At 43.1% G+C, this 255,471-nt stretch overlaps 7 protein-coding genes and 1 pseudogene across 13 annotated transcripts; 6 read left to right on the forward strand and 2 right to left on the reverse strand.

Moving 5' to 3' along the window:
• The first annotated feature begins 22,916 nt into the window (after positions 1 to 22,916).
• On the forward strand, positions 22,917 to 32,536 carry chn1 (chimerin 1). Of its 2 annotated transcripts, XM_029703164.1 has the most exons (8): positions 22,917 to 23,622; positions 25,577 to 25,661; positions 29,093 to 29,266; positions 29,915 to 29,992; positions 30,810 to 30,947; positions 31,547 to 31,652; positions 31,811 to 31,970; positions 32,019 to 32,536. In XM_029703164.1, the coding sequence occupies exons 1-8, from the start codon at positions 23,368 to 23,370 to the stop codon at positions 32,028 to 32,030; spliced, it is 1,008 nt and encodes a 335-aa protein (XP_029559024.1). In that variant the 5' UTR covers positions 22,917 to 23,367; the 3' UTR covers positions 32,031 to 32,536. The 2 variants fall into 2 exon arrangements, with proteins under 2 accessions (XP_029559024.1, XP_029559023.1); XM_029703163.1 differs by having other exon boundaries at positions 31,811 to 32,536.
• Positions 32,537 to 37,408: 4,872 nt separating this feature from the next.
• Positions 37,409 to 62,333, forward strand: LOC115156002 (acetylcholine receptor subunit alpha). The gene is made up of 9 exons (XM_029703165.1): positions 37,409 to 37,674; positions 38,679 to 38,821; positions 56,527 to 56,571; positions 56,869 to 56,978; positions 57,383 to 57,578; positions 57,783 to 58,020; positions 60,065 to 60,288; positions 61,505 to 61,744; positions 61,837 to 62,333. The coding sequence occupies exons 1-9, from the start codon at positions 37,629 to 37,631 to the stop codon at positions 61,966 to 61,968; spliced, it is 1,374 nt and encodes a 457-aa protein (XP_029559025.1). The 5' UTR covers positions 37,409 to 37,628; the 3' UTR covers positions 61,969 to 62,333.
• Positions 62,334 to 66,568: 4,235 nt separating this feature from the next.
• Positions 66,569 to 79,774, forward strand: gpr155a (G protein-coupled receptor 155a). Of its 2 annotated transcripts, none has more exons than XM_029703168.1 (16): positions 66,569 to 66,677; positions 71,081 to 71,581; positions 72,029 to 72,428; positions 73,022 to 73,193; positions 74,564 to 74,719; positions 75,724 to 75,807; positions 75,985 to 76,105; positions 76,277 to 76,361; positions 76,477 to 76,567; positions 76,660 to 76,873; positions 76,964 to 77,053; positions 77,325 to 77,455; positions 77,698 to 77,793; positions 77,888 to 77,952; positions 78,039 to 78,176; positions 78,563 to 79,774. In XM_029703168.1, the coding sequence occupies exons 2-16, from the start codon at positions 71,164 to 71,166 to the stop codon at positions 78,654 to 78,656; spliced, it is 2,355 nt and encodes a 784-aa protein (XP_029559028.1). In that variant the 5' UTR covers positions 66,569 to 66,677; positions 71,081 to 71,163; the 3' UTR covers positions 78,657 to 79,774. The 2 variants fall into 2 exon arrangements, with proteins under 2 accessions (XP_029559028.1, XP_029559027.1); XM_029703167.1 differs by having other exon boundaries at positions 78,615 to 79,774.
• Positions 79,775 to 79,776: 2 nt separating this feature from the next.
• Positions 79,777 to 85,922, reverse strand: scrn3 (secernin 3). Of its 2 annotated transcripts, none has more exons than XM_029703172.1 (8): positions 85,732 to 85,922; positions 82,274 to 82,378; positions 81,964 to 82,145; positions 81,589 to 81,788; positions 81,280 to 81,492; positions 80,767 to 80,929; positions 80,485 to 80,665; positions 79,777 to 80,399 (listed from the first exon to the last, which is right to left on the reverse strand). In XM_029703172.1, the coding sequence occupies exons 3-8, from the start codon at positions 82,062 to 82,064 to the stop codon at positions 80,238 to 80,240; spliced, it is 1,020 nt and encodes a 339-aa protein (XP_029559032.1). In that variant the 5' UTR covers positions 82,065 to 82,145; positions 82,274 to 82,378; positions 85,732 to 85,922; the 3' UTR covers positions 79,777 to 80,237. The 2 variants fall into 2 exon arrangements, with proteins under 2 accessions (XP_029559032.1, XP_029559031.1); XM_029703171.1 differs by having other exon boundaries at positions 82,274 to 82,430.
• A 23-nt stretch (positions 85,923 to 85,945) lies between these two features.
• Positions 85,946 to 98,200, forward strand: cirsr (corepressor of RBPJ and splicing regulator). The gene is made up of 10 exons (XM_029703169.1): positions 85,946 to 86,319; positions 87,928 to 88,022; positions 88,271 to 88,344; positions 88,469 to 88,482; positions 90,938 to 90,990; positions 91,082 to 91,130; positions 92,317 to 92,434; positions 93,423 to 93,529; positions 95,337 to 95,422; positions 95,558 to 98,200. Exons 1-10 carry the CDS (start codon positions 86,248 to 86,250, stop codon positions 96,411 to 96,413), a joined length of 1,524 nt encoding a protein of 507 aa, XP_029559029.1. The 5' UTR covers positions 85,946 to 86,247; the 3' UTR covers positions 96,414 to 98,200.
• A 1,162-nt stretch (positions 98,201 to 99,362) lies between these two features.
• Positions 99,363 to 102,073, reverse strand: sp9 (sp9 transcription factor). The gene is made up of 2 exons (XM_029703170.1): positions 101,915 to 102,073; positions 99,363 to 101,354 (listed from the first exon to the last, which is right to left on the reverse strand). Exons 1-2 carry the CDS (start codon positions 101,933 to 101,935, stop codon positions 100,068 to 100,070), a joined length of 1,308 nt encoding a protein of 435 aa, XP_029559030.1. The 5' UTR covers positions 101,936 to 102,073; the 3' UTR covers positions 99,363 to 100,067.
• A 4,161-nt stretch (positions 102,074 to 106,234) lies between these two features.
• Positions 106,235 to 174,261, forward strand: LOC115156371 (obg-like ATPase 1; annotated as a pseudogene).
• Positions 174,262 to 196,791: 22,530 nt separating this feature from the next.
• Positions 196,792 to 204,363, forward strand: sp3a (sp3a transcription factor). 4 transcript variants are annotated; one of them, XM_029703173.1, is made up of 7 exons: positions 196,792 to 197,032; positions 197,365 to 197,456; positions 197,629 to 197,718; positions 198,281 to 199,487; positions 200,069 to 200,255; positions 200,658 to 200,854; positions 202,242 to 204,363. In XM_029703173.1, exons 1-7 carry the CDS (start codon positions 197,026 to 197,028, stop codon positions 202,547 to 202,549), a joined length of 2,088 nt encoding a protein of 695 aa, XP_029559033.1. In that variant the 5' UTR covers positions 196,792 to 197,025; the 3' UTR covers positions 202,550 to 204,363. The 4 variants fall into 4 exon arrangements, with proteins under 4 accessions (XP_029559033.1, XP_029559034.1, XP_029559036.1 ...); XM_029703174.1 differs by having other exon boundaries at positions 197,638 to 197,718; XM_029703175.1 differs by lacking the exon at positions 196,792 to 197,032 and adding an exon at positions 197,078 to 197,236.
• Positions 204,364 to 255,471: the final 51,108 nt, after the last annotated feature.

Consider the following 255,471-nt stretch of genomic DNA (forward strand, 5'->3'; position numbering starts at 1 on the left):
GCTTGCTCCTACCTATCTTTCCGATTTGGTCCTGACGTACATACCTACACGTACGCTACGGTCACAAGACGCTGTTCTCCTAATTGTCCCTAGAGTTTCTAAGCAAACAGCTGGAGGCAGGGCTTTCTCCTATAGAGCTCCATTTTTATGGAATGGTCTGCCTACCCATGTGAGAGATGCAGACTCTGTCTCAACTTTTAAGTATTTACTGAAGACTCATCTCTTCAGTAGGTTCTATGATTGAGTGTAGTCTGGCCCAGGAGTGTGAAGGTGAACGGAAAGGCTCTGGAGCAACGAACCACCCTTGCTGTCTCTGCCTGGCCGGTTCCCCTCTCTCCACTGGGATTCTCTGCCTCTAACCCTATTACAGGGGCTGAGTCACTGGCTTATTGGTGTTCTTCCATGCCGTCCCTAGGAGGGGTGCGTCACTTGAGTGGGTTGAGTCACTGACGTGGTCTTCCTGTCTGGGTTGGCGCCCCCCCCCCCCCTTGGGTTGTGCCGTGGCGGAGATCTTTGTGGGCTATACTCGGCCTTGTCTCAGGATGGTAAGTTGGTGGTTGAAGATATCCCTCTAGTGGTGTGGGGGCTGTGCTTTGGCAAAGTGGGTGGGGTTATATCCTTCCTGTTTGGCCCTGTCCGGGGGTATCATCGGATGGGGCCACAGTGTCTCCTGACCCCTCCTGTCTCAGCCTCCAGTATTTATGCTGCAGTAGTTTATGTGTCGGGGGGCTAGGGTCAGTCTGTTATATCTGGAGTATTTCTCCTGTCTTATCCGGTGACCTGTGTGAATTTAAGTATGCTCTCTCTAATTCTCTCTTTCTCTCTTTCTCTCTTTCTTTCTTTCTTTCTCTCTCTCGGAGGACCTGAGCCCTAGGACCATGCCTCAGGACTACCTGACACGATGATTCCTTGCTGTCCCCAGTCCACTTGGTCATGCTGCTGCTCCAGTTTCAACTGTTCTGCCTGCGGCTATGGAACCCTGACCTGTTCACCGGACGTGCTACCTGTCCCAGACCTGCTGTTTTCAACTCTCTAGAGACAGCAGGAGCGGTAGAGATACTCTAAATGATCGGCTATGAAAAGACAACTGACATTTACTCTTGAGGTGCTGACTTGTTGCACCCTCGACAACTACTGTGATTATTATTATTTGACCATGCTGGTCATTTATGAACATTTGAACATCTTGGCCATGTTCTGTTATAATCTCCACCCGGCACAGCCAGAAGAGGACTGGCCACCCCTCATAGCCTGGTTACTCTCTAGGTTTCTTCCTCGGGTTTGGCCTTTCTAGGGAGTTTTTCCTAGCCACCGTGCTTCTACACCTGCATTGCTTGCTGTTTGGGGTTTTAGGCTGGGTTTCTGTACAGCACTTTGAGATATTAGCTGATGTAAGATATATAAATACATTTGATTTGATTTGATTCAGGATTATCCGTAATCATGGTAGCATTCACGTTAATGTAGAAGTCTTTAGAAACATATTGTATTCTTATTTACAATAAAAGTGACTCCGAAATGACACAATACATTGTTTACAATTCATTTCTATTGGGCAGAACATAGCTTTGATAAGCTGATGATCACGGAGGGTTGAATTGTAAATGTTAAGATGTAGGTCACACAACGCTGATGAATAACAATGACCCTCTTTGCCATTCTGTGGCTATTTAAAGTCTGAGACTGGCTAGCTTATTTAGCGCTCAGCATGGTTTATTTGATTTGCAATAATAAACTATATCAACCGAATCAACAAAAAAGCACTAGTATATCAATAAAATATGCTTAATCACCCCCCCCCCCCCCCCCCAAATGCAGATGATTCATTCTGATTGTTACATTAATTAAAAAACCTTTAGGTAATGGTGATGTATTATTCATCTAACGATGTGAATGTTCATTTGCTGGAGGCTGCATTTATGAGCGCTGAAAGCATCCACGCCGACCGTTTTCTTGTCAGGTTCTCGTTGTGTTAGGAGGAAGCCTCTGTCTAAGGCAGATGTGTCTGCTGTGGTGATGATGGAGAGAAGCACTCAGTCATTCTGTCTGTCAGAAAGACCACAACTCAGGCGCAGTGGTTTGATTGTTTGTCGAGACCCTAAAAGCAAAGGGGGCTGCACAAAGTGTACATACATGTACAGTTGAAGTCGGAAGTTTACATACACCTTAGCCAAAGACATTTAAACTCAGTTGTTCACAATTCCTGACATTTAATCCTAGTAAAAATTCCCTGTCTTAGCTCAGTTAGGATCACCACTTTATTTTAAGAATGTGAAATGTCAGAATAATAGTAGAGAGAATTATTTATTTCAGCTTTTATTTATTTCATCACATTCCCAGTGGGTCAGAAGGTTACATACACTCAATTCGTTTTTGGCAGCATTGCCTTTAAATTGCTTAACTTGGGTCAAACGTTTCAGGTAGCCTTTCACAAGCTTCCCACAATAAGTTGGGTGAATTTTGGCCCATTCCTCCTGACAGAACTGGTGTAGCTGAGTCGGGTTTGTAGGCCTCCTTGCTCGCACACGCTTTTTCAGTTCTGCCCACAGATTTTCTATAGGATTGAGGTCAGGGCTTTGTGATAGCCACTCCAATACCTTGACTTTGTTGTCCTTAAGCCATTATGCCACAACTTTGGAAGTATGCTTGGGGTCATTGTCCATTTGGAAGACCCTTTTGTGACCAAGCTTTAACTTCCTGACTGATGTCTTGAGATATTGCTTCAATATATCCACATAATTTTCCTTCCACATGATGCCATCTATTTTGTGAAGTGCACCATTCCCTCCTGCAGCAAAGCACCCCCACAACATGATGCTGGTCCCCCCGTGCTTCATGGTTAGGATGGTGTTCTTCGGCTTGCAAGCATCCCCCTTTTACCTCCAAACATAACGATGGTCATTATGGCCAAACAATTTTTGTTTCATCATACCAGAGGACATTTCTCCAAAAAGTACGATCTTTGTCCCCATGTGCAGTTGCAAACCGTAGTCTGGCTTTTTTATGTTGGTTTTGGAGCAGTGGCTTCTTCCTTGCTGAGCGGCCTTTCAGGTTATGTCGATATAGGACTCGTTTTACTGTGGATATAGATACTTTTGTACCTGTTTCCTCCAGCATCTCCACAAGGTCCTTTGCTGTTGTTCTGGGATTGATTTGCACTTTTCGCACCAAAGTACGTTCATCTCTAGGAGACAGAACGCGTCTCCTTCCTGAGCGGTATGACGGCTGCGTGGTCACATGGTGTTTATACTTGCGTACTATTGTTTGTACAGATGAATGTGGTACCTTCAGGCATTTGGAAATTGCTCCCAAGGATGAACCAGACTGTGGAGGGCTACAATTTTTTGGGGAGGTCTTGGCTGATTTCTTTTGATTTTATCATGATGTCAAGCAAAGAGGCACTAAGTTTGAAGGTAGACCTTGAAATGCATCCACAAGTACACCTCCAATTGACTCAAGTGATCAGAATTTTCCAAGCTGTTTAAAGGCACAGTCAACTTAGTGTATGTAAACGTCTGACCCACTGGAATTGCGATACAGTGAATTATAAGTGAAATAATCTGTCTGTAAACAATTGTTGGAAAAATGACTTGTGTCATGTACAAAGTAGATGTCCTAACCGACTTGCCAAAACTATAGTTTGTAAACAAGAGATTTGTGGAGTGGTTGAAAAACGAGTTCTAATGACTCCAACCTAAGTGTATGTAAACTTCCGACTTCGACTGTATGTATATGTATACACATAGCATTGAATTATCTGTAGCTGTGTAGAAGTCAAAAAGCACTGGTGAAAGAATGGCCAGAAGCACAGAAATAAACTAGACCGATGTTAGTGAGGAAACAAAACCAGATCTCTCTGCCTTCTCTCTTTGCCCGCTGAGTGAAATTTGAATACATGACTGATCTGCTGACAGGGAGAAGGCTGATCCTGCCGTTCCCGTGATAGGACAGGTATTTTACCATGGCTCTCAGTAGTCTGCCTCAGCAGATTGGGTGCTCACTTAATTAGGCAAGGATTATTAAGGGCCAAATTCACTCATTTACATGAATTGTATCATAAATACAAGCTGGCTGCCTGCTTTTGGAGGGAGCTTTAAGAGTAAGTATTAAGAATCTCCAGGCTGCTTCATGGAAAAGACTTGCTCTAGGCTTCTGGCTTGAGGTTTCACACCAGAAAGCCCTATTCCCCTAGGAGGTGTGTGCTGTTTTTGTGGGCACAGACTTTACCCATGTTTAATCCAAAGAAACCAAGATGAAAGGGCTTGATTTACATTTAATTCAGAATATGCTAATGCTGTATGCTAGTAGTGTCCCAGTCCAAACATTCAGTACAAGACACAATGCAACTCACAGTACACCCCAATAATAACCTGCATTGTCATTTAAATTAGTTGAATATAATTTTTCCCTTCGATTTTCCTCCCCCATCCAAAATCCATATCTTAGTACTGAAGTGTATTTTCATTCCATATTACGTAAAGCGATATCCAGTAGCCAGTAATTATTTTCAGTTGGTTACTACTAGGGCATAATGTCAGACTCGATCTCTTCCCCGTAATCTTGATCAGAGAGTGATTGGGCATTACATCTGGCTTTATTACCCAGGACTGTTATTACCCAGGACCTTTATTACCCAGGACCTGCATCTATTTAACAGTATTATTCACAGTTAGTGCTATTGCCAGGCCAACCAGCAGTAGAGGCAATCCCCACTGGGCACGTACCCGGGCTGTGCTCATCCCTGCCAATCCATCCCCAGAGCATACCATCCCTGGCTGCACCTCCAGACATCACATACAGCTACACAGCCTCCACACCATTTGCATAGATGTATTTTAATAGCCATGGGAATAGCACCTTTTGAGTTTTTATCCTCAACCTAGCCTAAGGTTAGGTTATCATTAGGTAATAACCTAATAGAAGCGTTGAGATATTTTTGGTTAGAATCTGTACTGTACTACCGACGTTGGCAGGAATAGGAAGAGGACAGAGGCTATTATCTGAGCTCTGGCCTTGTTTTGTCCAGACCCTACTTAGTAGGATCCATTATTAGACGTAATTAGTCTAGGTGCCCATGTTCTTCAGGTCCTCAGTCAGAATCAAATGATTTCAGATTATGGTCGGAAAATGAATGCCAGACATTGTTTTTATATTTATTTTCAGAGAATAAGCTAGGCGATCATTTCATTTACACTCTGTTCTAACCTCAGACCGAAATGAAGTAATAGATGAATGTGCATCGGTGGAATTTGCTTTCCTAACTGCAAGACGGCTGCGTTTATACTGCGATAACCTTTCGTTCCTTAGAGTTAATTAACCTCGCTTTAGTTCAAATGCTCAGAGCAGGGAATCTGGAGTAAAAGGCTGGTGATTGCTGAGCCATGTCGATCGTTCAGATACTTTAGTAAACTCACGAGGATCTTAGCATCGATTTGTTATCACACCGCAACTGACGGAATTGTAGCAGGATGACGTTTTCAATGGATTTAGTGGGGATAGTGTCATAGCCATGTAGTTTCGGGTTATTACGTGTCAAGCCTCCCCATGGATATGTCCTCCTGGTTCTTGGCTACGGTTAACCTTTTATGCTGTTATTACCCTATCTCTTCCCTACATATCACTGTAATTGTTTCACTCGTTTCACCATTACCCTATCTCTTGTTTATGTATACTGGAATAATTCTCATTGTTTGTATAGTATGACATTGAGCTAGAAGATCTCTGATGTTATTGACACATGTCCTGGTTCTTGAGGACTGGGTTTTGTAGATTTGTTCAAAGTCATTTTCTCAAACTCATTTGTTGAGCACGCACATTATGTCCTCATTTAATTCAGTCTATGTTGTTTGGTAGGACAGAGCCAGATGTATAGAAGATGCACATTTATTTGCTAAAGGAAATGCCCTGAAGTCTTCATTTGAGATAATATACAATAAACAAGGCTTTGAGTGCGCGCTAGATTAGAAGCCATACACCACCAGCAAGGCCTTGACATTGACATGCATTATCGCGATGGCCCTTCTCCTCCCTCCTGTCCTTTCCTGCTCCCTGCTCTGGCCATTGTTACAGATTGCTCCTATATCATTGCAGGCACCGTTGCTTTGATTTATTGGCCCTGCAGCAGTCTTGATTCCCCTCATTAGCTTGTTCATTACCCTGTCGGTCATTTCATCACCTGCCATATTGTACGTCAAGGTCTCTTACCGAGCCGGTGGTGCTGGGCGTGCTCGTGTGTGGCCACTGTGATAGACACCTCGTCTTCACATTTTTGATCCATTGGTTTTAGTTACTTTTGTAATATAGAACTGCGTTGATTTGACAGTTACAAACTAACTAATAGATAACGTGATTGCAACTAGACAATGGTGTCTTCATTATTTGGGGTCTGTTGTTCTAGTAGGATACCACAGGCTTGTCTTGTCTGCTGTTTGCAAACTGTATCCCAGTTCAAATCCCCTCAATCCCATCAACCATAACCAGGTCAGGCAAACCCCCTCGATATTCATTTAGCTAATCGTTTACAGTGGGGCCTTGTATGGACTGGTGGGAGGGGTTGTGTGTCTGTTGTAAACGCAAAGCAAGAAGCTTTCAATACATCTTCAAATGACCTAATGCCTCTTTAATCTAACCCAGTTCTCTATTCATGGTGCTCACTGATTACCAACACCAACATCCAGTCAGCCATCTCAAGGTTAAATGCAAGGTCCTGCCTGCTTTGTTTTCGGGCATTCTAACATACTAGTCTTCATCAAAATATTTATTGTACAGGGCTTTTTCACAGTATTCTTTTTTGTTTTGTTCCTACACTGAGCCCTCTCTCTTGGCCAGCACCATGTTAGTGGTGAAGCTCCGTTACATCATAATTGTGTGTGGTCAGTAGCTCATAAGAATAACGTGATCATTCACTTCTCTTGATGGTCTCATAGATAGGAGGACATGAGTCTTATCTTAAAGAAGACATACAGTAGTCCTCTTTTGTTTGTTTCTCCAGATTGATTTTAGAACTGGCTTTTATTTTAATCAACAGAATACATGAATCTGTTCAATGTTTTTTGTCTAGTGTTTCAGAGGCCTCTACCTTATTTAGACGGTCATTCGTCTCACATCAACACAACTTTCAAAATGGAGAGGATGTTGTATGTCTGGCCTTGTCAAGTGTTGTTATGCAGTCATATGAGTGAGTCAGTATGTGAGTCATATGAGTGAGTCAGTATGTGAAAAGCATCATCCACCTCTCACTTCTATTTTAGGTGGTAATTTGTGTTGAAAGTACCAGAGGATTTGGACAGACTGCTGGGTTATTTGCAAAAACATTTTGTTTTTAAGTATTCATGAGAATTGGTTTAAAAAAAATGTTTATAATTCTCTATTTTTTTTATTTGTACACTACTTAAATCTTTTTCTTGAGGTTTCCGTCAATCTGCCAAGTGTGTTTATTAAAAGCAGAATTAGCCTGATTTTGTACATTTATTCAAGATGCACACAATTTGACGCACACAGAATTGGTTATGTCTGGGTGAGTTGAGCTCTCAGTCCCAGACCCAATTTCTCCAACAATGAAGCTAAGGGTTCTGCTTGGAGGACTTAATGGGATTAGAGAAAGGGCTGCTAACCCAGAATTTAGGTATAAAGTGTTTAAGACCGGCCCTGAGTTAATGAGGGCTCCTCTCATACATGAGAGGAGCGGGACTTGTGTGTTCCCTATGGCAACGGTAGGGACCGTGAGGTCACGGATTTTAGTGAATTGTATTCTGAATGTACATCAATCAGGGTTTAGACCCAGGCACAGTACTATTGCAACAACATTAGTTCTTAATGATATTGACAATGCTTTAGCAGCCAAAATTAATTGTGCTGCTGTGTTTGTGGACTTGTCAAAGGCTTTTGACACAGCTGAACATTCTATTTTATTGAGTAAGTTGTCCTCAATAGGTCTGGGCACTGACACCTGGATGTGGTTTCAGAACTACCTTGGTAATAGAACTCAGGCTATTGTGACAGAGGGGGTCAAATCTGAATACATAAAGGGGTACCCCAGGGTTCAATTCTGGGGCCACTATTGTATATAAATAACATTGGAAATGCTGTGAAAAATTGTAATATACATTTTTATGCTGACGATACATTGTACTCTGTTGCACCATCTGTAAACCAAGCTTTTTCACATTCACAGACTGATTTCCAAGTACTACAGAAGTCCCTCTTGGATTGTACCACCTTTTTCTCCCCAATTTTGATCTTGTCTCATTGCTGCAACTCCCCAATGGTCACGGGCGGCGAAGGTCGTGTCATGCGTCCTCCGAAACATGACCCGCCTAACTACGCTCCTTAATACCCGCCCACTTAACCCGGAAGCTAGCCGCACTATTGTGTCGGAGGAAACATCATTCAACTGATGACCGAGGTCAGCCTGCAGATGCCCGGCCCGCCACAAGGAGTCTCTAGAGCCCGATGAGCCAAGTAAAGCCCCCCGGCCAAACAATCCCCTAACTCGGACGACACTGTGCCAATTGTGCGCCGCCCTATGGGACTCCCGATCCCGGCCGGTTGTGACACAGCCCGGAATCGAACCCGGGTCTGTAGTGATGCATTTAGCACTGCGATACAGTGCATTAGACTGCTGCACCACTTGGTAGGCCCTTAAGTTAGTACTTAATACAAACAAAACAAAATACATGCTATTTTCTAGGTCCCGTAACTTAGACTTAAGTGACCTTGAAATTACTAGCCTGAACGGAACACAAATCGAAAGAGTTCCCTCTTATAAATATCTTGATATCTGACTAGATGATAAATTGGCATTTCAAATGCATGTTACTCAGCTGGTAAAATGTGATTATTTTACAGAAATAGAGCATCTCTATTGTTTGATAATAGAAAGGAAGTTGTCCGGGCCACTTTTATGTCTGTTTTAGATTATTTATTTATTTAACCTTTATTTAACTAGGCAAGCCAGTAAAGAACAAATTCTTATTTACAATGACGGCCTACCAGAAGGCAAAAGGCCTCCTGCGGGGACGGGGGATTAAAATACACACACATCACAACGAGAGAGACACCACAACACTACGTAAAGAGACCTGAGACGACAACATTACGGAGATATAATCTGTATGCACGCAGCAGCTTCCACACTTAAACCTCTAGATGCTTTTTTCCCATTATGCACTTAGATTCATTACTGGTGATCGTTTTAGAACTCACCATTGTGTATTGCATCAAAATGTGTGTTGGGCCTCTGTATGTAACAAGAGAGTAGCGTTCCCTTTTGTTTATTAAACAAAGTGCGCCTGCAGAAACTTCCAATGTATCTGACGACACTAGTCAAGGTCAAAACAATAGAATACTGTACAAGAGCACAAGATTGGATAGTGCTAGTGGTTCCAAGGGTGGCTTCCTATTTAGGGAGAGTTGCTTTGGGTTTTTGCTCCACAGATGTGGAATGTGTTGCAGGGGAGGCTTAGGCCTGAAGGTGTTGCATGGGAGGCTTGAACGTGTTGCAGGGGTGACTCAGGCTTGAATGTGTTGCAGGAGAGGCTCAGGCTTGAATGTGTTGCAGGGGAGGCTTAAGATTGAATGTGTTGCAGGGGAGGCTCAGGCTTGAATGTGTTGCAGGGGAGGCTCAGGCATGAATGTGTTGCAGGGGAGGCTCAGACTTGAACGTGTTGCATGGGAGGTTTAGGACTGAATGTGTTGCATGGGAGGCTTAAGACTGAATGTGTTGCAGGGGAGGCTTATGCTTGAATTTGTTGCAGGGGAGGCTTAGGATCGAATGTGTTGCAGGGGAGGCTCAGGCTTGAATGTGTTGCAGGAGGGCTCAGGCTTGAATGTGTTGCATGGGAGGCTTAATATTGAATGTGTTGCAGGGAAGGCTCAGGCTTAAATGTGTTGCATGGGAGGCTTAATATTGATTGTGTTGCAGGGTAGGCTTAATATTGAATGTGTTACATGGGAGGCTTAATATTGAATGTGTTGCAGGAGAGCCTTAATATTGAATGTGTTGCAGGGAAGGCTCAGGCTTAAATGTGTTGCATGGGAGGCTTAATATTGAATGTGTTGCAGGGTAGGCTTAATATTGAATGTGTTACATGGGAGGCTTAATATTGAATGTGTTGCAGGAGAGCCTTAATATTGAATGTGTTGCAGGGTAGGCTCAGGCTTAAATGTGTTGCAGGGGAGCCTCAGGCATGAATGTGTGGCATGAGAGGCTCAGGCTTGAATGTGTTACATGGGAGGCTTAATATTGAATGTGTTGCAGGGGAGGCTCAGGCTTGAATGTGTTGCAGGGGAGCCTCAGGCATGAATGTGTGGCATGAGAGGCTCAGGCTTGAATGTGTTGCATGGGAGGCTTAATATTGAATGTGTTGCATGGGAGGCTTAGGCTTGAATGTGTTGCATGAGCGGCTTAATATTGAATGTGTTACATGGGAGGCTTAAGATTGAATGTGTTGCCAGGGGAGGCTTAAGATTCAATGTGTTGCCAGGGAGGCTTAATATTGAATGTGTTGCATGGGAGGCTTAAGCTTGAATGTGTTGCAGGGAGGCTTAAGATTGAATGTGTTGCCAGGGAGGCTTAATATTGAATGTGTTGCATGGGAGGCTTAAGCTTGAATGTGTTGCAATGGAGGCTCAGGCTTGAATGTGTTGCGGAGGAGGCTTAATATTGAATGTGTTGCATGGGAGGCTTAAGCTTGAATGTGTTGCAGGGAGGCTTAAGATTGAATGTGTTGCCAGGGAGGCTTAATATTGAATGTGTTGCATGGAAGGCTTAAGCTTGAATGTGTTGCAATGGAGGCTCAGGCTTGAATGTGTTGCGGAGGAGGCTTAGGATCGAATGTGTTGCATGCGAGGCTTAAGATTGAATGTGTTTCAGGAGAGGCTCAAGCTTGAATGTGTTGCATGTCTTGTTTAGGATCGAATGTGTTGCATGGGAGGCTCAGGATCGAATGTGTTGCATGGGAGGCTTAGGCTTGAATGTGTTGCAGGGGAGGCTTAGGCTTGAATGTGTTGCAGGGGAGGCTTAGGCTTGAATGTGTTGCAGGGTAGGCTTAGGCTTGAATGTGTTGCAGGGGAGGCTTAATATTGAATGTGTTGCAGGGGAGGCTTAATATTGAATGTGTTGCAGGGGAGGCTTAGGCTTGAATGTGTTGCATGGGAGGCTTAATGTGTTGCAGGGGAGGCTCAGGCATGAATGTGTTGCAAGGCGGCTTACGGAATTTAAAACGTTATTGGGGAAATCTCTAAGTCAAGATTGTGGTTTTTTTTTATGTCCATGTTTTGTAATTGAGTATTTTATTGTGTTTTTTATTGATATGTGTGTGTTGTGCAGAGCTCATTTGAATAGACTTGGTTTCAATATGACACCCTGTTCAAATAAAGTGCCTCTTGGAAAGTCTGGGGTATGTTTTTCCTGCTCCCAGACTGTGTAATGGCGTTCACACTAGAGCCCAGACATTGATACAATACTATCAAGGAAATGTACAACAGAAGTCTGAGACCCTAGCAGTGCTGTATGAGTTGGTCTCCACAAATGGAGAGTGAGGACTGCTGTCTTCATCCATGCTCCATGCACTCATTGTTGTTGTCCCCCCATTAACATGCTGTTCTACTGTACGTGCTCCCTCTGATGAATTCAGGAAAAGGCACAATGTCCCTTTCCTGATTATAACATTTTAGCATCATAGCGTTTAGTGTTTATACATACACCTATTTGTTGGATAAAATGCAGATTGTTTTGAATATTATCTGTATGTTATTTATTGTATAATGTACACATGTTGACATGCAATAACAGAACTGACCTGCTCCTGCTGAGTTGGTTGCAGCGATGTAACATTTTTACCGTGTATATGTCCCTAAGGTGAGAATTTGGTTAATTTGCCCTGTTGACAATCTGTCCTTTGAGTAGCTCTTTTGTTTTAAGCGACATCAAAAAAATACTTCCAACACCCTAGTCAGTAAGCTTCTCATGGCATCGACTGACTCTGTGAGTTTAGGCTAAAAGATGAATGGATTTCTCATGACACTGAGAAGTAACAAGCAAACTAGTCAGTCTGTGGTGGTTTCTCTTCTTCTATCAGAAAGTAGTCGTGTGTGTCTACCACTTCAAGATCTGAGGTCAGGATATTCTACATTATTTATAATATTTTCTATGTTGTGTAACTGTTGCTTTTGTCTAAAGCTTCTCCTCTCTATAGGTCCTGCAACTCTATTTGTTTGTCATTTTATCAACTCCAAGTGGTATCGCTGTCTTCGCTTCTGTCACGTCCTGGCCAGTATAAGGTTAATTGTTTTTGTAGTTTGGTCAGGGCGTGGCAGAGGGTATTTGTTTTATGTGGTTCAGGGTGGTGTGTTTTTGTTAAAAGGGTGGTTGATGTAGTAATTCCGGGTTTTGGTTTATGTTTAAGTATTTCTATGTGGAGTCTAGTAAGTGTATGTCTATGTTTGGTTAATTGGGGTTGGGACTCTCAGTTGAAGGCAGGTGTTGTCTATCTGCCTTTGATTGAGAGTCCCATATAGTAGGGTGTGTTTGTGTTTGGTATTTGTGGGTGATTGTTCTGTGTTTCGCCTTGTGCCTTACCAGACTGTTTTTTTGTTGATCGTTCGTGTTTTTGTTATTTTTGTACGTTCATTTTGGTAGTTAATAAAAGTCAAGATGAGCCTGCACATACCTGCTGCGTTTTGGTCCTCCTTAACCGACGACAACCGTGACAGAATCACCCACCAACATTGGACCAAGCAGCAGAGGAAGGAGCAGAGGGACTTCGAGTTCGACTGGCGGGAGAAGTGGACCTGGGAGGAAGTTCTGGACGGGGCCGGACCTTGGCACCAGGCTGGGGATTATCGCCGCCCGCAGTGGGAAATTGAGGCAGCCAAGGCAGAGAGGCGGAGGTACGAGGCCATGGACGCGCTGAGGGAGAAGCACGAGAGGCACCCCCAAGAATTTTTTTTGGGGGGGCACACGGGTAGTTTGGCTAGGCGTAGGAAGAGCCGGAAGCCAGCTACCCGTGGTTATATGGAGGAGCGTATGGGGTGGAGAGCGCTATGTTTCGCTGAGGAGCGCACTATCTCACCCATACGCACGCACAGTCCGGTGCGAGTTATTCCAGCCCCTCGCAGGTGCCGTGCTAGAGCGGGCATCCAGCCTGGTAGGAGGATGCCTGCGCAGCGCATCTGGTCGCCGGTACACCTCCGAGGACCAGGCTACCCAACTCCCGCTCTACGCACGGCTACCATCAGGCCCCTGCACAGCCCAGTCTGTCCTGTACGAGCACCCCGCTCGTACAGGGCTACTAGTTCCATCCAGCCAAGGCGGGTTGTGCAGGAGGTAAGATCTTGACCGACTGTGCGCCTCCATAGCCCTGGGTTTCCAGCTCCTGTCTCTCGTGCGGACCCGGAAGTGCGTCAACCCAGTCCGACTCGTCCTGTTCCCGCTCCCCGCACTAGCCTTCAAGTGCGTAAACCCAGCCTCGCCAGTCAACAGTCGTCGGAGCTGCCCGCCAGTCGACAGTCGTCGGAGCTGCCCGCCAGTCGTCGGAGCTGCCCGCCAGTCGCCAGTCGTCGGAGCTGCCCGCCAGTCGCCAGTCGTCGGAGCTGCCCGCCAGTCGCCAGTCGTCGGAGCTGCCCGCCAGTCGCCAGTCGTCGGAGCTGCCCGCCAGTCGCCAGTCGTCGGAGCTGCCCGCCAGTCGACAGTCGTCGGAGCTGCCCGCCAGTCGACAGTCGTCGGAGCTGCCCGCCAGTCGACAGTCGTCGGAGCTGCCCGCCAGTCGACAGTCGCCGGAGTGGCCAGACTGCCCCGAACTGCCGGAGTGGCCAGACTGCCCCGAACTGCCGGAGTGGCCAGACTGCCCCGAGTTGCCGGACTGGCCAGACTGCCCCGAGTTGCCGGACTGCCCAGACTGTCCCGAGTTGCCGGACTGCCCAGACTGTCCCGAGCTGCCGGACTGCCCAGACTGTCCCGAGCTGCCGGACTGCCCAGACTGTCCCGAGCTGCCGGACTGCCCAGACTGTCCCGAGCTGCCGGAGTGGCCAGACTGCCCCGAACTGCCGGAGTGGCCAGACTGCCCCGAACTGCCGGAGTGGCCAGACTGCCCCGAGTTGCCGGACTGCCCAGACTGTCCCGAGTTGCCGGACTGCCCAGACTGTCCGAGCTGCCGGACTGCCCAGACTGTCCCGAGCTGCCGGACTGCCCAGACTGTCCCGAGCTGCCGGACTGCCCAGACTGTCCCGAGCTGCCGGACTGCCCAGACTGTCCCGAGCTGCCAGACTGCCCAGAGAGCCTGGAACGGCCTGAGCCGGAGCCACCTCCAGAAATAGGTGGGTTGGGGAGGGGGGGTGTAGCACAGTGCCGTCGTTGACGGCAGCCACCCTCCCTTCCCTCCCTTTAGAAAAGGGGAATTTTTCTTTTGGTGTTGCTTGGGGTTATTTTTTGTTAAGGTGCTTCCGGGGTAGCACCTTTAAGGGGGGGGTACTGTCACGTCCTGGCCAGTATAAGGTTAATTGTTTTTGTAGTTTGGTCAGGGCGTGGCAGAGGGTATTTGTTTTATGTGGTTCAGGGTGGTGTGTTTTTGTTAAAAGGGTGGTTGATGTAGTAATTCCGGGTTTTGGTTTATGTTTAAGTACTTCTATGTGGAGTCTAGTAAGTGTATGTCTATGTTTGGTTAATTGGGGTTGGGACTCTCAGTTGAAGGCAAGTGTTGTCTATCTGCCTTTGATTGAGAGTCCCATATAGTAGGGTGTGTTTGTGTTTGGTATTTGTGGGTGATTGTTCTGTGTTTCGCCTTGTGCCTTACCAGACTGTTTTTTGTTGATCGTTCGTGTTTTTGTTATTTTTGTACGTTCATTTTGGTAGTTAATAAAAGTCAAGATGAGCCTGCACATACCTGCTGCGTTTTGGTCCTCCTTAACCGACGACAACCGTGACAGCTTCGCTTGTCTTCATTACCGCACACATTTTAGAATCAGTGACATTAATCTTCTTAGCGATTGTTGCAATGATATCTAGTTCATTGCAGCTGGTTTTCAATTGTGTGCTTGGATGACTAATTGCTAGAGTGTATAGAAGGCATCTGCAGAGCGCCTCCTGGTATCGACACACGGCGATCCCGATCATGGCAAGTATCAATATCTATATTGTAAATAAGCATTTATATTTCGCACACTGCAGACTCCTATGTTTATAAGGAATAATTAATTGTGGCTAAAACTGTAGTTTCACTGACAAGGACAGTTAGGGTGGTTAGTCCTTTTGTATAGGCTAGTAAATTAACCAGTTGTCTTCCCCAACTTCAGTCTGTGGTCAAGATTGTAATCTAGTGTGGATTGTTCCAATTGATGAGAAGAAGTGCAGTTGTTCATATTCACGTCTGGTGTCTGCCAATGAATTAATCAGGGGAACAAAGACACAGTAATCACTGTTTTAACATTCACTCATTACATTAAGTGATGGGTAATTTGTGTTTGTTTCTAGAAATGATTAGACCTTTTAGAGACATGGAAATATCCCCCTGGTGTCAGCAATATTTGCATTTAATCTTATTGGAGATGTTCATTTTTAATCTTGAATTTAACCATTTAATAGGTAACTGTTGCCTATATCATTATTCTTGGATGTGGGACTTTTGCAGCTGTGACTAGGCAGTAATTGTAAAACCATATGCCTAATGGGCTCCCGAGTGGCGCAGCGGTCTAAGGCACTGCATCTCAGTGAAAGAGGCATCATTACAGTCCCTGGTTCGAATCCAGGCTGTATCACATCCGGCTGTGATTGGGAGTCCCATAGGGCAGTGCAAAATTGGTCCAGCGTTGTCCGGGTTTGGCCGGGGTAGGCTGTAAGTAAGAATTTGTGGAGAAAGAGTGTAAAAATGGAGAAAGAGTGTATAGAATCTAATTATTTTTTATTTTTTTATTTTTTTTACTTTTTTTAAATTATACAACATTTACATTTAAGTCATTTAGCAGACGCTCTTATCCAGAGCGACTTACAAATTGGTGCATTCACCTTATGATATCCAGTGGAACAACCACTTTACAATAGTGCATCTAAATCTTTTAAGGGGGGGTTAGAAGGATTACTTTATCCTATCCCAGGTATTCCTTAAAGAGGTGGGGTTTCAGGTGTCTCCGGAAGGTGGTGATTGACTCCGCTGTCCTGGCGTCGTGAGGGAGCTTGTTCCACCATTGGGGTGCCAGAGCAGCGAACAGTTTGGACTGGGCTGAGTGGGAACCGTGCTTCCTCAGAGGTAGGGGGGCCAGCAGGCCAGAGGTGGATGAACGCAGTGCCCTTGTTTGGGTGTAGGGCCTGATCAGAGCCTGAAGGTTTGGAGGTGCCGTTCCCCTCACAGCTCCGTAGGCAAGCACCATGGTCTTGTAGCGGATGCGAGCTTCAACTGGAAGCCAGTGGAGAGAGCGGAGGAGCGGGGTGACATACAAGATTTCTGATGTTCAGAGGTGCAATATTGTGAGGGCGTGGATATTGCAAGTCACTTTGGATGTTTTCCATGGAATTCTTGTTGGGGGGCACAGATCATGTGAGGTGGTTGAAGGTAAGTGGGGGAGTGTCATGACTTCCGCCGAAGTCGATGCCCCTCCTTGTTCGGGTGGTGCTCGGCGGTCGACGTCACCACTGATTTTGTCTCGTCTTCCTACACACCTGGTTCCAATCCCATTCATTACATGTTGTGTATTTAACCCTCTGTTTCCCCTCATGTCCTTGTCGGAGATTGTTTGTGGTTATGTGTTGGTGTATTTTGTATTGGTGAGCGACGGGTTATTTTACCCGTTATTTTTTTATGTACGTTGGTTTTTGGAGTTTTTGTTTTATCTAAATGAAAAGACTCCAGTTACACCAAGTTGGTTTCTCCTGCGCCTGACTTCCCTGCCACCTACACACACGACAATGACAGGGAGGTTTGGGATGTTCTGTTGAAGCTTCTGTGTAAATGAAATGGCCTCTGTGGGTTTGCTCCCGCAAAGTGGACTGGGTAGACCAGAAATCTGTTATGTTTCTGGGAAGGTCTAACATCTTAAAGCCCTTGTAATTAGGAATGGACTGTTTCTTCTGACAGTTCTGTCAGGCCGGGACTGTGGCTCTGTAGTGTACACACTGATATTGTCACACGGTTATTAAAAATATAGCCCGTTGCAAACAAACCAACTGTCACCACTATGTTCTGACCAGAAAAGCATTAACATGGGATTAGGTGAGTGTCCATCCTAGTCTTTCTTACCACACAGACTAGAATTCTGTTTTTCTGCATAGCACAGCAGCAGAAGCCATCGTCTCTCATGGTTGTATATAAAGGAGGGGCTCCAGCCTGACCTCTCGTCATCAACTCTGACCCATGTTGGAATGTTAAGGCAGCTGTGTTGTATTCTCAGTAATGTGGGGGTCTGTGTTTGTGAGGTCAAATCCTAAAGGTACAGAGGCATGCTCTCCTGTGTGGCTCCACGCTGGTTTAACCACAGCACAGTCGCTCCCCGGGACTGAGAGAAATGGTATTCATTAGAAAGCCTTTCTCTTTACCCATAAACTGGAACCATGTTTAAGGAAATTGGAAAAGTGAGAGAGCAGTGTTGGTTTTATGGTCAGAATAAAAAAGTGAATTTGTTGAATCCCTGTGCAGAATGAAACCAACAAAACCAACAATTGTTATTTATCCCCATTAGGTATGACGCATGTTGCGGTCCTTAAATACCTCTGAAGTATTTCAGTATAAGCTATGTGTGCTGTTGTGTTGTAAAAACGACAAGGCAGAGGGATAGCCATTTAGTTGTGCAATGCAAGTTATTGTCCAAACTGTTACACATTAATACATGTTTTGTTAACTTTGAATCATGCAGGATCGAAATGACTCCAGGCACTAATCTAAATCATACTGTGAGGCAGATCACAAAACCTCCCAGGCCAAGCCAGTGTGTGTGTGAGTGGTTGTGTCACAGGGTTGTGTACCCCTCCGGTGGAGACGAGGACCGTAAATGAGCCCTGGCTCCCAATAAGACAGTTTGAGGAAAATATCATTCTCTCGCAATTATTGACTGTCAGCCAGAGAAGAGCAGGTCAACTGAACTACTCAGTGGGGAGATTGTCCTTGTTTATCAGTCCAAATTTTGATTGTGTAGTAACTGACAATTGCAAATGGCTCTGAGAACAATTGAGAGACAAGAGTTTGGTCCAGGAAATTCCATTCTGCTTATTTGCTGCTATCTATCGGCCACCATGGAGAAAAATGATGTCTTAGTAAAATCAAAAAACTACTTCTCAGGAAGAGTTGGACTGCTGTGAAATATTGCCTTTCTGTGCCATCTCTTTCTAACTCAACCCTCTTCCCTTTACCAGATTTTCTTATCTCTCGATGCTCAGTGCGTTTTCTTAAACATGTTGGTGTGGTTTTTTTCGTCCTTACGGTGTCTTAATGTAGCTGCTTGCTATTCCGCCTTTGATATGCTAACAACCAGACAACATGGAGACATCATCATCCTGAGACATGAGATGACCAGATGTTCACCAGCCAGTCTGGTATTTGTCAATCTGAATTTGATATTCATGGCCTGGTGTCTGTTGGTTGGGGCACTGCCTCAAGCCAAACGACACATACAGGCCTCCCATGTACAGCAACGGACGATGCTAGCTGTATGCTTATGGTGGATTGCTTATTTGTTGCATATCATAGTGATAACGTGATTAATGTTTGATGTGCTGACGTCTTTGAATAGGTAATGATGCGAGGGACAATTGCACTGTAAAAATTCACTCAAGTGTTTCTCTTGGTCAGGATGTAATATCCGTTCGGTGTATGGAGTACACAGATTGAATTATTCAGACATTAGCTCCAAAGTGTACATTAACTTTGTCCCCTCGCGGGACTGGCGGGCTTATTTCAGCCAACCAGATAAGGGCTGGTGTGTGGAGGAAGTGAAGAGACACCAGTGCTGTTCCCTTGGGAACCTTGTACTCCTGAACAGATGTTGTTACAGCCAACCAATGATAAACCACAACATGGCCATTACAGTACAGGTTTATGTCCTGTACTTTACAGGCAAACCAGTCAGAGAACATCTCAACACAGGTTATGGCCATTTCAATAGACCATTTTTTCTTCTTCATTTCATACATTTTGAAAGGCCTCTTTGTTTGAGCAATATCTAGAGAATGTGAACTCATAACCTAACGTATAATTTTAACAGCGATGTATCATGTCCCTTCCTAGATTTGAGTTGGCGAGCTCTCTGACGTGCTCTATATTCTTTACAATTGAACGCACATCTTGTCTCTGTGTGAAAAATGGCAAAACCGCCAACGGAAGCACTATCAGCCCAATCGGTTACGAACGTTCCTTTGAACTTTAATGCGTTTCCTTGGAGGGAGCTGCTTTAAGGGCTTCTCTCAGGTCATGCGGGGGAGTGTAATACGGGCGGCGGCCCCGTTGCATAACCGCGGAACGCTGAGAGGGATGGACAGAGTGGCTGCGGTGACTGCAGGTTAATAGAAGGTTAGTATGTACCGTATCGTACTGTGATGTCTGCCCTGTGAGCGTCTCAAACAACGCTCTCTGTAATCCCTGCCACCCTTCATCGGCCATGAAGATTAATCCCAAGGCTGAAGAGGTTATCTGATGACTCGGATTGGATAAATTAACATTTGTGGACAATATATTTGATTTCTTTCGATGGCTTGAGAAGATGAACGTTGCTAGCATATGCTGATCACCATCAGCTGTCAATGTTCTAAGGTTATGCTATTTCCGGATGAAGTTAGTATTTTATGCAGGACATAGTAGACTTTCGACCAGAGAATGGTCAGTCTAAGTACACAGTCGTTGGTTATAAACCCCTCTCAATTATATACATTTAATGAGAGACTGGGATAGTTTATCTTATATGTGTTTCGAGTTGATGTGAGGTCATCATTTGTTCAGGAAAGAGATATCCCTAAACCCCACACAGCAGTGCAATGTGGGTTAACACTCAGTGCAATACCTATGCATCCCATAAACCACACGGACGTGTCCTTGTATAACCTTGCTGTGCGGAATCCACTGTGGATGGCAAAGTGTGGTAGCAACATACCATGCATCACTGTCGAGGCAACAGCCACATTCACCGCCAGGTCATCTATTTGTCCTGGAAAAACACGGTGTAAATGGTTTCTCGTTTTTGCAAGGCAAGCAGAAAAATGCAGCGATTTTTCAGCCACAGTACCACACCTTGGGGGAAAGGTTCCCCAAGCCACAGCTGTAATGATATCAATACTGAACTGTAGTGTTCCCCCTCTATGGAAGCATGTGGGGGGATGCAGACGCAAAATGGGGATGCATAGGTACAGTAGGGAGGGTTCCGTTGTATGGATCGTTCTCTCGCACAGCTTGCTTTCTCATGTGCCTCAGTCCATTAGCCATTAGGCCATAGTTGATTCCAGCCATCACAGTTCCTAATGAAGACATTCATTATTAAAACAATGAATGATTTCCCCCCTCCATTGTTTCCATTTGCTTGGTGTTTTCTAACCCCCAGTTTGGAGTGGTACAGCTCTGTTTGTAACCCTGTATGGAGAACAGTAGACTCAGAGATGCGCTCTTTCCTAGGGGTTGTTAATCATCTTGGATATTTTGGATATTTGGCCAGTTCTGGACAGCACAAGTTATTATGGGATCAATCTACTGACCTCTGAGAATCCTCTATCCTTCTGCCAAGGCTGAGGAGAGATGTACGAGTGTCCTCTCAGCTTCAGCCTAATATCAACCTTCTATTGTGCATCCATCCTGCTGCTGCCAGTACCACTCCTCCTCATTTACATACAGTAATACCTTTTTAAGAGCACACTTAAGCACATTTAGAGTGTAATAGTGGCCCATTTGTGATGATGCTAGGTCAGAGAGGCGCGTTAAGAGAACATTACGAGACCACTGTCATCACTTAACCTCTATCCCAACTCACAAATGGTTTAGCCTACCCTCCTTTTTTAAAGATACTATTATGAAAGATAATATTACAAACATGTCTGTCTGTAAAATGTGTATTAGTGCAACAGAAATTCCAACTGAATTTTAATGCAACAGAAATAAATGGTGCATTCGAGTGAAGTGTACAGTATTTCTAGACTCCACACAACGTTGTTGTTGTTGGATGGTTGTGAAGAAATCTTGTTTAGACCACATCAAAAACATCATCAGAGACATGGAAACTGCATACGGCGCCTTAGACTTGTCCAGATGGACACGTGTCTAGATGGTAAAGCAAAAGGTATTAAGTGAACTGCTTTTGCATTCATCCTTTCTTCAAGAGGCCCAGCTTGGGACGTCTTTGAGAAACGAGTCCAATCAATCAGTGTCAATTAGAGGAGCATTCAAAGTAAAGAAAGCCACATCCTGGGTATCAGATGCTCGCTCCACACGTAACAGCAGGAAACACAATTACTCTGCACAGCTTCCTAAAGCACCCACGGTCTGTGAGGGTAGACGGATGCATATGAAAGGCTTTGGCTGCAATTTGTCTGCCTCTCACTGGTAGCTAGCTACCCCTCCTGAAGAGAGAGGGTTCTACGGAGTGGTAGAGGAGCGCTCCATTGGAACGCCTCCGTTTCATGTCTTTCATGTCCAGCCCAAATCCCTTTCAGTTATGGACACAGCAGTTATGGAATGCCTTCATACCTGCAGGGATCTTCAAAGCCAGTGTTTGTTTGTGGAGCGCGTCTCTAGCAGCTCTCCTTTTGCCCCATCTCTCTCTGTTGGGGGCTACAGTAACCGCCAATAAGCTCTTCCCGTATTGATTGCATGAACTGTTCATCTATGTGGACTCATACTGGGCTGCTCCACCTCCAGTCTCTGTTCAGATGGCTTTCTAACAGCTGAGCCCAAATCAGCCTCTGGGATGGGGGAGTATAATCACATTTGACTCGCTGTGTGGATTGTAGCAGGTTTCAGATCATTCCCAACACAGCACTTTAACTGTGCTCTGTATGTGATGCAGAATTAGCATACCATCCGTGCTGACATCTGTAACAGAGAAAATGAGCACAATTTCAGGCAGAATCCTACTGAGATGAGGCTTAATTAATGTTTATCTCTCTTCCATTTTAACTAGGATATTAATTTGAAAATGTCATGAAAGTCATCAGTGAATTTTGAAATTTGACATTAATTACTTGACTATCTGTGAATTTAGGTATTAGAGAAATGTACGTTTGTTCAGTATAATTCTGTGATTCTGTGCATTATTGGGTTTTCCATTGCCCATATTGGAAAAATAAAACCAGATTGCTCTTCAAGAGAATTTAGGTAGATCAAATAGTATTTTATATTTCTGTTAATTTACATATTACTTGAATCTGTTTATGTATTTGAAGCCAGGAAAAAGAAAAAAGATCAAATGTACTCTAAGGCGCTTGTAATTGTGTGGAATGAGCACACCTGGGTTAACTCTCTCTGGGTTGTCTGCATGGTGACTGAAATATAGGCTTACAGGCAGATTATTGCAAAGGGCAAACCTGGCCTTGCATCAGTTCTCCCTTTTCACAGCGCATCCAACAAAATTATTCATATTTTGTGAATTTCATTCTGAGAAAATAAATGTGGTTCAAACGTTTACTTATGTTTTCCCTGTGGTCCCTGGAACAGTAAACGGTTGGTAATCAGATTTTGAAAATAGCACTTTCTTCAACGGCCCACCGGTGTCATTAGCTGTGGGCAGCAGAAGTCCAGCGATGATGCATGACTCATTCATTACTCATTATCAACCCACGCTCACTCCGACTCTTCCTACACAAGCTCTCCTGCTTTGGATCTTAGTGGGGGTTGTGGGGGGCGGGGAAACGGCAATGATAAAGCGTGAGCAGGCTCCTGCCTCGCTCTGATTGGCCAGTGTGATCCATCTAATCCGGTGTGACTGGGTCCTTCCCCCTCACTCTGGTAATGCTGGCAGCATCCATCCACAGGACACAAACTGTGCTGTCTGTGTTCCAGAGAGAATATATCTGCTCTACGCAGAGAGGAGAGGATTAACTCAACATCAGCTCATCTGCATATTCCCAGGGAACACATAAGCACCCAAGGCTTCTTCTCTTCTCTATCCAACTCCAAGCCATCACAGGACTTGACACTCTCGTCACTGGAGCACCGTTCATTCAACTCTCTCTGCTGTGAGAGGATTTAAAGGAGGACGCGTCTTTCGGATTTTTGGATTTAGCCATTTTTGTGTTTCTTCGCTAAGTTTAGGCTTGTCAAATTGGAGCAATGCAATTCAGTTGACATAGTTTAGACTAGTTCTAAGCATCCCAGGTTTTTTTTTCTTCTCCAGAGGACCTCTGACTTTTTTGACTGCTCTATAGGGCTTGCTGCTTGTTCATCTGATTTGGTCAACCTGAGTGTCAGAATGCCATCCAGGGAGTCTTACGAGGTCCGGAAGGGAGAGAAGTCTTTGGTGCACAAGGCAAAGCAGGAGGCCAACCAGCAGGACATACTGGCTGCTGCTCTGGGGATGAGGATCTCAGGACCCCAGAAACCTCCAGCCACTATCTGGCAGCCTCTCAAACTGTTTGCCTATTCACAGCTCACCTCGCTGGTCCGCAAAGCCGCACTGAAGGATAACAGCCTGCCGCCCAAGTACGAGAAAGTCCACAACTTCAAGGTGAGACACAAAATTGCCACGGGAATCTTCGTCATGCCGTTCCACTATAAAATATTGCTTCTATTTCAGCATGTTGTGGACAGGTGCCGTTTTTTTGTATTAGGTTCCTATACTGGCAGTTGGCCACCAGAATGTCTGTTCAGGGGGTTATGGGGCGAGAGAAAGCATGAGAGAGCAGGACTGTGTTGGGTCTTTCCACTGAGCCTTTTTCTAAAGGAAATCTGTTGGGCGGTCTGTGGTCCACTGTTGTTGGTTTGAGTACCAGATGGGGAGATTAGGCCATGAAGGGGGGAAACAGTGGATGAGTGGTATTCCCATTAGGCTCCAGTCATCAGACTTGCTCTGGTCTGCTCTGCTCTGCCTGTTTGGGTAAGTTAGTTAATGAAGTGGGGAGCTGGGGTAGAAACATTCCATCAAAGGCTCTAGAACTGCTGACACTCGCAGGATTCATTCTTCTTGCTTAACTCCTTCCTTATTTATGTATGTATTACTATGCCAGCCAGTCCATGCTGAATGCTCCATTTCACCATTTTAAGGGTCTGTCACACATTTAGCTCAAATGTTCCAAGCTCCCTCCTCCACAGGAAGCAATCTGGGCTGATATGGTTAGTGTGTAATAGTTATTGACAGAGCATTTTAATTAATAATTATCCTGAACCTTGTTCACACTAACCTGTACAACCAATATATATCTCTTTGAAGATATGATGACAAAATATGATGAAAACATTAAAAATGTGAGAAAAAATCACCAAATAGCCAGACACAACAACCAGTGCTAAGTTGTATGAATTAATTCAATTTTCATTGTTCCTACGTAAAGAGTGACTGCCTTTAAAAAGCAACGCATCTCTTTGAAAATGTGACCAATATGAGTCAGAAACCGTTATTTTACTGTCAAAATTGACTACAAAGTGTAAATAGGATAATTTTGGTCACAAAGTCTTGTTTAAAACAGAGTTTGGAACATAATGTAACAACGGATAAATGACGGTTGGCTTTGGTTTGACGATGTCCATTTTCCCACTAACATGGGGTGAACAGCTGCGGTGATCGCTCTCTATCCAATAGCAAAGACAGTGAGACAGACCTACCCAGCAGCCCGACTTTGTTTACATAAGACAACACGTCACACATTTTTTTCACTTGAGAAATACTGGACCAAACACTCTTACTTAGATGTAAAATTGCGCAACTAAAACATCCTCTGCAAGAAAAAAAAACATCAAAATAAAATGCCACTAAAATGCCACAGCTTTTTGAAATACTCAAGTGAATAAGATTTGATTTTCTTGTGAAGCCATGAATCACAAAATATATTCTAACCTTCCTGCCAATAGTATAGAGTTCATCAGACTTGATACCATTTTACTGTGATGAATTGTTTTACTGCTAATCCTCTCATGCTGTCCCTGATCCCATAATGAGTTTACACACAGTATTGGTGATGGCCCTAGTATTTCTCACCTCACATAAAAGGGCCATTATCCCCATTGTCGTGTAGGAAAACAACTCACAGGGAGCCGCTCTGCCTCCTCCCAATAGGTCTGGATCAGGCACCCCTGATTGGCTGAGCTGTTGTTATGTTACCTGGCGGAGAGAGAGCTCCCTTCCTTACTTGAGCAACCCGTTGCCGTAGCACATTTCCATGACAACATGCCCTCTCACACTGGCACGGCGTCAACAGTGCCCACCCATCCTCCCCGCTCTCCACCACCACCACCCCTATTCAGCCTGGCCACTCATTAACAGTTTGAGTAGATTAGGCATCCTGTCAGATTTGACTGGGCTCTAAACGCCCCTCATCTCCAACACACACACAATCTGGCTAGTTTAAGACGCCAGCATTGTGGTGTCTCCAGGGCAACCTGGGGGAAGGTGTGGTACCCATGTGGTACATAACTGCAGCATCTGACTACCATCCTCTCTCTTTGTCTCTTGTTCTATCCTCCAGGTCCACACGTTCCGGGGACCTCACTGGTGTGAATACTGTGCCAACTTCATGTGGGGGCTGACGGCTCAGGGAGTCAAATGTGCAGGTACGTACTGTACTATACTTTACAGTAGACTGCCACTGTACAGCTGCTGCTGGTTTCACTTAACACCACGGTGTTCTTTATTTATGTAATGGACTTTGATGTTTTTCTCACCCCGGTATGTGGGTAACCTGGTTTTTAATGTGAGTGTAAGTGGGTGTCATATTGCGTCCCTTAATCTAAAATCCCACCAATATTTGGGGAACAGATTAGAGGAGTAAAATGAGGACTCAACATTGAGGATTTACTGTAATAAGTACTTCTCACTAGTATGAATGCCTTGCTTTAACAGAAAATGATGTGTTACTGTACAAATGAATGAGAGGTCCAGTTGATGAGTTTTGCTAATGGCGTTACTATGCCACTGTTCAAACGACAAGCTTTAATGCTATTGTTTTATACTGATGAAGCTCCCATACTCCCACATAATGGACAAAGCAATTGTTCTCCACTCGACGGCGGATGTATATGCACTCTATATGCAGTCTATATATTGATCAGCCCATTATCATAATGCACAGTGGCATGCAGACTCAGACTGGCTTCCTCTCTCTGTGCTCCAGTTGCAGTAGAAGTGGGGGGTTGAGAATGCCTCTGTGGATTCATGCTGAAATTCTCCCTTGATGGTCTCGGAATAGATTCCCATTTTTAAACAAGCGTACACCTAGGCCTATCTATCCAATCAGGGCAGATGTTACTAGTTGAATGATTTTGCTGCACTGTGAACAATAACGATCTGATATTGTGTAGCAGCCATTTACATTGAATGTACAGTATAGTCATGAAATGATTTTGTTCCCATCTAAGGGGTTACTGTTCAATTGATTTAAGGCATTGAAAATATATTGTAGCATTTTTATCACAGGATATTAGGCAATAAGTGGTTTCATGATGCTAGGATAACAACAGAAAACGCAGCATAAGTGGGGGCACCCATGAATGCAGCATGCAAACCGGCTTTCATGAGATCATATTGCTGCAGTGCTTGCACGCTTTGCGATATTATTGATCTCTAGAAATGATGAACTAATTCGCTTGAGAGCAAAACTAATGCAGTGCAATTTCAGGTATTGTTATTTAGGCCCATCGAAGCATAGATGTTTTATCGTGGTTTTGTAGAAAGCAGTAGTTTTCCGGTGTTCGTCATTCCCGAATAAGGCCGTAACGTAGACTGACGTCTGTATTTAATGTATTATTGATGGGACAAAGGGACCCACACTTATATATGTGGAAGCCGCGGCATGAATAATTGATGCGTTGCTTTAGAAAGCAGCTGACAATCGGATGAAAGGTGTACATATATTTTTTCATTCCTTTAGACTAAAGCCATGGCGACCAGAATCTAGGACAGTGAAGTCTTATGCGATGTTTGAATTTGCGTTCCAAAAATGTGCTCCCCCTTTCTTTCTGTATGTTTGAAGTGTTTTTGGGCGAGCGCCAGGAAGTCAGCCCCTGCCAGTGCTTGTTGTGCCACATTTCCTCATCAGAGGACGCCCCCCCAGCCTCATACCATCATGCCCGTGAAGAAAAACAAAGCTGGCATGTCTCTTTAATGAGGAGCGAGGCTCCGAGCACTGGGAAGGAGCTCCATTTCCACCCGCATTAAAATTCAGCAGCCAGAAGCAGAGAGCTAGGTCACACAGCCCAGTCTCTATTCATCCCTATTCTACGCGTGGTGGAAAACAACATAGAATAGCTAGCAACAGGACAATGTGTTTGTCTATATGCTGCTGCCATTAGCGATGGTAAAATAGAGAAGCATTGGGGATCTCAGGCACAGTAAAAGTTAGACAACATGATGTGTTGATTGGTCACCAGTGGGACCAGCCCCTCACCCCACTCCAGTGTCAGACCCTTTTAGCCAAATCAGGGCAGAGCTCATCCTCTGTGGAGTGTCTTCTCCTCGCCATGGCGATAGAGCTGACAGTGCAGTAAAGCAGTGTCTGTCTACAGGCTCCCCACCCCACCTGGAACCCAGGGGCCATCTGTGTGTGTGTGTGTGTGTGTGTGTGTGTGTGTGTGTGTGTGTGTGTGTTTGTGCTCACATGCGCAACACCAGTTTAACAGCCATGTGTCTGGTGAGAGGCTGCCCTCTATTACGCTGCCTGTCTCATACCCTTAATAGAATCATCTCTTAAAGGTAATTACATTCCTGAATAAATGCATATGAATAAAGCCTGCTGAAATTTATCTGGGGCCAATGTTAATCAAAATATGTGTAGCTATTTCTCTACATCAGTCTTTTTGTGCCTTTAAAAAAAAAAAAGTGATTTGATATTTGAGGAGCAACAATGATGACATATATATTCATAGAAAAAAACCTCAGTGTACAAAACGCTTATTTCGAGATGTAGTTGGAATACTATAATGCACTATTTTTTGGTCAAAAGTTCCTCTTGCAAACTGGGAGAAGGTAGAGAACTACTTAAAGCTTGAAGGAGCTGGCCCATTTAAGTCTTGGAAACTAGGTCTAGTGTAGCCCGCAGCGTCTGAATCGCTGCCTGCACGGCCATTGTGTGCGAGCCCAGATTCTGGAGGAGAATGGAGCATGCAGGCCTGAGTCTCCCTCCTCCAGGCCACATTGTTTTCAGTGCGCCTCTAATTCCCTCTAAAAGCCTCTGTTACAAAGCGAAGAAGGAGTCGCTGTGTCGGCTCTCTGCTGTGCTCCCTGCAAGGTGAAACCTGTTCTGAATCTGATGCAGGCAGCTGCGCCTCAGGCCCCACTCACTAGCACCGAAGACAAAAGCACTGGGGATGATCATTGAAACTACATATTCACTGCTTAGAAGAACACAAATAAGGTTCATGTTGTGCTACAAATCTCTGTGACAAAATACGTCTAGAAGGTTTGGGTCATTTTTAATTTTTTGTGCAGATTAAAAACAAACCAAGCCACATAGTAGAATCCAGAATAAATTTGGTAGATATACATTTGGTAGATATAAATTTGGTAGATATAAATTTGGTAGATATAAATTTGGTAGCTATAAGATCAACCTTTGTTGAATTTGTTATGACTTACATTGATGCATGAATGGCACGCCGTCTGGATAAAGGATTGTTTGTGGACCTGCGTTCCATTCCAGTGTTCAAGGTGACTCCAATAACACCCCTGGCAGCTGACCAAAGAGTGAAGTCATCAGCCAAGACAGAATTCTCCAGTGGTCCAATGACATTCTGGCTCCAAATATTGATCAAGAGCATTTAGGCCTTAGCAAGCAAAAACGAAACCAAGCCAGTCGACAAAAATGAAATGAACATTCTGGGGGATGCAGATTATTAATTTTGGTACACTTCAATGTTAATTCTGGTCTATTTTTTCTCTGGAGGATATCATTGGAAGGTATCATTGGATGATATTATTGGAATATATCATTAGAAGACATCCCTCTTAGGTTGTCCATTCTGACTCTCCTCTTCCTCATTTCTTTCAGATTGTGGCCTGAACGTCCACAAGCAGTGCTCCACTATGGTACCCTGCAGCTGCGTGCCAGACCTGAAACACGTCAAGAAAGTATACAGCTGTGAGCTCACAACTCTGGTGAAAGCTCACAACACCAAGCGACCCATGGTGGTGGACATGTGCATACAGGAAATTGAATCAAGAGGTGAGCAGAAGATAGATAGCCGTGGCCCTATTGAAATAGTTGGAAATCCCACTCCCTCTTTCCCTTTCAGAAAAGGTTATATTTTGTGTGTTTCAGTAATGGATGGATGGATGCATTTTTCAATCACCACATGTACACACACCCAATTAAGTGCAGGTAACGGGAATGGAAGGATGGATGATTCTAATGTTGGTCCTTTCCATTCATTTGATGTGGAGAGCCGATGGGAGGTCTGACAATTGTATACAATGGAGGATAATGTTGCTGCTGCTGCGGTTTCAGTTGATTGCATTCCAGTTGAATCACTCAACGATGTAGAAGCCTCATTTCTACCTCATCGACTAGCCCGGTGATCTATGTCTGTAACTAATACTATATTTGATTTATGCCTTTATTATTTTATTCAATAACGCAGAAAACTATTTGCATCTGTCCATGTTATTCCCTGTGTGTTATTGTAGATCTTTTTAATTTCTCATGCATATGGAAGAGTTTAATGACATTTTCTGTTGCCCAAGGTCACCGCTGAAGGTGAATTTGGCTGTATTTATTCTGCTCTTGAGTTGAATCCGTGTTGGATGCCCACTCCAGTCCTATGTTATGTAAATGCAGCATTTGTCATTAAACTTCTCTATCCCTCTGTCATAGGGCTGAAGTCTGAAGGGCTCTACAGAATATCTGGATTCAGCGATTCAGTCGAAGATGTCAAGTCGACATTTGACAGAGGTATGTCTTCTTTTGACATCCTATGGTTCTGTCCGGGTGTTAACAACCCCCTCGGGTGCCTCTCACGGCATGCTTATCAGTTCTTAGCGCCTCCATGTGTGCTCAATGTGATGGTTTTAGGTCATGTTTGAGTTAAATGTTGACACGCCGATGTGTTTATAGAGGCAGTATTAATGGGAAGGCGACACATTTGAGGAGGGATTAGTCTCCATCTGGGAGAGCACGGCTTGTCCTGACGCGGTCCAGTCACAGGATTTATAGCCAGGGCCAGGGGCCAGCTCTGGGGACGGCAAATCATGAGACGAGTCCAACAACCGTAGCTGACCGAAATGTAATTTACGTAGAAATGTAATTTACCTCCAACTTCATTCGGCGACTACAGTTAAAGAGGCAGTTAGAAATAGTCTGCCTCATTCTCTGCCCAGTACAGTGGGAGTTTAGAGATGGACCGGGGGGAACCCTGGAGCTATGGGCTAAATCTTAACTAGACCAGTGTGTGGGAGATCACACATGACAGAGTGTCATTCCAACTCACAACACTGTGATATGTAGACCCTCAACAGAATTAGGCCATGGCCTGCTCTGGATGTAGAACCGAGGAAAAAGTCAAACAGGCCAGGCCAGTCAAAACAGAGAAATAGCCTAGATTTCATCCCCCACAGTGACACAAGCCCTTTATTCTTCACTTCACACTACGCTGCAAGCACGCCATGCTGCTTGAACTCAATGTCCTTGAGTTCAATCAGCAAGAAAATTGTAACAGTGCCTTATGCGCATCCAACCCTCATGTCTAACGATGTGTTATATCTCTTCACAGACGGTGAGAAGACAGACATCTCTGCCAATGCCTATGAAGATATCAACATCATCACGGGTGCACTTAAACTATACCTCAGGGATTTACCCATTCCTGTCATCTCGTACGACGCCTACCCCAGGTTCATCGAGACTGCAAGTGAGTCCGACCTAAGCAGCTTTTTCCTCTTCTCTGCCAGTTAAAAAGATGCATAATTGTTTCAGTCACGCGCCAGCACCATGGAAAATATACCATGCAAGAAGAAATGCCATTGGCGTGCGTTTTCATACCTGTGGTTGAGTTATGTAAATCCCTCAACATTAAAGCCATGATGCATGATGGAAGTGTTCAGTGAACATTTATCCTGCTCTTTCTTTAGCTCTTTGAGTTCTCAAAGATGATTATGCAAAATAGAGACTTTTTTTTAACTTTGCTGTGCTTTTCCGCATTTCCACTGTTTATGTGTTGCTATTTACAATCCTGGGCATTCAGTGGAGAATGTGCTTTCGTGAAGTCCACATAAAGTAAGCATCAGATCCTCCTTTACGTTTGGAGTTCTTACGGTTCCATTTTAGAAAATGACTATTGTTTGGTAGTCAGTTATATGGAGTTCAACAACAACTCATCTTGACTGTACTCTGATCGTTCATGCTAGTGTATAGTTTCAGTGAGAACCATGGAGCACGGATGTTTAGAGGTTCTGAGAGCCTGTCTTGTGGCCGCTCTGCTTTGACCTTGTTCTTCTGTTTGCTTCTCAGAGCTGGAAGACCCAGAGAAGCGGCTAAAGGCCTTCCGTGAGGCTCTGGAACTGTTGCCTGCAGCACACAGTGAAACCCTGAGGTACCTCATGGCCCATTTAAAGAGGTGAGTTTCTCAACAAAACGATTCGCTACCCTGGTGATATGTAACGTCACGTTTGTGTAACTGAGACATGGTTGTAATTGAATGCTCAGATGTTCATTTTCATTGGGTTTTCAACATTCAGCGATTAATTGTCTGTCCTTGATGTGTCTCTACTTCAGGGTGACGTTGAATGAGAAGGACAACCTGATGAATGCGGAGAACCTGGGCATCATTTTTGGGCCCACTCTCCTGCGTGCCCCCAACCTGGACGCCATGACGGCACTCAACGACATCCGCTACCAACCGCAGGTGGTGGAGTTCCTCATCAAAAATGAAGACATCCTCTTCTGAAAACAGACACATCCATCCTGCTAAGATAAGGAAGACATCCTCTTCTGAAAACAGACACATCCATCCTGCTAAGATAAGGAAGACATCCTCTTCTGAAAACAGACACATCCATCCCGCTAAGATAAGGAAGACATCCTCTTCTGAAAACAGACACATCCATCCCGCTAAGATAAGGAAGACATCCTCTTCTGAAAACAGACACATCCATCCCGCTAAGATAAGGAAGGCATCCTCTTCTGAAAACAGACACATCCATCCCGCTAAGATAAGGAAGACATCCTCTTCTGAAAACAGACACATCCATCCTGCTAAGATAAGGAAGACATCCTCTTCTGAAAACAGACACATCCATCCCGCTAAGATAAGGAAGACATCCTCTTCTGAAAACAGACACATCCATCCCGCTAAGATAAGGAAGACATCCTCTTCTGAAAACAGACACATCCATCCTGCTAAGAAAAGGAAGACATCCTCTTCTGAAAACAGACACATCCATCCTGCTAAGATAAGGAAGACATCCTCTTCTGAAAACAGACACATCCATCCTGCTAAGATAAGGAAGGAAAGAGACAGATTTTTTGTAAAACAGCTTGATGCTGTCTAAACACTTTTTTTGTGCAAAGACTTGAAGGAACTTTTCTATTGCATTTGTATTACATATGAATCTTTGTAATTACATTTGTGATACATCCGTTTCCACTCCCAGTTGAGCAGTGCTGAACCTTACTTTTTCTTCCCCTGTAATGGGTGTGGATGGTGATGTACCTTAAACTTGCATGTCTGTCTCCCCATTTTTGTCGGGGCTTGTGTAGAACACTGATGGACCAGACTTGGCCGTGTCTTATTTTTTGTGTAGCTTTGTAGCGGTAACCTAGCATGCGATAACTATTGTGAAACATTAACCAGGTTTCCATCCAACCTATTAATGCGCGTAACGTACATGTCGGATAAAAGATTTAATGACAGGCCTGATGGAAACAGATCATTTGTCGGTACATTTTACGTTTACATTTTAGTCATTTAGCAGACGCTCTTATCCAGAGCGACTTACAGTAGTGAATACATACATTTCATACAGTTCATTTACATTTCATGCATTTAAAAAAAATTATAATAATTGTACTGGCCCCATGTGGGAATCGAACCCACAACCCTGGCGTTGCACACACCATGCTCTACCAACTGAGCCACAGGGAAGGCCTAAACTTGCCAAATGTCAACAAAACAAAATACGCTACACAAGGTGGGACCTTTTCGTGTCGGTAAAATTCATTATGTGAGAAATGTTGGTGGAAACAATTTTATGCGCAAGTATTGATATAATAACCATCATATCGAAGTAAACTTGGAGTGTGGTTGTATGGTCCTCCCACTAAAGTTGTGTGGTCCTTCCACTATGACTCGTATGGAAAGCATGCAGGTATTTTTATGTGCAATGCATCATCACACACAGCCTTTTAGCCACAGCAAGTCAATTTGATGGAAAAACATCTCTGGTGGGAAAATGCGCATATTGTTTTTACGCGTATTTTAGCATATTCGCATGAAAATCTGTCACCAATTGGATGGAAACCTAGCTATAGTTACTCTGCTATTATTTGTCATGTAGATTAGTATCTCCTGCCCGGTTGCCCATTGGGCAATTGTTTTTGTGAAGCATTGTATACCTGGATGTGAAATAGACTACTGAATCTTCTCTGAACCTTTGTAATTATCTTTGACTGATCCTGTCCTTTTTTGCCTTTTCAGCTGTTTTAGAAGTATTTTTTTAGGGGAAATTCCAAGCCTCTTTGAATCAGAAAACAATCAGCGTACCTTTTAAATGTTCTGTTACATTTGCCTGACAGTCAAAACTGTGTTGCATTCAAACTGTTACATTTGTGCATTTAATGTTTCTTATTTTTTAAATATTTTTGTACGTCATTTGAGCATGTAAATTATAATTTATTAAACCTTGCTTGCTGAAAATTAACCTGTTTGCTCTGAGTCATCTAAATTGTTCCAGTAACAATGCAGCTATTGAATAAGCATTTAGTGCAGTGTATGTTCATTTTAGAATATGGTAAATGTGTCCAGACACCAGTCATTGAGGTACATGGCATGCTACATTTGCGTGTACTTGCAAAATGACCTTGACAAAAGGGTCTGTTCCCCTCAATCTGCATATTAAGAGTGACAGGCAGTGCTATAGACGGCCCAGGGTCCACGTGACCGTATGCAGCATCCCCTCCAACTATGCGTCAATCACACTGATTCGCTCTGAGATTAACACAAAACCCACAATACCTTTAGGCACGGCCCTGTCTGTATTCAGGAGATTTTTAATTGCTGGATACATATGCAAACATTGTCCCTTGGGGTTTATGCATTTTATGTTTAATTACCCCACAAGCAATTTCTTTCCACACAATTTCCAAAAACCTGTCATGCCTTATCTTCTTCACTAGCGGCTCATTATAAGATCAAACTCTACCCTTGCATTTAAAATGGCAGTGAACAAAAACTGTTGTTATTTTGGTTCATGTGTTTGTCCTGATTGAGTTTCAGACACTTTCCGCTGGAGGTCCTACTGGGCAGTGTTTACTGGTGGAGAGCCACAGCCATCCTGAATGACAGCAGCTGGCCTCTCCTAATTTAACGTGAAATCCCATTAAATGCTCTGCCATTGTTCTCAGTAGAAACTGTGGAAACACTACGCTTTTAGGTTGGATTATTAAAAGCCATAAAATCTGACCTGGCTGCCCCAAGCTTTTCTGTGTTTAACACCTCATGCTTTCCCATTTTGTAGTCAGCCTTTTGTGGCTTCATGCTCTAGTATGGTTTATACCTGTTCAGGAATTCTTGACATCTTTATCACTGGGCTTTATCGTTTACATTAGGTTGAGTTAATGGTGAATGAATTCATATCTAGTTTCGGTTGATTGGTCAATAAAAGTGTAATTTATTCTAATTCATACCGCTTTTTCAGCTATTTATTATAAATCCATCTACATTTGCTGCAGCCAATAGACCAAGAAACCCATCTAAACGTTCAGACTGCTACTGTGATAATGTCATGACGGACCTCTCTTCATGCACATCAAATAATATTTGCTACAATTACCATGGGATGGCTGATTCATACTCACGTTAATTAATCAACATTTTTTTTGCGTGCTTCCGATCCATGAGATAACTGACCTTTCTTTGTTGATTGGATACAGCTGTGTGACATTTCCTCCTGCAGAGGCTGACCTACATTTCCAATTGCAAAAGACATAGTGAAACCTTCAGCTCAGACATGTGAAGTAAACATGTTGTATGTAGATGCAGAGTGGATATCGCTGCTTCTTTTCAGATTGTTGACAGCTAAAGTAGTAGCATGTTGATTTCTGAAAGTGGAAATGTGCTATATTTCTGCTATACGCCACATTGTAGCAATTGGGGGACAGTGTTTAAGCTGCATAGGCCTACACTGAATAGAAGTGCATCACCAAACACCAATATCCCATACTACACAGCCAATCCATCCCTTCCCCCACCCATCATACCCAGAAAACAAAATGTATATGAAACAATTGATCTACTGTAAAATACCTTTACAACATCAAAGAGCTCTTAGAAGAGCTTTAATTGAAATTGATGTTAAGTAATAGAATACAGTGATTATAAATATAATTTTATCTTCAGAACATAAACAATACACGTAACACTAGACTGCTATTTTTTGGGGCAAAATATTATGTACAAATATCCCAGTAACACACAATCATCTCTGCCATGTAAAGTGTAATCTACATAATCTGTCAGGGCGCAGAAACATGCAGCGGGAGATGCTCAATACTCTGCCATCCCCAGCAGATGTTCCATAGACACCACATTATTATTCAGATTCAGGTTAAGAGAGCATTTTAATCACATGTAGAATAGAGAGTAAAATAGGTCTGACTGAGAGAGATTCCCGCAGGGCTATAGAATGGCTGACTCCTGCTGAAAGAAAGAACTGTGTCTCAACTGCAACGGCAGGACGACACGTTCCCACTGCCTGACCTTGATGAGCTTGAATGAGCAGATTCAATGGGTTTCTCCAGGGTCACATGGGTTGGGTCCAGGCAGGAGGCACTTAGGCACTGTAGGATTCAGGTGGTCTATGATTGGTATGGGGAGAGAAGTGGAGGGGGTTAAGAGACAGATCTCTCTTAATTCAGACATTGCCAAAATTGCAATTTCCCCCTAAATAAGATGAATGAGGTGGCTGGTTGAGTGACTGGCTGATTGAACGGGTTGAGGCTGTAGGGAAATTGAGTTGCCTGGTCCCATCAATGCCTTGGTGGGGAGGGGCAGGTGTACAGGGATGGGGTGTTTGGGTTTCATGCCTGGCCATCTGGAAACTCATTGCAGTGGCTAGATGGGGTAGATGTTGTGGATATTTTGCAGTCCAACTGTCACGGTTGGTGTATGAACGAGACCAAGACGCAGCGTGGGTATCGTTCCACATCTTTATTTATATGTGAAACTATACAATACACACAAACTATTTTTTTAAAACAAATAATTACAAATTAACATTTTTTAAATAAATGTTAAATTAAAAAAATTAAAAAATTAAATACATTTTAAAAAAAACCCGTGACGACGAGGTACAACATGCATTAACTCAACATAATCTCCCACAAACACTAGTGGGGAAAAACAACAACTTAAATATGATCGCCAATTAGCGACAACGATGACCAGCTGCCTCTAATTGGGAATCATACGAAAACCCCAACCTAGAAAAAAAGAACCTAGAACACAACATAGAAAATTTAAGCTAGACAAAAACCCCAACCTAGTAAAAAGAACCTAGAACACAACATAGAAAATTTAAACTAGACAAAAACCCCAACATAGAAAAAATAACCTAGAACACAACATAGAAAATTTAAACTAGACAAAAACCCCAACATAGAAATAAGAAACTAGAAACAAACATAGAAATAAATACACTAGACAAAACCCCCCAGTCACGCCCTGACCTACTCTACCATAGAAAAATACGAGCTCTCTATGGTCAGGACGTGACACCAACATTATCCTAAGAGGGAGACATACCATCTCCATTAGGGGTAAGATCATCCAAGAGGGCAACATTGGTGGCAGTTTGATTACTGTATTTGACATGTAATCAACTACTAATATAGGATTCCCAAATCATGATTATGGAAATTACATCTTAATGTAACACAAGTTAACCAATGGGAACAGTATAATATTTCACATTCTCTGTTCATGAGTAGCCTAATAGTAAATATATCACAACAAATTTGTTCGTTTTGTAAAGCAGCCATAGGCTGTTACTGTCTTTCAATATGGGAAGTATATTGCACTGTGAGATATTTTAGTGCTAGATTAGCCAGGCATGTAGCGCTTGTAACATGTGAGGGATGACAAAGAATGTGACCCTCTCAAATGACAGCTATTGGTGGTGGCTCAGAACATATGGTGTCAGGGAACAACAATACTGTTCCCCATTACAGTACTTGAAGCAGCAAGTCAGTGTTGCAATTATTTTGACCTAATTTTAAAGTGGACAGAAATAATGTTGTTACCTAACTAGCTGCTTACCCTCTATTCGAAGACTCAGGACATTGGAAACCCCAGAGTTTATGGGAAACAAACACAAGAATGAATCGTCTACTTTTGGTTTGTCATCTCCTTATCATTCTAGCAGGTAAGCCGTATTCTAAACATGTGACTGATAAAATTAGTTTGCCATTTCTGTTCTTCTGTCGGTTATAACTTACCTTTTCCAGGATATTTTAGGTGATAGTCTATCCTAAACCAATATTTGCATATTTTACAAATCTAGCCCATTAATCATGAGATATCAACATCATTTGATAATTTCACATTGATTCTTGGTAATCCTTTATCCATTTGTTAACTATAAGACTTCAAATCTTAAATGAGGTATATTCTAGCTAAGCTAGTGCCTGTTGGAAATGTTGGCATTTTTTTGTAAGCATCCAGCATTAGGCTCTCTTGATTGACAGGGGTGTGTGCACCTAGTTTTTTGACCTCCATCTATTTGTGCTTGACTTAATGAGTCAATTGTTTCATATAGCATATTATATTTCCAGACAATTTTACTGTTTTCAATGTCTCAAAACGTCATTCATGCTTTCATAGTATGTTCTTGCACACACTAGGCTTGGTTTCAAGGTCAAGCGGAAAATGAAATGGGATACCGCTCTGGCATGGGTCAAATATGTAACGTAAATAGCAGATGTCGAGTCTGAAACACTATCGGTATTGACTGAGCTCTCATCTCTATCACCTCCAGCATCCCACGATGATAGTATACCACTGGTATATAACAGTGTATGAAATAAGTAGTTAGGAAGGAAGGAAGGAAGGAAGGAAGGAAGGAAGGAAGGAAGGAAGGAAGGCAGGCAGGCAGGCAGGCAGGCAGGCAGGCAGGAAGGAAGGAATGAAGGAAGGCAGGCCGGCAGGCAGCCAGGAAGGAATGAAGGAAGGAAGGGAACTAAGGAAGGGAGGGAGGAATGGAGGGAGGGAGGGAGGGGAGGAAGATGGGAAGCCACATAGTACATTTAATACTACTGTATTTGCACATACATTAAACACTACTTATCAGTCTGCTGGTGCTGTAAACCCACAATCTCTCAATCTCTGCCATGTGAGCCACACAACAAGCTGTCTCTGTGTTTCTTGTAGGCTCTGCCTGGAGCTCTGATGATGAAACCCGTCTGGTGAAAACCCTGTTCACTGGCTACAACAAGGTGGTGCGTCCTGTCGCTCACTTCAAGGACCCAGTGGTGGTTACAGTTGGTCTGCAGCTCATTCAACTCATCAGTGTGGTAAGAAAAACGTCGCACCATCCCATATCAGCCAATATTTATCATGCAATTCACATCACTGTCAACACTATGTAGCTGACTGTAACTTCTGTCAGTCGAAGACTTGGTTCTATTTGGCTTACTCATTTGGACTATGGGGGCATTTGAGCCAGCATTGTTTTGTGCTTAGGTATAGTATAATTGTCGTTTTCTCAAGCTAACGAGGGATCAGTTACGTCAGGTGGCAAAAATGCTGGAGGTTGAAATAGCTAAGGAGTTGAACAAGTTAGATGTTGCAGTGCTGTTATGGGAACAGTGGAGTGAGTTATTGCCACAAGTTCTGGTGGATAGCAGTCAGCGGGAAGAATATTTGTTGGAAATAGTGAGGCTAGAACAGGAAATGGCAGTTGACTGAAGGGCTGCATACAGGGGAGGAAGTTTGTCTTGCCAGTCAGTCAAACAGTCTTGTCACTAAACCAGGTTCCCCCAGTGATCAGAGTGATAAGCTAGTCTCCCCAAGTGATCAGGTTTGGGTAAGCCAAATGAAAAGGCAGTTGTCTCAGGGGGCGGAGTATTTCCAGGAGGGTTTTGAGGTATCCCCAGTTTGTGAAGCTAATCGGGATCAGAAGGGTGCTGATGGCAAACTTGAGAGGGAGGATGATGATGTGTGTGGGGACGTAGAGGAAACATTATTTGCCAAAATAGACAGTGGCTCCCAGTAAATGGTTCTTCCTAGTGAGGAAGTTGATTATTGTGTCTCTAGCTGAGACCTTCTGGGTAGAGATATGTGATATAGTGTGCCCTCTGCAATTTGAGGATGAGGTTAATTCAGGTGTCAATTTAGGACGATGTTCTATGTTGAGTTGATGGACAATGAACAACTAGGTTCTCCTTGTGGACTGAGTAATGATTTGGTTCCCCCAAGTGATCTGTTGGATTCAGAGGTTGTCAGTGACTCTTTGTTTCCATTAGCTGACGCATTCTTTCCCAGAGTAGAGTGTCACATCTGCTCCTGCAACGCCCTCTACTGCTCATCCTGTGTCTCCTTGACCTGGCGCCACTCCCCTAGTACTCTCTCCCTCTCCCTCTCTCTCTCTCTCTCTCTCTCTCTCTGTGTGTGTGTGTGTGATTGTGTGGGTGGAGACAGGTGTGCTGGAGTCAGAGCAGATCCCCACCAGCTGCAACCTGTTCCATAATCACGACCTCTAAAAATACTCAGCCCTATCACTTCCACGCTGCCAGATCGTAATCTCTGCTCAGTCAGTCTCTGTTTCTAGCCGTTTGTTACTAGTCAGATCCTGTTATTCTCTTTTCCTTGCCTGATGCTGTTTTCCTCTCCGCTACAGTTTTGTCAGCTCTGACTCTGGTCCCTGTCTCCAGTCCCACATCTCATCATGCTGCTACTCTGTCCTGGATTCCCCACTCTATTACTCCCTTTGATTCCCCTCCGGACCTGCTTACCCTGTCTCAACCCCTCTCGCTCCAGCCTCAGCCTCCGCACCTGGTTTCCAGCAACCTGCCCAAGATTCCCCTGACCTGCACTCCATCTTCCCCCTGTGTGTGAATAAATACCTTGGTTACTTCATCCCAGTCTCCTCATCTGAGTCTGCTCTTGGGTTCCTCTGTTCCTCTCCGCGTAACAGTACAAGCTGACCAAAGAGATAAACCCAGCGGATTCTGCTACTCTCCACCAAACTCTCTTCAGCCAAGTCGCCCTGCTCAAGCAACATGACCAAGCCCTGAAGACCCTTCTGGAGCACATCAATGAGTTTTCACAGAGCCTGTCTGACCGACAGGGCCGACCCTTGTTCCGACTCCAGAGCATTACGCTGGCAACCTCGGAGCTTGCAGAGCCTTTTTGGTACAAAGTTCACTCGTGTTTGAGCAACAGCCCTACTCTTATGCTAGCGAATGGGCCAAGATTTCCTTTCTGATTGGCTGCCTCCGTGGAGCAGCGCTTTCCTGGGCCACAGCGGTGTGGGTTTGACAGTCCCCCATCTGCTTCTCCTACTCCAGATTCACGGAGGAGATGAAGAAAGTCTTCGACCACCCGGTCTGCGATAAGGATGCTGCTAAATGACTCCTGTCCCTCTGTTAAGGCCCCCATAGTGTTGCTGAGATGGCATCTGAGTTTCGCACCATCGCAGGCAGAGAGTGGCTGGAATGAGGAGGCACTTCAGGGAGCATTCCGGAACGCGCTCACTGAGACCTCTGCTTCAGTGTCTTGTCCTCCTTCTCCGACTGCATCCCATCCCCAGGCTCGTCCAGATCCTGAACCCATGCAGCTCTGCCGGGCCCATCTCTCTCCAGAGGAGAGACAACGACGAATCGGAGCTAGGCGCTGCCTATACTGTGGCAAGGTTAGTCACTTTGTCTCCACTTGTTCCCTGTGTCCAGCAAAAGAGGGAGCTCGGCAGTAGTGGGGGATATACTGTCAAGCCAAATCGCCTGCCCATCTTCCCCCAGACCCCTGCTTGAAGACAACCTTGTGTGGCAGAGCCAGGCTTTTCCTTTGTCTGCTCTCATCGATTTGGGCGCCGACGAGAACTTCCTGGACCGAGGTGTTGTTACCCAGTTGGGCCTGGATACTGTCCCACTCGATTCACCCCTTGATACTAACACTCTCAATGGACAGCTCCTCGTCCATGTCTGTGAGAGAACCGTCCCTGTCATCCTGCGTCTCTCTCTGGAAATCACCAGAAAAATATACGTTTCCACACAATCGACTGTCCTTACTCTCCCCTGGTTCTGGGTCATCCATGGTTAAAGCTACACAACCCACAGATTGACTGGACCGCCGGAAAGGTAACCACTTGGAGTTAATTTTGTCACTCTAATTGTTTACATTCTGCTCTTCCCCCTGCCTTGTCTGTGCCCCAGTTCATTCCAGAACCTCTGGACCTGTCACCAGTTCCTCCTGAGTATCATGATCTAGCTCCTGTGTTCAGCAAGCACTACGCCCTGTCACTGCCGCCTCATCGGCCGTACGACTGCACCATTGACCTCCAGCCTGGAGCTCCTCTCCCCAGTAGCCGGTTGTTTAACCTCTCTCGTCCCGAGCAAGAGGCTATGGAGAGGTACCTCCAGGATTCTCTGGCTGCAGGACTTATCAAGCCATCTTCCTCCCCAGTGGGTGCTGGGTTTTTCTTTGTGAAGAAGGATGGGTCACTGAGGCCGTACATAGACTTCCATGGGCTGAAAAATATCACAGCAAAGAACAAGTACCCCTTGCCACTCATCAGCTCTGCTTTTGCCCCCCTCCATGGTGCCACGGTGTTTCCCAAACTCGACCTCCAGAATGCCTACCACCTTGTCCACATAAGAGAGGGGTACGAGTGGAAGACTGCGTTCAACACACCACTTGGTCACTGAGTATTTGGTCATGCCTTTTGGTCTTACTAACGCCCCTGCTGTTTTCCAGAACCTAGCCAATGACGTGCTGAAGGATGTGATTGGATGCTTCATTTTTGTCTATTTACAGTAGATGACAAACTGATTCCCCCCCCCCCCCCAAGGACCCTGAGGCTCACCAGCAACACGTTCGTCAACGGCTGTTGGAGAATAAGCTTTTTGTTAAAGCTGAAAAATTCCATGCTACCACAGTGTCTTTCCTGGGTTATATTATTGCACAGGGACAGTTACGTATGGACCCCTGCCAAGGTCATGGCAGTCACAGAGTGGCCTATGACCTCCAACTGAAGCAGCTACAGCATTTCCTGTAGTTTTACATTTTTTACATACGTTTCATCCGCAACTACAGCCATCTGGCAGCACCTCTCACCACTCTCGTCTCCACCTCCTTTCCGTTCCACTGGACTCCTGAGGCAGAGGCAGCATACCTGGAACTCAAGCGTCGCTTCACCTCCACTCCGGTCCTTACTCAGCCCGACCCAGAACTCCAGTTCATCGTGGAGGTGGATGCCTCTGACCACGGGGTAGGTGCTGTTCTGTGTCAACGTTCCCCCTCTGATCAGAAGGTCCACCCATGTGCATTCTTTTCTCGTAAGATCTCACCTGCAGAGAGAAATTTTGACATCGGAAACCGGGAACTCCTGGCAGTTAAGCTGGCTCTGGAGGAATGGCATCACTGGCTGGAGGGTTCTGCAACCCCCTTCACCGTGTGGACTGACCATAAAAACCTGTCCTACATCCAGACCGCCAAACGTCTGAACTCCCGGAAAGCCAGGTGGGCCTTGTTCTTCGGTAGATTCAATTTCCCACTCACTTATCGCCCTGGTTCAAAGAATACCAAGCCCAATGCCCTCTCTCGCCAGTTCACTGACAACACGGGTACCGAGCCAGAAGCCAATGTGCCATCCACCTGCATCGTTGCCGCCGTCACCTGGGAGATCGAGTTCCGTATACGCCAGGCTCAGCAGAACCAGCCTGACCCGGGTAACGGTCCTAGCAATGCTCTGTTTGTTCCAGATTGTGTTCGCACTGTTCTTCATTGGGGCCATTCTACCCACCTCACCTGTCACCCTGGATGAAACGGACCCTTGCCTTCCTGCGTCAGCGCTTTTGGTTGCCCACCATGGAGAGAGATGTCCGGGATTTTGTCTCAGCCTGTTCGGTCTGCTCCGCCCTCTTCCAATACCCAGTCGCCCCTGGTCACAAATAGCTCTGGACTTCGTCACTGGCCTTCCCCCATCTAATGGTAACTCCATCATCCTCACCATTATTGACAGGTTTTCCAAAATGGCTCACTTCATTCCCCTCTCCAAGCTCCTGTCCTCCAGGGAGACTGCGGACCTGTTAGTATCCCATGTGTTTCATCTGCATGGCATCCCCACTGACATTGTTTCCGACAGAGGACCCCAGTTTACCTCCCAGGTATGGAGATCCTTCTGTTCAGCTCTTGGTATCAATGTCAGTCTTCTGGATATCCCCCCCAGACCAACGGCCAGACCGAACGGGCCAACCAAGAGATGGAGACTGCCCGACGCTGCGTGACTTCTGCTAACCCTTCCTCCTGGAGGGCTCAGCTACCCTGGGTTGAATATGCCCACAACACCCTCACCAACGCCTCGTCAGGTATGTCACCCTTCGAGTGTGCTCTGGGTTACCAACCCCCCTTGTTCCTCGCCCAAGAGGTTGAGGTTGCGGTTCCCTCTGTCCAGGACCATCTGCTCCGTTATCACCATGCCTGGAGGAAGAAACTTTCCACCCGATTCATTGGTCCCTTTGAAATGTACTGTGTCATTAACCTCTCTGGCGCAGGTGGGACGAATTCCTCCCACCTACGTAACAGCCACCTGAATCCAGTGGCGCGATTTTTGAATCGTTTGAAATACTATTACTTCAATTTCTCAAACATAGATTATGTCAGGAGAGTGCCCAGCCAGAAATAATCAGACACCCATTTTTCAAGCTAGCATAGAATGTCACAAAAACCCAAACCACAGCTAAATGCAGCACTAACCTTTTATGATCTTCATCAGATGACACACCTAGGACATTATGTTATACAATACATGCATGTCTGTTCAATCAAGTTCATATTTATATCAAAAAACAGCTTTTTATATTATCTTGTGACGTTCAGAACTAGCATACCCCCCGCAAACTTACAGGGAATTTACTAACAGTTTGCTAAATTACTCACGATAAACGTTCACAAAAAGCATAACAATTATTTTAAGAATTATAGATACATTACTCCTCTATGCACTCGATATGTCCGATTTTAAAATAGCTTTTCGGATGAAGCACATTTTGCAATATTCTAAGTACATAGCCCAGCCATCACGGGCTAGCTATTTAGACACCCGGCAAGATTAGCCTTCACCAAAATCATATTTCCTATAAGAAAAATGGTCTTACCTTTCTTGTTCTTCGTCAGAATGCACTCCCAGGACTTCTACTTCAATAACAAATGTAGGTTTGGTCCCAAATAATCCATCGTTATGTTCCATCAGCGACGTTTTGTTCTTGCGTTCTAGACACTATCAGAATGCTAAATCACGGTCACGCGCATGGCGCAGAACGTGACAAAAAAATTCTAAATATTCCATTACCGTACTTCGAAGCATGTCAACCGCTGTTTAAAACCAATTTTTATGCCATTTATCTCGTAGAAAAGCGATAATATTCCGACCGGGAATCTGCAATAAGCTAAACAGCCGAATTAAAATACTCCACGGGGTCGAATCGCGGACGCGCCTCATTCCATTGTCACCTAATGGGCCACTTGGAAAAGGCAATAATCTGTTTCAGCCTGAGGCTGCCTCGTCATCGTTCAGGTTTTTCCCGGGTTCTGAGAGCCTATTGGAGCCCTAGGAATTGTCACGTTACAGCTAAGATCCTTACTCTTCAATAAACAGAGGCAAGAAGAACGACTCCTTGTCAGACAGGCCACTTCCTGCATGAAACCTTCTCAGATTTTTGCCTGCCATAGGAGTTCTGTTATACTCACAGACACCATTCAAACAGTTTTAGAAACTTTAGGGTGTTTTCTATCCAAACCTGAACAATAATATGCATATTCTAGCTTCTGAGTTGGTGTAGGAGGCAGTTAAAAATGGGCACATATTTTTTCCAAAATTCTCAATGCTGCCCCCTAGCCCCAACAGGTTAACAACTCTGCAGTACGCCTGGAACTCCCAGCCTCTCTCAGGATCCATCCTACCTTCCATGTATCCCTGATTAAACCTGCCTGCTCCAGTCCCCTGTCTCCTCCTGCAGCAGCTCCTCCACCCCCTCGGCTCATCCATGACCATCCTGTCTATACCGTCCGGTGGCTTCTGGAAGTGCACCGTCGTGGCTGGCAGTACCTGGTGGACTGGGAGGGATACGGGCCTGAGGAGCGCTGCTGGGTGCCCCGCCGTCACATTCTGGACCCCTCCCTCTTACGGGATTTCTATACCTCACTCCCAGATAAGCCTGATTGGGCGCCAGATGGCGCTCGTAGAGGGGGGGACGGTACTGTCACATCTGCTCCTGCAACACCCTCTACTGCTCATCCTGTGTCTCCTTGACCTGCCGCCACTCCCCCAGCACTTTCTCCTTCTCCCTCTCTCTGTGTGTGTGGGTGGAGACAGGTGTGCTGGAGTCAGAGCAGATCCCCACCAGCTGCAACATGTTCCATAATCAAGACCTCTAAAAATACTCAGCCCTGTCACTTCCACGCTGCCAGATCGTAATCTCTGCTCAGTCAGAATACGTTTCTAGCCATTTGTTACTAGTCAGATCCTGTTGAGCCTGTTTTTCCTTGCCTGACGCTGTTTTCCTCTCTGCTACGGTTCTGCCCGCTCTGACTCTGGTCCCTGTCTCCAGTCCCACGTCTAGTCATCCTGCTACTCTGTCCTGGATTCCCCACTCTACTACTCCCTTTGATTCCCTTTTGGACCTGCTTACCCTGTCTCAACACCTCTCGCCTCAGCCTCCACACCTGGTTTCCAGCAACCCGCCCAAGCTTCCCCTGACCTGCACTCCATCTTCCACCTGTCTTTCAATAAATACCTTGGTTACTTCATCCCAGTCTCCTCGTCTGAGTCTGCTCTTGGGTTCCCCTGTACCGCTCTTCGTAACAGATTGTGGTGCCTCTGCCGGCTGACCATAGGGTTGTTTGTCAGGGGTCGATGTTACTGACACTTTCATTTACTAAGCTGTGGGAGAGAGGAGATTCTTCCCATTCACGTTGTGAATTTAGTGAGGATCCGGTCTGAGATTTGCAGGGTGATATGGCTGTGTCTTGTAATGAGAATCAGGAACTTGAAGAAGTGAGTTTGGTGGAAAAGCTAGATCCACCGGTTTTGTCACTTCCTGTTAAAGAGCAGTTGAAAGTTCCTGCAGCATGTAGGCCTAGTGTCTCCGGTTAAATTGTAGGAAAGTGAGAAGGCTAACGGTTCCCCTCCAGCATGGGAGCAAAGAGGTGTTGGGGAACATGAATGGTGTTCCTAGTGAGTTTGCTGAAGTTGTGGTCAATGTTCACTTGTCCCTGGTGGTGGGTGCTCTAAGTCTCATATCAGATGGAGCTCGGTGCTTGTGATCACGGGCCTAGGGAATGGAACTGGTCTCTCTGTTTAGATCTATAGGGGTTACAGGTTGTCCCTTGGTTTGGTCAAGTCAGACTTTTGGCAGGAAGAAATTAGCTGAGTGCAGACCAGTGAATTTGATGGTTTTGGTTTGTCTGGTTTTCTAGAATGGCATTATCTCAGGGGTGAGGTTTTCTGGAGCCAAGTTTCATAGTTTTGCAGCTCTGGTGTTTATAGTGTACATAGTTTGGTCTCTTCAGTTAAATACGTTTTATTGAAAAGAGGGTGGGAAAGTATACAAGTTTAGGAAAATTCAGGAAAATAGATACTGGTGACTGTGAGGTTTTTTCTTTACTTTTCTTGATGGGGAGGTGTTATGCAGTAGGTAGTTTAGTGCTAACACACAGTTAGGCACACTCTACCAGGTGTCGTGTCTTTGGGTACCATTAAACTGAAGACATGTTTATCAATTAACTCCCTGTAATTATTATCACGCGATTAAACTGATTTATCGTTTAATTGTAATTAACTAGGAGATCGGGGCACCAAGAAAAATATTCAGATTACAAAATTATAATTTTCCTAATATAACTTAACCTATATTATAATATAGGCCGATTATCTTCTGGTTTAAATGGTGTATTTTACCTCGAGTCCAGTCTCATTCCAAACGTCGTAAATTGTTGTATCTGCACGAACCCAGTCTTTACTAAAATCATCCATACATCAATTGTCTTAAAATCATTTATTTACTACACTAAGTAATTAACAGAAAACATACAAACAGTAATTATCTTCACTAAGGATTGGTAGCGTAATGTGCCCTAATGGGCTAACAGGCAGGTCGGCCTGTTGAACAATGGATCATTAAAGTCAGCTGAGGATGCACACCTACAGAGTTCATTAATATTACAATTGACAATTGAATGCTCACTCATTTGGGAACAATTGCAATCAATATATATTTACGCTCAGTGTCGTCGGGATCCTTGTTGAAGAGTTCTGTTCTGATGGAGAGTTCTCTCTCTCTCTCTCTCTCGGTTAGAATGGATCTTTCAAAGTGACATTCATTAATGTCGTTATAGAATGGATGTTTCGTTGGTCTTCGCGTTCGATGATATAATTTACTTAGCTGCAGACTAATAATTAATATCAAAGACTTGCTCTTATTCTGTCGGTCTCGATAGTAAAAGTTAACCACGTGGTATAGTTCACTTTCAGTAGAGGAATTGGATGGTAAAACCTACTGGCCATGGAGTGCAGGCCTGGTCTTAAGAAAGTAAATCAGGGTGGGGTTTTTATAGGTGACCCTAGAACAGGCTTGTCAAATGACGCCTGGTCCTGTCTGTGTCCCTTGGGGGGCGTGCCGATGGCTGAGTGAAGCTTAGTACAGAAATCCAATTCTATCACATTAACATCAGTACATAGCATCTCAATGTATTACAAATAGCTTTATCCTTATTAATACATTTTATACAACCATTATGATGCAAGTCTCATCGCTGAGGCTATTATATAAACAGTTTTATGGTAATATGGCTATATTGTCTCTTCTGAGTATCACAAAATTGTACCAAGCGGACCAGTTCGTAGCTGGATTCCTCACCAATCTTCCATACCTTCTCCAGAACACACATGTCGCTCGGTTCTCCAATTCTATGAGTTGGAAGAATTTCCTTTGTCTCTCTATGAAACATGTGGTAGGAGATTCTCCTCTTAGAGTTTTTACAACCCTTTCACACAGGGCCTGGGTTGGGGGGAAGGTATGTTGGGGGATGGTACAAAGGGAAGGGGGTCAACTGATAGCCCTGTACCCAAAGAGGCCAACGTCATGACATACCCCCCCTGGTGGTTTGGATCTTGTTTATCCTGCAAGTTATAAATCAACATAAAATCATGACCACGTGATGTCCCGTTGGTAGATCATCGTTGCAGTCCCCTCTGGTGGTTGAACTGTTATAGGCTCTCTGGAAGCGGAGCAGTCCACCACAAGGATGGGCAGTTGATGTCCGGTTGGTGATCGCCGTTGCGGTCTCCTCTAGTGGTGTACCTTGGTAGGTTCCCTGGAAGCTGCAAAGTACCCCAGGAAGGGCCAGGGGATGTCCTGGTTGTTGATCGCCGTTGCGGTCCCCCCCTCTGGTGGTTTACCTTGGTAGTCTCTCTGACAGCGGGCATGCCGCCACAAGGATAGGCCGTGGGTGTCCGGATTTGGGGTCGCCGTTCCGGACCCGTCGTCCAGACTGGAAGATCTGGCAGTAACTTAGGCAGATGTTAACAACGCACACACACTCATGAAATATATATAATTACATTCATTCCCCAATGAGCGGCGTTGTGGCACTAAGTGATGGTTGTATGGGGACTTTGTTTATGGCTCTATCACTTCCTATGTGTCAAAGGAACTGAACCGAAAAGGAATGAAAGCATAAACAAAACAAAAAATATACAAAATATAATTCTCACACAAAAAAAATCATCTAATTGGACTGTATTCTATATACGTCCAATATTCTGGCAAAATTATTATCATGGCATTGTCTCTAATGCCATATCTAGGGTTTTTCCTACTTGGTGTGTTGCTTAGGCGCTATCCTAAGTTGATAACTATATGATAAGTCTACAGCTGTAATGCACTAGTTTTGGGCAGTCTACAGGTATGACTTACGGACTTCTGGGAAGAAAACTGGTGAGTGCTGTAGAGTCAAAGGCCTAGAAGTAAATGTTCAACTTTACTAAGGCTGGTATATTGCTTGGGCCCTTAACCTCTATGGGACCGGCGGGACGAATTCGTCCCACCTACGTAACAGCCAGTTGAATCCTGTGGCGCGATTTTTAAAACGTTTGAAATGCTATTACTTCAATTTCTCAAACATATGACTATTTTACAGCTTTTTAAAGACAAGACTCTCGTTAATCTAACCACACTGTCCGATTTCAAAAAGGCTTTACAACGAAAGCAAAACATTAGATTATGTCAGCAGAGTACCCAGCCAGAAATAATCAGACACCCATTTTTCAAGCTAGCATATAATGTCACAAAAACCCAAACCACAGCTAAATGCAGCACTAACCTTTGATGATCTTCATCAGATGACACACCTAGGACATTATGTTATACAATACATGCATGTCTGTTCAATCAAGTTCATATTTATATCAAAAACCAGCTTTTTACATTAGCATGTGACGTTCAGAAAAAGCATACCCCCGCAAACTTCCGGGGAATTTACTAACAATTTACTAAATTACTCACGATAAACGTTCACAAGAAGCATAACAATTATTTTAAGAATTATAGATACATTACTCCTCTATGCACTCGATATGTCCGATTTTAAAATAGCTTTTCGGATGAAGCACATTTTGCAATATTCTAAGTACATAGCCCAGCCATCACGGGCTAGCTATTTAGACACCCACCCAGTTTAGCCTTCACCAAAATCACATTTCCTATAAGAAAAATGGTCTTACCTTTCCTGTTCTTCGTCAGAATGCACTCCCAGGACTTCTACTTCAATAACAAATGTAGGTTTGGTCCCAAATAATCCATCGTTATGTTCCATCAGCGACGTTTTGTTCGTGCGTTCTAGACACTATCAGAATGGTAAATCACGGTCGTGCGCATGGCGCAGAACGTGACAAAGAAATTCTAAATATTCCATTACCGTACTTCGAAGCATGTCAACCGCTGTTTAAAATCAATTTTTATGCCATTATTCTCGTAAAAAAGCGATAATATTCCGACCGGAAATCTGCAATTTAGCTAAACAGCCGAAGGAAAATACTGCACGGGGTCGAATCGGGCACGCGCCTAATTCCATTGTCCTCTGATGGGCCACTTGGAAAAGGGGATTCTGTGTTTCAGCCTGAGGCTGCCTCGTCATCGTTCAGGTTTTTCCCGGGTTCTGAGAGCCTATTGGAGCCCTAGGAATTGTCACGTTACAGCTAAGATCCTGACTCTTCAATAAACAGAAGCAAGAACAACAACACCTTGTCAGACAGGGTACTTCCTGCATGAAACCTTCTCAGGTTTTTGCCTGCCATAGGAGTTCTGTTATACTCACAGACACCATTCAAACAGTTTTAGAAACTTTAGGGTGTTTTCTATCCAAACCTGAACAATAATATGCATATTCTAGCTTCTGAGTTGGTGTAGGAGGCAGTTAAAAATGGGCACATATTTTTTCCAAAATTCTCAATGCTGCCCCCTAGCCCGTAGAGGTTAATTACCTCTTACATCTAGATGTTCCGCTAGCGGAACGTCTGCTCCAATATGCAATGATGGGCGTGGCGCGAAATACAAACTTCTTTAAAATCCGAAAACTTCCATTTTTCAAACATATGACTATTTTACAGCTATTTAAAGACAAGACTCTCGTTAATCTAACCACACTGTCCGATTTCAAAAAGGCTTTACAGCGAAAGCAAAACATTAGATTATGTCAGCAGAGTACCCAGCCAGAAATAATCAGACACCCATTTTTCAAGCTAGCATATAATGTCACAAAAAACAAAACCACAGCTAAATGCAGCACTAACCTGGTGTCCGGTAATTCCCCGTCTAGTCCTTGTGACTTATCTTTTACCCTTTTCTCAAATTGTTCTCGCTTAAGTTCTTCCCGTATTGGGACTTCTGGAGAACATTGGTCTACGTTTTGATCGTCCTTCAACTCATTTGTTACCCATGTGCTCTGACACTTTTTGAGGGTTGGGTGCAGGAACGTAGCAAACGGGTCGATTGTAGCGGTAGTCATGTTGATGGCTACGTACTTTACTGTTATTTCGACCGCGGAGGTTATTGGAATCATGGTTTCGTGGTAGAAACTGTTGTTGTGCGTCATCTCTCGACGCTCCAATACCTGATAATGCACCCTCTAACTGGAGTGAGTGCTCCTGGTTAAACTTCAAAACCGAGTGGTCAGGGCTCTTAGCGTTGTGAACTTTTGATGCCTCAAAAGCTGTGCTTGCAAGCTCTCTGAGTTGTAAGATAGGCAAGCCAACGTGGGCTGCAGGGCCCAAGTAGGTAATGAAGGTGGGATACATGTTTGACAGAAACATTTGTTTGAATGGTAACAGCTCTTCCATTCCTGTTTCAGTGAGTAGGCCAAAGTAAGCTGAATGAAGCCTATGATAGTAAGCTTGTGGGTGTTCGTTCCGAGCTTGTTTGACGGTGTTAGCCAGTGAGCTATCGTGTTTGCGAGTCGCAGAACCACTGAATTCTAATTTCAAAGCTGTGGCAAGTTTAGCATAGTCATTTAGCACGTGTTGCTGTTGTAGGCGAATGAACCTCGTCACGTGTCTATTCGACGTTCGCTTCAACAGGTAAACCCTGTCAGAACCCGTAGCGTTCGAGTAGCCATCCAACGCGTCCTCTATGTCAGCTAGGAACGTCTCAGTATCGTTTGGCTGACCTGGAACGGGGTCAAAGGTGGGGAAATTCTTGACGAGTTTGTCAAGGTATTCCGCGCCAAGCGGGCGGAGAGGGTTGGCTTCCTCCTGTGGAGAGATTGGGGCCGAAAGGCCAAGAGAAGAAGCCAAGCCTTGTTGTTGTTGGCCAAGAGGCGCCATATTACTCAGTGCCAAAGGGCCAAGAGGAGAAGACTGAGGGACACATGAGGGAGGCAAGGTCTGAAACCTATTGTCTTCACTCCTGTGAGTACAGGGCTCCGGTTGCTTGGATGGGTAGTCGCGCTGTAGAGCGTGACCATTCTGGATTTCCTCCAGATGGTACCCAAGGGTGGAATTCTGCTGCATTGCAGAGTCCACTTGAGCGCTTAGAGTACTGATTTTGGACACGTGAGTGTCACACCTGCTCCTTTCGGTCTCAAACTTATCTGTCATGGTTTGCAGATAGAGGTCTTGAGTACGGAGCGAGAGATTCAGTGATGAGATTTCCTCTGCTTGCTTAGAAATCAATATTTCCATCCTCATCACCTGAATTCTCTCATCATTCATTTGGTCAGCGACTTCAATAAGTTCTGCTGATTTATCATCCAACTTTGTCACTGTGTTCATTAACTGATCGTTTTTGGTCTGCAGCGCTTTGAGGAGCACCGTGTTATTTTGAGTAACATTCAACAAAACAGCATGCATGTTGTCAAGTTGAGCGCTCCTGTTTGTAGATAACTCTTCAGATTTATCTAGTTTGGCGTGGACATCATCGTATTTAGTTTTGGCTAAATCGAGTTGTTCCTGTAGCATATGATTTTGTTCCTGTAGAAAACGATTTTGTTGAAGAGCTTGTGCTTGTTCATCGTCATACGTTTTTGCAATTACATTTCATTGTTCGGTTTTCAAGCACAGTTCCATAGCTAGCAGAATTGTTCCCTTTTCTGCATTTGTCATTGGTTTCCCGGTTCTCTCCACCTGTCCCTTTATGTCTACCGTTACCTGCTTGTGCTTCAGCTGTGCACTGCGGTATTGGACAGATGGCAATCTCGGATGGCAAGACATCAGAGCTAGACTGGAGAGAACCTTTACGAGGCCTGCGCCCGATGGTTGATTTTGGAAAACATTGTTGTCTGCTTTTCCACTAATGGCATAATTAGGGTTGTTATCGCTGCTGAGGTCAGAGATCAATCCATTTACGGGTGGAGGTTCACTAATTAGCGGGCGAGTGGGGACCACCCCCTCTGATAGCCTGCACATTATTAGAACATTTGAAAGGAAAAAATGTTTTTCCTAATTTTCCAAAATTTTGGAATGTGGGGTGTGGGGAGCTGCAAAGACGATTTTAATCTATTTATAGACGTTAATGAACCATCAGTACTGTGGAAGTTGGATGTGAATGAATTTGCAAAAGCAAATTGAATTAATCAATGCCAACGATTAGTCCTACCTGGGTAGGCTATCTGGGTATTAAACTTGAATTACCTGAGAGGTTGCTTCATCCAGGTTAATATGCAAAGTTTAAGTTGTCTCATTTAATTGGAAGAACCTAGAAAGGTATGTTCGACAATTTAACTTATTAAATTGAGTGAGACGATAATCCATACAATCTCCATTGATTGGATATCATAAGTGTAAACCGTAGGTCAAATGTTGGGACCCTTCACCACTAGGGTACGCTCCTCCCTGGGGCTGAGCGTCAGTAATGGGTTTTACTGACTGTGCCTTGCTAAAGCCGATTTTACTGATTAATCTATTTATGATATATCAAACCTGTATAGGCTATCTGGGAATTAACTTTCAATTAACCTGAGAGCCTTGCTTCATCTAAGTTCAGTTTGGAAAAAGTTAATCATGTCTCATTATGGACGCCCAATCAATTTTGGATATTTTTTAAAAGATCCACTTGAAAAGGTAAATCTGGCAATTTCACTTGTTAGTTAAATTGAATGAGACGTCATATCCAGTCAATTGCGATTGTCTGGATATGTTACCGTGCTCCACATTTGAATTTCCCCTAGAGATGTACTGGCAATTCTTCACCACCAGGGTGCAGAATGCTGAAATTAAACGGAAGTACAAAGGTCGGACTTCCGTCGCGCTACGGAGGAATTTTAAACGTGGTACGGAGGAGGGTAAAATGTTCCCTCTCTGTTAGCTTGCCCGTAATGCTAAGCTATTGCTACTTGGTTCAGGATTATCCTTCCAAGCACCAAAATAGGATCCTTTCACTATGGAAAGGGTGGGTTTTCTAGTGACGTCTCACCTTAACCCCATTCAGCATATTCTGCTAGCGTTTATGCTGACCGGAGCGACACGGTACTTAAATACAGATACGCATACGGTCTGCCCACACTGTCTTAGTGCGGTAGGCAAATTCTTTGGCTCGGTTACCGGACAGTTAACTTCTAATTTCTAACCTTACTCTAGAAGTTAATATTTACCGACAGAAATAGTACCGTTTGGCCTAACAGACTAAAACTGGAATTTATCCCTCACTGCTATCGACATAAGACCGGAGCCACTCTAAATAGCTTCTCTCAATGAAAAATGCACAATCACTTTGTTTAGATAGCAGGCTGTTTGTACAATTCTGTTTGCACAATTGATATATAGAATTTCACAGCAAAGTCCAATTCTATCTTAGATTCCTCGCACGGGGGCTCCATATATGTCGTGTCTTTGGGTACCATTAAACTGAAGACATGTTTATCAATTAACTCCCTGTAATTATTATCACGCGATTAAACTGATTAATCGTTTAATTGTAATTAACTAGGAGATCGGGGCACCAAGAAAAATATTCAGATTACAAAGTTATAATTTTCCTAATATAACTTAACCTATATTATAATATAGGCCGATTATCTTCTGGTTTAAATGGTGTATTTTACCTCGAGTCCAGTCTCATTCCAAACGTCGTAAATTGTTGTATCTGCACGAACCCAGTCTTTACTAAAATCATCCATACATCAATTGTCTTAAAATCATTTATTTACTACACTAAGTAATTAACAGAAAACATACAAACAGTAATTATCGTCACAAAGGATTGGTAGCGTAATGTGCCCTAATGGGCTAACAGGCAGGTCGGCCTGTTGAACAATGGATCATTAAAGTCAGCTGAGGATGCACACCTACAGAGTTCATTAATATTACAATTGACAATTGAACGCTCACTCATTCGGGAACAATTGCAATCAATATATATTTACGCTCAGTGTCGTCGGGATCCTTGTTGAAGAGTTCTGTTCTGATGGAGAGTTCTCTCTCTCTCTCTCTCTCTCTCTCTCTCTCTCTCTCTCGGTTAGAATGGATCTTTCAAAGCGACATTCATTAATGTCGTTATAGAATGGATGTTTCGTTGGTCTTCGCGTTCGATGATATAATTTACTTAGCTGCAGACTAATAATTAATATCAAAGACTTGCTCTTATTCTGTCGGTCTCGATAGTAAAAGTTAACCACGTGGTATAGTTTACTTTCAGTAGAGGAATTGGATGGTAAAACCTACTGGCTATGGAGTGCAGGCCTGGTCTTAAGAAAGTAAATCAGGGTGGGGTTTTTTATAGGTGACCCTAGAACAGGCTTGTCAAATGACGCCTGGTCCTGTCTGTGTCCCTTGGGGGGCGTGCCGATGGCTGAGTGAAGCTTGGTACAGAAATCCAATTCTATCACATTAACATCAGTACATAGCATCTCAATGTATTACAAATAGCTTTATCCTTATTAATACATTTTATACAACCATTATGATGCAAGTCTCATCGCTGAGGCTATTATATAAACAGTTTTATGGTAATATGGCTATATTGTCTCTTCTGAGTATCACAAAATTGTACCAAGCGGACCAGTTCGTAGCTAGATTCCTCACCAATCTTCCATGCCTTCTCCAGAACACACATGTCGCTCGGTTCTCCAATTCTATGAGTTGGAAGAATTTCCTTTGTCTCTCTTTGAAACATGTGGTAGGAGATTCTCCTCTTAGAGTTTTTACAAACCTTTCACACAGGGCCTGGGTTGGGGGGAAGGTATGTTTGGGGATGGTACAAAGGGGAGGGGGTCAACTGATAACCCTGTACCCAAAGAGGCCAACGTCATGACACAGGATACACTTTATTTGGTCACCATCTGAACAAATGGTAATCTGCTTGGATTGGCTGACCAAGATGTCAAGAAGGAGAGGTCTCCTGTGTACATGCATTGCATATGCTGATTTATCACTTAGATGCACATCTTAAATCAGGTTACAGACTAGTTAACTAGGCCTAAGACCCCTAGACTTATGGAGTGCAACAATATCTGTAGGCTAATTATTGGTTTTGTAACAGCAGAAACTAAAATCAATTCCCTTTCTCTACAGGATGAGGTCAACCAGATTGTCAACAGCAATGTTCGACTGAAACAGGTTTGTTACTGCCGTTTCCTGTATCTACATTGCAATATACAGTAAATATTTTGTAAGAATAATTACAAGGAAAATATAAGTATGGGTAATTATCATAAATTTCACCATAATTCTGAAGATGGTGTAAAATCCTTATAAGCCATTGAATTATGTTCATTTTCACTAAACTGTAATGAAACATTCTCTGAACAAATCCCTATTGAAATGATCCCTCTCCGAATCAGACTTCAAGTCAGGAACTTCAAAATAATCTATCTGATATTTTCTATTCATGCTCTTTGTACTGTCATTTTCCAGCAATGGAAGGATGTGAACTTGCAATGGAATCCTGAGGATTATGGTGGAATCAAAAAGATAAGAGTGCCTTCCACTGACATTTGGCGTCCTGACCTCGTTCTCTATAACAAGTAAGAATCAGGCCATATTTGCATCAAATGTCTTTCTTTTTACCATTCTCTCACTGACACTTTCCTTGATAAAAGGCCACCAGACAGACCGACTGTGTGTGATTATGTTTTCAAACCACATGACTTTTCCCTCTCTTTTCCCTCTGTGCCGAGTGGGTGAGAGCTCAGATTGCATCAGGCTAAATCTGGCTTCTATATCACAGGTTCCACCCACACCATATGCTGTGTCTGACACACTGCTGTTTCTCCCTGACAACCAGCTCCTATGCCACAGCAACCTGTACCAGTCTCAGCTCTGGTTGGTTGGCCTGCGATGGCAGGGCCATGCCAAGCCCCAGGCAGTGATGCCCCTCTGCGTTAACATTATTTCCTGTGTTGATGCCTGTGTTTGTGTGTGCCCACAGTGCTGACGGTGACTTTGCCATCGTTCACGAGACCAAAGTGCTGCTGGAGCACACTGGCATGATCACGTGGAACCCCCCTGCCATCTTCAAGAGTTACTGTGAGATCATCGTGCTGCACTTCCCCTTCGACCTGCAGAACTGCAGCATGAAGCTTGGTACCTGGACCTATGATGGCAACTTGGTTGTCGTCAATCCCGTAATAATCACCCTTTTGACATTTTTCTCGATTGATCCCCTGTGTAACTCCTGTGTTACCCATACACATACAGTCCATTACTGATTTAACACATGATTCCAAAAGCATTACATAATACCACCAGTCCTGAAAAATACCAATTAGGTTGATCCCTTCCTGGTTCTGTTGCGTCTTCATGACATCTTTATTACCCGTCTCCACCAGGACAGCGACCGTCCTGACCTGAGTAACTTCATGGAGAGTGGAGAGTGGGTGATGAAGGACTACCGCAGCTGGAAACACTGGGTGTACTATGCCTGCTGCCCAGACACGCCCTACCTGGACATCACCTACCACTTCCTGATGCTGCGGCTGCCCCTCTACTTCATCGTCAACGTCATCATCCCCTGTATGCTCTTCTCCTTTCTCACTGGCCTTGTCTTCTATCTGCCCACTGACTCTGGTTAGTATAACATCATTTCAGTTCTAAATCCCTTCTATTGGCTGAAGATCAACTGAAATATATTTTGTCTCCCAATTTACGCATCATAGCTGCAACGTTGATAGCTTATGTAGTGGTTGTGTAGAACTGTACCTGCATTGGCTGGTACCTACAACTACACGCTTGTCCTTCTACAGATGTAGGATCTTAATCGAACCACTCTTTTGTTACTGAGAATTTTCCTGCACCACAGGAAATGCAGATGAGCCTGGTGATTTACATAAATTCACTGAAAACCTGGACTAACACGCTGTTATATTAACAGTACTGCACTTATCATGTAGCCTTCTTTTGTCCAGCTAATAGCCTAACCACCAATCAAGCAACATTATGAACTAAACATTCAAATCCTGTTGCTGCAGGATTATTTTTGCTACGACAATACTGGTCAAATTAAGATCCTACACCTGTATCTGTCTCTGGGCCTCAGAAGTTACTAGTAGCTACATAAGCTGTACCAGTGCTGTGTCTCAGCTAGCATTTGGCCCTGTTGCCAGTGTGGAGGCCTACCTCATTACCCAGAGACCCTGTGTGCTGCCATATCTGTGAACAGACCTTTCCTTTAATGTATAATGCATCACTGGCTGCCTAGCTCTGATATGGCTGCTGCTACAGTATGATGCTATGGATGAGCTGTGATGTCAAATGGAAGTATTTCAGATTCACCAATTTCACTGAACTGCAACACAAAGTTAACAAACAACACATTGTTCACATTCTAGAATCTGGGTGAATGAGGTCTGGGTGTGAATGTGCTCAACTGAAAATAACACATACTTGAAATTCTATTGTCTGTGTGCCTGTGTGTATGTTTGCTTACTTGAGGTTGTTTGTGTATAGGCCTATGTATATGGAAAGCTAAATGGGACAAAATAAATCACAAATTCCTTTGCTCTATCTTGCTTTTTGCTGTGGTAGGGCAATATTGTTCAAGCACCAATTCACAGAGACTCAGCTTTGAGTTCTTTCTATAAGCAGAATTCCTGCCCAAGTTTCAAGTTTTAATGTCAAAAGTACAGTGAAATGCCTTTCTTGACAGCTCTAAGCCCAACAATGCAGTAATCAATATCAATGTAGCACTAAAAAGAACATAACGTAGAACAAAAACACATAATAAGAATACCAAGAGAAAGTAATAAGCTATGTACAGGGTCAGTTCCAATACCATATTTACAATGTGCAGGGATACTGGAGTGATGGAGGTAGATATGTATAGGGGTAAGGTGACTAGGCAGCATGATCTTTCAGCCCTCCGTTTAGTGGAGGGCTGAAAGGGAGGTCCGAGGAGCTCAATTGGATCAGAGGCTACTTCTCCCTGTGGTCAGAATGAGTTGGTGCCTTAAAGGGTGTGGTGGCACTGACTGCCAGAGGAACAATGTCACTGTTACCCTCTAACATTATGACCCTCCTGTGTCTCTCTGAATCCGTGTTGATTCATCACTGTGCATTATGGCACTGTGTGTCTCTCTCTCTCTCGCTATCAGTCTCTTTCTCTCTGATCAATTATCACAATGGTCACTTCAAACCCTCTTGTAATTAATTAAGAGATTGGGGACCAACCAGAGTGGGGATAAGGTGAAGGCAAGTCTTGAGACCAAATTACCATCAAACCAGCTCACTTTGACGAGATATTGATTGATTAGTTTAATTCAATTGTTAAGGGTGTCACAGCTGAGTTGAGCTGGAGCATTGGTATAACTGTAATATTTGTTTAAGCCCAGTTATTAACTGCTCTCACAGTGTTTAACGTTGAATCCATTGTTATGAATCTGTGGCCTCCCTACGAGCACATGTTCAGTCTCTGTCACGAGCCTCGTTTTTCCACTGAACTGCTCAAATCTGTCTGCGTGCCGTATGGCTGACGGATTATGAAATGTATGACGTGTGATAATGGCAGATCATTTGCATGATCGCAAACGTCAATTGCGCCTTTCTCCACAGATGAATTCTTCAGTATGCGTCTGCTCTTTGTTGACCTGGTTGTTGTGACCGTGTGTGTCCTCAGGTGAGAAGATGACTCTGAGTATCTCTGTCCTGCTGTCTCTGACTGTGTTCCTGCTGGTCATCGTGGAGCTCATCCCCTCCACCTCCAGTGCTGTGCCGCTCATCGGGAAGTACATGCTCTTCACAATGGTCTTCGTCATTGCCTCCATTATCATCACTGTCATCGTCATCAACACCCACCACCGCTCCCCCAGCACTCACACCATGTCCCCCTGGGTTCGCAAGGTGGGCAAAGCTGGCACATTTCTACCAATGATTTTCTTTTTTTTTAATCTAAAAATAATTTAGTTAAGAACTTTTTATAGCATAGTGCTTTACTTACAGGGCTCCCAAGTGGTGCAGCGGTCTAAGCCACTGCATCTCAGTGCAAGAGGCGTCACTACAGTCCCTGGTTTGAATCCAGGCTTTATCACATCCAGCTGTGATTGGGAGTCCCATAGGGTGGCGCACAATTGTCCCAGCATTGTCCGGGTTTGGCCGGGGTAGGCCGTCATTGTAAATAAGAATTTGTTCTTAACTGACTTGCCAAGTTAAATAAAGGTTAAATAAAAAAATACTTGGATTGTAAATGACATGGCATAGGATGACTTGTGCACTCTGGTTTGTGAATGTTGTGAGTGTGTGACAGTTTAGAAATGTATGTATTTTTTATATGTATTAACAAATTGTTCATGAAATAACATGACAGATAGTGTGGTATCAGTGGAGAACAGCTCATAATAATAGCCAGAACGGCGCACATGGAATGGCATCAAACACCTGGAAACCATGTGTTTAGTGTATTTGATACCATTCCACTGATTCCACTCCAGTCATTACCACGAGCCCATTCTCCCCAATTAAGGTGCCACCACCCTCCTGTGAGTGATTTAAAGTCTACTAAATAGTAGAGGTCTCAACATTCTTTTTGCCCCTGTTAATGTCTTGCCCAGTACTGCCATCTAGCGACAGAAAATAGATGATTGCACTTGTTTACTATATTACTGCTTTGTAAGCCTACCTTTGTGATTCAGGAGCTAGAAAGTATCTGAATTCATATGTTCATCAATTAGCCTTTTATCTCATTGTATGCATTTTACCAGTCTATTTATTATTGTCTGTTATTACACGAAGTTGTAAAAGCTGCTACTGTCTTATCATCTATGCATAGTCACTTTAATAACTCTATCTACATGTACATATTACATCAACTAACCAGTGCCCCTGCACATTGACTCTGCACCGGTACCCCCCTGTATATAGTCTCGCTATTGTTATTTTACTGCTGCTCTTTAATTACTTGTTACTTTGATTTATTATTCTTATCTGTAGTTTTTAAAACTGCATTGTTGGTTAGGGGCTTGTAAGTAAGCATTTCACTGTAAGGTTACCTGTTGTGTTCGGCGCATGCGACTAATAACATTTGATTAATTCCTTCCTTTCATATTTTTTTGCTTCCTAGATTTTCATTGACACAATTCCCAACCTCATGTTCTTCTCAACAATGAAGCGTCCCGCAAAGGAGAGACTGGATAAAAACATCTATGGTGCTGACTTTGACATCTCAGACATCTCAGGCAAGCCCACCCCTACTGCAGTCACCTACCAGTCCCCCATGACCAAGAACCCAGATGTACGCAGTGCTATTGAGGGGGTGAAGTACATCGCTGAGACCATGAAATCTGATGAGGAGTCCAACAGTGTAAGACTATGGAATTCATTGCCGTCCTTCTCACAGTTTTTCCCTTAAAGGTCTCAGTTTGAGTGTTTCTAACTGCTTTCCTCTTTTCCCAGGCTGCTGAAGAGTGGAAGTTTGTAGCCATGGTGCTGGATCACATTCTGCTGTGTGTGTTCATGGCGGTGTGTATCATTGGCACCCTAGGAGTGTTCGCAGGCCGTCTCATTGAGCTGAGCATGACACCTTAGAGGTCTGCGGGGTGTCCTGAGTAGGTCCAGATGTTTTTATTGACCTTATGACCTGACCAGGTAACACTCTGGGCCCTAGTGACTCTTGGCCCTATGACCTTAAAGTCACATATTGCTGTGTGAGGACTGTGTTTTTGACCCTCATACATTCATTATTATTGGGTGGTTTGCAATTACTTCAGATCGCTGGGTGCATGCATGTTTATCCATATTTTCACTCGTGTATTATAGAACAGTTGATGTACATTGACCATTCTAATCAAGTTTTTGTAATCAGAATATTTGTTGTCTTTACTCAATGTTTTGTTATATATTTTCATTCATCTTTAATACAGTATTTAAATAAAATTGATAGGCCTACTTGACACTGGTTGTCTATTTTCCATGTCTTTTTTTAACCAGGTAGGCCAGTTGAGAACAAGTTCTCATTCATAACCGCAACCTGGCCAAGATAAAGCAAAGCAGTGCGACACAAACAACAACAGAGTTACACATGGAATAAACAAACGTACAGTCAACAACACAATAGAAAAAACTCTATATACAGTCTGTGCAAATGAAGCAAGATTAGGAAGGTAAGGCAATAAATAGGCCTTAGTGGCAAAGTAATTACAATTTAGCAATTAAACACTGGAGTGATAGATGAATGTGCAAGTAGAGATACTGGGGTGCAAAGGAGCAAAAATATAAAATAAATAACAATACGGGGATGAGGTAGTTGGATGGACTATTTACAGATGGGCTATGTGCAGTGATCTGTGAGCTGCTCTGACAGCTGGTGCTTTAAGCTAGTGAGGGAGATCTGAGTCTCCAGCTTCAGTGATTTTTGCAATTCGTTCCAGTCATTGGCAGCAGAGAACTGGAAGGAAAGGCGGCCAAAGAGGAATAGGCTTTGGGGGTGACCAGTGAAATATACCAGCTGGAGCACGTGCTACGAGTGGGTGCTGCTATGGTGACCAGTGAGCTGAGATAAGGCGGGGCTTTACCTAGCAAAGACTTATAGATGACCTGGAGCCAATGGGTTTGGCGACGAATATGAAGCGAGGGCCAGCCAACGAGAGCATACAGGTCGCAGTGGTGGGTAGTATATAGGGCTTTGGTGACAAAACAGGTGGCACTGTGATAGACTGCATCAAATTTGCTGAGTAGAGTGTTGGAGGCTATTTTATAAATGACATCGCTGAAGTCAAGGATCGGTAGGATAGTCAGTTTTACGAGGGTATGTTTGGCAGCATGAGTGAAGGAGGCTTTGTTGCAAAATAGGAAGCCGATTCTAGATTTAATTTTGGATTGGAGATGCTTAATGTGAGTCTGGAAGGAGAGTTTACAGTCTAACCAGACACCAAGGTATTTGTAATTGTCCACATATTCTAAGTCAGAACTGTCCAGAGTAGTGATGCTGGATGGGCGGGCACGTACGAGCAGCGATCGGTTGAAGAGCATGCATTTAGTTTTACTTGCATTTAAGAGCAATTGGAGGCCACGGAAGGAGAGTTGTATGGCATTGAAGCTCGTCTGGAGGTTAGTTAACACAGTGTCCAAAGAAGGGCCGGAAGTATATGGAATTGTGTCGTCTGCGTAGATGTGGATCAGAGAATCACCAGCAGCAAGAGCGACATCGTTGATATATACAGAGAAAAGAGTCGGCCCGAGAATTGACCGCTCTGGCACCCCCGTAGAGACTGCCAGAGGTCTGGACAACAGGTCCTCCGATTTGACACACTGAACTCTATCTGATAAGTAGTTGGTGAACCAGGTGAGGCAGTCATTTGAGAAACCAAGGCTGTTGAGTCTGCCGATAAGAATGTGGTGATTGACAGAGTCAAAAGCCTTGGCCAGGTAGATGAATACGGCTGCACAGTATTGTCTTTTATTGATGGCGGTTATATTGTTTAGGACCTTGAGCGTGGCTGAGGTGCACCCATGACCAGCTCGGAAACCAGATTGCATAGCGGAGAAGCTACGGTGGGATTCGAAATGGTCGGTAATCTGTTTGTTAACTTGGCTTTCGAAGACCTTAGAAAGGCAGGGTAGGATAGATATAGGTCTGTAACAGTTTGGGTCTAGAGTGTCTCCCCTTGGAAGAGGGGGATGACCGCGGCTGCTTTCCAATCTTTGGGAATCTCAGATGATACGAAAGAGAGGTTGAACAGGCTAGTAATAGGGGTTGCAACAATTTCGGCAGATAATTTTAGAAAGAGAGGGTCCAGATTGTCTAGCCCAGCTGATTTGTAGGGGTCCAGATTTTGCAACTCTTTCAGAACATCAGCTATCTGGATTTGGGTGAAGTAGAAATGGGGGAGGTTTGGGCAAGTTGCTGTGGGTCGTGCAGGGTTGTTGACCGGGGTAGGGGTAGCCAGGTGGAAAGCATGGCCAGCCGTAGAAAAATGCTTTTTGAAATTCTTATTTTTCGTGGATTTATCAGTGGTAACAGTGTTTCCCAGCCTCAGTGCAGTGGGCAGCTGGGAGGAGGTGCTCTTATTCTCCATGGACTTTACAGTGTCCCAGAACTTTTTGGAGTTTGTGCTACAGGATGCAAATTTCTGTTTGAAAAAGCTAGCCTTTGCTTTCCTAACTGCCTGTGTATATTGGTTCCTAACTCCCCTCAGAAGTTGCATATCGTGGGGGCTATTCGATGCTAATGCAGTACGCCACAGGATGTTTTTGTGCTGGTCAAGTGCAGTCAGGTCTAGAGTGAACCAAGGGCTATATCTGTTCCTGGTTCTAAATTTCTGAATGGGGCATGCTTATTTAAGATGGTGAGGAAAGCACTTTTAAAGAATAACCAGGCATCCTCTACTGACGGAATGATTTCAATATCCTTCCAGGATATCCGGGGCAGGTCGATAGAAAGGCCTGCTCATTGAAGTGTTTTAGGGAGTGTTTGACAGTGATGAGGGAGTGTTTGACAGTCTGCTAGCTAGTAAGGATATTGTGCAATCAAAGGAAATCATATTTGAACCAGTGAGATAATAATCAACGCCATAAATGGCAACATTTACTAAAAAGTACTGCATGTGAAACTTTGTGGAACGTTGAGGTCCTGAACACTACAATAAACTGAATTTTAACCATGTGAGAGGCCTATGTGCAATACTCCTATAGAGATAGATAGAAGACTCTAGTACCCAAAGGCCATTTTAGCATGAGCAGTCCCATTGAGGACTTTCACCACTTTAAAGTAGTCAACTGACACTTCATATGGGTTAAGGAAGGATCACATAATTCCATCCAGGTCCCCGAGGGATCATCCAATGCAGTCTAGGTGGCAGTGTGCACCCTTCCAGTTTGTTTGCCAACTCAAAGAAGTAGTAGAAGAAGAAAATGGACTACTTCAAAATCAGAGGCGTCTGGTGGGAGGAGCTATATTGGCTCATTGCAATAGCGGGAATGGAATAAATGGAACTGAGCCAAGCATGTGGTTTCCATTCATTTGATGTGTTTGATACCATTCCATTGAGGAAACTTTTTTTAAAAGATGCTATATAAAATGACCACCCATCTTGGGAGAGCAGCGATGATGAGCAATTCACTACCCTGTCATGCAGTGTGTTGTAATGGAGACAGTGTCTCCTAACTAGCAATAAGTAATGTATGTCTAATTGTTGTCTTGGTTTACTTAGTTTACTTATAAGGGCTCCCGAGTGGTGCAGCTGTCTAAGGCACTGCATCGCAGTGCTAGAGGCGTCACTACAGACCGCGGTTTTATCCCAGGCTGTATCACAACTGGCCGTGATCGGGAGTCCCATAGGTCGGCGCACAATTGGCCTAGCGTCGTCCGGCTTAGGGGAGGGTTTTACCGGGGTAGGCAGTCATTGTAAATAAGAATTTGTTCTTGACTGACTTGCCTAGTTAAATAAAGGTTAAATAAAAAATACAAAAATCCATTCCAGCCACTAAAAAAGGCCCGTCCTCCTATAGCTCTTCCCACCATCCTTCTCTGTTCAAAATGGAGATGTCCTCAGTGGCGCTGCTCGTGCTCTAACAGACGTCTTAATAGGACAGATACAATGATGCGATGTCTATCTAAGTCTATGAATATTCCTGCAATATATTTTTTCTATCGTTCACTAACTCGTACAGTAGGTGGCAGAAATACACTTTATAGGTTGAAGTCTGCCAATAAACCTCGAAGAAGAAGAAGACCATTCGCCAACAACAAGGGGTTTCGATGAATCTGGCCCGGGCGACCGAAGGTAGGAAATTGGTTGCGTTTGTTTTGAAACCGGGCTGCCTCCCGGGCGTGAGCCAGGTGCCCCGTTCAAAGCCCACTGCGTAGTCGCCTAAAAAAACGTTAAGTGACGTAATTAAGCATGTGGAAGTTAGTAGGATTCTATGTTTTCACATGCCAAAGTGATTGCTTTTGGTAAAAACGCTTTATCTGCCTTCCCAATGAAGACTAGTTTGAAAATGCTAAGAGATGTTGTATAATTCTGGACGATCCACCGTGCTGCCTTGTGGACAACATGACCGAGTGGCGCAGATTACTGTTCTATTTGAAAAGTGCGGTCCTCCCTCACCGCTTTTACCTATCCACGTCACGGGCCAGAGTCCGGTGCCCCACGGTTCAGCATAATCGAATCCACCCATTGGTCCCTTCCGCCCCATGTCATTTGATTGGTGAAGTAGTTTGCACTACAGTCAACGCAAGGAGTGTAGTAACATGAACTGTCAGACACAGACGGTGCACTTGACATGGAGAGGTATCGGTAAGCTGCCTTGTCTTTTTTGTTAGCAACTTGGAGTAGACTAGACAAAATAGCACCCGGTACATTCATTGCCTTTGACAAGCTAGCATGTCACCTCTATATAAATAGCGCGCATACTATCTGGATAGAGCAAGGTTAATTGGCTGTCTATAGCTAACGTTAGCTAATTTAGATAATGGGCATTTCCATGTAAAACGCCCCATGATTCACGAGCACATTACATTTGGTGTCAAATGAAAGCTAAGAGTCTATATATGTTCTATGAAATGCGTCGTTCTGTTACCAAATAGGTAAGTGACCAATAAATCAGTAACCGAATGACTGCAACTAAATTGTCTACTATGGGAACTCCTAGTTGTCACAACTCTGTTGGGTCACCTCTCTACTGTACTGTCATACAGTTATGTTCAGGTCATAGCTGTTTTCTTTATGTCTGTCGTGTGGTGGTCAACGCAAACGTGTGAAACAAGTCTTAACTGTCTGTCGCTGTCTTCCTCTTGCTCTCTCTTCCTCTTTGTCTCTGTCTTTCTTCTCTCTCCAGTTAATGTCATCGTTCGCAGCTCTTATGGAGACCTACCCATGAGCCCCCTCTATCCATTTACTGTAACCAGTACTCTCACCCTCTGAGAGCTGGCAGACACCCCAGGTGTCCATGGACGTTGGAATATAGTTGAAATTTGGTCAATCCAAATCTGAACCAATCATAGACGTCTGTTTCACAAGTTTGGACAGTACAGTAAATACAACTAAACTAGAATGTAGGTCAGTATGTAGAGTTCAGTACAGTAGAGCCCACTAGAATACAGTATAATTTACTGTAATGAACTACTATGATGTCTGAACTTGTGAAACATAGATGTCTACGCTTGATCCAGACCGCCCAAATTTGGTCTTGTTTTGGAGCAGAGCTCATTAGAAGTGGCAGTGTGCGAATCCTCATACTAACATACTTAATAGTATGCAAAAAAATGTGTTATTGTATGCAACATTTTTTAAATGGTACTCAATGCGTCATATAATGTGAGATTGCGTCGACGGGTGCCATTTGCTAATTTTGGTACAGCGCGTCAATTCATCTGCTTATCAGCTGTTGTCAAAGACGAGTGAATTCTACTAGATCAAATGTAGAAATGAGTGTGCAGTTTAAGTATGTAGTACGCTTGTATGGGTATTTGACAGGGCTAGTGTGTAGAATAATACCCAAACATGCAAAGGAGGATTTACACTACTGCCTCACAAGTCCTCAACTGGCAGCTTCATTAAATGGTACCCGCATAACACCAGTCTCAACGTCAACAGTGAAGAGGCGACTCTGGGATGCTGGCCTTCTATGCTGATAGATTCATTTTTTGGAGGTGCTGCGCACAGGCATACAAGTTGTTGGTCTAATTTAGTCTAAAGTCTACAAAGTGAGACTTTGTACTCGCTTCTTGGCTATTTTATATTGTTTTGTTCACAAGCTCATTTATTTTTCGATGTTAGTTTGAGTCTGCTGCTTCAGCTGATAGTGAAGAGATGCCCAAATCTCACACACTGACACATTTATACTACTTGAGTGACCCCGTTACCTTGGTAACCTCTTTTCATTAAAGGGGCAGCTGAACATTTTGTATCTGATATTTTGGTTAAAAGACATACCACATTATTTCTTACTAATGATACATTTATTGCTTTTAGAAACATTACAAGGCATGGTCATCCATTTTGTTTTTATGTAATTATGGCGAGAGAGCGAGAGAATACTTAAGTTCACACAGGTCACCAGATAAGACAGGAGAATCTCACCAGATAGGACAGACTGACCCTAGCCCCCCGGCAAATAGATTATTGCAGCATAGATACTGGAGGCTGAGAGGGTCAGGGGACACTGGCCCTGTTTGACGATAGCTCCGGACAGGGCCAACCAGGCAGGATATAACCCCACCCACTTCGCCAAGGCACAGCCCCCACACCACTAGAGGGATATCAATAGACCACCAACTTACTACCCTGAGACAAGGCTATAGCCTACGAAGATCTCCTCCACCGCACAAGCCCGAGGGGGCACAAAACCGGACAGAAAGATCACATCAGTAGCTCAACTTACTCAAGTCGAGTATAGCGAGAGAAAAAAAGCCTTGTACAACGTGACACAACCCTCCTAGGGACGGCATGGGAGAGCACTAGTAAGCCAGTGACTCAGCCCCCGTAATAGGCTTAACGGCAGAGAATCCCAGTGGCGAGAGGGGAGCCAGCCAGGCAGAGACAGCAAGGGCGGTTCATCACTCCAGTGCCTTGCCATTCACCTTCGCCAACCCAGGGCCAGACTACACTCAATCATAGGACCTACTCAGTAAAGACATAAAGGTCAAGAGAGTCTGCGTCTCTCACATGGATAGGTAGACCATTCCATAAAAATGGAGCTCTATAGGAGAAAGCCCTGCCTTCAGCGGTTTGCTTAGAAATTCTAGGGACAATAAGGGGGCCTGTGTCTTGTGACCGTAGCGTACGTGTAGGGACACCCCTTCAAATTGGTGGATTCGGCTATTTCAGCTACACCCGTTGCTGACCGGTGAATGAAAATCGAGCACACAGCCATGCAATCTCCATAAACAAACATTGGCAATAGAATGGCTCGTACTAAAGAGCTCAGTGGCTTGCAACGTGGCACCGTCATAGGATGCCACCTTTCCAATAAGTCAGTTCATCAAATTTCTACCCTGCTTAGAGCTGCCCTGGTCAACTGTTAGTGCCGTTACTGTGAAGTGGAAACGTCAAGGAGCAACAACAGCTCAGACGTGAAGTGGTAGGCCACACAAGCTCACAGAACAGGACTGCCGAGTGATGAAGCGCATAGCGCGTAAACATCATCTGTCCTCAGTTCCAACGCTCACCACCGAGTTCCAAACTGCCTCTGGAAGCAATGTCAGCACAATAACTGTTCGATGGAACTTCATGAAATGTGTTTCCATTGCCGAGCAGCCGCACACAAGCCTAAGGTCACCAAGTGCAATGCCAAGCGTCAGCTGGAGTGGTGTAGAGGTCACCGCCGTGCACAAAGCGAGGTCTGTACAGAAATTGTTTGTCGAGATCAATGTGGAAGGCCTTGACTGGCCTGCACAGAGCCCTGACCTCAACCCCATCGAACACCTTTGGGATGAGTTGGAACACCGACTGCGAGCCAGGCCTAATCACCCAACAACAATGACGGGTAGGCCGTCATTGTAAATAAGAATTTGTTTTTAACTGACTTCCCTAGTTTAATAAATAAAAATAAAACCTCGCTAATGCTCATTGCTGCGTGGACTTGCTTCCATTCAGCCATCTTCCAACATCTAGTGGAAAGCCTTCCCAGAAGAGTGGAGGCTATTATAACAGCAAAGGGGGGGGACCAACTCCATATTAATGCCCATGACTTTGGAATGAGATGTTCGAGCAGGTGTCCACATACTTTTTGGTCACGTAGTGTATGTACAGCAGGACCAAATTGGAGACATTGGTAGGAGCAAGTCCAGGAAAACCTTGGAATCAGCCCTAGCCTTAACAGGAAGCCAGTGTAGAGAGGCTAGCGCTGGAGTAATATGGTCTAGTTGTCTGGTTCAAGTCAATTGTAGCAGCCGTGCTTAGCACTAACTGAAGTTTATTTAGTCCTTTATCCGGGTTCGCCGGAAAGAAGAGCATTGCAGTAGTCTAATCTAGAAGTGACAAAAGCATGGATTAGTTTTTCGGCATAATTTTTGGACAAAAAGTTTCAATGTTTTAATGTTACGAAGATGGAAAAATGCTGCCCTTGAAATATTCTTTATATGTTCGTCAAAAGAGATCAGGGTCCAGAGTGACGCAGAGGTCCTTCAGTTTTTTATTTGAGATGACTTTACAACCATCTAGATTAATTGTCTGATCAAACAGCAGATCTCTTTTTGGGGGGGGGGACCTAAAACTAGCATCGCTGTTTTGTCCGAGTTGTTTAAAAGTAGCTTACACTGTCAGAAGGTTGCATTAGGCTACAAAGTAACTACTAGCTAACTGATAGACTGTGGGTTGCATTTGGTGTGTGTTTACCAGTTACCCATCTAACTTCTACCTAGTATTTACACGGTAGTTACATATACCTAGTATTTACACGGTAGTTACATATACCTAATATTTACACGGTAGTTACATATGTTGTCAAAGTCATTGGTACCACATTTTCTGGTTGTCGTCAGTGGATAAATGTAGACTTTGTTATTATCTAGCTATGTTAGTGTTCAGTTTTGAGGAACATGCGTGTGGAAAAAAACTACTAAATTGTTTTACTTCTACAGACTTGTTTTTCCCAGAAATGTTTCAATTGTGTAAGACATTGTCATTACTGCTGTTTTTACGGACTCTAAATTGAAATCGTAGTAGTTGACTGACCTCCATGTATTTTCTGTTTTCAGTGACTGGTAGTGACACCAGCAACCCCATCAGTGTGGCCAACCATGAGAGCTGCTCTCTGAGGACTTAAGCCACCACCGCCACTATGAAGGTCCCTGCCAACCTCAATATTTCCTATGGGGACATGGATCCCCCTGACACCCCTCCCACCATGTCCATTGACAAGCTCTTCCCAGCACTCCTGGAGTGTTTTGGGATCATCTTGTGTGGCTACATTGCTGGGCGTGCAAATATCATCACATCCACACAGGGCAAAGGATTGGGGAACTTTGTGTCCAAGTTTGCCCTCCCAGCATTGCTCTTTAAGAACATGGTACTGTTGGACTTTGGCAATGTCATCTGGCCATTTCTGTGGAGTATTCTCATCGCCAAGGTGTCTGTGTTTTTCATTGTGTGTGTGATTACACTACTGGTTGCCAGTCCTGACACTCGCTTCAGCAAAGCTGGTCTCTTCTCAATATTTGCTACTCAAAGCAATGACTTTGCTTTGGGATATCCTATTGGTGAGTGTTGTGTTCTTCTTCTTTTCATCCTTTCAGTTTCACTCCACTTGATGAAGGAAGAAGGAAACCGCACACTGCTCTTGATAGTAACACTGATCTTTAATAAGCTTACGTATCGGTGTGTAATTTGATTAAAGATCAGTGTTACTATTGAGAGCAGTGTGCAGTTTCCTTTTTCCTTCATCTTGTTCTACTGTTACCATGCACCTGCAGAGAAGATTGCTCAGATGTGCGAGTGCCTTTTGAATTTTGAGTTTCACTCCACTTAAAATTTGAGCGCCTCCTCCTTGCAGAACCTCAGCACAAAGGAAATGGATGTCTCGAATGTCTTTTATACTTGAAATCTTATTTGGTTGATTTGTGGCACAGATTTTGATTCACTCTGCTCTCCTCCCTAAAATATACCTTCCTAAACTGTACCTTTTTTTCTTTCTTTTTTTCCCACAGTTGAGGCCTTGTATAAGAACACCCACCCGGAGTACCTACAGTACATCTACCTGGTGGCCCCAGTGTCTCTCATGCTTCTCAACCCAATTGGCTTTGCCTTCTGTGAGATCCAGAAGTGGAGGGACCAGAGAGACCGGCAGCAGAACAAACTCCAGATAGTGGGTGTGGTCATCCTTCAGGTTCTGAAGAATCCTATCGTCTTCATGGTTGTTATTGGCATTATCTTCCACTTCATCCTGGCCCAGAAGATCCCTGCTTTCATGGAGCAGTTTGTGGATGGCCTGGCTAACTCTTTTGGAGGAGCAGCTCTGTTCTACTTGGGCCTCTCCATGGTGGGCCAGTTGGGAAAGCTCACCAGGTCTACTGTTGTAGCCCTGATCCTGCTCATCACTGCAAAACTGTGAGTGTTTTTGGGTCGATTTAGGAGGGATTGTTTGAGAATGTTAGGGTAGATTATTACACGTGTGTACAGTATAATGGCAAAAACATTTTTTTTACCTAATACTGACTTAAGCATACATGAACTGTGATACAATTTCATATTCATATAGGCCTGCAGTTCAAATATGTTCATCCTGTTCTTAAAGGGTTAGTTGTAATTATACAGTGTCAGGACCTAAGACCACACCTGCTTGTTATTACATTTTTGTGTTGGTGTAATGTCATGCAGGTCTGGGCCTGTCAGAGAGCTGACAAAAACATGCTATTGACTCAGAACTAACTGTAGATCCATATAGGTCTGTCACACACAAGGGAACAGTAGGCTCATGACTGCCATTGTATTGTGTATTACCAACCTTCTTCAATGCTGGCACTCACCCACATTTCAGTGTTTTTACCTGCAGAACATTATTGTCAAGGGTTAGGAGAAGAAATAAAGTCTCTTCCTTCTCACCTGACGATTCATTGTGAAGGAATCCAGCGTTTCTCTTGTAAACCTTTAGTAACGTTAAACTTGAAATAACGTGTTTTTTTTATTTTCTTCTTCTGGAGGTTGGTGATGCCGTTGATCTGTCGAGAAATGGTGGAGCTACTGTATGTCGACCACACCAACTCTGGTCTCAACCAATCCAGTCTCTCCAACTATGCCTTCCTCTATGGAGTCTTCCCTACCGCCCCCAGTGTGGCCATCTATGCTGCTCACTATAACATGGAGCTACAAGTTGTAAGTCATCAACCCTCTCCTGTATGGATCGAAATTAGGGATGCACCGATATGACACTTTTGACCGATATCTGATATTTCCCCCCCCCCCCCAAAAGAACGATACCGATTATTTATTTTTAAAATGTGTGGCATTTTACAGTTAAATAGTTGAAACACACACACTGACCAAAAAGTTATTTTGTTGGCATTTATGTCCCCATTACCAGTAAAATGCAATCAAAACCTATTTCTTTCACTTACTTGCTGTGCTGTTTCATTGTTCATTTGTTCAGCCTCAACCAGGATTTCATCATACATGTCAAGCAGTGAAGTTCCAGCTCTGTCTGTCCGTGGCGCCTCTTCCTCCGTGCGCACTGTCACTGTGTCCGTTTCTATCTTGTCCAGCTGTGTCTGTAACATTTCACATAAACCCTGTGTCGAAGTAGCGGTCCTTATACCTAGAGGCTCAGAGAGAATGCCACCAAATCGCTTGTTCACAGCCTCTAGTAGAGTACTTTTCCAAGTTAACCCGACGGTCTGTGTCGGCAGTTTTGTTGAGAAGGCATTTCAATGCCATGACAGAGGGTATCACGTCTGCTGCAGATACAGTTGATGAGCTTATTTCTCCAGTCAGTTGTTCGAATGGAGCTAGGAGTGTTCAAGTTTCAAACATGTTCTCAAATGCCATTGAAATGGCAGCAGCGGTATGAGAACCAGCACATTCTTGAGCATGCAATACGGCTTTCCTCAGTACGAAATCCTCGTCGACCCACTGTGTTGTCAGACTCCATGCTTATGGGGCTGACATCGCTGGTCCAAATGTCAGTCGTGAAGCTAATAGCAGTGAAGCCCATAGCAAGTAGCTCATAGATGTGAGTTTCAACAATACTGTGTAACTCTGGTAGGTCAACATCTGAAAAATAGCCCCTACTTGGTAGTGTTTACCGGTGCTTGACCAGTCGGCGAAAGCCAACATCATCCACGACAGAGATACGTTAATTGTCAAGGGCAATGAATTCCGTTATCTTGGCGTTAATGGATTTCGCCATTAAGAACATTTCAGCGAGACAACTCAAATCTTTCAAATTACTGCTCGACTTGTCGACTGCTCGAATCCACACAGCAGATATTGTGGGCTAGGTTAGGAATGCTGTGTTGCACACGTAGCGCTATATTTCTTGTGGCGTCATTACGTCGTCTACCTACGTTTATATAGGTACAGCATGCACGTCAGCTTTGACATCGTTTTTGCACATCGGGCCGACGTTGGCATTTTTCGCTAATATCGTCCGATTCCGTTATGCTTACCGATTTTTAGATCGTGCATCCCTAATAGAAATGTATGCCATAGGAAGACATTGACAGTGTCATATAATTGTTTTCTAACAGGTTACCTCGGGGATGGTACTAAGCACGTTCCTCTCAGCTCCCATAATGTATGTTTCTGCTTGGTTGCTGACAATACCATGGATGGACCCTAAGCCGTTGATGGATTCACTGCAGAATGTCAGCTATAATGTCAGCATCATCAGCTTAGTTACACTGGTGAGTTGTTGACTGCCTCCCACCATTATGAACGAAGAACTATCATTAACGGTAGTCTTTATCTCCTGACTGGCTTTGTGCTGGTTAGCCTATTTTATTTCAGACAGGGTGGTCGGATTTCAGGAAATTATAATCCCCAAGCAGGGTGCTGTGTTGATTTGTACTAAAGTGTCTTTGTACCTAATCCCATTTATATTGTGGAATTCGGGGACAGTAGTATTAGGTGATACTGTCTAGGCTGGGCTACACCAATTCTGTATTGAAAAGAGATACAATGACATTGAAAAGCGCAGGAAGTCTATGAACAGCAGGGATGGGGATATGACTTGAAACCAAGCAGTTCAAAGTCATCAGCAGGATGTCTCTGTCTGGTGCCAATGATATGATACGTGAGACTAACTTCCTCCTATAATGTTACCCCCGTTTCACTTCTGTAACGAACCGGGAACACATTGCTAGTAAAAATCTGATGGTGTAAAAAGGACTTTATAAATACATTTGATTTGGGACTGTTTATTTTCTGTTCCTTTTCCCATTCGCCTGGCCATATTATTATATATTTTTTTCTAGACTGGTCATATCCAGTTTTATTTGTCACATGCGCCATATACAACTGGTGTAGACTTTACTGTGAAATGCTTGCTTAGAATGCAGCCGTATACAGAGAGTACCAGTGCCAGGTCAATGTGCAGAGGTATTTGAGGTAAATATGTACATGAAGGCAGGGTAAAATGGCTAGGCATCAGGATTAATAAGAGTAAAATAAAGAACAGAGTAGCAGCAGCAAATTGTGTGTGTGTGTGTGTTGTCGGTATACGTGCACGTGTATATAGTGAATGTGATGGTGTCAGGCATGTGGAGGTCCTGGTCTGGGGTCTTTTTATTTCAGCTGAAACATGGGACCAACCATTTTGTAATTCCGGTTTACATGAAGACGTATGGTATCGTTTTCTGTATGGTTTGTGTAGACGAGCATATCTAGTTTTGAGGTCTTTTTGTTACAGGTTTGGACAGTAACTGTCATGTTCCTGAGTAAGAAATTCAAGAGACTACCTCACATGTTCACCCTCAACCTGTTCCTGGCACAGGCAAGGCTTTTGAATATCTGTCACTTTTCACAAAAACGTTCATCAACTGACGTATTGTATGTTCAAGGAATAATGTTGAACATATCATATTGTCCATAGTTGTAAGTGCAATATCACTGTGTAGAAGTTATCATTGATTGCTGCTTCCTATTGACGTGTGCCTCTCCGTGCGTCCAGATTCTAGCTTGTGTCGGCATGATCTTGTGGAACTTTGTCGTGCGCCAAGATAGCTTCATTGGACACGTGTTGACGTTCACACTGCTGTACGGCTCACTGTACAGTACTTACGTGTGGCCAGGTATGTCCGTCACCCGCACGACCATCAGCGTTATACCGCCGCCATTCTCTCCTACAGTATGCTGTTGTGTTGCGTGTTTGACATACTGTGATTCGAAAGGGAAAGGTGAAAGGTGCGGCGTCTAGCGACGATGATGATCTCGAGCTAGAGTGCGCGTTGTGGTGTTTTTAGGTCTGATAGCGCTTTCCCTTGTGCTGATGAAGAGGGGTGGTGAGCTGAAGGTTGCGCCCGGCTTCCTGGTGATTGCAGGCTGGGGGTGAGTCATGATTTTATTTTATTTTTTCCCCCACTGAAATAGCTGGAAACCAAAGGACCTTTTTTGTTGTTGTTGAATCTGCTGCTCAAACACAGTCCTTATCTGATGCCAACAGAGTCCCAGGCCTTGTGGCAGCAGTGCTCCTCATAACTGGGGAGAGGATGCCTGACACCATCGACTCGGCGTTCTTCTACGGGACACCCCAGGTGAGACGGACTGGGGAAAGTAGATATTCAGAATCACCTCTCGTAGAACATGACTTCATCATCCTGACCTACTGTCTTTTTGACTTCCGCAGAACATCTGCACCTCAGTTGTGCTTGCCTTCAGCATAGTGCTGAGTGGGGGCTCATTGATGGGCCTCAGTCGAGGCACATGGGATTCGAAGTACCAGGTCCTGGAGAGAGACTCTCTGTTAGGCACTACTGAAGATCTGAGGCCCCAGAGTGGCCCCGATACCCAAACTATCCCAGATATGTTGGAGCCAGGCAGAACCGGAAGCATCAACCAAGGTATACAGGATTTATGACATGTATATTACAGTAGACTGGTTAATCAAGTGTGTGATGCTGATCAAATGTATTCTCTGTGTGTGTTGTCAGAGTGCCATATGTGTGACTGTGCTCCGTCCCAGCCCATGCCTGATATGATTGTCAGCACAAACAAAAATGACGCGCTTCTCATCGAGCCAGGTAGTGATTATAAGAAACCTCCTAACCTACATCCCTCTAGTCTTCATTTGAATTCGTTGTGTCAGATACCACCTCTTCCTGTAGACAAATGATATCGTTAAACCAAGGGCAAGGAGTTTCCCTGGTCAGGACAGGTGGTCAGACCAGGAAATACTCCTTGCCCCAGTTATCCCCACACAAATGTCACGCTTAGGTTAGCTAAGTGATTCATTTGAAACTATGTCATTACCCTGTGGGTCACTAGCCATGTCTGCCCTGTGGCCTTCCTCAGGTCCGTGTGGGACTGGCTGTGAGTCCACAGGCTGTCTACTGGCCCAGGAGGAACAGCAAAAGCAGCTAGCAGACAGACAGGTGGCCCGCCACGTGCTCCTATGCCTGCTACTGACCGTCAGCCTATTAGCTGTGAGTGACTCATCACACAAAGCTCCCTCAGGATAAGATAAAAACCTAATTGGTTGGGATGTTGCTCAAGGGTCAGTTAATGTAATGATGAAATGTTGTGCTTGAGTATTATGCCATTACCTCACAGCTAGGCCTACCTTATGCAACACAGCCTGTTGATTTTTTATCCCTGTCCTGCCCATCAGTTTTGGGGTTAGTATGATGATCCCTGTTTGATTGCATGTCTCTCTCCATGTTTTTAGAACCTGTCCAGCTGCCTGTGGTGGCTGTTTAATCGGGTTCCTGGGAGACTCTACTTAGAGCTGCAGTTCTTCTGTGCTGTGGTCAACTATGGACAGGTACAATAGGCCTCCCTGGCCTAGACATAATGGCATTAACAACTGCTCTATTCATTTTAATGGTGGTGTTTACATATGTGTTTTCTGTCCTCAGGGCTTCATCTCATTCGGGATTTTTGGGCTGGACAAACATTTGATAATACTGCCATTTAAAAAGAGGTAAGTGGTTCCCTGACTTGCATTTCATAGGATCTAGTAGTAAGCTGTGTGTTGAATAAGAAGCCTTGACATGTGTTTTTGTCCAGGATGTCCAGTCTGTGGCATAGTATGAAGCCAGAGGAGCAGCCTCAACTGGTTGTGTCTGACGACATCACGATGACCTGCACTCAATTCACCACGTACCACAAAGAGCAGTGTGTCCGTGACATTGTCCAGAAGAAGAGGTCAGGATTCAATTATAGTCTCCTTACAGTGCTGCTCTGCTCAGGGATTCAGTAGAAACGGTCTGCTTTTGCTGTACAACCACTGTATATTTGTGAAAATGGTTTAGTGTCCTTGAAACTACTATTGCATGGTGAGATTGTTCTGACTAAATATGAGACACTAAAACCGCCTCTCGTTATTAGTCTTTTCTGACTTGGCTTATGATTTGACAGTCTGACATCATTTTTGTATACCCATTGATCATCCCTAATATAAGTTATTTTTCTCATGGCTTTTGGTGCATGGGTTGTGTTCTCTCTCTTGCTTTTGTCTGTGCGCCATCTTCCTCCTGTCTATCTGCTCCCTCCTCCCCTTCTCTTTCTGTCGTTCCTATTGGCCCTGGTAGCTGTGGGGAGTGCCTAACTGGCCTGTTGGTGAATCTGTCCTCCGACACACAGGTGTGGGGAGAGGATGGTGGCGGACACTTTTCTTGGCACTGAGCTGGTGGAGTGGCTGTTGCAGGTGGGTCTGTCACAGGACCGGGGAGAGGCGCTGCTCTACGGTGGCCGACTGCAGCAGGGTGGGGTTCTCCAGCACATCACCCAGGAGTACGGCTTCCAAGATGACGAGCTGCACTACCGCTTCACAGCGTAAGGTGGGCCCTGGGCAGGCCCAGTCTCTCTCCCGAGGCACAGGATGACAGATGTCAGCTACCTACCAAACCTGAAACCAGGGCTCTACCTACCTAGCAGTAATAACCAATAGAGGTGAATTGAAGAGTGCTGCTTTTTGAAATACTCACCGTTTTGCACATGGGAAATATGCAGTCATAACAAGCATTGAGCACTTGTTTTCTTTTGAACTGTCCATTGTAATATGTTTTGTGTGGTACTGTATGCATAACGAGATTTAAGTTTGTCAAGGAGGCAGAACTAATAATGAATAATCTTGCAAAAGTATGGATGTCAAATATCTTGCATTATCATCTCAAGTTATACAGACTAGCTTGTATACCATGAGGCTGATTGAACATGTTTTTACTTAGTTGGGATGACAAGAATGGTATACGTCAATGTGACTTCAGGTATTAAAAATAGAAGCCTGTAATGTTGCTGTGTATTCTAAATATCCTTAATTTGGCCATTTGTTTAGAACTTGAAAATAGGATGTGGCAGCCAGATAGAATGGTGTCAAATGTTTATGGATGCAGAATTGTGTTTTTGATTTTGACTTATTTTAATGATTCTTGGCCCAAAAAAATATACATTTCTGATCAGCTATCTTTTGGGATTTTTAAATACACAATTACATTTCAGTTTGCTGGGAGAAAAGGAGTACAATACCAAATGTGCCAGATTAAATGTATTATGAGTTATTTTGGAGCGATGTTACTTTGTCCTTTAATGGGGTTGTGCTTATTACTGTTGCTAATAAGGTAATTGAGCCATGTATTCACCTTGTTTGGCATTATGAATGTTTGAATGGTTTGTCAATGTATTATATTTTTTTCATGTCAGTTGACTGAGAATGTAGTGTCATGTACTTTGAAGCCAACTAATGCTGCATGTTCCTCTGATTCCCAGCCTGTTCTGAAAAAAAACACAACTATTGCAACAAAGGTTTACACGATTCCTTTTATTCTGGGTTAAAACAGAACTGGTGGATACATGTGGTAACGTGTAGGTGTGGCTCTATCTTTAGGGCTTTTCAGGGTGCTTTCCAGATGGCTGACGGCAGTGGTGTAATAACGTGAATTTGTCCTGTTCTTTTACTTCAAATAAGCCTTATGTAACTCACTCAGTAAACAGCTCAAAGGTCAAACTAAAGGCAACTCTCTCCTCAACTGCTCTAGTATTACTGTTTGGTTGAAATATAATGCTTGTTTTAAAATATAAAACAAGGATTTGAAAGAAAATATGACGGGCTGTAATCATGACCCAGATGTATTAATACTTTACTGATGAGCAGCAATTTGTGAAACTACCATTTACTCTTACAATGTAGTTTAATTATTGCATAGTGGGGCATACTGGGGTTTGATCTTGAAACAACCCCTTGTCGTTCCAATATGAAAGATCCCACTAAATGTTACTGTACACGCTCAGTTCTTCCTGGCTTGAGTTAGAAAACAGGTGCACAACTAAAGTAGGGTCTTCAATACCACTTGATAAAAGTTTCTCCATCTCAGCCATCTTCTTCTTTTCTAACTCTCTCATATTCTGCATGATCTTCTTTCCTTTGTCCTGAAAAATAAAATGCTACATTTAAGCCAATTATTTGCTTAATCTTTAAAGGGTTAAGATGTATAGATTAGGAAAAGTTCTGTACCTTGGTGCTGTCAATGATTGCAGCCACCACCTCGTGTTTGATAAACAGTGGATGTTTGCGATCTGGCTTGCTCTGGAAACGGGGTATCTTCTTTACAGGGTCATCAGGGCCATAACAGGGAGAGCTAGTTTGCTTCAATTGTTTAATGTCTTTCACAAAGACGAAAGGTTTGAAAACAGACCTGTTGGGTAAGAAAGGACCCTTAATATACAGCGATTTGCATAAACTTTAGATGGAACAATTAACATGGCTAGGTAGGGCATGTGAGCGGTGGCCAGCTACCTCTCAGGGTCAGGTGTTCCAGTGATGTAGTGCACCCCTGGCAGGGTGGAGTCTGTTGGTACGACAGACACCATGCTTCCTGTTGTCATGAACATCCCCTCCATGTTGATGCCACTCTCCTTGTCCCTCAGGATTTCCATCATTGTCTCAGCAGTGATGTGTCCTAAATACTCAGAAGTAATTCATTGTAAATGGTTTGTCATCCTATATCAGGGCTCTCTGACCCTGTTCCTGGAGAGCTATGGTCCTGTAGGTTTTCACAAGCCTAATTTAGCGCACCTGATTCTAATAATTAGCTGGATGATAAGTTGAATCAGGTTAGTTACGACTGGTGTTGGGGCGAAAACCTACAGGTCGGTAGCTCTCCAGAAACAGGGTTGGAGAGCCCTGTCCTATATGGATTCGCTATTCAGTTTTGATTAAAATCTGATCAAACCCATTTTTTTTCTACACTTGACGCAAACAACTAATCCTTAAAGCAAAGGCCTACATTCATCTACATACTTAACTCACCTTTACTTCGCTCTAGTAGGTTCCGTCCTTCGCAGTATCTGCTGCCAGACGCCTCTATTCTGGCTGTAGTCATGAAAGAGTATGTCTCAGCAAAACTGAACGGGGCGTTCCCATCCCACCAGCCATGGCTCCTGGCATACTCCCTCATCCCAGGGTGTTCCTTGTCTATCTTGGTTGTTATGGAGTACTGATTGGAGATATTACGATATCCATCTAGAGGAGGATCAAAAACAACGTTCAAAACTGTTATTGCTCTGCAAGTTCAGAAGTTGGGGCAAACTTAAACACTGATAGCTTATTAAAATGTACCTCCCACTTTCTCTGCTGCCCAGTACTTCCCAGACGTCTCCATCACCCAGGCCTCAGTCCTGTCGGAGATGAGGAAGCTGTTGTGGTAGGTAAAGCCAGACTGGTCCTCCATGCAGTTTCCTCCCTGGCCATATTTCTCCAGCAGCTCAGCAATAACATCCACAGCCTTCTGAGCAGTCTCTGCTCTCTCCAGACCAAGTCTGCAAAGACAAACCCATCACATGGATGTGTCCCCATTATTTGCTTTACAGTGCAATGCATTTTTATTTTACAAGCAATAATTAACAAATACCTGAGCAATGCTTAGTGGAAGAATGACAAACTACAGACAGGAACAGATATGTATGATGTATGAATCAACTGGCAGATATTCACCTGACAAAATCCATGCCAAGAAGGGCCTCCTCGTCCTCAGCGCTCTCTCTGCCCCAAACGGCCTCGTTTCCGATGCACACCTGATGCTCGTTAGCCCCCATCTCAGCCCCCCACAACCAGGCTGGTCTGCTCAGCACAACCGCATTGGTATGGGCTGCCTGCTCAATTTCGATGTACGTGCACTAGTCCGAGGAGCAAGACAGAAAGGGGACCCAGCTGTCATTGGGTACCTACTGAGTGTAAGACAGGTGACATTTTCACATCACTACAAATGTCGAAAACATGTACAGAGGAGGTCTTAAAGACATACTTCAACTTTTTCTCCTGCATTGTAGTCTCTCGCAGGGAAGTAGACCACCTCCTGGACCTCATCACAGGGCCTGTCTGAGTTCTTTCCGAAGACGATGCGCTGTCCCTGGGTGGCAGGGGGCAGAGCCACAAAGGTGTCACAGGAAGATGGGTACATTCTGGTGGGCAGAAAGAATTCAGCAACCAAACCAACCCACTGGGCAAATAACGTTATTTCAACGTGGACATTTTGGTCATATTTGGTTGAGACGTCGATCAATGAGATTTCTACATTTATTCACCCACTCAAAAAGACAAGACAGAAGTTTGTAGAATTCCCAATGTGTTATAACTATCCTTTCAACCATCTAAAAGCACAAATTCCAGTGGAAAAACAATGATATTTGGTTTATTTGTCATCTAAATGTGTTATCACTGCGCTTTCAACCATTTAAAAGCACAACAAAGTTCAAATGGGAATGCAATGTCAGATATTTTCTATTTATACAACAACTTCATGTAGTCTGGGTAGCCATTTGATTAGCTGTTCAGGAGTATTATGGCTTGGGGGTAGAAGCTATTTAGGAGCCTCTTGGACCTAGACTCGGTGCTCCGGTACCGCTTGCCGTGCGGTAGCAGAGAGAACAGTCTATGACTAGGGTGGCTGGAGTCTTTGACAATTTGACACTGCCTGGTATAGAGGTCCTGGACGACAGGAAGCTTGGCCCCGGTGATGTACTGGGCCGTACACACTACCTTCTGTAGTGCCTTGAGGTCGGAGGCCAAGCAGTTGCCATACCAGGAAGTGATGCAACCCGTCAGGATGCTCTCGATGGTGCAGCTGTAAAACCTTTTGAGGATCTGAGGACCCATGCCAAATCTTTTCAGTCTCCTGAGGGGGAATAGGTTTTGTAGTGCCCTCTTCACGACTGTCTTGGTGTGCTTGGACCATGTTAGTTGGTTGGTGATGTGAACGCCAAGGAACTTGAAGCTCTCAACCTGCTCCATTACAGGCCCGTCGATGAGAACGGGGGCGTGCTCTGTCCTCCTTTTCCTGTAGTCCACAATCATCTCCTTTGTCTTGATCACGTTGAGGGAGACGTTGTTATCCTGGCACCACACGGTCAGGTCTCTGACCTCCTCCCTATAGGCTGTCTCATCGTTGTTGGTGTCACTGTTGCGTCATCAGCAAACTTAATGATGGTGTTGGAGTCGTGCCTGGCCGTGCAGTCATGAGTGATCAGGGAGTACAGGAGGAGACTGAGCACGCACCCCTGAGTGGCCCCCGTGTTGAGGATCAGCGTGGCGGATGTGTTGTTACCTACCCTTACCACCTGGGAGAGGCCCGTCAGGAAGTCCAGGATCCAGTTGCAGAGGGAGTTGTTTAGTCCCAGGGTCCTTAGCTTAGTGATGAGCTTTGAGGGCACTATGGTGTTGACCGCTGATCTGTCAATCAATAGCATTCTCACATAGGTGTTCCTTTTGTCCAGGTGTGAAAGGACAGTGTGGAGTGCAATAGAGATTGCATCATCTGTAGATCTGTTGGAGCAGTATGCAAATTGGTCTAGGGTTTCTGGGATAATGGTGTTGATGTGAGCCATGATCAGCCTTTCAAAGCACTTCATGGCTACAGACGTGAGTGCTACGGGTCGCTAGTCATTTAGGTAGGTTACCTTAGTGTTTTTGGGCACATGGACTATGGTGGTCTGCTTGAAACATATTGGTATTACAGACTCAGACAGGGAGAGGTTGAAAATGTCAGTGAAGACACTTGCCAGTTGGTCAGCGCATGCTCGGAGTACACATCGTGGTAATCCGTCTGGCCCCGCAGCCTTGTGAATGTTGACCTGTTTAAAAGGTCAGTTGCAGTAGGCTAACCTCAAAATGTGGCCATGGATGTGTTACTCATTTTACATTTGAATAAATACTGTCACGTTAGTTTAGAAGACAGCCTTAACTGTATTACTAAAGTATTACTGAATTGTGTTTGGTTGACAACGCAGCCAAATATCATAATTTAATGCTTGGATAGTTTCATCTGAGCCACTGGCTTAAACTTATTATTTAACTTTTAGTTTTGGTTTGGTTGGAGAAGTAATTATTAATTTTCTAAATTTTATTTAACTAGGCAAGCCAGTTAAGAACAACTTCTTATTTACAATGACGGCCTACCAAAAGGCAAAAGGCCTCCTGCGGGGACGGGGGCTGGGATTAAAAATAAAATATAAAGATGAATCCAATATATATTTGTTAACTTGTCGACAAGTAAATTTACTCTATTGCAAAAGTGGAATTGAATTGTGTTTGGTTGAAAACGCAACAAAATTTCTACATTTGAAGGAGATGTATCTTTGGCTTTAATTCCAGTTTGTCTACAAATGAATAATTGATATGTTGGATTCACATCTCCAACTCAACCAAGAATCAAAGTTAAAGAATAGGACTAAATCAAATCAACCTTTATCTAAAGTATCCCTTTAAAGATACCAATAAACCAATAAAGTTAGGGAAGGGAATTGCCAGGGACCTCACGAAAAGATATTATCACGATACTTAGGTGCCAATATGATATCTATTGGGATTATCACGATTCTTTATGTATTGCGATTCAATATTCCAAACATATTGCTCACCATACAGTATGTCTGCTGCAGAGGGACAAGAAAGCCATAGAAAACGAGTTTAGATCAGTCATGGAAATAAAAGTGCTTTAAAAAAAAAGGAAAAAATGGACTCCCTATTTAAAATGAAGATGGAGAACAAAATCAAATCAAATCAAATCAAATTTATTTATATAGCCCTTCGTACATCAGCTGAAATCTCAAAGTGCTGTACAGAAACCCAGCCTAAAACCCCAAACAGCAAGCAATGCATGTGAAAGAAGCACGGTGGCTGGGAAAAACAAGCTATCAAGGAAAAGAATACTGGAGTTTTGGTGCAGGTACAGCCCAAAAAATTATATTGCGGATATGTAACTGTATCGTTTTTTTCCCCAATCACTAAATAAAGAGCATAGTTGTAGATCAACTCTCCTATCTACAGTAGGAGGTGCTGCCCACTAAAAAAAAAAATCTGACGGTGGATATAATGTTGAATATCTGACGTTGTTTAAAAAGGTACAAATTCAACATATTTTATATGTGTCTATGTTGAAAATGTGTTGAAATTATGATATAATCCTGTGGTTGAAATTTCACCCACAAAACAACAGTTTACATGAATAATGACATTTAGATTCCACGTCACAATACGTTGACAAATTCCGCTGAGAAAACTGATTCAACCTGTTTGTGCCCAGTGGGAAGCTACTGTGACAGAAGGCTATTTACAAAGAACACACTGGGATAAAATACGCAGAACTGGTTGATGATTTTACCAAATGAACACACAAACAAAGCACTTGACCATACACTGGACATTGCCTGTCTAATGTACAATCTGAAATAATCTGCTGATTTCAGCTAGGCATGTTAACGTTACCTGTCACCGCAGCCAAGTAGCCGATCACAAATTGTAGCCGACAATTTAATTCGTGTAAGTGTCCCCCTGATTCATTAAACTATAAACTTTCGTCCTTACTTTCACTTTTATTTCAATCTTTACCAGATTTCACAAGTGCGCACGATGAACGTCGTGACTGCCTCGCTGAACGTCAGAGGTCACGCACGCAGAGAGCTGACTCGGAAGAAGATGTTAATGACCTCGTTTTGGGGTGTTTCCACTAGTTACCACAGCAACAAATTGGTTATATCGTAACAATTCATGAAAAGAAAAATTTGCTTTGTGGTCTTAATTTATGGTTAGGCATAATATTAACAGTGTTGTTAATATTAGGGTTAAAGTTCAGTTTAAATCACATTTTAAGAAGAAACAAATATGCAGCGTTTAGCACTTTGTGGCTGTGGTAACTAGTAACGACAGTTTTGTTTTTGTCAGCGCGAGTTTGCCAACATTTCGCATTTAATCCCCTAGCTAGCTAACTAATATTATTCAATCATGGGGAAGTCTTTTGCTAATTTTATGTGCAAGAAAGATTTTCACCCTGCATCTAAGTCAAATATAAAAAAGGTAAGTGGCAAATCTTTGGTATAGTTTTGCTCACCAGGAAGTAACTAGCTTGGTTAGCTAACTGACGTATATAATCTCATTTGGATTTAGCCAGATAAGTTATCTGAAGAAAATGTATTTCCAATTTGAACGTATCACCTCTAGATGTTATTTAGTTATGAGAAGAATGATCCCTAACTAGCTACTATAGGCGTATAGGTTCGTTAAATCAGTCAGCTAACATTGGCAAGCCAGTATGAAGCTAGCTAGCTAACAAATCAAATTGTACGTTATTGGTCACATACCCGTGGTTAGCAGCATATGTTAATGCGAGTGTAGCGAAATGCTTGTGCTTCTAGTACCGACAATGCAGTAATATCTAACAAGTAATCTAACAATTCCACAACTACCTAATACACACAAATCTAAAGGGATGGAATAAGAATATGTACATATAAATATATGGATTAGCAATGACCGAGCAGCATAGGCAAGATGCAATAGATGGTATAAAATACAGTATTAACATATGAGATGAGTATGTATGATATGTAAACATTATTACAGTGGCATTATTAAAGTGACTAGTGATCCGTTTGTTAAAATGGCCAATGATTTTGAGTCTGTATGTAGGCAACAGCCTCCCTGTGTTATAATGGCTGTTTAACAGTCTGATGGCCTTGAGATGGAAGCTGTTTTTCAGTCTCTCGGGCCCATCTTTGCTGCACCTGTACTGACCTTGCCTCCTGGATGGTAGCGGGATGAACAGGCAGTGGCTCGGGTGGTTGTTGTCCTTTTGATATTTTTGGCTTTCCTGTGACATTGGGTGCTGTAGGTGTCCTGGAGGGCAGGTAGTTTGCCTCTGGTGATGCGTTGTGAAGACTGCACCACCCTCTGGAGAGCCTTGCGGCGGTGATCGGTGCAGTTGCCGTACCAGGCGGTGATACAGCCCGACAGGATGCCCTCAATTGTGCATCTGTAAAAGTTTGAGGGTTTTAGGTGACAAGCCAAATTTCTTCAGCCTCCTGAGGTTGAAGAGGCGCTGTTGCGCCTTCTTCACCACACTGTCTGTGTAGGTGGACCATTTCAGTTTGTCTGTGATATGTATGCCGAGGAACTTAACATTCTACCTTCTCCACTGCTGTCCTGTGGAAGGGGGGGGTGCTCCCTCTGCTGTTTCCTGAAGTCCACAATCATCTCCTTTGTTTTGTTGATGTTGAGTGAGAGGTTTTTTTCCTGACACCACACTCCGAGTGCCCTCACCTCCTCCCTGTAGGCTATCTAGTCGTTGTTTGTAATCAAGCCCGCTACTGTTGAGTCGTCTGCAAACTTGATGATTGAGTTGGAGGCGTGCATGGCTACGCAGTCATGGGTGAACAGGGAGTACAGGAGGGGGCTGAGCACACACCCTTGTGGGGCCCCAGTGTTGAGGATCAGCGAAGTGGAGATGTTTCCTACCTTCACCACCTGGGGGCTAACAACACGGTTGTTGACTAGCACATTAGCTAGCTAACTACATTATGTAACATTCAGAAAGATAGCTAGCTATGTCCCATAGATACAATACATTTACTAGGATACAAATATGACTTGGCTATTCTCAATGTTATCCATTTTACCGTGGTACAGGTATGGATAGCAGAGCAGAAATTAACATTCGAGAAGAAGAAGCAGGAGGACCTCATGAATTCTTACCTAAAAGAACAAGACACCTACAACAACAGGTGGGTTACAGATATTCTGAGGATCTGTGGCTGCACAACATGATCCAGATACTTGGATCTCAATTATGCTATGCCTTTACATAGGACTTCTTATTAGTCTCTCATTATTTAACCACTGGAAGTTGCTGTACTTGTCATCTAAATGTATACCTATATTTTGTCTTGTGTAAAATCACAGCTCTAATTGATCATATAACAGATTGAAACCCGTTGTCTGACGTTTCGGCTGTTAAAACCTTTCTCCTTAGACTGTTGATGGGAGATGATCGTGTGAAGAATGGTCTCAACTTCATGTATGAAGCTCCACCTGGGGCAGACAAAGGTAACTACATCAATCCTGGTTCTGCTGCATTAGATGGGCATTTTTTCACCATACTAAACAAACCATATGACTTTCCACTGATCTCTGCTCTCCTTTCTCACGCACTGTCCACTCTACTGAGAAGAAGAGACCAAAGAGGTAAGCACATCAGACTTCTCCAAGAAAGCATTAATGTACTGAACAAAAATATAAACATGTTGGTCTCATTTTTCATGAGCTGAAATAAAAGATCCCCACATTTTTTTCATATGCACAAAAATATATTTTCTCCACCAAATTTTGTGCACAAATTTGTTTACATCTCCGTTAGTGAGCATTTCTCATTTGCCAAGATAATCCATATTAGAGGTCGACCGATTATGATTTTTCAACGCCGATACCGATTAGGCCGACACTGTGTGTGTGTGTGTGTGTGTGTGTGTGTGTGTGTGTGTGTGTGTGTGTGTGTGTGTGTGTGTGTGTGTGTGTGTGTGTGTGTGTGTGTGTGTGTGTGTGTGTAATGAAGACAATTACAACAATACTGAATGAACACTTATTTTAACTTAATATAATACATAAAATCAATTTAGTCTCAAATAAATAATGAAACATGTTCAATTTGGTTTAAATAATGAAAAAACTCAGTGTTTAGTACTTTCTTCTCCATGTAAAAAAGCTAACGTTTAAGTTCCTTGCTCAGAACATATGAAAGCTGGTGGTTCCTTTTAACATGAGTCTTCAATATTCCCAGGTAAGAAGTTTTAGGTTGTAGTTATTATAGGAATTATAGGACTATTTCTCTCTATACCATTTGTATTTCATATACCTTTGACTATTGGATGTTCTTATAGGCACTTTAGTATTGCCAGCCTAATCTCGGGAGTTGATAGGCTTGAAGTCATAAACAGCGCAATGCTTGAAGCACAGCGAAGAGCTGCTGGCAAACGCAGGAAAGAATGCTTGCGAGCCTGCTGCAGCCTACCACCGCTCAGTCAGACTGCTCTATCAAATCATAGACTTAATTAGAATATAATAAACACACAGAAATATGAGCCGTAGGTCATTAATATGGAAAACAAAACGTTTATTATTTCAGTGAAATACGGAACCATACCATATTTTATCGAACGGGTGGCATCCATAAGTCTAAATATTGCTGTTACATTGCACAACCTTCAATGTTATGTCATAATTATGTAAAATTCTAGCAAAAGAATTAGTCTTTGTTAGGAAGAAATGGTCTTCACACAGTTCGAAACGAGCCAGGCGGCCCAAACTGCTGCATATTCCCTGACTCTACTTGCACAGAACGCAAGAGAAGTGACACAATTTCCCTAGTTAAAAGAAATTCATGTTAGCAAGGCAATATTAACTAAATATGCAGGTTTTAAAAAATGTATTTGTGTATTGATTTTAAGAAAGGCATTGATGTTTATGATTAGGTACACATCGGTGCAACGACAGTGCTTTTTTTTGCGAATGCGCTTGTTAAATCATCACCCATTTGGCGAAGTAGGCTGTGATTCAATGAGAAATTAACAGGCACCGCATTGATTATATGCAACGCAGGACAAGCTAGATAACTACACATGGTTGATGATATTACTAGTTTAACTAGTGATTTAGATTAAGATATGTTTAATGCTAGCTAGCTAGCTAGCTAGCTAGCAAGCAATTTACCTTGGCTCCTTGCTGCGCTCGTGTAACAGGTGGTCAACCTGCCACGCAGTCTCCTCGCGGCGTCCAAAAATACTGATTACCGATTTGTTATGAAAACTTGAAATCGGCCCTAATAATCGGCAATTCCGATTAATCGGTCGACCTCTCATCCATACACCTGACTAGTGTGGCATATCAAGAAGCTGATTAAACAGCATGATCATTACACAAGTGCACCTTGTGCTGGGGACAATAAAAGGCCACTCTAAAATGTCTAGTTTTGTCAGACAACACAATGCCACAGATGTCTCAAGTTGAGGTAGTGTGCGATTGGCATGCTGACTGCAGGAATGTCCACCAGAGCTGTTGCCAGAGAATTTAATGTTAATTTCTCTGCCATAAGCCGCCTCCAACGTTGTTTTCGATAATATGGCAGTACATCCAATCGGTATCACAACCGCAGACCAGCCCAGGACCTTCACATCTGGCTTCTAGATTAGGACCTAATGAATTTATTACAATTGACTGATTTCCTTCTATGAACTGTAACTTAGTAAAATCTTTGAAATTGTTCCATCTGTTTAGATTTTTGTTCATTTATACTCTGGTAAATGTTGTAGATTTAAAGGCATGTGTTGGTTTATTATTCAAATCACATTTTATTGGTCACATACACATGGTTAGCAGATGTTAATGCGAGTGTGGCAAAATGCTTGTGCTTCTAGTTCCAACATTGTAGCAATATCTAACATGTAATCTAACAATTCCACAACCACTGCCTAATACACACATCTAAGTAAAGGAATATGTACATATAAATACATGGATGAGCAATGCCAGAGCACTATAAGCAAGATGCAATAGATGGTATAAAAGACAGTATATACATATGAGATGAGTGATGCGAGATATGTTGGCATTATTAAAGTTCTATGCGTTGCATCTTCTCTTATAGGAAGGTGAATCAGAATACAAGTTTGAGTGGCAAAAGACGGCCCCTCGAGAGAAGTAAGTCGGTAATTGTGTTGATCAGTACAAACATTTAGATGACTTGAGTTTAAATGTACATTTGTTGATCCTTTCTCTTTCATCTTTTTAGGTATGCCAAGGATGACATGGCTATTAGGGATCAACCATTTGGAATTCAGGTGAATATACACTACCGTTCGAACACCTACTCATTCAAGGGTTTTTCTTTATTTTTACTATTTTCTACATTGTAGAATAATAGTGAACAAGACATCAAAACTATGGAATCATGTAGTAACCCAAAAAAGTGTTAAACAAATCAATATTTCACGCAGTCTCCTCTGAACGGTTGATGTTGCGATGTCTGTTACTTGAACTCTGTGAAGCATTTATTTGGGCTGCAATCTGAGGTGCAGGTAACTCTAAGGAACTTATCCTCTGCAGCAGAGGTAACTCTGGGTCTTCATTTCCTGTGGCGGTCTTCATGAGAGCCAGTTTCATCATAGTGCTTTATGGTTTTTGCGATTGCACTTGAAGAATCTTTCAAAGTTCTTGAAATGTTCCGTATTAACTGACCTTCATGTCTTAAAGTAATGATGGACTGTCGTTTCTCTTTGCTTATTTGAGCTGTTCTTGCCATAATATGGACTTGGTCTTTTACCAAATAGTGCCATTTTCTGTATACCACCCCTACCTTGTCACAACACAACTGATTGGCTCAAATGCATTAAGAAGAAAATAAATTCCACAAATTCACTTTTAAGAAGGCACACCTGTTAATTGAAATGCATTCCAGGTGACTGCTTCATGAAGCTGTTTGAGAAAATTGCAAGAGCGTAAAGCTGTCAAGGCAAAGGGTGGCTACTTTGAAGATTCTGAAATATAACATTTGTTTAACACTTTTTTTAACACTTGATTCCATATGTGTTATTTCATAGTTTTGATGTCTTCCCTATTATTCTACAATGTAGAAAACAGTACCAAAAAAAAAAAAAAAAGGCTTGGAATGAGTAGGTGTGTCCCAACTTTTGACTGGTTGTGTGTGTGTGTGTGTGTGTGTGTGAGAACCTTTTTTAATAGATTAATAATGTGCCCATTTATGTTTGATTTAACTCAAATGACTTACCTATTGATAACAATCTGCGGTTTTAATATCATCGTCAGCGCTAAATACTCTTCTGTTAACAAACATGTGTTGGAATTTGACACTTGGTGGCGCTAAAGGAAAAGGATCATGTTGAACTCAGGATTACAATGTGTTTATTTACATTACGTCATGCATACCTGCGTAGCAGGTCCTATTGGAGGTATTATGAGTGATGGAATGAATGGATTAAGTTCAGTCGAATCACCTGTGATTCTCAGGTTCGCAACGTGAGATGCATCAAGTGTCACAAATGGGGCCATGTGAATACAGACAGAGAGTGCCCTCTCTTCGGCCTGTCTGGGATCAATGCCAGCGCTGCACCCACAGAGGAAGCAGGTACAAATAACAATCTGTTTTTAATTGACCTATCAGGATAAGTAGAGGTTAAAAAAAAGTTAGCCAGCTGGTAATTATGAATAATATTTCACAGACGTAATGGTTTATAAAAATGTAAATAAATATTTGTATTCGTATTTTCATTCTCAATGACAAAATTATATTTACTTCACCAGTTCCTTTGAAATAATTTGAATAAAGAACTTGTTATCAATGTATGATGCACCTATGGCGCACAAAAAAATCTATAATAATTAGTCCAATAGAATATAATTCACTATTACATTGTATATTGGTGAAAAGTCTACACTAGAGCTGGGGCAATAAACTGAATTATCGATACCAAACACTTATCGCAGGCATTTTGCTGATTTCGTTCATTATGATAAGTAGCCTATATAGAGAAATGTGAAGTTTGAAATGAAATACGTTTGCTAATATGGGTGATTTGTTAATGTGACAACTAATGGCTACAGCCCTCAAACTAGTAGTAATGGTTTAAATGATCATTTTAAAATCTGTGGTGCACATTGTTATAAACTTAGCGTTCTATTTGTTATCGTATCAATTCAGGCAGTTTATTGCAATGTGGATTTTTGTAAATATCACCCAGCTCTAGTCTGTACCTTGTAGCAGTAGTTGCCATCGTTCCTGGTGTCCTGTGGAGCTGATTCTGACTGCTGCAATCAGGAAGTGGATTAGTAAAGTAATGTTTACCGTGGGACAGTCCTGTGAATGGCGTTGATAGTGTAGGCCATAATGGAGCCCCTCCTGTGCTGGGAGAAAAATGAAAGTATTGTGTATTCTGATTCCCCTAACCACTGCTTTGGGAGAATGATATTGTATGATTTGCTCAACCAGAAGACGAGTGAGTTGATTTGGTATCCCTTTCTGTTAACAAAGCCACCCCTGAATTCCCCACTGTGGAGGCAGTGGTGGATGCGGTCAGACATCAATGGGACTTTGAGGCTGTGATTTGTGCTAACAGGTCCGTCGATGCACCCCTCTGAGTTAATGGCAGAGATGCGGAACAGTGGATTTGCCCTGAAGAAATGTGTCCTTGGGAGAAATTCTACTGTTTGTGATCCATCGCAGGTAATCTTCTGTTCCTCTTCTCCCCCTGAAGAAAAACACCAACAATATCCATAGCAAATCCCTGGTCTAAATGTGATTGCTGCAAACTGCCCAATTATCAGAGTAAACCAAACCACACCACAGCACTATTCCAGTCGCTTCAAGTTTAACGTTAGTCAATTGTTCACATGTGATGAGACTAACTGTGGAAATTATAGGATTGTTGCAACACAAGATGCGGTGGTATATACACTGAACAAAAATATAAATGCAACATGTAAGGTGTTGGTCCCATGTTTCATGAGCTGAAATAAAATATCCCAGAAATGTTCCATATGCACTAAAAGCTTATTTCTCTCAAATGTTGAGCACAAATTTGTTTACATCCCTGTTAGTGAGAAATTTGCCTTTGCCAAGATAATCCATTCACCTGACAGGCGTGGCATATCAAGAATCTGATTAAATGATCATTACACAGGTGCACCTTGTGCTGGGGGACAATAAAAGACCACTCTAAAATGTGCAGTTTTGTCACACAACACAATGCCACAGATGTCTCAAGTTTTGAGGGAGTGTACAATTGGAATGCTGACTGCAGGAATGTCCACCAGAGCTTTTGCCAGAGAGATTATTGTTAATTTCTCTACCATTAGTCGCCTCAACATCGTTTTAGAGAATTTGACCGTACGTACAACCACAGACCACGTGTAACCACACCAGCCTAGGACCTCCACATCCATCTTCTTCACCTGTGGGATCGTCTGAGACCAGCCACTCAGACAGCTGATGAAACTGTGGGTTTGCACAACCAAAGACGTTCTGCACACACTGTCAGGAACCGTCTCAGGGAAGCTCATCTGCGTTCTCGTTGTCCTCACCAGGGTCTTGACCTAACTGCAGTTCGGCGTCGTAACAAACTTCAGTGGGCAAATGTTCACCTTCGATGGCCACTGGCACGCTGGGGAAGTGTGCTCTTCACGGATGAATCCCGGTTTCAACTGTACCGGGCAGACAGCGTGTATGGCGTCGTGTGGGCGAGCGGTTTGCTGATGTCAACATTGTGATCAGAGTGCCCCATGGTGGCGGTGGGGTTATTGTGTGGGCAGGCTTAAGCTACGGACAATGAACACAATTGCATTTTATCGATGGCAATTTCAATGCACAGAGACACTGTGACGATATCCTGAGGCCCATCGTCGTGCCATTAATCTGCTGCCATCACCTCATGTTGCAGCATAATAATGCACGGCCCCATGTCGCAGGATCTGTACATAAATCCTAGAAGCTGAAAATGTTCTTCCATGGCCTGCATACTCAACAGACTTGTCAACCATTGAGCATGTTTGGGATGCTCTGGATTGACATGTACGACAGCGTGTTCCAGTTCTTGATAATATCCAGCAACTTCACACAGCCATTGTAGAGGAGTGGGACAACATTCCACAGGCCACAATCGACAGCCTGATCAACTCTATGCGAAGGAGATGTGTCGCGCTGCATGAGGCAAATGGTTGTCACCCCAGATACTGACTGGTTTTCTGATCCAGGCCCCTATCTGTGACCAACAGATGCCATATCTGTATTCCCAGTCATGTGAAATCCGTAGATTAGGGACTGATTTTCCTTATATGAACTGTAACTCAGTAAAAATCTTTGAAATTGTTGCATTTGTATTTTTGTTCAGCAGATTTTATTCTCGTCTTACTTGCTTCCTCTAATCATTTGTGACATCTCTTCTACATTAAATTATAAGCACGTTTAGTTAGTATTTGCTTTTTAATTATCTTGAATTGTGTTTGACTTGTTGTTCATTGTTTTTCTGCTATAGGAGTATGTCGCCAGTGAAGAAGAGGAGGATCCCGAGGTTGAATTCCTGAAGTCGTTGACTACTAAACAGAAAGAGAAGCTCCTCAGGTAGGAGAGCATTCATTCATAGGTTTAGTTGTTTTGGATGCAAGTATGCTCATTGTAAAATAAGACAAAGGATGATTCATTCAAAAATAAAAGTAAACGTGATCTACTCGCATCTATTGTCTTTCTTTTTTAAAGGAAACTGGATCGTCTAGAAAAGAAGGAGAAGAAGAAAGACAAGAAGGGCAAAAAGCAGAAGAAGAGTAAAGGAAAGCAGAAGAAGAGTAAAGGAAAGCAGAAGAAGCGTGACAGCTCCAGTGAAAGTAGCAGCAGCAGCAGTGATGGTGACAGTGACTCAGACTCTGACAGCAACTCTAAGAGCCAGAAGAAGAAGAAGAAGGGCAAGAGAAAGGACTCCTGTTGTGATAACACGAAGAGTGAGGGACTAGTCAACAGTAAGACCAAGGCCGCCTCTCACAGGAGCAGGTCACGGAGCCCAACCTCCAGACAGAAACGGCACAAAGACGATACCAGAGAGAAGACACAAACAAGGCCTGAGCCAGGCAGGAGCGAGGGCAGAAAGTACAGTCCAGAGAGAAAGATGAGGGTGGAAGAACGTCAGGAGAGACACAGACACGACAGCAGGGAGAGGCAGAGAACCAGCAGCAGCTCCCAGCCTGGCCCAGAAAGAAGCAGGAGCAGTGAGAGAGACAAGGAGGGAGGTAAAGACAAGGTTCGCAGTAAGGATGAGGGGAAAAGTAGACGAGAGAGGAGCAGGAGCAGAGATGGAGTGAAGGATAAAGCAGCAAAAGAGCGGAGCAGAAGCCACGAGAGCGGTAGAGAGAGGGGAGGTAAAGGGAGGAGCAGGAGCACAGGCAGAGAGCGGAATAGAAGCAGCAGCGGGGCGAAGGATAAAGCGGCAGCAAAGGAGAGGAGTAGGAGCCGAGATCGGGGGAGAGAGGGGGGGGGCAAAGGGAGGAGTAGAAGCAGGAGTACAGGCAGAGGGAGGGAGAAAAGAGCCAGAAGCCGAGATAGAGCTGAGAGAAAGCGCTAAACTGTGAGAGTAGACAATCTTACAAAGTGGGCCAGTAATGACGTACCTTTTTATTTTGCTGGCCTAAACAAAGTGAATATTTTTCGACACGAACGTGTAATGTTGTCAATGTTTTATGATGCTACTGTAAAATATCATTTTTTTTCTTTAAGTGTGCTCACTTTATTAAACATTAAACAACACATAGAAACCAAAGTTCTAGTAGCCTGCACAGTATTGGTCATGTTTTGATGTTACCTGCTATTTGGCTGCTACAGCATCATGAGAGCGCAGGCCTTCAAAGTTATTATTTTCCTCCACTAGAGGGCAGCAGTAGATGTAAAATAACTTGAACCACAGAAATATTTGTCAGATTGTCTCGCATGCACTTCATGGTTGTCATTTTATTGCCGATAACTCTTCAGAATACTGAAAGAATATTATAGCAAATCGAAATGAAAATATTTTGGTTTGGTGAAAGTGTAATAACCCATTGGGCAATTGTTGGGGGAATCAATGTTTCCCCACGTCATTTAAACAACAATTTATGTGACGTTGAACCAACGTGGAAAACTGATTGTCAAAGTAATGGAATTGGGTTTTTTTTTCACCCAACTTTTAACCTAAATCAAATGGCATGGTGAATTGTTTTGTTTATATCACGTTAGTTGACAACTCACCCAAATGTAAATCAAAACTAGACATTACTGAACAAAACTGAAATGATTTCCAGTGGGAAACGTTCTGTTCTCACATGCTTGTAACCGTGTTTCATCACATTTGTTACAAGTCTAGCCTAATTATGTAGACTTGTTTCACAATGGGATTTTGCAACAAGTGCCCTAAACAGGAGCATGGTTGACTGACACTCAGTCTGAGTGTTCAGTAGCCTATGCGATCCATATGAGTATGCCTGCATACGTGATTAGTGTGTAGATCTCAAGTTTGTTTCAAATGTTGAACACTGAAGACCCAATTCTGAATTGAAGTCAATTTACTTTTAGTGTAAAACACAATGCATGATTTACGCAACACGGCGTGCCTATTGGCCTTTAGATATTACTTGTAAGCTACCTGCATGACATGATCACCATGATGGACAAAACAGAAGAAACCATGAGTTCATTTGGGTTCATTTGACATATTGAACAGTGTAGCCTACGAGTCCGCATTTGTTTAGGAGCCATATATTTTTGGAAAAGCCATAGCAATTAGCATAGATGGATAACTAATGTCGACGTGATATTCTTTGATAATTCCTGATCAGAAAAGTCGAGAATTGCACGTTTTGTTTCTCGCTTCAGATTTGTCTATTCTGTGTAGCCAATTTAACTCCAATAATGCAGGGGGGGTGCGCCTATAAGCCTATACTTTAAATGCTTTAGGCTATCCAAATTGGTTTGATGATTTGTCATTTTGTCATTATCACGAGAAAAAAATCCTTCCATTGTGAGATGATGGACATTGTTTTACCCTGGGGACGGGGAGAATGGCGTGAGCCCTTTAGCAGCGAAATGTGGCCCGTAACGTCGCACTGGTTCTCTTCTTTGATCTCTCTCTTTTATTGTGGCTTGAAAACAAAGATGACTGCTGCCTAATGCTCAGTGAGAGGGCATTCCAGGGAAAGCAACAAAGCAGATAACTGACAGCACTTACTGTCCGCAACACCAGGCGTCTCTCTCCCAAAAGCATTTGGACGCACTTATCGTTTTGATTTCAACCACCTTTTGTAGCCATATAATTGAAAACTATGTAAATGATTTACAGCATAATAAATAAATAAAATGTTTTATGAGAAATATTTTCCAGAAGAAGACAAAAATAACATCAGAAAGTCACTGCAAATACACAGCTAATTTAAATTTGAAAAAATAAACACACTTGCAACTGCAGGTTGCATTGATTTGTTATTTGTTTTATATATTTTAGTAGCCTGATTTTGAATGGGCCTATTTTATTTTAAATCATGCCTGCACATTTAAAAGGTCACATTGATATTAAATGCTAAATATATGATATAATCATTTGTTTGTATTTTAGTCTTCAGCTTTAGTTGTTTATTCTTGAACTCAAATTTGGTGATGATTATAGAAAATGTAAATGTTATTTTAGGTCGTTATTTTCCTGATCTCTCCCTTAAACCCAGGCACACAAAAGGAAATGAAAATAATTTTCCTCTATTGCCTTCTGGTCAATTTAACTTCCTCTTCAGGAAGAGGTTGTATGGATGAGATGCCTCTCCCTAATGTATTCCCAGGCCTGGGCTCACGCTGTAATTATTCCCCGGGTTTTTCTTTGAGATCGGACGCTGCACTGGGTAAGCACAAAGAATTCAGAGAGCATCCTTGAACCCTTTCAGTACGGGGCCACTGATATTCAAATAACATGCAGGAACCATTTGACTGCACCGCGACAAGAGCATTTCAAATTCAACATTTGCATATGGCTTTTTACCCCTTCTTTCCTTTTTTTTAACAGTTCCCATAACATCAAATCAAGTGTATAGTTTCTAGGAAAGCTTAGAGATGCTTTATCCTTATTATTGGACTGCAATCTTTCCGTTTGACATGCAAATTAAAGCAGTTAATTTGGACAATTAAAATAAATATTCAGGAGTCCTTTGTCATCAAAACCCCCTCGGAAGCCCCCAGATAAAGTAAAGCTGAACAAATGATGTCTCGGCGATTAATTAGATATTTGATAAGACACGAATCCCTAATCGCAAATACAAGACACATGGGGGCTGCGATGTGCTCCAAGTCATAATTAATACCGTTTAACAAGATTTTCATTTGGGCATGAAATGTATTTTCCGGCCATTTACTAGGCCTATTGATTTATTCCTCAGAGAGAATGCACGTCTATGTGCGATTGCCTATATCAGCAATGTATGATTGATTTTATGTAATGAACACTCTTGCTTATTTACATTTTACGTTTGGCAATCGTATTTATTTACGATCAAATCAATTCCCTTTTTTTCATCATTTATTTTCATTTGGAATAATGAAAACAAATATGGGACACAAGATAGTAAAACATTCCCATCACATGACTACTGCCTCAGATTTTACATCATTTTAATTATGACAAAATGAAAGGCTTATACGTGTGATTTTATACAAGTAAACATTTATATATTTGTAGCAAAGAAATGAAATGGTTAACTGAATTTTAAAAAGCTGTGTACATACATATCCACAAAGTGCGTTAAAAGTAAACTCCCTGAATTTCAGGATCCCAAACACGAATAAAACAATCATAATTAACATTTACATGAAAAGAACACATTGTTTGTTGCCAATATGTACAGGACGATGGCGACTCACATGGGCCAACCAAGTTCATTGGGGTTAACTTACCCCTTTTACGCACTGATCCGTTTAAAATGTCCTCCAGCTCATTTTGAAGTTGACAGCTTTATAGTCATTTTCTTACAATAGCCTATAGAATAATTCTGCTTTTCGTTGGATGGTTAATAACGAGTTGAACATTCAATCAATATGGTGGTAAGATCTAATTATTTTTAGTTTTTCAAATGCTTTGCCTAAAATAATTGTTTCCTCCGATACTGTCTCTCAAACCTAGACCCGTTTTTATTACATGTGCCAGTTTTGACGCCTACTGGTCATTTGCTTTATAAAGTTGGTTTCGAAGTCATTCATATAACAGCCTTCAGGGCTCGTCATGAGGAGATGGATCCTTGATTCTGGGGTTTACCCCGTCTAAACTCAGTTCTGGGGACTCGGACCTGGGGGTCTCCAGGTTACTGGTGTCGGTGTCACTGTCGCTTCCCTTTTTGCCTTCTCCACCGCCGGCAGTGTGGGTTTTAATGTGCTTGCTCAAATGGTCGCTCCTCATAAAGCGCTTGTTGCATACTGGGCAAGCAAACCTTTTCTCACCAGTGTGGGTACGGAGGTGTCTCTGAAGTTCATCTGATCTTGTAAACCTTTTGCCACAAAAAAGCCAATTGCAGACAAAGGGCCGCTCGCCAGTATGCCATCTCAAATGGGCTTTAAGGTGAGAGGTTTTGCCATACACCTTACCGCAGCCAGGAATGTGACAGCTGTGAAGTCCTTTCCTCCGGAGGCTGGCCCCTGCAGGCCCGAGCCGCTCAGCCTCCTGACAGTTCGGACAGTCGCATGTGGCTCTGCCGGAGTACCTCCTGGATGACCTTGAGGAACCAGAACTAGAACCTGAAATCATAGCGTTGGCGGCAGAGGCGTCCGTGTATGATGGAATGACTGTTTTGAATCCCTCTTGTGTTAACAGGTGTTGGCTAGTTGATAGAAGATGAGATGCCGTGGGACTTATACCGGTTGAGCTGAATGCCGAGTGTGTCAACGTGGAGAAGTCAGGGTTATAGCCACTGAGCTGAGAGTGTATGGCTTGGGGGGTCCCGGAATGCAGGGAGGTCTGCAGTGAGCTTGCAGGGTTCTGGACCTCGAGCCATGAGCCAGGGTTGGTGTGAACGTCCCACCACGCGGACGCTCCGTTCGTAACATCGCCCGAGATGGTTGAATGGAAACCAGACTTGTACCACGACTCATACGGATGTGCCATCCCTACCCTCGGATACAGGGATTCTGCTGATGTGTGGACTTTGGAGATGAAGGCGGATTGCCCAGACTCTTGGGACGAAATGCTCGCTGAGTTGGAAAACAGACTGCTGTACTCTGTGGAAAACGCAGAGGAGGTCGGGGAAGTGGAGGCTAAGCAGAACGCGCTGTTGCCTGTGCCAGTAGTTGATGTAAGTCCGGTCGATCCGCGGCTTGTTGCTACAGTGAATCCTGGGAGACTGGATCCCAAGTTGCAGCTAGAGGAGGTTCTTTTCCAAGGATGAAATCCGCCTTTTGAAAACGCACTGGAATCAGGTAGAGTGGTAAGGGGACTGGTATTGCCAATTTTGTTACAAGTAGCAGCCAGCATAGCTAGAGGGGTAGTTCCAAATCGTGGTTCTTCCTGTAAAGAGATTAATATCTGTACTTTAGAACATTGCAAGCAATGTAAATAATATAGCCTACATGTATTTGCTAGAAGTATAATTTGCGTCTGCCTATCTGATCACCAACATGCTTGTTTGGATAGCAATTACTGCATAGGCTACAAAATGATTTACCGTAATAATGGATAAAAAAATAGATTTACTGAAAATGTTTATTCATAAAGAATGTATCAAAATGTGACCCAAATATCCACTGAACCAAATAAACAATCATCGAGGATATACAGTAATGTCACTCAGTTTACTGCGTGTCTCGAAAGTTTGCTCACAATGTTGGGTATAGCTAATTATGAAAGTTGGCAAAAGCTACAATTCTTTTGACTGAGGAAAGTGGTCTATAAACCGATATGAGTCACGATGTACAACATATAAACAAGCAGTTTCAATACCTATAACCAACAACGCTGAAGGATAAAGCAACATTGACCACAAACTTTTTACAAAGCGACAAAGTATAAAGCCTACTTTCACGCATGTTTTACGCATTGAATTGAAAACTAATATTTTGTCGGCTTACCCCAAGTATAGACGTAGCCATATCCAGGGCCTTTGCTATGTTGAATTGGTCACAATTCTGCAATAGTGTACTTTTCCAATTCGACTCAGGCACTGTGCTTTTTCGTAGTCACACGATTTCTCTCTTGGCTCGGAGCTCCTACACTACCTAGTTGTAGAGAGCGCGTTCTTTGAAGTACAGCTGGCAAGAGCAAGTAGCCAATCTGAGCGCTGGAGTATTGGTAAGGGGGCGATGTCAGCCAATGAGAGATTCGACCAAGGACAGAAACGCTAAAAGATTCACGTCAATCAATAACCATTGTGCGGCTCTGACTGTCAAGCAAGATACGATGTGGTGTTTTTATACATTTTATGTATTCTCTCATCAAGGCTCAATGTGTCCTTTCATTGTAGAATCGAGCTCATTTTGGTGTAAACCAGTCCTCTGAAAGAGGTAAGCATTTGATTTATTTAGATGACGCACTCTGTTGCGTTTCCTAAAGCTTTCTGACAAATTGTCTTGCTTTATTTGAAATGCAGCTTCTTATTGAACTTGTTTTATTGTTGTGAGGTATACTGTTCTGATGTAGGCTATAGCTGCCACGGGCATTTATCCCTCGTGGAGTCCCCAAAAAAGGTTTTATGTTTCATGACATGACATTAGGAGATTGGTGATTATTGAAAAAAATATCTAGGCCTGTAAGAATTGCGGTGCCTTCATATTTGTCAAAACTAAAGCTGTCATGCACTTTCAGGAATGGAAACGTCTTCATTTGCAGGGCATGTGCTTTCTCACAGCGTCCATGGACATGAATTTAAGCAGAAGTTCCCGTACTCTCACCAGGAGGCCAGAAAATACAATAAGCTGACCCATTATCACTGAATATTGGTTGACTGGAGTGAAGAAGCTTGCAATACAAGGTATGTCATTCAACAGGTGAATTATCTTCATGTTTCCATAGGCTCAAGCGGTGTTGCCATGTGTGCGTTAAAGAGAGTATCGTGGACTTGTTTGTAAACTATGTGTGTGTGTGTACGTGCGTGAGCGTGAAGCGCCAGTCTGCCTGCCTGTCTGTGCCAGTTTACGCGTGTATGTAGCGTGTGTGCGGGGGGATTTTTGGTCAATTAAAAAGTGCCAATTAACTTGATGAGTGGTTGGTGTTTTAAAGGGTTACAGCCTGTAAACTGTACTAAAATACAATTATTTCTAAAATATTGCAGACGTTGTCATAATAATCACAGGAGATGTTGTTTCCCTCATGTCAGCCTGGAGAATGGATTTCATTCAACGATACAGGCTGATTTCATATGGCACAATGAAACCATAGAGCATTGCACACTAAATATTTAGGCTAACTAAATATAACGTTTGGGGATACAATTGAATCATAGAAAACCCATGGGGAGCTCATCAACGTTAACCTTTTTTTTCCGCCAAATGACTATAGTTTTTTTCTTCCTCTAGATACATTTTTTTTAAAGATCACAATGCAATATATGTCAACGTGTTTCACAGCTTGTTAAACATTTAGGGGTAATGACATAATGTAACAATGGCCTGCTTTGGTGTGAATCATCATCCCTTTAAAAGTTAAAGCAATTTTCCAGAGAAAGGCTTCACTGAAAGCTGTGCATTACAGTATTCAAAACGGGCAAATAATGCTCCATTATAGCGCTTGAATGCTGCCAGTCAGGCAAGCGCAATTTGTTCAAAGGCTCTCTCTGCTTTAAATCCCCACCTTTAGAGAGGTGAATATAAAACAATTTCATGAAATCCAACGAACGGAGCCAAGAAAATTGCTTCATTTTTTGCAATCATGGCAATTTGAGTGGAGTGCTATTAGCACTATCAAATGTCGATTCTGCATAAACAAATTTGATTGTAATGCCAAAGTAGCTCGAACAGCACGAGTGTCTGATAAGATGTGTCTGAGCATGTAAGAATTCATTTCTCTTACTGTTTTTTTGCATTTTTTTGTAATTACAATTCGAAATGTTTTGTCTGGTGTTATGCACTTTTGGTTCAAATAAGGCCCACGTCATTATTGCTGATTATCTGTTGTTGATTTTCTATATATAATCATATTCTGGTGTTATCTGGATCTTTATACTGGATTTCTATTTTTGTCTGTAAATAAAAGAGGAATCATTTCTCACCGAGCGAGGGGAAGATAATGCCTTCGATGGAGTACTTGCTTTTAATTAGAGTGATTATTCCCCCATTATTCAACATCTAACTGATTATTGAAACACTTATATTATGAAGTCGTAAGGTAATGTATAACGAACAACAAAAACTTTAGCGGTGTAGGCAGATAGGGACACCAGAGCAGTAAAACAACGATTATGCTTCAAAATGACAGCTGTTGCCAAAATGTTTGATCACATGAGTGCCAATACTCATTTTGAAACAGTGTTAGACTATTTGCTAATTTTGAATGGCGTTGCACATGTACTTGAGTTTGGAATTTCATACAATTTCATGTAGGCCTACCATAATAAAGATGTGATAGCCTGTCAATGTGCGTAATGGTTGGTACCGAATGCCAGCATCCTTGACGAAATCTTGTCATGAAAAATATTTTAACAGTGTCATTCGAGTGAGAATTTGAAGTTGAATCTCGCATGCAGGACTCCATCCGAAAGCAGTTTTCTGTGGCAATTAGGAGCCTATTACAAGTCATTAGATTGATCAATGTACCTTAAACAATGAACATGATTTATTTGGTAGAACAAAACGTTGTGCCTCTATTGTGGGGAGGCTAAGTGACGCTGCATCGATCAAGGCGTTCAACAACAAAAGATACATGATTAATCCAAACCTATTCATTTAAATTATTGGTACAAAAGGCATTTGATTGCCTCAAATCTATATCATTAGAGGCTCGTTTTATGCATGTTAAACGACGCAGGGTGCTGGATTACAGCAATATTTCTGGTCAGTTCCTGCACGGATTAATTTCCTTAGGCCTTGAGGGAAGTTTATTTGTGGACAATGAACTAATCGGTGTAATCTCATGGTCGGGATTGTTGGAAGTCCACAGGCCTACGCTGTTTCTGTCCAAGGGATGAAACCGTTTAGGGGCAATGATGCCTTGCTTCAATTCTAAGTAGTTTTACATGTTCATTTATATAATTATCTTAAAACAGGTGTATGAAAGTAAAATTTAAAAAAATGAGATTTTAAATTTTTTAAGTAGCCTACAAGCAGATAAAAATGGTGTTGGTTTGGGTCATACTGATGGTAGCCTACTTCATATTTATGTAGAAAACGTTATTTTCTCATAAACTCGTGTTATTTCTATCTTGTAAAATCTATATCAAGATGCACAGTAGACCTATCCTCCTTTTATATGATTTGTAGACTAACGCACCAGATCGTCGAAGTGAGTAGGCTATTTGCATATGCAAAGACTTGCATGCCATATCGTTCTCCATTCATTTTGAATGTACAGTATTCAACCTGTTTCTCGTCCCCGCTCTTGCATGGTAATTATTGCTGAATGCCTTTCACATTTTCCATTCGATGTTTGTACATTTCTGGTTGTCAAGGGAAGCTTTTTTTTAAAAGAATACGTGGTAAAGACTGAAATTCACTATGCAATGGTGCTTAACAGGCAGATAGATATACAATCATATTCGTGTTCAGAAAAAAACAACACTTTTTTTATCGGGGAGAGAGATAACCCTTAGGGAAAAAACAGCGCTGTGGCAAGGAATAGCATAGAAGAGTCGCATTGTTAAAGGAGTAGTAATCCCCCAGCTGCTTACTGGCTTTGATTTAACCCTCCCTGATATGAGGTACAGCCGAACCAGCACACCCTGCCACTGTAATATTCTGTGTTAGAGACTGTCATTTTGGTTATAGGCTTGACTCTTGGGTAATCTCCTGTAATAACTCCTGTAGTAACCTATAATGGTGTGTTGTACGTTTTAAATCAGTTGTAAGTGCATGTGTTGCAAGTCAAATGCATTGTGCCAGACAACACAGTCAGGCACATATGAAAAGTATTTACGCGTTCCAGTGTATACGCGCCAACGTGTGCATGTGCATACATTTTCTATGACAAAATGAAGCTTAGCTCAGCTCAAGTAGAGTAGGCCTGATATTAACAAGTGTGTGTTAAATGTAGAAACATGGGTCATCTAGCAAGCTACCAGGGTCATCTTTCATTTCGAGCAGAATCATGTCCTATCTTGAGAGCTAGGCGTTAGTGCGGTCGGCATCAGTGTGGTGTTAGCTAGACACCTATTAGCTTATAGTCTCTAAATCGTGCATTTATGTTTTTTCACTATACTTTAAGCGCAGTTTTAGTAGCCAGCGCAAACTGAAGAAAAGGACATGGCTCCCAAGAAGGCGTGTTTTATGTATACTACAGTAGCTCAGGCCAAAGCTGAATGTGTACCCTAGATTACATAATGCTATGAGCTCTCACTCTCGATGGACATTGACATGTTGTTTTTGTTAGCAGAAGGGAGATGATGGACAGCAGCCACCACCACTGATTGGACGGTTTGGGGACCGCTTTAAAAATAGGAATCGTTGGATTGCCCAATGTAGGGTATGTCTATAGTCTTTAAATGTAAACTGGAAATATACATTTTACTGCTTAGCAAACATGGACTATGCATTTTGTTCAGTACTTCATTTATTTTATGGACCGCATGAGCCAGTGTAAAGGTATTCTGTTCATTCATTGACTAGGGCAGTGGTTCCCAACCTTTTTCGGTTACTGTACCACCAGCTAAATTTTGCTCTACCAGAGTACCCCTGAAGTACCCCCTCATGTGTATTTTACCAGTAGGCCAATGGTCTCATGAGTCTTCTCAAGTACCCCCAGGGATCCTACTACCCCTGGTTAGGAACCACTGGACTAGGGGTTCTCAAACTTTTTGGGTCCGGGAACTCATTTTGTCATAGCAAATCCTTCAGGGACCCCCTCATAATCAGAACACAACTCGAGTGAGATAAATAAAAATAGCATACAAGGAGTTTTACTATGACTTGGGCAGTGCAGGGCTAGACAAACCAAGTCTCTGGCCTGGGAAGGAACATTTTAAAGGCCTGGCATTGGAGATATTCTTTTTTTGTGTACTAATTTCCTGCATTTCTACACATTTTGTCAGTGGCAGAGAGTTTTTGTTGTTGTTGCAGCTTTAAAGCTATAATACTCTGCAATTCAACACATATCCTGTAATTCTACACATTTTTTACAAGGCAGAGAGACAGTTTTGAAGCTTAAATTACTGTGCATGTATGGGGAATACAAGAAGTGTTGAGTTAAAAAAATGTATAATTGGTGGATTACTGTGAATGCCAATATCCCTGTGAGCCTCCCAGGCCCATGTTGCCCATAGTTAAAGTTCCAATACAGCCGTTTTTATCTCAATATCAAGTCATTTTTGGGTAACAATCACAGTAAGTACCTTACTGTGATTGTTTTCAGTTAAAATGGTAAAAAAAATACACAAAAATAGCTTCTTACGAAAGAGCAATTTTTCAAGCAAAAGTGTTTCCAGGACTGTCTGTGAGTGGTCTGACTCTTGGTAAAAACCTGGGACCAGCTCCGCTGCTAACTACAAGGGCCATTACTAATTACCGGCGCCTTTGCTAGCTACCAGCACCTTTGCTAACTAGCATAGCTGGTCCTATTGTTGCAAAGAGTTATGGGATATTAGAATCTCGTTGTTTCAACCTTTGTCATCTTCAACCTACAGTTGAAGTCGGAAGTTTACATACACCTTAGCCAAATACATTTAAATTCAGTTTTTCACAATTCCTGACATTTAATCCTAGTAAAAATTCCCTGCCTTAGGTCAGTTAGGATCACCACTTTATTTTAAGAATGTGAAATGTCAGACTATTAGTAGAGAGAATGATTTATTTCAGCTTTTATTTCTTTCATCACATTTCCAGTGGGTCAGAAGTTTACATACACTCAATTAGTATTTGGTAGTATTGGCTTTAAGTTGTTTAACTTGGGTCAAACATTTTGGGTAGCCTTCCACCAGCTTCCCACAATAAATTGGGTGAATTTTGGCCCATTCCTCCTGATAGAGCTGGTGTAACTGAGTCAGGTTTGTAGGCCTCCTTGCTCGCGCACACATTTTCAGTTCTGCCCACAAATTTTCTATATGATTGAGGTCAGGGCTTTGTGATGGCACTCCAATAACTTGACTTTGTTGTCCTGAAGCCATTTTGCCACAACTTTGGAAGTATGCTTGGGGTCATTGTCCATTTGGAAGACCTATTTGCGAGCAAGCTTTAACTTCCTGACTGATCTCTTGAGATATTGCGTCAATATTTCCACATAATTTTCCTTCCTTATGATGCCATCTATTTTGTGAAGTGCACCAGTCCCTCCTGCAGCAAAGCACCCCCACAACCTATTTTGTGAAGTGCACCAGTCCCTCCTGCAGCAAAGCACCCCCACAACATGATGCTGCCACCCCCATGCTTCACGTTTGGGATGGTGTTCTTCTGTTTGCAAGCCTCCCCCTTTTTCCTCCAAACATAATGATGGTCATTATTGCCAAACAGTTCTAATTTTGTTTTATCAGATCAGAGGACATTTCTCCAAAAAGTACGATCTTTGTCCCCATTTGCAGTTGCAAACCGTAGTCTGGATTTTTTTATGGTGGTTTTGGAGCAGTGGCTTCTTCCTGGCTGAGTGGCCTTTCAGGTTATGTCGATATAGGACTCGTTTTACTGTGGATATAGATACTTTTGTACTTGTTTCCTCCAGCATCTTCACAAGGTCCTTTGCTGTTGTTCTGGGATTGATTTGCACTTTTCGCACCAAAGTACTTTCATCTCTAGGAAACAGAATATGTCTCCTTCCTGAGCGGTATGACGGCTACGTGGTCCCATGGTGTTTACACTTGCATACTATTGTTTGTACAGGCGAACGTTGTACCTTCAGGCATTTGGAAATTGTTCCCAAGGATGAACCAGACTTGTGGAGTTGTACAATTTTTATCTGAGGTCTTGGCTGATTTCCTTAGATTTTCCCATGATGTAAAGCAAAGAGACACTGAGTATGAAGGTAGGCCTTGAAATATAAGTGAAATAATCTCTCTGTAAACAATTGTTGGAAAAATGACTTGTGTCATGCACAAAGTAGATGTCCTAACTGACTTGCCAAAACTATAGTTTGTTAACAAGAAATTTGTGGAGTGGTTGAAAAACAAGTTTTAATGACTCCAACCTAAGTGTATGTAAACTTCCGACTTCAAAAAACTGAAAATGAGCTTTTATTTGCAGAGAGGTTTGGAACTCTCTTTGTTATTGGTCTATTAACTAATTTACCACCTGGTGATGTCACCAGGCTGGCCAAAATTCCATCCCACCAAAACAGGCAGAAATTTCAAGCTGTGTTTTAAAACAGCTCTTACGTTTAAAGGGCATTATCATAATTTTCACAATTTCACAGTTGTATTCCAACCTCATAGTGTGGATATATATATAAAACACAAGACAATCTAGTTTTTCACTGCACTGGGCCTTTAAAGAACATAAATTGTAGATGAATAAAATTACATTGTATTGTATTACACCCTCTACACTTATTCCACGGATCCCTTGGCAAAAATGTGTTTAATCTGCTGTTTTTAGTAATATTAATCAAATAAAATATAAATAAATAATAATACACTTTAAAAATATATATATTTTGAGATCTGGCTGCAGACCCCCTGCAGTACCTACAGGGACGGACCCCACTTTGAGAACCCCTGGACTAGTTCATTTCAGGCCACATGCCATAAGGCTCTCACTAGACTAGTGGACGCAGGAGTATCTATACGTTTCACTGTACAGTGCATGTGAACCCAAAGGTCGCAAACCCTGCACCAGTAATGTCTGGGATTACATTTGCCAAATTTAATTCAATGATTCAGAATATCAACCGACTCTTAAGTGGAATAGATTAGAATAAACAGCCACGAAAGGCTTTTGATTGATGAGTGGGTATTACAAGATTCTACCCAGATAACAACATACAACAAAGGACACCATGCTATCAAATCCTAAAGCCTGCCAAGCAGCACCGCTCATTCTGATATTTGGCTTTTTCCTGTCATTTCCACTGTACAGGGATAGAGATGGTAGCATGTGTATCCACTGGAAATAATCTCTCCTGTATGAAACATTAGCAAGCCCTGTCCTCACCCTGCTCCCCACTCTACCTGCCAAGCACTGCTGTTCAACTGGCCTCATGCCCTGTGATGAGCTGATGAATACAAACATGAGAGATGATTGAAGCGACATGTTTTTGTCCACCACTGTAGGCAGAATAACACTAGTCTTCATTAACATTAAGGTCAAGTCATATAAATATTCTCTGACTATATACAATCCCCTTTGTCTGGGGACATTGGGAAGCGCTCCGCTAATATCCTCATATACCATTGTAAATCATTGGCAGATTGTATATTTCTGAGGATGATCTCAAACGTCCTTGAAATATCTACGATAACAGATGGAACAATCCTGCGACGTGTGAGGAATCCATGCTTCATCACAGCAATCTCCAGGCAATTCGAGTCTTGTAGATTTTGGAGTCTAAACCAACCAATCATTGAAATGCGGAGAGCATCAGGTGAGGGGACAGAGATAGAACTGTCCGGGATGATATTTAACTGCCTTGCCGTTATTACACTTGCATTCATTGGGTAGTCAGTGCAACCTGAAGCACTCTTGAGGTGCTTGTGCTGTGGAACAGAAATCGCTCAGTGAGCACGACATGGGCTATGTTTGGCTGATCCCGTTCAACAGCTCATATCTATCAGAAAGGTAATTTTCTCCTGGATTCCAACCACAATTGATCTATTATGGGATTATCTAACCTTGTAAATGGCCTTAATGTTTTACAATCAGGAAATGTATGATTTGGAAGCTCAAATGTTCAATATATTAGATTGACCTCTTTCCCATAGTGGAGATGAAATGTTCTTCCTGCCTTGCAGGCTTTGCTGAGGACTTTGAATAAACCAACATCATACGGTCAAGCCATCAGGATCCACAAACAGTTTCTGGGATGTGTTGACCTCTCTGCTGTTTTTATTTCCAGGAAGTCAACCTTTTTCAACGTACTGACAAAGAGTCAAGCTGCAGCTGAGAATTTCCCCTTCTGCACCATTGACCCAAATGAAAGCAGAGTGCCCATTCCAGATGAACGCTATGATTTCCTGTGCCAATTCCACAAGCCTGTCAGGTATGGCTTCTCACTGTTCACGTATTATTCACACTTCAGACTTGGGCTCTCTGGCAAATATGTATAGGCCACCGCAAATGTACACTACTACGACATGAAAGACACAAACATTTTGTTGACATTGAGTTGCCAGTCCTTTACAATACGTATAAGGATAACTGCAGATTTCCATGTTATTTTGTCTTTTAAGTAAGAGGCCATAACATTTAAGTGTCAGTGGCTGGCTATCATATGTCATTATGAGCGAGGTTAGACCATCCTATTGGTTTGATGTGAGAGGGTCATAAATCACAGCAGGGAATTAATGTCCCTCTGTCTCTCTGGGGTTGATGGTATTGCGAAAGCGACTGTATAACATGCTCAGCACTGAGCAACGCAGAAAATATTCATTATGACTCTGCTAGGACTAATATGACATGAACCCTATCACCCTTTAGTCACAGCTCTTGTGTCTCAAACCATATATTCCAGAGTGTAGGAGCCTGATGATGAATCAAGGTATGGCACATACCTCGGTTGTCAGTAGGAGGATGATTAAGGTGTAGAATCCGTGTTGGTGTACAGGCTGCTGCCTGGTTTTTATTTCTCCTTTATCTGCATTAAGTGGGAGGGCTGATGGAACCATGGCCCCCTAGTCAGCGATAGATAGCTAATGCCCCAGACATGATTTTGAAGACGTATATATATTTTTCATTGAAAACAAGAACGTTTGATCACAGAGAATCTCCTCTGGCAGTATTGATTCATATGTAAAACCTGAGAAACACTTTCACTTTCCAAACTTTGTCCTTTTCTGTATTTTGTTGGTTATATTAGACATTAAACTGAGTTATATAACCTCTGTTTCCTTTCCACTACCCTAACCCCCACTACCTGTTCTGCAGCAAGGTGCCGGCCTTCCTGAATGTGGTAGACATAGTAGGACTGGTGAAGGGAGCTCACGCTGGCCAGGGCCTGGGCAACGCCTTCCTCTCCCACATCAGTGCCTGCGATGGCATCTTCCACATGACACGTGAGTCCCACCTGCCAGGCTATAGCACACTGCATATCACTGTCTAAAATGACAGGCTTTTCATCTGGTTAGAAATGTGTCCCAATGTACATGCACTGCCCAGAATGAGGTAGTAAAGAGAACAATTACTGAAAATGTACTTCATACTTCGCTGTAGAATCTTGTTGAAAGCAGAGCTTTCTACTGAGGCCTATATGGTTCTGTCTGCTGGGTTCCAAGATAAACACACTATTCAGGAATAGAGCAGATGAAGCCAAGTTAATGAAAGGGCCTGTGCCTGGTTTGGTAGACTCACTGCACACTACTCTGAGGTTGGGAAATACAACTAGACTCAGAGGGAAGTCTTTAGTGGCTTCCTGTAACCACAGATTATTATAACTTGATCCCAAAATGACACAGTTTGATTATTGTTGGGCACAACAAAGGTAAGTAGCCTATATGGCAAAAATACAGTACGATTAAAGAGTAACTGAACGTAATAAGCAACTTCTCCTTTTGTGGCATCGATATGAGTCAGAAACATTTATTCTAGTGTCAAAATTGACTACAAAGTGTAAATATGATCATTTTGGTCATAAGGTCAGTTTTGTCCAAAACAAAGATTTGCGAGATAATTAGGAAAAAATGGTATGTCATGGAATGAAAGGTACCATAACAGTTTTCCTCGGGTTAGGTTTATTTCAATCCTGCCCACAACTGGCAGCACACAAGTAATCATCAATTCAGACCGCAGCTGCATGCAACCCGATCGTAATGCCCATGGTCAATTTGGTTTGACATTCGATATCCCTATGGGGCTAGTTAGGCACCATCAGTAAATTACACAATGTATATGGGACAATATTTTAACATTTCAATAGCTCCAAATTTCAATGACTTAAAAGCCTCAAATCAATTATAAGTTGTAGAAATTCCTATACAAATATTGAAAACATCTAAACAACTAAATGGTGTGCAACATGAAAGTATTGTCCCATTTACATCATGTCATTTATTGACGGTCCCTAACTAGCCCCACAGATAGGCTATCCAAAGTCAAACCAACTTTGCCACGGTCGCACACCAGCCGGCTGAAGCTAATTGGCAAAAGAAGTTGGCTAGCTTGTTAGCTAGTCTAGGATACTTCCAGACACAAGACCTGGTTAGACTGTTTCAAGTTACATAGGAGGGTGAGTGACGGTAACTGTTTTGGCAGAGTGAAAGTACAAACGCTTCCCATGTTCGAACACACACACACAAGAGACACCCACATCAAAGCACACCTCCAAAACCCAAATCTTGTTCTCAGTCGCATTTCCTAATGAGGTGAATTGAAACCGAGACTAAATCAGAAGGTTCAGCCTCCCCTTTAAGATATTGTTTATTGTGAAAAACTGAGTTTAAATGTATTTGGCTAAGGTGTATGTAAACTTCCGACTTCAACTGTAAGCACATATCAATTGACGCAGAACATATAACAACATCTTGAAAATACAGGTAACTGCCAAAATAAAGGAAACACGCACATAAAGTGTCTTAATAGGGCGTTGGGCCACCACGAGCCAGAACAGCTTCAGTGCACCTCGGCATAGATTCTACAAGTGTCTGGAACTCTATTGGAGGGATGCGACACCATTCTTCTACGAGAAATTAGATCACTTGGTGTTTTGTTGATGGAAAAATGCTATCTCAGGCACTGCTCCAGAATCTCCTATAAGTGTTCAATTGGGTTGAGATTTGGTGACTGAGACAGCCATGGCATATGGTTTACAGATATAAGCCTCTGGGAAGGTCTAACTGATGACATAAAGTCAAATAGCTTTTTAAAACACCTGAGTCGCACAGCAAAAGGGAAGCATGTTTTCTAAACGGGGTCTTGTGAGATATGGCTTGAAGTGGCAATGCTCTATTGGCCCCTAGACTGGAACCAGTGAACAAGACCAATATTAGCACGGCTGCTTCTCCCTGAAGCAACCACAGACAGGGGACAGCACCGCATCACAGGAAGCCTGTATCTTTAAACTGAATAGCACACATTTTAGTAGTGATATAACGTCAACATAGTACATGTAAGTTAACATAATACCTGTTATAAACAGTACAACCTCACAAAGAACAGCGGTTTCACAGAGACAATTGACAAAATTGACGTTTACAACATATCCTCTGTAGGTAAATCTCACCTAGTGTTACTTTCTCCTACAGAGTAAATCATTGCTAAAGCTTCGTTGTGGTTGGTCCTACAGTGGGGTGGTTCCTCCATTGCATCAACAAAAGCAGACAACCTCCTCTCAGACCAATTGTGTGAGGAAACGACATCCTTCCATACCCACAAGAAAAGCCATTTAGAGGACAAACAACATTGTGATCAACCTGTTCCATACAGCAGTGTGATAACTGTTCCATGGATGTGCTCAAATATGAAAATGTCGCAAGCAACACATTTCAGATAATCATCAGAGTCTTGAGGTAGTTCGAGACATGCCGTCTCAGTCTGTCGCAAGGAGTCAGTTGAAAGGCTATTGGAAAATGGCCTCAGAAATGAAATGACACACTTATACTGTCCACATAGTAATCCCTTGCAGAGAGAACTTGGGAACAATTAGGAAAATGGCCTGTATTGTAACCCTGTCCATTTGGCCACTCTGCCTGCCACAGCCCAGTCACTAATCACAGCTCCTTTCACAAAATGGGAAAGTCAATAGCTGCATACAATCAGTAAACAAATTCGGCTATTTTTATACGGGCCTCCATCTCCATTTTAGTAGCAGCAATTTAAATTATTCTAGCGTGTAACACTTTAATTGTGTAAGACAAAGATGATGTCAGAGGCACAAAAGAACGTCAGGCAGAGGGAGACCTATAAGTAATTTCTATGCTGCCACAGTGAGCCAGACAAGTGAGAAGTATTTTGTGGGGGTTGTTTTGCTGATGCACTCACATCTGTGTATTTACTGAGAATACAAAGGCAGTTAGTGGGCATGATAAACTGAAAGCAACAATGCTGAATTGTACCCGTGCTACAGAAATGGCCTTTCAGCTTTCACGGAATAGTTTCACTATCCCTAAAAAGTCATTTCACTATCCCTAAAAAGTCATAAAAATGAGGGGGAACTCAGTGAATAATGAGTGAAATAATCTGTCTGTAAACAATTGTTGGGAAAATTACTTGTGTCATGAACAAAGTAGATGTCCTAACCGACTTGCCAAAACTATAGTTTGTTAACAATGTATGTATAGTTGAATTGGGAACTCTCTCTTTGTCACTCCAGAGAGCATGCAACAGAATGGTGCCGATACACAGGAGATGGGCCCACTACGACATAGTGTGTGCTCCAATGTGTGCTTTACTACAAAGTGTTAAACTGGTAATGTAGATCAAATATTGATCTATAGAATGTTTTTTTTTATCAATGTTACCATTTGACCCTTAAACCTTTAATACATTTTCATCCCAGGATGTGACTGAACACAGTGTCACAGTGCTGTTAGGAACAAGGTCACTCAAGAATAGGGTTCTCTAGCTACTAAAATACCTAACCTCAATTTTGATTATTTGTTAGTGCAGTTGAAGTCGGAAGTTTACATACACTTAGGTTGGAGTCATTAAAACTCGTTTTTCAACCACTCCACAAATTTCTTGTTAACAAACTATAGTTTTGGCAAGTCGGTTAGGACATCTACTTTGTGCATGACACAAGTCATTTTTCCAACAATTGTTTACAGACAGATTATTTCACATATAATTCACTGTATCACAATTCCAGTGGGTCAGAAGTTTACATTCACTAAGTTGACTGTGCCTTTAAACAGCTTGGAAAATTCCAGAAAATTATATCATGGCTTTAGAAGCTTCTGATAGGCTAATTGACATCAGTTGAGTCAATTGGAGGTGTACCTGAGGATGTATTTCAAGGCCAACCTTCAAACTCAGTGCCTCTTTGCTTGACATCATGGGAAAATCATACTTTGGTGCGAAAAGTGCAAATCAATCCCAGAACAACAGCAAACGACCTTGTGAAGATGCTGGGGGAAACAGGTACAAAAGTATCTATATCCACAGTAAAATGAGTCCTATATCGACATAACCTGAAAGGACACTCAGCAAGGAAGAAGCCACTGCTCCAAAACCGCCATAAAAAAGCCAGACTACGGTTTGCAACTGCACATGGGAACAAAGATTGTACTTTTTGGAGAAATGTCCTCTGGTCTGATGAAACAAAAATAGAACGGTTTGGCCTTAATGACCATCGTTATGTTTGGAGGAAAAAGGGGGATGCTTGCAAGCTGAAGAACACCATCCCAACCATGAAGCACAGGGGTGGCAGCATCATGTTGTGGGGGTGCTTTGCTGCAGGAGGGACTGGTGCACTTCACAAAATAGATGGCATCATAAGGCAGGAATATTATGTGGATATATTTAAGCAACATCTCAAGACATCAATCAGGAAGTTGAAGCTTGGTCACAAATGGGTCTTCCAAATGGACAATGACCCCAAGCATACTTCCAAAGTTGTGGCAAAATGGCTTAAGGACAACAAAGTCAAGGTATTAGAGTGGCCATCACAAAGCCCTGACCTCAATCCTATAGAACATTTGTGGGCAGAACTGAAAAAGTGTGTGCGAGCAAGAAGGCCTACAAACCTGACTCAGTTACAACTCTGTCAGGAGGAATGGGTCAAAATTCACCCAACTTATTGTGGGAAGGTTGTGGAAGGCTACCCGAAATGTTTGACCCAAGTTAAACAATTTAAAGGCAATGCTACCAAATACTAACTGAGTGTATGTAAACGTCTGAACCACTGGGAATGTGATGAAAGAAATAAAAGCTGAAATAAATAATTCTCTCTACTATTATTCTGACATTTCACATTCTTAAAATAAAGTGGTGATACTAACTAACCTAAGACAGGAGATTTTTACTAGGATTAAATGTCAGGAATTGTGAAAAACTGAGTTCAAATGTATTTGGCTAAGGTGTATGTAAACTTCCGATTTCAACTGTATGTGCTCGCTTTTTTATAGTGACAGAAAAAATGAAGCAGATCCTCAAACCAAAACCAGCTCTTTTATGCCTGTGTGTAGAAAACAGACTTTCTAAATAAGGATGAGATTATGCTGGTGCTTTTACTGTCATTTTACGATGATCTGTTTTGACATACCATTGTTGTCCCTCTGTGGACTCCTTAGAGACTAAGCTGTATGTTCCACAAGTTAACCATTAAACATTGCTGGTTTTGTTTTGCAATTATATAAGTGTTTTATCTGGTGTCAGGCAGTATAGGCTGCAATATTCCAGGCGCTTCTTTTGTATTGCTTGATTATACGGTTGGGGTGAGCACACTTTTTCTTGTCTGGAACGGCATGTTTGTGTCTGAAAATTAGAAACGGGTTTCTCCAAACATCTGACAAAAGGCTGCTGCTCCGTGGCAGAGCTGGCGCTCAACCTAAGTGAGTGTCAATAGTGTGCTTGTTAGTGCATGTACCTGTGCCTGACTGGTTGACCTGATCCTGATCAAATGAAGTGGGGGAGGTTTGGAAATCTCAGCCATACTCTACAGTAGACCAGCTGTAAAACTGAACTTTTTTCCATTATGGAAACCCTTTGTGAATGTACGCCTATATGCAATTGTTTCCCTTGTAAACGAGGGACTAAACTACACTAGACAATACATTTTTGACATTTTTCTCATTTAGTTTAAGTGACACATTCTTGTCAGTAGTGATTTGTCCCTATATTATCAGAACTTAGAGGAAGGATGCTAGATCTTGGACAGTATAGACCACTTCCTGGTTTCAGCTTCAGCTCTACAAACACTCTACTCTACTCTATAAGAAGTAAAGCATAATTGCAGTTGATATTGTTTCAATTTTGAAATTCATCACTTTCCGAGCCCAACAGCTGCAGGTTGCTATAGAAATCCAGTTTTATTTAACTATACTGCCTCTGTTGTTGATCCGAATATTCTGGAAAACATCCATTTAAATTGTGTTTTCCTTTAATAGTCAAACATTGCTGTTTTAAAATGTCTCTATCATTAACTTGTTGGTATATTGATGTGCATGGTTATGTTCTAAACCGGGGATCATCAACTAGATTCAGCCGCTGGCCGATTCTTTCTTGAGCGGATGGTCGAGGGGCCAGAAAGTAATTACAAATCATTTGCAGACTGCAAGTTGATCAAAGAGAATCTCCTCTGGCAGTCTTGAATCCCAAGCAGTCTTGAATCTCCTCTGGCATTCACAAGAATCCCAAACAGATTTAATATTGGACTAAAACATTACCATTTCAAACCTGGCCTACTTTTTTCCGATCATGTGTCTCTCTATTATGTATTGGAATACTTGGGAACAGATTTCCAAAATTGAAATAACTTGGAGCGGTCTTTTATGTCCAACAATGAAAATTCTCCCCAAAAAATTGCTCAGAAAAGTTGGGGGGGCAAATTAACCTACCCACGGGCCAAATTCAGCCCGTTGGCTGCCAGTTGAGGAACACTGTTCTAAAAAGTGCATCCTCCTTTAACTTTACATACCTTAGCTATAGACTTATCGAAGCCAGGCAGTGGTCAAACAGGTTTTTCAGCCTGGTGTGGGAACTTTGATGTCAAGTCAGTGGTAGTTGCTCAATTCTCCCAGAAGTCTGCATGTTATGAATCTTTTTCGACCCCTAATGGTTTTGAAAAGCCTGTATAAACAGTGGATTTGCTTTTAACGAAACCTTCCCAAAAACTATTAAGTGGCATTATGGCATCCTGAAAGCTGGTTCTATTAAATGCCCAGATTTCATAAGGGAGTAGTTTGAAGGGTAAGTGCTCCGAGTGCTTCTGCAGTGACTGGAACACTGTTGGATCCTCTTCCTGAGACACAGACACGCAGACAAACTCGTTCCTGCTCACCGACTCTACTGAGTCTCCTGTGTCCCTTACCAGCAAGCATGCTTCCCCACATGGCCTCATTCACATTGGTTTCATCTCCAGCTATTTATTGAAGAAAGAGGATGCTCACAGACTACTCCCAGGTTGTCGCGTGAGCAGGTCGAAGGCAGTATCAGAAATCGTATGCTTATGAATAGTCCGTTACCAGAGTCTGATACTGTACATAGTTGTGAGTCATTCTCATCCATGTGTTTGTCTTTCTCAATGTATGTAGCCAAAGCAGTAGTATACACTGTAGTACATTCATTCACAAAGACTGGATTTTGTCAATCAATTGGAAAGCAGCAGTTTTTCTTGGCTCACACTCTTCTCACTTTAATTGAATGCCTTGAACACCTGCATGCTACTGCGTTTAAACAAGATTCTCTTTAAACCAGCAGAAACAGGCTTAGCATGGCATTACTATACCTTACATGAGGAAATATTGAGAAAGTATTGAATCGGTTACAGTCATAATATAGTGTTTTCTGTCTGTAATTTGATGAATAAAAACATTGAACTTGAAACTCTGAATTTAAGAAAATGTTCATTTGAATTTAAGAAAAATAAAAATGTCAACAACCCCGATACTGGTAATATTTACCCATTACATTGATTTTCTAACGAATGATGGCAAAGGGGTCTGGGTATGAGACTGTACGCTGGCTTTCCTGTGGAGGCCCCTCTGGTGTTGGTATGGAGGGGGATCATGTGACTCACAGAGATGTTGTAGACACGTACCTCTGGGGATGACAACTCACCCTGTTATTTCTCCGATTTTTTTTGAACGATATTCCCTACTTCTGACATTTAGGCACTACTAGTGTCTATGTCCCCTGGGTAATGACTGCCTGGCAGAATCATCCACTGGTATTGTAAAACACTGTTTATGATGGAAAGGAAACGACCGTGATGAAAGCATAATGAATTGACAGCACCCTGTAGTGTCCTCGTAGCTAGTCACACTGCATTCACAAACATGACTGTTTAGTGGGTAAGCCACAAAATGCACGGACTGGAAGTGGTTGTGTTTTGTCTTTGTTTACATTGCTGGAGAGGCACTTCACGTTGAACTAGACTCGTGATTTATATGTATGAGCGTTTGTCACAACTTTATTGAGCAGTTATAATACAAGTTGATTTGTATTCAGTAGTCATTAGAGCATACTCCAAACTATTTCCAGTGTTAAGACAAATAGTACCTGACCCCAGTCCCATTTCCAAGTGTTCTACAGATATCAAAGGATTACATCCTTTCCAGAATTGCGTTTAATCTGCGGAGCAAATAAATGATACGTTAAGTTATGTTGTTTTTATACACGAGCACAATCATTTATTTTAGAAATGCAGCCTGTGTGTTGTTGTGTCAGCCACTGCATTTATATGGTCTGCTGTTTTACAGAGTGATGTGATTTCCTGGAGACACAGAGCGGATGCACAGCGTTTTGCTCTGTTTACTGGCGAAGACCAGAATCCTCCCTGTGTTTGTGGGCTGTGTTGAGATATACTGTCACGCCGTTTAAAAGAGCATTTTGATTCTGCCAGAATGAATGAGTTTTTGTCAACCTCCACTCATCGTGGCTGACTAGACTAAAATGTCTACCCATCTTGACTGGAGATCACAGCAGCTCCAGATAACATGCTTGGTGATTGAAGGTCGAAATATTTTGAATTCTAATGGGGCTGCTGGATGAATTGCCTGAAATAGACTGTAGAATTTGTCTGCTTCCTTCTCCTGCCCCCCTTCCCTGTCCACTGTGAAAAGAAGCATTGGGAATGGCTGGGCCCGATGATCATAGAATTATTGGATGTTGATTCTAAACCCCTCAAAGAGGAGTTGCTATGGAGATCTCGTTCCAAACTGTGAAATGATTCACCGTTGAAAGGCTGGAGGGTCTGAAAGCCGTACACATCATTGTTCAGGTGGCGGTTGGTTAGGAAATTGCTGGTGCCTGTGCAATCAGCACCGCTATGGTAGTTAAGGATCTAAAAAGGTTTGTTCTCTGAATGATGTGGGACAACAGTGATGTGCATATGATGGTTCCTTTCAATCAAGGCACCCTCAGACCCACTGGCTTGAAAAAAATGACAGAGGAAACTTAAGTGAAAAGGGAATGAACACCATTATTGTCTATCAGAGTTAATGAAATCCGGAGCCTCCCTGGTACATTAATTCTTCAGCTGCATAAATAACCAACTAGACTGAGAGGTTACCTTCCCAGTCAGATGTCAGCTCTTTACTTTGGTAGCCATTTTCAGTGGGAAAAATATTTGCTGAAAAGATACACATTTGATACATTAGTTTGGTTGGAAGTACTACAATTGGCTTGAGTTTAAATTGGAATGGGAGATACCTTATGAGGTAGCCCACTAATATTCATAGGATGAAACAATGCCATTTTGTTACAATCAATTCTGAAACGTCGTAAAAATTAGGACGTACTTGAAATATACAAAAATAACATTTCTGATGTCCTTAACAAAAAAAAAGTAAGGTACAGATGCATTTTCCGTTTTTGCTCTCTGTTGAGAAACTAAATAACCTACAAGAAGTGAGGTGAGTCCTACATGAAAGTCTGCTATCATCTTGTTTCATGATATATATTTAAAAGGATATTCCCAGAATCAACATAAATAATCATGTCTGCGTTGGCAGTGTTTTGATGCAGGGAAGGTGGCCATAATGTGCTTTTCCTGACAGGCTCATAAAGTAGCTTTTACTGCTCTGAATACCAGGAGAATTGCGGTACTAGGTTTGTATAGAACATCTTAAAAAGCTGGGCCAGGAATGCAAACGCTTCAGATTTGCTCTTCCCCCTCTCGCATGTGAAAACATGCACAGGAAATTAGCAGCCAGTGAATACTGTAATTTGACTGAATTATGTTGACCGCATAGCCTCTCCAGGTAGCAACATCAGAGTAGTCAGTTTGATCAGTATTGATCTGTTTCCTGTCTCTCCTTATCTTTGTACTTGAAAGAAAAGTAATGACATCAGGCCCTCAAACTAGCTACATGTTTTCAAGTGTTTCACCTCTACAAACTGAATATATATGGCCTCTTGAAACAGTTGTCACCTTGGTTCATTGAAAGCTCACATGTCAGCACCCCTGAGGAAAAACAAGGTGAAAAACCCAAAAAACAATGAGCCCACTATAGTGCCAATTGATTTGAACTAGAGATGTAACAAACCTTGCTCGCCACCTCGATTAACCTGTACCCCGCACATTGACTCGGTACCGGTACCCCCTGTATATAGCCTCGTTATTGTTGTTTTATTGTTACTTTTAATTATTTTTTACTTTAGTTGACTTGGTAAATATTTTCAGAATTAACTCTTTCTTGAACTGCATTGTTGGCTAAGGGCTTGTTAGTAAGCATTTCACGGTAAGGTCTACACCTGTTGTATTCGGCGCATGTGACAAATAACATTTGATTTGATACCTATTTGTAATTTTTTATGTCTGTGAACTTTATTAATTTCACTATGGGAATGGAACTCTACATTGCAGATGCTGTAAAAGGCAGAGTCAATCTATTGAGACATGTTAAGAAAAGAGAAGGCAGAGCATGTTAGATGCTCAGTTGGTAGAGCAATGCTAGGGTTGTGGGTTTGATTCCCACAAGGGACCAGTATGAAAAAGTACTTAAATGTATGCACTCACTACTGTAAGTCACTCTGGATAAGAGCGTCTAATAGAAAAAAGATAACAAAAAAAGAAAAGTGGGAAAGCGGAAAGCCTAAGGTCCTTAGCTCTCACTGGTGCTCTCACTGGTGCTCTCTTTTTTTCACTTGAAAAAGTTAAGAGCACCAAATTCAATTTAGGAGCACCAGAAAATAAGATTTTTTAAATTGATTGATATACAGCCTATATTGGGCCTATTTTCATTCAAGCTGCTTTAGAAGCACATCTTTTGCCCTAGAAACAAATATGTAAGACTGTAAATACATTTGTTTATTATAAATTATACAACGGGTGGGTCTAATCCTGAATGCCGCAATCCACTGTCTCATCAACCCAGCCAAGCAATTTATACATTTTATCTCCACTATAAAAAGCATCTAGACATTGTCTCACATTTCTTTTAGACTAACATTTAGTTTTCAATGTGTATAAACCTTGCTGTCTGTCTCTGACATTTCAAAATTGTTTCAATATTCAAATTCGATCTCCAGCAGACAGACAGGCAGCATTTCTCAGCCAGTCGAAATCATGAATCAGCTGGCATCATTTTTATGGATATATATACAAAGAAATCTCAATTCAAAAAAGGTAAAACTAAATGAAGCTCCTCTGAACAACAGTGTCCTGATGAGTGAGCACATTTTCTATGCCATGGGAAATCGCACCTCATTAGCTCATTGTTATGGATGTATCCAAATAAATGTCCCTAGAAAACAGCCTTTAAGAAATGCTAATACTCTTGAAGCCAGTGTTTGATGGATGTATTGGAGCGGTTTGCTGGCCCTCGAGAACACCTATGCCAATATATCCTCCAAACACCGCCTTCTTAGGCATTATCACTTCAAGCTATAATGTCGATATGAATACCTGTCATGTGGAATATTAGGTTTCTACATTGTGTAAAAGCACATGTTTCCTATTTCGATGCATTACATTGAAAATCATACGTCTCTTAAAAAAATTAAAGTTTTGTGATGACAACATGCAAGAGATCTGTCATTCATTCATTGCTATCTACGATCATTGATCTCCTGAAGAAGCTATCCCATTTCCTTTTTTTCAGTGCCCCCAAATGTTTGGATATACTGGTCAAGTTACCAGGTTTGTTAGCTAGCTAGCCAATGAGGTAACATCACTAAACGAATTTGAAACAAATGGTTAACGATGTCGACGCGCGAGTAGTTTTAGAACGTCCCACGACATGGTGTATGAATGTAAAATGCGGTCCCGGAGACCCGCAATAGGAAGATACAAATGTTGCGCTGGTATGAGTCAGATCTTTTGACCTGGCTGGTTGGGCTAGAAGCAAGCCGTTTTCGCTGTAGTAATGGTGCAACCATGACACTGACGAATCTGCACTCGCTTGTTTCTCTAGTGCCCTCGGAAACAAAGGTACAGCGTAGCCTAATCATTACAACAATTATTATCTGGGAGATTTTTTCGTAGTCGCACAGTGCTCCCAAAATGAAACTCCTAGTCGCACAGGAATGTTTTTTTTTTGCATATGCAACCAAATGAGTTGCACTTTAGAGCCCTGGTCCTATCCCATGACTATGTTGAGGCAAGGCTTCCCCAGACTCCACTCCTCTCAGCCGTCCTCTGGTCAGGGCAGTGTTGAGCCACAAGCCCTGAGAAGATAAAGTCCTTTGTTCTGTCAATAAAGGCACACCTGGTAATGGCCTCTTCAAAACATACAGTATTTGAAATGAAGTAGTAAAATGTTAATTGCAAGATAAGCTTGACTCCTGAAAACCCCCCCCCCCCTTTTTTTTTTACAGTCTTGCTTGTGGCTTTGTGTGGCGCCGCAGTCTCATAAGTGCTGTCTTCACAGAGGCCTACCCAGACCCAGTCGTTAAAGGCCTAATTGTGGAGATTTCCCTCCTGTTTTTTTCTTCTTCTCTTTTTCTCCTCATACATAGATAGTAGCCCACTTACTAAGGCCTGAATGGGCCTGGTGTGATGTAAATGTGAAATTAGAGGAAATAAAAGTAAATTACTTTGCAATGTAGTGTTCAGTAAAGACTGTCTTAGATCACTGAAGGGGTAGTGGATCAGCTGTTCTTAAACTTAGAAGGACAAAGGAGCTTCTTTCCTTTGCCGTGATGATAGTCAAATATTGGCCAAATTCACAATCCATTTATGAATTCTGTGTGTGTAATAGTGAGTTAGTATTATGCTCTTCGGTTTAATGTAGCTTTTTCTTGATATAGTATTTGTCCTTTTGTTGTGAGGGCTTTTATTTAAACGATTAACAGTATCAAAATATTGCTAATATAATTAGTTATATCACTTATGTAAAGCCTTTCCAACAATGTATTAGCTAACTGTCACGCCTTGACCATAGAGAGCCCTTGGTTCTCTATGGTGTAGTAGGTCAGGGCGTGACTAGGGGGTGATCTAGTATGTCTATTTCTATGTTGGTGCTAATATAGTTCCCAATTAGAGGCAGCTGTTTATCGTTGCCTCTGATTGGGGAACATATTTAGGTAGCTATTTCCCCACCTGTGTTTTGTGGGATATTGATTGATTGTTAGTGTGCTTGGGCACGATGTCTTCATGGTCTTTGTAAGTTTTGTTTTGTTAGTTTCACTTAAATAAATATGTGGAACTATACTCATGCTGCGCCTTGGTCCGATCATTTTCAAGAACGTGACAGAATATCCCACCAAACCAGGACCAAGCAGCGTGTTCACCAGGTAAAGGAGTTTTGGACATGGGAAGAAGTGATGGGTGGATGCGAAACCCTTCCTTGGCGGCAGACGGAAGGTACTAATGGAGGACAGCGACGACACCAGGGTTCGCGGCCACAAGGGGTGGCCGGTCGAGCCGAGGAGAGTGCCAGAGCCCGAATGGCAAGCTCTGGAGGAGCGTGTCGTCAGACCGCGGCCACAGAAACCCCACCATTTTTGGGGGGGGGGGCACATGGAGCTGGCGGCTGAGCCATTGGAAGAGCCAGAGACTGTCAGGGAGGCAATGGAGAAGTTGGGAGAGAGAGAGAGATGAGAGAGATGTTGTGCAAGTGTGTTCTGCTCATCATTCGACCAGAAGATTCAGTTAGCAGTCTGGTGAAACCTGTGTCGGCTCCACGCATCTGGCCTCCAGTGCGCCTCCCCAGTCCGGTACGTCCTGTGCCTGCTCCTCGCACTCGCCCTGAAGTGCGTGTCCCCGGTCCGGTACGTCCTGTGCCTGCTCCTCGCACTCGCCCTGAAGTGCGTGTCCCCAGTTCGGTACGTCCTCTGCCTGCTCCTCGCACTCACCCTGAAGAGAGTGTCACCAGTCCAGTACGTCCTGTGCCTTCTCCTCGCACTCGTCCTGAAGTGCGTGTCACCAGTCCGGTGCCACCTGTACCAGCTCCACGCATCAGGCCTCCAGTGCGCCTCCCCAGTCCGGTACGTCCTGTGCCTATTCCCCGCACTCGCCCTGAAGTGCGTGTCACCAGTCCGGTGCCACCTGTACCGGCTCCACGCACTAGGGCTCCAGTGCATCCAGATCTTCCGCCGACAGTTCACAGTCCAGAGCTTCCCGCGACATTTCCCAGTCCAGAGCTTCCGGCGAAGTTTCCCAGTCCAGATCTTCCGGCGACGTTTCCCAGTCCAGAGCTTCCGGCGACGTTTCCCAGAACGGAACCCCCTGCGACGGTCCACAGTCCGGAACCCCCTGCGACGGTCCACAGTCCGGAACCCCCTGCGACGGTCCACAGTCCGGAAACTCCTGCGACGGTCCACAGTCCGGAACCTCTAGCGACGGTCAACGGTCCAGAGCTTCAAGGCACGGCGTCCAGTCCCGCTCCATGGCAGGAGCCATCCTCTGCGCCGGTGCCCAGTCCAGGCACGGCATCCAGTCCAGCTCCAAGGCTGGAGCCTTCTTCTGCGCCGGTGCCCAGTCCAGGCACGGCGTCCAGTCCCGCTCTTTGGAGGGAGCCTTCCTCTGCGCCGGTGCCCAGTTCAGGCACGGCGTCCAGCTCCAGGGCCGGAGTCCTCCTTTGCGCCGGTGCCCAGTCCAGGCACGGCGTCCAACCCAGCTCTATGGCCGGAGTTTTCCTTTGTGCCGATGCCCAGTCCAGGCACGCAGGCACGGCGTTCAGCCCAGCGCGATGGCCGGATCCGAGGTCTGGGCGGGGGCTACAACCTGCACCAGAGCCGCCACCGACACTAATCACCCCCCCCCCCCACCCTCCCCATTTGGTTTCAGGTTTTGCGGCCGGAGTCCGCACCTTTGGGGGGGGGGTACTGTTACGCCTTGACCATAGAGAGCCCTTGGTTCTCTATGGTGTAGTAGGTCAGGGCGTGACTAGGGGCTGATCTAGTATGTCTATTTCTATGTTGGTGCTAATATGGTTCCCAATTAGAGGCAGATGTTTATCTTTGCATCTGATTGGGGAACATATTTAGGTAGCTATTTCCCCACCTGTGTTTTGTGGGATATTGATTGATTGTTAGTGTGTTTGGGCACTACCTCCTCACGGTCTTTGTAAGTTTTGTTATTTTGTTTTGTTAGCTTCACTTAAATAAATATGTGGAACTATACCCACGTTGCGCCTTGGTCCGATCATTTTCAAGAACGTGACAGTAACCACCAAATGGATATTATAGATGTAGCCTATAGAACAATAAACCCTCACAAACACTATTGTTTTATCCGTCCCCCCCAAAAAATCAGAATCCTTTGTCAGTATGCACATTTGTGCCTCTCACAAATGATTCACATTGCATTATTTTCACTTTAAGTTCATGGAGGGACCGTGCACACAATAGCACATTTTCATTCCAATCAGTGTAGAACTGGGAGCTGGCAAATTGGAGCAGCAAAACAATAATTCCACTGATTAGCCCCTTTCTGTGTGGCGTAAGTGAACTGTTTATACTGTGGAGTACCTCTGGAAGAGGAGAGGAACCAAAACAGCCTGATTAGGCAAAGAGTAATTGGATAAGTTCATTTTACCATGAGCACGACGACGCGCATGATCATGACAGCTTGCACCAAAGTGTAGAGCTTCTGTTGACTTGAATGAGACTGGAAAGTTTGATTTCATGTTCGTCTGTAATTTTGTTGTCGATCTCATCACGCTATCACACAGTTCAAAATGATTGAATGGTGATGTTAGCAGTTGCAGATTGCTTGTTTTATTTGAAAAAAAATCCACATACTGTTGTGTAATGTCAGGGGCCAGAAGAAGCCAGTGTAACAAGCACATAAAGAATGGATTTGCTGATTGTTTCTCCTTCTCTTGATTGTTTCATTTTTTCCCCACTTTCAGACTCCCAGTGATGAGCAGGGGTGTTGTTGGTCAGTCAGAGATTTGATATTCCCTGCACAGTAGGGAGTCTGGAACACGCAAAAAAAAATGCTGGGTTAAAAACAACACATAGCTGGGTAAATAGTGGACAGAACACACATTGGGTTATTTTTGATCCAGCCAGTTGGGTTATTGAGCTATGATCCACCGGGTCAGATCAGGAGCGGGGCTTAGTAGGGTTGTGGCTTTCAGATAGTTATTTTTGGCCACCTGTGAGAGTAAATGTAATCCCGGTTCATCTGTTCTGTTGTATTGTCAACACACTTTTGTAGCCAATTGAGGCTTACACAAGTTGAGTTCTTCAAGTGCCTATGTGTATCCCAATATTGGGATAGTTACCATTTTGTTGTGATATTTAAATAATAATGTCATTGTATATTAAAATGTGTAATATGCAAAAATATTGAGGGGAAATTTAAGTTTGCCGTGTACAAACATAACATGATGAACAGGAATGACATTTACTCTCACAAGTGGCCAAAACGACCTATATGTAAGCCACACCCCAATAGACCACTCCTCCTAAAAATAACCTATGATTTTTTTTTTTTTAATAAATACTTATGAATTACATTAAAAAAATACCAAGCATGAAAGTGAATAAAAACCCAACTGATTGTTAAATTAATCAATTTTTAAGTAATCCAAAAGCAGGCTTTTAGATAGTTATTTTTAGTCACCCGTGAGAGTAAATGTCATTCATGTTAAATTTGTATACTGCAAATGAATACGTTCTTTCAATATTTCTGCACATTTCATACCTTAATATAAAATGTATAGCATTATTTTTTTAAATATAACAAAAGTGGTAATCATCCCAACATTGGGATATGCATAGGCACTTATGAAACTCATACTCTTGTGTAAGCCTTATTAAAGCAAGAGAAGTGTCAATGCTCAACCTTAGCATGTGTTGACAAGACAACAGAACAGATTAACCGGAATTACATTTACTCTCGTGGGTGGCCAAAAATCACTATCTGAAAGCCACACCCCTACTAAGCCACGCCTCCTGTCTTCTGATCTGACCCGGTGATCATAGCTCAATAACCCAGCATCAACAACCCAACTTTAAAAAAACAATGGGTTGTTTGTGACCTAACTGACTAGGTCAAAACAACCCAACTTGTGTTCTGTCCAATATTTACCCAAATTGGGTTGTTTTTAACCCAGCCTTTTTTGTGTGTGCAGGACTATCCCTCCACAGGGGAAAGGTGGGGAGTAGGGAGTGGGGTGTGATGGTCCTTGCAGCTGGGCAATAATCTGTATATAGAGAGGATTCTGGGTGGATGGGTGGGTGGAATCTTGATGAAGTCTACCAAAGAGAGTATGAAATTCTTGTTTCATACTGTTTTCTTAAGTGAACTGACAAATGTTTATGTTTATATAAACCAGATAGACAAGAACTATAAGAGTCCTATTACAATTTTTTTTATTTAAAAAATGGCACCTTTATTTAACCAGGTAGGCCAGTTGAGAACAAATTTTCATTTACAACTGCGACCTGGCGATTATAAACTGAGTGGTTTGATCCCTGAATGTTGATTGGCTGACAGCTGTGGTATATCAGACCGTGTATCACGGGTATGACAAAACATTTATTTTTACTGTTCTAATTACGTTGGTAACCAGTTTATAATAGCAATAAGGCACCTCGGGGGTTAGTGGTATATGGCCAATAGGCACGTTGCGTTGTGCATAAGAACAGCCCTTAGCCGTGGTATATTGGCCATAGCACAACTCCTCGTGCCTTATTGCTTAAATATAACACACGTCACTGAATTTGTTTAAAAATCAGGTAGAGGAGAACTTAGGAAACTGCAGAGGTGTTCTATTGCACATTAAAACCCCGTCAATATTTCCAACATGAATCATGGTTGAAACTTGTTCAGAATCAGAAGTATGACAGCCATGATAAGTGGCATGAATCAGTCAAATTACTAACTTTCTCACCGGGCCTCAACTGTCAACAGTCCTCTCCACTGAGGTATCAGCACTTGAACCAGGAGTGCTGTTCGAATTAAGTAAGTCTTCGCCAACACGCAGATGCCGAACACAGCGTGCGTCATTCATCAACACAGCAATGTTTCTAACCTGAGTTTCAGTGTCCTGACAGCCACCACACAGGGTGATGATAAGCTTCATATTATCGTGACAATGGAAAGTGTACATGCAACTAAAGATGTCAGTGTTTAACTAAAACTGTTTTTATTATTTTCTAAGTAATCTCATAGCTAATGCTTGCCAGGTAGGAGACGTGTAGACTATACTGCTAATGAGCTGAAACATACACAGAAAAAACATCTTTGTATTTAGTTACATGGTGTTTTACCTGTGACTTAATAGAAGTAAAACGCTCAGAAAACAGGTTTATATATCAGACGGATGTCCAGGAAGCCTTAAGTGATTCTTGTCAGCTGCCAGTCGGGTGAATGATAACGATCACTGTGCTGACACTAGTTAATGACATGGTGGATAGTAGGCCAGAGAGGTGCCCTTCGCTGGTGTTAAAGGGTTGTCAGTCCCCATCTGACAGATGCCCCCCCACCACCCCCCTCCCCTCCCTTCCTGCCCCGTGGCCGGAACCCTCAGCTCTTCTCCAGAATCAGAAGGAGGACATCATCAGTCGCTGCCTAAATTGTGTGGTTAAGTGCTTCGTTATCTCATCACCATCAATACCATGGCAAGTAGGCCATTGACTAGCAGAGGGAAGGCCCTGTTTTATATGTACTCTTATTTACAGTAACATTTTCACAAGTTATGGATACATGATTTTTTCCCAGGCGGTCATTATTTAACTGTTTGTGTTTAGTTTGCACCTCACCATTTTAAGAGGCTCGACCAGAGCGAAATTACGAGCTACAACACACCATACAGATTTACATTTTGGCACAGAAAGTTGTTTTGTTGCTCAGCACAGTAAAAAACAGAAACGCCTTTGGCAACACTCACATATTGTGGTACTAAAGTTGGCAAGGAGCTCATGTTTTCCATGTAAGGAAACGACAACTGTTAGAGGAATTTACCATGACACTGCAAGTTGAGGAGCCATAGTAGTGCTTACAAAATGTGTGCTGGCTTACTGTATGTGTTGTGTAGAATAGTCAAATGTGAATGGGCTGTTACATTTAGCATGGTTTTCTTATATCTCCCACTGTGCTTTTTGAAGTGGAAGGATTTTTTATTTCTTCATTTTTCCCCCTGAGAATGTAATCATTGTTGCGTATCTCAATACCCATAGTGCAATGCAGCAGGTGTGTGTGTGTGTGTGTGTGTGTGTGTGTGTGTGTGTGTGTGTGTGTGTGTGTGTGTGTGTGTGTGTGTGTGTGTGTGTGTGTGTGTGTGTGTGTGTGTGTGTGTGTGTGTGTGTAAGTATGTCCCAGGAGGTTGGTGGCACATTAATTAGGGAGCACGGGCTCACGGTAATGGCTGGAGAGGAATATGTGGAATGGTATCAAATACCTCAAACACAGGGTTTTCTGGTGTTTGATGCCATTCCATGTGCTCTGTTCCAGACATTATTATGAGCTGTTCTCCCCTCAGCAACCTACACTGATGAATGTGTGTATGTATGTGTGCATGTACAGTACCAGTCAAAAGTTTGGACACACCTACTCATTCCAAGGTTTTTCTTAATTTTTTGTATTTTCTACATTGTAGAAGATAGCCCTATTTGGTAAAAGACCAAGTCCATATTATGGCAAGAACAGCTCAAATAAGCAAAGAGAAACGACAGTCCATCGTTACTTTAAGACATGAAGGTCAGTCAATCCGGAACATTTCAAGAAAGTTTCTTCAAGTGCAGTCCCAAACTGGCTCTCATGAGGACCGCCACAGGAAAGGAAGACCCAGAGTTACCTCTGCTGCAGAGGATACGTTCATTAGAGGTAACCCAAATAAATGCTTCAAAGAGTTCAAGTAACAGACATATCTCAACAACAACTGGTCAGAGGAGACTGTGTGAATCAATCAATCAATCAATCAAATGTATTTATAAATCCCTTTTTACATCAGCCGATGTCACAAAGTGCTATACAGAAACCCAGCCTAAAACCCCAAACACCAAGCAATGCAGATGTAGAAGCACGGTGGCTAGGAAAAACTCCCTAGAAAGGCCAGAACCTAGGAAGAAACCTAGAGAGGAACCAGGCTTTGAGGGGTGGCCAGTCCTTTTCTGGCTGTGCTGGGTGGAGATTATAACAGAACATGGCCAAGATGTTCAAACGTTCATAGATGACCAGCAGGGTCAGATAATAATAATCACAGTGGTTGTAGAGGGTGCAACAGGTCAGCACCTCAGGAGTAAATGTCAGTTTGCTTTTCATTGCCGATCATTCAGAGTTAGAGACAGCAGGTGCGGTAGAGCTAGAGTCCAAAACAGCAGGTCCGGGACAAGGTAGCATGTCCAGTGAACAGGTCAGGGTTCCATAGCCGCAGGCAGAACAGTTGAAACTGGAGCATCAGCATGACCAGGTGGACTGGGGACAGCAAGGAGTCATCAGAGTGAATCAGGCCTTCGTGGTCAAATTGCTGCAAAGAAACCACTACTAAAGGACACCAATAATAAGAAAAGACTTGCTTGGGCCAAGAAACGCAAGCAATGGACATTACACCGGTGGAAATCTGTCCTTTGGTCTGATGAGTCCAAATGTGATATTTTTTTGCGCTTACATTTACATTTACATTTAAGTCATTTAGCAGACGCTCTTATCCAGAGCGACTTACAAATTGGTGCATTCACCTTATGATATCCAGTGGAACAACCACTTTACAATAGTGCATCTAAATCTTTTAAGGGGGGGGGTTAGAAGGATTACTTTATCCTATCCCAGGTATTCCTTAAAGAGGTGGGGTTTCAGGTGTCTCCGGAAGGTGGTGATTGACTCCGCTGTCCTGGCGTCGTGAGGGAGCTTGTTCCACCATTGGGGTGCCAGAGCAGCGAACAGTTTGGACTGGGCTGAGCGGGAACCGTGCTTCCTCAGAGGTAGGGGGGCCAGCAGGCCAGAGGTGGATGAACGCAGTGCCCTTGTTTGGGTGTAGGGCCTGATCAGAGCCTGAAGGTATGGAGGTGTCGTTCCCCTCACAGCTCCGTAGGCAAGCACCATGGTCTTGTAGCGGATGCGAGCTTCAACTGGAAGCCAGTGGAGAGAGCGGAGGAGCGGGGTGACGTGAGAGAACTTGGGAAGGTTGAACACCAGACGGGCTGCGGCGTTCTGGATGAGTTGTAGGGGTTTAATGGCACAGGTAGGGAGCCCAGCCAACAGCGAGTTGCAGTAATCCAGACGGGAGATGACAAGTGCCTGGATTAGGACCTGCGTCGCTTCCTGTGTGAGGCAGGGTCGTACTCTGCGAATGTTGTAGAGCATGAACCTACAGGATCGGGTCACCGCCTTGATGTTAGTGGAGAACGACAGGGTGTTGTCCAGGATCACGCCAAGGTTCTTAGCACTCTGGGAGGAGGACACAAGGGAGTTGTCAACCGTGATGGCGAGATCATGGAACGGGCAGTCCTTCCCCGGGAGGAAGAGCAGCTCTGTCTTGCCGAGGTTCAGCTTGAGAGTGGGACTATCATTTGTTTTTCAACAGGACAATGAACCAACACACCTCCAGGCTGTGTAAGGGCTATTTGACCAAGAAGGAGAGGGATGGAGTGCTGCATCAGATGACCTGACCTCCACAATCTCCCGACCACAACCCAATTGAGATGGTTTGGGATGAGTTGGACCACAGAGTGAAGGAAAAGCAGCCAACAAGTGCTCAGCATATGTGGGAACTCCTTCAAAACTGTTGGAAAAGCATTCCTCATGAAGCTGGTTGAGAGAATGCCAAACGTGTGCAAAGCTGTCCTGAAGGCAAAAGGTAGCTGCTTTGAAGAATCTCAAATATAAAATATATTTTCATTTCTTTAACACTTTTTTGGTTACTACGTGATTCCATATGTGTTATTTCATAGTTTGGATGTCTTCACTATTATTCTACAATGTAGAAAATAGTACAAATAATGAAAAACCGTTGAATGAGTAGGTGTGTCCAAACTTTTGACCGGTATGTATGTATGTATGTATGTATGTATGTATGTATGTATGTATGTATGTATGTATGTATGTATGTATGTATGTATGTATGTATGTATGTATGTATGTATGTATGTATGTATGTATGTATGTATGTATGTATGTATGTATGTATGTATGTATGTATGTATGTATGTATGCATGTATGTAAGTGTGTGTGTATGTATGTATGTATGTATGTATGTATGTATGTATGTATGTATGTATGTATGTATGTATGTATGTATGTATGTATGTATGTATGTATGTATGTATGCATGTATGCATGTATGTATGGATGTATGTATGCATGTATGGATGTATGTAAGTGTGTGTGTATGTATGCATGTGAATCTCTGTAGCTATAGCAAAGTTTTAAGTAATTATGTATGTGGTAGTGTGTTATAGTGATGTCATACTGTTGCTGTACTCTAAAGGTGCGTTTGCAGATGAGAACATTGTCCACGTGGAGGGGAACATGGACCCAGTGAGGGACATTGAGATCATCCATGAGGAGCTGAGACTGAAGGATGAGGAGCTGATCGGGCCCATTATGGAGAAGCTGGAAAAGGTGGCCGTGAGGGGAAGCGACAAGAAACTCAAACCTGAATATGTGAGTCAGTCTCTCAGCCTGTCCACTGCATCCCCCACACAGCACACAAAACACAAATAATAACCCTCCCACACACTGCCAATGGGAAAAATGTATTTTTCTGTTCTCCCCATTGGGTATCCCTCTGCCCCATTTTTCTTTCTTTTTCTGAGATTGAAAGTGATCGCAGGTCAGGGTATTCTGCTGTAGAAATCATTAATAGAGATTTACGTATTCAGCTGCTAACCCTGGGTCACAGTGCTGGGCTAATGAAAGTGTTTTCACAAGTCTCTTTTCATCTGAAGTAGTACTCAAATCACAGCACAGCTCTCGCTCAGCGCTCTCGCACCCACAGCAGTCTCTGGAAATTGGGTGAGGCCATACAATGGATGACCCACAATCCCACATCTAGATATGAATACAATAAATGTTTGGAATGTGCTTTGACAGAACATTCTTCGGTTTTCCGCAGTGAGAAACCGAATAGACTGTAAGATTAGAGGGCATCCAAATACACTGTATATCATATTGAAGTGCATGTGGATCCAAAACGACATAATCATATTGACGTAAATGGAAGCTTTGCAGTATTTACTGCTGTAGTTCCGCTTCTGTTTTGATTGCGGGCTCTGCTCTGTCCCTCCACCGCTAGCGAAGCAGGATGCAGGTAGTGATGCTGCCTGTGTCATGTACTCTCAGTGTGCAGGGCAGAGTGAGTATGACCCCTTTGCAGAATGGGTGAGTAAGCGAGGTAATCTGGTCTTTCAGAGGGAGCCCAATTTCAGAACCCCGGCACATGAGGGTCTGACCGCTCATTACGCTAACAAGCGGGGCCATTTCACCTGCTGCAGGGGCCCTGGCCGGTCGGTCCCCCTCAGAGTAATCCCCCTTAGCAGCCCGGCAGACGGGCAAGCCATTCAGGCCAGGCAGGTGGCCGCTGACGCACGTAATTGCTGACAATTTTAGGCAATGAATAAAAATGATCTGCATTACTTGTCAAAGGTTGTATGTGCCTTCCCAAGCAAAATCTATAGAAGGGGCCTTTAGAAGTGAGAGAGCGGTCCTTATCAGCGGCTCGGGCGAGCTTTACAGGGGATATAATGCATTTCTTACAGGCCGAATTTGGTATTTGACACATTCAACTGAGTTTGATTTTGGGGGGAAAGAAAAGGCGTGCTACTGAGATTATCCTTCATTCTTGTATTTATTTCCAGGCTTAGGGTTCAGTATGTAGGCAGTACCCTCTGCCACTATATACCATGACTCTCCTTAATGACTCTCCTTAATTCACTGCAGTGGGCTAAGTCAGGGTCACACAGAGTGATTCTTGGTAGTCTTAAACAAATCTACGTTGAAACAAAGGTATACACCTCACACACCTGGTTATGGGCTTAAAAACAAGAAGACACCTGGACCATGTCAGATATAGAGTTGCATCCCAATATTACATGTTATATACATCACAGAAGACTGAAATATTTGTTAAAAACTTTTGAAGTAGAATGTTTATTAATTATGAGACATTAAACATTCCACGCCTGAGGCCAATGGAATACGATTTGGTCATTTGACTGCAGGAAATGGGTACTAATGTAAATAAATAAATGGTTTAGCATCACGTCCTTTTATAGCGCCAGGAGTACCATAAAATAACCAGGTAAATAGCATGTAACTATATGAACTTAAACAGTAATTACATCCTGAGATTTGGCACTTACTGAGTAATTAACGAGAAGTTAGAATTAAGCACTAATTTCCGTAGCTGCCGCATGTTTTTCCCAGAGCTCCTCAATCAGTCCTCTCTCTTTCGAAAATACTCCTGAATTCGGAATTAACACATATTTAAATACAGATTTTTTTTACATTTCTGTAGTGTGACATATCATACACATTTCTCTACAACAACAAAAAAGATATATATTATGTTACTCAATATTCTATAGCTGGCAAGATGCACTGGATATTGATCGTGCTGAGACAAGCACGCCGTGTTTTGTAACTGGAGCTGATTATTCCTGTTACAAAATATAGACACGATATCTGTGGTAGTTCAAGAGTGATTGAAACCATGCCATCTGCCTCTGTCTGAGAATACTCGGCCAATTGAACTATGCATGTATTTATTCAGCATAAAGTCAACTGACTGATTGTGGGCTCACAAGAAAATATGTCTTTATATAGTAAAACACTGTGGGCATTATGTCGCGACAGAACAAGCTATTCAAACTCATATTACAATCGTTTTGTTATGGTCGCTTAAATCCATTTGAGATCGCAATGTACATTGAACAAGGACAATGTTTCACTGCTTTTTTTTTCTCAGCTGAATCCCAGAATTCCCTGCCCTTACCAAACAATAATAGTCAGCAGCTAAGACCCCCAGCAGTGTTTCCTGGTGGCAGGCATATGTGTTTGACCCCCGTGGGACCTATTTGCCTTTTATTAACACCTGCCTGTTAGAGGAGCGCTGTACGGAGGCCCAGAGCTGATGAGGGAAACCTGGAGCGGGTTCAGCCTGTGTCACTGGCCGTTTGCTGTTTCCATTTCACACATGATTAATCTCTCTGTGAAGGCTTGGGCTGGCGCGGGTGGAGTGTGCGGTGCTCTTCCTGCTCTCTCTCCTGCTGGCCGCACTCTGGCTGCCTGACTAAAAGGCCTTTAGAATTCCTGCGGAGAGAGATGTGCAGAGAGTGAATGCAGCTGGCTGGGGTTCAGTGTGTGGAGCTTTTTCTGCCATTGTGTAATTGAGGCTCTGACAGGCGCTTTTCCTCTGTTCTTTCAAAGGGGAGTGTGATTGTGAAGTGCTGCTAGGGTTTGGGGAGGAAAGAGGAGGTAGGGGGAGGGCTGCAGGGGGTGGAGGAGGTTTTATATGAAGGGGGAGGTTAAGTTAAGACAGGAACAAAAATAATGTGTTCCGCTAATTTCTGTGGGGGCCAGATCAACAATAATAGGCTCAATTTCTTTATTACAAATTTTTATAACTACCTCCCTCCCATGTTCCCACCCATTCCCGCTCGCAGATCCTGTCATGGCCCAGTCTTGCCTGTGGTCTCAACCCACTACTGCTTCAGTAATGAATGTGGCAAACATTGCTGGAAAAGCCTAATATTTTCTCCAGTAGGAGCAGTGTGGAATTAGTACCTGACTAGTGCAAATTCAATGTGACTGCTCACTGCAGAGAGCCTAGGGGATTGAACAATGTGACTGCTCACTGCAGAGAGCCTAGGGGATTGAACAATGTGACTGCTCACTGCAGAGAGCCTAGGGGATTGAACAATGTGGCTGCTCACTGCAGAGAGCCTAGGGGATTGAACAATGTGACTGCTCACTGCAGAGAGCCTAGGGGATGGAACAATGTGACTGCTCACTGCAGAGAGCCTAGGGGGTTGAACAATGTGACTGCTCGCTGCAGAGAGCCTAGGGGGTTGAACAATGTGACTGCTCGCTGCAGAGAGCCTAGGGGATTGAACAATGTGGCTGCTCACTGCAGAGAGCCTAGGGGGTTGAACAATGTGGCTGCTCACTGCAGAGAGCCTAGGGGATTGAACAATGTGACTGCTCGCTGCAGAGAGCCTAGGGGATTGAACAATGTTACTGCTCACTGCAGAGAGCCTAGGGGATTGAACAATGTGACTGCTCACTGCAGAGAGCCTAGGGGGTTGAACAATGTGACTGCTCACTGCAGAGAGCCTATGGGATTGAACAATGTTACTGCTCACTGTAGAGAGCCTATGGGATTGAACAATGTGACTGCTCACTGCAGAGAGCCTAGGGGATTGAACAATGTGACTGCTCACTGCAGAGTGCCTAGGGGATTGAACAATGTGACTGCTCACTGCAGAGAGCCTAGGGGGTTGAACAATGTGACTGCTCACTGTAGAGAGCCTATGGGATTGAACAATGTGACTGCTCACTGCAGAGAGCCTAGGGGATTGAACATCATACGCGTATCCCTAACGAACTTGCTTGACCTTTTCTCTCTCTCTTTTTTTTTCTCTCTTTTTTCCCCCCCCTCCTCATACTTGTATTATTGGATGGTCTTCATTGAATACAAGTGTATCGAATAGGTGTGACAAGCAGGTGAACATAGTGAGACTAGGGGGTGAAGGGGGGCCTTGTGCATGCCATCCATGTCAAAGCCTCCCCTGTTTCAATATGAGCAGGCATTGTTCATTTGGGCATCAGGATACCGTGCATTTAGGAAATAGTTACCCTGTACCCTGCTGGGTTTCTATTATTGTTCATCTCCTTTAATGGCTCCTCGTTCATTCTCTTTGAATCCCAAACAGGACGTAATTCTCAAAATCAAGAACTGGGTAACGGATGAAAAGAAACATGTCTGCTACTGTCGCGATTGGACTGAGGAAGAGGTAAGGCTTTGATGTCACACTCAAATGTATTAATGCCATTTATCAGGCTCATTTTTTCATGTCAGACTGCTGCTTTTGAGCAAAACGCTTTAATATGCAAATCCCTTAATGTGCATGCTGTCTTTTTGGGGGGTATTTCTGTATTGCTTTGTCCGGCCTGATATTGATCTAAACGCTTTATAGATGCTCCCTGCAGAGTCCAGACCAGATTCTAATTTGATTTGGCTTCACTTTTTTACTCCACGTCCTCCTCAAAGGCTACTTTGGAAAGTTTGGGTCCTCAGTTCTTTCCTCTCTCTCTCTCTCTCTCTCTCTCTCTCTCTCTCTCTCTCTCTCTCTCTCTCTCTCTCTCTCTCTCTCTCTCTCTCTCTCTCTGTCTCTCTCTCTCTCTCTCTCTCTCTCTCTTTCTCTCTCTCTCTCTGTCACAGATCGAAGTGTTGAACAAATACTTGTTTTTGACATCCAAGCCAATGATTTACCTCATTAACCTCTCAGAGAAAGACTACATCAGAAGAAAGAACAAATGGTAAGTAAGTGCTCAGAATAGGGTGGAAAAGGGTGGAACCACTGACTTGACAACCATGGACAACCTTCCTCTTTTACAAATGTGTATTTACCTACACCATGGACAACCATAGACCTTCCCCTTTTACAAATGTGTATTTACCTACACCATGGACAACCATAGACCTTCCCCTTTTACAAATGTGTATTTACTTACACCATGGACAACCATAGACCTTCCCCTTTTACAAATGTGTATTTACTTACACCATGGACAACCATAGACCTTCCCCTTTTACAAATGTGTATTTACCTACACCATGGACAACCATAGACCTTCCCCTTTTACAAATGTGTATTTACTTACACCATGGACAACCATAGACCTTCCCCTTTTACAAATGTGTATTTACCTACACCATGGACAACCATAGACCTGCCTCTTTTACAAATGTGTATTTACCTACACCATGGACAACCATAGACCTTCCCCTTTTACAAATGTGTATTTACTTACACCATGGACAACCATAGACCTTCCCCTTTTACAAATGTGTATTTACTTACACCATGGACAACCATAGACCTTCCCCTTTTACAAATGTGTATTTACTTACACCATGGACAACCATAGACCTTCCCCTTTTACAAATGTGTATTTACCTACACCATGGACAACCATAGACCTTCCCCTTTTACAAATGTGTATTTACTTACACCATGGACAACCATAGACCTTCCCCTTTTACAAATGTGTATTTACCTACACCATGGACAACCATAGACCTTCCCCTTTTACAAATGTGTATTTACTTACACCATGGACAACCATAGACCTTCCCCTTTTACAAATGTGTATTTACTTACACCATGGACAACCATAGACCTTCCCCTTTTACAAATGTGTATTTACTTACACCATGGACAACCATAGACCTTCCCCTTTTACAAATGTGTATTTACCTACACCATGGACAACCATAGACCTTTTACAAATGTGTATTTACCTACACCATGGACAACCATAGACCTTCCCCTTTTACAAATGTGTATTTACCTACACCATGGACAACCATAGACCTTCCTCTTTTACAAATGTGTATTTACCTACACCATGGACAACCATAGACCTTCCTCTTTTACAAATGTGTATTTACTTACACCATGGACAACCATAGACCTTCCTCTTTTACAAATGTGTATTTACTTACACCATGGACAACCATAGACCTTCCCCTTTTACAAATGTGTATTTACTTACACCATGGACAACCATAGACCTTCCCCTTTTACAAATGTGTATTTACTTACACCATGGACAACCATAGACCTTCCCCTTTTACAAATGTGTATTTACCTACACCATGGACAACCATAGACCTTCCCCTTTTACAAATGTGTATTTACCTACACCATGGACAACCATTCCCCTTTTACAAATGTGTATTTACTTACACCATGGACAACCATAGACCTTCCCCTTTTACAAATGTGTATTTACCTACACCATGGACAACCATAGACCTTCCCCTTTTACAAATGTGTATTTACTTACACCATGGACAACCATAGACCTTCCTCTTTTACAAATGTGTATTTACCTACACCATGGACAACCATAGACCTTCCCCTTTTACAAATGTGTATTTACTTACACCATGGACAACCATAGACCTTCCCCTTTTACAAATGTGTATTTACCTACACCATGGACAACCATAGACCTTCCTCTTTTACAAATGTGTATTTACCTACACCATGGACAACCATAGACCTTCCTCTTTTACAAATGTGTATTTACCTACACCATGGACAACCATAGACCTTCCCCTTTTACAAATGTGTATTTACTTACACCATGGACAACCATAGACCTTCCTCTTTTACAAATGTGTATTTACTTACACCATGGACAACCATAGACCTTCCTCTTTTACAAATGTGTATTTACTTACACCATGGACAACCATAGACCTTCCCCTTTTACAAATGTGTATTTAGTTACACCATGGACAACCATAGACCTTCCCCTTTTACAAATGTGTATTTACCTACACCATGGACAACCATAGATCTTCCTCTTTTACAAATGTGTATTTACCTACACCATGGACAACCATAGACCTTCCCCTTTTACAAATGTGTATTTACCTACACCATGGACAACCATAGACCTTCCCCTTTTACAAATGTGTATTTACCTACACCATGGACAACCATAGACCTTCCCCTTTTACAAATGTATATTTAGTTACACCATGGACAACCATAGACCTTCCCCTTTTACAAATGTATATTTAGTTACACCATGGACAACCATAGACCTTCCCCTTTTACAAATGTGTATTTACTTACACCATGGACAACCATAGACCTTCCCCTTTTACAAATGTGTATTTACTTACACCATGGACAACCATAGACCTTCCCCTTTTACAAATGTATATTTAGTTACACCATGGACAACCATAGACCTTCCCCTTTTACAAATGTGTATTTACTTACACCATGGACAACCATAGACCTTCCCCTTTTACAAATGTGTATTTACCTAAACCATGGACAACCATAGACCTTCCCCTTTTACAAATGTGTATTTACTTACACCATGGACAACCATAGACCTTCCCCTTTTACAAATGTGTATTTAGTTACACCATGGACAACCATAGACCTTCCCCTTTTACAAATGTGTATTTACCTACACCATGGACAACCATAGACCTTCCCCTTTTACAAATGTGTATTTACTTACACCATGGACAACCATAGACCTTCCCCTTTTACAAATGTGTATTTACCTACACCATGGACAACCATAGTTCTTCCCCTTTTACAAATGTGTATTTACCTACACCATGGACAACCATAGACCTTCCCCTTTTACAAATGTGTATTTACCTACACCATGGACAACCATAGACCTTCCCCTTTTACAAATGTGTATTTACCTACACCATGGACAACCATAGACCTTCCCCTTTTACAAATGTGTATTTACCTACACCATGGACAACCATAGTTCTTCCCCTTTTACAAATGTGTATTTACTTACACCATGGACAACCATAGACCTTCCCCTTTTACAAATGTGTATTTAGTTACACCATGGACAACCATAGACCTTCCCCTTTTACAAATGTGTATTTACCTACACCATGGACAACCATAGACCTTCCCCTTTTACAAATGTGTATTTACCTACACCATGGACAACCATAGACCTTCCTCTTTTACAAATGTGTATTTACCTACACCATGGCCAACCATAGACCTTCCTCTTTTACAAATGTGTATTTACTTACACCATGGACAACCATAGACCTTCCTCTTTTACAAATGTGTATTTACCTACACCATGGACAACCATAGACCTTCCCCTTTTACAAATGTGTATTTACTTACACCATGGACAACCATAGACCTTCCCCTTTTACAAATGTGTATTTAGTTACACCATGGACAACCATTCCCCCTTTACAAATGTGTATTTACCTACACCGTGGACAACCATAGACCTTCCCCTTCTACAAACATGTATTTACTTATTAAATGTTGACTCCCTTACATCTCTCTCATCCATAACCATGAAATGATAGTTCATATTTTCTGTTTATTTTATACCAAAACTTCCATTGTTAATTTCCAATATTCGCTAAAAATGTGTTTTATAACACGCCCCCCCCCCCCCCCCCCCCCCCCCCCCCCCTGACAGGTAACTGGAGATAGATAGTTATGAGCTGTGATGCAGTGATACAAAAATAGGTGTGTTAACACTGATCACCGATCGTAGTGAGTAAAATAACGCGTCCTACTTTCAACGCATTTTTTCCCCCACAAAAGGTGGGTAAAACAAAATAAAAAAGGTCCGTAAACGGCCATTATATGCATTTACACTCCAATACACCACTGGTTACAAGTGATGTTAGATAGGCCTACTGTACAGTACTCATAGAGGTCCTGTTGTGAAGCTTCCTCATTCTCCACATGCTGAAGTGATCCCTCAGTCACTGTGGAGTAAGTTTGTCTACTACTACAGTACCCACGCTGCTCTACTGGCTCCACACAATAAGATAGTGACTCGGTGACAGGACATGTCTGGGGGGGTGGCACTCAGCCCCCTCTGACACTCCAGTCACAGCCAGCCCTGCAAAACCAAAGCAGCCCCCAAACCCTGCACTTCATTAAGTACTCTAAAACCATATGGTTTCCATTTTCTATCAGAAAATGCTCTTTTCCATGTGATATCAAAGGGGGGAAAGGCTTCAAATGACCCAAAAAAATTAAACATTCATAGACTCGAAACCCAAAAAGTAATTAACGTCGTATGAAGAGAGCCAATAAATCATAAGCGGGGTTCTCTTTAAATAGTGTGACGTCTACAATTGTTTTGCTCAAAATGTTTGGTTTTGTCTGAAGAGTTCACTGTTTACAGATGTTGTTTGCTCTTCATCGAAAAATGTCTTACTGGGTTGACTATGTCCAAATACGTATTTTACATGGAATTCAAGTGAGACATCTGCAACCCAACAATTTGTGAGGCTATATCACCTACTGTAATGTATTTCCTTCCTATAACAGGTCAGAAGGTTGTTTATGTAATCAGGGGTATGGTACTCTTTGACTTATCATCTTAAGCCCGGCCTGACTTATCTCTGTCCCATAAACTCTAAGATGCGACCTCATTCTATATGAGATGGTGTCAGAGTGTCTCCAAATGTATTTGTTTAGGTCTGGTAAACAGTGGCTTGATGTCCCATTCATTCATCTGAGTTACATGGGCCAAACTGTATAGCTGTGGGCTGTGGCAGAGGACTAGTGCAGCCAGAGGGGTGATAAGAGAAGACTTTCCACATGACCACCTTTGGGAGAGTGGAGTTGTGATCTGGCGACATAGAGAGCAGGGATAACAGAGTGGACAGCATCCATTACAGGTGAAAGGGATACTTGTCTTATCTACGTTACAGCCACATACTGTCAATAACCAGTAACTTGTGGATTGGTATCACACTTTTTCAATTGCCCTCTAGGATTTGGTGTCAAACAGTTTGCCTCTGCGTTTGTTTTTCTCTGTTTTGCCTGGCAGCTGCGTTCGATTAGGAGGGAAGTTGTTTACCTGATGACTGTTGGTTCAAATGTTCCTGACACGAAAGAAGGTCTGTCTGTCTGACAGCAGGAGGAGGGAACGTTGCGTCAGAAACGCATAAATCAGATGATTCATGACGTGCGGAACATCAGTCATGGGCAGGAAGTCTTTTTTTCATGTTACCTGTGTTTTCTTTAACTGTGAGAAAGGCAATAAATCTTGGGAGTTTTGAAATGGGCAAGCGGTGGTGCGGCGGTGTCCTGAGGGCTGAGCGTGAAACAATGCAGACATCAAAGTGTTTATGTTTGACAAGTGATGAGTCACTTCCCTTGTCCAGAGTGGAGCCTACACCTGTATGGAGATGATTACAGGTAGATCCGGCTGCCCTTAAATGTACACTAAATGCTGCTCTCAGCCCTAATAGTAGGCAGTCTGCTGTGGAGACGCCAGACTGCCATTTGGCTGTCGCCAGACTCCTGTGTTTTTCCCCAGAACAGTTGAGATGATTATATGGTTAAGGACTATTCAAAGCAAACAGCAAGACAAATTGCAATCGCAGCTTTTAATGTGAGCAGACAAGAAAGAGGAACAAATAGACCAGTGTTGAGTTTTTTTGTTCAGGACACTGAGGCCATTTGGCAAGCGTACAGCACTGTATTCATGTACATAGTACAGTATTTTCAATGTTTGTTAATCACATATTCACTTTCAGGCAGATTCTTCAGTTGGTTGTACGTTTCCATTATTTTGCCACAAACATACTTTTTAACGGCACACTTTCCATTTGAACGTCTTGTTTGATCGCAATGGTCAGGCAGCGTTGGGGAACGCAAAAGGCCTTGTGAGTGGCAGACCTAGGCCTGCTGTTGTAATTGTGTGTGTGTTTACATCAGAGAATAGTTCCATGTTATATAACGTAGGGAAATAACCCTACCAGACGATAAAAAAAAACGTCCATTTGCTCGACCACAATTACCCTATTTGGAGTGCGGGGTTGTGTAACCACTACATACCAAGCTGACCCCGTTTTAACAAGAATAAACAGTATTAGCTTTAGCATGAAGCCATCATTAATGGTGGGATCATAGAGGGACGAGAGACTCCTTTCATCCTCAGGTTCTCTGCTGGAGACGGTATATCATTTACTGTAAAGGGGGGCACGTGGGTATAATTCCATACAGTACAGTGCGTGTGTATGAGAATGTGTACATGTGCATGTTTGAAGTCTGTTGCCGAGGCGACTCCATGCTCATTTGGATGCTGGCGTAATTGCGGTGTGGAGATCAAAGGCCGGCTGGCCGAGTGATGTTCCAGAGGAGCCTTTACCACGCGGCCCTCTCCTCCGTGGAGCGGGGGCTGCCTGCTGCTCGCGCCGCTCCCCTCTCCCCTCCAGCCATGCGCTGCCTCCTGCACATCCCCGCTCGTAAAAAATGATTAAGGCCGCATTTGTCATGTGTTTATGACTGAGAGGCATTGCGTGATAGGGAATGGCATCTACACGAGTCTACCGAGAGGCTTTCTCCTCTTTCTTCGGCGTCAATAGGCTGCCCGGAACACTTTTGTCTGTACCACATAGTTTGTGTGTTAGTGAGGGTCATTACTCCTCCAACGATAATGTGGCGGTTTGTCTGCTGTTTGTGTGTTAGAGGGGGTCATTACTTCTTGGTTGATAATGTGGCGGTTTGTCTGCTGTTTGTGTGTTTTCACTTGTCAAAGCACAAGCTGGTAATTTAAAAGTTCCTGGTCTTTAATATTTCCGTTAGGGTTGATATTATTAGATATTTAATCCAATGTCCTTAGCAAGAAAAACAACTGCTGTCACATTTAGAGAGACAGCCTGTTTTACTGAAGGGTGTGCTTTAAAGTAAATTGGACCTCTTAAGTAGGTGTTTCGACCTTTAAGAAAACTGGAAAGGGTGACCTCTCTGAGAGTACCGTGAGTGGGGAGAGGAATGGCCAGGCACTGAGGCTCCTCACAGGGGGCTTTTACATACAAGAGGTGAGTGAGTGAGTGAGTGTGTGTGCGTGCGTTCATGTGTGCCTGTCTGGCACGTGTCTGTCTGTCTGTGGAATGGTCGTATATGTATTGCTATCTGTCTGCATATGTCCTGTGTCTCCAGACATGTCACTTTGTTCTTACTGAGTGTCTGTGCATTTCTCTCCTGGTATGGAAAGGAAACCAGCAGGTATGTTTGCTCAGTGAACTACCCCAGCTGGCCTGTAGGTGGTGCTTTGACAATTAAAGTAAAGGTACCCCTGCAGGGAGTCTCAGCGGGGGGAGGGAGGGGGGCGGTCTAGCCACGTTTAGTTTTAAGATCTCACTGTCTGAGAGGATGTGCTTCATTTGTCCCTCGGTTTCTACAACCTACTCATCCATGTTTTGTTGAGGTCTTCTATTCATTAATATTTCAGGATTTACTTTATTTGTTGTTTTATTTTGTTGCAGAGTAGTGATAACTGTATATTTTCTTTAACGTCAGATGATTTGTTAGTGAACTGTCAAGCGAGCATGTCTTGGTCCCCATTAAATTTTGAGGCACACTGGACAGACTGGCTGAGGGAAAGTATTGTTGTGATCTTTTCAGAATCGTTACATGAAAGCGGTGGCAGCAGCCCACTTCTGCTACTCCAAACCATAATTCCCATAAACAGAATTGAAAGTTAGTAAGTGCAACACCACTGGCTCCATCCAAATTTTTAGGAACTGCAGTCTAGGCCACGGTTTGCCTTTCAAAGCGATGTGGGAGATATATGTGCGCAGCCGTCCACTTCTCTCCCCTCTCCCCACGTCCCTCTCCCCTTGTGTACTGTGGGATCCTGAAATCACTTTCCCATGGTAGGAAAGACGTTCCCTGCTGCCCACACTAACTCCTAATGGAAGCCTTCAGTTAGGCTTTGTAATGAGTGTGAACGACTGGAGAGGCTATGAGAGGAGTAAAACATAACCAGATGGTGTCTCATAAAATCCTGCAGGATCAGTTCACTTGGCTTTGTTTTTGACCGTCCCTGGTCTGTTTCTCCTTCAGTGTCAGCAAAACCAAGTAGATGATCTTGTACTACAGGAAAGGGTGGGGGGCAGCATGCCCGTATTGACATCGATGGGGCTGCAGTGGAGAGGGTAAAAAGCCTAAAGTTCCTCGGCTTGCACACCACAGGACCTGACACGAACAAGCCAACAACAGCGCCTCTTCAACCTCAGGCAACTGAAGATATTTGTCACGGGCCCTCAGATCCTCAAGAAGTTCTAGAGCTGCACCATCAAGAGCATCTTGAACGGCTGCATCACCGCCTGGTACGGAAACTGCACCGCCCTCAACCCAGGCCATCAGACTGCTGAACAGCTCACGCTAGATGTCGCCCTGTACAGACCTGCACTTTAGAGACTATTTACACCTTAGAGACGGTCTGCACTTTAGAGACTATTTGCAATCTCCAAACATCCAACCCTTACACACACACACACACACACACACACACACACACACACACACACACACACACACACACACACACACACACAACCACCCATAAACAAGCACACACAAGCACTCCCATGCACACACATATGTAACCGATGTGAAATGGCTAGCTAGTTAGCAGGGTGCGCGCTAATAGCGTTTCAATCGGTGACGTCACTCGCTCTGAGACCTTGAAGTAGTTGTTCCCGCGGCTTTTGTGGAGCGATGGGCAACGATGCTTCGAGGATGGCTGTTATCGATGTGTGCAGAGGGTCCCTGGTTCGAGCCCAGGTTGGGGCGGGGAGAGGGACGGAAGCTAAACTGTTACACACACACACACATACAGTCAACGCTGCTGTCCTATTATATACTATTCATTCAAATGCACGACCAAGACACCACCCACTTTGTGCTCCCCTCACGAGGCACAGGAGGCTCCTGAGGGGAGGACGGCTCATAATAATGCCTAGAACGAAGTGAACGGAATGGTATCAAACACCTGGAAACCATGTGTTTGATGTTTTTGATACTGTTCCATTCATTCCGTTTCAGCCATTACTATGGGCTGGTCCTCCCCAATTCCAGCCGCCTGTGGCGCTATGTCATATTGTCTTTATTATTGATCATTGTACTGCAACACAAGCATTTAGCTGCACTTTTTATACCTGCTTGAAACTGTGTATGTGACGAATACAACTTGATTTGAACACATCAAACACTGTGTCACACTATTGTTCACCATGTTGGACAAGTACAAGACATTGGGTAGCCTGGCTGTCTTTGTTGTGGTCTGGTCTGGTGGGGTCTGGTGGGGCTTGGTGGGGCAGACATGCAGACAGAGACAGCTCTGTTCTGTTGTTGCTATCACTAATGAGATCCTGACGGTGAGTGTCACAGCCTTCCGTCCTGGCCGTAGGAACAAAGCAGACACTCGTTTGTTCTCCGTTGACCTCACAAGACAGCGACTAGTTCCTCAAAACGTCCCTCTTGTGTGATAAAGATGGGGACAATGCCAACTGTGTATGTACTTGACCAGAGAGATCGGTTCAGGTTAGATCTTGACCAGAGAGATCAGTTCTGGTTAGATCTTGACCAGAGAGATCGGTTCAGGTTAGATCTTGACCAGAGAGATTGGTTCAGGTTAGATCTTGACCAGAGAGATCGGTTCAGGTTAGATCTTGACCAGAGAGATCGGTTCAGGTTAGATCTTGACCAGAGAGATCGGTTCAGGTTAGATCTTGACCAGAGAGATCGGTTCAGGTTAGATCTTGACCAGAGAGATCGGTTCAGGTTAGATCTTGACCAGAGAGATCGGTTCAGGTTAGATCTTGACCAGAGAGATCGGTTCAGGTTAGATCTTGATCAGAGATCCCATTTAGCTGATTAAAGCTCTCTTACCTCTTGCTCTTGACCCTCTCAAATGGTAGATCACTTTACTAGATCAACTGCAGTGACAACACTGTATTACTACATCAACTGCAGTGACAACACTGTGTTACTAGATCAACTGCAGTGAAAACATTGTGTTACAAGATCAACTGCAGTGGCAACACAATTACTAGATCAACTGCAGTGACAACACTGTGTTACCAGATCAACTGCAGTGACAGCACTGTGTTACAAGAGCAACTGCAGTGACAACACTGTTACTAGATCACCTGCAGTGACAACACTGTGTTACTAGATCAACTGCAGTGACAACACTGTGTTACTAGATCAACTGCAGTGGCAACACAGTTACTAGATCAACTGCAGTGACAACACTGTGTTGCTAGATCAAATGCAGTGACAAAACTGTGTTACTAGATCCACTGCAGTGACAACACTGTGTTACTAGATCAACTGCAGTTACAACAGTGTTACTAGATCAACTGCAGTGACAACACTGTGTTACTAGATCAACTGCAGTGGCAACACAGTTACTAGATCAACTGCAGTGACAACACTGTGTTGCTAGATCAAATGCAGTGACAAAACACTGTTCCTAGATCAACTGCAGTGGCAACACAGTTACTAGATCAACTGTGGTGACAGCACTGTTACTAAATCAACTGCAGTGACAACACTGTGTTGCTAGATCAACTGCAATGGCAACACAGTTACTAGATCAACTGCAGTGACAACACTGTGTTGCTAGATCAACTGCAGTGATAACACTGTAACTAGATCAACTGCGGTGACAATACTGTTACTAGATCAACTGCAGTGGCAACACAATTCCTAAATCAACTGCAGTGACAACACTGTTACTAGATCAACTGCAGCGACAACACTGTGTTACTAGATCAACTGCAGTGACAACACAGTTACTAGATTAACTGCAGTGACAGCACTGTTACTAAATCAACTGAAGTGACAACACTATGTTACTAGATCAACAGCAGTGACAACACTGTGTTACTAGATCAACTGAAGTGACAACACTATGTTACTAGATCAACAGCAGTGACAACACTGTGTTACTAGATCAACTGCAGTGGCAACACAGTTACTAGATCAGCTGCAGTGACAACACTGTGTTACTAGATCAACTGCAGTGGCAACACAGTTACTAGATCAACTGCAGTGACAACACTGTGTTGCTAGATCAAATGCAGTGACAAAACACTGTTACTAGATCAACTGCAGTGGCAACACAGTTACTAGATCCACTGCGGTGACAGCCCTGTTACTAAATCAACTGCAGTGACAACACTGTGTTACTAGATCATCTGCAATGGCAACACAGTTACTAGATCAACTGCGGTGACAGCACTGTTACTAAATCAACTGTAGTGACAACACTGTGTTGCTAGAACAAATGCAGTGACAAAACTGTGTTACTAGATCCACTGCAGTGACAACACTGTGTTACTAGATCAACTGCAGTGGCAACACAGTTACTAGATCCACTGCGGTGACAGCCCTGTTACTAAACCAACTGAAGTGACAATACTGTGTTACTAGATCAACTGCAGTGGCAACACAGTTACTAGATCAACTGCAGTGGCAACAATGTGTTGCTAGATCAACTGCAGTGATAACACTTGTTACTAGATCAACTGGAGTGAAAACACTGTTACTAGATCAACTGCAGTGGCAACACAGTTACTAGATCAACTGTGGTGACAGCACTGTTACTAAATCAACTGCAGTGACAACACTGTGTTACTAGATCAACTGCAATGGCAACACAGTTACTAGATCAACTGCGGTGACAGCACTGTTACTAAATCAACTGTAGTGACAACACTGTGTTACTAGATCAACTGCAATGGCAACACAGTTACTAGATCAACTGCGGTGACAACACTGTGTTGCTAGATCAACTGCAGTGATAACACTGTGTAACTAGATCAACTGCGGTGACAATACTGTTACTAGATCAACTGCAGTGACAACAATGTTACTAGATCAACTGCAGCGACAACACTGTGTTACTAGATCAACTGCAGTGACAACACAGTTACTAGATCAACTGCAGTGACAGCACTGTTACTAAGTCAACTGAAGTGACAACACTATGTTACTAGATCAACAGCAGTGACAACACTGTGTTACTAGATCAACTGCAGTGGCAACACAGTTACTAGATCAGCTGCAGTGACAACACTGTGTTGCTAGATCAAATGCAGTGACAAAACTGTGTTACTAGATCCACTGCAGTGACAACACTGTGTTACTAGATCAACTGCAGTTACAACAGTGTTACTAGATCAACTGCAGTGACAATACTGTGTTACTAGATCAACTGCAGTGGCAACACAGTTACTAGATCCACTGCGGTGACAGCACTGTTACTAAACCAACTGAAGTGACAATACTGTGTTACTAGATCATCTGCAGTGGCAACACAATTACTAGATCAACTGCAGTGGCAACACTGTGTTGCTAGATCAACTGCAGTGATAACACTTGTTACTAGATCAACTGGAGTGAAAACACTGTTACTAGATCAACTGCAGTGGCAACACAGTTACTAGATCAACTGTGGTGACAGCACTGTTACTAAATCAACTGCAGTGACAACACTGTGTTACTAGATCAACTGCAATGGCAACACAGTTACTAGATCAACTGCGGTGACAGCACTGTTACTAAATCAACTGTAGTGACAACACTGTGTTGCTAGATCAAATGCAGTGACAGAACTGTATTACTAGATCAACTGCAATGGCAACACAGTTACTAGATCAACTGCAGTGACAACACTGTTATTAAATAAACTGCAGTGACAACACTGTGTTACTGGAGCAACTGCAGTGACAACACTGTTAATAAATCAACTGCAGTGACAACACTGTTACCAGATCAACTGCAGTGACAACACTGTTACTCGATCAACTGCAGTGACAACACTGTTACTCGATCAACTGCAGTGACAACACTGTTACTAGATCAACTGCAATGGCAACACAGTTACTAGATCAACTGCGGTGACAGCACTGTTACTAAATCAACTGTAGTGACAACACTGTGTTACTAGATCACATGCAGTGGCAAACCTGTGTTACTAGATCAACTGCAATGGCAACACAGTTACTAGATCAACTGCAGTGACAGCACTGTTACTAAATCAACTGTAGTGACAACACTGTGTTACTAGATCAACTGCAGTGACAAACCTGTGTTACTAGATCAACTGCAATGGCAACACAGTCACTAGATCAACTGCAGTGACAACACTGTTATTAAATAAACTGCAGTGACAACACTGTGTTACTGGAGCAACTGCAGTGACAACACTGTTAATAAATCAACTGCAGTGACAACACTGTTACCAGATCAACTGCAGTGACAACACAGTTACTAGATCAACTGCAGTGACAACACTGTGTTACTAGATCAACTGCAGTGAAAACACAGTTACTAAATCAACTGCAGTGACAGCACTGTTACTAGATCAACTGCAGTGATAACACTGTGTTACTAGATCAACTGTAGTGACAACACTGGATTTGGTTTGAATTCTCTCACCTGTCAGCATATTATTCATTATCACAGCCCTATTCAGATGGTAGGTTAAGGTCCTTTTCATTTAATAAAAATTGCCATTTCTGTTGGAACACAATATGCTAAGCTCTTCCGAAGCATTCATACGGGAGCACATTGCCTGTCCCAGAAGCAGCACTGTGATGGTAAAAAAGAAGCCCTTGGAAGCCTTCTTTCTGAGATTGAGAGCATAAGATTTTCCATGTGTTTTAAGTCAAGCTAATGATATATTTTGATGGCAGGTTGTGTTGTTTATTATCTTTGTGATAAGGGCTATAACAAAACACACATGTCACAGCAAGTGTCCTGCAGCCTGCCAGCTTTAATGAGATAAATAAATGAATTTAGTGTTGCCACGTACAGCTCCTGAAAGCTTGTTATCAGAGTGATTGTTGAACTGTTATGAATGGAAAAAGGATACAGGAGGGAAGAAGAGGGGGGGGGGCATGATTGACTGATGTTGCATATGTCCTTGATTACCTTCCCTCTGCTTTTATTCTAATAAGTGGCATTCTTTGTACTCCCTTGGACGGCTAGACAGTCTGACACAAGATGAGAATAAATATTGCATGTGGTACACATTAAGCTGTCATCCAGGAAGAGAGAAGGAGATATGGAGAAATCCACCGCGCCCCATTCTGCTGCCTGTGCTACACTTTGCCTACTCTTGTCACAATTGTCACATTTTGATGACCTTCGCCCCCCCCCCTCGTTTTCTTTCTCGCAGTCAATTGCAATGAATGACAGCCCTGCTGCCCTGTACAGAGAATTATTTGAGGTGATGTAGTATGTATGTACTCCTGGGGGTTACTGTTCTGATCGTATTCTTTATATTTTACTCCCGTACAAATTGCAGTAAGCTAGGCTGTAGCTATTCTACTGTGGTGCCACCTCTGTCATTTACCATTTCTTTTACATCATTTAGCAGACGCTCTTAACCAGAGCGACTTACAGTAGTGAATGCATACATTTCATACAATTTCATACATTTTTTCATACAATTTTTTTTTTTTTCTGTGCTTCCATTTAAAGGATGAGATTTAAATGAAGTGTTTGCTATTTCTACGAAGCCATATTCACTATTGATTTTGTGTATGTATGTTTTCAAGGAACTGCCTTTCAAGAGAGAAAGTTGTTCGCGAAGAAAGTTATAATCAAAAGCCTGTTGTTAGCGTGCCCTTGTTGTGCCTTGTGAGAAACGAGATGCAAGAGGATGCTGTTAATTAAGCCTCTTCCCATTGTGCCGGTGCCGCTCTGTTTCCCTCTGCCGTGACTGCTTTGAAGAGGGAAACAAGTTGACAATATTGGCTGTGATGTGAGAAAAGCAGTAAGAGAGGCTGAGGCTCTGCTGGCTGCCTGGCTCTCAGGGCTGTCTGTGGCCACGGGGAGCAGAGAGCATTTGCACTCATGTCCTCACAGGAGCGCACCACTGGGAGGATGAAAAGCGTCTCACAGAGCCCCTGACTTCCCAGCCTCAAACGGCACCATAAGCTCATACCTCTCACCCCCCCCCCCCCCCCCCCCCCCCCGGTCGAGATGCTGTGTGCTCCGGAGCGTTCAGCTGGGACTGAGAAACAGAGAGTGTGGGGGGGATAAAGCCTCTGGGTTATGATTTGATGAGTTGGTGCATTGCATGCAAGCCAGCAACAGCACACAGATGGGGAAGTTGCCTGTGTGTGTGCATGCGTGCGTGTGTGTGTGTGTGTGTGTGTGTGTGTGTGTGTGTGTGTGTGTGTGTGTGTGTGTGTGTGTGTGTGTGTGTGTGTGTGTGTGTGTGTGTGTGTGTGTGTGTGTGTGTGTGTGTGTGCGTGCGTGCGCGATATCCAGGTTCAAGTGCTGAGGAGCTTTGTTTGGCTGTGTGTCTGTCCACCTGTGGGTGGGTCAGTAATGGAGAGGGAGAGGCTGTTAGAGGATTACTCCTCGGGCCTGTCAGCATTCAATTGCATCTGAAAGACAGATGCTGGGTCCCTTTGTCCCCACCTTTTACAGGCTTACCTGACTAAGCAGTGATAATGAAGCCGGTCCGTATGAATGCAGGGCAGACACAGGCCCAGGTCACAGGTTCAGGTAGCTGCATCTGTACTTTAAGATCTCCCATTGTCTCCCCCTCCCAAGTCCTTTAAGCAGATCAAAGCTGTGACAAAGCCCAGGGCAGCCCCAGGCATGCGGAAACACAGGAATTATTCCCCCTTCAGGATTCTCTCACAGAACAAGACAAATAGACATGGCACTGAGAAACCCCCTGTGGGAAGTGTTCATCCAAGCCTACTCTGTGCTGGAAGCTCTTTTGTTTTTAGTAGGTTGTCATTACTTTACCGTAGGTTATTCCGTTGAATAGACTTATTGTAATTGCTGAAGGCGTCTATTGTGGAGCTAATAATGTATAGTAGTGTGTATGAAGGTATTGTCAGCTTATAGCGAAATATAATATGTAGGCTATACACAAAAAAGCTATTTGGGTATCGAAAAACGGAATGTTTAGGATTTGGTTGTTTTGAATATGAGATCTAAACAACATAACCACATAAAAGGACATACAGTAATATGTAGGCATATACCAAAATGTCTCCTCTTTCTGTTCAAGCAAATGCATAATGTGTCTAAAAATACAGTATATATTAGATTGAACGGAGATTAAAATAAATACATCATTTAGAAATGCAAATGGTAGGAGGAGTCCGGTTTTAAAGAAAATACTGATATATTAGATTTGCCTTTAAAATATGTATTTTTTTTCCTTCAAATGAGACTAACAGGAAAAGCAGCATGAACATGACTTGTTCCCCAGTCTTGTTGGAGTCTTTTAAGCCGGTGAATGATTAGCAGAAATAATGTCCCTGTCACCCTTAATCACATTAAAACGTGGTCAACATTTCATTTCTCCTACTTGATATGCAAAACTTTCCACTAGATTTGCAGCGAAGGCGATTGAAATTCCATTATAAAAATAATAAAAATTTCAGGCATCATTTGTTCAAAGGCGATCAGGACCAGAAAGTGCTGAATCTTTCTATTAGCAGGGCTGTGAGAGATGGCACTCTATACTGAGGCATAATGGGACAGTGACAAGACACACAAACACACACAAACACACACAAAAACACAGTCTTTTCTTTCTGTCTCTTTTTCTCTCCCCCAAAAATGTATTGTAACTACTTTGATATTTTGGCATCTTTGACAGTGGCCACCCGACTTTTACAAACGACACATTTGAACTCTCAATTGCATGTTAAGGATTTTTTTTAAACTTTGAAGCAACCTTGGATATGCATTATTGGGTAGAGTTGTATACTAAAACTCAAACATTTGAACAATGTAATATACACTGAAAAAAATATAAATGCAACATGCAACAATTTCAAATATTTTTTGACGTACAGTTCATACTAGGAAATTAGTCAATTTAAATCAGTTTATTAGGCCCTAATCTATGGATTTCACGACTGCGAATACAGATATGCATCTGTTGTTCACAGATTCCTTTAAAAAAAAGGTAGGGGCGTGGATCAGAAAACCAGTCAGTATGACCACCATTTGCCACATGCAGTGCAATACGTCTCCTTCGCATATAATTGATCAGGCTGTTGGTTGTGGCCTGTGGAATGTTGTCCCACATCTCTTCAATGGCTGTGAGAAGTTGCTGGATATTGACTGGAACTGGAACACGCTGTCGTACACGTTGACCCAGAGCATCCCAAACATGCTCAATGGGTGACATGTCTGGTGAGTATGCAGGCTACGGTGAGTATGCAGGCTACGGAAGAACTGAGACATTTTCAACTTCCAGGAATTGTGTACAGATCCTTGCTGTGCATTATCATGCTGAAACATGAGGTGATGGCGGCGGATGAATGGAACGGAAATAGGCCTCAGGATCTCGTCACGGTATCTCTGTGCATTCAAATTGCCATCGATGAATGCAATTGTGTTCATTGTCCGTAGCTTATGCCTGACCATACCATAAGCCCACCGCCACCATGGGGCACTCTGTTCACAACGTTGACATCAGCAAACCACTCGCCCACACAACGCCATGCGTCTGCAATCTGCACGGTACAGTTGAAACCGGGATTCATCCCTGAAGAGCACACTTCAAATAAAATCTAATGTTATTTGTCACATACACCTGGTTAGCAGATGTTAATGGGAGTGTAGCAAAATGCTTGTGCTTCTAGTTCTGACAGTGCAGTAATATTGAACAAGTAATCTAACAATTCCCCAACAACTACCTAATACACACAAATCTAAAGGGGTGAATGAGAATATGTACATGTTAGTATATGAATGAGCGATGGCCGAGCAGCATAGGCAAGGTGCAACAGTATATACATGTGATATGAGTAATGTAAGATATGTAAACATTATTAAAGTGGCATTATTTAGAGTGGCATTGTACTGGAGAGCCGTACCAGGCTGTGATACAGCCCGACAGGATGCTCTCGATTGTGCATCTGTAAAAGTTTGTCAGGGTTTTGGGTGACATGCCAAATTTCTTCAGCCTCCTGAGGTTGAATAGGCGCTGTTGCGCCTTCTTCACCACACTGTGTAACAACCGACGCCAGGGATGAGAAGCAGGTACGTGGAGTCAAAAATTTAATAGGAACAGACAGGTAACAGGACAGAAACAGCGTCATCACGCGGGTGTACAAGGACATATGAACATTATTGCAGAAGCAGGGAACAGAGCGCGGAACCAGACAGATATAGGGAAGGTAATGACAGAGGTGATTGAGTCCAGGTGAGTTAAATAATCGCTGATGCGCGTGGGGGAAGGCAGGTGTGTGTAATGATGATGGCAGGAGTGCGGAATGCTGGGGTGCACCCTCGAGCGCCAGGGGGATGAGCGGGAGCAGGCGTGACAGTACCCCCCCCTCTAGAGGCGCCACCCGGCGTCCCACCCCGCCAAACCTGACGGGTACGGGGAGTCAAACATTTAATAGGAACAGACAGGTAACACTGTCTGTGTGGGTGGACCATTTCAGTTTGTCTGTGATGTGTACGCAGAGGAGCTTAAAACTTTCCACCTTCTCCACTGCTGTCCCTTCGATGTGGATAGGGGGGTGCTCCCTCTGCTGTTTCCTGAAGTCCACGATCATCGGCTTTGTTTTGTTGACGTTGAGTGAGTGGTTGTTTTCCTGACACCACACTCCGAGTGCCCTTACCTCCTCCCTGTAGGCTGTCTTGTTGTTGTTGGTAATCAAGCCCAATACTGTTGTGTCGTCTGCAAACTTGATGATTGAGTTGGAGGTGTGCATGGCCACACAGTCATGGGTGAACAGGGGCCCCAGTGTTGAGGGTCAGCGAAGTGGAGATGTTGTTTCCTACCTTCACCACCTGGGGGCGGCCTGTCAGAAAGTCCAGGACCCAATTGCACAGGGCGGGGTTGAGACCCAGGGCCTCCAGCTTGATGATGAGCTTGGATGGTACTATGGTGTTGAATGCTGAGCTGTAGTCAATGAACAGCATTCTTACATAGGTATTCCTTTTGTCCATGTGGGATAGGGCAGTGTGCTGGCGATTGCGTCGTCTGTGGACCTGTTGGGGCGGTATGCAAACTAAAGTGGGTCTAGGGTGGCAGGTAAGGTGGAGGTGATATGATCCTTGACCAGTCTCTCAAAGCACTTTATGATGACAGAAGTCAGTGCTACGGGGTGGTAGCCATTTAGTTCAGTTATCTTTGCCTTCTTGGTTACAGGAACAATGGTAGCCATCTTGAAGCATGTGGAGACAGCCGTCTGGGATAGGGAGCGATTGAATATGTCTGTAAACACACCAGCCAGCTGTTCTGCGCATGCTCTGAGGATGCGGCTAGGGATGCCGTCTGGGCCAGCAGCCTTGCGAGGGTTAAAACGTTTAAATGTGTTAAAACACATTGCTCACGTCATCCACGGAGAAGGAGAGGGGGGGGTGCAGTCCTTGTTAGCGGGCCGCGACGGTGGCACTGTATTATCCTCTCCATCGTGCCAGTGGGCATCGAATGGGAGTCGGTTACGACATCAAACTGCAGTCAGGTCAAGACCTGGTTAAGTACAAAGAGCACACAGATGAACTTCCCAGAGACAGTTTCTGACAGTTTGTGCAGAAATTTTTCAGTTGTGCAAACCCACAGTTTCTTCAGCTGCCCAGGTGGCTGGTCTCAGGCAGCTGGTCTCAGGCGATCCCGCAGGTGAAGAAGCCGGATGTGGAGGTCCTGGGCTGGCGTGGTTACACGTGGTCTGCGAATGTGAGTCCGGTTGGATGTACTGCCAAATTCTCTAAAACAACGTTGGTAGAGAAATTAATATTCAATTCTCTTGCAAAAGCTCTGGTGGACATTCTTGCAGTCAGCATGCCAATTGCACGCTCCCTCAAAACTTGAGACATCTGTGGCATTGTGTTGTGTCACAAAATTGCACATTTTAGAGTGACCTTTGTATTGTCCCCAGCACAATATGCACCTGTGTAATCAAATAAAATCAACTGTTATTTGTCACATGCTCCGAATACAACCTTACCATGAAATGCTTACTTACAAGTCCTTAACCAACAATGCAGTTCAAGAAAAATATTTGGTGGCCATTTGATTAATTGTTCAGCAGTCTTATGGCTTAGGGGTAGAAGCTGTTAAGGAGCCTTTTGGTACCGCTTGCCGTGCGGTAGCAGAGAGAACAGTGTATGACTTGGGTGACTGGAGTCTTTAACATTTTCTTTTGCCTTCCTCTGACACTGCCTAGTATTTAGGTCCTGGATGGTAGGAAGCTTGGCCCCAGTAATGTACTGGGCCGTACGCACTCCCTCTGTAGCGCCTTACGGTCAGATGCCGAGCAGTTGCCATACCACACGGTGATGCAACCGGTCAGGATGCTCTCGATGGTGCAGCTGTAGAACTTTTTGAGGATCTGGGGACCCATGCCAAATCTTTTCAGTCTCCTGAGGGGAAAAGATGATGTCGTGCCCTCTTCACGACTGTCTTGGTATGTTTGGACCATGATAGTTCGTTGGTGATGTGGACACAAAGGAACTTGAAACTCTCGACCCGCTCCACTACAGCCCGTTGATGTTAATGGGGGACTGTTCGTCCCACCGTTTCCTGTAGTCCACGATCAGCTCCTTTGTCTTGCTCATATTGAGGGAGAGTAACGCACTGATCTGTTTCACCTGTCCCTGTGATGGTCTCCACCCCCTCCAGGTGTCGCTTATTTTCCCCAGTGTATTTATCCCTGTGTTTCCTGTCTCTCTGTGCCAGTTCATCTTATATGTTTAGTCAAGTCAACCAGCGTGTTTTTCCCCATACTCTTTTTCTATTCTCTTTTGCCAGTCTTCCTGGTTTTGACCACTGCCTGACTCTGGACTACTTTCCTTCCTGCCTGCCTGATCATCCTGCCTGCCCTGACCTTGATTCTGCCTGCCCTTCGGTACCTATTGGACTCTGAACTGGTTTTGACCTTTTGCCTGTACACAACCATTCTCTTGCCTACCCCTTTTTGGATGAATTAACTTTGTAAGACTCCAACCATCTGCCTCCTGTGACTGCATCTGGGTCTTGTCTTGTGCCTTGATAGGGATAGGTTGTTGTCCTGGCACCACACTGCCAGGTCTCAGCCTGTAGGGAGGAGGTCAGTCTCATCGTTGTCAGTGATCAGGCCTACCACTGTGTCATCAGCAAACTTAATGATGGTTTTGGAGTCATGTTTGGCCACGCAGTCGTGGGTGAACAGGGAGTACAGGAGGGGACTAAGCACGCACCCCTGAGGGGCCCCAGTGTTGAGGATCAACATGGCAGATGTGTTGTTGCCTACCCTTACCACCTGGGGGTGGCCCGTCAGGATGTCCAGGATCCAGTTGCAGAGGGAGGTGTTTAGTCCCATGGTCCTTAGCTTATGATGAGCTTTGTGGGCACTATGGTGTTGAATGCTGAGCTGTAGTCAATGAACAGCATTCTCACATAGGTGCTCCTTTTGTCCAGGTGGGAAAGGGCATGCGTCATCTGTGGATCTGTAGGGGCGGTATGCGAATTGAAGTGGGTCTAGGGTTTACAGGATGATGGTGTTGATGTGAGCCATGACCAGCCTTTCAAAGCTCTTCATGGCTACTGACGTGAGTGCTACAGGGCGGTAATCATTTAGCCAGGTTACCTTCGCTTCCTTATGCACAGGGACTATGGTGGTCTGCTTGAAACATATAGGTATTACAGACTCGGTCAGGGAGAGGTTGAAAATGTGAGTAAAGACACTTGCCAGTTGGTCCGTGCATGCTTTGAGTACATGGCCCCGCAGCTTTGTGAATGTTGACCTGTTTAAAGGTCTTGCTCACATCGGCTACCGAGAGTATAATCACACAGTTGTCCAGAACGGCTGGTTATCTCATGCATGCTTCAGTGTTGCTTGCCTCGAAGCGAGCATGAAAGGCATTTAGCTCATCTGGTAGAGTGGCCTCACTGGGCAGCTCGCAGCTGGGTTTCCCTTTGTAGTCTGTAATAGTTTTCAAGCCCTGCCACGAGCATCAGAGCTGGTGTAGTAGGATTCAATCTTAGTCCTGTATTGACGCTTTGCCTGTTTGATGGTTCATCTGAGGGCATAGCAGGATTTCTTATAAGCGTCCGGATTAGTGTCCCACTCATTGAAAGCGGCAGCTCTAGCCTTTAGCTCAGTGTGGATGTTCCCTGTAATCCATGGCTTCTGGTTGGGATATGTACGTACGGTCACTGTGGGGACGACGTCATCAATGCACTTTTGGATGAAGGTGGCATATTCCTCAATGTCATTGGATGAATCCTGGAACATATTCCAGTCTGTGCTAGCAAAACAGTCCTGTAGCATTGCATCTGCGTCATCTGACCACTTCCGTATTGAGCGAGTCACTGGTACTTCCTACTTTAGTTTTTGCTTGTAAGCAGGAATCAGGAGGGTAGAATTATGGTCAGTTTTGCCAAATGGAGGGCGAAGCAGAGCTTTGTATGCGTCTTTGTGTGTGGAGTAAAGGTGGTCTAGAGTTTTTTTCCCCTCTGGTTGCACTTGTGACATGCTGGTAGAAATTTGGTAAAACGGATTGAAGCTTGCTTGCATTAAAGTCCCCGGCCACTAGGAGCGCCACTTCTGGATGAGCATTTTCTTGTTTGCTTATGGCCTTATACAGCTGGTTGAGTGTGGTCTTAGTGCCAGCATCAGTTTGTGGTGGTAAATAAACGGCTACGAATAATATAGATGAGAACTCTCTTGGTAGATAGTGTGGTCTACAGCTTATCATGAGGTACTCTATCTCAGGCGAGCAATACCTTTAATATTAGAAATTGTGCACCAGCCTGTTTTTTTACAAATAGACACAGATCCCCGCCCCTTGTCTTACCACACATAGCTTCTTTGTCCTGCCAATGCACGGAATACCCAGCCAGCTCTATAGTATCCGGGTCGTCGTTTAGCCACGTCTCCGTGAAACATAAGATATTACAGTTTTTTATTGTCCCGTTGGTAGGATATTCTTAATTGTACATCATCCATTTTATTTTCCAGTGATTGCACGTTAGCCAATAGTTCAGATGGTAGTGGAAGTTTACGAATTCTCAGAAGGCAGCTCGACCTCCACCCCCTTTTTCTCTGTCTTTTCTGCACGCAAATGACGGGGTTTGGGCCTGGTCTCGAGAAAGCAGTATATCCTTCACATTGGACTCGTTAAAGAAAAAATCTTCATCCAGTTCGAGGTGAGAAATCACTGTTCTGATGTCCAGAAGCTCTTTTTGGTCATAGAAGACAGTAGCAGCAACATTATGTATAAAATTAGTTAGGAGCCCGTAAAACGGCAGCCATCCCGTCCGGTGCCATTATTATTATTAATGATCATGCTGTTTAATCAGCTCCTTGATATGCCACACCTGTCAGATGGATGGATTATCTCTGCAAAGGAGAAATGCTCACTAACAGGGATGTTTAAAAAATTGTGCACAGAATTTGAGAGAAATAAGCTTTTTGTGTGTATGGAACACTTCTGGGATCTTTCATTTCAGCTCATGAAACATGGGACCAACACTTTACATGTTGCGTTTATATTTTTGTTCAGTGTACATCACCAAGTTTGGACACGCCTACTCATTCAAGGATTTTCTTTATTTTTACTATTTTATACATTGTTGAATAATAGTGAAGACAACAAAACTATGAAATAACACATATGGAACCATGTAGTAACCAAAAAAGTGTTTATATTTCCTTTAAAGTTGCCACCCTTTGCCTTGATGACAGCTTTGCTGTCTTAACCTTTGACTGGTACTGTATATATACAGTCTTTAGTGCCTATAGAAAGTGTACACCCCCTTGAACTTTTGCCACAGAGGTCATTTGAAAATCATGTCAAACCCTATTATTTTTTACTTCTGAAGTTATCCTTGCCTACACAAAGGGAGTGAATACTTTTATTTGCAGAATTGTTTTGGTCGAATTTTCTTTTCACTATGACATTATGGAGTATTATGTGTAGATCAATGACAAATTCAATCCCACTTTGTAATGCAAAATAAAATTGATTTAATTGTTATGTTTTGTATTTTTTTTGTCATTGATCTACACATAATACTCCATAATGTCAAAGTGAAAAGAAAATTCTACCAAAATAATTCTCAAATAAAATGTGTAAATATAATTGTTGCATAAGTATTCACTCCCTTTGTGTAGGCAAAGCTAAATTCAGAAGTCAAATTTGTCTTAACTAATCATATAATAAGTTATATAGATTCACTCTGTGAAATAATTGGGTTGGACATGATTTTCAAATGACTACCCTTTCCTCAGTCCCCCACATCTGTAAGGTCCCTCAGTCAAGTATTGAATTTCAAGCACAGATTAAACTACAAAGACCAGGGGGCTTTTCGAAAACCTCATAAATAAGGGCACTGATTGGTAGATGGGTAACAATAACAAATCAGACATTGAGTATATCTTAGAGCATGGTCAAGTTAATAATTATGCTGTGGATGATTTATTAAACAACCCAGACACATCAAATATCCAGTCATCCTTCTGACCTGAGCTGCAGGACAGGATGGAAACTGCTTAGGGGTGTCACCATGAGGTCATTGGTGACTTTAAAACAGCTACATAGTTATGTTGCTGTGCTGGGAGAAAACTAAGGATGGATCAACAACATTGTAGTGACTCCAGTAGCTGCTCCAGTTTCAACTGTTCTGCCTGCGGCTTTGGAACCCTGACCTGTCCACTGGACGTGCTACCTTTTCCCGGACCTGCTGTTTTCGACTCTCTCTGTCTACCGCACCTGCTGTCTCTAACTCTGAATGATTGGCTATGAAAAGCCAACTGACATTTACACCTGAGGTGCTGACCTGTTGCACCCTCTACAACCACTGTGATTATTATTATTTTGACCCTGCTGGTCATCTATGAGCGTTTGAACATCTTGGCCATGTACTGTTATAATCTCCACCCGGCATAGCCAGAAGAGGACTGGCCACCCCTCAGAGCCTGGTTCCTCTTTAGGTTTCTTCCAAGGTTCCTGCCTTTCTAGTGAGTTTTTCCTAGCCAACGTGCTTCTACATCTGCATTGCTTGCTGTTTGGGGTTTAAGGCTGGGTTTCTGTATAGCACTTTGTGACATCAGGTGATGTAAAAAGGGCTTTATAAATCAATTTGATTGATTGATTGATTGATTGATTGACTCCACAAGAATTACCTAAATGACAGAGTGAACAGAATAATCAAATATAATAAAAACATATTCCAATAATGTATATGTATGCCACAATGCACTAAAGTAATAATGTATATATATGCAACAAGGCACTAAAGTAATAATGTATATATATGCAACAAGGCACTAAAGTAATAATGTATATGTTTGCAACAAGACACTAAAGTAATAATGCAAAAAAATGGCAAAGGGATGAACTATTTGGCTTAAATGCAAAGCCTTATGTTTGGGGAAAATCCAACACATCACTGATTTTCAAGCATGGTAGCGGCTGCATCATGTTATGGGTATGCTTGACATCGGCACAGACTGGGGAGTTTTTCAGGATGAAAAGAAACGGGATGGAGCTAAGCACAGGCAAAATCCTAGAGGAAAACCTGCTTCCTAGAGAAAAAACGGCTTTACACCAGACACTGGGAGAGAAATTCATCTTTCAGCAGGACAATAACCTCAAACACAAGGCCACATCTACACTGGAGTTGCTTACCAAGAAGACGGTGAATGTTCTGGAGTGGCCAAGTTACAGTTTGGATTTAATCTGTGTGGTAGGTTAGGCATTGAAAAACAGAAGAATATGCAGCAAAGTACCTACTGTAAAATATGGTGGTTGAACTTTGATGTTATGGGGCTATTTTCCTTCCACTGGTCCTGGGGCCCTTGTTAAGGTTAATGGCATCGTGAACTATACCAAGTACAAGGACATTTTAGCCAAAAACTTGGTTGCCTCCTGGCCAGGCTGACACTTGGCCGCAAGTGGATCTTCCAGCAAGACAATAACCCCAAGCACTAATCAAAATCCACAAATAAATTATTAATTGACCACAAAATCAACATTTTGCAATGGCCATCTCAGTCTCCAGACTTGAAACGCATTGAAAATTCTGTTTGAAGGAATGGTCTAAGATCCCTCTCAATGTGTTCTCCAATCTCATAAAACATTTTAGAAAAGTCACAAGGTGAGGTATTGAAAGGTATTGAAAACAGTGTTGCCAAACATTTTGAGGCTCTTTTTGCAACAAAAAAATGTATTACTTTTCAACAAATCTCTTTCTCTGAGCAGTTGTATTAGTATAAAATAATATAATTTCATTATTTTTTTGAGTATAGCTCAGTATTTGTATTATTTATTTAATACCGTCATTTTTGCTCATCTTTATGTGTGTGTATGTGTGTGTGTGTGTGTGTGATTAAGTTCAGCATTTTAATTCATTAGCGAGAAGCCATATTTTTGATGTTTTGGTATTAACATTTACCCAATTCATTTGTCGAGATGCATTGGAGAAGATGTAAATACGATTGTAAAGTGGCGTAACTAGATGGTGGAAGTTGATGAAGTTGGTCAGGAAAGTCATGTTGACAGAACATCAAATCTCATTTGACAGTGCTGCGTTCCCTCTGTTGGGAGAAGGGGGTGTACCTTGTTCCTGTGGCAAGGTGTTTGTCTGCTCCTGTGTCACTCTGTGCGCGAACCCAGGGACCCCCGTGCTCATTTGGCGCTCACGTTCTCCATCTCGGCTTCCACATTATTAAAATCATCCCTCGGCGCTCCACCAAGAGCCTCTTTGTTGCTTGGCTGACGACGCTCGATTCTGTCAAGTCTTCACCAATTACAGTCTCAGGTACAATGGCCTATTCACAGGATCACAGCCCTTGACTGGTGTCGGGAGAGTGATTTGTGAATCATTATTCAGTCGCCTGTAGAGAACGTGATACCTGAGGAATGCAAATAATCTGCCAGCGAATAGACGGCTAGGCTCCTAAAAGTGACAAACTACAGCTGTTATTATCCCAGATTGAATTCTTTTCCCTACTTGGAGAGGCAGTCATCTCCTTGGCTTTCGAGTTTGAGTTTCCACTAAATGTACATTTTTCCCTTCATGAGAAGTGGTGACCAGCTCATAGTGGCGCCTGTCAAATCCTCAACTCTAGTTTAAGTGCATCACAGCCTCTGTGTTAGCAGGAAGTGAAATATTGGTTGCAGATAGATGGTTATGCTTATTGCCGAGAGAATACACTGATGGTCTGCCCTGAAGCACGTTTGGCATCACTCAGTAAGACAAATCAAATGATCAAACGAGAATCCAAGCGACCGCAGCTGTTATGACGCTGCAATGACTTTTTCCAAAAGTTGGAATTCTTCTCCGATATTTAGCATTGATTGTATTGTTCAGTTGTAAGTGGTAGAAAGACACCAGAGATTGATTGACTGAACCAGTGATCCAATAGTTAGACGATAAACGGGTGACATTGTTATTAGAATAGCTGTGGTATTGAGGTTGTGCGGTCACTCCCAGCCTTTGATTTCTTATAGGTTTTGTAAACAGGAAACCAGGATTACAGATAATGACGGGCCTTTAGAATCAATCCAGAAGCCTGGGAGCTCTCTCTGTCGGGCCCAATGTGTGAAAATGGGTCTGTGTGATGCTGCTCGTTGGGCTTCGTCCAATCCCAGGCCAGGCTGTAAACGCGTGGGGCTAATCTCATAATTATCCGACCCCCCCCTCACACCCCCACCCCCCCACTGTTCTGGCAGAGAGTTACCATTAACTGTGAGGATATCTTTGTCCTGCAATGTCAGGTCTCCCGCTGAGTCACAGGGCAGAAAAACACTCTTAAAAGGGATTTAAGGGAAGTGAATGACTAAGACGTTCATAAGTGGGAATACTATACTTACATACATCCTCCAGGCCTTAGGGCAATTACTGGACTGAATACTAACTGTTTGAAATAAATCGAATTGTACTTAACAGTAGAGCTGTAACCTTGGAGTGAATTTGGGGTAAACCGCTGTCACATTAACCATGATAATTGTCAACAATCTGCTTTTTCTTTATGGGATATCATTGCTTGTATCCATACCTACGCATGACATGGCAAACTTATTCCTGACCTGGGAACTTATTAATAAGGCAAACTCGGTAACAAAGTGAAAGTGTGCAATCACAGCGCGACCTTGGGAAGGCAGTGTTCCGAAACGACACGGTAAACGGGCACGGCAGTTCTCTCATGAATATGCATAGGCCAGCCGACAGATAACAAACGCTGCTCTGTTCTGTCCTGTCAGTCAACACCATGAAGCTCCAACCTGCCTGCGTTGTTGTGTCTACTGTCCAGGTTGGTGACAATCAAGGAGTGGGTGGACAGTCACGGCCCCGGGGGCGCTGGTCATCCCCTTCAGCGGAGGAGTGGAGAGTCTCCTGCAGGACATGAGTGAAGAGGAGATTGAGAAGTGCTGCACCGAGCACAAGACTCAGAGGTTAATTAGCATTCAGGCTCCTTTAATTGCGTGCGCTGATAGAATAATACATGGTAGAGTAATTACCATTATAAAGCAAGGATCCCTCTCTATACGGGAACAACTCAGTCAAAGGGTTTTCTTCTAAATTAAGTTTTTAACTGTCATCTGTCATCTACAGGTATAATTATAACTTGGGCATTTCGGGTGTATTGTTCGCATGTGAAAACGAGAAATCGTGACAGCAGATTTTTTTCCTCCTGAGCTCAGAGAGACGTTGGGATGAATTCTTAAAGGTGCTAAATGAGACGGCAAGCGTGACAATGAATTGTTTTAAATCCCTGGAGAATGAAATGTTCAATGTTGACCCTATTTTAGTTATTCAATGAGTTTATGTATTGGAATTGATGTGGTCTTGCCACAGACGTGAACTTTGGCTACGAATCAAAGCACCACTAAAATATCCTCAGAGACCTAGCATTTACAGCACCACAAACAACATGGAAACTAACATTGCTTTCACCCTGCTTATTCCGACAGCGTTCTGACAAGGATCATCAAAGCTGGCTATGGAGCCCTACAGTTGGAGTACTTCTTCACAGCTGGACCAGATGAAGTCCGTGCGTGGACCATCCGGGTAAGACCCTGCCCCCGCGGCCGGCCGCGCCGCGTACCGTTCCACCCTGCTGGCATCCAGCCTGATATCAGCCACTTTCAACTTTGTCATGGTCCGGCTTTAGCTAGTCATTACAGACCAAGGATAACTTCAATTACTGTTGAGCTGCTGAACAGTGAAAGTGGGGGCTACTTTGATTGAGGAGGGCAACAATTGATTTTGGCCATTACTTCCTGAGAATGTTTCCATCCCGTGCAGATCTGCCTGCCCTCCTCCTGCCGCGGGAGATAAGGGGCCCTAGCATTGTGCCTGCCTAATCTGTGTGACGGGGGTTGTCTGTGCTGAAATTGATGTGGTTTTTTATTCAACCGTTTGTGGGTCTTGCTGGGGGGCTCCTCCTCTCTGTGTCTCAGTTTACTGAGCCCGCTGAGAGCCTGGGTGACACTGAATCACAGGAGGATTTACATCGATACAGATGTTGGCTCGGCGCACTGGTATTGTGCAAATGTTAAAAGGGATTAAGAGCGGTCATAATACGCTTTTAACCTGTCAGGAGTTGCATTCTGATTCGCTAGTCGATCTGTGTAAGGAACGTGAGCAGTTTATTTTTTATTTTTTTATTTTTTACAACTAACTCAACTGAAAGTATGTATGTTATTAAGAAAACGTTTTAGGTTGATAATAAACAGAACACTTTATTTGGGTGACATCATAGTGGTTAAATATATGAGCCACCTCCACCCGACCATGAGTGATGTCCTCAGTGTGTTTAGGAAAGTAACAGAACTCCTCCAAGCATCTTTCCTATGGGCTTGTCTGCTTTGACGTAACTGATTACAGCTAGCCTTGATTGTGTGTGAGGCGTTTAGTCAGGTAAGCATCAGTGAGTAGCTATATTAACCCAATACATCTTACATTGTAAAAACGACACTCTGTAACGTGGCGCTGCTAAGCCCTTTAGCATGCTTTATTAGGCAGCCTCGAGGTGACTATTATCTATCAGGGTGCTCTGCGTAGCTGTTAACTACTATGACGTGTACCTCTTGTAATGCGCCATAGGACAAAATCAGCCCCTAATCTATTTTTCTCCACCTAGACAAACCGTGATGCTGATTAATGGTAGTTAAACTTACAAGCACTCCGTCAATGAGATTGCATAGGGATGGTAATGTATTGGAGTCATTAAATGCGCATCATTCTTTTGGCATGAAATATGTCGACCCCAACCTGATTATATGCATAATTAAAAGTGCTCCGCCGTTTTGGAGCACAGTGCTACAGAGCAGAGAGAGAGAGAGGGAGAGGAGAGGAGGTCGACAGGCGCAAGTCATAATGATGCCGAGCAGGGATGTCACTTATTTGGGTCATTTGTCATTTTCCCAGGCATTATTTCAATGCATATAAATTGCGTATTTTATCAGCGACCGTTGTGACTTTTGATGCTAAATGGGATTTAATGTAGGAAGAATTTATAAAAGTTAGGGGGGAAAAAACGGTTGTTTTTTTGTTCTTGGAGAAAAACAACCAATTTCATATTTTCCGTGGTCATTCTGTTATAATGTTGGTTCCGTTTAAATTCGAATGTATATTCTATAAAGGGATCCTTTATATTTCCTTTCAATCATCTGCTATGAATACATTTTGAGGAAGTTCAAACATGACAAAGGGGATATTCCGCATACACTGTATATAAAATGTAGTGAAAGTTTCCATTTCAAAATGGTCAGGTATGATACAGCCAGGTCAATACAGTGAGTATCCCGCTGCAACACTGCCTCTCTCCCTCTCTGACGATCTGAGGCCGGAGCAGCAACCCACAATGAGGGAAGATTGCTTGGACAGAAATCAATAGCACCACGGAATCAGAAACTGCTGGTGGGCATTGATAGCAGCGCAGGCTCCTTATCGGCCTCAAGGCTACTCTAGCAAGGCACAACCGTGTGACGTGCTATCCAAAAATCAGGAGCGAGGCAAGAATACCCCCAACACACCCCCTACCCATGCTCACTTCACCATCCCCCCTATCAAACAGCATGTCAGTCCTGGGCTGAAATCCATCTTCACCAAAACAATTAATTTACCTTGTGTGTCCTTTCTCTTTCTTCCTCCTGACAGAAAGGAACCAAGGCTCCACAGGCAGCCGGCGAGATCCACACGGACTTTGAGAAGGGCTTCATTATGGCTGAAGTAATGGAATTTCGAGGATTTTAAAGAGGGAGGCAGTGAGAACGCTGTCAAGGTGAGCCGTCAGGGTGCAGACGAGGGAAGTCTCCTGTGATCAGTGGAGCTGACAGTCACCACACTGCTCGCACTGCAAACACGCTTCACCTTTAGCCAGAGGAAGAAATTACTGCACGCACTCCGCCAGCGCCCCTGACAAGCCAATGGATTCTGTCTCTAAACACTGCCATTCTTCTCCTGCGGCACATATCTTTATCACAATCTGTTTTAACAGGCTCACGGTAGGCCTTTCTTATACCTCAGACCAGCCTCTCAGAGGAAGCTCTCTGTACCCCACAAGGCCACATCTATAGAGCAGACCGTTAGCTTGGCACTTTTTGCGACAGTGATATAAAGAGCCAAGTTAAAGAAAGGGTGAAATTCTTTACATCGGGACTGTTGCACGGATGAACAGCACATAAATCTGGGCTGCGTATCTTATTTTATTACTGCCAAGGTTTGTTTTGACCTTGTTACTGGGCTGTGGCTTCTACATGGGCGCTGCTCTGTCCAATATAATCACTGTGTTTCATGGGGAATTTGAGAAGACTACAACGTTGTGATTAAGTGCAGCAGGCAGTGTCACGGAATGCTGTAATGTTTTTTTTCTTCTCCCTCTGTGAGTGTGTGCTAATGTTCAGGGTAACTGTAAAACATTGGCCTCATCTGTAACACCTCTCACCCACCTGGTTGAGGTAATGCTATTTGTTCTTGCTTTTTTTCTTCTTCTTCTCTCCCCCAGAAGAAAGCTCGGGGCAAGGAACAACATTCCAAAGTGTTCCATGTCACACAATGGATTGGAGCAATTTCCCGACGCCCAGCGTGACTTAGCGTGTCTGATGCTGTTGGTTTGTCTTGTATGGTCCTGCCATTGAAACGGCAGGACATGAATGTGCCGGTGTCAGTGGTTAGCACGCGTCTGTAGGAAGTGCCTCTATTGGTTTACCTCCAGAGCCTTGACTGGCATCTGTTATTATAGTGTGTACAAAGCACTTCCAAGGGCTATTATGTAGATAGTCTTGGTACTTAAGCTTCAAACGCCATTAAACTTGACCACCAGCCAATAGTTGTTGATGAGATCAAACCATGATGTAATTGGATACTTTTTACCTGTTAAATTGTCCCGGGTTCTGTTTAAAATGTAGCAGGTCTAAAAAAAAATCTTTCACCAATGGAATATATGGATTAAACAATTAGGGATGTGGACAAAGTGGAAATCAGAGTATCAGATGCTAATCCCTTCTAAATCCTGTGCAGGAGATGTGTGATTAGCACTGGCAAGCAGTGAGAGCTTGCCCTACTAACTCATATTATCACCAAGTAGATCTCCTCAGCTCACTCAATGGCCAGCCAAATCCTCTGTCTGGCAGATACTTATACACTACATAACTTGCCCTATAGGGATCCACATTGGAAATAAAAAAATACATTACCAGAATATTACATTCAATATTTCACCTCAGGTCTTTGTAAAATGTATATAATTCAGCTGTAATGTATTGTTGGTTACTACTTCCTAAAGTGTCAGTAGAGGGGAAATGTGCCGGGCTCTGGGGGTTTGAACGCTGATGTTATGGAAGCCTGACGGACCTCCCGAGTGGCGCAGCGGTCTAAGGCACTACATTGCAGTGCTTGTGGCGTAACTACAGCCAGGTTCGATCCCAGGCTGTATCACAGCTGGCTGTGACTGGGAGATCTATGATGTGGCGCACAATTGGCCCAGCGTCGTCCGGGTTAGGGGAGGGTTTGGCTGGTCGGGATTTCCTTGTTCCAATGCGCTCTAGCGACTCCTTGTGGCGGGCTGCGCGCCTGCAAGCTGACTCTGGTCGCCAGCTGGACTGTTTCCAAGGTTAAGCGAGCAGTGTGGGAAATAGCAGTGTGGCTTGGCAGCGTCGTGTTTCGGAGGATGCATGGCTCTCGACCTTCGCCTCTCTCGAGTCCGTAGGGGAGTTGCAGCGATGGGACAACACTGTAACTACCAATTGGGGAGAAAAAGGGGTAAAAAGTACAACCCCAAAAAATAAAAAATGGAAGCCTGACATCAGAGCCTCAGGTCCGGCTGCATGCTCTCTTCCTAATCCCTCATTCCCTTGGTACGCTGAGTGTACAAAACATTAGGAACACCTGCTCTTTCCATGACATAGATTTACCGGGCGAAAGCTATTGATACCACCTGTTAAATCATATATATGTATATATATATATGGTCACAGAGCGTTTCTGACTGCAGAATTAAGGCCAATGCTATTTATGCCAGTTGTGGGAATGGACTGTTTGAATAGGCTAGCGTATAGGGATATCACACTATTAGTAATCATATCTGCTTAAGCCAAGCTTGCTCCTCCAGATGGCTGCTTTCAAGTGCAAATGAACCAGTTAGACGTGTCTGGTTTAATACATACTCAGGAATCACAAATAGCCATTGATTTCCCCCCCCCTGTCTCCCTCTCCAAGCAGTGTTTCTGGTGCTATAGAGTCTGGATTAAATGGTCTCCTGAGCCTTTAAAGGGATATTGATTCTCCTAATTAATTGTGCTCTGTGCAGAACCAGAATGCATAAACCCGTCCGTATTAGCACTTCAAGTCAATTATTTTGAGTTTGCCCAGGAAGGGGAACAAACACATCTGATGTATACAAAAGAAATGTTGGAATTTATTTGGTTTCCTTCAGAAGTACGAGGATGCTATAATGAAAGAGCGTTATTAAAATGTTACTTGTACAATATGAATGGAAATTGACAGAGAAGAGGGTTATTCACTCAGTGGGATTCTAGACACCCCGTGATTGTGTGTGCGTGCGTGCGTGCGTGTGTGCATGCGTGCGTGTGTGCATGTGTGTGTGTGTGTAAGACAGTGAGATGATGTGCACGTGTGTTCATTGCTAATTTGCAATTTCTTGTTTTTCATAACTGTCTTTAATTAGGTGTTGTGTTTCTCTATTTTACAGGCAGCAGGGAAATACAGACAACAGGGAAAAACCTACGTTGTGGAGGACGGAGACGTTATCTTTTTCAAATTCAACACGCCGAACCTGCCCAAGACTAAGAAGTGACTCAGTCGCAGTCTGTCGTCGACCAGAATGGACTGTGCCGTTAGAGAATTCCTCTTTGTTTTAGACAGAATGAAGCTGGAGATTGATTGCTACCTGCCAAGTCGGCTCAGTCCTACCTACTGGCCACACTGCCACATTATCCCTGTTTATTTTCTGTCCAGGAGAATTCTATACAATCCCCCTTGCCAAAGCACAGGTCCACTAAACACTGACAGCTTTGCTATTTAAGATCAGGATGGCCCCCCCTCTCCAAATGGTAGGAGCATTTGAAGAAGAGTATTACTCTCTTGATACTTCATTAATCTCCATCACTGGTGCCAGGCCTGACACAGCTGACAGCAGGGACAATGCGACCTGCTCCTCTCCTCCTTCCAGAGATAATGCATGTTTTACAGTAGCCCAGATGTCTACACTCAATAAAACATTTGACAAAACCAGCCGGTGTGTGTTTGGGGATGTCTGTATTGACTGGCGCGGCATGCAGGCGGCGATAGTGGGTCCTGCTGGCAACTGATTACAGAATTAAAAGACACAGTTGACAGTGGCTCTGGCAGAGAGGGGACAGCCATAATTGTATCTGTAAAGTGATTCTTATTTTAGAGGGCTAAGTGTGGGATACTGATTATTTCATACAAGAGAATTGGTCAGGTGAAATTGTGTTTGAATTAACCTTTCCTCTCCATGGTTATTCCTGCTCTCATTTGAGTCCTGGTATTCTGATATGTTCTGTATTTCAAGAGATTGCTTCTAAATGTGCACCCCATTATTATTGAGAGTGCCATTAGCTATTATCACAAAATGTAGGTATGCCTGAAGGCTGTTTTTGTCAAATTCTCCTGTGTCTCCATGCCACTGAGTGATAGGAGGACCAAACGTAACAACTAATCCAAAAAAAAACATCCATTCCAAAAGTCTTTATTTATATGAAATTCTGAAAAGTAAAAGGAAGTCACAATTCAGAAGCACAACCCCCAAACATTCCTAGTCCCACTGAAGTAGTGTTTTTCTCGCCTGTATACTTTGAGTGTAAGTGTTTTTGAGGCATTTATGCTGATGGAATGGTATGGCTGGAGCTGCGGACGGTGCTGCAAAGTGAGATTGCGTGCTCCACAGGAGTGAGAACACAGAGCGGATCAAGCTCCTTCCCTGAATATCTTGCCTCTATAAATACCCCCTCTCTGCAGAGAACAAAATGGCCTTCTGATGGAGGCACAAAGATTGAATAAAAATGGTCATTTCTCATGAAGGGTATTGCATGTACTTGCTTTAAAAGTCGTCGTTTACGAAACAAAGACTGCACAAGCACTATAAAGCCTGGTGTTTGGCATCGAAATAAAGTTGTATTACTATCTTCAAGACATAATTACCCCCCCCCCCCACACACAAAAAAAAGATCATATTTGATGGGGTATGTTGGGGGTGTGGAAAGTACCTATATAACATAAAGCATTGTAGGCATGCATTCCACAATGTATATCATAGACGCTATGTACTGTATGTTCTATATTCTTGTCCAAGTTGAGCTACTGGGGGTATTTTAGGTTAAAGGGATACTTTGGGATTTTGCCAATGAGGCCCTTTGTCTACTTCCCCAGAGTCAGATGAACTCATGCATACCATTTTTAAGCCTCTGTGCAGTTTGAAGAAAGTTGCCAACTAGCGTTAGTGCAATGACTGAAAGTTTATGGGTAACCAGTCACTGCGCTAACGCTAGTTAGCACTGGCTCACAAAACTACCACTAGCTTCCTTCATACTGAACACAGAGACATAAGAATGGTCTCCACGACTTCATCTGACTCTGGGGAAGTAGATAAATGGCCTCATTGGCAAAATCCCGGAGTATCCCTTTAATCATTGCCTGAGTGAAAACATGAGGTTTCTCCAGGGATTACAGTGGGGGCTAAAGGCATTCCTTCCCATTCTTTTTAGGCAAGAGGGGTGTTGTTGTTGTTAACCAACCCCCAAACCCCACATTGAGGCCTATTCAATAGTCATAAGGGCTTGGATTGACAAGTTGATCTCTGTGGTCTGCCTCCAGTGTTTTGTTTTTCATATAATGAAGTATCAGTACATTTCTTAGGAACAGTAATAAAGTTATTTAGAATTATGCAGATGTACCCCTTGAGACAAAAAACGATAAAAGTCTTCTGGTCTTTAATCATGTCATAAGTAGGCCATTTTAGGCTTTAATACCAACAAGCTGGCTATCAAAGAGTCAGAGCAGGGTACATTTGATCTCCTTTCTGTAAGGGAACTCCACATCTGCTTGTATACTGAGTGTACAAGGCATTAGAAACACCTGCATATTCCATGACATAAAGTGACCAGGTGAATCAAGCTATGATCCCTTATTGATGTCACTTGTTAAATCCACTTCAATCAGTGTAGATTAAGGGGGGGGACAGGTTAAAGAAGGATTTTTAAGCCTTGAGAAATTTGAGGCATGGATTGTGTATGTTTGCCATTTAGAGGGTGAATGGGAAATACAAACTATTGAAGTGCCTTTCAATGGGGTATGGTAGTAGGTGCCAGGGTTTTTTACTCTCAACAGTATCCCGTGTGTATCAAGAAATGTCCACCCCCCCCCCCCCAAAAGGACATCCAGCCAACTTGACACACCTGTGGGAAGCATTTGAGTCAACATGGAACAGCATTCCACTGGAACACTTTTGACACCTTGTAGAGTACATGCCCGATGAATTGAGGCTGTTCTGAGGACAAAAGGGGGGTGCAACTCAATATTATGAAGGCGTTCCTAATGTTTTGTACACTCAGTACAAAACATGGAACGAGGGAGAGTTCAGTTTGTTGTTTTGGAAAGTTTGTTGCAAAGCTTGTTGTTTTGAAAGTCTATTGAAAAATAATGGTTTATCGCAAGCTACCTTTTGAGTTTGGATCCTGCAATGTGGTTGGCATCAGTTGCTGGGACTGCTACTATCTGTCCAGTGATCCTGCCGACCAAGGCCGGGTCTGAGAACCTGCTTTGCGTAGCAGCTAGCCTAGCGATGCACTTAGCCATTGTGGCTGGGATAGTGGATTGTTCCAGGCTTGTGGCTGTCTAGATCCCTGCTGTTTGTTGTTTCCAGTCTTCCCTAAGAACTGCGAGGAGTAACAGCGTAAAGTATATTGCTACCATGACAAAGACCAAAGCCGGTGAGAGTACCGTACTTCTACAAGCAGTTGCTACCACAACAACAAAAATTGCTTCAAGTGTTGTGTCCAAATACTAGTGGAGTCAACTAATAAAAGAATAGATGACCTGACCAGAGAGGTCCAGGACCTGAAGAACAGTTTGAAGTTCTCCCAGGGTCAGCTCGATGAGTTTTAACATGAGAATGACAAGATGACAGCAATCTGTAAGTCATTGAGAGAGGACATCAGTTCTGTATGTGAATTCATGATAACAATGAGAGCAATCAGATTATCTCGAGGGACAATCAAGGTGGAACAACATTGTTGTGGACGGAATTGCAAAATCTCCACATGAGACCTGAACGGTGTCTGAAGACAAAGTGAGGGAAATGATGTCTGAGAAACTGAAGATGGACCACAGGAAGACTGAGGTGGAGTGCACCCACAGGACTGGAAAACCCACCACCAGCCCAGGTAACAGGCCCAGGCCTATAGTGTTCAAGTTCCTGAGGTTCAAAGACATGTTAGCAGTTCTAGAAAGAGCCAAGAACTTGAGAGGAACATACATCTTCCTCAATGAGGACTATCCTGAAGCTGTGTGCCAGAAGAGGAAAGAACTTCTCAGCCATGAAAGCTGCCAGAGTGCGTGGGGACATTGCTAACATCTGCTATGACAGGCTCATTGTCTACCCTCCCTCCGAAAAGCCTGGAAGAGATGAGAGTGCCAAGCCTATGGGTTCGTAGCTTCAGCCCCGTGGCGCACACACACACTGATTGTCATGACTCCTACCGAAGGTGGCCCCCCCTCCTGCTCGGGTGGCGCTCGGCGGTCGTCGACACCGGCCTACTAGCTGCCACTGATTCCCTTTTTGTTTTCCCCTTTTCGTTATTAGGTGCACCTGTTCTGAGTTGGGCTGATTAGCGGGCTTTATTAGCCAGTAGGCCCGCCTGCTCTTTGTGCGGGATTATTTCATTGTATGCTGTGCGTGGTGACACGCTGTTTGTTGTACATTTTTTGTGGTGCGTGTGTTTTGCACAAGCTGTGTTTTGTCCCTTGTGTTTGGGGCACTTTGTTTTGTAGTGCGCTCTGTGCGCTGTTTGGGTTGGCTTGTCGTTTAGTCATTGTACCTATTAAAGCCAATACCCTGAATCGCTGTTTTCCTGCACTTGATTCCTCGTCAGCAAACACCCACGCCTTACAGAATCCCGCACCAAGATGGAGTCAGCAGGAGCAGCTGACAACCCCCTTCCTTCGATGGAGGAACGTGTGCTCCATCACACCTCAGTCCTCCATCGGATTGGTTCCACGATGGACCAAATGATGGAGAGGATGGACCGATGGGAGAGGAGTGGTCTCCTCTCTCACCCTCCGGCTCCTCTGACTCTACCACCTTCTCATCCCACTGCGTCCGGCTCCGGCGCGCTTCGTCTTGCGCCCCCGAGGGAGTATGATGGAGCGGCAGCTGGGTGCCAGGGATTTCTGCTCCAGCTCGACCTGTACCTGGCTACCGTGAGACCTGCTCCCTCGGAGGAGGAGAGTGTGAGTGTCCTCGTTTCCTGCCTGACGGGCCGAGCTCTGGAGTGGGCCAACGCAGTCTGGAATGGTCCGGACTCGGCGAGGGACCACTATCCGGAGTTCACCCGCCGCTTTCGAAGCTGTGTTCGACCATCCCCCGGAGGGAAGAGCAGCGGGTGAGTGGCTGTTCCACCTCAGGCAGGAGACGAGGAGCGCGCAGGACTTCGCGCTGGAGCGGGGTGGAACGACAGGGTCCTGATAGATCATTACAGGTGTAGTCTCCGGGCGGACGTTCGCAGGGAGCTAGCGTGTCGGGACACCGCTCTCTCTCTCGATGAGTTGGTCGCCATGTCGATCCGACTGGACAATCTGCTGGCTGCCCGCGGGCGTTCGGAAAGGGTCCTGTCCGTTTCACCTCTGTGCACTCCCGCCCCTACCCCTATGGAGTTAGGGGGGGGCCGTACCGAGGGGTACCGGAGGAGGTGGCTCCTCCTGCACCAGCTGTGGTCGGAGAGGACACACGGCCGACCGGTGCTGGAGGAGCCAATCTGGGAGTCGAGAGGGCAGGCAGAACACTTTTCAGTCACCCCAGGTGAGTCAGCACCAAACTCACCCAGAACCCCCTGTTGGTCACATGTTCGCATTCATTTTTTTCCCAGATTTTTCTCCCTCTTCCCAGCATAAGGTGCTAGTCGATTCAGGCGCAGCTGGGAATTTTATGGTTCGCGGACTCGCCATCAAGCTGGGCATTCCGCTGGTGCCGATAGATTCCCCCTTCCCCGTGCACTCCCTAGATAGCCGGCCATTAGGGTCAGGGTTGGTCAGGGAGGCCACGGTTCCACTGGACATGGTAACACAGGGGAATCATAGGGAACGGATTAGTCTCTTTCTTATCGATTCACCTGCGTTTTCAGTGGTGCTGGGGGTTCCCCAGCAATCCACGGATTTCGTGGAAACAGGGGGTTCTCCAGGGGTGGTCAGAGGAGTGTTCAGGGAGGTGTATAGGAGTTTCCATTGGTGCCACGTTGGTGGAGAGTCCAGACCAGGTTTCCACCGTGCACATTCCCCCGGAATATGCCGATTTGGCGATCGCTTTCTGTAAAAAGAGGGCGACTAAATTACCACCTCATCAACAGGGGGATTGTGCGATAGATCTCCAGGTAAACGCTGCGCTTCCCAAGAGTCACGTGTACCCGTTGTCACAGGAGGAGACGTTGGCTATGGAGACATATGTCACGGAATCTCTGGGACAGGGGTACATTCAGCCCTCCATTTCACCCGCCTCCTCGAGTTTCTTTTTTGTGAAGAAAAAGGAGGGAGGTCTGTGTCCGTGCATTGATTACAGAGATCTAAATTCTATCACGGTGGGGTTTAGTTACCCTCTACTTCTCATCGCTACGGCGGATTAATCATTTCACGGAGCAAGATTCTTCACAAAACTGGAACTCAGGAGCGTGTATAACCTGGTGCGTATTAAGGATGGAGACGAGTGGAAGACAGCATTTAGTACCACATCGGGCCATTATGAGTACCTCGTCATGCCGTATGGGTTAAAGAATGCTCCAGCCGTCTTTCAATCCTTTGTAGACGAGATTCTCAGGGACCTGCACGGGCAGGGCGTGGTTGTCTATATCGATGATATTCTGATATATTCCGCTACCCGCGCCGCGCATGTGTCCCTGGTGCGCAAGGTGCTTGGGAGATTGCTGGAGCATGACCTATACATCAAGGCTGAGAAGTGTGTGTTCTCCAAACGAGCCGTCTCCTTCCTGGGTTATCACATTCCCACCACGGGGGTGTGGATGGAGTGTGACCGCGTTAAGGCCGTGCGTAATTGGCCGACTCCAACCACGGTGAAGGAAGTGCAGCGGTTCTTAGGGGTTGCCAATTACTACCGGAGGTTTATCCGGGGTTTTGGCCAGGTAGCGGCTCCCATTACCTCACTGCTGAAGGGGGCCCGGTGCGTTTGCGGTGGTCGCCTGAGGCGGACAGTGCCTTCAACAGGTTGAAGGTGCTGTTCACCGAGGCACCCGTGTTGGCGCACCCGGACCCCTCTCTAGCATTCATAGTGGAGGTGGACGCATCTGAGGCTGGGGTGGGTGCCGTGCTATCACAGCGCCCGGGTGTGCCGCTGAAACTCCGCCCCTGCGCTTTCTTTTCGAAGAAGCTCAGTTCGGCGGAACGCAACTATGATGTGGGGGACAGGGAGTTGTTAGTGGTGGTAAAAGCCTTGAGGGTGTGGAGACACTGGCTTGAGGGGGCTAAGCACCCCTTTCTCATCTGGACTGACCACCGGAATCTGGAGTATATCCGGGCAGCTAGGAGACTGAATCCGCGTCAGGCAAGGTGGGCCATGTTCTTCACCCGGTTAGGTTCACCATTTCCTATAGACCAGGCTCCCTTAACACGAGGGCCGACGCGCTGTCACGTCTCTATGACACGGAGGATAGGCCCATCGATCCTACTCCCATCATTCCGGCTTCTAGGCTGGTGGCACCGGTGGTATGGGAGTTGGACTCGGACAACGAGCGGGCGTTAAGGGTGGAGCCCGCGCCATCACAGTGTCCCGCGGGCCGCATGTACGTGCTGCTTGGTGTCCGTGATCAATTGATTCGGTGGGCCCACACACTACCCTCTTCGGGTCATCCTGGTGTAGCGAGGACAGTGCGAGGTCTCAGGGGGAAGTACTGGTGGCCCACCTTGGCTAAGGACGTGAGGTTCTACGTCTCTTCCTATTCGGTGTGCGCTCAGAGTAAGGCTCCTAGGCATCTCCCGAGAGGGAAGTTACACCCACTCCCCGTTCCACAACGGCCATGGTCTCACCTGTCAGTGGACTTCCTGACCGATCTCCCTCCGTCTCAGGGGAACACTACGGTTCTGGTCGTTGTGGATCGGTTTTCAAAGTCCTGCCGTCTCCTCCCGTTGCCCGGTCTCCCTACGGCCCTGCAGACTGCGGAGGCCCTATTTACCCACGTCTTCCGGCACTACGGGGTGCCGGAGGACATTGTCTCTGATCGAGGTCCCCAGTTCACGTCCAGGGTATGGAAGGCGTTTATGGAGCGTCTGGGGGTCTCGGTTAGCTTGACCTCCGGTTATCACCCCGAGAGTAATGGGCAGGCGGAGAGAGTGAACCAGGAGGTGGGCAGGTTTCTGCGGTCGTATTGCCAGGACCGGCCAGGGGAGTGGGTGAGGTACATTCCATGGGCTGAGTTGGCCCAGAACTCACTTCGTCACTCCTCCACTAACCTGTCACCTTTTCAGTGTGTGTTGGGTTACCAGCCGGTCCTGGCACCATGGCACCAGAGCCAGACTGAGGCTCCTGCGGTGGAGGACTGGGTGCAGCGCTCCAAGGAGACCTGGAGAGCCATCCAGGAATCTCTGAAGCAAGCCAGTGGACGGCAGAAGAGGAGTGCTGACCGCCACCGCAGTGAGGCCCCCGTGTTCGTACCGGGGGACAGGGTCTGGCTCTCGACCCGGAACCTGCCCCTCCACTTGCCCTGCCGGAAGCTGGGGCCGCAGTGTGTGGGGCCCTTCAAAGTCCTGAGGAGGATAAACGAGGTGTGTTATAGGTTACAACTCCCTTCCTATTACCGTATTAACCCCTCGTTTCATGTGTCTCTCCTCAGGCCGGTGGTAACTGGTCCCCTGCAGGAAGGTGAGGTGCCGGAGGTCCCTCCGCCCCCTCTGGACATCGGGGGCTCCCCGGCGTACAGCATAAGGGCCATTGAGGGGCCTGCAGTACCTCGTGGACTGGGAGGGGTACGGCCCGGAGGAGAGGTGCTGGGTACCGGTGGAGGACGTCTTGGACCCGACCATGTTGAGGGATTTCCATCGCCTCCACCCGGAGCGCCCTGCGCCTCGCCCTCCGGGTCGCCCTCGAGACCGGTGTCGGCGCGCTGCGGGAGCCGCGGTGCAGGGGGGGGTACTGTCACGACTCCTACCGAAGGTGGCCCCCCCTCCTGCTCGGGTGGCGCTCGGCGGTCGTCGTCACCGGCCTACTAGCTGCCACTGATTCCCTTTTTGTTTTCCCCTTTTGGTTTTCAGGTGCACCTGTGCTGAGTTGGGCTGATTATCGGGCTTTATTAGCCAGTAGGCCCGCCTGCTCTTTGTGCGGGATTATTTCATTGTATGCTGTGCGTGGTGACACGCTGTTTGTTGTACATTTTCAGTGGTGCGTGTGTTTTGTGCAAGCTGTGTTTTGTCCCTTGTGTTTGGGGCACTTTGTTTTGTAGTGCGCTCTGTGCGCTGTTTGGCTTGGCTTGTCGTTTAGTCATTGTGCCTATTAAAGCCAATACCCTGAATCGCTGTTTTCCTGCACTTGATTCCTCGTCAGCAAACACCCACGCCTTACACTGATCAATGGACTTCTGAATGTATATATTTTTCTCTTGCTTTGTTTGGTCTTATCCATATGATGTAAATCTCTGATAAGCTACAAGGAAAATGCTGAAAATAGCCCATATTAATATACAGTCCATTCAGAAAGTATTCAGACCCCTTGACTTTTTCCACATTTTGTTATGTTACAGCCTTATTCTCAAATGTATTAAATCATTTTTCCCCCTCATCTACACACAATACCAGGATTTCTGAAATGTTTGCAGATGTATTAAAAATAAATAACGGAAATATCACATTTACATTATTCAGACCCTTTACTCAGTACTTTGTTGAAGCACCTTTAACAGCGATTACAGCCTCGAGTCTTCTTGTGTATGACGCTACAAGCTTGGCAAACCTGTATTTGGGGAGTTTCTCCCATTCTTTTCTACAGATCATCTAAAGCTCTGTCAGGTTGGAGGGTGAGCGTTGCTGCACATCTATTTTCAGGTCTCTCCAGAGATGTTTGATCGGGTTCAAGTCTGGGCTCTGGCTGGGCCACTCAAGGACATTCAGAGACTTGTGCCGAAGCCATTCCTGTGTTGTCTTGGCTGTGTGCTTAGGGTCATTGTCCTGTTGGAAGGTGAACCTTCGCCCCAGTCTGAGGTCCTGAGTGCTCTGGAGCAGGTTTTCATCAAGGATCTCTCTGTACTTGGCTGCATTCATCTTTCCCTCGATCCTAACTAGCCTCCCAGTCCCTGCCACTGAAAAACATCCCCACAGCATGATGCTGCCACCACCATGCTTCACCATAGGGATGGTGCCAGGTTTCCTGCAGGCGTGACGCTTGGCATTCAGGCCAAAAAGTTCAATCTTGGTTTCATCAAATCAGAGAATCTTGTTTCTCATGGTCTGAGAGTCTTTAGTTGCCTTTTGGCAAACTCCAAGTGGGCTGTCATGTGCCTTTTACTAGATTTGCTTCCGTCTGACCACCCTACCATAAAGGCCTGATTGGTGGAGTGTGGCAGAGATGGTTGTCCTTCTGGAAGGTTCTCCAGAGGAACTCTGGAGCTCTGTCAGAGTGACCATCGGGTTCTTGGTCCCCTCCCTGACCAAGGTCCTTCTCCCCCGATTGCTCAGTTTGGCCGGGCAGCTAGCTCCAGGAAAAGTCTTGGTGGTTCCAAACCGCTTCCATTTAAGAATTATGGAGGCCACTGTGTTCTTGGGGACCTTCAATGCTGCAGAATTGTTTTGGTACCCTTCCCCAGATCTGTGCCTTGACACAATCCTGTCTACGGACAATTCCTTCGACCTCATGGCTTGGTTTTTGCTCTGACATACACTGTCAACAGTGGGACAGGTGTGTGCCTTTCCAAATCATGTCCAATCAATTGAATTTACCACAGGTGGACTCCAATCAAGTTGTAGAAACATCTCAAGGATGATCAATGCATACAGGATGCACCTGAGCTCAATTTCGAGTCTCATAGTGAAGGTTCTGAATACTTATGTAAATTAGGTGTTTAAGTTTTTTATTTTTAATACATTTGCAAAGATTTCTAAAAAAACCTTTTCGCTTTGTCATTATGGGGTATTGTGTGTATATTGATGAGGGCATTTTTGTATTTAAAAAAAAAAGGATGTAATGTAACAACAACGTTACCTTAGAAATAAGGTTAATGGAATCAATAACTTGCTAACATCAGATAACATTCATAAACTCAGCAAAAAAAGAAATGTCCCTTTTTCAGGACCCTGTTTTTCAAAGATAATTTGTAAAAATCCAAATAACTTCACAGATTCATTTTAAAGTGTTTAAACACTGTTTCCCATGCTTGTTCAATGAACCATAACCAATTAATGAACATGTACCTGTGGAACGGTCGTTAAGACGCTAACAGCTTACAGACGGTAGGCAATTAAGGTCACAGTTATGAAAACTTAGCACACTAAAGAGGCCTTTCTACTGACTCTGAAAAACACCAAAAGTAAGATGCCCAGGGTCCCTGCTCATCTGCGTGAATGTGCCTTAGGCATGCTCAAGGAGGCATGAGGACAGCAGATGTGGCCAGGGCAATAAATTGCAATGTCCGTACTGTCAGACGCCTAAGACAGCGCTACAGGGAGACAGGACGGACAGCTGATCGTCCTCTCAGTGGCAGACCATCTGTAACAACACCTGCACAGGATCGGTACATCCGAACATCACACCTGCGGGACAGCTACAGCCCGAGTTACACCAGGAACGCATAATCCCTCCATCGGTGCTCAGACTGTCCGCAATAGGTTGAGAGAGGCTGGACTGAGGGCTTCTAGGCCTGTTGTAAGGCAGGTCCTCACCAGACATCACCGGCAACAACGTTGCCTATGGGCACAACCCACTGTCGCTGGACCAGACAGGACTGGCAAAAAGTGCTCTTCACTGACAAGTCGCGATTTTGTCTCACCAGGAGTGATGGTCAGATTTGAGTTTATCGTCGAAGGAATGAGCGTTACACCGAGGCCTGTACTCAGGAGTGGGATCGATTTGGAGGTGGATGGTCCGTCGTGGTCTGGGGCAGTGTGTCACAACATCATCGGACTGAGTTTGTTGTCATTGCAGGCAGTCTCAACGCTGTGCGTTACAGGGAAGACATTCTCCTCCCTTATGTGCTACCCTTCCTGCAGGCTCATCTTGACATGACCCTCCAGCATGAAAATGCCACCAGCCATAAAGCTAGTTCTGTGCTTGATTACCTGCAAGACAGGAATGTCAGTGTTCTGCCATGGCCAGCGAAGAGCCCGGATCTCAATCCCATTGAGCACGTCTGGGACCTGTTGGATCGGAGGGTGAGGGCTAGGGCCATTCCCCCCCGAAATGTCCAGGAACTTGCAGTTGCCTTGGTGGAAGAGTGGGGTAACATCTCACAGCAAGAACTGGCAAATCTGGTGCAGTCCATGAGGAGGAGATGCACTGCAGTACTTAATGCAGCTGGTGGCCACACCAGATACTGACTGTTACTTTTGATTTTGACACCCCCTTTGTTCAGGGACACATTATTCAATTTCTGTTAGTCACATGTCTGTGGAACTTGTTCAGTTTATGTCTCAGTTGTTGAATCTTGTTATGTTCATAGAAATATTTACTCGCTAATTTTGCTGAAAATAAACGCAGTTGACAGTGAGAGAAAGTTAATTTTTTTGCTGAGTTTATATTAGCAATTTCTGAGATAATTTATTTGATGATACAGCAGTAGCAATACAAGGATATAACATCTATAGAAGAGACAGAAATCCTTATAGCGAAAGTGCTATATATATTCAGAGCAATATCCCTGTAATGCTTAGAGAAGATCTTATGTAAAGTGTTATTGAAGTGTTGTGGTTGCAGGTTTACCTGGCACAGCTAAAGCCTTTTCTTTTGGGGTGTTGCTATTGGCCACCAAGTGCTAACAGTCAGTATCTAAATAATATGTGTGAAATTCTTGATAGTGTACAGTATGTGATGTAAATAGATAGGTCTACTTTCTTGGGGACCTGAATATTGACTGGTTTTCATCAAGCTGTCCGCTCAAGAGGAAGCTTCTCACTGTAACCAGTGCCCATAATCTGGTTCAGGTTATTAATCAACCTACCACTGTGTTTACAAACACTACAGGAACAAGATCATCCACATGCATTTATCACATTTTTACTAATACTGTAGAACTTTGTTCTAAAGCTGTATCCGTACCCATTGGATGCAGTGATCACAATATAGTGGCCATATCCAGGAAAGCTAAAGTTCCAAAAGCTGGGCCTCAGAGATCATAAAAAAGATTTGGCTCTTATGTGGAGGATGTTAAAACTATTTGTTGGTCTGATGTGACTGATAAGGAGCATCCAGACACTGCACTTGATGCATTTATGAAATTGCTTCTTCCAATTATTGATAAACATCCACCTGTTAAGAAACTGACTGTTAGAACTGTTAAGGCTCCATGGATTGGTGAGGAATTGAAAAACTGTATGGTTGAAAGAGATGGGGCAAAAGGAGTGGCTAATGGCTGCACATCTGACTGGCTGACTTACTGAAAATTCAGAAATGATGTGACTAAACTTAACATAAAGAAGATAGAAACTGTATAATGAAGCCAAGATGAATAATATAAAGAATTATGGGAAAAAACTTTGGAGTACTTTAAATGAAATTCTGGCCAGAAAGACAAATTCAACTCCATCTGTCATCGAATCAGATGGCTTATTCATCACAAAACCATTTGATGTTGCCAATTATTTTAATGTTAACTGTAATGGCAAAGTGGGCAAACTTAGGCAGGAAATGACAACAACGAACAGTGAGCCATCATACTCATGCATTTAAAAACTATTAATGAAAAGAAAGTATTGTACATTTGAATTTCTAAAGTTAGTGTGGGAGAGGTGGAAAAATGATTGTTATAGATCAATAATGATAAACCTGGCATTGATAATTTAGATGGAAAGCTATTGAGGATGGTAACTAACTCTATAACCACTCCTATCTGTCATATATTTAATCTGAGCCTAGAGGAAAGTCTTTGTCCTCAGGCCTGGGGGGAAGCCAAAGTCATTCCACAACCCAAGAGTGGTAAAGCGGCCTTTAATGGTTCTAACAGCAGACCTATCAGCTTGCTACCAGCTCTTAGCAAACTGTTGGGAAAAAATGGTGTTTGACCAAATACATTGCTTTTTCTCTGTAAACAAATTAACAACAGACTTGCAGCATGCTTATTGAGAAAGGCATTCAACATGTACTGCACTGACACAAATGACTGATGATTGGTTGAAAGAAATTGATAATAAGAACATTGTGGGAGCTGTACTGTTAGATTTCAGCGCAGCCTTTGATATTATTATTGAAAATGTACAGTTGAAGTCGGAAGGTTACATACACCTTTTAAACTCACAATTCCTGACATTTAATCCTAGTAAAAATGCCCTGTCTTAGGTCAGTTAGGATCACCACTTTATTATAAGGATCACCACTTTATTATAAGAATGTGAAATGTCAGAATATATTTTATTTCTTTCATCACAATCCCAGTGGGTGAGAAGTTTACATACACTCAATTAGTATTTGGTAGCATTGCCTTTAAATTGCTTAACTTGGGTCAAACGTTTCAGGTAGTCTTCCACACACTTCCCACAATAAGTTGGGTGAATTTTGGCCCATTCCTCCTGACAGAGCTGGTGTAACTGAGTCAGGTTTGTAGACCTCCTTGCTCGCACACACTTTTTCAGTTCTGCCCACAAATGTTCTATAGGATTGAGGTCAGGGCTTTGTGATGGCCACTCCAATGCCTTGACTTTGTTGTCCTTAAGCCATTTTGCCACAACTTTGGAAGTATGCTTGGGATCATTGTCCATTTGGAAGACCCATTTGTGACCAAGCTTTAACTTCCTGACTGATGTCTTGAGATGTTCCTTCAATATATCCACATCATTTTCCTACCTCATGATGCCATCTATTTTGTGAAGTGCACCAGTCCCTCCTGCAGCAAAGCACCCCCACAACATGATGCTGCCACCCCTGTGCTTCACGGTTGGGATGGTGTTCTTTGGCTTGCAACCCTCCCCCTTTTTCCTCCAAAAATAAAGATGGTCATTATGGCCAAACAGTTCTATTTTTGTTTCATCAGACCAGAGGACATTTCTCCAAGAAGTATGATCTTTGTCCCCATGTGCAGTTGCAAATCGTAGTCTGGCTTTTTTATGGCGGTTTTGGAGCAGTGGCTTCCTTCTTGCTGAGCGGCCTTTCAGGTTATGTCGATATAGGGCTCGTTTTACTGTGGATATAGATACCTTTGTACCTGTTTCCTCCAGCATCTCCACAAGGTCCTTTGCTGTTGTTCTGGGATTGATTTGCGCTTTTCGTAACCAAAGTACGTTCATCTCTCGGAGACAGAACGCGTCTCCTTTCTGAGCAGTATGACGGCTGTGTGGTCCCATGGTGTTTATACTTGCGTACTATTGTTTATACAGATGAACGTGGTACCTTCAGGCGTTTGGAAATTGCTCCAAGGGATGAACCAGACTTGTGGAGGTCTACAATTGTTTTTCTGAGATCTTGGCTGATTTCTTTTGATTTTCCCATGATGTCAAGCAAAGAAGCACTGAGTTTGAAGGTAGGCCTTGAAATACATCCACAGGTACATCTACAATTGACTCAAATGATGTCAAAAGCTTCTAAAGCCATGACATAATTTTCTGGAATTGTCCAAGCTGTTTAAAGGCACAGTCAACTTAGTGTATGTAAACTTCTGACCCACTGGAATTGTGCTACAGTGATTTATAAGTGAAATAATCTCTCTGTGAACAATTGTTGGAAAAATGACTTGTGTCATGCACAAAGTAGATGTCCTAACCGACTTGCCAAAACTATAGTTTATTAACAAGAAATTTGTGGAGTGGTTGAAAAATGAGTTTTAATGATTCCAACCTAAGTGTATGTAAACTTCCGACTTCAACTGTATGTGTTATGGCTTTTCAACCTATGTGAATATTGTGGATTCAGAGTTATCTATCTAATAGAACTCAAAGGGTTTTCTTTAATGGAAGCTTCTCTAATGTCAAACATGTAAAGTGCGGTGTATTGCAGGGCAGCTCTCTAAGCCATCTACTCTTTTCTATTTTTACAAATGACCTGCAACTGGCATTAAACAAAGCATGTGTGTCCACGTATGCTGATGATTAAACCATATATACATCAGCAACCACAGCTGATGAAGTCAATGAAACTATTAACAAAGAGTTGCAGTCTGTTTTGGAATGGGTGGCCAGTAATAAACTGGTCCTGAACATCTCTAAAACTAAGAGTATTGAATTTGGTAAAAATCATTCCCTAAGCTCTAGACCTCAGCTGAATATGGTAATGAATGGTGTGGCTGTTGAACAAGTTGAGGGGACTAAATTACTTGGTGTTACCTTAGATTGTAAACTAGCATGGTCAAAACGTTTAGATTCAATGGTTGTAAAGATGGGGAGAGGTCTGTCCGTAATAAAGAGATGCTCTGCTTTTTTGACACCACACCCCACAATGCAAGTCCAGTCCTATCGTCAAGTGCTGCAAAGAAAGACCTAGTTAGGCTGCATCTGGCCCAGAATAGAGTGACACGTCTTGCTTTTCATTGTAATCAAAGGGCTAAGATTAATACTATGCATGCCAGTCTCTCTTGGCTGAGAGTTGAGGAAAAACTGACTGCCTCACTTCTTGTTTTTAGAAGAAACATTAACGTGTTGGAAATTCCAAATAGTTTGCATAGTCAACTTACACAAAGCCCTGACCCACACATTTACCCCACCTGACATGCCACCAGGGGTATTTTCAGTTTCCAGGTCCAGAACAAATTCAAGGAAACCTATAGTATTATACACAGCCATGAGTGCATGGAACTCCCTTCCATCTTATAATGCGCAAGTGAACAACAAACCTGGTTTCAAAAAACAAAGAAAGGTACATCTCACGGCACAACGCCTCTCCCCCATGTGACCTACTTGTTGTGTGCATGTACTGACATGTACGTGTAACTGATAGATACAAACACCACATGTTAATGTTTTTAAATGTATGTCAATATGTCGGACCCCAGTAAGACTAGCTGCCGCCATTGGCGTCAGCTAAAGGGGATCCTTATCAATCAAATAAAAAATCTGTGTATATCATGTCTTGTTAAAAAGTTTCCATTAGCAGAAGCTAATTAACTCAAGCAGTCTAAATGAATAATTATACTTTATTGGTGAACAGCTTCAATGTTACAGTGAATTCTCTGCTTGCTTTACTGTAAAATGCTTTCCATTTTCATGCTGTATATCACACTGCATTGGTGTTATTATATCTTGCATGACATTGATATTCATATGCAATGTTTTGAAAGTAGTTCTATTTATTAAAGTCTATATGGAATCCAATTAATTTACAGATTGAAACACAGTAGTTGGATCTAGGGATATTATCAGTGATTAGTAGCTGGTGGGACCCTCTGTTTATCGGTACACATTTTCTGTCAGAATCATCAATCAAGTGGTGCCACTCCGCCCAGAGGCTAACCACAATGGCACCAAACCAAGAATGTCAGAGAGTAGAAAGACAGCTTTAAAATGTTCAGTCATGAAACACCAAAGCCTGCTATTGTAAATCACAATAGCTCAGCTTTAACCCCAAAAGAACTTGAGAAATTACAAAGCATTTATGGGATGATAAATTAACACATAAATAACTTTGACATGTTGAGTACAAACAATGCACACACAAGGGATACATGTTTGGAAATTCAATGGATACTGAATAATTATTGCATTCAACGGCTCGAGGGGATCCCAGTGTCTGTTTTGGAAGTACAAAAAATATATACTTTACTAAACACACAAAAAAGATCATCTACAAACATCCAAATGATGTACCCGTCCAGGTTATTCTGTACTTCAGACTAGAAGGAGTAAAAATCTGATGAAATTAATTACTTTAATAAGACACACATTGGCATTTACCCCCCAAGCCAGTGCACAGTAGCATTCGATTGAAAAGTTGTTACAACAGGAAGAGCATAACTTCAATTTGATTTACTGCTGTCACCTTCAGGCAGAACAAATGTACACGTTTTTAAGAAAGCACGTGGGGGAGTGTCAATGGCTTGCTACAAGATATTGACAGATCTAGCATTCCTTTACTTTCACCAAACTGAAATCTGCTTGTTTATTGATAGACCCTAAGGTCACAGGCTGATCTGACAGAGGGATGGAATTCATCCGAATATGATTTTCTTGCAGAAAGTATGAAGTAACATCGTACACAAAACGGAAGGAAATGTGATAATTTTTTTCCAAAGGTGCATCACTCCAGAATATACAGTAGCCCTTTCTCATGTTATTAAAAGAAAGAAGGCACATCACAGGCCTGTGTTGTTTGCCCTATATATAGTAAACTGGGTTCCAGTGAGTGTAGATGATGATCAGGAAGTGACTTTCATAAAGGGTCAAGCCTGCCACAGTACAGTAGATAAGTGGCTACCTATCTACACTTTAGAGCTCTTGCTCGTGTAATAAAGCTGAGCCTAGAAATCCAGTATATTGTTTCTGTGTCCGTATTGGTGCCTTTCTCTAAGTTGTCATCCAGTTCCATTTGGTATTCTATCCATACTTCTCCAACCTGCACCATTTTCAATTTTCCCTCTGAGGTCCCATTTAGTGTCCCACAAGGTCTCCAGCATGGCAGTTTCTCCCCATGGGGTCACCTCTCTCATGGACTGGCCCTCAGGGACACAAATGTCAATATGTTAATATGACACTTTTATAGCTGTCACACGGTCAGGCGGATGGTCTGTGTGTTTTGTTCTTTTCACCCTGGCTGACCAAGCACACGCTCTGCCTCATTGATTTGCTGAATTCTGGACAATGACAGATTTTACAGGGGTTGACTGCTTTAATTAACGTGATTAATCTTATTCAGCGTCGTTTAACCTTGTGCTTATCTCGTTTGCACTTCTAACCCTTTGTTAGCTATTGTTGTTACAGATTATGCAATCTATTGCAGTGCTGAAATACAGTATTAGTGAAAGATGTGATGCTGTTCAAATTCACCTCAAGTTTGGTGTTATAATATAAACCGCATTCTATCAAAACTTCCACAAAGTAATTGCTATGAAAAGTCTGTTAGTCTGCCCATTGCATTCTCAGCAGGTGAATGTTGGATATAGGACCAGTCAATAAAACCAACACAATCTAATGTTCCTTATCATAGGTGCAGTTGCAAACAAACAAACACTTGGACAAACACTTGGACAAATCTTCTAGCAATTACCTGTCTTGTGCACTATGACCTCTAGGATGTTGTATTCAATGTATGCTCTTATTAGGATGTACTGTATATTCGACTTTTCCTTTTAACGTGGAGATCTTTGTTGAAATCGCTGATAACTTTCCTTGGGTTAGACAGACATAGCTGCAAGAATTTCTAAAGGCTGTTTCCGTAGACCTATGTTTACCTGACACATGGATTGACAGCAGAGTGATTGGAAATATCCACCATTCACAGGTGTGAGCTCCTGAGTGCCAGGAAAGTGCTTTTGTAGTCTGCCTGTAATGGGCCAAGTTTGAATTGAAGGTTGAGAGAAACGGCCCCACTCTGGTCACACTCTGTGAGGAACTGACATACCGCAAATAATGGAGAAGAGGCGAGGGCCTTGCTTGCATCATAGACATATAGGAAAGACAGTACAACAGAATTATATTCCATTTCAATTAAATCTTGCTAATATAGCATTCCATGTACAAGATATACTGAACAAAGATATAAACGCAACGTGTAAAGGGTTGGTCCGATGTTTCATGAGCTAAAATGAAAGATCCCAGAAATGCTCCATAAACACAAAAAGCTCATTTCTCTCAAATTCTGTGTACATATTTGTTTACATCCCTGTTAGTGAGTATTTCTCCTTTGCCAAGATAATCCATCCACCTGACTGGTGTCGCATATCAAGAAGCCGATTAAACAGCATGATCATTACACTGGTGCACCTTGTGCTGGACAATAAAAGGCCTCTCTAAAATGTGCAGTTTTGTCACACAATGCCACAGATGTCTCAAGTTTTGAGGGAGCATCCAATTGGCATGCTGACTGCAGCAATGTCCACCAGAGCTGTTTTCAGAGAATTAAATGTTCATTTCTTTACCATAAGCTGCCTCCAATATCGTTTTAGAGAATTTGGCAGTACGTCCAACCAGCCTCACAACCGCAGACCACGTGTAACCACACCAGCCCAGGACCTCCACATCCGACTTCTTTACCTGCGGGATCGTCTGTGACCAGCCACCTGGACAGCTGATGAAACTGAGTAGTATTTCTGTCTGTAATAAAGCCCTTTTGTGGGGAAAAACTCATGCTGATTGGCTGGGCCTGGCTCCCCAGTGGGTGGGCCTATGCCCTCCCAGGCCCAACCTGCCCAGTCATGTGAAATCCATAGATTAGAGCCTCATTTATTTATTTAAATTGGCTGATTTCCTTATATGCACTGTAACTCACTAAAATCGGTGATATTGTGGCATGTTGCGTTTATATTTTTGTTCTGTATTGTTAACGAGAACATTTGATACAGGTTATATTACTCATACAGGAAAGCACTAGCAATTAACTGGACATCTATAGTTTATCTATTGTACCCTTGCCTAATGCCTACCAGTCTTTTTCAAGGACCTCTGTGCTAACTTCAATGATAGAAAAAAAAGTAGAAATTACCTTTCCTTAGGAATGACGGCAAGTATGGTAAAATGTATCTTTGGTGCATGAGAATTCCAAAATCAACATTCAATATGAAAATAAAATACCACAGCCATATACCATAATATAAATTAACAATTTATTAATTAGAGAAAGAAAAATATAAAATGTACATAGAGTATAACAGTGTACAATTGTTTTTTTTTTTTTTTTTACTTTTGGTGCTCCTTTGAACATAATCACAACCATTTACATTTACGTCATTTAGCAGACGCTCTTATCCCGAGCGACTTACAAATTGGTGCATTCACCTTATGATATCCAGTGGAACAACCACTTTACAATAGCGCATCTAAATCTTTTGGGGGGGGGTTAGAAGGATTACTTTATCCTATCCCAGGTATTCCTTAAAGAGGTGGGGTTTCAGGTGTCAGACTGTCCAAACATAACTGATGAACAATTGATATATACAGTACCAGTCAAAAGTTTGGACACCTACTCATTCAAGGTTTTTTTTTTTCTTCTTTATTTTTTACTATTTTCTACATTGTAGAATAATAGTGAAGACATCAAAACTATGAAATAACACATATGGAATCATGTAGTAACCAAAAAAGCATTAAACAAATAAAAATATATTTTATATTTCAGATTCTTCAAAGTAGCCACCCTTTGCTTTGACAGCTTTGCACACGCTTGGCATTCTCTCAACCAGCTTCGTGAGGTAGTCACCTGGAATGCATTTCAATTAACAGGTGTGCCTTGTTAAAAGTACATTTGCGGAATTTCTTTCATTCTTAATGCGTTTGAGCCAATCAGTTGTGTTGTGACAAAGTAGGGGTGGTATACAGAAGATAGGCCTATTTGGTAAAGACCAAGTTTATATTATGGCAAGAACAGCTCAAATAAGCAGAGAGAAATGACAGTCCATCATTACTTTAAGACATGAAGGTCAGTCAATGCGGAACATTTCAAGAACTTTGAAAGATTCTTCAGGTGCAGTCGCAAAAACCATCAAGCGCTATGATGAAACTGGCTCTCATGAGGACCACAACAGGAAAGGTCCTCTGTTGCAGAGAAAGAAAACACCACTAAATGACACCAATAAGACGAAGAGACTTGCTTGGGCCAAGAAACACGAGCAATGGACATTAACCTGTGGAAATCTGTCCTTTGGTCTGATGAGTCTAATTTGAGATTTTTGGTTCCAACCGTCGTGTCTTTGTGAGACGCAGAGTAGGTGAACAGATTATCTCCGCATGTGTGGTTCTCACCTTGAAGCAAGGTGGAGGAGGTGTAATGGTGTTTTGCTGGTGACACTGATTTATTTAGAAAATACACCGACGCATGTCTTGTATTCAAGATCCTAAATGGCCTGGCTCCCTTCCACTCAGTATTTTTGTTAAACAGAAAACCCAGACATATGGCAGCAGATCCACAAGGTCTGCCATGAGAGGTGACTGTATAGTTCCCTTAAGGAAAAGCACCTTTAGTAAATCTGCTTTCTCTGTGAGAGCTTCCCATGTGTGGAATACACTGCCATCAGACACACATAACTGCACCACATGTCACACTTTCACAAAACGCATGAAAACATGGCAAAAGGTCAATCAGATTTGTGAACATAATCCCTAGCTGTGTATTGCCGCTTTCCATGTTGTCTGTTGTCTGTAGCTTGTGAGGTGTGGAAACACTTTGTTGCTTTTATGGATTTTGTCTTGTTGCTTTTTGTTCTATGTTGCTATGTCTTGCTTGTCCTATGTTGCTCTGCGTGTGCTCACTGCTCAATGATTGTCTATATTGTAATTGTTTTAAATAACCTGCCCAGGGACTGCGGTTGAAAATTAGCCGGCTGGCTAAAACCGGCACTTTTACTGAAACGTTGATTAACGTGCACTGTCCCTGTAAAAATAAAATAAACTCAAATTCAAGTCACACTTACCCAGCATGGCTACCACAGCATTCTGCAGCAATATGCTATCCCATCTGTTTGCACTTAGTGGGACTATCATTTGTTTGTCAACAGGACAATGACCCCAAACACACCTCCAGGCTGTGTAAGGGCTATTTGACCAAGGAGAGTGATGATGTGCTGCATCAGATGACCTGGCCTCCACAATCACCCAACCTCCATCCAAATGAGATGATTTGGGATGAGTTGGACCGCAGAGTGGAGGAAAAGCAGCCAACAGCATATGTGGGAACTCCTTCAAGACTGTTGGAAGAGAATTCCAGGTGAAACTGGTTGAGAGAATGCCAAGCGTGTGCAAAGCTGTCAAAGGAAGAGTGGCTACTTTGAAGAATCTCAAATGTAAAATATTTTGGTTACTACATGATTCCATGTGTTATTTCATAGTTTTGATGTATTCACTATTATTCTACAATGTAGAAAATAGTACAAATAAAGAAAAACCCTTGAATAAGTAGCTGTGTCCAAACTTTTGACTGGTACTGTACAATCTATTTTATTCAGCTGCCAACACAAGGGAAGTATCTAGCTACAAATGCAGCCATCACATCTTATCCAGCCTCTGAAATCGCCATGCAATGACAGATTAATGGGCTAATAGTTAGACTTTAGCCTGTTTTAATGATCTGCTTTAGCGCAGTATAAGTTATCTTAATTGAAGTTAAGTGAAAGCAATGTTTAAAATCCACTGTGGCTGCAGAAGGCTTCAATACATGAACGATTATCAAATGGCCATCATCATAACTCCTGGCACCATACTATCCTTGTTGGAAGAATAATACACAGGAAAGGAATTCGTCAGAAAGTGACTGACATGGACACTGGTGAATGATAATACATAGAATAAAAGACGGTAGCCAATTGGGTTTAAGAAGAACGGCGGGATTTCCTGTACGTGACTCTTGCAGGCCCCACCCTTTGTGTTTCCCGCACCGTCAATCAAAATAGAAAAAAATTGACTAGAATCACCGTTTTCAGCTGCCTTCGATTAATGTAATCATGTTTGGCTTGTGATAATACCGAGATTCTGCGAATTTAAATAATTCACGCAATGACTGGTATGTAATATTCAATCTAACATCGGTATGTCTGTGCAACCTTTAGCTAAGCTAATGTTAGCTAACTGGCTAATCTTTTTCAACAGTTTAGCCAACAGTAAACGTTAGCCTGCATGCTAGCAACAACAATTATCACACAGCTATGTGTGATTCGTAGCTAAATGACTTCAGTTTGATCAACTCCACACCGCAAATGTAACGGAGGTCAGTCCAGCTTGAAGTGTATGACGTTAGTGGAATAACTACAAACCAATGTGCTGCCCTTTTCCATGTGGAGATTGAACTTAACTCTGGTTTGTTTTGCTCCGATTCCTTCTTTCTGTGCCATGTAGCCCCAGAGCAGCCAGTGAAACAAGAGGAAATGGCTGCCTTGGACAGCTGTCAACGCGAGTTTCTGCAGCAAGACGGTGGCACAGGAGATCAGGTACTGTTTAGAAATTGCCCCCGTGTTGTTCTCGGTCAGGGTTTCAGTAAGTGCGTGGTGCTTTGTGAAGTTCACACGTTTTTAAAATTTGTAGTAAAAGTCGAACTTCCTGTGTGGCTCCGGACTAACGGCCACCCACTTTCTTCGTTTTAAACCCGCCCATTGTGGGTAGGACACTCAGCCATCACCGCTCGCTCTGCTGGCAGCTACCTGCAGCAAGATCGGGTCGCCATCGTCAGAGAGGGATAACGGTGCTGTAGTGGTAAGTCACCACCTCTGGCTCTGCTAGAATGTATGTAATCGACCCAAAAAGGAATCTATATTTTTTTGTAATAGAACGCGAGTGGTGTCGGCAGAGCTGTAGTTCAGCCTAGTGTGCTGTTGTGAATGAGATATTCCCAAAAGGTACACATTGCAGTGTGCTCAGATTTCGATCACACACTAGAAATTAGGGTTCTCATGCACCTTCTCGAGACAAACATGGGATCTGGTCAAGAAACGCCTCTAAATCAATCTTCACATTTGTTGTTAAATCGTGTGAACAAGCAGCACCAAACTCATAACGTTTGTGATTTTTATGCATTCAGTGTATAAATGTTATATATTTTACATTTTATTGAATAATAACTCTTAATGCCATGTATTTTCCAACTGGCTAGATTTCTGAATACAGTAACTATTTGGCTTGCAGTCAATATTTCACTGCTATGTCTAACATTAGCACTACATAATTAATCACAACATTGCAATCTGCAGCTTGATGATGCATCTTCTAGGCAAATGAATTGTTTTATTCACCAAAACATTTTTTTTTTCATCCACAGACTACAAACCTAACATCCATCCAGTTAACAGGGAACCCAGATAGATGGGAGGTTTTGACCCCCACAACAACAGTGAACGAAGAACCTGGCGCGGTCCACATCCAGACTCAGATTATGACTTCAAACGGACAGTATGTTCTTCCTCTCCAGAACCTTCAGAGCCAACCGATCTTTGTGACATCAGGAAGCGACGCCTCTGCCAACGCAGTGCCTAACATTCAGTACATTCAGACAGCTGATGGACAGCAACTGAGCTTCTCCACCTCCTGTGTGGAGGGGGCCACTCTGAGCCAAGATGCCACAGGGCAGATCCAGATCTTGCCTGACGGAACTCAGACTATAAGTGTGACAGGGGCCGGAGACATCCTTACTAACAACCAAAACCTCATGTCACAGACTGGTCATGTCCAGCAGATCCAGGGTGTTTCTATCGGCAGCTCCACCTTTAACAACCAGGGTCAGGTTGTCACTAATGTGCCTATGGGGTTGCCAGGGAACATCACCTTTGTCCCCATTAACAGTGTGGACTTGGACTCCCTGGGCCTCTCTGGTGCTCAGACTATAGCGACAGGGGTCACTTCTGATGGCCAGCTAATCATGACCAGTAAGCCTGTAGACAGTTCTGAGAGTTTGGAGAAGACAGGTGGCCAGCTCTCGCAAACTCTATCTGTAAATGACTCGAATGCGAACTCAGAAATGTATCTACCAACATCCTCGGCCCAGCTGCCTGCGACCATAGATGAGCCGGGTGTTCTGACCCAAGCCACAGAGCAGACAGATCCCTCTGGTCTCCAGGAGGGCTACGTTCATCAGAACCAAGTTCAGAACATCCAGGTCTCCTCAGGCCAGTCCGTCATCCAGCTGCAACAAGTGCCGGTCCAGACCAGCGATGGTCAGGTGGTGCAGGCAGGAGGGGGACAAAACGTGCAGCTCTTCAACCCAGGGACCTTCATCATCCAGGCCCAGACCGTCACCCCCTCAGGCCAGATCCAGTGGCAGACCTTTCAGGTGCAGGGGGTCCAGAACCTGCAGAACATCCAGCTGCCGACCAACCCAGCCCAGCAGATCACCCTGGCCCCATTGCAGGCCCTGTCTCTGGGCCAGGGAGGAGCGCAGCAGATCCCCAACCTGCAGACTGTGACAGTTAACTCATTGGCCCAGACAGGCATTCATTTCCAACAGGCAGAGGACACCAACAGCCCTGGAGGTACGGTCTCCTCCTCCATCATCAATAAGACATGCTCACCATGATAGTGTAGAACACTGTTGGTTGTATGTAGGACACCGTGGGGTTCTGGGGAAAAAAAGCTAATCCGCAGGAAGCACTATTTCCAGTATCGAGTCACCTGACAGGAGCTTCCTGAGGCAACAGGCATTATTTACGCTGGTGAAGATTGTCGTCACTTTGTTTTGTTTTTTTGTAGGAAAATAATTTTCAAACTTGTAAACGTACACACATTTACCAATAGAACGCTAAACTTAGCAGGTCTTTTAAACAATTGTCTGACCATGTAATTAAGATTATTTTATTGATCTGTGAGATATGCAAGCATATTATTAATTATTTAAAGGGAGTGTAAATGTATCAAATGCTTTTGTCAAGCTGTCCATCCACACATTGTCAAGTTTGAACAGGGGTTTCGAATTTGCTCATAGCCAAACTGTCACAATCCTTTTAAAAGCATTTATAGAAGAATCACTTTTCACTGTAGCTTTTGCAGGCCATTTAGCATGCAATTGTTAATGCTTGTGTTCATATTGATGTTTGGATTGATTGGTCTCCCTCAGATATCCAGATAAAGGAGGAGCCGGACTCAGAGAACTGGCAGCTGGGTAGTGACTCCACTCTGAACACCAGTGACCTGTCCCACCTGCGGGTCAGGCTAGTGGACGAGGAGGACCAGCTCGACGAGGGGGGCAAGAGGCTACGAAGGGTGGCCTGCACCTGCCCCAACTGCAAAGAGGCTGGGGGGAGGTGAGTGAGTTCATACTGTGTACACTGTTTATATCGTCTACGATTAGAGTGCTCAACAGCTTATAGTGCTCAGAAATCATTGGATGGAATCTTTCCTATACTAATGTTTCAATTACAGGTATAAGGGTATGAATGGGAAAGATAAATATGTTTTCATACATTTTCTATTACCTAAATTAGCCCCCTCAATCTAACACAGTCCTACTGTAACAAAATTACTTTCTCAAAATCATCTTATGTCTTCCATTAGCCCCCCTGAAAGTCTTGACTGTTGACTGGTCACCAGCATTGGCGCGCAAGGGCCAAAAAAAACAGAGCAAGTTCAGGTCTATTTGACTATAAGTACAGTATATGAATGTGTTTCTTTGATATATATGAGTGTGTTTGTATGTGTTCTCTCAGAGGATCCAACATGGGCAAGAAGAAGCAGCACATCTGTCACATTCCTGGCTGTGGGAAGGTGTACGGGAAGACATCCCACCTGCGAGCGCACCTGCGCTGGCACTCAGGCGAGCGGCCCTTCGTCTGCAGCTGGATGTACTGTGGGAAGAGGTTCACCCGTAGCGACGAACTGCAGAGACACAGGAGAACACACACAGGTGCACGCTCACTCACGTCAACATTTGCATTACATTTTTCATTTGAAAACCTGAAATATATAATTTAGTACAGTAGCATTAGTCCTGTAATACAGATTACATAATGAGTTCATAGTAGTGATTTAGAAGTGATAGACATTGAACAGAAATATAAATGCAAACATAACAATTTCAAAGATTTTACTGAGTTACAGTTCATATAAGGAAATCCATCAATTGAAATAAATTAATTAGGCCCTAATGTATGGATTTCACATGACTGGGAATACAGATATGCATCTGTTGGTCACAGATACTTAAAAAAGAAATGGTGTACACATCCTTGCAACATGGGGCCGTGCATTATCATGCTGAAACATGAGGTGACGGCAGCGGATGAATGGCATGACGATGGGCCTCAGGATCTCATCACAGTGTCTGTGGATTCAAATTGCCATTGATAAAATGCAATTGTGTACGTTGTCCGTAGCTTATGCCTGCCCTTACCATAACCCCACCGCCACCTTGGGGCACTATGTTCACAACGTTGACATCAGCAAACCACTCACCCACAACGACATACACGCTGTCTGCATGGTACAGTTGAAACCGGGATTCATCCGTGAAGAGCACACTTCTCTAGCGTGCCAGTGGCCATCGAAGGTGAGCGTTTGCTCATTGAAGTCGGTTACGACGTCGAACTGCAGTCAGGTCAAGACCCTGGTGAGAACAACTAGCACGCAGATGAGCTTCCCTAGATGGTTTCTGACAGTTTGTGCAGAAATTCTTTGATTGCAATCTCAGTTTCAACAGCTGTCCGAGTGTCTGGTCTCAGACCATCCCGCAGGGGAAGAAGCCGGATGTGGAGGTCCTGGGCTGACGTGGTTACACGTGGTCTGCGGTTGAGAGGCCGGTTGGACGTATTGCCAAATTCTCTAAAACAGCGTTGAAGGTGGCTTAAGGTAGAGAAATTAACATTCAATTCTCTGGCAACAGCTCTGGTGGACATTCCTGCAGTAAGAATGCCAATTGCACGCTCCCCCAACTTGAGACATCTGTGGCATTGTGTTGTGTGACACAACTGCACATTTGAATGGCCTTTTATTGTCCCCAGCACAAGGTGCACCAGTGCAATGATCATGCTGTTTAATCAGATTCTTGATATGCCACACCAGCCAGGTGGATGGATTATCTTGGCAAAGGGGAAAAGGCTCACTAACAGGGATGTAAACAAATTTGTGCCCCAAATTTGAGCGAAATAAGCTTTTTGTTCATATGGAAAAATGTTGATCTTTTATTTCAGATCATGAAACATGGGACCAACACTTTACATGTTGCGTTTTATATTTTTGTTCAGTGTAGTATGGTCTGTCTGACTATTAACCCTTGTCTGGTCTCTCTGTGACAGGGGAGAAGAAGTTTGTTTGCCCGGAGTGTTCCAAGCGCTTTATGCGGAGCGACCACCTGGCCAAGCACATTAAAACGCACCTGAACAAGAAAGGAGTCATGAACTCTGTGAGCAGCGCGGTGGTGGCCTCCATGGAGTCTGCGGGTTCGTCAGACAGCATCATCACGGCTGGCGGCACTACCCTCATCCTCACCAACATCCAGCAGGGCTCCAGTAACGCCCAGGACATTCTGGCCAACGCTGAGATCCCCCTGCAGCTAGTCACCGTAGCAGCCGGAGAAGTCTTGGAGATGGCCGAGTCACAGTGACACTCATTAACTCTTCATGAACTTCTGCATCACTAATGTTCCCTGCTTGTTTTTTTTTTGTTTTTTTTATATATACATACATGAATATATATATATATATATATTATATTTTTAAGAAGAATGATAGCATTAAATGTGGTTACAATACATACCCACTAAAATGCCTTATTTTGTATCATATTGTGGAGTTGAAAAGGTGGTTTTAATTGCTTAAAGGTTTGAGTTAAATGTGTATAAAAAATATTGGTACAGAAATGACGTGATTGGATTGGATATTAGGTCTGTCAGTTTCCTTTAAGCAAAATATTTAGTTAACATCGAGTGTGACTCCAGTTATTTTCCTGAAGTAAGTTCTTGCTTACGTCCAGATGTGTCTTCATGTAAATGTTGTAATGTAATTGAACTTTTCTTTTGTAGTATGCATTTCTTAATTTTTTTTGTACTTCCTGATTTGTTATTTGTGCTTGCCTAAAACTCAGCAAGCGTCACCCCCCCCTCCCCCCGCTCAGTTGCATCCTGTATAATATTGCAGGTGCCAAAAAGAAAATCGTCTATTTAAAATGCTGTATAATTCTTATTCAACAACTACAATTGATCTAATGATGTAATATGCATTTCTTGCAAATCAAGTATTTTGAGTGTTACAGCTCTTTTGTATTAGGCTTTGCATAGTAAACTGGGTTTTGTGGTATCTCAAGGTCCAACGTCTTTAAAAGGTTTTTAAAATGTGTATAGTGTAATATTCATGTGTTTCTTTTGTAAAAAATAATTTGTAAATGATTCTCAATGTAAAGAAAAAAAGATGAGTCATTTTCATGAGAGAAAAAAGCCATGCTTAGGGGTTAAATTGCCAAATTTGACTGTAATCTCAGGGTGACTTGGTCATGCAGTGCTGTCAGGTTGCACGGTAGAACAATCCTCCGCTGTAGTCGCTAGGGCTGCTGTGGGGTGTTGTGTAGAGATGTGTTATTCCATGGACCAAAAGCCAAGGTGAATTATGCTATCGCCATGTTACCTATGCTCTTTGAACTGTATATGTCAGTCTTTAAATGACAACAACCCCCCCCCACACACCTTTATGTAACAGTTAGGTAAAAAGGTGCATTCTGTGTCCGCGCCTCAATCAGTCCTCTTAAAACAGAAATGAAATGGTGTCACTGTATCGCAGTAGGTCGGTACTCTTTTAATTGCACTGTTCTCTTCACCTGCAGTTTGTTAGTGATCTTTTTTGTATAAAACTCTTCGTATACTGCCCATGAAACTGTGTTGGTTATGCTCTTTCAGCTCTGTCAGTTTAATATACATGTTTCTGTCTCTGTCTTATTTCTTTTAATTGGAGTGGGTTTTGACTCCCTTTTCTGTAGTAATATATCTACGTATCTAGGTTTTTATTCAGATTATGAAATGTAAGCTTGAAGAAAGTGAATTGTGTGCATTGTGTCTGCTGCCGGGATTGTTTGTTGTTGTGCCCTTCTGGAGTATATTTTCCACTCATAAGGCCCCAAGTGGCTTTAAGCCCACCGTCATATCATTGAAATGTATTATACTCTGTGTGGTGATTAACAAAACACTGTTATACCTCATAGATTCACATTTAGAAGTGAACATGACATTTTTACAATCTCAGAAAGTTTCAATCTGGATGTTTGTCATGTTATAAATCCTTGGTTCGTTATGAACATTTTGTAACATTTGCTATTCATTTCACATACTTTAATTCCGTTTTGTTATCAAAAAGCGCAAAACAATTGTACAAGGTCCACTTTTTGTGCGCAGCATATTATTTCATACTAAAATGACTAAACATTACCTGCTAGTAAGTTGTCGTGTTATTATTCTACTATTATATTATTATAATATCTTATACTATGAAACGGCAATCTGATTGGTCAAACATGCGTTCCAGTCGTGGTATTACGACTGCATCCAAGTGGCATAATCATATTGAAACCAGAAATTCAGTATTTGTGAAATAATGATATTGGAGTAGTGCCACAAGAGTCGGCAGTTCTCAGATGTTTCTGCACATTGTCATTGGACTTATTAGTGTTGGCACCTCTCTCTGTTTGGCAGTCCAGTCCAGTAGATGTCACTGCAGCCAAAGGAGCAGGAGAGGAGACAAACTGACCTTCTGACCCTCCTAGACCCCCCTGCAGTTTCACTCATCTAGCCACTGAAGCCAACAGGAGGTAAAAATAGTTCATTTAACGTCCATGAATATGCCTTTCTTAGTATATGAATTCCTGTTTCATGACGAACATGATCTGTAGATGTCTTCAACTCTTTATAATAGTGCGATTCCTCACGAAACCCAGACACGAGTCCTGGGTAAGGCCAAAATGTAATAAATATGCCAACTTTTATTCATTATTTCTCAGTGAGGCTTTTAGATACAAATGTCAAAATATGTCCAAAAGTCTTCCTTCAAAGGACTATTCTATGGATTACATTTTGTGAAAATCCCCCAAAAATCATAACATTTTCTTGTCTGGGTTTCGTGAGGAATCATTCTATAATAGGTTGGATGTAGATGATGTATTTTTCTCCTACAAATGTATGAAAGTTTAAGAATATATTATCAAAATGCAAGTAATCCTTGCAGCACTCCTCTCAATCCTTGTCGCAAAGAAGCGTTTGAAAGGTCCGTACAAATAAGACATGTTAACAATGCTTTATTGAATGCAATAGATATTTCCTGCAAGAACACAGGCTATTGCCCGAACATCTGTGTTGTTCTCAATTTAGATTAGTGGTTTTGAGAGGCTCACTTTAATTTAACTCTGAAAGCAGAGTATGCATTGTTACAATCAGTCACTCTATAACTCATGCCTCGACATGATTATTTTAGATTGCTCCACAATTTAAGGTTGTTTTGTAGTGGTTTTAATTTGTAACTTCTCGTTTCTGTGAAAAAAAGTTCTCCGGCGTAGTGTTACATAGTGCCTTTTCTCTGCAACTGATCGAAATGCATGCGCGTTGTGCTGGCCACAGTTATTGCAGGGCTCCATAGGAACATCGTTAAAAGATTGCTGTGTGAATGCCTATATCCGTCAAATCAGAATGAAAAGCACATATGGGTTTTGAATCTGACTCAGACGGGAGTCAGAAAATGTGGTCTATAAATGTTAAAAGGACACGTCCATTTTGTGGTACCTTTCATTTGCATAATTTAATTAATTCAATTCATTGTAATGCAATACCAAGTGCACCGCAAACATAGAATGACAGTTTTAGCTAATGAAATGTGTTAACGATATCATCATTTACTTGTATGTTAATTAGTCCAATTAATTTCCCCTGCTCGGTAATCCGAATATTGTAATAATCTTTTGCTCCCCTCCAGGAATGAAATCTGCGATACACCGAGGTGTGGGGAGAGGGCAATCTCTCAGATAAGGCACACAGCATCTTGAAGATTTACCTGCAATATCCTTAATTATTGGTTTCCTACATTGTATAATACAACTTGTATTTTATAACAAGCTAGCTATTGGAAAATCTTAAGAAAGAGGGGATGCTCATTCATTCACAAAATACTGTCTGGGATTCAGTGACAGAATATGTGAGACCTGATGGTAAAATGTTGAGCGACACAGTTTGGGAAGTAGTTGCCCAATATTGCTCAGTTGAATTTGGGCAATTTATGTGGGATTTTGTCAAATCGGTGGTTGTGAGAGACTCTACAGGTACTATAATTTATAATTCTTCCTTCCTCTTCTGTTCTGCACTCATTTGGCCTGTGTTGGTGGTGTGCAGCTTTCACCCAAAAGTAGTAGGCCTTCACTTGCCAGCACCTCAACAACACTGATAAGTGGAAGTGCTTCAGTGCCACCGAGGAGAAAACATGTCTGCTGGACTTCCCAGATAAAAGCTGCCATCACCGAACGATCCTCCTCGGCAGCTCAGTCACAAGGGTGAAGGAGGAATAGAGATCCGTGCGTAGCTGAGCATGACATCGGACTATATGCTGTCAGTCATTTTCTACTGAAGCATTTATAGTCTTGTGAAAGTTCACTTGGTATTGCAGATGCTGTTCATTCGCCTCACCTGAACCACTCATTTTATCATAGGAGTGGGAGGGTCTTGATTTACAAAAATAAATCATCTCTGGTTTTAGATCAAATTAAAGTTCAAAGACATTGAGATACCGTTTTCCTAACACAGTCTTGACCTTCCACCAAGGGTTAGGAGTTATTCAAGGCTATATTAGCTGTATTCTGTAGCTGTTTCACCTAAAACACAGGACCCATCAGGACGGTGTGTGCTCTATCCACCGATTGTCCCTGAGAGTTTTCAGTCCAGCTCCGCATTGTAGAGAGATGATGCTGCCATTGAAGTACCTCTGTTGTGAGCATAGTTGAAACCATTGTACTTAAAGAGATGGGCACTTACTATCCTGTTGACATTGAAGAATATTTGGTGCAGGTAGGGCAATCTGCTGTTTTGATTGACTGTAGAAGACTGTCACACAAATGAAACTTCCTATGTATAATACTGGTCTAAATATGTTATGAAACAAATGACACTGCTGAAGTGAAATCGTGTAGGAATCTGTTGACAAGGGAAATCTCAAGTAAAATATGCATACTTAAAGAGTACAAGGAAAGATTTTCCAGTGGTTGCAATTTGGGATTGAAAGGTATAATCCCAAGTCTTCATCCTTTAAATTGTTTGTTGTTTGTAGTGCAGAATAGCTTTGCTGCGATAGATTCCTCTTATTTGAATTGCAATGTAGTTTGTACATGGTGCTCAACTTCAGTCATTCCAATGCATGTGTCAAATACATAAATAATAAAATACAATAACAAAAACTATAAAGAAGGCCACATGCTATAATAATGTAATGGCATTTCCCACTGTATTTGTGAATGAAGTTTTAAATACCATAAGGATTATGGATCTCTGCCACGGGGGAGGTAATGACAACAGTTGGCAGAAATGACTTATTTCATTATTCCATCCCGAAGATGCAGCACCCTTCAAAAAGAGGAGTGTTTCATCTCGTTCCCCCCTTTTTGACTAACTACGTCTCGCAGTGTTGTTGAAAGACTTGCCTGCAATTTGACAAAATCACTACTATTCCGCTTTTCACAGGGAAGAGTCCACAACACCAAAGTACGGTGCCGAGAATCATCGAGGCACAACAGCTGTGCTCATTTAACATTGTATATCGGTTGAAATACTGCGCTGCTAACACACATAGCCTTTAAAGTCCTTTTTTAACATGTGTTATTTAAAAAAAAAATGAGTAGGTATTTGACTACTTAATGAGTGACTTGCAATGTACTGTTCAATGTACCTCTTGTTCTGTAGGGCACTCTCTTTCTGAGTCAGTTAGGAAAGTGAAAACTCTCTGAAAGTCTCCTGCTAGGTCCCTCTCCACTCTACATTCCAGACACACTCTTGCCCTTGATCAACTGCAAAAGACAGCAGACAATGGAGCAGATCATTTTCCCCTGGCAAAGAAACAGCATGGATCGACTCAATAACCTGATATTCCCTGTCTACTGAATATGGCCAATTTTGCAGTAGGTCAGTGCTTTTTTAAAATTTTATTCCAGAAACAATTTGGTGACCTCCCTCTGGAGTCTCAGCAGGGTTATGGGAGAAAGTGGCTGTGTTGACATTGTGTTTAGGGTTGGCCTCCTCAAGGTGAACAGATACCTGGGGTGGGACAGGGGGGCTATTATGCAAACCTGATAGTAGCCACCAGCGGCGGACATATTCCGCACTTTGTTTTGCTCCTGTTTCCTGCCATTATTTGTCTTCAACGTTTATCTGAGGTGTCTGGGTGGGTGTTAAATTGAAATGGGGGGGGGGGGGGGGGTTGTCGGGTGGTTGTCGGGGGAACAGCCCAGCTGCAATTGTTACATCTAGCTTCCACCAGAAGAGCGAGGTGTGTTATTCACAGGGTCTAATTAGGTGCTTTCTTGTTTCAGGGAAATTGCTGGTTTGCATCGCTGTTCTCTTACGGGAAGGCGGAATCTCAATAGTATTATTCTATGTCATCCTTGTTTATTTAACAGTTGTTAAGTGACATCTCACAAGTATTTTAAAGCTGTGTTTTGTGACTGTTTTCAGTTTCTTACTGAATAGATTCTGACCAAATTCATTACAGGTCTGACTGAAAAACAAAAACAACTAACACCCTTGCCTTTTGTGAACGAACACTCGTACTTAACTGTTTCCTACCAGCACTGAGTTTACTGATACAGTTGAAGTCGGAAGTTTACATACACTTAGGTTGGAGTCATTAAAACTCATTTTTCAACCACTCCACAAATGTCTTGTTAACAAACTATAGTTTTGGCAAGTCGGTTAGGACATCTACTTTGTGCATGACACAAGTAATTTTTCCAACAATTGTTTACAGACAGATTATTTCACTTATAATTCACTGTATCACAATTCCAGTGGGTCAGAAGTTTACATACATAAAGTTGACTGTGCCTTTAAACAGCTTGGAAAATTCCAGAAAATGATGTCATGGCTTTAGAAGCTTCTGTTAGGCTAATTGACATAATTTGAGTCAATTGGAGGTGTACCTGTGGATGTATTTCAAGGCCTACCTTCAAACTCAGTGCCTCTTGGCTTGACATCATGGGAAAATCAAAAGAAATCAGCGAAGACCTCAGAAAAAAAATTGTAGACCTCCACAAGTCTGGTTCATCCTTTGGAGCAATTTCCAAACACCTGAAGGTACCACGTTCATCTGTACAAACAATAGTACGCAAGTATTAACACCATGGGACCACGCAGCTGTCATACCGCTCAGGAAGGAGACATGTTCTGTCTCCTAGAGATGAACGTACTTTGGTGCAAAAAGTGCAAATCAATCCCAGAACAACAGCAAAGGACCTTGTGAAGATGCTGAAGGAAACAGGTACAAAAGTATCTCTATCCACAGTAAAACGAGTCCTATATCGACATAACCTGAAAGGCCGCTCAGCAAGTAAGAAGCCACTTTTTGGAGAAATGTCCTCTGGTCTGATGAAACAAAAATTGAGGAAGGAGGAAAAACGGGGAACGCTTGCAAGCCGATGAACACCATCCCAACCATGAAGCACGGGGATGGCAGCATCATGTGGGGGTGCTTTGCTGCAGGAGGGACTGGTGCACTTCACAAAATAGATGGCATCATGAGGTAGGAAAATTATGTGGCTATATTTAAGCAATATCTCAAGACATCAGTCAGGAAGTTAAAGCTTGGTCGCAAATGGGTGTTCCAAATGGACAATAACCCCAAGCATACTTCCAAAGTTGTGGCAAAATGGCTTAAGGACAACAAAGTCAAGGTATTGGAGTGGCCATTACAAAGCCCTGACCTCAATCCCATAGAACATTTGTGGGCAGAACTGAAAAAGCATGTGCGAACAAGGAGGCCTACAAACCTGACTCAGTTACACCAGCTCTGTCAGGAGGAATGGGCCAAAATTCACCCATTTTATTGTGGAAGCTTGTGTAAGGCTACCCGAAACGTTTGACCCAAGTTAAACAATTTAAAGGAAATTCTGCCAAATACTAATTGAGTGTATGTAAACTTCTGACCCACTGGGAATGTGATGAAAGAAATAAAAGCTGAAATAAATCATTCTCTCTATTATTATTCTGACATTTCACATTCTCAAAATAAAGTGGTGATCCTAACTGACCTAAGACGGGGAATTTTTACTACGATTAAATGTCAGGAATTGTGAAAAACTGAGTTTAAATGTATTTGGCTAAGGTGTATGTAAAGTTCTGACTTCAACTGTAGCTACAACACTTTGAGGAAAAATTAACTTCCTGTGGCTGAGATATGGGGTTGTCCCATCTAGCTATCTTAAGATGAATGGCACTAACTGTAAGTCGCTCTGGATAAGAGCATCTGCTAAATGACTAAAACGTCAATGTAAAAAATGACAATTTCATGACCCTTTTAGTGGGTTTATGGTGGATTCATGCCTCTCCTTTTGCTGCCATAATGTTGCCAATATGTTCTGATGTTGTTTATGACCTTTGTTGTAAAGCTGCACCATCCTTGATGCTAAAAGTCCGGTATGAACATGAAAATTGTTTCAACTAGGAATGCGAGGAGCAACGTAGCACTCTATATATGTGTGCAAGGATCTCTCCAAGTGACGAGCTGGCCTTTAATAATATTCAGCTTGATGAGAAATATTTCAGTGGAGAACTGAACAGTTTATGTCTGTGAAAATGTACATTGGACAGCGGTCAGCATGGAGTCCCCATGGAGACAGACGGCGGCCGGGTGGCTCGGGTTGAGGAGGCGGTGAGACTCGACACCCCTCTGAGTGGCGGTGCGCTGATGGATCTCAGTGTCTCTCGTCATGTCCCTGGCAGCTCTGACACAGGTAATATGCATGCAGTCTGACAGAGCCGGAGATGTGCACCGGCAACAATGATGTACATATAATTTTCCTTCCTGGCTGATTGAAGTCCGTAATTTGTGCTGGACTTTCTCTCTGATTACACACGTCTCCGTCTCAGGGAGCAAAACAAGAACTCTGAATTTGCCGCTGGGCACCGGGCTCATCCTCGGCTTTCAGCCTTCGAGAGGACTGCACTCTAAGGTGAGCCCAATTTTAGTCCCATTTACACTATTGTTACAAGTGGCATTGTGGTGGATAGTGTTCAAACACTGACTGTCTGCAGATGACACTGATGTACTCCCAAGGTCATCCCATTCTCTTCATCATTCTGTGCATTGCACACGCACACTCTCAAAGCAGACGCGCTCAAATAGAAAGAGACAGTGTAATGCATATTACATCATTGTGTTCTGAATGGCTGAATGGTGGGTAGAGATCTCTTCTGGGACCACAGGCCAGAGAATCCTGACCCAGCCGCCTACCAGTAAACTAATCCCCAATACAGCTGAAAAAGAGTAGTATGCTGATTTACTGATATGCTTACGGTCTTTGTTTGCCAGTGGACCTCTTCCTTTAGTACACGGTCTGAATAAATCACAGAGGCTTGTGTTTAGCAATAGCCTATGTCATTTGTATGTAAACTACCATATTTGGGAGCAAACTTCAGCTTCTTTTCAGACCATGTCCAACACGCACTTTACTGTCCCTGTAACCTTGTATCTTACATTAGTCTCTCTTTAAAATGAAAGAGATTTCAATGTTGACAATAGGTTGCTCCTTTCCAGAAGGTACCTAGCACATTAGGTTAGTGGTTAGTTATAGTCGATGGTTTGTCTCCAGGGAGAAGTAATGGGTTCTGGGCAATTGACCAACCTGCCACGGTTTACTACACCTGCACTGAGTTAGAGCTGTCATCATTACCACTTCCTATAACGTTCCCACGGCAACCCAGGTCCTCCCACTTAAAGCCATGCAGAACAGAAATGTAAAAGTGTCGTCACACTGTCGTTTTAATACTCTCATTTGCAGCAAAGCTTACAGGCCTTCTTCTTCATGGTAAGTCCATGCTCCCTCCAAATGAGAAACAATGCAATAAACACCATAGAAATAGAATGAATAGAACGGGCTTGGACCCTCTAACCCTGGCAATTTGACTGGTAAACTCATGGGTGCACTTGCTTGCAATGGTTGCTTGGTATTATGATGCAATAATTTTCATTGTAATTTAGAATGTAAATTCAAATGATGTTAACTGATGCGGCTCTTGCAATGGAATGTATTTATTGTAATGTCAGTTGAGATGAATCAACTAATCACTACACATGTTGATGAATATACTTCCTGCTTTTACTTCCTGCTTTGCTCCTATGTTTACACTTGCAATGGCTGCCAGTCCACCCATTATGCTATCATTGACTTGAATGGGGACACCCGTTCTATTCATTCTAGTTCTATGATAAACACATTGAAAGTTTATGACAAGTTTTGTTCTAGCCCCTGTTTAAATTGTGAAGAGGGACAGAACAGTGTAGTACTAGTGATTGTAGAAATGTTGCAAAATAATAATGTAGTTCTTATCGCTTCAGTGGCTGTCTAAATGTCCGTTTTTGTTGAAGTTGACTCATTTTTATATATATATATACATATATATATATATATATATATATATATATATATATATATATGCTGTTTTAAAAGCTTACCAGCTAACCTCACAGCATAGACTTGTCTGAGAAATGAGAGAGGATTTTGGCCAACAGAGCAAGCTTGTAACTGCTTCACTTCGCCTTCCCTCAGTTTTCTTTTCCTCCCACTCATGTCTTATATCAGTGTTTCTGAATCCAAACGAGCAGCTTGGAAGAGAAAGGAGAGGAACTTTACATTGTGTCAGAAAAGGAATGGAAAATTACGGGCAGTGTCAGATAATTGAGCTTGTCTTAAGAGACATGTTAATAACAGACGTAGACGCCGAAGACATGTCACTCCGTACCCCGGGTGACAGACTCTCTCTCCTGTTGATAAGCTGTTTAGAGGGGAAATTGTTCCACGCAAACACCATCGTTATTACAAGCTGGCAAGCTGCTTGCATGTGTACCCAATTCAGCTTGAACTGACAGAATCCAATTGACCGGCACATATTCATGCACTTTATTTTCTTTATTCTCACCAACAATGCAGATAATTACTGCGCCAAGTAAAACTGAAAATAGAATTTTGCAGAGCATAAGAAAACAAAGCCGGAGCTGTCTCAGCAAGACAGTCTGCTGAAATTGCTGTGACTGGTATCCACGCTTGGTTGGGAGAAAGCATCAATCCAAGATGTTCTTGCCTAGTTAAAACATACACAACCAAATTCACAACTTCTACCATTTAGATAGCACATTATGGCGCACTAGGAAAGCATATTGATTGTAGAGGTTGAGGTGAGACAGCCAGAGATGGGCCTTCATACTAGGCAAGCACAGGGCAAGCATATCCCAAAATAATCAATGGTGCACTTCCAGCAAAGGCCTGAAAGATTGTACGTCTATCTGGCTGTGGGTTTTAGTGTAGTATAGTGTGAAGAAGTAATTGAGGGATGTGTTATATGGCTGTTGTTATTGATGCCATTAGGGACCAAGTGAATCAGCTGTTGTCCTCAGACAAACCGCTGCCTAATAGCATATCCTGGCAGAGTGGAGCAGGCAACAGTCAGCCTGGGACTAGGACACTGCCTCTCAACCTCTCATCCTCAAAAAGTCAACTCATTCATTTGGACACTTGCTTTGATGTGTCTAACCCTGGCCTTTAGCAACTTACTTGTTTGTGATTTTATTCATGTCTCCCTGCCTCAGGTAACGGTTTCGTCATACGGAGGTAAGGGGATACTTCGGTGCTGTCCAACAAGGCGTCTGTTATCAGAGGGAAATGTGTCCGTTCAGAGGTGAGGGGGGCTTTGTGCTCTCAAGCAGGCCACCTCTCTGCCTTTGTCCCGGTAACAAGCTCAGCTCAGGCTCCAATGAAGCGAGAAATTGTAAACTCTCCAGAGAGGCCCAGTGGAGAGATAAGGGTTTAGTGTTTGCTGGCTGTGTGCTTGGGGATGCATCAGATAAGGCAGAGTCCCACGCCAGAATGGGAGTGATGATACCTCCCCTTCTATGAAGAGTTATGTTTAATCCCTTTGGTAGTGTATTCACTTGCAAATCCTCCTGTCACCATTAATATGTATTAACACTCTTCAGACAGTGTTCAATACAGATTTATCAGCCTCTATTTCTTCCTCTTGTATGCACAGTCGTCTCCACCTACTCTGGAGTTCTGGAGCTTTTTTGGCAAACAGTACACGTGTCTTTCAGTGCTAGTATTGAGATAACATGCTTTTGCTGTAAGATACCAGATATTACTGTGCACTCTATCTATGGGCTTTCTCTGGACAGTTCCTTCTTCATTTTAAGTTAAAACATTTTTTTTTTAAACTTAAACCCCTCTACACATACTTTTTGGGGGAATATCGTACCAAGATCACATACTGTATGAATATGTGCGATCCCTAAATCTCGGAAAGTATTGGCTCACTAATCAGTGTTTGATTTGTTCAATATAAATCTCAGTAACTTCATACAGAGCTCAAAACCTCTCTTTGAATTCCAATCTGTTTATCTATTACTATGATGTCATTAATAATAGCGGTGCGTTAATCCAATAAAATGAAGCATATTCGATGGGGATGTTTTAGGAGATTTTATTTACACCAATGTGTTAGGTGGTCTAATCCACACAAAGCCCTGTGAAGCTCATTATGGCCTGGCGAGGCCCTGAGGCGCTAGTGGTAAGGTACCTTTAGCATTAAAAAAGCCTAGCAGCTCCATGGCCTGCCAGCCTAGCTGTCAGCTCCCTGGCAGAGCCCAAATCAAGCTGTCAATTACTGGATGTGTTTATGGAAATTACATGTTTGTGAACATGCTGGAAAAAGGTGCTCTCGGCTCAAGCAGCATGATTTTGGAGAACGATTTCGCTCTGAAATCACCTTTCAGTTTGATATAGGTTGATCCTCATCAGATCACAGACATGGGAGACATTTAACAGTCACTATCCACACTGAGATGAATCACTTCAAGCACTGGCACTGGATTTGGAGGGTCCCTACTAGCTAGGAGCTCTAACCCAAACTGGAGCTCTTATAACAAACTGACACTCAGATACAAAGTAATACATTTGCGTATAGACAGCTACAGGTAAGTACCAAAATAATGTAAACAGTTGAATAAATGAGGGACACAAAGTACTGTATATTGAAAGCAGGTGCTTCCACACAGGTGTGGTTCCTGAGTTAATTAAACAATTAACATCCCATCATGCTTAGGGTCATGCCCATTATTTTGGCACCATGGATAGAAGAAGAGATCTCGGTGACTTTGAAAGAGGGGTCTCAAAGGAGAATAGGGGGGTTAAAGCAGTGGAGGTTCCACAGAGGAGGAAGGGGAGGACCATCTGCAGTGAATTTCATAAAAATAAAAATAGTGAAACATTAAAAAAGTTATCCTTTTTAGATAAAACTCTACTAAATATACTGCTCAAAGAAATAATGGGAACACTTAAACAACACAATGTAACTCCAAGTCAATCACACTTCTGTGAAATCAAACTGTCCACTTAGGAAGCAACACTGGTTGACAATAAATTTCACATGCTGTTGTGCAAATGGAATAGATAACAGGTGGAAATTATAGGCAATTAGCAAGACACCCCCAATAAAGGAGTGGTTCTGCAGGTGGTAACCACAGACCACTTCTCAGTTCCTATGCTTCCTGGCTGATGTTTTGGTCACTTTTGAATGCTGGCGGTGCTTTCACTCTAGTGGTAGCATGAGACGGAGTCTACAACCCACACAAGTGGCTCAGGTAGTGCAGCTCATCCAGGATAGCACATCAATGCGAGCTGTGGCAAGAAGGTTTGCTGTGTCTGTCAGCGTAGTGTCCAGAGCATGGAGGCGCTACCAGGAGACAGGCCAGTACATCAGGAGACGTGGAGGAGGCCGTAGGAGGGCAACAACCCAGCAGCAGGACCGCTACCTCCGCCTTTGTGCAAGGAGGAGCAGGAGGAGCACTGCCAGAGCCCTGCAAAATGACCTCCAGCAGGCCACAAATGTGCATGTGTCTGCTCAAACGGTCAGAAACAGACTCCATGAGGGTGGTATGAGGGCCCGACGTCCACAGGTGGGGGTTGTGCTTACAGCCCAACACCGTGCAGGACGTTTGGCATTTGCCAGAGAACACCAAGATTTGCAAATTCGCCACTGGCGCCCTGTGCTCTTCACAGATGAAAGCAGGTTCACACTGAGCACATGTGACAGACGTGACAGTCTGGAGGCACCGTGGAAAACGTTCTGCTGCCTGCAACATCCTCCAGCATGACAGGTTTGGCGGTGGGTCAGTCATGGTGTGGGGTGGCATTTCTTTGGGGGGCCGCACAGCCCTCCATGTGCTCGCCAGAGGTAGCCTGACTGCCATTAGGTACCGAGATGAGATCCTCAGACCCCTTGTGAGACCATATGCTGGTGCGGTTGGCCCTGGGTTCCTCCTAATGCAAGACAATGCTAGACCTCATGTGGCTGGAGTGTGTCAGCAGTTCCTGCAAGAGGAAGGCATTGATGCTATGGACTGGCCCGCCCGTTCCCCAGACCTGAATCCAATTGAGCACATCTGGGACATCATGTCTCGCTCCATCCACCAACGCCACATTGCACCACAGATTGTCTAGGAGTTGGCGGATGCTTTAGTCCAGGTCTGGGAGGAGATCCCTCAGGAGACCATCCGCCACCTCATCAGGAGCATGCCCAGGCATTGTAGGGAGGTCATACAGGCACGTGGAGGCCACACACACTACTGAGCCTCATTTTGACTTGTTTTAAGGACATTACATCAAAGTTGGATCAGCCTGTAGTGTGGTTTTCCACTTTAATTTTGAGTGTGACTCCAAATCCAGACCTCCATGGGTTGATAAATTGGATTTCCATTGATTATTTTGTGTAATTTTGTTGTCAGCACATTCAACTATGTAAAGAAAAAAGTATTTAATAAGATTATTTCATTCATTCAGATCTAGGATGTGTTATTTTAGTGTTCCCTTTATTTTTTTGAGCAGTGTAAATTCGCATGTCACCAAATAATTGATTAAAACACACTTTTGCTTTGAAGGTCTACAGTAGCCTCAACAGCACTCTGTAGAGTAGCACCATGGTGTAGCCGGAGTACAGCTACAGTAGTTTCTGTCCTCCTCTTGGTACATTGACTTCAATACAAAATCTAGGAGGCTCATGGTTCTCACCCCCTTCCATAGAATTACACATTAATTATGACAACTTCCGGAGGACGTCCTCCAATCGATCAGAGATCTTGCAGCATGAACTGACATGTTGTCCACCCAATCAAAGGATCAGATAATTAATCTAGTACTGAAAGCAAAAGCTACAGCTAGCTAGCACTGCAGTGCATAAAATGAGGTGACAATAGTTGAACAGTTTCGATGTACTTTTTATTTTTTTCACTTACAAATCAAATTGGTCACATACACATATTTAGCAGATGTTATTGCGGGTGGAGCGAAATGCTTGTGTTCCTAGCTCCAACAGTGCAGTAGTATCTAACAATTCACAACAATACACACATATCTAAAAGTAAAATAATGGAATTAAAAAACATAGAAATATTAGGACGAGCAATGTCAGAGTGGCATTGACTAAAATACCGTAGAATACAGTATTTACATATGAAATTAGTAAAACAGTATGTAAACATTATTATAGTGACGAGTGTTCCATGTGCATAGGGCAGCAGCCTCTAAGGTACAGGGCTGCATAACCTGGTGGAAGCCGGCTTGTGATGGCTATTTAAGAGTCTGATGGCCTTGAGATAGAAGCTGGTTTTCAGTCTCTCGGTCCCAGCTTTGATGCATCTTTACTGGCCTTGCCTTCTGGATGATAGCAGGGTGAACAGGCCGAGCATCAGATGGTTGATGTCCTTGATTATCTTTTTGGCCTTCCTGTGACATCGGGTGCTGTAGGTGTCCTGGTGGGCAGGCAGTGTGCCCCCTTTGATGCGTTGGGCAGACCTCACCACCATCTGGAGAGCCCTGCGGTTGCAGGCGGTGCAGTTGCCGTACCAGGCGGTGATACAGCCCGACATGATGCTCTCAATTGTGCATCTGTAAAAGTTTGTGAGGGCCTTAGGGGCCGAGACGAATTTCTTCAGCCTCCTGAGGTTGAAGAGACGCTGTAACTCAATATGTGTAACCCATCCCCAAAACGATATTGTACGTTCTTGAGCAGACTTTGAGGTACATTTGTTCAGGGGAGAATGACTGCCACCTTGCATTGAGGATTTCAAGTTGAAGGCCGACCTCAGTACTGCAGGCATTTTTTCCAGAAAACCGTATCCCCATTATAGTGAATGGGGAAATGGCAATCTTCGTGGTCAATATTTGTGGATAATAAAAAAAAAATTCCCAACACAATCATGGTACTAATAATTGCTTATATTTCACCAGTGCCTTCAGAAAAGATTCACACCTTGTGTTACAGCCTGAATTTAAAATGGAATCAATTTTGATTTTTTTGTCACTGGCCTACACACAATACCCCATAATATCAAAGTGGAGTGAAGTTTTTCAACGTTTTTATAAATTAATTAAAAATAAAAAGCTGAAATGTCTGGATTTACTCTGTGTGCAATAATATTGTTTAACATGATTTTTGAACGACTTCCTCATCTCTGTTGAGTAAGGTAAGGTCCCTCAATACTAACCTAATTTACAGAGTGAAAAGAAGGAAGCCTGTACAGAATACAACCATTCCAAAACATGCAATCTGTTTGCAACAAGACACTAAAGTAATACTGCAAGAAAATGTGTCAAGGCAATTACTTTTTTTCCCGATTACAAAGTGGTATGTTTAGGGCAAATCCAATACAACACACTCCAGTACCACTCTCCATATTTTCAAGCATAGTGGTGGCTACATCATGTTATGGGTATGCCTGTAATCGTTAAGGGCTGTGCAGTTATTCAGGATAAAAAATAAACTGAATGGAGCTAATCACAGGCAAAATCCTAGAGGAAAACCTGGTACAGTCTGCTTTCCACCAGACAGTGGGAGATGAATTCCCCTTTCAGCAGGACAATAACCTAAAACACAACGCCAAATATACACTGGAGATGCTTACCAAGAAGACAGTGAATGTTCCTGAGTCGCTGAGTTACACTAATGACTTAAATCTACTTGAAAACCTATGGCTAGACTTGAAAATGTTTGTCTAGCAATGATCAACAACCAACTTGACAGAGCTTGAGGAATTTTTTAAAGAATAATGTGCAAATATTGTAGAATCCAGGTATGTAAAGCTCTTAGAGACTTACCCAGAAAGATTCACAGCTGTAATCGCTGCCAAAGGTGCTTCTACAAAGTATTGACTCGGGTGTGAATACTTATGTAAAGAGATATTTCTGTATGTCATTTTCAATAAATTTGCAAACATAAAAAAAAAAGGTTTTCACTTTGTCATCATGGGGTATTGTGTGTAGATGGGTGTGAGAAAAAAATATATTTAATCCATTTAGAATTTAGGCTGTAACACAACAAAATGTGCAATAAGTCAAAAGGTATGAATACAATCTGATGGCACTCTATGTCCTTGAAATGATTACTTTAAAATCACACACAGACAAAGTTATAAGGGTAATTTAGTTGCTAATGGCAGCCTGCAGTACCTCAATCGGCCTTCAACTTGAGATGCTCCATGAGAGGGGGCAGCACTGAGCTAGCCTGCAACGTCACTTACTAGAGTAGCTCAAACTGCATGCATGTTTCCAAAAAGTCCTCCATGTAACAAGATGGCGACACGCTTCAATGACACTTCCTGATCATCAAATGCGCCACTGAGCATTCTCATAGGAAACAATGGGGTGGAGTCATCAATGACTTTGTCCATATTTTTTACAGTCAATGGTTTGTTCCCGGCTCTTGTAGGTGAACGTTGGGAGCCGGCTCGCATATCAGAAGAGCCGAATCTATTTATAAAAATATTTTAAAAATTAAGATATGAATAATCAAAAGATTTAAATGAGTAGAATTAACTAATTCAAAGAACGAAAAAATAAATAAAATAATATAGGCCTAAATGCTCAAGCTCAAACACATTCGTTCTGACTGTCTGCTCAGACTAACAGCCTCACCTGTTGTTCTTGTCAATCAGACACGCAGTGTCAACCAATGAACCAAAGATGCGTGAGGGAGGGTCGAGCCAACTCACTCACAGTCACACACTTAGCAGCCGAGGAGAGAGAGGAAGGACAGCTGTGAAAACAACAGCTGGAAAATGAGTCGGAAGCACAGTAGCATTTGGATGCATTTTATTAATGTAGACAATGTTAGAGCACAGTGTATAATTTGCCAAAACAAAATCTCATATAAAGCCGGTTCTGCACACAACCTACACCGACATATGCGAACTGTGCACCCAACTGTGAAGCTAGCTGTAGCGGAGCTTCGAGAAACTAGTAGGCCTGCTAGTGATAGTGGTGGAGCCAGCACCTCCACACGTGGAGATGTATCCACTCATTCAAGTAGACCAACTAGTGATAGTGGTGGAGCCAGCACCTCCACACGTGGAGATGTATCCACTCAGTCAAGTAGGCCTACGACCCACAGCAACGCAGTCTTCTATGGACCAGTTTATGCCAAAGTCTATGTCTGTAGCAAAACAAGGCCACATTGATATTGCATTGGCTAAAATGATTGCCACCTATTTCCAGCTATTTTCGATCGTGGAGGACAGAGGTTTTAGAAATTATAGCAATGGTCTAAATCCAATGTACACAATTCCAAGAAGGAAAACCCTTTCAAAATCACTTATTCCACAACTGTACGAGAGCACAAAGGCTTCAGTGTGGGAAAGAGTCCAAAAAGCTACTGCAGTCTGTCTTACCACTGACTGCTGGACATCAAGGGTAATCATGTCACTTCTTTCAAGATTTTTCGATGTCTAGCTGTCTTCTGGACTGCTTTGAGTTCAGCGACAGACACACCTCAGAGAACTTGGCAGAGGAACTGTTGAGAGTGGCCAGAGAACGGCAAGTAGATGGAAAAGTGGTCTGTTGTGTTAGCGACAATGCAGCCAACATAATCAAAGCCATGAACATTTTAAAATGGACCCATCATCCATATCTTGCCCATACAATCAACCTGATTATAAGAGATGCTCTGAAGGTGATGAAGCCAGCTCAGGCACCAGGGCAACAGGAAGAAGAGGGATCAGATGGAGCAGAAGCACCAGCAGTAGTGCCACAAACGTCTGGTGTTTGGTTGCTGTTTGACGAGACAGCAACTGGGGATGCAGCACGAAGGAATCCCTCAGCAGATGTCATAATGGAGGTCCGATCCTCTGAGCTGGTGGAAGAACAAGGCCTCTGTCTACCCATGGCTTACTAAAGTCATGACAGGGAGACTCTGCAAAGTGGCCACATCCGTTCCCTCTGAGAGGGTCTTCTCGAAAACGGGACAAATAATTACTGAGAGAAGAAACCGCATCAGCCCCTCGAAAGTGAGGCAGCTTGCGTTTCGGAATGCAAATGTCTCATATAAGCAAAATGTGGTCAGCATTGCTGTGTGCTGCTGGTTATAACATGGCAATAAAGAAGAGAGAGAAAAGAGGGACCAGTTTAATGTTTTAAGTGGGATGCTGTAGTTTTGCACATTGTTATTTCTTGTCTTTGATAAGGTGCAATATTCTATTATGTTGTTCAGATTGTATTCGTTTTGAATGGTTAGATTTATATGCACTTTGTTTATATACATTAAAAAAGTTATACTTTAAATGCATATGTTTAACAGCATTCTTTTTCATAACAATCCAATGCATTTTTAAATACATTGTGGTTAAGGTAGAGTATGATTTCATTAAATAATTTCATTATTATTGTTTTAACACCAATCATAGTCAAACTATCGCAAACTGTTTGACTTGAAAAAATACAAACCATATTTTTTTTAAAGAGCCGTTTGGTGAGCCGAACGAGCCGGCTCGCTGAAAAGAGCCGGAATGCCCATCACTAGTGTGGCTTGAAGCAATGAGTGATGGGCAGTGGCCATGCTGTTAGCGTTCCCCAACCCACAATCCAACCCCTCCACATGTTTTAACTGGTTGTTCAGTACAACATCGTTTCCGTTCAATTGAACGTTCCATAACGCAAAAACATACTAAACGCAGCCCAGTTTGGGTTTGGCATCACACCAATCAAATCAAATCAAAAGCAAAACATCATCACAGATAGAGCAAATATCTTTGATGTCATTAGCTAGGTTTCCATCCAACAGATTTTAATGTGAATATTCTAAAATCCACATAAAAACTATTTACTCGTTTTCCCACCAGAGATGTTTCCATCAAATTGACTTGTTGCGGATAAAAGGCTGTGTGTGATGAAATAGTGCACATAAAAATACCATTTGTGTTTAAATTCCCCGGTACCAAATAAAGAATACAGGTTAAATGGGTTTCCATCCCATTTTCAACTCAACTAATGCTTTTTTCACAAACAAATCTTGCATTATATAGCGACCTGGTATTGTCACTGTGTGCTCTAGCCAACAGCTTGCAGATACAGTGCAGGTATAGCCTACATGATGAGATTATTAGACAAAATTGGGAGAATTTTTTGTTTGTTGTCAAATGTCAGCCAAGCATCGATGATCATGTCACCAGAATAAGACCCCCAATATTTATTGGAAAGGAGCATCAAGCTCATCATCTTGCACGTTCACCAGCCTGTCAAGATAAATCACAATTTATTTAATCTGTAGCCTAATAAACTGCATGCTTTCCTGACGAGTCGTAGTGGAGGACCAGGACAGGGAGGACCAGGACAGGGAAGACCAGAACAGGGAGGACCAGAACAGGGAAGACCAGAACAGGGAGGACCAGGACAGGGAGGACCAGGACAGGGAGGACCAGGACAGGGAGGACCAGAACAGGGAGGACCAGGACAGGGAGGACCAGGACAGGGAGGACCAGGACAGGGAGGACCAGAACAGGGAGGACCAGGACAGGGAGGACCAGAACAGGGAGGACCAGGACAGGGAGGACCAGGACAGGGAGGACCAGAACAGGGAGGACCAGGACCAGAGCATGTCATTGCTTTACTTTACTTCAATATGATGGTTATTATATCAATATTTGTGCATAAAATAATTTCTACTGACATTTCTCGCATAATACATTTTACAGACTCAAAAAGATCTCACCTTGTCTAGCGTATTTTGTTCTGTCGACATTTGGAAAGTTTACCGACAAATTTTCTGTTTCAAATCAGGCCTGTCATAAAAAAATGTATCCAACATACTTTACTCGCATTAAAAGTTTGGATGGAAACATGGTTACTGTCACAAAAAAAATGTATGTTTCTGATCTGCTTGTGACATGTTGTTGTCCTGCAGTAGCTAGTTAAAATGGGCCCTTTCCTAAACCATGGATGAAGATGGGGATTTGGACTTGGTGTTTTTACTTAATTCTCTGACCCGTACAAGCCAGTGATTATAACGGCGATTCTGATCTAACCATAAATTCATACATTGTGCCACTGGCCTGAGACAAGTAGAGTTCAATATGTAGTCTAGATGGAGTAGGCTCACGTTAACTAGCTACCTAGTTAACTTAGCTGGTTCATTGTTGCCTATTTGAGGAAGTTAGGCTAGCAAGCATTTTAGCCAGGTAGTCTAGTCTAGATGGCCTAGTCTAGGGACATAAAAAACTAAAAGCGTGTACTCCTGTATGACAGTCAAAGACCATTCTGCCAACATGCAAGAGAGGAGGATGGCACTGCCGTTCATCTACTATACAAGTAGGGTGAGTCAACGACATGTTTTTTCTACTCGCGCGTGTGCGCCCACATGATATTGAGCATCGTTGATTGTTTTTGGTATCTTTGAGTTTGTTTTCACTGTGTTAGACTAATCATATACACTCACCGGCGAGTTTATTAGTACACCACCCCGTTCACAAAAATGGATAGCTCCTACAGACAGTCAGTCACGTGGCCATGGCTTATTATATAAAGCAGGCAGACAGGCATCGAGGCATTCAGTTACTGTTCCATTGAATGTTAAAATGGGCGAAATGAGTGACCTATGCAACTTTGAGCATAGTATGATCGTCGGTGCCAGGCGCGCTGGATGCAATATCTCAGAAATGTCCGCCCTCCTGAGTTTTTCACACACGGTATAGCTTAGTTGATTTGATTATGTTTAAGTTGAAATGGTGCTGGAATAGCAGAGGCAGTGCTCCTGTTGTCTTGGTGCTGGCTTGCTGTAACTCTCCGTGGTTCTAAATCAGTAGTTGTTTAGTAAACTGTCGGAAACATTATCTCGCTTGACCATGTTGTAGGTCATGTTATGCAGTATTTGCTTTTTGGACTTCACCTGACTGATGTTGCAATCTCGTGTTTTGTTATGAAACAAACTATGTGTATTCTGTTATTCTGTGTGACTGTTGTCTTTTTGTTGTCTCAGCCTTATTGTATATCAGGTTGGCGTATGAACGAATGGGTTATAGAGCAAACAACGCAATTATCACAACATACTGTAGGTTGTAATATGGCTTTTTTTTGGTGGATATTTGGTTTTCTGGGCGTGCTCGCATCTGGGCGTGACGTCAGTGTGTCGTGTACTGGAAAAGGGTCTATTCTGAATCAGCGGAGGATGGACAAAATCCACACAGGGTTTGTTTTTTTTGTCATAGAAAAACATTCTTCCAGCTTTCAATCTTCAATAGCTCTTATACCATGACTATGAAAATGATATGTTCTCAATCAGGGGAAAATGGACAAAAACCCACACCTTTTTTTTGTGCACTGACACCAATTCAGGAAGGTGCACTAACACCTTGCGTTGTGATTTACGGTGTACCTCACTATGGTTACTGTACAGTATACATTGTGTTCCTCAGAATTTATGAAATAGACAAGTGGGCACAGACACAGTAGCACAGGTCTTACTGTCCTGGCTGTACAACCACATCAAAAAAAGCAACACAATAGCACACTCAAAAAACAAACATGTACACAGGGCCAACAAAAGGTGATGTTTCAAGGTTTGACAACTTCAAACCAACAACAAAATGCAGCCTGACAAGCTTTCAGGGTCTGGTTGAGCTCCAGCAGCTTACAGACATCTTTATCTTTCCATGAAACGGAGTGCAGCATTTAAGTGCCAATGACTGAGAATACAATCTGAATTGTAAAGCGTGTCACAGCCGTTGCATGGAGCTGTAGGGCAGTAATGGTGAGAGTAATTGTGTGATGACAGTTTCAATGCACAGTGGTGTTCTCTGGGGCATTGTGATCGTCCCTGACAGGTGATACAGCACCATTGGGAATAGGTATATCTTACAGCAGGAATCTTCCCTTCATAAACACACTCCCTATCATATCTGCAGCTCTGTCAACTCCACTCCACACATGCTATGGCTTTTCAATACAGCACATCTGTATAAGTTAATTAGGTATACTTCTCCACAGCAGCTGTGTGAAATACGGGAGCATCAGGGGGAAGATACATAGGGAGAAAGGGAGACAGACAGAGACAGGACTTCTCTCAGAGTGATGGGCACAATTGCTAACAAATCAAAACATGCTGTCAGTGGCTCACCTAAGCAGCAAAAAATGCCCCGAGTGTAGAATACATTAGTGAGGTAATTGCTCTGACAAAATTACCTTCTGTGTGATGAGCTTGGCCACACGTCTCTGAAGCGTGGATGTCGATAGTCTCAATGTCGTGATCCTCTGCTGGGCTCAAATCAAGGGCTCTGCATTCAGAGAATAATATATATGTATATATGTCAGACATATAATATATATGTATTTTTGTCAGACAGAGAATAATGACATGTCAGACAGTGGTGTCTCAAAACATATCCCTGGTAAGACATAAGTCCAGTGGTTTATCTATCTTGTTGCATATTCACTTTACAACTACTTACAGTATACAGTGCATTCGGAAAGAATTCAGACCCCTTCCCTTTTTTTGTTACGTTACAGCCTTATTCTAAAATTGATTAAATAAAAACTGTTCCTCATCAATCTACACACAATACCCCATAATGACAAAGCAAAAACAAGTTTTTGAAATTTGTTTAAATCAAAAAGAACCTTAATTAAATAAGTTTTCAGACCTTTGTGGTGAGAATCGAAATGGAGCTCAGGTGCATCCTGCTTCCATTGATCATCCTTGAGATGTTTCTACAACTTGATTGGAGTCCACCTGTGGTAAATTCAATAGATTGGATTAAATAATGCCGCCGGAGTGCTATTTTGTTCGTTTTTCGCATTGTTTGTAACTTATTTCGTACATAAAGTTGCTGCTACCATCTCTTATGACCGAAAAGAGCTATTGGACATCAGAACAGCGATTACTCACCTCGAACTGGACAAATACTTTTTATTTAACGCAAAGGTAATCGCGCCATAGAACTCAGGTCGGTAGCCATGAAGTGCTTTGAAAGGCATGTCTCACATCAACACCATCATCCCGGAAACCCTAGACCCACTTCAATTCGCATACCGCCCCAACAGATCCACAGATGACGCAATCTCAATCTCACTCCACACTGCCCTTTCCCACCTAGACAAAAGGAACACCTATGTGAGAATGCTGTTCATTGACTACAGCTCAGCGTTCAACACCATAGTGCCCACAAAGCTCATCATTAAGCTAAGGACCCTGGGACTGAACACCTCCCTCTCCATCTGGATCCTGGACTTCCTGACGGGCCGCCCCCAGGTGTTAAGGGTAGGCAACAACACATCTGCCACGCTGATCCTCAACACCGGGGCCCCTCAGGGGTGCGTGCTTAGTCCCTTCCTGTACTCCCTATTCACCCATTACTGCGTGGCCAAGCAAATCCAAAACCAAAATGAATTTTGCCGATGACACAACAGTGGTAGGCCTGATCACCGACAACAATGAGAAAGCCAAAAAGGAGAAGGTCAGAGACCTGGCAGTGTGGTGTGAGGAAAACAACCTCTCCCTCAATGTGAGCAAGACAAAGGAGCTGATCGTGGACCTTGGTGTCCACATCACCAACAAACTATCATTGTCCAAACACACCAAGACAGTCGTGAAGAGGCCACAACAACACCTTTTCCCCCTCAGGAGACTGAAAACATTTGGCATGGATCCCCAGATCCTCAAAAAGTTCTACAGTTGCACCATCAAGAGCATCCTGACTGGTCGCATCATCACCTGGTATGGCAACTGCTTGGAGGGTAGTGCGGACGGCCCAATACATCACTGGGGCCAAGCTTCCTGCCATCCATGACCTACAGTACCAGTCAAAAGTTTGGACACACCTACTCATTGAAGGGTTTTTCTTTATTTTTACTATTTTCTACATTGTTGAATAATAGTGAAGACATCAAAACTATGAAATAACACATATGGAATCATGCAATAACCAGAAAAGTGTTAAACAAATCAAAATATATTTTAGATTCTTCAAAATTGCCACCCTTTGCCTTGATGACAGCTTTGCACAGTCTTGGCATTCTCTCAACCAGCTTCACCTGGAATGCTTTTCCAACAGTCTTCAAGGAGTTCCCACATATGCTGAGCACTTGTTGGCTGCTTTTCCTTCACTCTGCGTGTTCCACTCATCCCAAACCATCTCAATTGGGTTGAGGTCGGGTGATTGTGGAGGCCAGGTCATCTGATGCAGCACTCTCCTTGGTGAAATAGCCCTTACACAGCTTGGAGGTGTGTTTTGGGTCATTGTGCTGTTGAAAACCAAATGATAGTCCCATTTAGCGCAAACCAGATGGGATGGCGTATCGCTGTAGAATGCTGTGGTAGCTATGCTGGTTAAGTGTACCTTGAATTCTAAATAAACCAATGCCAGTGCCACCAGCAAAGCACCCCCACACCTCCTCCTCCATGCTTCACGATGAGAACCACACGTGCCGTGAACATCCGTTCACCTACTCTGTGTCTCACAAAGACACAGCGGTTGCATCCAGAAATCTCAAATTTGGACTCATCAGACCAAAGAACAGATTTCCACCGGTCTAATGTCCATTGCTCGTGTTTCTAGGCCCAAGCAAGTCTCTTCTTCTTATTGGTGTCTTTTGGTAGTGGTTTCTTTGCAGCAATTCGACCTTGAAGGCCTGAATCACGCAGTCTCCTCTGAACAGTTGATGTAGAGATTTGTCTCTTACTTGAACTCTGTGAAGCATTTATTTGGGCTGCAATCTGAGGTGCAGTTACCTCTAATGAACTTATCCTCTGCAGCAGAGGTAACTCTGGGTATTCCTTTCCTGTGGCGGTCCTCATGAGAGCCAGTTTCATCATAGCGCTTGATGGTGTTTGCGAATGCACTTGAAGAAACATTCAAAGTTCTTGAAATGTTCTGGATTGACTGGACCTTCATGTCCTAAAGTAATGATGGACTGTCGTTTCTCTTTTCTTATTTGAGCTGTTCTTGCCATAATATGAACTTGGTCTTTTACCAAATAGGGCTATCTTCTGTATACCATCCCTAACCTGTCACAACACAACTGATTGGCTCAAATGCATTAAGAAGGAAAGAATTTCCACAAATTAACTTTCAACAAGGCACACCTGTTAATTGAAGTGCATTCCAGGTGACTACCTCAGGAAGCTGTTTGAGAGAATGCCAAGAATGTGCAAAGCTGTGTCGTGTCTTTGGCTATGCCGGATTAAGTGATATGACATGCTAACCTATAAAATTATTTCTCTGTAATTAATATTACCTGATTAAGCTAATCATGTAAATGTAATTAACTAGAAAGTCGGGGCACCACGGAAGAACGTTTATAGAGCTGTTATCTTACGAATAAACTCTTAAAATACTTAGTAATATTTTACATCGATAGCAGTCAATATTAACCCTTATCTTATTTTCAGTCTCATAATGAAAGTTGTAAATTCTTGGCTATCTTCACGAACCCTGGCTAACAAGTTGAATCAGCAATACAAAATTGGGTTTAATTATTTATTTACTAAATACCTAACTAATCACACAGAATTACAAATACACAGAATACAAATGATGTCATACAGAAAACGTCCCGGTGGACGGAACAGATATGACGGCTGGTTACACAAAGGAAAGGGGGTTGGGCTTGAATGAAAGAGCGGGAAGATTTAGGAACAAAGAAACAGCAGCTATGCTATCGTAAATACATTATCTTATGCATTCCAAATTACCGCCCATTTGGAAAAGGAAAATGCAATAAATATTTACTCTGAGCTGCGCTTCGGTAGATTGGTCGTAGATGCTGGCCGGTTTGGCCAACAGATCTTCCTGTCCTCGGAAGAATGTCTCTGGTAGTAAATTGGTATACGTGGTGGTATCTTCGTCCGTCTGTTAGACTGGATCCGTCGTCCGTCCTTTCCTAGCCCACGTCTACAGCGGCCGCTGCTAACTCAACGGCTAGGAAGTATCACTTCTGTAGTGAATAAGCTCAAAGTTCATACCATTCGCCACCAAAGCTCACGCCGAGGTTGGCTTAGTTCTGTACTTGACATGTGTGTCCTTCTAACGTAGAGGCTGCAGACCTCACGTACTGGAACAACCTGGTTATCTTTTCGTCAAAGGCTTATATAGTGGAGAGGGTGGAAGGATGTGTTTCATCGTTTATAACCCCTCCTCTTCACAGGGGTGGGCCACTGATCAAGCAGGGCACTTTCCTTATGAAAACCCAAATCTCTCATTTGGAAGCTAAAATTACATTTAATCTCCTAACAAACAATTTCAATATCAAACATTTCAATTGCATAACAATTCCATGTGACTCTGATAACTAGAGGGTGGATACTTTCCCAGGTACAGTTTATGTCGTCCTGTCATCAGTCATAATGTCTCAAATGACAACTGAACTGACATCCATACTCATTACGTTCCAAAGCATATTTCCAACTGGTTTTATTACCAAAATATGGTTCCTTTCCCCATTTGTTTGATGTTCCCAGACTCTCTATATTTAACAGGACAGCAGTCCTTCAGGACAGCAGTCCTTCAGTAGGGTCAGAGAGGGGAAGGGAGAAAGGTATTTATGGGGGGGGGTCATAAACCTTACCCACAGGCCAACGTCATGACAGCTGTCATCAAGGCAAAGGGTGGCTACTTTGAAGAATCTCAAATATAAAATATATTTTGATTTGTTTAACACTTTTTTGGTTACTACATGATCCCATATGTGTTCTTTCATAGTTTTGATGGCTTCACTATTATTCTACAATGTAGAAAATAGTAAAAATAAAGAAAAACCCTTGAATAGGAGTAGGTGTGTCCAAACTTTTGACTAGTACCTTATATACTAGGCGGTGTCAGAGGAAGGCCCAAAAGACTCCAGTCACCCAAGTCATAGAATGTTCTCTCTGCTACCGCATAGAAAGCGGTACCGGAGTGCAAGTCTAGGTACAGAAGGCTCCTTAACAATTTATATCCCCAAGCCATAAGACTGCTACACAATTAATCAAATGGCCACCTAGACTATTTACATTGACCCCCCCTTTTGTTTTTACACTGCTGCTATTCACTGTTAATTATCTACACATAGTCACTTTACCCTTACCTTCAGTATTGTGTTACTTTTTATTTTATTTTTTACTTTAGTTTCTTTATTTAGTACATATTTTCTTAACTCTGTTTCTTAAACTGCAGTGTTGGTTAAGGGCTTGTAAGTAAGCATTTCACGGTAAGGTACACCTGTTGTATTTGGCCCATGTTACAAATAAAATTGTGTTTGATTTGATTTGATGATTTGGAAAGGCATAGACCTGTCTATATAAGGTCCCCCAGCTGACAGTGCAAGTCAGAGCAAAAACCAAGCCATGAGGTCGAAGGAATTGTCCGTAGAGCTCCGAGACAGAATTGTGTCGAGGCACAGATCTGGGAAAGGGTAGCAAAAATGTCTGCTGCACCGAAGGTTCCCAAGAACACAGTGGCCTCCATCATTCTTAATTGGAAGAAGTTTGGAACCACCAAGACTCTTCCTAGAGCTGGCTGCCCGGCCAAACTGAGCAATCGGGGGAGAAGGTCCTTGGTCACGGAGGTGACCAGGACCCCCGATGGTCACTCTGACAGAGCTCCAGTGGTCCTCTGTGGAAATGGGAGAACCTTCCAGAAGGACAACCATCTCTGCAGCACTCCAACAATCAGGCCAGACGGAAGCCACACCTTTTCCAAAAGGCACCTAAAAGACTCTCAGACCATGAGAAACAAGATTCTCTGGTCTGATTAAACTAAGACAGCATCTACTCTTCCTGGAGTCCAAACATGTTAAAGCACTTGCTTTAAATATAAAACAAAAGATACAACAGCACATCATATAACATTATTACACCACTACATACAGTTGAAGTCGGAAGGTTACATACACCTACACCAAATACATTTAAACTCAGTTTTCACAATTCCTGAAATTTAATCCTAGTAAAAATTCCTTGTCTTAGGTCAGTTAGGGTCACCACTTTATTTTAAGAATGTGAAATGTCAGAATAATAGTAGAGAGAATGATTAATTTCAGCTTTTATTTCTTTCATCACATTCCCAGTGGGTCAGAAGTTTACATACACTCAATGAGTATTTGGTAGCATTGCCTTTAAATTATTTAACTTGGGTCAAACGTTTCGGGTAGCCTTCCACAAGCTTCCCACAATAAGTTGGGTGAATTTTGGCCCATTCCTCCTGACAGAGCTGGTGTAACTGAGTCAGGTGTGTAGGCCTCCTTGCTCGCACAAATCAAATCAAATCAAATTTATTTATATAGCCCTTCGTATATCAGCTGAAATCTCAAAGTGCTGTACAGAAACCCAGCCTAAAACCCCAAACAGCAAGCAATGCATGTGAAAGAGGCACAGTGGCTAGGAAAAACTCCCTTGGAAAAACTCCCTAGAAAGGCCAAAACCTAGGAAGAAACCTAGAGAGGAACCAGGCTATGAGGGGTGGCCAGTCCTCTTCTGGCTGTGCCGGGTGGATATTATAACAGAACATTGTCAAGATGTTAAAATGTTCATAAATGACCAGCATGGTCAAATAATAATAATCATTGTAGTTGTCGAGGGTGCAACAAGCACGTCCGGTGAACAGGTTAGGGTTCCGTAGCCGCAGGCAGAACAGTTGAAACTGGAGCAGCAGCATGGCCAGGTGGACTGGGGACAGCAAGGAGTCATCATGCCAGGTAGTCCCGAGGCATGGTCCTAGGGCTCAGGTCCTCCGAGAGAAAGAAAGAAAGAGAGAAAGAGAGAATTAGAGAGAGCATATTTAAATTCACACAGGACACCGGATAAGACAAGAGAATACTCCAGATGAAACAGACTGACCCTAGCCCCCCGGCACATAAACTACTGCAGCATAAATACTGGAGGCTGAGACAGGAGGGCACACACTTTTTCAGTTCTGAACACAAATTTTCTATAGAATTGAGGTCAGGGCTTTGTGATGGCCAATCCAATACCTTGACTTTGTTGTCCTTAAGCCATTTTGCCACAACTTTGGAAGTATGCTTGGGGTCATTGTCCATTTGGAAGACCCATTTGCGACCAAGCTTTAACTTCCTGACTGATGTCTTGAGATGCTGCCTCAATATATCCACAATCATGATGCCATCTATTTTGTGAAGTGCACCAGTCCCTCCTGCAGCAAAGCACCCCCACAACATGATGCTGCCACCCCCGTGCTTCACGGTTGGGATGGTGTTCATCGGCTTGCAAGCCTCCCCCTTTTTCCTCCAAACATAACGATGGTCATTATGGCCAAACAGTTCTATTTTTGTTTCATCAGACCAGAGGACATTTCTCCAAAATGTACGATCTTTATCCCCATGTGCAGTAGCGAAACGTAGTCTTGCTTTTTTATGGCGATTTTGGAGCAGTGGCTTCTTCCTTGCTGAGCGGCCTTTCAGGTTATGTCGATATAGGACTCGTTTTACTGTGGATAGAGATACTTTTGTACCTGTTTCCTTCAGCATCTTCACAAGGTCCTTTGCTGTTGTTCTGGGATTGATTTGCACTTTTTGCACCAAAGGTGGTACCTTCAGCTGTTTGGAAATTGCTCCAAAGGATGAACCAGACTTGTGGAGGTCTACAATTTATATTCTGAGGTCTTGGCTGATTTCTTTTGATTTTCCCATGATGTCAAGCCAAGAGGCACTGAGTTTGTAGGTAGGCCTTGAAATACATCCACAGGTACACCTCCAATTGACTCAAATTATGTCAATTAGTCTATCAGAAGCTTCTAAAGCCATAACATCATTTTCTGGAATTTTCCAAGCAGTTTAAAGGCACAGTAAACTTAATGTATGTAAACTTCTGACCCACTGGAATTGTGATACAGTGAATTATAAGTGAAATAATCTGTCTGTAAACAATTGTTGGAAAATTACTTGTGTCATGCACAAAGTAGAAGAAATTTGTGGAGTGGCTGAAAAACGAGTTTTAATGACTCCAACCTAAGTGTATGTAAACTTCTGACTTCAACTGCATCTACAATGCAAAATGTTTAATACCACCATACAACAATATCACAATGTGTGCGTATGCATGTGTCTGTACCTTTGTGTTTGTCTCTTCACAGTCCCCGTTGTTCCATATGATGTATTTTTACCAGTTTTTTTATCTGATTCTACTGCTTGCATCAGTTTCCTGATGTGGAATGGAGTTCCATGTAATCATGGCTCTATGTGGTTCTGTGCGCCTCTCATAGTCTGTTCTGGACTTGGGGACTGTGAAGAGCTCTGATGTCATGTCTTGTGTGGTATGCATGGGTGCATACTGTGTGCCAGTATTTTCAACAGGCAGCTCGTATGTTCAGCTTGTCAACACCTCTTACAAAAACAAGTAGTGATGAAGTCAATCTCTCTTTCACTTTTAGCCATTAGAGATTGGCAGGCATGTCATTAATGTTAGCTCTACATGTACTTTTATGGTCCAGTCGTGCTGACCTGTTCTGAGCCAACTGCTGAATAGTAGTCTAGGTGTGACAAAACTAGGGCCTGTAAGACCTGTCTTGTTGATAGTGTTGATAAGAAGGCAGAGCAGCGCTTTATTATGGACAATCTTCTCCCCATCTTAGCTACTGTTGTATCATTATGTTTTCACCATGACAGTTTACAATCCAGGGTTACTCCAAGAAGTTTAGTCACCTCAACTTGCTCAATTTCCACATTATTCATTGCAAGATGTAGTTGAGGTTTAGGGTTTATTGAATGATTTATCCCAAATACAATGCTTTTAGTTTTGGAAATATTTAGGACTAACTTATTCCTTGCTACCTATTCTGTAACTGACTGCAGCTCTTTGTTAAGTGTTGCAGTCATTTCAATTGCTGTAGTAGCTGAAAGCTAGTGGCATGTCGTTAGTAAAGATTGAAACAAGTAAGGGGCCTAAGCAGCTACCCTGGGGAATTCCTGATTTTACCTGGATTATGTTTTAGAGACTTCCATTAAAGAACACCATTTGTGTTCTCTTAGACAAGTAACTCTTTATCCACATTATAGCAGGGGGTGTAAAGCCATAACACACACGTTTTTCCAGCAGCAGACTATTATTGATAATGTCAAATATGCACAGAAGTCTAACAAGATAGCCCCCACAATCATTTATCATCAATTTCTCTCAGCCGATCATCAGTCATTTGTGTAAGTGCTGTGCTTGTTGAGTGTCCTTCCCTATAAGCGTGCTGAAAGTCTGTTGTCAATTTGTTTACTGTGAAATAGCATTGTATCTGGTCAAACATAACTTTTTCCAGAAGTTTACTAAGGCTTGGTAACAGGCTGATTGGTCGGCTATTTGAGCCAGTAAAGGGGGCTTTACTATTCTTGGGTAGAGGAATGACTTTTGCTTCCCTCCAGGCTTTAGGGCACACACTTTATAATACTGTAGTCTTAAATTGAAGATGTTGCAAATAGGAGTGGTAATATTGTCCGCTATTATCCTCAGTAATTTTCCATCCAGATTGTCAGACCCTGGTGGCTTATCATTGTTGATAGACAACAATAATTCTTTCACCTCTTCCACACTGACTTTACCTAATTCAAAAGTACAATTCTTGTCTTTCATAATTTGGTCAGATATACTTAAATGTGTAGTGTCAGCGTTTGTTGCTGGCATGTCATACCTAAGTTTCCTTACCTTGCCAATGAAAAAGTCATTAAAATAGTTGCCATTATCAGTGGGTTTTGATTCAATGAATGATGTGAGTTTGCATTTTTTCCCAAAATGTAATTTAAGGTGCTCCAAAGCTTTTTACTATCAATCTTTATATAATGTATTTTTGTTTCATAGTATAGTATATTTTTATTTAGTTTAGTCACATGATTTCTTAATTTCCAGTATGTTTGCCAATCAGTTGAGCTGCCAGAGTTATTTGCCATACCTTTTACCTCATCCCTCTCAACCATACCATTTTTCAATTCCTCATCAATCCAAGGGGATTTACAGTTTTTACAGGCATTTTCTTAAAATCGGTGCGTGCTTATTCGTTTCTGGAATAAGCAATTTCATAAATGTGTCAAGTGCAGCGTCTGGTTGCTCCATTACACACCACAGACCAGCAAATATTCTTTACATCATCAACATATGAATCACTACAAAATGTATTGTATGACCTCTTACACTATATTAGGCCTAGCCTTTGGAACTATGGTTTTCCTAGATATGGCTACTATATTGTGATCACTACATCCTATAGATTTGGATACTGCTTTAAAGAACATTTCTGCAGCATTAGTAAAGTTGGGGCGGCAGGTAGCCTAGTGGTTAGAGCGTTGGGCTAGTAACCAAAAGGTTGCCAGATCGAATCCTCGAGCTGACAAGGTAAAAATCTGTCGTTCTGTCCCTGAACAAGGCAGTTAACCCAGGCCGTCATTGAAAATAAGATTTTGCTCTTAACTCACTTGCCTAGTTAAATAAAGGTAAAAAAAAAATTAAAAAAAAGATGTGATCAATACATCAAATCAAACTTTATTTGCCACATCCGCCGAATACAACAAGTGTAGACATTACCGTGAAATGCTTACTTACAAGCCCTTAGCCAACAGTGCAGTTCAAGAAGGAGAAAATATTTACCAAGTAGGCTAAAATAAAAAGTAATAATAAAAAGTAACACAATAGGAATAACAATAACGAGGCTGGTTAGAGCCAGTTTGCGCTGTTCTGTGAAGGGAGTAGTACACAGCATTGCACAAGATCATCAGTTTCTTTGCAATTACTCACAATGAATAGCCTTCATTTCTCAGATCAAGAATAGACTGACAAGATTCAGAAAAAAGTTATTTGTTTCTGGACATTTTGTGCCTGTAATCGAACCCACAAATGCTGATGCTCCAAATATTCAACTAGACTAAAGAAGGCCAGTTTTATTGCTTCTTTAATTAGAACAACAGTTTTCTGCTGTGCTAACATAATTGCAAAAGGGTTTTCTAATGATCAATTAGCCTTTTAAAATTATAAACTTGGATTAGCTAATACAATGTGCCATTGGGACACAGGAGTGATGGTTGCTGATAATGGGCCTCTGTAGATGTTTCATTACAAATCAGTCGTTTCCAGCTACAATAGTCATTTACAACATTAACAATGTCTACACTGTATTTCTGATCAATTTGATGTTATTTTAATGGACTAAAAAAAGGCTTTTCTTTCTAAAACAAGGACACTTCTAAGTGACCCCAGCTGGCCATGTTTTCCACCTAGCTACCCCTACCCCGGTCAACTGCCGGGCACCTCCCACAGCAACTCGCCCAAGCCTCCACCATTTTTCCTTCACCCAAATCCAGATAGCTGATGTTCTGAAAGAGCTGCAAAATCTGGACCCCTACAAATCAGCCGGGCTAGACAATCTGGACACTCTCTTTCTAAAATGATCTGCCGAAATTGTTGCAACCCCTATTACTAGCCTGTTCAACCTCTCTTTCGTCTGAGATTCCCAAAGATTGTAAAGCTGCCGTGATCACCCCCCTCTTCAAAGGGGGAGACACTCTAGACCCAAACTGCTACAGACCTATATCTATCCTACCCTGCCTTTCTAAGGTCTTCGAAAGCCAAGTTAACAAACAGATTACCGACCATTTCAAATCCCATAATCTCCGTTATGCAATCTGGTTTCAGAGTTGGTCATGGGTGCACCTCAGCCACACTCAAGGTCCTAAACGATATCATAACCGTCATCGATAAGAGACATTACTCTGCAGCCGTATTCATCGACCTGGCCAAGGCTTTCGACTCTGTCAATCACCACATTATTATCGGCAGACTAAACAGCCTTGGTTTCTCAAATGACTGCCTCGCCTGGTTCACCAACTACTTCTCTAATAGAGTTCAGTGTGTCAAATTGGAGGGCCTGTTGTCCGGACCTCTGGCAGTCTCTATGGGGGTGCCACAGGGTTCAATTCTCGGGCTGACTCTCTTCTCTGTATACATCAATGATGTCGCTTTTGCTGCTGATGATTCTCTGATCCACCTCTACGCAGACGAAACCATTCTGTATACTTCTGGCCCTTCTTTGGACACTGTGTTAACTAACCTCCAGACGAGCTTCAATGCCATACAACTCTCCTTCCGAGGCCTCCAACTGCTCTTAAATTCAAGTAAAACTAAATGCATGCTCTTCAACCGGTCACTGCCCGCACCTGCCCACCCGTCCAGCATCACTACTCTGGACGGTTCTGACTTAGAATATGTGGACAACTACAAATACCTAGGTGTCTGGTCAGACTGTAAACTCTCCTTTCAGACTCACATTAAGCATCTCCAATCCAAAATTAAATCTAGAATCGGCTTGCTATTTCGCAACAAAGCATCCTTCACTCATGCTGCCAAACATTACCCTCGTAAAACTGACCATCCTATCGATCCTCGACTTCGGCGATGTCATTTACAAAATAGCCTCCAACACTCTACTTAACAAATTGGATGCAGTCTATCACAGTGCCATCCGTTTTGTCACTAAAGCCCCATATACTACCCACCACTGCGACCTGTACGCTCTCGTTGCCTGGCCCTCGCTTCATACTCGTCGCCAAACCCACTGGCTCCAGGTCATCTACAAGTCTCTGCTAGGTAAAGCCCCGCCTTATCTCAGCTCACTGGTCACCATAGCAGCACCCACTCGTAGCACGCGCTCCAGCAGGTATATCTCACTAGTCACCCCTAAAGCCAATTCCTACTTTGGCCGCCTTTCCTTACAGTTCTCTACTGCCAATGACTGGAACGAACTGCAAAAATCACTGAAGCTGGAGACTCATATCTCCCTCACTAGCTTTAAGCACCAGCTGTCAGAGCAGCTCACAGATCACGGCACCTGTACATAGCCCATCTGCAAATAGGCCATCCAACTACCTCATCCCCATACTGTATTTATTTATTTATTTATCTTGCTCCTTTGCACCCCAGTATCTCTACTTGCACATTCATCTTCTGCACATCAATCACTCCAGTGTCTAATTGGTATATTGTAATTACTTCACCACCATGGCCTATTTATTGCCTTACCTCCCTTATCTTACCTCATTTGCCCACACTATATATAGATTTTCTTCAACTGTATTATTGACTGTATGTTTAGTTTATTCCATGTGTAACTCTGTTTTGTTGTATGTGTCGAACTGCTTTGCTTTATTCTTGGCCAGGTCACAGTTGTAAATGAGAACTTGTTCTCAACTAGCCTACCTGGTTAAATAAAGGTGAAATAGAATTTTTAAAACTTTTGAACGGTACAGTATATTTTTTGCTTTGTCATTATGGGGTATTGTGTGTAGATTGATTAGTGGAAAAAACTGTTTAATCAATTTTAGAATAAGGATGTAACGTAACAAAATGTGGAAAAAGTCAAGGGGTCTGAATACTTTCCAAATGCGTTGTATGTACCATACCAAGGTAACGTGTTTTAAATTGAATATTCAGTGGATATTCGTCTCTCTTTTATCAATACCTCTTACACAAAGTGTGCTATGACTTTGAAAATTATATATTCTGAATCAGGGTAGGATGAAGAAAAATGCACAACTTTAAAAATGATTTTTTTATCAATCTTCAATAGTTCTTACACAAAGCGTGCCATGACTATGAAAATTATATATTCTAAATCAAGGCAGGATGGACATAAATCCATGTTTATTTTCATGTTGTATATTTTGAGAAAAAAAACGATCTTTCTGCTTTCAATATTCAATAGCTCTCTATTGGCAGAGAGGTTTGGAACGGTCTTTGTTATTTGTCTATTAACTAATTTACTGTCTGGTGATGACACCAGGCAAGCCAAAACTGTACAAAAAAAACCAAATAAAAACCTGTGGATTTTTGTCCATCCTTCCTTGATTCAAAATATACTATATTCATAAGCTAGGTTTCCATCCAACTGGCTGACAGATTTTCAACGTAAATATAAAATCATCAGCATAAAGAAAATATGTGCATTTTCCCACCAGTGGTGTTTTTCCACAAAATGTACTTTTTTCACTTAAGTTTTAATGTAGGCCTACCAAATAAAAAATCTAAAGTTCAATGTGTTTCCATGGCATTTTCAACTCTACTGATTGTTCTGTCACAAAAACTGTTGTGTTAAATAGCAAATGTGCCAATTCTGGTCTTGTCACATCTGCTCTAGCCAAGTTTGAAGATACAGTGCAGGAAGGCTGTGTAGGTAGGCTAGTCTACATGATAAGAGTATTATGGATAAGAGCGAGAATATTTTTATTTGTCACACGGCAGTCAAGCATCGATCATCATGTCACCGGAATCAGACCCTCGATATTTATTGGAAAGGACCATCGAGATCACTGTGCACATTCACCACCCTGTGAAGTTATTTCATCTGTAGCCTAATAAACTGCATGGCTTCCCGAGTCGTAGTGGGAGGACCACACACCATACCATCGGGTGACTCAAAGTTTACTTCGATATTATGGTTTTTATATCAATATTTGCACATAAAGGCGTTTCCCCTGCCATTTCTTGCATAATTCATTTTACAGACATAAAACAATCCCACCATGTCGAACTAATAAATTATCTCTCAGAGTTCCTAAAATTGTACCGAAACTTCTTCTTTCCATCACAGCTGTCCTGATTATTTTTTTATTCGTTATGACTTTACTCGCAGACAAACTGTGGATGGAAATGTGGTTAGTGTCATGGCACGCTTTGTGTAAAGCTATTGAAGATTGAAATAAAAAATGTTTTTATGTTAATAAAAAAAGCTGTGTATTTTTCCTCTATCTTCCCCTGATTCAGAATATATCATTTTCATAGTCATGGCACGCTTTGCGTAAGAGCTATTGACGAGAGAACCGAATATCCACTGAATATCCAGTATAAAACATATTTTACCTCGGTATGGTACATATAGGTAGGGGTAAAGTGATTAGGCAGCCAGATAGATAAACCACTGGACTTGTGTCTTACCAGAGATATGTTTTGAGACACCACTGTCTGGCATGTCATGTTTATTGTCGATTCCATTAACATCATATTATTCTCTGAATGCAGAGCCCTTGATTTGAGCCCAGCAGAGGATCACGACATTGAGACTATCGACATCCACGCTTCAGAGACGTGTGGCCAAGCTCATCACACAGAAGGTAATTTTGTCAGAGCAATTACCTCACTAATGTATTCTACACTCGGGCATTTTCTGCTGCTTAGGTGAGCCACTGACAGCATGTTTAGATTTTCTAGCAATTGTGCCCATCACTTTGAGAGAAGTCCTGTCTCTGTCTGTCTCCCTTTCTCCCTATGTATCTTCCCCCTGATGCTCCCGTATTTCACACAGCTGCTGTGGAGAAGTATACCTAATTAACTTATACAGATGTGCTGTATTGAAAAGCCATAGCATGTGTGGAGTGGAGTTGACAGAGCTGCAGATATGATAGGGAGTGTGTTTATGAAGGGAAGATTCCTGCTGTAAGATATACCTATTCCCAATGGTGCTGTATCACCTGTCAGGGACGATCACAATGCCCCAGAGAACACCACTGTGCATTGAAACTGTCATCACACAATTACTCTCACCATTACTGCCCTACAGCTCCATGCAACGGCTGTGACACGCTTTACAATTCAGATTGTATTCTCAGTCATTGGCACTTAAATGCTGCACTCCGTTTCATGGAAAGATAAAGATGTCTGTAAGCTGCTGGAGCTCAACCAGACCCTGAAAGCTTGTCAGGCTGCATTTTGTTGTTGGTTTGAAGTTGTCAAACCTTGAAACATCACCTTTTGTTGGCCCTGTGTACATGTTTGTTTTTTGAGTGTGCTATTGTGTTGCTTTTTTGATGTGGTTGTACAGCCAGGACAGTAAGACCTATGCTACTGTGTCTGTGCCCACTTGTCAATTTCATAAATTCTGAGGAACACAATGTGTACAGTACAGTAACCATAGTGAGGTACACCGTAAATCACAACGCAAGGTGTCAGTGCACTTTCCTGAATTGGTGTCAGTGCACTGGAAGTGCTGGATGAGATCTTGCTTGGTTATATTCGGTCCCTCATTTGGTGAAGTTTTTGGTATCTTTTGGTCGAGGTTACCAGGTGAGACTCTGCTGATTCACTTGGTTAAGACAGCAACTCTCGCACAAGCTTCAGTATTTCTTTAGTCCTCTTTGTCGTCAGTTTCCTGCAGATGCAGAAGTGCTCAGCGTCGATAGCAACGACAAAAAACAAACTGTGTGTATAGGTAAGATAGCAGATTGAGTTTAACAAGCCAGATGGTTTGTAATCGTTTGATCAATCCAATGTTTGTGGGCTTTTATGCCTTTTATTACGGTTTGTTTTCTTTACGTGTAATTTCCTCTGGTGATTTGTCTGCCCCTGGGGAGGGCCAGAGAGTTAATCTGCCCGGCCATCGCTGCCTCTGCCAGGGCTTGTACCGTGACCTGCCCTCCCTGGGCTGGCTCTGGCTTTCTCTGGCTGGACCTCTATGCCTGTCGGCCATGCTGCTGCGGTTTTAATGCCCACCACGGAGAACAAACTCCAGCAGCATATGGCTAATGTCCCCTCTCTCTGAAGCAGCTAGTTTTTGGGGCCTTTGTTTTTTCGGTCACTTTTTTTGTTCGGAAGTTAGGCGCTCAGTCCCTGATACAAATGTTGTGAGACCCAGATTGGCTTGGAGCCCAACTTCTGTGTTAGGAATTTAATGTTGCAGAGTTCTCAGATATACCTTTATGACTGTAGTCTTGTGTATGTTATGGGGACACTGCATAAACTGATGTGCCATTCAGATCTGCAAATCTCTCTGTGGGCTGATGTTTCACAGACAGGACAGCCTCCCTCAATATGAGATATGGTCCTCCTTCACATTCACATATGAACCCTATAGGTGTCTAACTATACAGGAGAAGGCGGAGAGCAGAATTTGACTTGAGTTGATCACTGAGAGGCAGAGACTGACATGTCTTCTAGGTAGTGTTTGTTCCTGGCACCTGTACCAGCATGCATCCTTCTGAAATCATAGCATAAGTGTTGTTCTCCTTACAGACGTGAAGGGGTTAATACTTCACTCCTAGAACCCACAGGCTGGCTTTGTCACTCCTGCTTTATGCCAGTTATTGAGTCACTTTAACAGTGCTTTTGTTTCTTTTGTTAGGTATGTAAGGAGCTGGATAGATACTCAACACTCTCAATCAGAAAGAGCTAATCTAACTATATTGTTTGACAAGTGCGTTCCTTACAGCTTGGAGTGACTGATATGTAATCTAAAAACAATTATGCCAGTTCCTGAGAACAGTATGGGGCAGGTAAGAAGCCTTTCAGCTTTCGTAAGGTTAAATGTAATGGCCTCAATCGAGCCCTCTACAAGAGTTGAACGTCTTAGTTTGCGAATAAGGGTTGTGCCTGTTCAAAGTTGGTGAATTTCAAGCAAGTTGTTCAAAGTTGGTTTGGAGTGGATGGAATCCATTACGGTCACTGCAGTTCTGGAGACTGATGCCTAATGTGTGACCATTTCCTGTATTTCCTCACCCGTCCTGTGGGGGAGCTTGTTGATATTCTAGGATCATTGATCATTTGTATCCATGGATCCAATCTGTGAACAAGCGATCCGATCAGGCTCATGTTGACTCACTCGTGACAGATGTCATGTTGTATCACCCACTCCATAGTCTGCCATGACTTGACACCACTTCCTCTACCACCATCCATCCACCATAATCTACCAGAATGTGAAGTTAACTCTAATTCTGCAGCACATCAGGTACCTAATCTTTAAAAATGGCAAGTAAAAGACCTCGAAGGTGCTTTGGCATTTCAGAACTACTGAAGTAAGACAGAAAAAAAGTCAAGGTTGCAGAGGACTGCAGCCCATCTGAGCCGGCTCTTTTAAACCCCTGTTGGGCTTTTACATTTTATCACTCCTGATATTTGTTCTCAGTGGCTAATTAACAGCCTTCCTTGTGCCGTTCAGTTTCTTTTTTGAAGACAAGTCTTACATTTGGTCTATCTACCTGAATTTACTACTATTCTATTTTTCACACGGCACAATCAATACCAGGACTGAAGTAGCGAGGATTCAAATTCATGGTATCTTGCAATTTAATGGTTGAAAAGATGCAATTTGAAAGATCATAAATTGTGAAGGAGCTTATGCTTCATTGCCCTTGATTCAGTGCTTGCTGTTAGAACTTGATTTGCGAGTGTCTGCAAAGTGTGATTAACGAGGCGATCAATGTGCGCCGCGGCACACTACGGCACTCCTAATGCTCTTCATTAGAATAAATAAAATAAATTGACTGCAGCTCTATGAAAACTCTGTAATGGTTAAAAATCTAAGAACCGTCATCCTTCGCCTACGATTTAGCTCCTCTCGGCCTGAGTCCACCTTCATCACATTACTCCTGACAGCCCTGTCCCCAAACCTGCAGGGGCACCGGCGACAGGCTCGGGGCGAGGGTAGTGGAAGTGGTGTCGACGGGGGTGAGAGGGGATTGTTTAGTTGACTGGTAATCATAAGTCAGGGGGCTTTTTGCTCTGCAAACGTTGGGGGTAAGGCAGTTTGTGGAGTATTAATGCATGAAATAGCATTTCAAGCTGATAAACGGTTTGCAGAGAGGTCTTTTTGCAGATTGCTCGTGGTGTTGATTTTTCATGGCCGAGTCCTATTCTCTATAATAACATTTACCAGGGGATTTATTCTACTTACTTGCCTCATGCTTTCCCCGGAAATAGGGTTTAAAGTAGTCCTACTACTAGGATTCAGGCTGTTGTTCAAGATGGAAACAACTCTTATGTTCTCTGTGGTGTGATCTGTTGGACTCCCTCTCTGGTATTGCCCTCGCCACTGGTTGACCAGTGTCTGACCAATTTCGATTGATTTTGTAAATAAATGTTCCTTCCATTTGGTTGTTGAAATCAATTAGCAGTAAGTCATTTGACGCAGAACTTTCTGTCGATATTTTCGATTTTTCTCCGTTCGTAAAATAACATGAACTAAGAGATCAAAAGGTTGTCAACAGTGCGTCGGTGTTCTGCCGTCGATTTACTGAGAGAAGATTGATCATACACCCACAACTCCACATCTCTGCATACTTGGTGATGGTCCTGTAGGTCACGTCAAGACCAACATCCATTTATTTGTGCATAAACAAATCCCATTTCTAAGTGCACATCGTAAGAAGAGTAGCATGCTTAGTTGATGCATTGTTGATATCCAAGATGACAAGTTAAACCCGGCACTATCATGCAGCTTCCTCCAGTTGTTTAGCTAGTAATGGACCTTTTAATACATTTTGCTCATGTAATTTCCAGACCTCCACAATGGAAAGAGCTTTATAATTTCAGAGCAGCTGTATGAGGACCTGGGGTCTTCTCCTCCAAAGACCTGGTTCCGCGATGGGAGATGATGAGGTGCCTGAACTGTGAGAGGGACTGCATGATGGCCACGGTCCCTTTCTGCCTGTGCAACACCTTTCCAGTGCTACTGTATGGGCAACTCACCTCCCCTCCCGCCTTGGCCAACCTTTATTAGCTCTGTGCCCATTAAACATGACCTGAGCGCTCATTCTGCATGGAGACACTTAATTGCATGGTACCGTGGGTGCCAGTCCTCCATGGGGTAACTAATAAGCGCTGGTTCCTGAGGAGACTGTGCATGAACTGTATATGAACTGTAAAACTTTCCCTCTTTTTCACTCCTCTTCAGTTCCGCTCATTATTTTAATCACCTCAGAAATAATGCTCTCTGAATTAAATTTGTGTAACTTGTGTAAGTTTACAAATATTAATGAAATATGAAACTGTTCCTTCTTTATAAATTATTCCATTAAGTGTAATGTTAAATGGTTTACAAATAATCAGTAATTACTTAATTTCAGTTTTCGGAAATGTGTGAATCTTGAGGTGCAATCAAACAGAGGAATTATAAAAAATGTTTTTAAAAGAACAGCGAGACTAAAGATGTATTTCCAGTGTAATTGTTTTTTGTACTTGTGTTTATTGTTAAAGTTAGACATCCAAGGTAAAATGCTGTGCCTCATGACATAGTTAGCAGATGGCCATGTTACTTGAAAAGATAACGTGTTTCATACTGCTTTAGATTCTGAGTAGGTGTTCTTACAGAGTTAACCATTTAGGGGTCACCCGCTCCCCTGCGTACAGTATGTCTATAAAAACTTAAGTGATTATTCCGAATAGGCAATAGTTTGCTGGGGACGAAGGGGACCTCTGTTGAACACTTAGTGGTGAGTCTGTGTGTGGTAGTCGTCTCTCATGGGGACAATATGTCAGCCCACAAGAGGAGGTGTTTATTTTGTCATGTTTCTTCTGTGGATTTCTCAGCACATTCAGGTCAGAACCCAGACATGGCGGCCTCACAGATATTCCGTGAGAAAATATTGGATACCCTAATTTAATTATGGTAGCATCCATCTGAAATATGTTTTTGTTTATTGTGATGATTTCCCTCTGTATTTCCTTTCAAATCCAGGACAACGTGTACAATTATTGGTTTGTTTTTCATCATCATTCAGAATGCAGTTAAAAAAAACTATGTCCATTTTTGAATGGTTAACTGTAACTGGACCCAGTCAAATGACCAGGTCAACATTTCAAACAAACAGTTCACGTTTATTTAGTAAATTGCCAAGAATGATAAACAGATGGTGGTTATGGAAGCTACAACCATCAATGTATCATGTGCAGATTAGTGCATATTATAAATGCAGGATGAACAGACCCTTTCCAAAGAGGTTTTTGGTTTTTGCTGATGTTACTCAACCCATCGTGGTCATTTATGTTAATTAAGGCAATTAGTTACATTAATCATTTAGGGCTCTATTTTAACAAACCTAACTCAATGGTAGATCTGATTGCTGGCGGTAGTGCTGTAGGTCAGGAGGTGTGTCAGAAATAGTTTGGCTATTTTCATAGCCGGAATTATGAGCGCAATACTGTAGCTGGCGGTGGCGTGAAAAGGCTGGGGTTTGATGAATGAACAAGTTGTAGGTGTGAGGAAGGCTTGGCCACTCACTGGACAATCAAGGCTTTCCATGGATTAATACTGCATGCGTTTGTCTCAAATTCTGTAGATTATTGACAGTCTTTGCGTTGTCATCAACTCCAATTCGGCTGGAGGCACTAAATATTCTAGTCCTAGTCTATTGTGGATTGATACTACAGTTTATTAAATAGCATAGGCTACAGTAACGAGTGATAGCAATATAACGAAAAAAAACATCTAGTGTTTGCTCAATACACTGCGTGTACAAAACATTAGGAACACTAATATTGAGTTGCACCCCCTTTTGCTCTCAGAACAGCATCAATTTGTCAGGGCGTGGACTCTACAAGGAGTCAAAAGTGTTCCACGGGGATGCTGACCCACGGTGACTCCAAAGCTTCCCAGAATTGTGTCAAGTTGACTGGATGTCCTTTGGGTGGTAGACCATTCTTGATACACACAGGAAACTGATGAGCGTGAAAAACCCAACAGCGTTGCAGTTCTTGACACAGTCAAACCAGCGCGTCTGGCACCTACTACCATACCCTGTTCAAAGACATTTACATATTTTGTCTTGCCCATTCACCCACTGAATAGCACACATACACAATCCATGTCTCAATTGTCTCAAGGCTTAAAAATCCTTCTTTAAACCTGTCTCCTCCCCTTTATCTACACTGATTTAAGTGGATTTAACAGGTGACATCAATAAGGGATCATAGCTTTCACCTGGATTCCCCTTGCCAGTCTATGTCATGGAAAAAGCAGTTGTTCCTAATGTTTTGTACACTCAGTATATGTTTGGAGTGTTGACAGTCGAACATTGTTGTAAGGCCGGCTAGAGATGGAATGCGATGGAAATAAGGATGAATGGATTTCGGTCCAGACGAATGGAAAAAGAAGCAAACTTGTTGTGGGACTTGTTATAGTTTTGATAATAACCCACTGTATTAGCTCGGAATAGGTTTTTTGAAAGAGAGGGTATGTGCCTGACTTGTGGAACTCGTTCAAAACATCCAAAATGATGGAAAAAGCAATGGGCAAAGTCAAATTAGGGAAGGTCCCGAGAAGTGGGTTAGTTCTTGTGTTTTCTGAGGATCAGAAAAAAAAATGTGTATTGGGTATCAAACAAGTTGATGGGATATGATGTATCATGCTTTGAGCTACGGAGCAGGGCACCTGTCAAAGGACTCATTTCTGGAGTATCGGAGGATGTTGACATTGTTTTATTGAAGAAAATTCCAGGAGTGGTCAGTGCATGTAGAATGAATCGCATGGTTAATGGCAGGAAGGAGAAGACTTTGTCTGTTCAAGTGTTTTTTGGTATGGAGTCTCTCCCTACTCGAGTGCAGCTGGGAAATGTGGACTACCCTGTTTGAGCTTTGTAAATAGGCATTTACAATGTTCTTTCTGTAAAATGTTTGGACATCCAAGTAGTGTCTGCAGACGGGAGAAGCCGAGATGTGGGATGTATGGGAAAGACCACTATGAAGGAGATTTTAAAAGGTCTAGCAGAAGAGAATGGACAAGGAGCAAAATGTTGCAACTGTGGTGGTGAGAATGAAGCGCAATCCTTGGAGTGCCCGAGTAGGGTGAAAGAGACTGAGGTTGCTAAAATCAGGGCAATTGAGAGAGTCTCATACGCGGAGGTTGTCAAAAGGGCGGAAAGAGTGAGTATCTTTGGAGGTCCAGTGGTAATGAAGAATGGTGCGCCTACAATGGAACCTTCACCACAGCCTGATAAGCAACAGCAGGACCCCAAAATCCTGTGAAGAAGAAAGTGGACTTTTTTACCATTGCTATAAATTACAAAAAACAGAACTGCACAAGTTGAAAGGAAGTCAAGACAATCGATATTGTTTATGCAGCTGAACTTTTTCTGGGATTAAAAGATTTTACATCTGAAGAGCTAGATGGAGGACTGTCTAGTGTGGTCCCACCCTCTCAGGCCCCAGAGCCTGAGTAGGGTATTTTTATTGACTTATTTTTCTTTAGTATTGAGTTCGGTAGGAGAATTTTGAAATGTGGAGGTGTGATTGACCACACACCCCAGCACAGTAGGTGGCGGCATGCACCTTAAACACGTGTTTGCGGACCGCCATTATATCATAGAAGAAGAAGAAGACCATTGTTGTAATTGGCTTCAACGAGTATAGGCCTTTGCGCATCGCACTTCTACCTCAAATAAAAAAATACTAGTCTCCCTTAAATTGTATTGTATGTGTGCATGTTCTCAATAAGCAATATATAGCCTAGGCCTGCCATTGTTATGGTGTTTTTAGGACTGAAAAATGTGGAATATGTTTGGAAGAACGCATCTTTGGTAACTGGACAAGAGGTGATATTTGGAAATGAAGATGCATACAAGCCAAATGGAGTATGCACTGCAGGTAGGCCTATGTGAATTGTGAATAAGGCAAAACCATGAAGGCTAAAGCCACACGAGTAGACCATTTAGAAACCTATGGATCGGCTACTTGGCTACTGTATATCCAGGATAAGAAAGACAACAGACGCATTGCAGTTGAACCATCATTCGTTATAGTAGGGTAAGGCTAGCCCACTAAGGGCTTGTTTTTTAAATCAAACGAAACGGAACACAAGCAATTGTTACAGGAAAATAACTTACATGTTCCTAAAATACGAGTGTCACAGGATTCTCATCTCTAATTCCATGATGGGCATATAGATGGATGGGTTTTTATGCACATCCAAAATAATAACAGCTGGCTAAAATAATGTACAATACCCTACATACACTGAGTCTAATATGTTATGTTTCGTATTGTACCAATTTGTTGTGGCTAACGCTAATGTTAGCTAGTTGGCTAACATGATCGAGGGGTTAGGTTAAGGTTAGGAATTAGGCTAAATGGTAAAGGTTAGGGGAAGGGTTGGCTAACATTCTAAGTCAGGGATGGGAAACTTGCGTCCCATGGACCATATTTTTTTAAAAAATAATTATAAATTGGTTAGTCAAAAAAAAAAATACAAAAAAAAATTATAATAATAATAATAATAATAATAATAATAATAATAATAACAACAGATTGGTTAGTCTAGCGCCCAGCTATCTAAACTTGTAGTAAACATGGTCGAATTATCAACTGGGGTGGGGCCCGTTGATCATCAGTTATCATATTAAAAACGGCAAACATTTGCGTCTACCCTACGGCAAAATGTGTAAAACTGCATGAAATTAGCTGTAAAACTGCACATTATTCTCTCCATGCCATGGCAAAATGAGTACAGTTGCATGAAATGAGTTATACAATTGCTAAATGTTCTCTCTAGATTTGCAGGAAATTAACTTTAAAATGTTCAATTTGTTGTCACGAGAGGGACGTCTAAAATGTTTTGCTCATAACATATCATACAAATCGCAATTCGTAACATATCATACGAAATGGATGATGGACATCCACAAATTAATACACAGCATAACAAACGTAACATATTATACTAATATGAGTGTCCCGGATTTTTGTTTACTATGTTAGGTCTACCCCTGAGCCCAGGGTACTATTAAGCCAGCTTCAGTTAAAGGGGGGGGGGGGGGGGGGGGTGAAGGGTTGAGAAGGAGAAGGGGGGCTCTGGTATAATCGCACCTCGCTTCAAAACTTTACCAAACACACCTCATCACAGTGAAGTGTGGGGAGCCGGGAGGGGGGGGGGCGCAGGTCAGTGGAGCTGTGAATAGGCCTCATCAGCGAGGGTGAGGGATCAGATCCTCATATTAGGTACACTGGAGTCACCCTCAGCAACCCAAGGAAAATAAGCCACTAAATGCAATTATTTGCAATCAGCAAATGTGGGATTCATTAGAAAAGATTTTGTACCCTGACATAATTTGCTATTGTTCGGTGTAAAAAAGCCACACAAAAGAACAGTTTTAAGTGTCATTGTGCAGAGCAGGGCCTCTGTTTAAGACAAAACAAATCAAATCACATTTCTGTGAAATGCTTGTGTTCCTTGCTCCAACAGTGCAGTAATATCTAACAATTCACAACAATACACGTCTAAAAGTAAAATAATGGAATTAAGAAACATTGCAGCTTTGAAAGTGTGATTGAAGCTTTCAAATTGTGAGCTGGAATTTATTCTTATTATGCACTGACCCTTGCTGAGAGAGAAAATGGCAGGCTTCTTGTGCACCTTTTCTACTGGGCTGATTTGTTAATACAGAGTACCAGTCAAAAGTTTGGACAGACCCACTCATTCAAGGGTTTTTCTTTATTTTTACTACTTTCTACATTGTAGAATAATAGTGAAGACATCAAAACTATGAAATAACACACATGGAATCATGTAGTAACCAAAAAAAGTGTAAAACAAATCAAAATATATTTTAGATTCTTCAAAAAGCCACCGTTTGCCTTGACACTCTTGGCATTCTCTCAACCATTTTCACCTGGAATGCTTTTCCAACAGTCTTGAAGGAGTTCCCACATATGCTGAGCAGTTGTTGGCTGCTCTTCCTTCACTCTTCGGTCCAACTCATCCCAAACCATCTCAATTAGGTTGAGGTCAGGTGATTGTGGAGGCCAGGTCATCTGATGCAGCACTCCATCACTCTCCTTCTTGGTCAAATAGCCCTTACACAGCCTGGAGGTGTGTTTGCTCATTGTCCTGTTGAAAAACAAATGATAGTCCCACTAAGCGCAAACCAGATGGGATGGTGTATCGCTGCAGAATGCTGTGGTAGCCATGCTGGTTAAGTTTGCCTTGAATTCAAATTACATCACAGACAGTATCACCAGCAAAGCACCATCACACCTTCTCCTCCATGCTTAACGGTGGGAACCACACATGCAGAGATCATCCGTTCACCTACTCTGCGTCTCACAAAGACATGGACTCATCAGACCAAATTACAGATTTTCACCGGTCTAATGTCCATTGCTCGTGTTTCTTGGTTCAAGCAAGTCTCTTCTTCTTATTGGTGTCCTTTAGTAGTGGTTTCTTTGCAGCAATTCGACCACGAAGGCCTGATTCACATAGTCTCCTCTGAACAGTTGATGTTGAGATGTGTCTGTTACTTGAACTCTGTGAAGCATTTATTTGGGCTGCAATCTCTGAGGCTGGTACCTCAAATGAACTTATCCTCTGCAGCAGAGGTAACTCTGGGTCTTCCTTTCCTGTGGCTGTCCTCATGAGAGTCAGTTTCATCATAGCGCTTGATGGTTTTTGCGACTGCACCTAAAGAATCTTTCAAAGTTCTTGAAATGTTCCGCATTGACTGACCTTCATGTCTTAAAGTAATGATGGACTGTCATTTCTCTTTGCTTATTTGAGCTGTTCTTGCCATAATATGGACTTGGTCTTTTACCAAATAGGGCTATCTTCGTATACCATACTGGTCCCCCGTGGGAATCGAACCCACAACCCTGGCGTTGCAAACACCATGCTCTACCGACTGAGCCACACGGGACCACTTTAAAGAAGCTCAAACATAAAATATATTTTGATTTGGTTACCACATGATTCCTTGTGTGTTATGTCATAGTTTTGATGTCTTCACTATTATTCTACAATGTAGAAAATAGTACAAATAAAGAAAAACCCTGGAATGAGTAGGTGTGTCCACATTTTTGACAAATACTGTAAGCTTTTGAAATATTGTACTGTACAAGCTCATGAATATTTAAATGTGTTGCATCTTATGGTTACATTGTAATCCTTTGATAGCTGTAGATTATTTGCATATTTCATCTTTGGTGTTGAGGATAACAACAGTGACCTACAAATTACAATCTCTATATATTCTATATGGATATGTCTGGCAGGAAGAAGAACTCTGGGTTAAAGCTGCAGCTGATACTCTTATTATGATGAGATATACTTTAGACTTCCAAATATAACCCGGATTCTAAGCCAATTAGCCACCTGAGATGTTTGTCTGTGCATCTGTGTTTGTCTTAGTTTCATTTGTTGACAGGAAATATACGGAGCCCAAACTCTTCAGCATGCTGCTATCTGTTTTGGTCTGGTTGTGCTATTTAGTAATGCCAAAGAAATATCAGTCTAATTAGCAATTCCCTCACGTTGCTATACGTTGTTTCGCTCTGCATATTTCTGCCTTCCAGATAGTAATGCAATTAGGCACAGCATTTTTTTTCTCACTACTGAATTGCTTAAGTAGATGTAATTAGGGAGTACATGCAGTGATGAGGGGAACAGAACTTAAAGAATATAGCCATACATTTCTATAACGTCGGATCCCCACATTAGAAAATAGACATATTTTCATGAATTCTTTCATCCAGGAACAGTACATGGTAGTTTAAAGCATAAGATTATGGACACCACGCTTATATTGATTTGTTGAAGAAGTGTCTATTTAAAAAAAAATGGTCAACAGAGTTTTTCACCAGCTATGCTAAGGCTTGAGCGATTCTGAGTTAATGTGGGAGAACTCGGTTGTCTGTCGTCTACTTAAACGGTTAATTCCCACGGTTGAGGCAACAACACGACTTGTCACGAAAGGCACCACAGCACATATGGTACACCATTTCTCAGTGGTTGGTGAAGCCGACGATGAGTCGTTTTGAGAGAGCACGGACTGCATTGTTTTCTATTGTTTCAGAAACACTGTGTTGTGACCTAATCTCAGCACCCTGAACCAAATCATCTACTCGATGTTAAGGCTGTCGCTAGAGACTAGTTGGGACCAAAACACACCCCTTACTGTATGACATATTTTTGTGTTTTGTATAAGTGGGAATACTCAATGAGATAAAAATGCGCTCGGTTCGAAAAACACAGGTCTCCTCTCGCATCCCATAGCACAGTGAACTCTGTGGCATGCAGCAAGAGTTTAGTAACTTGTGTTGGCATGTGCATGCATCTCTGTGAAACCTGGGAGCAGAAGGATGCGTTAGTTACCATCACCCATATAAGATCAGTTACAATGGAAATAAATCATTAATGAGGAGGGAAATTAGTATAATTAGCAGGCATTTTGGGTCTTTTGGTAAAGCTGAGGTCTAATTCGGTGAAGGGCAGGAAGCTCTGTCATCTGTCAGCCCTGAACAGATTAGCATCTATTATGAATGAGGGACGAGCATCCTGGTGAAACCAAGTGTGTCCTGGTAGAGGCAAACTTAAGAACTCCTGCAAACCTCACCTCCTACTAACTTCACCTCCCCACTTCCCTCCTCCCTCAGCCAGCTCCACACACGCTGATGTGTCCCGCAGGGTTACTGTGTGCAGGTAGGAGCGTGCTGCTACTGGAATTCCCAGCCCCCTCTGTCCATCATTCTGACAGCTGTGGAAATACATTCTCCATGCAGTATTTAAAAGCATCCGCTGTGTTCAACAGCACTTTAAGCACAAAAGGAACCGATAATTTAAACTGCCCTTGGGGCAACTATGCAAGTGTCCTATTTAAGAGTTTTGCCGACGGATTCTCCAGCATTTAAAATATTAGAGAAGGTGTTGATGTTTTGTAGTTAGTTTTTATTCCACAGGATGTTGGCAGATGTAAAGGCCTGGTATTTCTTCTAGGGGTCGTTTAGTTTTGGTGAGAAGTAGACAGACAACTTTCTGAGCTGTGCGATGTCATATTTATTTTCTCTGATGAGAGCCCAACACAATGAGGGCCAATTAGAAGCCGGTGTCGTGGCAGTGGCGGGCGGCGTGTGTGAGGTGCTGGGGACAAGCGAGGGCCCCGGTGTCAGGAGGACACGGGTGGGCGGGATATGCCTGTCAGGAGTACATTGGGAAAGATAACAATAAATGGCTAATAATGACACTTAATGAGCTTGATTAAGTTGATTTGTTATGGGGGAAAAAACGAAGTAGCAAAGGGTGGATGTAGGCGATGTAATGAGAGATTCATTTTAATAGATAGCAAATTCTGTAGGGCTTTGAAACACAATGGGACTGGAGGGGAAATTAGTGTAAGGTACAAAGGGATGCTAAATTAATTCTTACCAGACATATTTGAGATAATTACAAAAAAATGAAAACCATATCTCATTTAACCGAGCGCACATTGACTGTGTTCTGCTTTCAGGTGTTATTTTTCAACATATTGCATTTCATAGTGTGTCCATGGGTAAATGATTTTGAACGCACATATTTTTTCTTGACCGAACAAGTGGAGAAGGTTCCCATATGAATATGTCATACTGCTATTATGGATGTGCTGATGACTGTCAGGTAATTATCTCAACCACACACAGTGTTGAAGGCTGTAGGATTCCTTTCATTCCATCAGATAATTGACTATGAATGGGTGGGAAATGTTATATACAGTTCATATAAGTTCACTTTCCCTTACACAATACCGGTGGAAGTTATTACAGACTCTACCAATTCCTGAACGACTCTGTAAACAAAATGCAATAGCATAAAAAGTTTTTCACCGCTGTCGAATATACCTCTCCCAATTTTCCTTTGAAAGCGACAAAGTCAGATGAAGGGAAGTTTAATTAAGTAAGAACCTGTTGAGAAATTTCCAATCATGGTTTTCAGAATGAGTGCATTCACCGTATTCATCTCCAGGCGATATCCTCTCTCTTTATCCAAGTGTGCGCTGGAGTTCTCTAGAGGGACCCCAGTTAATTGAATACATTAAAGGAGAGCGCCAGGGGCTTTATTTATTTTCTACTTTTCTTGGACTTGTTTAAATGAGACCAACTGCTGCTGTTTGTTCCCGTCTAGAGTCTAAAGGGTCTCTACACTGGGATTGGTAGGTAGCAGTGGCTAGAGCACAGGCTCCGTGGAATCCAGTCTTATTTATTCATGTTAGACCCCCCGAGAAAGACTTATCTCAAGCGTTTGGCAATCACTCAAAAGATAGTAAGGCCATTGTCAAATGTCCCATAAAGCTGCTGTACGAAGTGGCATGAGGTGTTGAAGCATCCATTAGGCCTTTTAATTTCTCTGTTTGACCCGCTCTACCTTGAAATTGCAAAGTAAGTGTGTGGAACTTCTGTCCCGAATACACGGAGGGGAATTGTTCTCCTCTTCTTCTTTTTATGTTGATCGATATTGTTGGTGGTATTCCCCTCTCTAGGATAAGGGTGAGCACCATCCATCTCCCCCCTGACCTGGCTGACCTCAATGGTTTCAG

This window comes from Salmo trutta, chromosome 20 (assembly GCF_901001165.1).
Source record: "Salmo trutta chromosome 20, fSalTru1.1, whole genome shotgun sequence".
Lineage (NCBI taxonomy): Eukaryota > Metazoa > Chordata > Actinopteri > Salmoniformes > Salmonidae > Salmo > Salmo trutta.

Excerpts from the sequence above, each read along its gene's own strand:
- chn1 (XM_029703163.1), top strand. The coding sequence starts at position 23,368 with ATGCCATCCAGGGAGTCTTACGAGGTCCGGAAGGGAGAGAAGTCTTTG. Across the intron at positions 23,623-25,576 it reads AGAAAGTCCACAACTTCAAG|GTCCACACGTTCCGGGGACC; the intron begins GTGAGACACAAA and ends TCTATCCTCCAG. Across the intron at positions 31,653-31,810 it reads CTCATGGCCCATTTAAAGAG|GGTGACGTTGAATGAGAAGG; the intron begins GTGAGTTTCTCA and ends TCTCTACTTCAG.
- LOC115156002 (XM_029703165.1), top strand. The coding sequence starts at position 37,629 with ATGAATCGTCTACTTTTGGTTTGTCATCTCCTTATCATTCTAGCAG. Across the intron at positions 37,675-38,678 it reads TCTCCTTATCATTCTAGCAG|GCTCTGCCTGGAGCTCTGAT; the intron begins GTAAGCCGTATT and ends TGTTTCTTGTAG. Across the intron at positions 56,572-56,868 it reads GCAATGTTCGACTGAAACAG|CAATGGAAGGATGTGAACTT; the intron begins GTTTGTTACTGC and ends GTCATTTTCCAG.
- gpr155a (XM_029703167.1), top strand. The coding sequence starts at position 71,164 with ATGAAGGTCCCTGCCAACCTCAATATTTCCTATGGGGACATGGATCCC. Across the intron at positions 76,106-76,276 it reads CAGTACTTACGTGTGGCCAG|GTCTGATAGCGCTTTCCCTT; the intron begins GTATGTCCGTCA and ends TGGTGTTTTTAG. Across the intron at positions 78,177-78,614 it reads GACATTGTCCAGAAGAAGAG|GTGTGGGGAGAGGATGGTGG; the intron begins GTCAGGATTCAA and ends TCCGACACACAG.
- scrn3 (XM_029703171.1), bottom strand. The coding sequence starts at position 82,429 with ATGTACCCATCTTCCTGTGACACCTTTGTGGCTCTGCCCCCTGCCACC. Across the intron at positions 82,146-82,273 it reads ATGCAGGAGAAAAAGTTGAA|TGCACGTACATCGAAATTGA; the intron begins GTATGTCTTTAA and ends TCCTCGGACTAG. Across the intron at positions 81,493-81,588 it reads GGCAGCAGAGAAAGTGGGAG|ATGGATATCGTAATATCTCC; the intron begins GTACATTTTAAT and ends ATCCTCCTCTAG.
- cirsr (XM_029703169.1), top strand. The coding sequence starts at position 86,248 with ATGGGGAAGTCTTTTGCTAATTTTATGTGCAAGAAAGATTTTCACCCT. Across the intron at positions 90,991-91,081 it reads AAGACGGCCCCTCGAGAGAA|GTATGCCAAGGATGACATGG; the intron begins GTAAGTCGGTAA and ends TCATCTTTTTAG. Across the intron at positions 95,423-95,557 it reads CAGAAAGAGAAGCTCCTCAG|GAAACTGGATCGTCTAGAAA; the intron begins GTAGGAGAGCAT and ends TCTTTTTTAAAG.
- sp9 (XM_029703170.1), bottom strand. The coding sequence starts at position 101,935 with ATGGCTACGTCTATACTTGGG. Across the intron at positions 101,355-101,914 it reads TGGCTACGTCTATACTTGGG|GAAGAACCACGATTTGGAAC; the intron begins GTAAGCCGACAA and ends ATCTCTTTACAG.
- sp3a (XM_029703173.1), top strand. Across the intron at positions 197,457-197,628 it reads ACGGTGGCACAGGAGATCAG|GACACTCAGCCATCACCGCT; the intron begins GTACTGTTTAGA and ends CATTGTGGGTAG. Across the intron at positions 200,855-202,241 it reads ACACAGGAGAACACACACAG|GGGAGAAGAAGTTTGTTTGC; the intron begins GTGCACGCTCAC and ends TCTCTGTGACAG.